Source organism: Chelon labrosus, assembly GCF_963514085.1.
Source record: "Chelon labrosus genome assembly, chromosome: 12".
Taxonomy (NCBI): domain Eukaryota; kingdom Metazoa; phylum Chordata; class Actinopteri; order Mugiliformes; family Mugilidae; genus Chelon; species Chelon labrosus.
In genome coordinates this window covers 11,914,940-12,134,821 of record NC_140345.1, presented here as the reverse complement: position 1 = coordinate 12,134,821, position 219,882 = coordinate 11,914,940, and the positions used below count along the sequence as shown (strand labels likewise).

The 219,882-nt window shown below is 42.9% G+C and overlaps 20 protein-coding genes across 29 annotated transcripts; 14 read left to right on the top strand and 6 right to left on the bottom strand.

The window, feature by feature from the left end:
- Positions 1–2,134: 2,134 nt before the first annotated feature.
- nkd2b (NKD inhibitor of WNT signaling pathway 2b) lies at positions 2,135–26,508 on the bottom strand. 2 transcript variants are annotated; one of them, XM_084556189.1, is made up of 10 exons: positions 26,237–26,508; positions 26,098–26,124; positions 25,912–26,003; positions 6,478–6,538; positions 5,980–6,107; positions 4,595–4,690; positions 4,314–4,455; positions 4,007–4,064; positions 3,675–3,802; positions 2,135–3,493 (listed from the first exon to the last, which is right to left on the bottom strand). In XM_084556189.1, the coding sequence occupies exons 1-10, from the start codon at positions 26,259–26,261 to the stop codon at positions 2,865–2,867; spliced, it is 1,386 nt and encodes a 461-aa protein (XP_084412315.1). In that variant the 5' UTR covers positions 26,262–26,508; the 3' UTR covers positions 2,135–2,864. The 2 variants fall into 2 exon arrangements, with proteins under 2 accessions (XP_084412315.1, XP_084412316.1); XM_084556190.1 differs by having other exon boundaries at positions 3,675–3,799.
- Positions 26,509–29,589: 3,081 nt separating this feature from the next.
- On the bottom strand, positions 29,590–35,113 carry trip13 (thyroid hormone receptor interactor 13). The gene is made up of 13 exons (XM_084557732.1): positions 34,919–35,113; positions 34,448–34,607; positions 34,199–34,325; positions 33,714–33,769; positions 33,513–33,603; positions 33,336–33,408; positions 33,188–33,251; positions 33,003–33,089; positions 32,748–32,854; positions 32,478–32,631; positions 31,244–31,356; positions 31,047–31,116; positions 29,590–30,974 (listed from the first exon to the last, which is right to left on the bottom strand). Exons 1-13 carry the CDS (start codon positions 34,975–34,977, stop codon positions 30,879–30,881), a joined length of 1,257 nt encoding a protein of 418 aa, XP_084413858.1. The 5' UTR covers positions 34,978–35,113; the 3' UTR covers positions 29,590–30,878.
- A 236-nt stretch (positions 35,114–35,349) lies between these two features.
- Positions 35,350–42,056, top strand: brd9 (bromodomain containing 9). Of its 3 annotated transcripts, none has more exons than XM_084557729.1 (17): positions 35,350–35,513; positions 36,192–36,412; positions 36,496–36,627; positions 36,716–36,845; positions 36,940–36,997; positions 37,793–37,937; positions 38,041–38,151; positions 38,846–39,033; positions 39,193–39,325; positions 39,800–39,875; positions 39,986–40,081; positions 40,218–40,350; positions 40,446–40,557; positions 40,643–40,699; positions 40,807–40,912; positions 41,294–41,464; positions 41,554–42,056. In XM_084557729.1, exons 1-17 carry the CDS (start codon positions 35,465–35,467, stop codon positions 41,649–41,651), a joined length of 2,016 nt encoding a protein of 671 aa, XP_084413855.1. In that variant the 5' UTR covers positions 35,350–35,464; the 3' UTR covers positions 41,652–42,056. The 3 variants fall into 3 exon arrangements, with proteins under 3 accessions (XP_084413855.1, XP_084413857.1, XP_084413856.1); XM_084557731.1 differs by having other exon boundaries at positions 38,909–39,033; positions 41,554–42,054; XM_084557730.1 differs by having other exon boundaries at positions 38,906–39,033; positions 41,554–42,054.
- Positions 42,057–42,584: 528 nt separating this feature from the next.
- Positions 42,585–50,378, top strand: zdhhc11 (zDHHC palmitoyltransferase 11). The gene is made up of 11 exons (XM_084556394.1): positions 42,585–42,776; positions 44,130–44,348; positions 44,803–44,981; positions 45,097–45,198; positions 45,666–45,790; positions 45,885–46,040; positions 46,131–46,249; positions 46,327–46,376; positions 46,459–46,522; positions 46,605–46,683; positions 49,067–50,378. The coding sequence occupies exons 2-11, from the start codon at positions 44,130–44,132 to the stop codon at positions 49,195–49,197; spliced, it is 1,224 nt and encodes a 407-aa protein (XP_084412520.1). The 5' UTR covers positions 42,585–42,776; the 3' UTR covers positions 49,198–50,378.
- Positions 50,379–53,206: 2,828 nt separating this feature from the next.
- Positions 53,207–66,548, top strand: tppp (tubulin polymerization promoting protein). Its single transcript, XM_084556589.1, has 5 exons — positions 53,207–53,337; positions 58,418–58,498; positions 59,047–59,376; positions 63,625–63,778; positions 63,862–66,548. Exons 2-5 carry the CDS (start codon positions 58,485–58,487, stop codon positions 64,069–64,071), a joined length of 708 nt encoding a protein of 235 aa, XP_084412715.1. The 5' UTR covers positions 53,207–53,337; positions 58,418–58,484; the 3' UTR covers positions 64,072–66,548.
- On the bottom strand, positions 66,493–70,462 carry cep72 (centrosomal protein 72). Its single transcript, XM_084556588.1, has 14 exons — positions 70,366–70,462; positions 70,011–70,138; positions 69,628–69,820; positions 69,435–69,543; positions 68,762–68,910; positions 68,614–68,672; positions 68,484–68,526; positions 67,895–68,095; positions 67,628–67,809; positions 67,423–67,516; positions 67,163–67,341; positions 66,942–67,068; positions 66,751–66,862; positions 66,493–66,626 (listed from the first exon to the last, which is right to left on the bottom strand). The coding sequence occupies exons 1-14, from the start codon at positions 70,439–70,441 to the stop codon at positions 66,566–66,568; spliced, it is 1,713 nt and encodes a 570-aa protein (XP_084412714.1). The 5' UTR covers positions 70,442–70,462; the 3' UTR covers positions 66,493–66,565.
- A 1,542-nt stretch (positions 70,463–72,004) lies between these two features.
- Positions 72,005–73,867, top strand: LOC311497558 (transmembrane protein 276-like; the record flags this gene model as incomplete). The annotated part of the gene is made up of 3 exons (XM_084557872.1): positions 72,005–72,082; positions 72,247–72,586; positions 73,860–73,867. 3 exons carry the CDS (start codon positions 72,005–72,007, stop codon positions 73,865–73,867), a joined length of 426 nt encoding a protein of 141 aa, XP_084413998.1.
- Positions 73,868–74,926: 1,059 nt separating this feature from the next.
- On the top strand, positions 74,927–83,353 carry LOC311496732 (kinesin-like protein KIFC3). Its single transcript, XM_084556692.1, has 19 exons — positions 74,927–75,094; positions 75,315–75,411; positions 75,496–75,647; positions 75,762–76,014; positions 78,060–78,232; positions 78,538–78,603; positions 78,819–78,956; positions 79,063–79,260; positions 79,345–79,518; positions 80,042–80,189; positions 80,294–80,424; positions 80,522–80,633; positions 80,720–80,901; positions 80,979–81,083; positions 81,193–81,323; positions 81,412–81,532; positions 81,623–81,752; positions 81,843–82,072; positions 82,162–83,353. The coding sequence occupies exons 1-19, from the start codon at positions 74,951–74,953 to the stop codon at positions 82,285–82,287; spliced, it is 2,811 nt and encodes a 936-aa protein (XP_084412818.1). The 5' UTR covers positions 74,927–74,950; the 3' UTR covers positions 82,288–83,353.
- A 194-nt stretch (positions 83,354–83,547) lies between these two features.
- On the bottom strand, positions 83,548–90,089 carry ccdc12 (coiled-coil domain containing 12). Its single transcript, XM_084557621.1, has 7 exons — positions 89,955–90,089; positions 87,721–87,794; positions 84,917–84,996; positions 84,697–84,758; positions 84,587–84,621; positions 84,413–84,489; positions 83,548–83,879 (listed from the first exon to the last, which is right to left on the bottom strand). The coding sequence occupies exons 1-7, from the start codon at positions 90,036–90,038 to the stop codon at positions 83,800–83,802; spliced, it is 492 nt and encodes a 163-aa protein (XP_084413747.1). The 5' UTR covers positions 90,039–90,089; the 3' UTR covers positions 83,548–83,799.
- Positions 90,090–90,469: 380 nt separating this feature from the next.
- nbeal2 (neurobeachin-like 2) lies at positions 90,470–123,159 on the top strand. Of its 3 annotated transcripts, none has more exons than XM_084557619.1 (55): positions 90,470–92,038; positions 98,254–98,342; positions 98,517–98,681; positions 99,142–99,223; positions 99,505–99,617; positions 99,855–99,937; positions 100,536–100,621; positions 100,744–101,047; positions 101,199–101,305; positions 101,718–101,804; positions 102,598–102,681; positions 102,911–103,009; positions 103,172–103,827; positions 103,926–104,058; positions 104,161–104,280; positions 104,390–104,720; positions 104,955–105,037; positions 105,165–105,257; positions 105,425–105,596; positions 106,662–106,795; positions 107,813–107,972; positions 108,309–108,411; positions 109,205–109,355; positions 109,615–109,770; positions 109,860–110,019; positions 110,917–111,005; positions 111,123–111,863; positions 111,945–112,129; positions 112,255–112,411; positions 113,590–113,733; positions 114,899–115,222; positions 116,163–116,312; positions 116,422–116,579; positions 116,686–116,810; positions 116,910–117,027; positions 117,191–117,348; positions 117,433–117,566; positions 117,678–117,785; positions 117,879–117,974; positions 118,094–118,218; positions 118,398–118,538; positions 118,626–118,756; positions 118,893–119,002; positions 119,104–119,221; positions 119,336–119,433; positions 119,542–119,655; positions 119,751–119,837; positions 119,934–120,043; positions 120,502–120,674; positions 120,764–120,858; positions 120,969–121,085; positions 121,467–121,628; positions 121,722–121,870; positions 121,962–122,097; positions 122,304–123,159. In XM_084557619.1, the coding sequence occupies exons 1-55, from the start codon at positions 91,964–91,966 to the stop codon at positions 122,409–122,411; spliced, it is 8,487 nt and encodes a 2,828-aa protein (XP_084413745.1). In that variant the 5' UTR covers positions 90,470–91,963; the 3' UTR covers positions 122,412–123,159. The 3 variants fall into 3 exon arrangements, with proteins under 3 accessions (XP_084413745.1, XP_084413744.1, XP_084413746.1); XM_084557618.1 differs by having other exon boundaries at positions 117,185–117,348; XM_084557620.1 differs by lacking the exon at positions 101,718–101,804.
- A 3,533-nt stretch (positions 123,160–126,692) lies between these two features.
- Positions 126,693–136,000, top strand: nradd (neurotrophin receptor associated death domain). Its single transcript, XM_084556303.1, has 6 exons — positions 126,693–127,170; positions 131,932–132,064; positions 132,210–132,563; positions 133,481–133,673; positions 133,782–133,924; positions 134,862–136,000. The coding sequence occupies exons 1-6, from the start codon at positions 127,132–127,134 to the stop codon at positions 135,173–135,175; spliced, it is 1,176 nt and encodes a 391-aa protein (XP_084412429.1). The 5' UTR covers positions 126,693–127,131; the 3' UTR covers positions 135,176–136,000.
- Positions 136,001–137,780: 1,780 nt separating this feature from the next.
- Positions 137,781–158,512, bottom strand: setd2 (SET domain containing 2, histone lysine methyltransferase). 3 transcript variants are annotated; one of them, XM_084556188.1, is made up of 22 exons: positions 157,884–158,512; positions 156,314–156,435; positions 153,683–153,704; positions 149,556–153,565; positions 149,331–149,462; positions 149,041–149,169; positions 148,094–148,217; positions 147,900–147,977; positions 147,716–147,813; positions 147,431–147,563; positions 146,697–146,831; positions 146,473–146,601; positions 145,071–146,360; positions 144,924–144,972; positions 144,546–144,831; positions 143,687–144,443; positions 143,358–143,483; positions 142,062–142,198; positions 141,763–141,874; positions 140,515–140,589; positions 140,213–140,314; positions 137,781–139,620 (listed from the first exon to the last, which is right to left on the bottom strand). In XM_084556188.1, the coding sequence occupies exons 2-22, from the start codon at positions 156,340–156,342 to the stop codon at positions 139,459–139,461; spliced, it is 8,115 nt and encodes a 2,704-aa protein (XP_084412314.1). In that variant the 5' UTR covers positions 156,343–156,435; positions 157,884–158,512; the 3' UTR covers positions 137,781–139,458. The 3 variants fall into 3 exon arrangements, with proteins under 3 accessions (XP_084412314.1, XP_084412313.1, XP_084412312.1); XM_084556187.1 differs by lacking the exon at positions 156,314–156,435; XM_084556186.1 differs by lacking the exons at positions 156,314–156,435; positions 157,884–158,512 and having other exon boundaries at positions 153,683–153,851.
- A 141-nt stretch (positions 158,513–158,653) lies between these two features.
- rbm12bb (RNA binding motif protein 12Bb) lies at positions 158,654–165,112 on the top strand. Its single transcript, XM_084556763.1, has 2 exons — positions 158,654–159,026; positions 162,308–165,112. Exon 2 carries the CDS (start codon positions 162,327–162,329, stop codon positions 164,217–164,219), a length of 1,893 nt encoding a protein of 630 aa, XP_084412889.1. The 5' UTR covers positions 158,654–159,026; positions 162,308–162,326; the 3' UTR covers positions 164,220–165,112.
- A 307-nt stretch (positions 165,113–165,419) lies between these two features.
- On the top strand, positions 165,420–169,398 carry gra (granulito). 3 transcript variants are annotated; one of them, XM_084556764.1, is made up of 8 exons: positions 165,420–165,477; positions 166,638–166,720; positions 166,814–166,857; positions 166,927–166,962; positions 168,057–168,114; positions 168,265–168,371; positions 168,479–168,537; positions 168,741–169,398. In XM_084556764.1, the coding sequence occupies exons 2-8, from the start codon at positions 166,639–166,641 to the stop codon at positions 168,766–168,768; spliced, it is 414 nt and encodes a 137-aa protein (XP_084412890.1). In that variant the 5' UTR covers positions 165,420–165,477; position 166,638; the 3' UTR covers positions 168,769–169,398. The 3 variants fall into 3 exon arrangements, with proteins under 3 accessions (XP_084412890.1, XP_084412892.1, XP_084412891.1); XM_084556766.1 differs by having other exon boundaries at positions 168,265–168,382; XM_084556765.1 differs by lacking the exon at positions 166,927–166,962.
- A 1,299-nt stretch (positions 169,399–170,697) lies between these two features.
- upp1 (uridine phosphorylase 1) lies at positions 170,698–175,146 on the top strand. Its single transcript, XM_084556529.1, has 8 exons — positions 170,698–170,815; positions 171,083–171,127; positions 171,673–171,784; positions 171,882–172,040; positions 172,176–172,290; positions 173,346–173,555; positions 173,641–173,787; positions 174,443–175,146. The coding sequence occupies exons 2-8, from the start codon at positions 171,087–171,089 to the stop codon at positions 174,592–174,594; spliced, it is 936 nt and encodes a 311-aa protein (XP_084412655.1). The 5' UTR covers positions 170,698–170,815; positions 171,083–171,086; the 3' UTR covers positions 174,595–175,146.
- A 710-nt stretch (positions 175,147–175,856) lies between these two features.
- Positions 175,857–178,539, top strand: stmn2a (stathmin 2a; the record flags this gene model as incomplete). Its single annotated transcript, XM_084556691.1, has 5 exons — positions 175,857–175,875; positions 177,682–177,777; positions 177,896–178,068; positions 178,180–178,371; positions 178,480–178,539. 5 exons carry the CDS (start codon positions 175,857–175,859, stop codon positions 178,537–178,539), a joined length of 540 nt encoding a protein of 179 aa, XP_084412817.1.
- Positions 178,540–180,967: 2,428 nt separating this feature from the next.
- LOC311496435 (hairy/enhancer-of-split related with YRPW motif protein 1-like) lies at positions 180,968–182,640 on the bottom strand. The gene is made up of 5 exons (XM_084556302.1): positions 182,460–182,640; positions 182,200–182,272; positions 182,022–182,105; positions 181,846–181,927; positions 180,968–181,733 (listed from the first exon to the last, which is right to left on the bottom strand). Exons 1-5 carry the CDS (start codon positions 182,543–182,545, stop codon positions 181,126–181,128), a joined length of 933 nt encoding a protein of 310 aa, XP_084412428.1. The 5' UTR covers positions 182,546–182,640; the 3' UTR covers positions 180,968–181,125.
- Positions 182,641–191,804: 9,164 nt separating this feature from the next.
- On the top strand, positions 191,805–192,748 carry fabp4b (fatty acid binding protein 4b). The gene is made up of 4 exons (XM_084556663.1): positions 191,805–191,952; positions 192,123–192,298; positions 192,383–192,484; positions 192,606–192,748. The coding sequence occupies exons 1-4, from the start codon at positions 191,880–191,882 to the stop codon at positions 192,657–192,659; spliced, it is 405 nt and encodes a 134-aa protein (XP_084412789.1). The 5' UTR covers positions 191,805–191,879; the 3' UTR covers positions 192,660–192,748.
- Positions 192,749–194,225: 1,477 nt separating this feature from the next.
- fam8a1b (family with sequence similarity 8 member A1b) lies at positions 194,226–198,252 on the top strand. Its single transcript, XM_084556392.1, has 5 exons — positions 194,226–194,705; positions 195,229–195,349; positions 195,467–195,590; positions 195,708–195,847; positions 195,943–198,252. The coding sequence occupies exons 1-5, from the start codon at positions 194,261–194,263 to the stop codon at positions 196,085–196,087; spliced, it is 975 nt and encodes a 324-aa protein (XP_084412518.1). The 5' UTR covers positions 194,226–194,260; the 3' UTR covers positions 196,088–198,252.
- A 9,025-nt stretch (positions 198,253–207,277) lies between these two features.
- On the top strand, positions 207,278–217,413 carry LOC311497141 (ataxin-1-like). Its single transcript, XM_084557304.1, has 3 exons — positions 207,278–207,505; positions 211,066–213,108; positions 214,989–217,413. The coding sequence occupies exons 2-3, from the start codon at positions 211,303–211,305 to the stop codon at positions 215,667–215,669; spliced, it is 2,487 nt and encodes an 828-aa protein (XP_084413430.1). The 5' UTR covers positions 207,278–207,505; positions 211,066–211,302; the 3' UTR covers positions 215,670–217,413.
- The last annotated feature ends 2,469 nt before the right edge of the window (positions 217,414–219,882 follow it).

Below are 219,882 nucleotides of genomic sequence, written 5' to 3'. Positions count from 1 at the left end.
ATGTGCAGTTTTCCCCAAAACGTTTCTCCAAAACCAAAAAAGCAAAACTTTTAATGTTAAACGACGGAATGACAAAGGTGGAAAGAGTTTAAGGAGTCATTTTTGATACGTGTTGCGCTTGTCGGTGGCTTCCCTACCTCCGTGTTCTGTCCTTCAGCAGGTGCACTTGGTACATTTCCCTGACGCGCTCTATCTCCAGAAACTGCCTCCTCTCCGCCGGGTGACACCAGCAAAGTTTCCCATTTGTTCTGAATCGTGTTAAATAATGATAATTAAAAAAAAAACTTCACCGAGTTTGCGCGTACAAAGCGTCAATACACTAAAATCTGGCCCCTTTTGCGGACTGCGTAAAAGTACGCATACTCGCTTTGAGTGGAAGTTGGTAATTGTCAGTGCAGGTTCTCCAAGGCGTACAAAGTGGATATTTGCATTAGGCCGACCCTCCCCTCGCCTTTCATAGCTGCCATTGTTTGTCTCAGTCGGGGCTCGGATTCAGTCCTTCTCTAAATCCCTGACGGACGGAGCAGGGAAGGCAGCTTTCTCTGAGCCGAGGCTGGCAATTAACAAGCGCCACAAAGAAACTATTATCCCGACAGTTTTTACTCTTGAAGCATTAAATAACTCGGTTAAAACAGTCGTGTAACGTGAGGACTTTCCTGCAGTAATGTACTCACTCTTAGTGAAATGACAGGTCCACATGTGTTGCAGCTACACGGTCACGTGAAAAAAAAAAAAAAACACATTCAGCAAGAGTGACACATTTTGGCCTCCTTTGGTCTGGCTGTTTTGGATATATGAAATAAATAATATGGAAAACATGAAGGTTTTTACTTCCCCACAATTTTTATGGTGTGTTTACAAGCCTTACTGCTATGAACATTTGTTTAAGTTCAAACTTATTTCTGACATTAGAAACTATCAAACCAATCTTAAGAGATTACCCTTTCACCTGATGCAAAAGATGCACTTGTTATGCTCCAAAGCTTAAGAATAGCTGCTAACTGAAGATTGTTTGTGGATTGATCTTGTGATTGCATCAAAAAGCCAGTCGGCCTTTCAGTTTGAAACGACAGCAGGTTCCTGTGTTTTTTCTGGAGGGGAAAAAAGTTTGTTTACTTGCAGCTCAGACACTGCATCTTTATTTATGTCTGGGTTCTTTTACACTGAAAGCTGTAACCACCCTGTTAGCTTTCAGAGGCAGAACACAGTCAGTGGCCTTAGTGAGTCTCACAACCAAGCTCAGCACATTGCACAGCTTTTTTTTTGCTTTTTTTTTTTTTTACAAAAAAGTAGTCCGGAAGCTGGAATGTGTTTGTGTGCTGTCCAACATAACAGTAAGAGTTACCTTCTTATTTAAAGGTCCAATAAATCAGCTGGTCCATGCCACTATTACATCTTTGACTAAACATTGCCACCTAGAGGCCGACTGAGATATATCAAAAACACAAAAACGCATTAGGGAGCAGCTTTAAGCGACCAGAATCATAGTAGAATAATTGCTTTGTTACAGTTTGTATAGAAGAAAATATGTGCCATTAAAGCACAATATCCACTGAAATGACAACCCACACGGGAGGCGCATTCGGGCCAAATCTTGCAGCACTGGCAAGTGCTGTGTGGGCTGGAAGTGTGCCAAATGTCATTGTCTGGTGCATGCTGGTTAGTACACCTCTGTTTAATTAAATTACTCTACAAACCAAGTTGCAGCGTTACTACAGCAGCTGCAGATGATCTAACACTTTATTTACTGTGTCACAGGTGATAATTTAGAGAATTTTGTGGGCTGACTCACACGTGTGGTGGTTATATAAAGAGTGATTTTGTAATGATTTACACAATACTATCACATAATACCAGGCTAATTACTATTGACTGCTTGATTAAATTACTTATCAGTCAGTGGTTTTGACTTTCCCTCATTCCCATTTAGTTAAACCCAAGCTGCACCATTAGCTTCTTAGAATCTGTAGTCTGTATCGCTGAATATACCAACAGAATAATTATCATTTAATGTTTAAGTCTGAACAAATGGTGTCATCGTTGTTTTCTTTCATTCCACGCAATAGTAACGGACACATGGTCATCATCAAGTTCGTCATGAGGAAAAAATAAACCATCCTTGCAATGATATAAATGAACTATATAACGTTTATTAAAATATATAAAAGACAAAATACATATATGCATAATTATATCCATGATGACATATGCATATAGAGTATAATAATTATACAATAAAATGTGTTAACATATATAGATTTGTTTTTTTTTTATACATATAGCAAGATATTTTTGCATTAAAACTGGCAGTGGTGATTTCATACTTTTTTCCCCCAAAATAGGAAACCCCTCACTTCACAGGAGGCCTCAAAGAGAAAGAAGCCTCCGTGAAAAGCTTGAGAGCAGCAGCACCTTTACACCTGAGATCCATGTTTTGGAAAGGTCTCGCACAGAACCACATTCTGACATATAGCTTCCAGGGACTTTAGTCAACAGCTTCAGAAGAGAAAGGGTGTTTCATCATCAAAAGTCATCTGATCTGATTCTCTCTTGTATGTGTACCCTCAGTGAAATGTGTGTAACGAGTGCAGCCATCCCTGCGGAAAATCTACAAACACACTGAACCTGTGCCACACAACTTTTGTTATTACACAAGAGCATCCTTCTGGTCCAATATCGTCTGGGATCACGTTTCCTCAGTACATCTAATCTCAGGATATGACAGTATAGCTTGCAGGAGGAAAGAGAAAAGATCCTGCACAGAGAGCGAGACACTCCTGTGGGATGACGTTAAGTCCTTCAGACTGGTGTGGTTGGTGGTTTTTTGGTCCTGTACAGTTTCAGTCACTGCACACTGAAGGTGGTCATGTCTGATGGTAATGATGGTAATGGTGGTGGTGGTGGTGTTCGTGGTGATGGTGGTGCTCGTGGCGCTGGACCATAGGAACCACAAACCCTGGGCTCCCGGGAGGTCCAGACGCTTGCTCTCTCTCCAGGCTTGGCAGTACAGAGGGCACCGGGGGTTGCTGCTGGGGGTGGGACTGGGGGTGGGACTGGGGGTGGGACTGGGGGTTTTTGGATGGGGACAGGGCCTCTCGGGTTTTGGCCCTCAGGCGTTTACTGTGACTGTACTGCAAAGGATGCTGGTGGTGGCTGGAAGATTGGGCTTGGTGTGGCAAGTGGTACACATCCTGGCCTCCATGGCCTGCAGCGCTGCCACTATGCAGCACTGTTTGAAGAGGAGGGTGGTAGCCGTGACATTTAGTGGATTTGCCACCTCCGCCGCCCCCGTTATTCCCTCCGCCCCCCCTGTAGGTTCCTTTAGGGGACTTGACAAAGTGTGTACCCTTGCTTCGAGACTCTGTGGGGTTGTAGCTGTCGCTGATGACCTGCGAGCGGCGCTGGTGAACAACTTGGGGTTCTGGTTCGTGGGAGCGTGAGCGGCTCTGGCTTTGTGAGCTCCGACCGTGAGCCTCCTGAGGGGGTGTGGTTCCTGAGGAGAAGGACAGACACAGTTTTTATGATTACAAATTAACATACATAAAATGGCTCCTGTTTGCATATCACAGTTTGCAGCTTGCTGTAATAATATAATAAAAAACTAGTTGGATCTAGTGGATATAGCAAGTTTGCAAATATAAGCAGTTTGTGAAAGAGAACACAAATACATTTACCTTCAAATCTGGAGGTGTAGTTCTCTATACCAGCCAGGTCCAGGTAGTGATTCCTCCTCTCTGTGTTCTCATCCACACAGTAATGTTGACCCTCAGTGGCTGGGGGCTCATTGCTGTGCCCTTTGCTGCTAGAAGTAGTAAAATGAGAATTGTGAGAAAAGTGTGCACATTTGCAATCAAGAGTACAGTCAGTAATTTAATTAAACACTCCTGCAACGCAGCATTTTGCATTTATTTATGACCAGACATTTGGTCTTAAATTCTAAATTCAATTGTTTCCTCAACTGCATAGAGGAAGGCTTTTAAGCGTAGAGTCCATGGCAGGTACTGACCTGATGTAGGAGGATAGCCGCTTGTCAGCCGAGCGACCTTCTTCCTGGTGACAGCGCTCTGAGGAGGCAAAGACTAAGAGTTCAGGCAAGGTAAAAGTGTTCAGCAACATTCCTAACTAGGCTCTGTAAGGATAGGAACAAATTTAAACACCTGAAAACATAAATATAAAAACACCACCGTACCGACGACACTTCTGTGTAAGCAAAACCGTCACAGAAACGACTGGTTGCTTAACACCAAAGATGCAGCTAAGAAACAGCATACTGTGATAATAAATAATGTCTCAGCCGTTTTTGTTTGATTTACCTGCTCCTGTTTCTCTTCTGTGGCACCGGGGCTCCGGCGTGACGGTCAGCTTGACACGCAGAGTCTTGCTTTTGTTGTGGCAGGAGTGATTCACAGAGGCGTCCACCACGTCGTAGATGGTGTGCATCAAACTCGACATGTCCTGCGGCGGCAAATAAAATACAGTTCATAGACCCACCTTTGACAAAATAACATAGACAAACTATGAATATTAAGAAGACATGTGACATCTATGGGTACAGACAGAGCACAATAAGGAAAGGAAAGGCTAACATGCATACCTCTTTAGTAACTTTCCCACTGTTGTCGAAGTCGTAAAGAGTGAAGATCCACTCCTGACGGTTGTCGTCCTCTACAGAAACGTCACACTCCAGGTCCTGAGGATACAAAATGTATATTTAGGCCTATTTAATACACATAAACAATTATTCTTTTTCCTTTCTATTTGCATGTTTTTGCTAATCATGAGCACAGTGATGGTATGATGATGAAATGAAATGCAGCAGAATTTATGACAGCAGGGGGCAGCAGAGTACAGCTGATCTATGTGATTCATTTATGATTTTCAAAAGACATCAGCAACAGAGGTCCACGTTCAAATTAATCGATATAATCTGAAAGTACATTCAAGAGTGCATTTAACCACACAAATGTAAAGGGAGTGTAGAAAATCTACAGAGAAAATCCAGTCTATTGTCTTTACGTCGTGTGTAAAGGGGGTCAGGTCGGTGAGTGCTTCCACTTTGACTTTCTTCCTTCTTCCATGAAAAATGACTGTAACCACCATTCTGAGTTACATTTTCTTTGGCAGTAACTTAAGATTCACATGTATCTAGTAACACGGCCATAATTGGAAGAATAAACATCTGGAATATATACAGCTGCTGCAGGCACGGTGGAGAGCTGACACTATACAAAAGCGAGAGTGGAGACCCCAGGGAGAAAGCGAGCCCTTTATGGCTCCATAACATGTCCTGAGCTCACATAACCAGCAGTGATCACCAAAGGGCACATCTAAGCAGCTCTTAAAAGCACGCTAAGTCTAAACATTACAATCTATTTATTCTGCTTATTGGTCCCTAAATTGAATCAGGACATGGTCTGGAGCGGTGTCAAGATACAGACAGATGTTTTGTGCACAGGGTGAAGGCATGCAGGGGCAGCTTGCATAGAGGTTACCCGCCACCATCCATTTACTTTCATACCCACTGCATGTTTAAATAAACCTTCACTCACTGAAACACAAAACAGTTTGTCTTGGCACGTGGCTTGGCAGCAACCTTTTCTCACCCAAAAAGAAGTCCTTTCACATGAAGCGGCACACGCCCTCTGACACTTTAAGGTGTTGTCTTCAGTTGCATTTGGTTAGTTTGAAAACACCATAACCAACTCTTCAAACAATCACAGAGCTAACTCAGACTCCTCATGCTCCCGTTAAAACTTATAGTCTTAAGCCAGGTATGCCAAAGTAAATTGTAGTACTGGATAAATATGTAAATTTCTCACAAAACAAGGTCTAAACTGAAATTTAAGCCTGCACCTTATTTCTATAAGCTGTGCCCCTCTGCTACTCCCCTGTTGCACGCGGCTCATATGACAAACCCCTGTCCTGCAGTGTACAGGAAGCACTCGCAACATAACTGAATCCGGTCATATTTCTACGTACATCCAGGCTGATGCGTTTCTTCCCTGAAGCTTTGTTGGCGTCTCTCTGCGCCTCCTTCTCTCCGTCCTCCGAGTGCATGTACTGCAGGTAGCTTTCACAGCCCTCGGCCTTCTCCGGAGGAAGAATCACTGTCAAAACAAGAGGACACATTTAAGCGAGACACAAAACGCTGATTTGTGAAACATGACAGCCCATTTAATGCAAAGAAGGCTGCACACAACACAAAACATGACTTTTAATTGTTCAAACTGTAATTGCTTAGCGTTTAAACGAGCGTGTGATCCACAAGCACTGTGGCTATTTTGTTTTGTCCCTCTTTGTCGTCCGTCTACAGCCTGACAACATTTCACTGCATTGCATTTTCTGCACAGGATTCACACTCTCGCCTCGCAGTATTTGTGAATCAGTCAGGACAAACCTTCATCTTGTTTTCATGATCGCCTGTTGCACTGTTTTTTGCACCGTAAAATACTGAACCAAAATTATATCTCCACCTACCCTCTAGGGGACAGTGTTGATCTGTGAATTGTCCTTCCTTGAGCTCACCATTTGGAAACTCCTGGGATGGGGAAAGAAAAGAGAGAGAGAGAGAGAGAGAGAGGCGGGTGGGAGTCAGAGATGTAAGTGAATCTACAGTTCAGACCACAGACACAGAGAAAACAAACAGTTCCAGCTAAAGCATTTCCTACTCCGATGAGCGGGAGAGGACTGGAGGCTCCGGCGTGGCCAAGCACTTTGAACATCTGCACGCTTATTGTGTTTCACTGTCTGGGACAGAGCAAGCGTGGCCACAGCCAAGCTTTTCAAGATTCCTCCAAGCCCTTCAAACGCATCCCTCACATCCATAAAAGAAAAAAAAAACACACACACACATACACACACACACACAAAAAAACAGTGATGCACTTCATCATCTCAGCTCTCTCTCTCAGCCAACCTGTTTATTCTCATCCTGCTGGACATGAGACCCCAGAAGAAGTGTTTGATGGAAGTTTAGGAAAAAGTTTTGTTGTATCGCTTACTTACAACTCTGACAGGTTTGGTTTATGTGAAACAAATCTTGCTATGGGACCTCGGCAACATTTATTTTGAATGGGGAATAATTGCCAGATGGAAATTTCCATGCAGATAGGATGGGACTGATTAAATACACAATTCCATGGCCATAAAACAAAACCGAGACAAAGGGGTAGAAAGGAAAAAGCTCCGCTGTCATGTGCGAATAATCTATACCCTTCATAAAACAGAACCACAATGTATTCATAACCATCCCACACATGTGCTAACGCAGAGGCACACAGAGGCGAAGGCAACAGGGCCTCCGTGTGCACACACACACGCGCACACACACACACACACACACAGCCTTTCTTTAATTACAACTGGATTGTGGAAACAATGAAAATTAAGTGCAGCACAGGCCCTAAACCGCAAGTATTTAAACAACAAATGATTCATCTTATTTACGTCATTCTCAGTCCTCTAAGCTGCTCAACACACACTTTGAAATAAAATCTCAACAGATTGATTCAAGGAGGCCCACTGAAACGAGGCAAATAAAAAACAGATAGATGCTAGAAAACAAAAGAACTCCATGTACCTTGAGCAGAGCTGGGGCTCAAGCGGGAGCCCGAACATCTGCATGCGTTTAGGTGAACGAGCCCCCCCCACCTTTTCCCCTTCCCCTGTTTCTCAGAGTAATCACAGCACCAGGGCCTGTGGTTCTATTTAACAATCTCAAAGCCAGTGATTATTCCTCACTTCAGAGGATGATACCTCCAGCCTGTAATCTGGTCCTGACCTTCACCGTTGAAGGGTGAGTGGGGGGGGGGGGGGGGCCCATTGAGTTTCAGGGTCAAGGCTTGGACAGCCCTTGCAAATTGGCCACCGGAGACATTGAGAGAAAACAGCTAAAGAATGGGAGTCGAGCCTAGGGGTGAGGAGGGGAGGCACAAAGGAGAGGGCCAGGAGGAAGAAAGAGGAGGAGGAAAGGGGGCGCAAAGGGGAAAAGGAGGGAAGGAAAGATAAGAGGAACAAAGTTGGGAGAAGAGAGAGGCAGATAAGAGTAGAGGCAGAGGAGGATGCGCTTTGTGAGATATGGCCTATCTGCTTCTAACTCCAGTCTCTGGAGCTCAGTGGGAGACACGGAGGTGGGTTTTTAGAGGCTCTGGAAGACTTCTGGGAGAGGTGGAGACAACTGGTACCGCTCCCAGGGCCCCAAACAAGCAGCAGTCTTTAATCATCAAATACACACGCTAGAAATGGAAAGAGCGCGTGTGCATCCAGACATACACACACAAAAAAAAACACACAGTTTCCATCTTTTGTGGTTTCTGTAGCCAAGTTGTTGTTTCCTTTCTGCACTGGATGCTTTTATCTCCCGTCTTTGTACTGCAGTCCCTTAATGAAGGGCAGTATGTAGGAAGAGGGAGTTCACACACAGACACTGTTCTGCAGCTTAGAGGAACATCAAAGACAACCATTGATTCTTCTCGTCCTCGCTCCCACGCGGGCGCAGCGCAAGGTGTGAACACCTCTAAATGAAAGACGCGATTCAGCATTAACTGTAATGAAACGAATCAATCAACCAACAGCCAAAAGTGAATCTTGAGTCTAATTAAAATTCAGATATCAGGAGACGTCTTGCTGGGCGCACAGTGAGGGGACCAACAGGGCTTGTGTTGAACACATGGCTCCCCCCCCTCCCCACCTCCGTGCTCATTACATCCATCGAGGAAGCTAATGAGAGAGCAGGCTGGGTCTGACCGCAGTCTGCAGTTTAGCGTCTAAACACATGGCATCTCCATCCATATCGCCCACGGTGTCGGGCTCAAATCTGCCCACCACATGTGTAATTAACTGCTTTCTGGCATCTAGCAGCTCTCATTCTTTCACTATCAGATCACACGTTGCTCTGTAGGCTGCGTAAATCTGTTAGCATTTTGGAGCAAAGTGTTCCTTCTTTTTCTTTTTTTTCAACAGTGGCGTACACCTGAAATCCCTCACATGCACGTCTTCTGCATTGTGTCATATTAGGTACGGGGAAAGATGTGTGAAGAACCGCATGTGTGCGGTAGACTCTTCCACAAAACTGACAGGAAAATGATAAGGTATTACATCTCCACTGTCCTAAAAAAATGCACTGGAAATATGCACTGACAGTGTTCCATGCAAACAGGTTCTGTCTCCCAGACGCCTTGACATAAGAGACAGAGAGTGTGTGATGTTTGTTCCTGTTTAATGCAGCAGTTCTGCCAAGCTTCCCTAAAGCCTCAGCCTACTGCCAGACTTTTATGTGGGATAGGGTAACCAGGGGAAGCTTTCATAGCTCCCTACCAGGTGACATCAGACATCCCCCAACAGTCTCTCTCTCTCTCTCTCTCTCTCTCTCTCTCTCTCTGCCTGCCTACCACCCATCCTCCCACTGGAAAACACTGCACATCTTTGTTCTCTCATCACTCCCTCTAGCACACCTCCTAAATACAAGAGCACACGCTTCTTTTAGTCCATTCTTCAAACCGTATGATGCACAACTGATTTGGGAAAGCGCATCTTCAAATACAGGGGGAGGCTTACGCAAAGATTGTTAACAGCTCCTTTGGCCTCGAGGTGTGAAAAATATGGCGACCTGTTCAGATCCCTAGATGCATGTCCAAGTGCAAACATATGCTGGAAAAATGCAAAAATTAGATCACGTCTGCTTCCTCGTGCAATTTTAGGAATTTTATGTTCTTATTAAGACGTGATTAGCATAAAAGTAATTTACAGTAAAGTGCAGTAGGTGTTGCTATTTGACCGCTTAAATGTTTGATGAGGTGCCTGCCTTTTGTTCCATGCAGTTCCTTATCCAAACCAGGCCAACAATCTCAGTCATTTCCTTAATTCGATGCAGAGAGCGCGGCGAACAGTGGGAGTTCTCCAGGACGTACACAGTTTCTAGAAACACAAAGTCACCTGGAACCGACACTTAAGAGGGCGCCACAGGAAAGCCTTGAAGACCACCAGCCAACCAGCATTCCTGCTCTCGCTGACCATTAATTGGAGATGATTGTGGGGTTCCCCAATAGCGAAAACGAGGACTCAGAAGTATCAATATAAGGAAAAGGAACACCGGTTCGTAAACAAACTGCATGCTCTTACGCATACCGGAGAATGAAACTGGAGAGGGAGAGGGGCCATTGAGAAATAAAAGCCCTCCATTCCAGAAGAAACCAACCTGGCCTTGACTCAAAACCAGATGTGAGCGGTTACACTGAGGGGAGGCAGAGCAAAAGAGAGGGAGATGAGGGGTGAAAGAGAGGGGGGGAAGGGGCTGTATCTAAAATATGGGGAGCTAAAGAGTGGAGGTCAGTTGCACAACTTCTGTCTCTTGTCTGGCAAGAGAGTAAAAGAACAATATGTTGCTCTCTTGATGGTTGAACAGAGAACCATTTCTCATTTTGGTTTATCAGACTAAGATTAGTGGAGGAGCAATATTAAAAGAAGCAGCACTGCGTATACTTTATTGCTCAATTCAAGTTAGTTAGTCTAATATTGTTCATGACGACAACAATATAAACACACGATTTAATGATTCAGTTTATAACCATGCACTTCATCATAAATAAGTCAAGAACAGCCATCTTCTTTACAGTATCAATTACAAAACAACTAAAACTTGCCTTTGTCTATCAATGTAAGTATTTGATCAACGTATCAAAGTGCCCTGGCATGTCTGTCTATGATTGGAAACGAGATCAGAGCAGAATGCCATCCTGTCATCTGGACTGGCCCCATGTGGCTGAGATGGCCCAGATATGGATGGCCTTTTCAGGGTAGCAGGACTCTCTCTGAGGTCAAACAGGAGGAAAAACCTCTCCCTTGGCAGGACATGAATCACTGGGGCGAAGCCTCTTCGGTCCTAGTATAACAACAGCTGTGGTGAGAGATGAGCATGCTTGCCTGTCTATGTAAGCGCAGCATGTAAACCTCTGAAAGTCACCCGCTCCCCTTCAATCAGGAGAGATCTCCTAAACTCTACAAGCCCCTCTTCTACCCTCCCCACCCTATTGCTGATCTTTCTCTCACTTTGATTATGACCTGCTGGCATAAACAAAGATTGGCATCACTGGCTGACCATCCTGCATCTGTCACCAGTGCTGTAATCACTGTGCCTTCATTAAAGCAGGCTTTGATGGGCGTCTGATGTAATGCAGTGCCCTCCTCTCAGCTGTCACATAGCAGCTACTGTAAGGACTTGGAGACCATGTGTTTCATACCAGTGACTGCATCAAACTAATCCACGATAGGCAAATGTATTAAATTATATACATCATAACACCGTGCATGAAATTACTTAAAGGAGAAAAAAACAAAGTGGAGGTCATGGTTCAACATTTCCAAAACACAAAAAGATTGAGTCATAAAATCTAGTGCCACACACATTATGACTGCACTAGAGAGACCATGTTGCTTTAATTCATTGGTAACAGAGCTTTGGTATTGCATTACACCACTACTGCATGGCGTTGTAACGCAATAGTCTCTGCATAGACTTTTATATGACCACTGCCATGTGTTATATGCACTGAAACATTTAATGATCCACTCGTACAAAAGTTTAGTAAAATGGGTTCTTTTAACGGTCGGAAGTAATGGCATCTTCTGGGATTTTAATGGGTGAAAGAGCTGAATGTTCTGCTTTAATTCAAGTCTTTAGAGGTTTAGGTTTCAAAGCGGTCAAGTCCATGCATCAAGTGTGGGCTGTTTACCAGCTCGAAGAAGCATTCCTCTAAACGCGAAGGAACGTGAGCCAGGTTGTGTTTCCAGACATTCGTGGTTAGAACAGTATATCGACTTGTGGAGTCATCTTAAAAACTAAAGAACAATTACGACAGTGTGATTTTATAAAGATTTTCTGTCAGCGCCTTGAATACAAACATCAAACCTCAGAGCAAGATGTATAATAATCTAAACGCCCTATTGCAAGGAACAGTAGATGGGTACAGCATAAAGAACTAAAACTACCTTCAACCACCTAGTAAACTCAAATACACCAGGGCGGTAGTTAACAAGACGGTTTATTACCCATTAATCGCTTAACTTTTTCTTGAACAGAATTTTTATGTTGATTTTTGCCCAACCAGCAGTCATTAACTCAGTAGTTCCAACAATAAAGATGACAGAATAGCACAGTTTGAGAAGCTGCTACCAGTAAGTTTAAAAATAACCTAATCAAACAATTGATTAATGTGCTCCAAAACGTACTACACTGCGGCACCAGACGTCAAGAAAACACAAAAACTAGACAGAAGACACACACCACCACATATTTCGGGCACGCACACACACCCTGACAAACAAGACAGACGCGAGAGCACAAGTCGACGGCATATCAAAGCCAGTGTGGGACTCAAACAGGATGTTCCTCTGTTTCTGGCCTCCATGTGAAATTCTGTAAGCTCCCGCGCAGGCCCCTGGCTCTTAAGCCTGGCCAATGGGGAGCGCGCCCAGGCCGATAAAGCTGAGGGGATTTGTTCCACATTCCACAGGCCCTTTAAACAACACAGAGGATCTCAGAATGCCAGGTTGTGGGTGAGGCGGCTGGGACGCCAATCCCCTTATGGTCCAAAGGTAAGTACTGAGCAGTATTTGAAACTGGCCAGCAGCGGTGATCTAACGTAACCAAGGGTTTGGCATAAATCAGCTCTTTGAATGGTCATCTCCTAGTTACAGTCAACAAGCCTTTGTAAGCGTCTCTCTGCCTTGTCTGCTTCTGCTGCTGGCAAAAATTATTTCAACACAATCACTCTCCCTTGTGAAGGTGCGTTTTGTGTACTGTAGTCAGTGTCAGGTTTCCAGCTGTCAGTCTAGCATTGAGATGTCAGTTGTAATTGCTCTCACCTGTGAGATAACCACCAACACCACTGTTTTCGCTGCTCATTTTGCTAAGCTGCGAGAGATTTGAGTCACAGCTTTGAAAGCCGGGCCTGGCAACTCATAGGGGCGAGGTGCTGCGGTCGGAGGCTGTTGGAGCTACAGGCGCACAGTGCTCCTGTGGGTGACTGAGAAATGTAAACAAACCATGTTGGGGAAGGACAGCTGCACACCAGTGTGCAGGAGCGGCGACACTGCCCGGACTTTACATGTAGCATGGCACATAACCTGTTTTGTCTGATGTGCTCCCTCAACCTTATCAGACGAGCTCAAGTACCTCTTCATCACCAACTGTCATGTCCCAAATACAGTATGTTCCCACAGGGAGATGGTGAACTATGATGAAAAAAGATAAACATTTTGTAATACAGTTTAGTTAACAATTTCAGTGTAATTAGATAACTGTTTTATCACAGTTTATATGTGTAGTTAGGTAGCTATTTAGACAGATTTAGTTGATTAATTAACATTTTAAAAAGTCAGTGTATTATTTCAAGCATTTCAGCAGTTTATCTATGTGTGTATTTGGCTAGCTGTTGCAACACTTAATTTTGTTTAAGCTAAACATTTTAACTGTTTAACTCCTTATAGTTAAACTATTTAAGATATTTTCCATTTCCTGTTTTTGCATATAGTTGTCCCAACGATTTTCTCCAGTATGTCAGTTTTACATCAATGGTTCATCCAACACCACTAGGACACTACTTTGACTACGTATTGCTCACTTTTGCTAGCTATTTAAATAGTGTCTCCACTTATTTATTTAACTCTTTCATCAGTTTACTCATTACTTAGGTCAAATATGTCAAGATAACGTATATTTTCATTCTGTTAGCTAAGCATTTCAACTGTTTACCATTGTAGTACAAATACTTTGATAGCTGTTGATCTTTACGATTAGCTAACTAGGCTTGTTTCAGCAGTTAACTGTAACTGTCAACTAATACCTTTAGCATTTTATCATAGCATTTAGCTAATCATTTCAACTATTTATCAATACAATTGGGGAACATAATTCAGTTCTCCTATTTGTTGTGTGTTAGCCTTCTTTGTACACTTGCTAAACATTTTAGCCTCAATTGCAACGATTGGTGAATACAGGCTGTCAGTGTGTGTTCTTGTCCAGCAATCTTTCTGAGGTCCAGATTTAGTTTTACACCATCGGAGTGAGGACATTTGTGCAAAGTGAAGACATTTTGGCAGGTCCTCACTCATTTACATAGTTGTTTGAGGGTTTTAGGGTGAAGGTTAAAATTAGGTTAGGATTAGGAGTAAGGTTAGGCACTAAGTTGAGAAGGTTAGGGTTAAGGTAATAGGCGGTTCTATGGCGACAGTGCAGAGCATACGCTGACCCTGTGCAGACAGAACTGTACTGTCTGAACTCCGTAACTGATGTGCACCTCTCCAGTACTCTAACTACGCGCCGCGGCGATGCAGACCACAAGAGTTGTAATTGGTCTTCTTGTTTGCAGCGTGTTTCTGTTTCCAGCTGCTTCTCCATTTCTGCAATTTTCGAATTGATTGTTTTGGATCAATACAGACGGAACACATCAAGGAAAGGTTAACACAGAAGGCTCAGAAATACAAACATATGTACAACTCATCTTCTGCAAAATTTCGGCGAAAGTGTCAGTCGCCATTGTTGGAAGTGAAGCAGGAAGTAGAAAGAAAAATTAACCCAACTGGCAAAAAAGACACAGCACAGACTAGCGTTTGGGTGGCGTTTTTACGGGCAAGCCCGACTAAGGAGCACACAGGTATTATAGAGCTCGCTCTGGCATAGGCTCTGTGCGTAAGTTACGGTGCCTATGTCCCGCACTACTCTAAGGGCCTAGGGAATGCATTGCGTCAATTAATGTCCTCACAAAGATAGCCCTACAAACATGTGTGTGCGTATGTATGTATTTTTTGGGCTGCTCACTTAAATTTGAGGCCCTCCTACTGTTAAAGGTTTGTGGGAAGGTGGATGAGCTGCCTGCTGGTTTCCTGAACATGTCTTCCAGCAGGATGAGAACAGGTTCAGGGTCAAAACCACTGCTCTACAGTCCACTAGTTACTGCTCCCTATGGCTGACTTACTCAGAGAAGTACAGATGCGTACGAGTAGCCACAAAAAAAGAGCTTATGCTGCCGTGACCAATCAGCCAGTAATGTAGCATGAACTCTGAACACATTCATCTGGCGAGCATATTGGGCAAACAGAGATCAGCGGCTGTTGTTACTGTACTATGGCTTCACAGAAACCTCAGGGGGGTTCAGGCTCGCCAGTCAGAGACAGATAAATACAGAGTTCAGCGTAGTAGGATGCAACCCATAAGGCAAGCAGGCAGTCAGAACCACTAATATATCATCTGCTGTAGCCTAACTATATTTTGTGACACTTGCCAAACCTCAGGTCCCAGGAGACGCCACTTGTTTGCATAATTGGTACTGTTCCTCCTTACTATGAAATATTTAAGGCTTGAGGCGATCCCGTCTTGGATAAAAATGCCTTAGCTTTGCGGACTATGGCACAGATTTTGACACTAAATATCTTAAATTTGACATATTGAGAAAAACAGCTGCTGTCTATTCAAAGTAGCTGCAGCCCTTTTATCTCTTAGCTGCTGTGTAACTCTCCCTGATTGTCCAGTACCGCTGTCTCCTCCAGCCAGCAGAGATTGCCAGTCTCAAAGACCACGAGAATTCTTGACACTGCAAGAACAGGCTTAATTCTAAGCTGTGAAGTTCCTCACAGGCCTGGAACTGGACAGGGGGTCAACCCAGGGTCAACACCGAGTGTTTTCCTGAGGATTCCTAAAAATACACTCCCGCTGGGCACAGGAAGCAGAGGCGACTCCACGATCTTCAGGCGATGTGAAGGAAGCTGGGATATGTAAAATGGACCATTGCCAGCAGGCCACTGGCTGTAGTTCTCTGGCATATGAGATGCAACTTCCCATGAAAAAAAAAAAAAGAGGCAAAGTTGCAAGCTAAGGAGGAACAGATGAAATGTGGAAGAAAGGAATAAGCACACGGGCCAATTACTGATGCACCAAAATCATGCAGCCCATTCAGATTTCTGTTGAATTATTCTCAAAGAAAATTATCAGTTAAAAGAAAAAGTAAAGAGGATATGTGGAATTACTTTTGAAATCACAGCAACAAGACAAGAATTTTAAATCCTCCTGCTACAGAAAAACATCAAGTAGAGGTTTTGAGGCCACAGTCAGTGAGAGTGTAACATCTGTACTTCTTCCTTTTGGACTGAGGCTGCCATGTGTGCACTTTAGTGACCTGACAGACCAGCTATGTATCTGAAACACTGTTCCCCAGTGTGAAATTCTGAAACGTAATTCATCCATGGCACAAGCAGAGATCAAAAGGCTATGGTGCAGAGGGCAGCTCAGCTCGGCTCCACCTCCATTTACAGCTCAGCGTTTGCAGCGGGGCGCACAGAGAGCTGCTGCTTTCACGGCCGTAATTATGGAAACCATGTCTATGGGGCTATGAAAGAGTCTGCATTTAAGCATGGGCAGCATTAGCTTAGTATTCGTTTCTGTGTACATTCTTATCTTATCGCGGCATAAAGCTACAAGCCTGATGGAGTCTCGCTCTCTATCACAGAGCAAGTCTACAGGCAGTCCACTTGAAGCACTAAGTGGGACACTCAATGTCTGATAAAAGTTCTTGAAAGAGGATTTATGCTTCAAAAGGCAGAAGGTGCCAAAGTGAAATAACACCTCGAAAAGCTACGAGATAATCAGGTGCTACCAGGATATAGCAGTTCTCAAAGACGGGCATGTGACAGTGGGGGTAAAAGTTCAGATATTCTGACACACTGGCATTTTTGAAGTGATAGGATCTGTCAGGCCCATATCAACACAAAGAAGTAGGCGCTGGTTATAAGGAAAGAGCAGGCTGAGGGACTACACATGGGAATTTTGCTGTATTCATTTATCTTCTAGAAAATATGTCTTGGTTTCCACGTACTATAGGTGTAATTTATTCAGCATTTTCTTCTTCTGTTAACACATTCTGGTATGCTGTAAGATTTTCTGTAAGACTACAAGTTCTAAAAGTCACTGAGCAGTAATATAATGAAATGAAATCAAAGATTCAGCTGAGTGAGTTTTCTTTGTGATGTACCTCCTATGAGCAGATGGTGTCTCTGAAGGGCTTTCAGTGAGGGGGGCAGGCATCTCAAGGAGAGCTGCTGTTTATTTGAAAGGAGCCTTTAGGTAAACATGTTACATGGCACACAGGGCCAGGTCAGCTTTTGAAGTGGACGGGCTCAGGAAAGAAATGGGTGGGGGAAGAAAAGTAGGCTGCCTTCAGAGGAAATGAGAACAGAGGCCTCTTTCAGCCGTGTTTCATCCTCTCCCTCCTTTTCTGTCACATAAAGCAAGAGCACAAAGGGTGTTTCGGTATTTAACCAAGGCAAATTGTGAGCTTCATCTGAACACATAAGTCGAATCATTTTGTAATCATCTCACGCAAATCAAATCCCCCTTTGAAAAAGTACCACCCGTGACAAAAATAACCACTTCCTTTTAATGGAGACCCATAGAGGGTTTTGATGACGGGAACAGGTTTGTGTAACAAAAGCAAGTTTTCAGCCATTCCCCACCGGAGAGGAATGTGCTGTGCAGAAGGAGGGCCAGGCCTGTGCTGTCTGCGGAGCCTCGATCCAAGCTTTGAAGCTGCTAGTGTGTTTCAACAGCTAACCATTTTCAGATGGGGCTGTGGCGTTTTATGAGCTGAGTAATAGCGATACCTACACATGTGCAGGCTTGGGGTCCCAAAGAGGGGAAGGCTCAGCTCCGAGTAGAGAGGAAGACTCCTCGGGGGTCTGGGTTAGGCTGTGTTTGATAAATCCCATGCTATGCTAGTCTGTATATGAAAATGGAAGACGGGAAAATGGATATTGTGGAAAATCTGTTCATGAGCGTACACGGGTTTTCTTTAATTCCATCTTGTTCAAGGTTACCTTGAATATCAAAACAAACATGAATACATAAACCCTCATGGCAATACTCACACTGTGAGTACAATGCTTGATCTACATGTACAAAAAATACTTTGAAAAGAAAGTGAGACTTTTCTTCAAACGACAAAGCATCACAACAATGTGTAACAATGCAAGCCTTCCGCCAGGCTTTTTCTTAGCATACAGGAAGCCAGGGTTTGTGGTTTGTGTGGTGTTCCACTTTCCAGCCTCCTAGCAGGGCGTCAGGTTCATGAATGTGGAGCAGGGATGAAGTTTTGAAGCATTCACGGGTGACCCTGAAGCCTTTTTTATACAGGAACAACAAAGACAGTGAAGGTGAAAAGGCCCAAAAGGAGGTGTACATTACGTCACAACATAAAAAGTACCAAAGGCACAAGTGAATCTACAATTTCTATGTTCTGCCCTTACATATTTCTTTTTTTTTTCTCTCATATGAACAAAAGCAGAGGTATTCCTAAGATTTATAGCTATCAGCGTATTGATCCTGTACACTGCTTCCCCTATGTTTGTGAAGTAGACTCCGTGTAGGTGTGCATCTGACCTATATGGAGATAATCTCAAGTTTCCACTGGCTGAATTCAGTGGATAACTTATATCCAAAAGAGGAATGTCCAAATACAGAAAACCTCAGACTCCCTTTTGGCCTAAGACAAAAAAATTATACATCGATTCGCGTGCTTCCTGAGCTTATCATGAGCACTACACTCACTGAATATGTAAATAAAACTATGTAATCGATTAACAATGGATATAATGACAGCATATAATAACACCACGAAAAACCATAACTGAAAAAATATAATATTCCCCTGGCTGCTCTAAGGCTTGCGAAATGAAGTCCACTTGGAAAAGAACAGGGGTTTATGTGGAAACATACCTTACACACTAAAATGTAATAACCTTTGAGTCTCCCGGTGTTTTACTTGGCTGGGAGAGCACTAGATCAAACACAGACTTGGATCCAGCAGCCTTTGCCAAAAATGTCAGCGCTAAGCACTGGACTCCAGCTTCAGGTATTTTCTTTCCCCTGGCAGTGAGCGAGAGTAAAGACACGGACCGGCGTTAACCCTCGAAGGGGCCGCCCCAAACAACCACCAGCACGCTGGCCGTGCAGAGGAAGTGAGGTCTCCCTGCTGTCATCGGTGACCACGCACGTCTAGGTCATGTAGTGTCATAAAAATCTGGGATGGGCTCTGGCCAGGAAGTTGAGATACTCACATATGATTGCACGCTTGATGACAAGCTGTTATCTGTTCCTGTAAAGCTCCACTAGTCTCTCTGAAGTACGCACACTGATATCTCATAAATATCATGAAAAGCAGTGACAAGAAGTAAGTGACTTCAAAGCGGTGACGATGGGGCTGAGATATCTCTAAAGGCAACAGAGCTTCATTCCATATGTCTGCAGACAAGCGCGGGCGATAATGAAGGAACTGGCTGTCATTTCCCTTGTCTAAATACATATTTTATTCCCCTTTGAGCTGCAAGAGAGATTTTAATTATCGTGTACGCCGTCAGATATAACCAAGGGTATCACTGTGTGTTGATGCTGTTGTGGCATGAGAGCAGTTTGCAGAATGTCATCAAACAATAAGAGCCTGTCAACAGGTAATTTATTTTCTACATGAAAGCTGATCTATTTTTATACTCAAGGCATTCAGTATGACACTTACATACTAATGTTAATGCTTCAGCGTACATACACGTAAATATTAAACTACTTCCAGGAGAAGGTTTGTTTAGCTTATTACCAAGACTGGAAACAGTAGGATGAACTGTAGCTGGCCTGGCTGATCAAATGTCATATGTCTTTATTATAACAATGCAGAGGGCTGCATTGGTGGATGTGCATTGCTTCAGATATTGGTGAGACATGAAATTCAATACAGGAACTCCAGTGTTATAGTAATTGATTCAAAGGCTCTGACATGAAATTTAACTACGTTGGCGATGACTATTTCATCTTTTGCAGACTGGTCAGATGCCGCTATTCAACCAGACCAAACCTGCATGTTTTGCCAGACAACTGGCTCCCCGGCTGTGCCACCAAATGGGATTAACTCAAATTACAATCTGCCTTTTTTTTTTTTTTTTAACTCAGGGCTACTGTCAGTCTAAACGTAGCCTAAGGGCTGTGTCTCACAAGCTGATGTTCGGCCATCAACCCATCTCACCGTTGCATCATTGAATCATTGAATCTGCAGAAGAGCCCTTCACTGAGAGGGATCACTGTGATTGGCTGTTCATCTTGGCGAACCGGTGCAAAGGCAGCGTCATTGAAGCAACAAGACCAAGCAAACGACATAATAAAGAAGGCTTACACAGAGGGCTGTTCTCTTTTTTCTTCTTTCAAATAAGAAACGTTCCAAAAAATAGTTATTTTCACAACAACACGATATTGTAGATCAGTCTGATTCAGCTATGTCTGACAATTCACATATACGCCAATCAGCCACAACATTAAAACCACTGACAGGAGAAATAAATAACATTGACCATCTTGTGACAAATGTACCACCCACCTAGACCAGACCAGGCACCCCCACCCCATAGCAATGACACGCCATGCTGGCAGCAGCCATCCCCAGCAGGATGCAGCCTGACACAGACACACACATAAAAATGGCATAGGAACAACTCAAAAAACATGAAAAACAGCACAAGGTGTTGACCTGGCCTCCAGATTCACTAGATCCCGAACTGATGGACCCAAAGGCCCCCGCTAACAGCATCCTGTTGCCAGACACCACAGGACACCCTCAGAAGACCCATGTCTATTCTCTGATGAGTCACTACTGTTTTGGAGGCACAAGGGAGACCTACACAATATTAGAAAGGTGATCATAATGTTATGGCAGACCGATGCATGCAGTCCTACCACTTCCCCTTTTTGAATCATGAATACTACTGCCACCTCCTGATAGGAATGAGTTATTTCTTCTCACGCAGGTGCAGAACATACGGAGCAGTTGGCTGTTGGCTATAGCCGGCTGCGTGTTCAGTTGCAAATTTTAACCCGGACACAGGTGACACGAGGCGACGCCACAGTCGGTCTTCATCCCCACATATTCGTTAACGTCAGTCTGGTGTGTCTTTGCCTTAGATGTGTGCCATTGAGTTGATTTTGTCAACGATGTACAGAATCAGGCTAGCTGTTCGCAGTCTTTATGCTATCTATGCTAAATAGGCTACTTACTGTGAAGACTCAAGAGTGCTACTGATCTTCTGAATTAACTCTTGGCAAGGATGTGATTAGCATATTTAGCATATTTGACAAGATCTCTAAGTCACAACTGCTTATCTGTGTAGTAAAATGCACTTCTAAAGAAACTAAAAATCAAAAGGCTTAGAGGGTCAGCAGGGACCCAGATTTGCCCTTACGTCCCCCAATGGGTAATATTTCCCTGGTTTGTGCTGGAGGCTTGTGAACCAATGTGTGGTGGTTCTTTGATTCCCTTCACTGGCTAAAGAGAGCTTTTTATGAGAACTGGCCACAAGGGACTTAGGGTGCAAGACAGCAAACTGCTTCAAAGTACTTCAGACAGTATAAATATCCTCAGGAAAATAAACATTTAATCTGCTAGCAGTGTTCTAATGTCTTTCTCCATTAGGCACAGGCCACACGAACCACTCTACGCCTCTCGCTTACTCATTCACTCACAAATATACAAACTGAGAGTGAGAGAGGGACTCGACTTCTGACTCAGATCTGAAGCCATGTGGTGGATACACACATTCGAATGTGTAAGCATGGTGAAAACAAGTATCTGTCACTCCTGACGGGTGTCAAAGCCCACCACGTGAAGACGTTTACGCTGACAGACCTGAATGTTTGTTCTAACCAAATGGCAACCAGCAAAAAAAAAAAAAAAAAAACAAGGACACAGCTTGATTTACACGTTTAAGAGTAGTTACAGGTTAATATAGAAGGTATGGTGACATGAGATCAATAGTCAGCTTCTGTCTCCCTAAACAAAGCAGTGGACACGGAGGATGAGGCTCCCCATTACTCCCCTTCCCCCACTACCTTTAAAACACTCAAATATCTCCCTTAAGAAAAAAAAAAACACCCTTAACCCCTATTCCTCCTCCTCTTTTCCTCTTCCCCGCCACAGCCCCTCTCCCTGCTCCAGGATTTTGCTGTACAAACCAGGAACAGATGTCTGCTGGGGCCGTGCTGAAAGACCCCGCTGTTCTGGATGCCAGCCACATGCTTTTCATTCAGAGATGAAGGCTCACAGCTCGCCTTCTTGTGAAGCCAATTTTTCTTTTTTTGAAAAGGGTGGAAAAAAACAAACTCTCCAAATGCCTTCAAGTCCCTTCAAATGCAGTACACACTGTATATGAGCCCACCTTTTTGTGTCCTCTCCACCCTGTATTGTTTCCCAGTAGTGCTTCGCCTAGGATGTTATTTTTGTTATTTACCGCCTTAGATGAGCAAAAGGTAAAACGTCACAAGATGTTGCTGACAGAAATATTTCCTGAAAGGCATCTTTAGGTACTTATGAGCTGCAGGACAGCGTTTAGTACACTCATACAACCCAAAACTTAAAATAAAACTAGCAGTTTTAAACTTGCAGAAGTTAAAAAGTAAAACGTCATTTAGGGCCATAGTCCTAAAATTACACAGATATCCCAGCCTCAGATCCAAATCAAATACTGCTAACTCAAAATTAGAGTGACGACTAGAAGATATACCCAAATGTCCAGTGGCAAAACTGTCCAAACAAAACATCCATTTAGAGCAGGATCACCAAATGGGGATTTTATATAAGAGGAAAATCTTATTCACAGATTCCAAATGAATGTTTTAAAAAAACATTAGCTTACAATTAGTTTAGTGAGCTGCTTGGGAACTATGCTCTTAAATCCAATTTATTATTGAGCGGCGAGTGCTATGTAACTTTCTGTAAGTCAAAATAAATTTGCGTCTTGGAGCTTTTGGCACATCATAACATCTGAGCTTCACGTGTGATATTATGTACCTTTCAGAGAGGAATAATAAAGTTCTTTGTTGTGGGTTTTAAAATGTTGACACGCTCCCTCTTCACAGGCCGAGTCTGTGAGGAAGTTGCGAGACAAAAGACGGTGCTGAAAGGCGGAATTAGCCTGTCAATATTTGGTCATTCAAGCGTGTGCGTTTGAAGCTTCAGACTAAAGCACAGCAGTTGGGTGTGTTAAGGGTCTCGACTGTTGACGTGTCCGTGTTTCCAGAGGTGAAACACAGTGAACCTTCACAGAGCTCTAATAAGTGCAGAGTTAGGAGTCATTTTATTCAATAACTACAGACTAGGGTATGTTTTTTTTGTGGTGGGGTGGAACTTTGATCTCACCTGTAATGTTTCAAAATTACACCAGGTGCATGAACAGGTAGAACTTGTCTAGAACACCTGCAGAAGAAGTGTCAAAATCTTGATGACTGTAGCCAGGATGAGCGAAGTCATCCTGCTGATTCACGCTCTCTTTGTCCTCTAATGCCAGACTTTAAGGAGACTTTAGAATTACAGAGTGGCAGAAACATTACAGCTGAATTCTTGGATCACGGTCTGCGGTAAAATCAATATTTAAACAGGACTTAAAACCCTTTCATCTTTTGTTACTTCTTGCTTAAGCACAGCAAAGCATTCGGCATTTCTTGGATCAAAATGACTGATGAGATTCAGGAGTTTACACAGGCTTATGTCGGGCACACGCATGTTTTTTTTTTTTTTCTGGAAGCACACTATCCTTTAGCCCATCCCCCAGGAGAAGGCTGGGGGATAGAGGAGTGAGGGTTGGGAGCCTCCACTGATATCAGAGCCCTTTTATAACTCCCAGTTCTGCGCTTTGAAGTCACAGCCAGACAACTCAGGAATCCTACTCCCCCATTTGACAATGAGGACAGGGGTGGGGGGTGGTCAGGGCTAAACCGTGTGTTTGGCCAATCTTCTCCAGTATGAAATCATATTAACTGTCCCTGCAGCTCATCAACCAAGACCAAGCGGTGAAGCTTCTGTCTGCAGAAGACCATATGCTAACACTCTGATAATGTGCCTGAAATTAATCTAAAAAGGTTCCTTTAAATCATTACTGCTATTTTCTGTTTGACTTGGACCTATTTAATCATGCAGGCATCCAGGAAGCCATAATCCAATAATTATATCTGGAAATGTGACAAGTTAATATGATCCAGGCGATGATTCAATTAATGTGAGATCAAACAGGGAAACTGCGTTACCGTCTCATATCAGCTACACTGTAAATGATACCTGTGTCTAAAGTCTATGTTATTTTTTTTTTTTTTTTGACGGGAAGCTATACGGCATAAAAAAAGATCCCCGGGGACATCATCTATCTTTACATTAAAGGAGGTATAGGCTCATTTCAAACGGCATGAACAGAGCTGTCACTGCATATCAGCAGGCAGTTGCACACAGCCCTGCAACACAATGGAGTACTCTTATGCAAGACATAATTGTGGTATCGATTTCATTCCTGACACTGGTTTATTTAGCCGTTGCAGCGAGCCAATATTTGCACTGTGAGTTATTGATTTGCCTATGCTGAACAGTTTTACAATTAATTGGTTTTTCTACGAAGTGCACGAAAATACTGAAAGACTTGAGTGAGCGCCTCAAATTTGTCAAAAACCACAAAAAATACTCTTAGGAACGGAAAGAAGACGACATCAAACCACCGTCATGTATATTATAAAGCCTGCATCATATTAGTGACAAAGAATATTCTCTGACACAGTAAAATATTATTTAGAAGACTTTACCACAAAGACAAACCAAGATCCATCCTGTATATGCAAGAACACATGTGACTGCACTTTGTTCAGTCCAGCTCTTCCCAATCACTTAAAAGAAGGCATGAGAAGCAAAGGCCTTGGTGAGTTAAATTCTGATAGTCAGCCAGTTTTGGTCCGCAGACGAGCCTCTAATGTAACCAACTAATGACACAAAATAAATCAAGGGCATGACTTTGATAGAAGCGAGGGCGGAACCCTGCGACTAATAAGCGCCAAGCTTGTGCCTTTGGTGGTTTTCCTTCAGGGGAGTGTGAACTCAGACTCCTCTGAAGCAGAGTAAAGTTCTCTTTTAATTTGCCATGAGTGGGCGGTTTATGGCCCTGATATAATCCATAACTCTTCGACTATTACAATCGCCTACCTCACAGATTGTCAGTACCTCTGTGTGAACTTCTTGCAGTGTCTGTCTGAGAGCTCAAGACTCCCGCACCCCTCAAAACGACATGCTAATTGAAGTGATGTAATGTTATGCCACAGCGGGCTGCCCACTGGGAGCCGCACTAGAATGGGAGGCATTCAGGAAAAAGACACAGCCCTGAGTCACGATGCCAGCAGCCACAAGAGCAAACTTTATATCCCTCAGTCTGAGAAACGGCTACCTTTCCATCCAGCTTGCGTCTTTATGTGTGTGCGTGAGCGGCTCTGCCAAGCCGCTTCACACACAAGGCTCATGGCTGTCATAACCCATCCAACGGTACTGGCAGGGGAATAACCACCGCAGTGTTGTGCCGGAGCCAGACACGACAGAAAGAACAACAAGCTACAACTCTGCAAAGACATCAGCGTGTCTTCACACATGCCCGCGAATACGGTTTGCTTCCACTTAAGAAGTTCTCAGATCATCTTTCAAGAAAGGGGGAATGTAACAACTTCATCCAGACAACTCTGAAGTGCTTGACAGACTCATCCCATCAGGAAACGCAAAAACAGACACCTGGCACACTTTTTTTTTTTCTTCCAGTAACGAATTTTGTTAATGCAAAACTGCCAGTCAAATATGCATGACATAATGTAGAATAATAGGAGTGATATGAGCAGAAGATAATGAAACAATCCTCTACAGCAACACAGATTAATTTGTCTCTTTTTTTAAAATGTTACTATTGGAAACATTTTGTAGTTTTGAGTTAAAACTTGTTTTCACATATCCCACTAGGTATAAAAGAAAATATTTAATTTTTCCATCTAACCAGTGTCAGAATGAGATAAGACTTCTGTTGCTTAGTATTTATTACCTGCATGCTCTTCAGCTTGTGATCCGTCGCGCTGTACCTCTCACATTCCTCCATCCCTCTCCTCAGGAAGGCGTTCACAACAAAACTGTCTCCTGGGACATGAAGAACATACAGGGATCATCTCGGGCCTATGGTTTATTATTAGACCATCACCATTCATGAACCTTCATAGTGATTTATCCTCACCTTCGGGGTTTTCTCTGCGCTTGCACGCTTTTAGATCATGAGCCACGGGGGTGTGAATGAAACAAACAGTCGTTAGTTTTATTATCATGATAATGATAAGAAGAAATTATTAATTGCATCCATCTGAGACATTTCTTACCATGTTTTGACTGAAGTTTGCCCATTCTTAAGTCCCTTCTTCCGTGGATCAGCAAAGGTAGACTCCGAAACCCGACAAGGATAAAACAGCCACTCGCTCTACATGGTCACATTGTGTTTGTTCAGCGAGAAGAAAAGTCCAACTTCATCCAAAGGCGGGTAATGGAATCGCGCGTTCATTGAAGCATCAGTTGTCGATGAGGTGATGCGAGAAAAATGAGTAAAATGATCTGTGAGGGAGACGGGGCGCAGCCGCTGTCCGCCTTTGGGCTTCACTTCTGTTCAACTGATGAGTAAACGCTTGAACACGGCAGAAGACCGAAGAGCGAGGGTCAAGGTAGAGGAAGACTGCGAGGCACTTCCGGTGAAACGTTTTAAAAGAATAAAAGCCGCATCTGCTGAGAGGTAAAATCAGCTCAGTATGTAGCAAACAATTAGGAGGCAGAGATGTATAATATTTATGGAGTAATAAACCACCTAGTGTTTTTGAATTAAATAGCTTATACAAGACACATTCATTAGCTTTATGGCTTTTTGCCCGCTCTTCCATATGGATTATCTTTCACTTTTACTTCAATCTGTTATTCACCATCATTAATTCACTTATCTTCCATAAAGCAGCAACAGCTTTAAGCAAATACTTACCTACGCCAAGTATTATCTTTAGTCTTTAGTCAATAGTCTTTAATTTCTAAAGAAATAACGGACATATGATTAATTTTAGTGAGATGACCCACTGTGTGCAAACATGTGATTGTGTGCACATCAAAAGTGCACAATTCACATTTCAACTTCTGGTTAGATTTACAACTTAAGTCTGTAACCAATGCAGTTTTGTATTGACAAAGTAATAGATGATAACATTTAGGCAATGTGTATTTTGTTTTGAACTAATGTAAAGGTCATATAAAGTACTTGTGCCTATGTTTGTGTTTGTTTTTCTTCAATTTTAAAACAAAAAAAAATCTACCAAATTAACAATTATTTTGAAAAACTCCCACCCATTTCTTCCGGTTGTAGGTTGTGTGTGGCTTGCCGCACTGAACAATGGTTTGGCAGCCCATGTGTATTTGAAATCAAAACCGCGGCCTCTGTTGGGGTAACATTCCGCACAGGTCCATTCATGGATTATAAAGTACATTTACGTGACGATTGTGTGGCTTATTTTATTATTTTGACTGTCACATTAGTCTGGAGGCCCATTTGAATCACTCTCAACCAAATAAGTTCAAACAACAAACAATGAATTTCAAAAGAATTAAATCCATCATCATCTATCATCATATCAAACCGAAATCCAGTGTGAAACCTGGACTGCTTCCAAGTTTTCACATTTCTGATGTGTTGAGATAAACTTAATGAAAGAATTATTATTATTATTAAATTAACGATGCTCTGTGTGTAGTGTGGGCACACAGATTCCACTTCTGATTTCCAGTATTTGTTTTTGGTGTACAGCGCAGATGCCAAAGATAAACCATTGTTTACTGAAGAGAACCAGGAAGAACACGTCGTACGTCAACCAACCAGAGATCAAAAGCTCTTCAGGCAGGTTTACAGCCTGTTTCCTTTGGCAGGGCGTTAAAATGGGACCCGGTTGCAGAGCACATGCCAGATGTCATGAATATATATTTACTATGGCTGGCTTCTGCTAACCATGAATGTGATGTTGGATTACCCTCCCGTGCAAATTACATTCAAACCAGGAGAGCTGTGATCTTTGCATGTTATCAGTACGTTCGGTTACTACACCATATGCTGCCGTCATATGAGAAATTAGTCTCTGCACTAAACCATGTTGCTGTGAAACAGAGGGAAATGTCTTCTCTGTGCTGCTGAAACATCTTAATTTTTGCGCGAGGGTGGTATGATTGTGTCCCAGTTTCACTACCATACCTTGATGAAGTGCGGCTATATACTTCTTCCTGTCAATTTGTGTGCCATATGACTCCTCACACACACAGGACCCTCAGATCATTGTCTATGGTTGACAGGATGAGCCGACATTTGCATAGCTCATTGATGGCAGCTCCCTTTGATCCCGCTAGCTGTGCCTAATTATCACCATTTCTTCATGCAGCCTGGCTCCCCGGATTCTGCTTCTTTACAAGGTGTCTTCACCTCATCATCTTTCTCCCTCTAACATCCTGTTTAAAACAGACGACAAACATTTTGGATCTCAACAGACTCGAGGAACAACAAGTTTTCTGACAGGACAGCTTTGACTGGGAACAGGCCGAGACTTCAGGTTGTCTTTTAGGAGCAGTGTTTGTTTGGATACAATGACTGGCTTATGATCAAAGGCCGTCGCAGAGATGAAGAAATGAAAAGCCCAGACAGTTTAAATTTTACGGGCTCTTGTTATGTGTTTGTGCAGAGGACTCGCATCACTGTACTGGCAAATGTTCACAGCATTTCTCAAGTTGTTCCAATCTCTGCAGCACTATCACACTTTATAAACCAATAATGTCAATAATAACCTCTTTAAAACTCTTAAATGAGTGATAGTTTCCATAGTTTTGTGTGCTGCTCTGCTCAGTGTCCGCTTAACATGTCCATAAGTATGTGTGTAAGTTAATCCCCCTCCCTATGTGAATCACCATTGGCACATACAGGGATATTCCATTGCTTTCAGCAATGTACCTGAACAACGGTTGAGAGGATAAACATCAGACCGTTTGTTTTGTTTGGAGTTTTCTGACATTTTAAAGCTGCTCGAAACAGTGATAAAATCCTGCAACAATAAGGCTTTTGACTTTTCTTCCTTCCCTGGCTTGATTGCCTTTTAACAGCTGCCTGGTTTTGGACAGACTACAGTCAAAAGAAAAAGGCCTCCAGACAGAGCAATTAAGGTTTTATTTACCTTGCCCGTTCTTACAGCCCTCCTTCTCTCTATTTGCTTTTTTTTTTCCCCTCTCCACTTTGAGATCATTGATTAGATTAAAGAAAAGCTTCCTCACTCATGTGATTCATCTCACATTGAAAAACTTGATTGACAAATGATAATAGTGGGTGCAAAACCATTAGGCGTAAAAGATTCACAAAACTCAAATAAGTCCATAATTAAACACGAGTGGGGAAATCCATTCTGGGTTGGTGCTAATTAGAGTATAAATCTTTTACTTCATCTTAATGATAGACTTTTGACAGAAATAGTGACAGTTTAAGATGACAGTGATATGAACGAGCAAGTTTGAAGCGTGTGAATGAAGATGAATACAATGTTTGCTTTCCTTTCACATTCAGGAACAGCCAACAGGATCCACCTTTGAAGTGGAATGAAAAAGCTGTTGCGAACAACAAACAAAGGGCACATTGTCTGAACCCGGCAGCTAACATGCAAAGCAGCAGAGCATTCACAGAATGCAAAACATGTCCATACGAACAATGAAGCCACTGATCTGCGCATGTAAACTGTCCATTGAACATTTCAAAACGGAATCATCTTTCAGCTGTATGTTCTCAGGTCAAGTTGCCAGCAGCTACACATAAACATAATAAATAACCTTATTTTGATTTAAATCTCCATGCAGGGACCTGTTGCTCAGACATAACACCTGGAACCTTTTTACTTTTACATTTGCAAAGTAAGATTTTGCATACGTGTGTTGGTCAAGCAATTTATTTGATGAATTGCATGAGACGGCCGTTTTGACTTATGGCTCTGACTGTGATTATCACGCAACTCATAAACTATAAGAAACAACAGTCTTTTTACCCGTTTAACAGCATCCATGCGCCACCAAGTGGTAGTTTGCAAACACAAATCTCTAAAACGCGTCTACCTCCAGCGCAACAACTGAACAACACGAACAAACATAAAGAATAATTATTTATTACAGTGTTATATAAAAAATAAAGGTGTAATGAATACAGAGAGGTTAAAGAGAATTGGCTGTTAACATAAATATAAAACTGACAATGAAACAAATGACATCCTGAAACAGAGGGATGCAGCCAGCTCAGTGAGCTAGCAGCCTGTTCAACGAGCCCAGTTAAGAGAACCGGGAAAAGAACGCTTAAAACCATAGCAATCAACGATAACAAACACCATGCATCATGTTTACTGTATTTCCGATGACGTATTTTCAGGCCTCTAAGTCATCACAAGACTGAAGTTTATGCTCAACAAGCCGTCATTTCAGCAGCTTGTTGAGCATATGGAGTGATATGCTGACTGAGCTTTGCACAATGCCACTTCAAGAAATTAACAAATGGCAATAATTTATGCAAAAAAACAAACAATCCCTTAACACGATAACAACAAAGTTGGCATTGCTAAAGTTAAAGCTGCATGTTATATAAAAAAAACAATGAACACTTTGAAAGTGAGAACAGAGTAAACACAGAAAATTCAAGCACTGTGAACTACATCTTAAACCAAAATCCGTCCACAGACACAGACGCGGTCTTTTAAGACAGCAGCACCAACAAAATTACCTGAATAAAGACGTATGTTATGGATACAGTAGAAGTGGTTAAAACAATGTTTTTGTCAATATATTTAATGTAGTGCTGCCAAAGCTTAAGAAAAAAAAAAAAAAAAGAAGACATAAGGGTTGCAGTTTTCCACACTACAAGCAAACATGGTGTTGACAGCTTACGAAACAATCAAGTGTCAGGCTTTGGACATGGTAATAAGTTCAGACACCGTTAATCAGGTTAGATTTCTCCTCCTTCTGTTTTTCCACCGCTTGGCTCAGAGCCTCCAGAAACCGCTCAAGAGTTACTGCCGGTGTCTGCGAGCGAGAAAACTACATTTAAAAACAGCAAGACTCTTTTTTTTAAGCCGAACAAGATAAAACACTTACCTTTACAAAGAGTGCATGGGCTAGAAATGGTAACTTCCTGAGTGCTCTTCCACTAAAACCCTTGCTTTTTCTAGAAATTAAAAGAAAAACAAAAACATTAGCCTCTGGCTGTTTCAGTAACCTGCACTCAGTGTTATGAATAGGGTGCCTGCTCAGTGTGACTGGGGTGCTATTGCATTAGTGGAGCGTGTACTCACATTGCAATGTTCCTTAGGTTGAGGCTGTGTTCGGACACCTCGCTCATTGCAAAGCCCATGGTCTCAAGCTCAAACATGGTGAAGAGTTGCTGCCGGGGGTAGATAATCTGGCACTGCAAAATGTCGGAAATTCGCATTTATAAACAAATTTTATTGGATTAAAACTTTGTAATCTTTACGATTGCTGCATATGATTATTTCTAAGGCATGATGATGGTGAACTTAAAGGTGGAATTTAACACTTAAATGATCGTTGAATTCAAATCTTTGCTAAACAAGCACAGAATTCCGCTCGGGTAAATCTCTTTGTATTTACAGAGTTTTAAATCTTATCACTGTGTATAAGTGAACCAATAACACCTTTACATCAAGCAGTAATGATTATTTGCCAAAGCTGAAGATTGAAGCAAAGGCATCAACTGAGATGTGGGAGTCTTCAGCAACTAGGCCAGACAAACAAGAGTGACAACTCTTCTATGAATTCACGGTCTCTGGCAGTGAGAAAAGGAACTTGGCATTCAGCACAAGAACTGCAGAGTGGGCAACTGACGGCAAGGACGAACACAAATCACTCATCAATGTTATTGCTCTTCCTTGTTGGACAGCACCAAAAAAAGAAAGGAGACTGAAGACTGTAGGCACACGTGCTGTACGCGTTGACACGTTTGCGTGATTACTCTCGCCACCAGAAGGGACAAAAGTTCTGCACTGTAGCTTTAAGATCTTCTCTTAGCATATCTATTTGTTTCAAGAAGGAATCTGTGCTGTTTATTTTGTTTAGGTACGGCACTTTCCCTTTCATGTCCTGTCTAGTCTGTGCGTTTCATTCATGTCAAAATGACTTCTATGCTGTATTGTTTTCCTTCATCTTTCCCTGACATTTGTGTCCTTAGGTTACTGAGTTCCCTGCCTGCGGATCTCAGACTGGCTTAGCCGATGTCTGTATATAAAACATAGCTGGTTTTTTATTTATCTATTCATAAGGAGCTTCCCTCATTATATTGTGTTAATTTTTATATATTTAATGTTTTTGTTATCTTGGATTTTAATGACAAAATCAAATCAAACCAGCAACTCTTTTAGCAGTTAAGGGACAGCCCACTCTACCTGTCCAGCGTTGCAGTTCATGGTCACCATACTCCTGTCTTGTTCCAAGATACTGACACACATTTCCCAGTGACTTCTGACTGAAAATTCTGATGTGGAAATAATTGTTGACACAGTGTTTGGTCACCTTCATCAACTCCTCGAGGCAGGAGAGGTAGATGTTGTAGATGCCTTTCTCAGATGGAGGTCCGATGTACTGCTTGATGTCAGCTCTGTCCACAAATGCCAAGTCAATCTTTTCCGTCACGTTGGAGGTCGTCAGGATCACTACATTGGAATGTCTGAAATACGAACGCAAAAGTCAACACAAAACAGCCATGTCTGGTAATTAAGACTGATTATAAGGATGCAAAATCATTTTATAGTTTCATGTACAACAAATGCTTTGCTTTCTGACCGTTTGATCTGGTCCAGCTGAGTGAGGACAGAGTTGACCACTCGAATAGCATCCGAAGGTTCTGTCCCTGCCTGGCAGGCATTTCTTGCTGCTGTCAGACTCTCCACCTATTCAACAAATAGAGAAGAATGAACCAAAGTCTAACGTGCAGGATAGAAATCTGTGTAATTCCAGTGAACATGAAAGCCACTTAAATTGCATTGACAAAATCTATTTATTCCAATTTAAAGTTATTTTCCATAAAACAGATTTTACCTCATCAATCAGAACAAACACAAGAGCATCTTTGTCATCAATCAGTTGTTGGATCTTTTGAAACATTTTCGTGACCAGCTTACCGCTCTGTAACAAAGAGGCATGTATTAGCAATAAAAATAACATCAGTTCCATCTAAAACATCCTCCAGTTAAATAATTAAACATAAAGGGACCAGGGTGTACCTCTGAGAACCACTTTGAGAACAAACTGTGACTGTTTATCTCGACAAACTGGCCATAGGAATACCTGCAGGGAGAAGAGAGGAATTTTGAAATGAAAAGAGGCGGTGTAGGTGCAGCTGAAGCAGTTTCACTAAGACAACTGACTTACCGACTTGAAAGTCTGATTGACAGTTTCTGGGCAAGAGCTTTGCACAGAGACGTTTTCCCTGTGCCCGGGGGTCCTGAATGTGAGCAAACAGAGAGAGATAAATGATTTAACACTCATCAAAATCTGACACAGTCTCAATTATTAAAAATAAATACAATTTCCCCATTTGTCATGTACCATGCAGCAGCACAACGCGGTTCCAGGAAATCAGGTTGCTGTCAACATCTTTATCTGAGAAGTAAATCGTTGTTGTGACGTAATCCAGAAGCTGAACAAAAAAAAAAAAAAAATATATATATATATATATATATATAAAGTCAAGCAGCAAAGTTACATAATAATTTTCTCACATTCCTCAGCTGCTGTCAGTTATTTTACCTGAGTTTTGACTCCAGTCTCATACACCAGACTCTCCCAAATCCCATGAAATTCAGCTGTTAAAAACAAAACACACCAACAAGCCATAAGATAAATTTTAAAGAATCAAAAGGGAAAACCAGGTATTTCCATACATCACATATAGTATGTTCACTATGCTAAAAGAGATACAATTTAAAATGATGAAACACAGACTAATTTCTAATGATTACTTAAATGTTACCTTCACATTACATCTTCACCACGAAGAACAACAAACTTCTTACATCCATTTCTCTTATAACAGGGAGAGACGGTCAGCCGTCCTTTGCTCCCTCTAAAACTAGCTGTGTCCCTTTCTGGATAATTAAGTGCGATCACTTCGTCTAATAAATCCTTCTCGGACGTCTAACTTCAAATGGAAGTGCAAATGGAACTAAAAAAACAAGACATTTGCAATATTTTGTTAAAGGGTGTCATCTTCTACATTATCCAGACAGTGTCACCTGCTGGCAGCAACCAGTGATTGGCAGCTGAAAGCTCCTCATCCTCCTCCAAACTGAGCATACTGGGTCCATCCTCATTCAGGGTGAAGATGTGAACAGACAGCGAGCAGCTCTTCAAGTCAAGAGGCTGAGTTGGGAAATGCATAAAAAAAAATATCTAATTTACTAAAACACATTACTACTTTTTAAAGTAAAAACAAAGTAAAGTTCCTGAAACACAATCACAGAAGCAAACCAAAAATAACAAACCTGTGTTACTGTTTCCTCAAGATCGACTATAGCCACAGATTCCACATGCATCCGCAGGAAATCTTCATCAAAATCCGTCCATCTGTAGTTTCCAAAGACCACGCTGTGCCGGTTCAGCAGAGTCTGAACGTGAATCCTCACATCAGACAGTTTAGCAGTGCTGAAATGTGAATAGGAAAAGAATTAGAAAATACCATAAAAACATGAATATATGCAATTTGTCAATCAAACTGGTATCAATAGTGATAGATATATATTCAAAAACAACATATTTAAGTGTTTGGGGAATATAGGCAGCTTTAATTCGATTAAAATTGCTGCAATGTTATAAACTGCATATACAGTATATTAGTTTATCTCATTGGACCTGACAGCCTCCATATTTTTAAATTAACATTTCATATTGGTTGTAGTCTCTGTGGTTTGATATGATCTCCATAAACAGGTTAGAGAGGATATGTTTAAACTTACCTGCTAGATTTAACGTGGACCTCCACATTGATGGTTTGTTTCTGGTCTCCTATCTCCATTCTGCCACCCTCTATTCCTGTGAAACTGTGGACACTGAAGCAACATACAGAGATTTAACAACAGCATTTTAAACAGAAACCTTGACAGGTTGTTCAGCCCTGTACGTGCATTGCGTTAGCTAACTAGCTAACCTAGATACACGGTTAAGGCTATTTCTAGGCAACACAGCTAGCTCGTATTAACAGTTTGTTATTTGGACAAAGTTGAAACCCCCACCTTACAACATTTACGCTGTCGAACGGATAAATTGCAGCAACCAAATGTCTGGTGCCTATTAAGTACCGACGGTCCGCTGTGTTGTCAAAAAGCCGACGGTCAAATTCAGCGCGCTGATTTGTTGCACCGGAAGTACAACAGTAGTTTGGGGGTATTACTTCCGCGTCACACCTTTTGTGTTGCTAAGATTGTTAACAACCAGGATAACGATATAGACAAGTGGATTAATAACTGGAATAAACATTAAAATACGAATATAAATACGGAGACATGGGGAAAAAACACAAGAGACCTAAAGCGGAGTGGAGAACAGTTGACGGTACCTTATTTTTACTATTAGCTTGTTGCCGCTTTTGTTTTAGCTAGCTTTAGGCTAGCCAGCTTAGCTTAGCTGGACAGCTCAGCTGGAGGCTGCAGCAGATTTGTGTTACTTTAATGTAGACATCTACCAACGCACTGCTCATCCCTCGGTAACCTATTAAACCCCTGTATTAATCCGTTTGTTACAGCACATTTTATTGGATGTTTTCGTAGCTGCTCTAGTACGTTACAGTAAAGGCATTAAGTTTTTTATATCATGTATTTATATATGAGTTTTATATCCTTTGAAAACATGGTTTGGTCTGTACCATAGCATTAGAACCCAATCACACAACAAAACATTTTCTATAGACAAATGATAAAGCTTATTATATCTGTCTTTGTTTATAATCCTATCCTATTTTGAGTTTGTCACTAGTCATGATATAAATGAATGTCATGTATAATCTGCCTCCACCACTTAAACCTTTTATTAACTCTGGTTGTTTTTTTTTTACAGCTTTAGTTATTAGTATTGGTTATTTAGATGATATTATTTTAAAAACACAACATGTCTATTGTCAGACAAAACCTTGTTCCCGACCATACTAATGATTACATCTTGCATCTGTCACCTTCTGCTACGTTTTACCTTACTGTGTGATCCTACATTACAATGTACACTTGTTACTTGTAGACTATGAGGACAAAGCTCTTGAGAAGCCCCTGAAGCTGGTGCTCAAAGTTGGAGGAAGTGAGGTGACCGAGCTCTCTGGCTCGGGCCACGACTCCAGCTACTATGATGACAGATCAGACCACGAGCGAGAACGCCACAAGGAGAAAAAGAAAAAGAAGAAGAAGAAGTCTGAAAAGGACAAAGACAAATATGTGGATGATGAGGAGAGAAGGCGGCGGAAGGTTAGTTCACAGTTGTTAAATGGTTCTGTCCAATTCATGGCTCATTCGGTGCATCAAGCTGACAATTGACTTTTCCGTCACAGGAAGAAAAAAGGAAGAAGAGAGAGCGAGAGCAGAATGAATCGGAGGCAGCAGCAGCGGCGGCGACTGCAGCCAGTAGTGGCGTACCTGTTGAACCTTTCACACTGTCGAAAAGTTTAAGTATTGGGTTGGAGGTGAGAAAACTTAATTGAAGCTTGGGAACATAACCAATACATTCTTCATTATATTGACTTGTCATTCACATTATGTATGAATTATCAGCCAGAAGAGAAGAAAAAGAAGAAAGAGAGGTTTGAGTTGGAGCCTGAAGTGGAGGAGTTTCACCCCAACGTGAAGGTGGAAGTGGAACAGCAAGGAGACAGGCCAGTCAGAGCTTGCAGGACACAGCAAGGCAAGACTGCACGCGGGCACAACATCAGATATTGATGCAGGCGAACATTTTATAGTAACAATTATTTACTTGTGGCTGTATTTATTTTTTGCAGAAAATGAGTGCACTCCTCGTCAACAACTGCTAGAACACTTTCTGAGGCAGTTGCAAAGGTGAGGAACACTGATTTGCTTCATGACTGTCTTCTGCTCTTTAAATGCCACGGTACTGCTCCAGAAAGGTTTGAACTGGTGTAAAGTCGACGCAAAGAAATAGTGCTCATCCCTTGCTAAACACAAGTTTAACCAACTTGGGAGATGCTGTAGATGATAGTCTGAGAGGATTATGGGCCCAAAACTGATATTTTTCACTACTGGTGAATCCTAAGATTAGTATGTATAGAGCCAGTCATACTCCAGAAAAAATTAATATTTTCCATTTTGAACAGCTTTATCATCTTTACATACAACATCCATGATTGGTAGATCAACATGAAATTAGATAAGCACATACGTTCTCCTAAGGGGAGAATTGATTTTTAGGATTTTCCCTACAACACTAGTAGGGCTCTAAAAATAGGAAAATTTGCATAGTTGTTTATGTCCTGAGTTGAGCATGAGTATGAGTTGTGCAATGTAATAAATGTTGACCTAGTATTTTTAATCATTTGCCTACTTGTGCATATATTACGCATATGACGCATGGGTGTGAGCAAGCAAGAGTGGAGTGGAAATTCTGTTGTTTCTAGAAACGTTTGGCCATTCGTGGCATATAAGAGCTGAAGTATTAGTCATAGCTTTAAACACTGAATGTTAAGTTACATTAAGACGTGGTCTGGTTTATCAAAACACAGCATGAGCAAGATCAATTCGCATTGATCATCCTGACCTGACAGATAATGTGTCCTGTCATGATAAGATGAGAAAACATCCACTCAAAATTTTAAACATCATCATTTGTCTTTCCAGAAAAGATCCCCATGGATTCTTCTCATTTCCAGTAACCGATTCAATTGCTCCTGGTTACTCAGTGATTATCAAACATCCCATGGACTTCAGCACCATGAAAGACAAGATTAGAAACAATGAATACAACACAGTAACAGAATTCAAGGTGAGGATACCTTTCATAACATCATCATATTCAAAACAAGAGCAGCAATGCGAGCTGTGTATGTAAACATTAGTACTCATAACTGATTTTTTTTTGCCTTTAGGCGGACTTTAAACTGATGTGCGACAATGCCATGGTGTACAACCGACCAGAGACAGTCTACTACAAGGCTGCCAAGAAACTGCTACATACAGGATTCAAGATGATGAGCAAGGTAAAGAGCTCCAAAAACAAAGCCACTGGCATTGTATTGTTACACTTGAAAAGTTACTGTTTTTAACAAATTAGTTTTATCTTTAAATAAGCTAAGATCTCACAGTCAAGATTGACTGGTCTATAAATAATACATTTATTTGCTTTGTTGTTATGTTGCCATGAACTGTACTTGAATTCTTGAATATGTGAATGTGAATAAGTTTGAGAAGAGCAGCAGACTTCAGAAAGGAAGTAACCCAACAGTCAAATCATGACACGGTTCCGTAAAGAATGAATATTTGGAATATATTCAAAGCACTCGGACACATTTAGCAACTGAGAGGTATGAACTTTACATAGAAATAAAATAACTTGGATGTTGTAACCCATCAATTTCCATAGGAAGTCGGTCATTAATGTCATCATAATTTGACCAAGACTGAGATTATCATTAGATATTTGACCAAAATCCAAAACTGCGTAACATATAATAATAATAATAATAATAATAATAATAATAAACATTTTATTTATAAGCGCCTTTCGAGACTCACAAGGCACTGTACAAAAACAAAAAATATCTTTAGTTTTAGAGTCCATTACGTGATCAAAATATTCCACTACCCTTTATAGTCCATATAGCTTTATTTATACATTGCCAGTTAAGGTGATGAAGTTAAGTGTTGCTCCTCTTGATTCTGCTCTATGCCCAGGAGCGGCTTTTGGCTCTCAAGCGCAGCATGTCATTCATGCAGGACATGGATTTTACCCAGCAGGCAGCCATTTTGGGAGATGAAGACCTGACGGCTGATTTACCTCCTCCAGAGACGATCCCCATCCCGGTGGAATCGGCAAAGAAGTCCAAGAAACAACCGGTCAAAGACATGAAGGAAGTCATCAGGTACTGCTTGTTTGTTTCCACATTAAATGGAACTTTTTTATTTTTTTTGCACTCGTTCAAGGAATTGCATGCAGCGAGAGAGGCAAGAAGGGAAGTACTTTGATGATACACAGCATGCTGTCAGTATACTGATACATTTGTCATTTTCTGTTATTTCAGTTACCTGTATGAACCAGAGGGAAACGCTTGCAGCTTGACTGACAGCACAGCAGAGGAGCATGTTCTGGCACTGGTTGAACATTCAGCAGATGAAGCTCGGGACCGCATCAACAGATATATGCCAAACTCCAAGGTTGTTTACGGCTTACACGTTCCCACAAATACATGATATTTATTTTTATTTTTTATAGTTCATGCGTAGCCATCGGGTCTACAAAGCGGATAGTGCTGATGGTCGCTAGGTGGTCCAAAAAGAAAAAACACTCTTGCTATGATAAGACCCCAAAAGTCATCTACTTCTCTGATAAAATACTGAATAAATAAATTTGTCATTGTGATGCCAGTAGCTAAATTCATTTCTTCTGATCAGTGTCCTAATGGTTCTTTTAATTTAATAATTAAGTAGATATTGGACTAGAAAGAGAGGTGTGTTTGGGGTCTGGTTTGATGGTTCTCAGTCGGCTCCCAAAAAAAAAAGGTGGCGACAACCAAATGAACTTGAGACTTGAAAACAGTCGCAGACAAATCAAAGGTTGACGTCCCCGTGGCTGCGTCCATTTTTGTTTTCTTGTACTGACTTAATGGTACCTCCGTTCTTTTCTTTCAGATGGGCTATTTGCGTAAAGATTCTGACAGTTCGCTAATATATACTGTTGTAAATCAACTTGATCCTGATGCAGAAGGTTTGCTACGATTGAACAAATATATCTCCTTAAACTCCCACGTGATCTACACCACAGTGGGATAACGTGCGGTGTGGATATAACAACCAAACTTTGTTCTGCTTTTGCAGAAGAGGAAACCCATAAAGTAGACCTGAGTTCTCTGTCAAATAAGCTTCTGCCTGGATTAACAACCTTGGGTTTCAAAGATGACAGGAGACACAAAGGTATGACACAATTTGCCCTTTTGTTAAATTACTAGTAATTTGTCATTTTGATTGTCCCATTTAATGAAAGACAATTACTAAAAAATGGCACAGTCTATGGCCTTTAACAGATTTTGCTTCTTCTTGCTCCGTGCAGTGACTTTTCTTAGCAGTGCCTACAACGTCCAGAGCCTTCAGAAGAACTCAGTCTTTCCAGACTTGCTATCTGATGAAATGGACACACTCTACTCAGCCTATGGAGATGACACAGGGGTGCAGTGCGCTCTGAGGTAGGGTGTAATAGTAGACATCTTCTAGTGATACAGTCTCCAGCTACAGATGGACTTTATGTTAATTTTCTGTTCACCTTTTCTCACCCCTTCAGCATACAGGAGTTTGTCAAAGGCTGCAGTAGTGTCACCAAGCATTGGGTCGATGGGCTCCTGGACAAGATGACTGCGGGCGATCACACTAAAGCCGTCAATCAGATTCGACAGGTACAAATTTTAGACTGTTTCGACAACCCCGAGAACAGTCTGGCTTTCATGTATTTTTATGTGTACTGTTTGTTAAACATTTCAGAAAAGAAACATAATGCTGAAACCGGATGAAAACAAGTCCAGCATCTGTGACATGCAGGTATGATTTAATCCATGAAGGGTTTTTATTTTAATAGCTGTCTCAAAGTAATTTTCTCGGTTCCCTTTGACTTGACCGTCTAATTGAAGCTGTGTACTTTTGTTCAGATGGGAGATGGTGGCAGTCTGGGAGAGAGCAGCTCCGTGCTGGACTTCATGTCAATGAAGAGCTACCCTGATATGTCTTTGGATATTTCCATGCTCAACTCATTAGGTGATTATCCTGTCTTAACAACCTGTATGGATGCACACACATATCGAGTATAACAGTAATCAAATCATAACCAAATTTAGGTAGTAAGATGAGCAAGTGAACCAGTCTATATATAGCAGTCAAACGCATTCATGGACATCTGACTCATGTCATACTATTCTAAATCTAGCGCAAGCTGATCGTAATAATATTTTACTATACTATGGGGTGGGATAACTCAACTGTGGTTCTCTGGAATGCCATCGTGGCTATCGTTGTGCAAGTTCTACTAGTTTCACGTCTTCCTTTGATTTGTGTCTTTTAGTTGGAACATAACTAGAAGTCAATTTTCCATCTTTTTATGTAATTGCCTAGCGTGAGCTCAACTTCCTTCTTTATCAGGTAAAACAGTGAAGAAGGAGCCGGGAAATGACGAGGGCCAGCAGCATTTTGACGATGCTGACAAACTCCTGCAGGAGTTCCAGGAGGCTCAGGTCGACAGAGTCGGCTCCAGACCTTCGTCCAACCTGTCTTCTCTGTCTAATGCTTCAGAGAGGGACCAGCACCATTTAGGTATCTGGGATGTTTTAATTGCTTTTCTTGGAACGTTAACACTGCTCTAGCAGCAGACAGTAAGAACCATATTTTCTTTTTATTCACAGGGAGCCCGTCACACCTGGGTGTTGGAGACCAGTCTGAAATGGTTCATGATCCCTACGAGTTCTTGCAGTCTCCGGAGCCAGAGACATCCAACAGCTGACCACACACACTGCTGTCTTGTCATCCCGGTGCTAACAGCCCTGTGTACTCACTGTCGGACTGTTTAAACAATGTGGGGGCAACAGGAAGCTCAGACCCGTTTTGAATACTGAACATAAATGTATAGACTGTTGTGTCATTGTACGATTTTGTATGAGTGCAACTGTTGCGTAAATAAATGCGTGCACCTATATTTATGAACGTGTGTTATTTCAGCTACCGAGCAAAACTTTTGAAACCATTCATCTGCATTATATTTGTCGTGGGAACACAAGTAAAAAAAAGTAGGAACCATCTAGCAGCAGCACTCATCCAAATATAGTGCATTTGCAGTTAAAGGATGTTGTAAGAGTGTCCGGCTGATGATGCACTGCTGAGTCTTCAGATTTCTGCAGGACGGCAATGTCCACACTTTTCAACCGAGCAATGTTAGCACACATTGCAAATGTCTCTGTATGTGAGGAAGTGAAAATAAAGCTGCATACATTTATTCTGCGTGCAATGTACCATAAGTTACTGGATATGAAAGCTTACAGTTAAAGACAGGCTTTATTTACAAAAGCAGAAGTATCCTATGTGCATCTGTGTCTGCGGTTCCTTTTTGCTCTCATGGGAACACAACATTGATTATTTTAGAGGTGCTTATATTACTCATGGGCTAAAAAGCCTGAAACATAAAGCAACAATTGTGCGTTTGATAAGAACAGATATGAAGGCTGGGCTCTTACTTATTCAGTCGGTGGAGGACAGCAATAAAAAAAAAAAAAAAAAGCTGGATATCTCGAGGATGTCAAACGTGCGCATGCGCAGTGGGGCAGTTTCCATAGTGCTGCTGCGACCTGCTGAGTGAGTTGATTCTTCAACTTCTGACTCTCGTCCTCCCTCCGGTGACACAAACCCAAGGACACTGGAGCATTTTATTCAGGACCACTGTCGCTTTTTAAACTCTTTCTCGTTGCTTTGCGTTTTCCCACAATGTGAACTTTACTTTTTTTTTTTCTGGAGCACTTGCCCGGTTGGCAAACTAATCATGGGATATTATTAAGCGGCGGCGATCTCCGTTTTATCGTTTTATGTTTCAACAGAAGCACATTGTTTTTAATTTTATGGTGTCTCAACGGAAAAAGTAAGTCATTTTTGTTTGATTAAACCTTTGTTCAAATGCTGTATTGGCTCTTGTTGCTTTTATCGTTTATTCTGAGCCGTAAAATAGCTGAATTGGGGGTTTGAGGATTAAAAGTGCGGAATCCTAACGCATACGTTTAACCTGGTGTGAGCTTGTGGCTTTAGTTGTTAGGCAAAACAGAGGCACAAGACTAGCTGCCAGGCAAACACGCAGCTTTATTACTGATTCACTTTACAGCAACCCAAAGTTGTAACCCATAGAGACACAAAAACATTAATTTTCCTGGTTTGTAGTGATACAATATGGAGAGCTGTTTGTTTTAAGTCAAGGGTAAGGCCAAAAGCAAAACATGTGATTACAGCATAAGGTCTTTATACAAGGAAAGGGATATAGCACTCTTTCACTCTGGATCAGCTGTTTCCTCTAGGCTTTTGTGACGGTGTCCCCCTTGTGAGTTCTTCGGTACAGTGCCTTTGTCATTGCTCGAAACGGAGAAGACATCTTCCTCTGTCTGTATTATAAAATACACACTTCTGTCATTGTATTAAGTAGATATCCACTGATCAGGCATAACATTATGACTGACCAGATTGACCATCTTGTGACTAAGCATTGTTCTGCTGGGAAACCTTTGGACCTGGCATTCATGTGGATGTTACTTAAACATGTAGCACCCACCTAGACCAGACCAGACACCCCCACCCCATAGCAATGACACTCCTTGATGGCAGCAGCCATCCCCAGCAGGATGCAGCCTGACACAGACACACACACACAAAAAAATGGTTTAGGAACAACTTAAAAAAACAAAACAAAACAAACAAACAGCACAAGCTGTTGACCAGGCCTCCAACTTCACTAGATCCTAAACTGATCAAGTATCTGTGGGATGATCCTCTGGGAGGCCCCTCCCCTCAACCCACAGGACCCAAAGGCCCCCACTAACGACATCCTGTTGCTCTCGTTCTCTGATGAGTTGCAACTGTTTTGGAGGCACAAGGAAGACCTATACAGTATTAGGGAGGTGGTCATAATGTTACGCCTGATCAGTGGTTGTTTTGCAGGCTGCAGGTTTGTTGTGCTGTTGTATTTTATTCCATTACACTGCAATGCATACGCGTGCCTCATATTTGTTTCATTGCAGATTTTCCAGTCAGATTAGACCAGAATGGCGAGGCTGTTTTAGTTTCTCTCATAGCTAAACCTTAATGCAGCCTAAGTCTACAACAGTCACCTTTGTTATGAGCAGCTCATTTTCCTAACTCATTTCCCCAACAAATGTGGCCACACTCTGCCCAGAGCCGCGCTTGTGCGTACTACATCCTGTGTTAATTCCCCTCTTTTGCTTCACAGATGAGCTGCTTCAGTCAGAGGTTTAGGCGCACAGCTCCCATGCGAGGTACCAGCAGAAACGAGCTGGTCCCCTCCAAGACTCCCAGGGTGAACGGATGGTCGTGGCCCCCTCAAGCTTTCCAAGTGGTCGGGTGGCTGGTGTACAGCTACCTCGCCGTAGTCAGCTTTGGGATCTATATCCCTCTTCTGCCTCTGCCGTGGAACCACGTGGCCTATACTGTATCCTTAACACACAGTTGAAACCTTGCTCTTATTGGAGCTGATTGTCAGTTGTGCAGCAGCAGTGGGTCTTTCAAATTTGAATATGGAGTAAAAATTAGTCTCTGCTGTGTCTTTGTTTGTGCTGCTGCTGGGCAGTACAAGGATTTAGTTGTATGGACTGTCTGTATGGGCTCCAGTCACACTGGACGTGACTCTTCTTCTGTGCTTTTTCTATTAAGCCCCAAAGACATAATCAGTGGTCTTTTTGTTGAACACTTGCACGGTGTCAACACCCTAGTTAATTTAACTGAAGCTCCACTCATCTATAAGAACAGCTGATGCTTTGAGGCGTTCGTACAAAAGATACTCTTGTGTCCGCCCGTTTCTTGTTCTCAGCTTTCTTTCTTTTTTATTTATCACATACTGCAGTATGTTTCTAACATCAGTGCCGTCTTCCTTGACTGTTGATCAGCTGACGGGCATCTCGTTTATTGTACACTTTCTCGCCCATATCGCCGCTGTGACTATAGACCCAGCAGATGCCAGCGTGAGGGCCAAACAGAGCTATTCCAGTCCGCTGCCTCTGTTTGACCGATCGAAGCAGCCTCATGTTATCCACGATCTACACTGTTATCTGTGTGACGTCAAAGTGTACGTATTGGAGCCTCTAATTCAAGTTAATCTAATCCAAGTGTACTTTTGCAACGATGAAAATGTGTTTATTGTAGTGTAACGATGTTAAAAAAAAAAAAAAATCTTCACTTAGTGGCCCCAAAGTAAAACACTGTGGTGTTTGCAACAAGTGCGTGGAAGACTTTGATCACCATTGCAAATGGCTGAACACCTGTGTGGGAGGGAGAAACTACAGGTAAGATACAGTTGTTAATGTTTTTTTTTTTAAACTTGCTTATCACTGCTCTGTAAACAAAATGTGACATGCTGCGTGAACTCACTCGCCACTTCATTTTGTGCTCTATGCATTCTAATATAACAGCCCCGCGCTAAACCTTAGCTTCATGAATTTTATGGTGTTCAGCATTTGTTTGAAGTAACCGAGAGAGCTATTGATTCAACTCTGTGTTCATTTTGGAGGCTGTGGTTTATAGCAGTATTAAATTGAGGGCTACAGCACCACAAACTACACCCTCCAAAATGATGCTACAGTTGAATCACCACCTTTCTGATGCTGCTTCAACATAAAACGAACATTGCAGCAGTCGTGAAGGGAGATTTAGTGCAGGACTGTAATGTCAGAATGCGTTAGTTTTCACTAGTGTACCATGTGTTTTCACAATCAAGTGTATATTAACATGAGGTTTTGTGTGTCACTCTCAGGTTCTTCTTTTTGGCACTGTGTTCGGCTACAATAGGCGTCTTCCTGCTCATTGTTGTCATCTTGTTCATATTCATTCAACATTACTTGGATCCGTTGAGCCTGCGGACTGCACCACAGTTTGACAGTGAGTTTTTCTGTCTGAATGCAAGGCAGTACTTTGATAATGTACGTTTGAATCCATTTGAAGACGTTTATACGCTTGTTCCTTCTTTTTCTAGGTATGCTGGGGAATACTACCTGGCTGGTGTTTTTGCCATTAGCTCCCATACAGACTAGCTCAGCTGGTCTCCTCATATTAGCCTTCATAACAGTCATGCTGAGCATCACGTGCCTGCTGCTGCTCTGTCATCTGCTGGGTTTTCACCTTTACCTCTGTGAGTGGCCACCGTCAACAAAGACATTTTGATTCTTTTCCCCTCTTTCAGCCATTGATCCTCACGTGATCCTTCTTGTTGACTTCCCAGTTTACAAAGGCATAAGCACGTACGATTATGTAAAGAAACAGCGCCAAAAAGAAGCTAGAAGTCGAGACATTGAAGCGGGAAGATCTCATGATTCGAAAAACCACAACAAGAGTCCGCAGGTAAGACTTGTCTCTTGTCGCTTACCGTCACTTTTCAGTTCATCGTGTGTGAAAGCAGCTTTATTTTTCCCTTACAGAACCAAGAGGGCACAATTGACTGTGAGCCGACATTATCGCAGAGCTCAAGGTAACAACATTTCCTCACGCTCCTTGTTAAACTACTGTTAGAGTAGAGAACAGTAATAAACGCAGCTCTGGCTTTGCTGCAGTTCCTGCCAATATGACGATAAAGGGCCGCTCGCCAGCCGACTTTCAGAGTCCATATGCACAGAGGTAAGCCACTCGTACCTTATTTAAAAGTTTTTACATGGATCAAGGTGATGATAATTGCATTAAAGATCTGTTTTTGATATAGCTGGAAAACTTTAAGAAATCAGCTGAAAAGGAGACGAGTTTCCGTTATGGTACAGACAATCCTCCAGAGGAAACAGCAAGTAAGGATTTGACATTCACTTATCACTGTTTAACCCGTTTCTATGCGTCAAACTCATTCACAAATTCAGGAAAGCAAAAATACACTGCCTGGCCAAAAACAAAAAGTCACCATGAAAAAAAAGGTCCCACGCTCTAATATTTCGTTGGACCGCCTTTAGCTTTGATTACAGCACGCATTCGCTGTGGCATTGTTTTGATAAGGTTCTGCAATGTCACCAGATTTATTTCCATCACGTGTTGTATTAATTTTTCACCAAGATCTTGTATTCATGATAATATTAATAATAATACATTTTATTTAGAAAAGCGCCTTTCAAGGTACCCAAGGACACTGTACAAATTAGGTGTATAGGCAAGGAAGGACATAACATAAGGTGGACATGGATACAAGGATACATGGTACATAGAATGGCAAGACGCAGAGGAACATAAAACATAAAACCCTCAGAGACACACAATAGTACATTGAGCACAAAGTGAAGACCAATTGTAGAGAAAAAAAGACAGATAAAAACAGGGAAAATAAAATAAAATAAAAGAGGCAGTGCAAGTAGAGATCAGGGGGCTGACAGGTAAGCTAAGCTAAAAAGATGTGTTTTTAATTGAGTTTTAAAAGTGGACATACATGTACTTTGGCGCATCACAAGCGGCAGGGCATTCCACAGTTTAGGACCTGCCACACTGAAGGCCCTGTCACCCATGAAGCAAAGTCGCGTTGTGGGGACTGCTAAAAGACATGTGTCTGTAGAGTGGAGGGTGCGGGATTGCAAGTATGGGGTAAGGAGATCTGATAGGTAGGATGGGGCCAGATTGTGTAGGGATTTATAGACTAAGAGAAGGATTTTGTATTGAATGCGGTAGTGGACAGTAAGCCAATGCAGGTGCTGGAGGATGGGAGTAATGTGATCCCAGGACCTGGTGCGGGTGAGTAGCCTTGCAGCAGAATTTTGGACATACTGCAGCCTGTTTAGGGTTTTAGCCGGGATGCCATACAGTAGAGCATTGCAGTAGTCAAGCCTAGATGTGATGAAGGCATGTATGAGAGTTTCTGCTGCAGATGCGTTGAGGGAGGGTCGGAGTTTGGAGATGCTTTTGAGGTGGAAGAAAGACACCCTGGTGATATTTTTGATATGTGACTCAAATGAGAGAGTAGGATCAAGGATTACGCCCATATTCCTAACTTCAGCAGAGGTTGTAGTGAAATAGCCGGGGATGGATAGCTGCAGATGTTCAAGTTTTTTTAGAGTGTTAGGGGTGGAAATGAGAATAGCTTCTGTCTTATCTTGATTGAGTTTGAGGAAATTTTAAGTCATCCAGTTGTTAATGGCATTTAGACAGCTGACCAGATTGGATAATGATAGTATGTGAGCGGGCTTGGTGTGAATGTAAATCTGGGAGAGTCTGACCACTGTGCAAAAACCTTCTCCAGCACATCCCAAAGATTCTCAATGGGGTTAAGGTCTGGACTCTGTGGTGGACAATGCATGTGTGAAAATGATGTCTCATGCTCCCTGAACCAGTCTTTCACAATCTGTGCCCCATGAATCCTGGCATTGTCATCTTGGAATATGCCCGTGCCATCAGGGAAGAAAAAAATCCAGATAGAATAACCTGGTCATTCAGTATATTCAGGTAGTCAGCTGACCTCAGTCTTTGGACACATAATGTTGCTGAACCTAGACCTGAGCAACTGCAGCAACCCCAGATCATAGCACTGCCCCCACAGGCTTGTACAGTAGGCACTAGGCATGATGGGTGCATCACTTCATCTGCCTCTCTTCTTACCCTGATGTAATGGTTCTCCACTATCCTTCCAGTTTTTAATAATGTGTTGGACAGTTCTTAACACAATTTTAGTAGTTTCTACAATCTCCTTAGATGTTTTCTCTGCTTGATGCGTGCCAATGATTTGAACCTTCTCAAACAGACAAACATCTTTTCCACGACCACAGGATGTGTCTTTCGACATAGTTGTTTAAGAAATGAGAAGCTACTCATTGCATCAGTTGGGGTTAAATAACTTGTTGTCAGCTGAAAGATAATCGCCCACGCAGTAATTATTCAATAGGAGGCTCGTACCTGTTTGCTTAGTGGAATCCAGGTGGCGAATTTTTTTTTGGCCAGGCAGTGTATTAGAAATGTCTTACAATATAATGCGAAGAAATACTGTTGCTCACTTTATGACAGTGTCAGTAACAATTAAAATATGTTTTCACATTATTTTAAAAGAATTGTTGGATTTTTTTGTTTTTGGTTTGTATGTGAAACTATAAAACACACAGATCGTGGGACATTTATCAGTGATCTTTATAAGCAGGAGTTACAAAGAAACAGTAGACCATGCGGTTTGTAAATAATACTCATACTTCCTCTGTCTGAAAGGGGAAATGTCTACGAGTGGCATGAAAAGCTGGACGCCAGACAATGATGAAGAGGTTCAGAAGACTGGTGACAGTGTTCCCGGGGTGCAGGACCCTCTGGGCAGCTCAGTTATGAATCCTGACGATAGTTAGCAGTAGCTGATGTCTACGTAGCGGTGTGGATCCGAATATGCTGCTCTCTGGAACAATTCATCATGAAAACTGATATACATATTAGAAGACTTGGACCAGACACACTCATCATTGAACAATTTTTTTTTTCTTTATCCAAGGACATTTTGAAATGTTACCTGAATGAATAACTGTGGACTTATCACTGGGTCCACTCCCCTTTTATTTGCACTATGTGTTTTTATGGTTGAATTATTTAAAGCATTGTTTTATCTCACTGTACGGGGAGCTAAAGTCCAGCCCCACACTCAGGTTAGTCTCTGTTCCACTAGCCTCAGTCAGATATGCACTGTTACACTGGAGTTTACTGTTCATTCTCGAAGTACTGTACTGACTCCAATATAGCATCATGTCATTGTATCTGAAGCACAAGAGAAAACCATGTATAGAAAAGTCAAATCATCCAACTGAAAGCAGTGGAGCAGATTCTGGCTACAACTCTTTTTCTTTATACTGTTTTTCTGAGATATACTGGTTGTACAGCAAATGTTTTAGCAACATTTTATAGTAAAGAATAAAAATACACCATCTCTGCTCTTTTATTAATATTTTTCTTCGTCATATTTGCTCACATAGCGACATTTAAGACAAGCCAAATAAAGGCCTCCGACTTCATGTTGAAGACATACAAAATGAAAACACCACTGGAGGATGCTAAGACAAAACAATACCTAAGACGTACGAACGGACCGGTTGTCTGCTAAAATATCTAGAGGCAAGTGTAATTAATTGGATATCTTTGCTCTTCGTCATGTGGCTGTGTCTAGAGGTGAATGGCAAAGGATTATTAGCTGCAAATACGTTCGGGGGCAAAAGGAAGTTGCAGCAAAGGAACAAGGAAACCGAGGGTTAATTCCAGACACTGAAAGTGGCTTCGGAGGAAGACCTGATGACACATGGATTTAACAGTTACACAGCAGAGAAATACATGAGCGTTCTGGAGATCAAGCGTTCAAGCAGGGAGGACTGGGATTTCAAGAACGCACAATGAGAGGACACTGCATGAGAATGGTTGCTGCAGGTGTTACTAGTACGGACTATACTAACACAATCAGGGCTACTAATGATGTATTTCTACCGCCTACGTGAGTCATCCTGCTTTTTAATGGAGCCTCACTGCAGAAAGCAGCACGGCACTTAAACTCAACAGCACCTGGAGGCTTTTGTGTTCATGATTGCTGAGCAAGTTGTTTTGGTGGCCCTGCATAACAACCTGGTTATTAGCGAGCTGAGTCACTGCTGAAGTTGCCAATTCAATGATGAGGCAGGTAACATGTTTACCCTGTCTGTTTATATCAATCGCCTATGTCTTCTCAAGTTATTAAATTACATTTTTAAATTTTAACATGTCTTTCCCTAAAGCCTCGGATTGTTGTCATGTGTGATGTCTGCCACAATTCAAGCCACAAGAGGAAATCCGAGCAGGTATCTCTTTGTGTTCCATCATTTCTATGAATATACTTACATATTTTATTTAAACCTTTGGAACAGGGATTGTTTGCAGCAAATTCATCATGTCCATTGGCAGAATGTCACATTATTTCACCACTAGAGGGCGGTAGGCATTTTACATTTCAACAACAAAATCTTCTGTGGAGTGCTAATCCAATAAATACACTATATTGCCAAAAGTATACGCTCATCCGCCTTTTCACTCATATGAACTTAAGTGACATCCCATTCTTAATCCACAGGGTTTAATATGACGTCGGCCCACCCTTTGCAGCTATAACAGCTTCAACTCTTCTGGGAAAGCTTTCCACAAACCTTGCTTTGTGCACTGGTGCGCAGTCATGTTGGAACAGGAAGGGGCCATCCCCATACTGTTCCCACAAAGTTTTGAACATGGAATTGTCCAGAATATCTTGGTATGCTGAAGCATTCAGAGTTCCTTTCACTGGAACTAAGGGGTCAAGCCCAGCTCCTGAAAAACAACCCCACACCACAATCCCCCCTCCACCAAACTTCACACTTGGCACAATGCAGTCAGACAAGTACCGTTCTCCTGGCAACCGCCAAACCCAGATTCATCCATCAGATTGCCAGATGGAGAAGCGTGATTCATCACTCCAGAGAACGTGTCTCCACTGCTCTAGAGTCCAGTGGCGGCGTGCTTTATACCACTGCATCTGACGTTTTGCATTGCACTTGGTGATGTATGGCTTGGATGCAGCTGCTCGGCCATTCCATGAAGGTCTCTACGCACTGTTCTTGAGCTAATCTAAAGGCCACATGAAGTTTGGAGGTCTGTAGCTATTGACTGCAGAAAATTGGGGGCCTCTGCGCACTATGCGCCTCAGCATCCGCTGACCCTGCTTTGTCATTTTACATGGCCTGCCACTTCGTGGCTGAGTTGCTGAAGTTCCCAATCGCTTCCATTTTGTTATAATACCACTGACTGTTGACTGTGGAATATTTAGTAGCAAGGAAATTTCATGACTGGACTTGTTGCACAGGTGGCATCCTATCACAGTATCATGCTGGAATTCACTGAGCTCCTGAGAGCGACCTATTCTTTCACAAATGTTTGTAGAAGCAGTCTGCATGCCTAGGTGCTTGATTTTATACACCTGTAGCCATGGAAGTGATTGGTACACCTGAATTCAATTATTTGGATGGGTAAGTGGATACTTTTGGCAATATAATGTAAGTACATTCCAAAAAATGTATTATTTCCTTGATTGAGGAAGTTTGAGATGTGGAACCATTTTACTTCTTTTTTTTTTTTTTGAATATTCAGTAGGCTATTACATGTTATGTGTTAGTTTAGTGTGGATCTTGGTCAGATGCCATTGATACATGCTGCAGTTGCACAGCTACTTGAGTTCTTACAATGCATTGCCAATGCCTTCCCATTTAGTTTATAATATAATTTTACAGGAAAGGGGACATATCAAAGAAACACAGTATGCTGCAACATGAGTCAGATGGAGAAGCAAAGGGAGCATTTACACATTTCTCCTGAGTTATGGATGAAACTGAGCCCCGTGACCTTAGACCTGCAGTGTATTACAGTTTGACAGAGATTCAGTTCAGAGATCATTTTCTCAGTTATTTTATTTTGTTAATTTTTGCAAAGGTTATTGTCTTATGGCAAATGTCGATCATGCCATTGTGGCAGAGCAACTCTTGCTACTCCAGCTCTGCTGGAACACAAAGAGATGAGATCTACAGTGCGTGTGTTTTCACTACAGCCTACTATTAACCACACGGTGGCGCCATTGAAGCAGAATTCAGCTAGATTGTTATGTCATCCAGTGATTACTCATGGGTGCAGGCTGCTTTCATCATGATCAGATTTATCACTTTTCCAAGTCCTTTCTTTAGCTCACGGGCATGCATGTTCTCACCAATCTGCCCTACCTTTGAGTGGCACATCTGAGAGCCTGGTGCAACAATATCAGCTGCACCATCAGCAAGACTAGACCTTATATAATGCCCCTCCATGTCCAGCCATTAGGGCTACTCCTGGTTGTGTAACACATTAGTGCAATGGGCATCAAAAGAGGCATGTTAAGATGGCAGGCTTGAGTAGATTTCATTGAAGTTTTATTTGTTTTCCGAGTAGAATTTTAGTTTTCATCACATTTTAACCAATTCCTTGTGGGCACGCACATTCTCACCCAACATCAGGACCGAAGCAGCCTGTGCTCTTTACACAAAGAGACAATTTCCATTTAAGCTTATTCCGTTTTTATTGCTGCTGCTTGTGATTGCGTGTGTGCATTTCCTGCCTACACGGGTCACGATCACTGATGAAGCTGTAAGGATCCTTCACACGACACCATCCCTTTGTTTTTTAATCTTCAGTCTTTCAAAGCACCAGAACATGCTCGGGTCTCCCGCTGCTTGTTTACCAGCGCTGCGCTGACCACCGTGGCACCATCTCAGCCTGCAACAACAATTCGAGAAGAAAACAGCCCGTCGCGCACGGCGGCAGCCAATCAGCGGCCTGGTTTCTCTTCAGCATCTCGGAGGGACTGAACCGTCGGGTAGACTTGAGCCCAGGCAGCGGGGAGGAGGAAAGAGACTTGAAGGCTCCTCGACGCGCAATCATGATTTTGTGAAATCGACGAGGGAGCTGGAGGATTGCGTCGCCAGGTGATTAAAGCACAATTTGCTGTCCTTCATTGCATTATTAGCGGCGATCGTTGCTTGTTGTCGTTTCACGGGAGACTCGCATGCTTTCGCACCAGCCTACACAAATTCATCTGACTCCTGCCGATCGAGGTGCTTTTCGTTTTGTTTTCATGTTTGTACATGCCTCCCTTTAACTCTGAATTTGCAGCGTATGCCGCCCATTAATAAAGGGCAGTAAGGACTCTCGACTGCACGATTCCCCCCCCCCCCCCCCCCCCATACCTGGCTGTTACTTCATATTCTGGCAGACTTGCATTGAGGCGCTGACAATAACAAACGGATCACGTGGACTCTGTGTGAATCTGGCATTTGCAAGTTTATGTAACGCGCTTCGTTAAAGAAAGGCGTCGAGACACTCCGGGTTAATAACCAGCAGCCGCAGCCATGTCCAGTAACATAAACATGAGCTTTTTCTCCCCTGTTTATCTTCTGAACGGGGGCTCAATGAGAGCCAGAGTGTAAGGTCCTCCTATAAGCACCATTAATGGTTAGAAAGAATGACTGACAACGCGTTTGGCCTGTGGCTGCAGCCTTTATGCAAAAGATGCTGGGCTATGTGTAGGTAGTTACATAATTATGCATGTAAAAAAAAAGAAAAAGAAAAAAAAGATTTGTGCCCTCATTTATTAGCCTTCTGATGCTTCATGCATGTAGCTCTAAGGGAGTGAGCGTGGAGTACACCATGTTCTGCAAATTAACAATGTACAGAGAGGTATTAAAGTTTTCTTGACATTACATATGAAAAAAAAAAATGTGCATTATTTTCTGAGCAGTATCATTTGGCGATTGAAGCGCATTTATGAGATAAGAGAGGTGTTTATTTTCCCCTCGCCGAATGGCTCTCCTCTGCTCCCCATAGGTTGAATTAGGTATGCCTGAGAAGAAGACACAGTCGCTGAGTCTGTCCCAGATTTCACTGTTCCAGGTTCCGTCGCACTGGTCCAAGAGCCTTTGGGTTCTGTCACAAATAATCAACCTCAGAGTGTAAAGTATCCGATTTTGTTTATGCTGACTCAGATTTAGGTCAGTTTTGCAAAATCAAGGGAACCCTTTGGGCCAAAATTGTGCGCTTGACTGCATTTCATTCAAGTGTCGTTTCCATGACATTGCAAACACTTTATTAAATAGGTAAGACATTATACAGCATAGTCTGTCTTTCAGAAATCCGCACTCAGAGTTCATTTGTTTTTGGCTCAACAGGCCTCTCTCCATCTGAACCACGTCAGGGACACTTCTGCTGTCTCTGGCATCATGTCTTCCTCTCAAATATGGGATTGCATAAGGATCCCCTGGCTCTCTTATACTTCTATTTGGCTTGCTACTGCTGCCAACAATAACCACTGTAGCTTGTTTAAAACATCTTATTTTTCTACACCGCGGCGCCTGCCAAGATCTCCTTTTGACTGACAGAGCTTTTAAAGTGTTTAGGGAGGTGAGGGCTGACAGAGACGGCGTGGTGGTGACCTCAGACTCGGACTGCAGCAACGCTGATGTCATGCCCTCTCTCTTTGTGTGGAGAAGTGAAGGCTGTGGCCAAACTGGGAAATGGTTAAGAGATTGTGTTTTGTGGGGAAGGGGTTGCATAGTCTGCAGACAGAATTGAGATTATTTTAAACAACTGAGCCGTTAACCACTGTAGTTTTTTTTTAGCAAACTTTAATTAGACATAAGTAAGTGCAGCATTTGTTGTGGGCTATTTTCAGCTACATAGTTCATCGCAGAGTATTTATTAGTCATATTACCTCTACTAGATAGTTTACAGTGGAGATGCAGACAAGACAAATAAGGCACATGTCTTATATCTCCATGAATCTTACAAGAAATTTGACCACAATTTTTGCATGTGTTGTTTTTGTTTTGGTTGATGCTGCTCTGCAGTACATGACTCATTCACTAGTAACCTATAGCTGGCAGACATCTTGTACTATATTAGCTAGACGTGACAAGCAGACTGGGGGGGGTTTAACTGTCGTGATGATGGTTTTACATTTATGACTGACGGACGCTTCCACATTCCAGAGCAGCTGCTTGGGAAGGACGCTGATCTGGACAGAAAGCAGATGGGATCCCTACATGCCCACTCACCATGATGGCATGATGGAGGAGTAGGCTTCAGCTTAACGCCCTGCTTTCTCTCTCTATCTCTCCGTTAGGCACATATCCCTCTGATAAGACTGTCATCATTTCGTGAGGGAAACACCATCGGCCACTCTCACAGCTAAACACCAAATTTAGTTTTTAGGGTATTTCGGCCTTCTTCTCGTCCACTGGCTGATCTCCTGCCATTGAGAATGAATAGCACGCTCCGGTGATGGCAGCGTATTGTTGCTATGAATAGATGCAGTTCAAAATGGGTCAATTTATGGTTAAAGCACTCATCTGTGCAGTGTGTTGCCAGAAGGCAAGTGTATGTAAGCATTCTGTCATCCAGTCACAGATTTGTCTCTGGAGATCTGCCCTTAACCAAATGGCTTCTCGTTTGTGTGTGGTAAAGTGGGGCAGGAAAAACAGACAGAGACAAAACGGTTCCACAGTGGTTGTGTTTGTCTATTTTTTCTTTTTTTTTTTTTGTATATCAAGACTAGATATCTGGTCAAGCGCGATACAGTACGAGCAGCACATTCTCTTTCATCTCAGTATGTGTTCTGCCACTGAACTCCGTGTTAATGACCTCTCTTTTATGGGTTGAACTGATGCTGTTTGAGGGGGCTTGTTGTACAGAGAGCTCAGGCACTTGAAACTACTGACAATAAATTGGAGGAGCAGGGTGAAAAGATCTCTTTGTTTCTCACAGATTTAGCCGCTGTCATTGAAGCACAAAGGAAAACACACAGCGAGTTGCAACTCTATTGAAAGGATGTGGATCCCCACAGAAAGTAAAGTCAGTGATTGTGGGCTTTACAGGAAGCAACTGTATTAAACTCAACTTAAAACCAATTAAAACCCATGCAGCACATGAAAATACAAATACCCTTGCTTAAGGTTCTCGTTATGTAAGTTATGAATTGTAAATTCCCCAAAAATGTCTAATTGATGTGGAAATAAAATGATGATTCAAAGAGAGTGTTAAGAGCTGTGATTAAACATTTAAGTGGAAGATATAAACCTCTGGCCCTGGGAAACCATGGTGGACTTTTTATACACTTAATCATCAAGATCATCAAAATAACAACATATTCATTTAAAAGATGTGTTCATATTAGTTGCTTTGCTTAAAGGGCAAATTAGAGTGCCCTGAAGTGTCGGCGAACACATACTCTGTTAGTAACGCCACCGATTCCCAGACAGATATCGGGATTTTAAGTGGGCTCAGGTGGCACAGCCTTGAGACGATGGTAAGACCATGTTAAATGATGAAATTGGCGTACTTTTGTATGTTGTTGTTGTGAAAAGACCAAAAACGTTTTTGGTCCTGAAGATGTACATTTTTCTAAGAGTAAATATACAGTTTCATTTGTGTTGGTACGGTTAGATATTGGGCTTATTTATTAGGTAGCTGAAATCAAAAGTGTGACCTGGATATTGATTTTGCCCTATTCCCTATTTCTGTCCTGCATACAAGCGAAGTATAGATATATATTTTTACTAAGATTTTAAACTACATAAAATATCTATTAGATAGTGAAAGTAGAGATACAGATACGACATGAGACAGGATTATGACGCTCAACATGGTTCCTGATGGCCAGGAGTCTAGACGTTACTAGGCTACTGAGCCTCCTTTTAAATGACTTGTATTGGTAAGTATACTTCATAGCCCTGAAGCTGCAAATGGATTCTTATTTTCTCTTCTCCCTCATGTAACTATAATTTGCACTGTACTTCATTGGTTATACATTGGGGCCTCAACCTCCATCTCAATTGTCTTGGCGCGAGTCCTCGATGACATATGACTACAGAACGCCTGCCATCAATAGTGGTACTCTGCGATGTCACCATGTGCGTATGTGTGAAGAAATGGGCACGGGTCAGACAGAGAAGCCACTTGCATTGGACAATGGGTTCCCAGTGTCCATAGCTCTGAATGCCATTATTCATACACATTAATAATCTCTTCTTTTTCTCCCCCTAAGAATTGACATCCCGATTATAATGGCTTTGTGTTGGGTTAATCTTTTGTGCTGTAAAACTTGAACTTTTGTACTTAGTGTATTTAAGTGTCGCCTGTACTTAGCGAGGTCACATTTGTGATTGTTGGCCACTGGGCTGTGGAAACAGAACCCTTTTGCTATTGCCACTGCCACTGGGGGTGAGTGAAAGCACTTTACTGGCGACTTGAGGGAGCTGCTATAACTTTGTAAGCAAGAGCAGGACACAGGACACAGCGTCTCTCTCTGGTCCATGTATCTGTAGTTAGTAGCAAGTTGTTTTAGAGACTCTGTTGGGATGTACCTTGCTTGCCATGGCAACACAGTTTCTTTAAGGATGCTGAGCTAAGTATGGGAACAGCTGAAAGGTGAGCGGAGACCCAGCACTGGCTACGAATATAGTGCAGGGTTACATTAGCTTTACTGAAACAGATGAATGACTGCTTTGCTTGATTATGTGACGCTGACTTGAGAAGGAGAAATGCTGCTAACTGATATATTTAGCTACGAATCAGGGTGATGTGTTAATAGAGAAATCCTTCAGCTCAGACTGAATGAAGCACAAGGAGCAGCCTGAGAGGAGGTGTCACAATAGTAGTATAGTCGCTATCTGAAAGTCACTTGGTGATAATGGTAATGAAGAGGATTTTGATGTTTTGAAGCTGTGAGTATTATTCAGTCCGCCTTGACAGTTTGATGTGAATACATCTCTGATTGTGTGTGTCAAACTGGATTAGTGGACTGGATTGTGTCATAAATAATTGTGTTTGTATTGGGGATACAACAGTGTGATTAGCCGGTGACAAGGACCAGTGGAATATTCTACTTTTGACCTGATGCTGTGTTAATTCCTTTAGATGTGATTCTTCTCTCTATCTTATTTACTTTGGCATGCACGTCTGCACAGACACATCCTCTCACTCTGTTCACCTCCATTCTCATCTTTTCCACAGCACAAAGAGAAAACAAAAGTCAGCTAATTCAAGCACTGTACAGAGGGAACCAAATTCCTGCACAAGCATGGCAGACCACAAGTAAGTTTTTAGCAGACGTCTACAGAACGTTTGAGTCTCCACTTCACATTTTGTGCAGATATCCATCTGCTCTCTTGTTTCTCGGTTTGTATTCAGCAGAGATCTATTTATAATTTTCACTCTCTGCAAGAAACACGTAAGACATCTGCCCATTCACAGGCGTCGGGAGCACACGTCTCACATCAGTGCCTGCGATGTAGAGGTTCCTTACGACCAAAAGTCTAATTAATAAGCATGAGTTTTTGAACTTATGCAGATTATGAATGGTTAGATGCTTTTTAGATGAAAATCACTCCTTTCTTCCTATCCAGATGTTGATTCTGATCAAATCTATAAAGTTTTCCTATAAAATTTAATTATTTAATGTTGTTATTTGAAGTAGAACCTATAACCTTATAGGCTACAGTGATTACTTTTTCTCAGATCTCTTAATACATATTAATTTACAGACCTCTTGAATTCTGAATATTCACTTATCTGCTTTGAAAGAAACAGATAAGTGTTACTATTCATTGAAAGACCAGATGATTGTATTTCTTCGCTTCCAGAGACAACATAGACGACTTTAAAGTCCAGACAGCCAAGCACCCTAATGTCGGCTCAGCCCCTTTACGGCCGCACAGTGAACACTCCAGAGACCGGACCTCCAAAAGGCTTTCGACTGAGTCTAATGGGACCAGCGAGGGAGGCTCGTCCACACCAGTGGAGGTGACCGCTTTGGAAGAGTCGTTTCGGCGCTTCGCCATCCACGGTGACACTCGCGCCACCGGCAAGGAGATGCACGGCAAGAACTGGTCCAAACTCTGCAAGGACTGTGGCGTGATTGACGGCAAGAACGTCACCCTCACCGACGTGGACATCGTCTTCAGCAAAGTCAAGTAAGAAATGCACCAACAACAAGCACAGAATATTAGATGGACCTATTAGATTGTTGGTCCTATTTCCACTCCAGTTAATGTAGTAGTCCTTAATTAATCTGCCAATATCTGGGTCAGCTAAGATCACATGACAGTTGTAACAGTGCAGAGTGCTGTTCTTTTACTGTAGTACATAGATCGGTTTGTTCAAAAGGCCACTACTCATATAAACACATTGGTTCAGTTGACTTCAGTCTTTTTCCACTGTTTTTCTATTGTGTTTTAGTGGATTAAGGATCATTTAAATAATGGAAGTGTTTCGAGGACACATTGAAATAAAAAGGTACTAACTTTATTGTAGGTTAACCTAAGTTCACGGAAGAGGCAATAAAACTATCTGAATGTCACATAGCGAGCTGATGTTATCTGTCTGTTAATGTTTCATGAGAGTTAGTAAAATTAAGTCAGTGACTTCATATTCAATCTCTGCAATTAAAAGGCACATATAAATGTGCAGCTGTCGTATCTCATGCTTTCATGTAGTGTCTGAAAACATGCAGTGATTTCTATTATTAAGTCGTTGGAGTGCTCTGTCAGGAGCAGCAGCCAGAGCAAAAGGCCAGGATGGCTCATCTTGTATTTCCTCAGGCTGGACTGATTCATCTTTCACTGCTCGATATGAATGAAGTAGAGTCCGATAACAAACTCTGACCTCAGTATTATTTGACCACTCGAGAATTTTTTTTTTTTCATCTGCACAGCTGGGCCTGTTTACCAAGGGCGTGTTAACACCTTGACTGATGAGTTTACTTATCATCTCAACCATATGAATTCTTTGTGTTTTGAACTGTGCATTGCTCACACACAGAATAAAGCTGTTGCGAGGTATAGACGGACAGGACTTTTACAATGTAGTTATTTTACATTCCCCTACAGTGGCTTTTTTTATTTATTTTTTTTAATTATTATTATTTCGTCCTGGTTGAGTGATATGAATAGGAATTATTCTTCTAAACAGCACCAGAACTGAGCCACTCATCATGTCCTGCTGTAGGAATGGATGGAAAAGATCTGCTTGGAAGTCTCACATTGATTTAGTGAATTTTCCATCTTCAGTTCACACATTCAGTCACAGCAGGGGACTGTGTTGCATTGCTACCATACCATTATATACCTTGCACGTGAAAGAAAACACAGTGAAAGCAAGTTGGTAATATACCTCATAGTTTTACAAATGAAAACTTACTAATACATAAAACTACACAGTATAGCACATTGTGAGCTTGTTAAAGCAGCTTGTTAAAGTTTATTGATATGGCTTTGATTGCCTACAAAAGTAAAGAACAAAAGGGGCTGCAGAGGTAGCAGGCAAAATCCAAAAAAGGTGAATTCCAATCAACAGAGAAAGCAAAAACCAAGATACACAGAACCAGGGAAAGCAGGCAGGAACAACCAAACAAGAAGCAGATTACTGGAAAGACAACGGCTGATGGGTTAACAAGACACAGGTGAAACTAAGGAGGCAGGGGCACACAAGGTGAAACCAACCATATAATCAGCGGAGGGAAAACACAGACAGGAAGTAAAGCGGGACACAAAACACTGTGGAATAAACCAGGACACGCAAGGAAAACCAAACAGGATTACAGAAAATGTTCTTAAGTCAATACCACGACAATTACCATGGCAATTTCTCTGTTTTTTAAAAAATAGCAAAAGCTCCAAAGCCTAATTAGTCTACTCCGACATTCATACACTTAGTCCGATGATCTTGGAGCATAAGAATCCCTCTTTTTGCAAAAGTTGGTGTCTTGGTTTTGCAGAAAATGTTCCACAGTGTCAATTAAATCATCATCACTGTGTAGATAGCAGTGATAGGTAGCCCAGTCCCCCATTGTTGCCACCACCTCCATGGGTTGCCATTGTCAATTTTCTCCTACAGTGCTGACTTTACCCAAATGACCCAAAACAGAAATACCACAAAAGTTATTTATTTCAAACATTTTGCGCAATCACTTCAAGAGTTGAACTAAGCATGCAGTGAGAAAGGAGGGAAAATGTTTCGTTCAAAACAGAATTTTCTTGACCATGAAAATTGTCAAAATACATCCAATCTGTGGTGCCAAGAGAAGTTTGGACTGAGTGACTGATAGCAACTCAGTGTATCTCACAGTGTTTTTTTCAACAGTGCATTTAAAGGGTTAAAGATGTGTAAACATCCAAGCATTCCTTTGGTGTTTTAGCTGTCAGCCCTTCCAGTGAACTTGATTCACGTCCTGACATTTGTTAAGCCAAAGAAGTGTACTTGTTTTTTGAGTCACCCACATCAACGCCTTCTCTGTTGCCGTTGGAGACAGAGCTGTTTACGAACATTTTTCTTGGCCAGAGTAGAGACAGAGAGAGTGAACTGTTTACATCCTTCCCCACTGGTGGGCAACATTTGAAAATGTGCGAGCAATATGGTTTAACCGCTATAGAGGTTCGAAGGAAAAAAAAACAAGTCTGTTCCCCGTCTTTTCACACATGCTTTTAGTGGCGGATCTGTGCAGTGTTGTATACATTACATCCTTGGATGTGAGCTTGGCGTGTGAATTTGCAGCCTCTGTCAGATGAGTCCTGCAGGGTATAATCGGGATCCCAGATAGTCAAGAATGCGTTTTGAACCAGACTCGGAGCTCTGCAGTGTGTTGAGGAGGACAGTAGAGTAAAATCTGAATGTAGCATGTGGAGTAAGTTCACTTCCACAGGATTAAAAGAGGTACAGAACTGGGGGAGGGGCTCAGCTTCATGTAGTTTCTGACTCCGGGCATGACCGAGCAGAGGGGGAGCTTGCACATGAAAAATTAAGCATGTTAATGAGCGCCGGTTAATGGCTGTATGGCTGACTGAATCATTGTTTATCTGGGTATGGAGGTCTCCTGCTCCACATTGGGTCTCTGCTTTAGCACGAGCTATAGATGAGGTAGAAATCTGCCATGGATTAATTAACTAGTTGTAACATCTCATGGTGGCTTTGGCTGTGTTTCCTCCTCAGTGAACGCGATAATAGGCTGTATAGGATCATTTTTCCATGAAACAGGCTCAGCCAGCTCCTGTATCATCCATATGGATCATATGCTGCAGATGGCTGAACTATGTAAACAGACAGCAGATCATCTACTGCAGTGTCTCAGACTAAAATAATTTCTTCTCGCCCTTTAACCTTTTTCCCTTTTGACCCCGTTGCAGCTTCCTTGGATTCAGATTTACTGTTTATTTACACAGCCCAACCGTTTGAATGCTTCGGGGAGCTGAATATGTCAGCATGGAAAGATCAGCTGAGGAGACACAGTTATCTTCCTCAGACAGAAGCAGCAGCAGCTGAAAGTCGAGTTTCCCCTCCGACAATAGACAGCACAGAGCAGACGCAGAGGAAGGGAGCCCTCAAATATTCAACACTGATGGATTGCCCAAACAGAGCTGAACGCTCAGTGAACGAGCAAAATTAATAATAAACCTCTCTGTTTACTGTAGCATGTTGCTATGGCAGCAGGTTGCCCGGGGAGATTGTAGGCTTTATAGGTGGTTGTTTAGGTGATTTGTCACCACAGCAATGGCTGTTTGTGTTTGTGTTACTATGCACTTTTAACATGGAAGTGAAACAGGCTCGTGGCCAGTTAAACAACTTGAGCACTCTCAGATGGAAAAAGATTGATGATGATGATGATGATGAGGGTGATGATGATCTATGCTCTGGTATTTTCTGTGCTTACAGCAGTCTGATCTGCAGTCATTCACCACGCCCTTCCAGGTGCTCAGTGGCATCCAGCAGGTCAAAATGTCCCCTTTAGACAGGGGAGACTCAAAAACACTGTCTATTCTCCTAGCCTCAGCTGAGCACAGCGTGATGGATGGGATGGAGAGACGGTCACAAATACAGCGCGCAGCTGCAAGTCTGCGGGGTTGCTCACACGACAGTTAAGCGCCGAAACGCACCGGGAGACGAGATCCAAACAGTGAAAGTTTTCTCATTGTTTATCTCTGAAGGATACCATCTCCATGCCGTGTAGAACATCTGCCACGCTCAAGTGGTCACACATGGCTTTGTGTACACTACTGTCTGCTCTCGTTTTAACCTTTCATACTGCACGGAGAGGCCGCAGAGCAGACCTGCTGATAAAGCAAACCTTAACACGACGTTTTCAGTTTTGAAGTCGCAGCTTCATCTGGTTGGGGTTTCAGGCTGCGCTCTGCGACAAGTGTTAAGCTCTCTTTCCTCCTACATTTTAGGAAGAAATCCTGTCGCACCATCACATTTGACGAGTTCAAGGTTGCACTTGCAGAGCTGGCCAGGAAGAAATACAAAGAAAAGACCGGGGAGGAGGCCGAGGCCGAGGTCTTCCAGCTGATCGAAGGGAAGTCGCCTGTCATCGCAGGAGTCACAGTAAGATTTCATTTGGAGGATTCACAGGATTCATGCGTTTGTTTCCCCAGCGATCACAGTTTAACCTGAACCTCTCTCAACAGAGAGCCGTGGCCTCCCCGACAGTGAGTCGCCTCACAGACACCACCAAGTTCACGGGGTCACACAAGGAGCGCTTCGACGGCACCGGGCGCGGGAAGGGTAAGGCAGGACGAGTAGACATAGTCGACACATCCGGATACGTCCCGGGATACAAACATCAAGGGTCATATGAAAAGAAAGTGAATAAACCCACCGCGGGCAGACCCATGTGAGGGCGGAGATGAGGAAACAAACATTTGATCATCTGCTAGGATGGTTTTCTATTAAAAGAGTACTCATAGAAAGCACAAAAGAATAGGATTTCATATATTTTTCCCACCCATCTATTTTGTGTGTGTGTGCGTGTGTGTGTGTGTGTATGTGAGAGAGATGTTTTTGAGTTCCTCTCTTTGTCAAGTGTGAGAACTGGAAAATTGTTTACATCTATTTTTACTAAGTCATCACCAGCTGGTACATTCCTGTCTGATTGCAAGTTACTGCCAAACACCGAAGAGAACAAAACAAAATGAATAAGGAAGCTTTGTTGTCGCGATAGGGCCTTATACGATATTTATTGAGCACAATGAGCAACGCACCAAGAAAAACAAAGACTTAGAGATAACAGCATTGCACTTTTTTTAATGCCTATTCCCAGGCTTAGCAGTAGAAAAGGCATTTTTAATTTGTTTTTGGAGAAACAGTGATTTCAAAGCTTAATTGGCACACATTCTTTGACACACCTTCATTTCCTCTGAAAATAGTTCATTCTAACTTCGGTGTTGTGTGTCTGTCATCTGCACTTGTCGACTGTCTTTTAATAATCTGCTGTTCATTTTTTTTTTATTATTATTGTTGTTTTTTAAGCTCACACTGTCATTTGAAGCAAGAAAATATTTTAAGGGTTTTCTGAAATAGTTTTAAAAATTCCGTCAGATGTCGAAACTGAACGTTCGTGACTTTTTTTCCCCTTCCTTTCGTGACTATGTGAGACAAAAATCAAATTTTAACGCATGTAGCTCTTAATCTGATTTCCTTGCCTTGTTTGATAATCCATCGTACACACACAAATCCCTTCGCTAACATGCATTTCGAGTAATAAGCCGGCGAATTCAGCTGAGAGAGGAAACTCTAGTCACAGCGGACGAGCTCAGTCGTACAAGATTGTATTTCTAACGTTTTACTTATACCGTTTCCTCGTCAGATTTATATACAGTAGTTCTAATATATTTGTGGTAAGGTTGTGTATATTCTAAAAGGTTTTAGCCACATGGCTTAATTTAAAACACTGGCTTCTTGTTTCGTTTTTTTATTCTTCCCTGTATTGCTGTACTTTGTGCATGTTCTGTATATTGCATTTGATTCAGAAGCATATAGATGACAGTAGGAGTCACGTCTTATGGAAACTACTGTGTGGACAGACTACTGGACAGACTTAAATATTTTCTTGCTAAAAATCTTAAGTAATGAAATTGTGGGTTCATGATTAAAAACTCGTGTTGCTTGAATTCAATGTGTATCAACTTGTACGTGTACAAAGTCAGCTATCCTCTAATAATGCTATTATAGTTCTCTGATTTAAAAAAAAAAAAAAAGAGATTTAAAAGTACCTGTCATGTGTGATACTGTCATCCAAAGCACAAATTTGAACTGTAAACAAGCAGGGCTTTAATGTTTCCTTACATACTGTATCAGATAAAGGGAAAACTGCAAGCAAGGGATAAACTTTTGTAGAGTATTTTTCCAACATAATTGTGTCATGTCACTACCTGTAGCCTCAGCTGATGAAGAATCATTGCATCGAGTGCAAAACTAGCAGCTATCGGCGTGTTTGTTGGTTTCCTTGTCTGCTGCAGTAGTGCAATGTCTTCTGTGCTTAATGCCAAATACTGTGCACCTTTAATGTGGAGGAACAAATTTGTCTTTTTTCAAATAACTTTTAATGTACTATTGTGCCCCCAGTGCATGCAGCGTGTTTTTTCTGTTCTTGTTTAGACTTCTTAAAGTGTGTTCATGATTTGTAGTGCATTATTGAAAATAAAAAAATAAAATAAATACAGTATTGCGTGTGCTATATTCTTATGGCTTTTCTGGGAACGCTGTGAAGATTGTCACCTTTAGCACCAGCCAGTGACCTATACTATTCAGATAAAAAGCAATATTCCCCCGTGTGTAGGCTCAAAATTGTATCCTGGTCTTGTATTAGCGTGAGGGAAATATGTGTGTGTGCAGCCCTCCAGCCCGAAGGCAAATGTATAAATAAAGTCACAGTGCAGCTGGAATCTAGATGCTTTCATTCCACTGCAGCGTACAAAGCAGACGGCGACGCAACTGACCTATAAAAAAAAAAAAAAACAGGCAAAGAGAGATTTTCCACAGATCCAGAAAATACATTATGACCTTCTCACTAACATTTTCCCCCTAAAATCATTTGTTAGCATAGCAGCCTTGTCACACACTTATATACAAAGTTTCCTGAATGAATTGCTTTCCCCTGTAACTGTTTACATCGAGCAAACAAAGCCTATACATATTTTCTGTGAAATAATAAACACTTAATTCATCAAAATGGGCAAAAATGCACACACACACACAAAAAAAAAAATGTACAATGCAATGATATAAATAAAGTAAAAACAAGTGCAGGAGGTCGCACTAATAAGAAGCCTGTCACAGTCCGGCGCTTTGATATTTTTATCCCGGTGTTCTTCTCTTCATTCAAACTCTGCTTTAATGTTCCCCGCTTCCCTTGAGCTCAGCCAGCAAACACTCGTTGGTGGCCACCAGAGACCTGCAGCGCACACAGAGACGCGTTCAAATCATAAACAACCGACACCAGGGCTGATTTCGGTGCAAGATAACGTCACTGCAGTCTCTGAGTGTTAGCAGTGTCTTTTTTTTCTTTTTTTTTTTACCTGTGGCTTTCTTGCAGCATATTTGACAGGTCCTTCACTTTCTCGGCCTCTTGCACTTTCTCCCTCAGCCCCTCGATTTCTTTCTTCAGCTCCTCCACTTCGGTCTGAGCCTCTGAGGATGAGTAAGCACAAAGTATGACACAGCACCAGCGCGACGCCCATGTGTGCCTGCTGCTGGCATTCACACCCACCTCTGATCTGAGTGATGGGGGAACTTTTCATCATGGATTTCAGATACTGACGTTCTAGCTTGATGAGCTGTTTCTGCAGAGCGACATTCTCCTCTAAGACGATCCTCAGCTGCTCGTTTAGTTTACCCTGTGCAAGAGTGAACACAAGAAACAAAGCTCATCAACGCTATCATGGTAACCCCAAAGCACTGTGTTGTTTTCTAGCACTTAAATCAACTCACGACTGCTCCGCGAGATTCCTCCAGCTGAGCATAAAGGTTACGAACTTCAGCTTGGTGCTCTTCCTCTCGTGCCGCAGCCTGAAAACCCAGAGCACCGACTTCCCGTCTTAAGGTCCTGACCTCAGCCTCCCGACTGGAAATATCGCTTTCCATCATAGAGAGAATCTGGACCGCTTGTGCTAGAGCCAAAAATAGATGGGAAGACATTCATTATCTCAGGCTCTTGTAATCGGATATCACATTCCCCAAACCCAACTCACACAGGAAGTTGTTGTTATGATGCAGAGATCTCTCTCCCGTCCAGTGTTTGTCCACAAGGTTGAGGAGCATCTCCAGGGGTTTCCTATAACTGCCCTGGGAAAGGAATTCAGAGAGACTGTAAGCTGATATGAGAACATAAACAGCCTCAAGTGAATGAGGAATTATTCCATGTGCAAATTATTAAGAGCTTTAATTAATGCAAACCCTTTTTTTCTTCTCGGCTTGCTGTGGTAGGCTAGAGCCCCCTGCTGTCTTGTTGAGGCTAGAGTATGTTAGCCTTGGAGGGTGTAAGATGGGGTTAGAAGGGTCTGAGAGATTCAGGCCGGGACGTCGTGGACTGGGAGGCCGGATATTAATGAATGAAGGACTATGACGGTGACTTTGGTCTGGAAAAATTTTCATAAATGCATTCGGTGAAGGTGAGAGCTACCATTTCTGGGTATGTATAATTTCTAAACACTTGATTCTTACCAGGATTTGGAGTAAAATGACCCTTGGCTGCGTGCCTGGTTTGTTTGGGGAAATCCTTTTGCTTTTGTTTTCCAGACACAGAGTTACGTTTCTCTATGTAGGGGCCAAAGGACACTTTGGGTCTTTCAGTCACTTTGAATGAGGTGGAGCTTTGTTTATGGCCTGGTTGTGTCATCTGCAACCCTTTGGACTCAGTGTTATCTGGAAAATTACAGAGAGCACCGATATTAATTCACTTCAATAGAGGCACAGGCTTAAAATAAAGTGGAATTGGCCTCTGTCTCCACCCAGTGGTGGCCTTGCACATTCTCAATAATTAAAAAAACTAGGCCAAAAAAACTGGTCGAACAACAACTGAGATCAACTACTTAAGGGTAAAAAAGTATTTCAAACTATTTAAAATAAGCCCTGGCTAACATTTGAAATCAAAATTATTACTTTCAATTAAATCCTGATTCTACCTTTAAACAAAGTCTTTTTCCTATGATATTAACTGCTACAATATCTGTTCTCCTAATAAATCACTGACACAGATATCTGTATACCTGTACTGGACAGAGAGCTATAAATAGACAGTCTGTAAACTCACCATGTTTGTTGGGGGGATATCTGAGGATGGATTTAGCAGTTTCCTATAAAATAAGAGGATAGGAATAATTACTTCTTAATGTCAATGTATTACCAGTGATATAATTAGACCTTGAGTGAAATAAAATCACCTGTTTTGGAGTTGAACACCTCTGTTCTCCAAAATCATGCGAGTCTTGTTCTTTGGGTCCTGAAACAGACGACGGTTTGACTCATGAATACAGGTGATTTACAGGGTTTTGATTTAAAAATTAACTTTAGGATTTTCGGACACCTCACCCTCTGTATCCTTGTGAACTGGATGCGAGCCAGTTTCACTTTGGCCTCTGTGATTTGTCGCAAAGTTCAAGACAATATCATGACTCTCAGTCAGGACAGAAAGCTTCTTGGTTACACGGTTGACTAGAGCCAGCCTTTGATCACTGCTTCTGGAAACCACAAACACAACGGCAAAGATGCAACACATTTAAATTTCTATGTTGCTTTCTATGTTGTGGCTGCTGTTGTTCCTGTTCTAGACACTGGAGAACAAAACATTAGTTTCACTGCATTTTCCATGAACTGCTGCATAAGACTCAGTGTGAATTCAGAAGTAAATCTCTGTGCAAGCACAAAGACGGACTTATAAAACCACATTCACACAAGGTTATAATTTATAAATGTCCATCATTGTGGACAATTAATTTTCCCAGGTCAAAACACCCCCAATCATTTCTTTATAATCAGTACTCATCAGTGACAGAGCAGCTATCACTTCAAACAACATTTACACGCAATCATGACTATTTATAGCACCCTCATAACTACTTGATCACATGTACCTGCGAACCTTCATTAATGAAACATCAGAAGGATGATTCATGTGGTTAGTGTGCAAAACAGCATAGTGTTTTAGTACATATGCATCTGTCTCCAGATGTTTACACCAAAGATAATGAGCTGTTCAGCGTACCTTTGATCTTCAGTCCCATCCAGAGAGGAGCTCTTCTGCTGAGGAAGAAGATCGGAGGAGAACTGCAATATGGCAGCCTTGCGCTCTGTGTCTCTGACCGGACAGCTGTCTGGAAAGCAATGGAGAGCTCACGTTCAGACTGAAAGCCCCGCGTGAGATTGTGCACACTCTGGACGCCGTGGCCACATCCTACCTAGCTTGCGCAGGTTGGGCATGGCATGCACCAGGTAGGGGCGGTAGTGGGGATAACTTTTGGTCAGAGGGTTGAGCCTGAGGTCCAGCTCCTTCAGAGACGGCAGCTCGAACAGCACTTTTAGCTCATCAAGGGAAGGTATGCAGTTATAGTAGAGGATCAGCCTCTCCAGCATTTTTAGGTGTTGCACCCCCTGGAGACAAACCAGTGAAGTTTAAGCTGTGATTACAGCAATATCAACTTACTTAAGAGGAAATATTGTGTAAGGAGAAAACTTGATCTTAAGAGGATCATCTTTTTTTTTTTTTGCTCTTGCATGTGTTCATAAATACTACATTATATATACAACCACATTTACACCTGATAGATGATCTGGAACAAACCTCAACAGAGACGAGTGCATTGCAGGAGAGATCCAGAGATTTCAAACGGACAAAATTATTCAGAGCATGTCCCAGGTGTCCAATCTTCTCCTCATATGTCCCCGGGAGGCTCAATGTCCGGACATCGCCTGTTTAAGAAGCAGAACAATAACATTTAAGCTCGTACTGAATGAGTTGTTTCTGGTGCTGCAGTTGTTTGGAGCAGCTGGCGGTTAGGTTAGTGCTAGGTTAGCTCTTGTTAGCTTGTCCAACGAAGCTGCACTCATTTTCAATAATTGCAAATTTAATGTTTGACCCTTAAGGTCTACTGGCAGGAGTCCTACACGATGTGAGTATTAACGTGAGATAACGTTACCGAGACACGGATGTTTTAACTGCAATCTGTCTCGTATCCATTGCTCTGTTAGTGTTGTCAAACACTCCGCCGCCATACTTTTCGAACTTCTGCTGCCTTCAGGTTCTGCCGAAAAACAGGGTTTTCTCTCAAAAAAAAAAAGAGTTGCGACCGGTTGCGACACTGCAGTGACGCGCTATTTTTAATTTTTATTTTTTCACAAGTTGTATTTTACTACTCTGGTTAACAGTGCTACAATAATGATAAAGAGCTCCAGAATCATTCCCCACCCCTGCAACCCCCGAAAGCACCACGGCGGATGAGCACGGTGCCGGTAAATGAAATAATCGCTAGTAACCATAGACAACGCTTTAGGTTGTAAGGAGAGCCACGAAGCCCAAAATTGTGATTTTTGCTTGTGCAGTATCAATCCGCAGAGGAGAAATACGATTCAGTTGTTTTGCATCATTAAAGTACATTGAATTAACTGAGATGGTTGTGAACGTCTCTTTTTGATATTTTTATAATATAGTATCATACAGATAGTGTGAATGGTTGTCTGTCTCTCTGTGTTGGCCCTGCGATAGACTGGCGACCTGTCCAGGGTGTACCCCACCTCTCGCCCGATGACAGCTGGGATAGGCTCCAGCAGACCCCCGCGACCCTTAACAGGAATAAGCCGGTACAGAAGATGAGATGAATGAATGAGTGAATGAATGAGTATTGTTTCACTTTGCCTTATTACTGACAGTATTCATTACAACACTGTTGTAATAGCTATGAGACTGATCTATCCCATATGCAGGACCGAGTAATGGTCCAGAATCTGTTGCTCATTAAAATCAGAATAAAATCGCAGCACGTCATTGTGTATAATTCTTGTACATATTGTGCAACAATAAGACATCCTACTACAAAAGACAGACCACATACTATTGAAACTGGTGATTGGGAAGAAGTTACATGAAAGCATTGTTATTTCAAAATTGGACAGCCATACCTTGAGTTGCTAACTTGAGCAATGCTTGATGCCTTTAATTGCTTGTTGTTGTCGTCTTCTTCTCTTCTTTTTGATACGAAGAAGACATATATTTCGAAACCCTCTGTAATATTCACATAGAATATCTGTCTGAAATTAGTTTACACACGTTTGATAGCATCTATTCTATACCAGTAATTAAAAACAATCTTCAAAAGGCTGGCTACATTTTTATTTTTTTTTTCACATTTGTTTTCACTTCTTCGTGAGTTCTAAGAATAATCTGTGATAACTGACAATGGCAGTTAAGTAGATTAAATATCACTCTTCAGTATATCGCGTCTTAAACGTGGATATTTTAAAACTGTCTAAACCCCTTGCTTGATTGTTTCAAATGTGGCGATTATTTTGCTGGGATGTTTGTAGTTTACGGGTAACAGTGAACGCATCATTTGGAGCCTGCGCACTGTCAAAGTCCGGACTTGTCACGTGTCACAACAAACGCCATACTGTTTCTGTCTGAAGTTTAGTCTTGTTTTTCTGTGTGCTTAAATATAAATAAATCTTCCGGACAGTCAGAAACATTGTGCAGTTTTATTAGTTAACAGTAGACAAGTTTATTAGACGCCTATTAAGTCACTGTGCGGATGTTTTCAGGCCTGTCACTCGTCCTCAGGATCAATGGCGTCCTGTGTCACATCATGCTCCAACATGATCTTGTCTGCCATAGCACTCTACTCTTCTTATAAACTATTTAAGGTGGGTATTGATTTAAAACGATAAATTAGAATTTATAACTTTGGCTCGTGGAGTTGTGTTATAGGCATTTTTGACAGTTTAAGACCGAATGATCTCAGGTTAATTGAGAAATAATCTTCGTTTTGTAATGTTGCTGCTGCCTCTCCATTCACATCTCTCTGCAGAACCACAGAGGTCCTTCTGTTGGCTTCTTCCTGCTCGGGCTCTCTGCAGCCCTCTGCATCGTGCATCCCTCTAGCTCGACCCTCACCTCTATCCAGAGAGATGCAGAGTGGGCCGGCGAGGTTCTGGCTCCGGTGCTGGTCTCCTTCGACTTCCTGTGGCTCAGTCAGGACCACAACACGGCACACATTCTGCTGTGTGGCTCCTGTCTGCTGCTCGGACTCTCGGACTGGCTTTCTACAGACGCTCTCATGGTCATGAATCGCTGCCTGGGCCTGTCATCTTTGTCCTGCTGCCTGACCGTGTGTCTGTTTGCCGGGAACGCTCTAGGGGCCCTGGGCGGTGTGGCCCTCAGCCTCCCGTTACTTGTGCTTCAGAGGGCGGCAACAAACACTTGTTCTTCGCTCATTTCTCCAGCGGCTACAGAAGGACTGATGGAGTGGCTTTTAAAAGGGTCGCTGTCGATAGGCTGTTGGGCGTCAACACGGGCTCTCAACGCATTTCTGTTAGACGTGACTGACCGAAGTAACATAAGCTTTTAAATCTGAGATCTGTATGGGCAGACAGATTTTCTACTAATGTGTCAGGGACCACTAGGTGACGAACTGAACAAAAGTTAATGTGCCTGAGTTAGTTAGTAGATAAAATAACTGGTTCTGTCTTACCAGATGCAACGGGATTCTACTTATCCCTTTGCTATAATGTGTCACTAAAATTGAAATATGTGTTATGAACCGATTTCGATGTCTCATTAGATGGTGACGCATTAATAGATGAAACGATTAATAACAAAGTACTTGACAATGTAATAATAAAAATACAGTAACTTCTAACTAGGAGATCTGGCAAAGTAAAAGCATAACATACATGAATGCTTTCTAAAACAACGTTAATGAACAAAACTGTTAATTAGTGATGGAAAATACTGAGAAAATCACAGAAAATTGCTGGGATTTGAATTTACAGCATCCCAGAAATAATGAAGACAGCCTATGAAATTACAAAGTTCCATATTATGATAACTAGTGTTTTTTTTTTTGTCCTCTCTGTTTTGGGGATTTGTGTCATTAGCTGCTTAACCGAGGCTTTGCCTGATCTCCAGCTGACCTTGACATCAATACAAGCACGGGGTCACACAAAACACAGATACTTGAATTTATACAAGAGGCCGTGGTAGCGTTCAGCATCAACTGTGGTGTAACAATAGCCCTTGTCAGCGTACACCAAGCGCCCGGGTTGACTCCATGATGTCATGCAATTTGTTGAAGCTCCCATGCGTGTGGTCATTCCACTGAATGTTAAGCAGGCCGTACTCATTGATCACTGAGACTCTGCACACACACACATCTTTTCTGTCAGTTTTAGTGTTATGGATTCTAAAAACATCCAGCTGCCTCAGAGTCTTGGTGATATTTGTTCTGCAGGCTCAGCAGCATCACTGTAAAATATCTGCAGTGGTCAAAGCGTGTTGGCCGAGCTCTTACCTCATCCTCGCCGTTTGATATGTATCGCTGCACTGTTTTTTATTACTTCGTTGGTTTGTAGCAGGTGTAATTGTTACCTAAATGATCCTCACTTAAATGAGGTCTGTATGTCCACGGTGTTGTCCTTGCAGGATATTGATGTTCCTAACGGAGATCTGTTGTGGACACTGCAGATTCTCTCTCAGGATTTTAGGGATGTGAGCTGCTGCCTCAGCAGCTTTACTGCAGTATAAGTGTCTATGGCTCTGTGCCTGTCTCTGGTAAATTACATTGCCTTGTCCAACTTTGTGATACTTTTGAACATGTTTAACAAATAATTTTGGGGGCATTTGTGAGTTAGCAGAGCACAGAATGATCATCATAATTTTGCTGCATTTGATTATATATGATTTTGACATTGAATATGACATTTTGTACTTTTATTTATCAAGTTATTTAATAGTTTTTGTTAAAATGAATGTGAATATTCACTAAGAGGGAGTTCTATTAACATAATCCGTTACATAAATAAACTATGTTTATCAATAATTGTCCTGGTCATGTGACTTTACAGCTGTCTAACTATTGCACTACTTAACCGCTGTTACAACATGAACACATCTCAATATGTCTAGTTTGGATTTTTCTGACCGCCTGGCATCTGGAACACCTCATCCAACCTTTGACTCCGGGGGCCCGCTTGTATTGGCATCAAGCCCTCCAGCTCAGTCAGTCTTCATGACTGTCCGTATTTCTCCCCTCACCACTGCAGCGGATCAGGAAACTGCACTGAGCATGCTCGCTGCAGATGCAGCCTGTAGATGGAGCAAAGTGGAGAGAAGGAGGAGAGAGAGAGAGAGAGCGGCTGTAAGAGCCACACAGGAGCTGCACACAGCCCTGAGATGCTGTTGCAGCTCTGAGGACGAGGGCTGCATGGGAAGAGTTGCCACTGACAGCACAGATGGAGCATGAAAGCAGAACACAAATGACTGGAACGTCAGCTTGTCGTCACCAAAGAGGACAAAGGATCTGATAAGGTAGAGAAGACGAATCATTTCAGCATGGAATGGCGTTACTGTGAAACAGAAAAAATGTTTAACCTCTGGAGAAGTGTGATGTGTCTAGTCTTGCCATCATGCATCCATTTTTAATCATTGGGTATTATAATTGTATTTGATTAACATGAAATGTTCTTTTCTTTTACCCACCGTGTTGCTGTCATTTTTGAAGGTGGACGTAATCAATGAGCTCACCTTCCATTTACAGGGACCCCTGGACAGCGTCGGAGATGTACGCTTTCTACTCCCTTTTAGTCTACATCTTCTACACTGTCTTTAAGAAGGAAGAGGATGAAGCCTTGGAGGGGGCATGTGGAGCGTCCTCAAGCGTACGTCCAGCCGCATCATATCCAGCCAAGGGGGGGTCTTCTGTTAGAAAAAGAATTAATGTGGGGGGACATGCATGCGTCAGGCTATAGGCTCCCATTAAAAGGATGTTCAGATTCATCTTTAAATTGCATGTTTTTGTGCGCATGTCTGGATGCAGTGTGTAAATATTTTTGCCTGTGCGTGTTACTGTCTGACCCTCATATATGATGCTGTGCTCAGGAGCCAAGGCCTGTTTCCATGGAAACAGGGAGAATGAAGAGAGATGGCCACACCCCCAAAATGGGGAGAAAAGCTTGTGCTGGCCTTAGTGAATCAAGTAAGTGTTCAAAAATTCCACCGTTTGATTGATCACTGTGCACGTTCATTTCTGCTAATATATTGATTATGTGACGTCATCCAGGCAGCAGCAGTGGCAGTGATGAAATGAGCGACGAAGATGAAGAAGATGGCCCTGACATCCCAGCGTGCACTCCCCTGGCTGCCTTTTTGTCTTTCAAGCAGGAGACTGAGAAGAGGAGAGCCTCCCAAGTTCAGCTGGAGACGACAGGAAAGGTAGCAAAAAGTGTGTTGTCACCTGATGCGGGACGGCAACAGAGACGTCAGTGTCCCAGATACGCATCCTGTGCTGTTTCTAAACTTGTATGTATGTGCTTCTTGGCTGCACAGCTGGCAGACTCTCCCCTGGTGGCAGTGATGTCCCACTTGCTGAGTTTTCTGGAGCAGTACTCTCACTTCCAGCAGCTGCAGCAGCAGGCCGACCAGTACCGGGTCCAGCTAAAGAGGCACCGCGTCCAGCACCGGCGTCAGATGAAGGCCCTCCGTGCCTCCTACCGCCAGCGCCTCCGGGACAAGAACAGCATCATCAGCAGCCTGGAGGACGCTGTCAGCCAGACGCAGACCCCCAGCCCGCTGAGCGAGGGTGAGAGAGATGGGGTCGGAGAGGAGGAGGAGGAGGAGGAGGAGGTGTAATTTGTGAGGAGGAGACAGTGGAGAAGGGGGAAGGGAAAAGAAGGTGCACATTTCAATGCAGTGTGCATGAGGATCATGGAGAACAGAGAGAGGTAGAGGTCATGGTGCTGTTTTGATAAATGTAGATTGCCTGGTGTTAAAAGAAGAACAGGAATTTGATTTATGATATAAGACTCCAGGTTAGATGAGATTAGCTGGTGGATAAAAAATATTCATTCATTCATTCATCTTCTATAACTGCTTGTCCTGTGACGGGTCATGGGGGGGCTGGAGCCTATCCCAGCTGTCTGGATAAAAAATATGAATTAGGATTACCATGAAAAAAGAAATACACGCAAGATATTGCATGTTATAATAAGGTGTATACCGTGGGGCTATGCAATATATGTAAGAAAGGTTTGTGCTCCACCATTACTCTTTAAATATGAAGAGGATTGAGAAGGAGAGACTATTTAAAGCAGGGGGAGAAAGACATTTCTTTAAATATCACAGACATTATGTGGTTCATGATGTGGCTTTTAACCAGGGAACATCTTTTTGTAGAAGAATACAAAGATCAGCGGAAGAACAGGCTGATTAGATTCATAAGGGTATATGTTGTGTGGCATTACTGGCGTCACAGAAGCCAGACAAACACTACACAGCTGCCCTCTGAGCTTTACATGTTGGTGTCTGCTGTGTTTCAGATATGACCAGATGGTCCTTTGACCTCAAAGCAACTCTACTACATTAACTCTCTTTGCTGTGCATATGTTCAGCTTGTTAAGAACCGCGTACCTCTTGAAACTAGGCAGATGCCTGACCTTAAGATGACTCATACAGCCTCAATGGAAGATGTCAATATGTATAATAGAATGTATGATAAGTCAAAGCAGGTTATATGCACCTCTGTATGTAGGCAGGTTTAAACAGATGACTTCAAGGGTGCTGGATTTCATTAGACAAAGATACACGCGTATGTGGCGAGAGTACTTGTATCGTGACTCTTGGACTCTCTGTTGTGAATAAAACATGGCTGTTAGTGATGTTTTATTCTCTGCGAATGCACTTACAAGGACTGGCACATGCTGGGCAGCACGTGTAAACGTGTAGGGCTTAAAATAGCCCGAGGTCCATGTCCCCCTGTAACAAGGCTGTTCGGTTTGTTTGTTTGGGGTAATGCAACGTGCGTCTTGAATGCGCCGTATGTCGACCACTTTTTGCATTTTGGCTGTGGTGTGATCTTTTATTCAGGATGAATGGTTTGTAGTTCCATTAAGTGAATATGTTTTTTTATCTTTGTCATCATGTATTTCAGGTTGGAGGAAATATGTTTTCTTTTAAGGCCATTTCAAATAGATCAGATCACATTTCTAGGATATATATTCATACTTGTTTGTCTTCCATGTTTTTTGTTTCTGGATCCACCATCTCTCTCCCTGCCCATTGTGACACAGGAAACCTGACATGGCGCGTTGATAAAATTAGCCTAAAGCCCTGCAATGAAAATCAGAGTTGACGGAGCCTGATGAATCATTGAGGGGGAGGAAAGTGATTAAAATACTGACGGGCATGCCGCTCAGGTTCTTGTTCGGGCATGGAGGAGTTTTAGGAGGTTGCTGCGTCGTAGAAACGTGAATCTTTGTTCTGCACGTGAGCCAGGCCGCAAATAATAAATTGCAGAAATCCTATTGAAGGTCTCTTAAGTCACTCGTGGGAATATAGAGTAGAGACACGATAATAACTTTACAGCAGCGCAGGGTGAATACTGCGCTACTGTATAGAAAGAGCTTTAAGTGCATATTTAATGTTCATTAATTCAGAAGCGAGCTTTCAGATGTACAGCAAAGTGATCTTAAGTGAAAAGATTATATGTGGAAAACAGATCAAAAAGAGTTCAAAGGGCATTAACTTGAGCTATTTCATCTGAATAATATGAATACGGTTAAATTGAAGTCTTTGTTGCTGTTTGATTTCTGGCCAGTGATAATAATAGCTCTTACTTATGTCCCCCAGGTGAGTCTAGCAGTGATGCGGGGACACAAGCGGGGGTCCACAGACTGGTGGAGTCTCTGTATGGCCTTCAGGGTGAAAGGAGCAAGCTGAGAGGAGAACTCCGTCTGCTGCACTCACAGCTGGAGCAGAAGGAAAGAGACAGACACTCTCGTATACAAGCCTTTCAACAGCAGGTGACAAGTTAGCTTAATCCCAAACTATAAAGACAAAATACTGATTAATCATTTATTTATAACTGATATTTAAATGTATGTCTTGTTTCCCTTTATGTCCATAAACATAATTTCAGACCCATGTCATAGAGTATAAGCAGATGGCTCTCAGGTTGTGTGTTATTTTGTGTAATCCCACACAGTCTCTTGTTAAATAAATGCTATATGAACAAATGGCAGGAGTCCTTAACTCCACATCGTGCTACAACTAATGAAATGTGATAATGCATGCCTTCATTTTCAAAAGCTGTTCCAATTTTGCACAGATTGATGAGCTCAAGAGCTGCATTGAAGAGCGTGAGGAGGAGCTGTCGAGACTGAAAACGGCCACTGTAAGTGCTGTAAACTGTTGATTTAATCATTCATCAGGTCTCTATCGCAGTGTAAATGCCTAGCACGGCACCTAAACACCTTAATTATGAATTGATAAAGAATCACTTAACTACACAATGAATATATATGAGGAAATCAAATGGAAAAGTACTTTGGTTTTGATTTGTCTCTTGTTGCTGTGCTAGAACTCTAGTCTAATGTTTCATTTCCTCAGGGGGCCACGGACTCAGAGAAGCGGGTGCTGTGTCTGTCAGCGGAGAACGAGAGTCTGAAACAGAACCTGAGCGTCACCCAAGGGCTCCTGCAGCAGCTGTCAGCCATCCCCTCCCAGTCGAGCTCCATGCTCATCAAAGTGAGAGGCACCGGCGTGGCCGAGAGAGCTCCAAGACAAACGTTACTGCTCGCTTACTCGTACTTGAAATATTTATAGTTTTAATCTGCTTTGTTTCACGTGTTAGGAGAATGAGAACCTCCGCAGCAGAGTGCAGCAGCTGGAGATCTCTCTGCAGCAACGTGTCGAGCAGCTGTCACATCTGGAGCGACAGAGCGAACAAAGCGAGTGGAGAAGAGGAGAGGAGCTGAGGAAACGAGAAGATAGAGTAAGAGAGCTGCAGCTGGAGTTGGACAGGGAACGAGGCAAGGAGCCAGTTGTTAAGGTAATCCTAATTGAGGGTCTTTTGAAATGAATTCGAACACCGGCGTATGGCTTTTGTACTGATGTACTGGATCTTCTCTGCCAGTATGTCACACAGACCGTGGAGGTGGAATCACCGGCCACATTAAAGCAGCTGACTAAAGCCAGGCAGCGGAACGAGCTGCTGTCCCAAAGGCTGTCCAGTCAGAACGAGCGGTGCAAACAGTTGGAGGAACAGATCAGGAAGTCAGATGAATACAGCTGTAATCTGCAGCACAAGGTAACAAACAGAGGCAATGCAATTCACACTGATCCTTTCCAATATGCATCTCACCAACATGCAAAGTGGTTATTCCTTGCATGACTTGTTCCTTTTTTAAAAATGTAAATGCTTATGTCAAACCAGTTTTTGTGCAACAGAGAAAGCTGGATATACATTTTAAGATGACAATAATGTTTAATAGTAATACTAAATATCCATCAGTAGACAGATTATTACTCTTGGCTGGTGGTGGTATGAGTCAAAAACAAATTCCAGATGCCATCAACCCTAATTAAAAACTAAAAAGAGACTGAACTGACAAAGTCCAGAGGGGCAAATAAAGCATGCACTGTTTAGAGAAGAGACGATCAAAGGAGAGGGAATGAAAGGCAGAGGGAGGACTTTTCCAATTTGCTGCTGGAAATTCACAACCTGGATCAATTTCATTGACAGTCCAACTAATTACACAGCTAAAACTGTGCAGTTTGGAACAGCCGAGCTGACAGACTGACAAACTGCTGAACTGCTGAACCTTTTACAGATAGCTGCGTACGAGCGAGAAATCAGCAAACTGAGAGAGGAACTGTTGAAAGAGATTGGACACTTGGAGGAGAGGAAGGAGGAGGCTGTAAAGGCCGCTGCCAGCTGCTCAGCAGAACACTTTCAGGACCTGCAGGACCAATTCTTCGGTGAGTTTCTGAACCTCAAAAGGAAACGGTGTTGGTATCTGCTCGCCAGAAGGTTAAAGTAAAATGTCAGTCAGTCTGAATCTACGTGTTTTTCTTTTTGCCAGGTCTGCAGAAGCGTCTTACATCACTTCCTCCTACTTTACGCTCCATGAAGACAGACTACGCCAGTCTGAGGAGCCAGGTTCGGAACTTCTCAGACTTTTATGGATCTGCTATCAATGAAGCAAAAAAACAGGTACTGTCACATCACATCACCCATTTAAACTTGTATTTAGAGGAAATAAACATCTGATCCTGGTAAAACTATCAAAGCGTTTGTTTGTGTTTGGCAGATTTCGGCAGCTATTCATGAAATGTCCGAAGCCAACAAAGATCTTCTGGAGAAATACAGGAAAGAGGTCGCACTGCGCAGGAAGTACCATGAGCAGCTGGTGGAGCTTAAAGGTATGACGATAAAAGGGTTAAAATCACCGCAGAAAATAAAGGCTGTGTCTGACTGCCCTATTTTTCTTTTTTCTTTTTCCTTTTAGGCAACATTCGTGTGCTGTGTCGCGTGAAGCCTGTGCTGAAGGAGGACCAGCACGAGGAGGGCCAGTCTGTGGTTGTGACCACAGACCCCCACAACGAGTCCTCCCTCAATGTGCTGAGCAAAGGAAAGGGTCGCATCTTTGAACTGGACAAGGTCTTCCATCCACAGGCTGCACAGGAAGAGGTAGTGAAAAAAGACAAATGTGAGAAGGAGGTATGATCGTGACAAGAATTCTAAAAAACCACATCTGGTTTCATCAGGTCTTTCAGGAAATCGAACCTCTTGTGACGTCCTGCATCGACGGTTACCAAGTCTGCATATTTGCGTATGGACAGACAGGCTCTGGAAAAACCTACACTATGGAGGTATCCTCTTTTGCTACATCATGACTGGAACCAAAGAGTCATTTAATAAACTGATTGTTGCTGCCATTGTTCCTATCTTTGTAATGTCTGAGTCTCCTTTGACTTCCAGGGCAGTGTAGAAAACCCAGGCATCAACCAGCGAGCCCTGAAACATCTCTTCAGTGAAATCGAGGAGAGGAAGGACATGTGGTCGTACACCGTCACAGTCAGCTCTGTGGAGATCTACAACGAGGTGCTAAGGTACCGCATTCTGCTTTTTTTTTTCTCTAACAGGCCTTTTGCCTAAGCAGCTACTAGATGTCAGACACCAGTATTTCGCTTTTTTCAGAGACCTCCTGAGTAAGGACGGAGAGAAGCTGGACATAAAGATCAACCCGGACGGAACAGGACAGCTGCATGTACCGGGCCTCAGGGTCATCGAGGTTAAGAGCTTTCAGCACATCAAGAAGGTAACAGATGCTAGCCCACTGGAGGTATTTTAATAAAACACCATTAGAAAAATAATTACACTGATGCTGACTGATGTCGCGTTCATGAAGATTTTAGCCACGGCCAGAAGGAACAGGATCACCTTTGGCACTCAGATGAACCAGCACAGCTCCCGCTCCCATGCTCTGCTTTGCATCACGGTTCAGGGCACTGACCTCGCCACAGGATCCAAAACCACAGGTCAGTCAAGCATACGAGAAAGTGTCTGGGGGCCTCCTTAGAAAGACCAAATGTGTAAGTATCATTACACCATTACTCTCCATTTCCCAGGCAAGCTGAATTTGGTGGACCTGGCTGGATCAGAGAGGGTTTGGAAGTCTGGTGCAGAGGGAGAGAGGCTGAAAGAGGCCCAGAATATCAACCGCTCCTTGCTGGCACTGGGTGACGTAATCCAGGCCCTTAGGGCTCGGCAGACTCACATCCCCTTCAGGAACTCCCGCCTTACCTATCTATTACAAGACTCCCTGGGCAAAGGCAGCAAGACCGTCATGGTGGTGCAAGTGAGTATTCCTTTCAGTCACATCAGCATTTACCATAAATGTCAACCTCTTACAGTGAGCCTCATTCTGTTTAAATTGTTCTACTAAAGGTGTCTGCTCTGGAGAGTAATGTGGGAGAGACACTGTGCTCTCTGAAGTTTGCTCAGAGGGTGTGCAAGGTGGAACTGGGCCCTGCAGCCAGGAAGATTGAATCTGGTGGAGGACAGTGCGACTGAAAGCTTTCGGTCATCACTGAGTGAATCAGATTATTTCCCATCATAATGCTACGGTGTCAACAAGATCAGCAGCAATCCTGCTCAAGGGCTAACTCTGTGGAGGTCTTTATTGAGGATATCAGCCTCCTCTTTGCCATTTTCTGCTTCTATTAAGTGATAAGCCTTTATCATCGGATAATCTGCATGCAGGAGTATTTATTCTTCCACTCTGAGTGCCAAAACAACCTCTCGACTCCCACACAGTCTACGATTTGACGCTTCCTTGAACCTCTGTATCTCAGTTTAATTTTATTAAGTGCTAATTTTGTCTCCAGAATAGATCCCATCCTCAGTGATCATCACAGTATTAAGAGCTGCGTCAAACAGGTTCAACAAGCTTCCAGTGCCACAAAAGCGACACTTCAGGTTTTGCAGTATTAATCATTCGGCTTTAAATGTCTGTAGTTTGTGAGCTTCATTGCCCATGTGGTATATTTTTGAAGGTTGTAGTGCGTAGGAGAACATGTTTTGTAGCAGAAGTGCAGGCTATCGACATGTCAATGACACTTGAGTCACATGTTTGTGTAGTTTTTGTGAATTTCAGAAGAGCAACGACTGAATGCTCCGCCTTAGAGCCTTGATAATTTGCCTTGTGAGAACAGAGGAAGGGAGCAGGCGGCCTGTATATAAAGAACTGTGCAATATCCTCTCACTCTTTCGAGGAGGGACAGTTTGGGCCTACGTGGACAGAAGACGCACTTTATTGTGAAAGAAGTGGAGCATTTCAGTTCAGGTGCTTGCAATAGATATCACTAGTGAATGTCATACCAAATACAGCTTAGTGTTCGTATTTGTTCCTCTATTTATCACCCACACCAGATCAAAACTTAACCTTTGATTCAAATGTAGCAAGACATTGATGTTGCAGTTGCATAGGGGTCACGTCATCATAAGTAGAGAGTGAGTTTTCAGATAATTTTCTGAATAAATATTATGTATTTAAAAAAATAAAATGTGTTTTTTCCTCTTATTGGATGCTCGGTGGCAAAATAAGTAGAAAGCAACTAGTCATGCTCCATAACCACTTCCATTATTTCCTGTCTTCATTTCCTGTCTTCATCACTGTTGTCCTTGTCTTCTCATTTTTGTATTAGTTTATAATGATTATACATTTTTAACATTTATCTTAGTAATTGGACTTTGAATTATATTTATCAAGATAAACAACCCAAGTTAAAAAGAAAAAGGGGAAATGATCACAAAAATAATCACCAGGCCTCATAAATTCACATTATTTTACTTGATAATATAAAAAAATACAACAACATATCTGGTTCCATTAACAATGCACCTCAATAAACCACATATACAGACTGTACCAGTAGTACAAGTTATGTCTCCTGTGAGGAAGACCTGACAGGAAACATTACTCCCTGTATGATGAAACCGGCCGCCTCTGTGTGCACAGCACAGACTTTACAGAACAGTCCAGTAAACTGACGTCAATTCCTTTTTGTCCGTCACCTCTTGGATTCAGTCCGAGTCTCCCTCGTCTGCTCCCGCCGCTCCCACCGCACCGGCCAGCTCCTCCTCACTGCCGCGCAGACGATCCCCTGGAAGGAGACGCACAAACACTCACAGTCAATCTCATTCAGTCACTCTTCTGCATCCTTTCAGTCAGCTTCTTTTATGTGTGGAACATTTCACCACGCTACGGCTGGGATCTTGTTTGGGGACCATTAATCACAGTGTCGATGCAAGTATCCCCTAAAGCCAAAAATGAAAGACAGCTATTTAAATATTTAATGTGATTAAACAGCTCAAGCTAGGCTTCCTGTACTCTTAAGTGCCTTTAAAAGAAGGCGATGAGTAATCAGTATCACGCACTAATAATAAGGGAAAACTCCTTCTACAGTTAAACCTGTTTGGCGTCCTCCTGAAAACTCAGACCTATATTTAGAACGTGGATCACACATCAGTGAAGGAATCGCACCACAGATGTTATCAAACCTCTTTGAGCCTCCATAGCGTCTGGAAAAGCCACAAAGCAATTAGCCTCATATAATTCACGCTCAGCTCAAACATCTCTCGAGGTGTGGTGAAAATTCTGATTAACGTCAAAAACTTGAAATGGGGAAATACTAACGGATGAGCTCGGCGATGGCTCTCTGTGTTCTCCTCTCCAGCTTCTCCAGCTTCTTTGCCACGTCGCGCTTTAGATCCCTAAATGGAAAATTGCAACGAAGATAAAGTCAGTGAAATGTGGAATATAGAGATTGAAAAATCTTTTCTTTTTATTTAAAAAAAAAAAAGGTCTTACCAGTCTGGTTTTCTTGGGGCGAGGTTCGCCAAATCCTGAGGAACGACAACGGATGAATATTGGCAACTACAGATGCTTCGAAGAAGGAAATAGCAGAAGAGCGTACTCACCACTTCCTCAATGATGGGCTCTGGATTAGCTGCCTCTAACTGATCTTTCACTTTATCTTCCACTGCAAACAAATTAATGAATGGTATGTGAGGATAGCAGGAGCAACAGTTAAAGAGGGCTGTCCAGTGCTATAACCTTCTTGAAGGCAACTACAGTGTGATTGACAGCACTCAAACTAGTTCATGTTTCTTCAAAGCTCGTTCAGAATTGCGTTCTCACCTGATGCAGGTTTGGCTTTGGGCACCTGCCTCTCCTTCAGCTCTTCATCCTCTGGTGTGTAATTTCTCAGTTTCAGCTCTCTGGGGACAGATGTATTGAACAAAGTGAGTCTACATTACAATTACTGCTCAGCAGTGCTCTTTTATTCTGTTCCCCACGCTCTTCGCAGCCCAGGAGGTGGCAGTGCAGGCAAATACATCTCGTCAGACATTAAGACCATCTGCAGTCCCTACACAGCTGCACGGCTAATGTCTAAAGGAGGCATAATGTCCCCCTTTATTCCTGTGAACACGTCTGATTAACATGTTCCACCTGCTCCGCGGCACAGACCAGTGGAGAGCAAGCAAACAGCTGAGGAATGCTTCCCCTTGATGTTGAATTACAGCATCTTTCACCACATCTCCACACAGAGGAATTCTTGGCAAGATTATCTGACATCTCCGCAGATTATACCGGGGGTCCAGAGGCCGAGGTAAACTATTGTCTGGCCGTGCACGGGCCCGGAGAGTTATCAGCTGCTCTGAGCTTAACAAGGATTTGTGATGAAGCCCGAGAGGGCAAACTCTTCATGTGTTCATCCCACCGCTGCTGCAAACAGACAGACCACTGCCTTGTATGGGTATGGGCAGGAATGCTGGTCATGTTCTGCAGTTGGCCGATTGGGGTCCACTCTTATTTCACACATCTCTCTTTCTCTGCCTTCCACAAATAAGATGCTAAAGTTGTTGCCACAGATAAACAGGGAACGTACTAAACACAACTAGAGACTATAAAGAAGTAGAGTAGGAAAAAGACAGGAACAGTGATGTGTCTCAAGTCTCAAGTTGTCAGAAGGCATTGAGGTTTTATTGACTGATCACTGTGTCACATCACCAATTCATGTTCAGTCAAGGAGCTTTTGCTGTATGTCCTATAATAACTCTGTATTAAAAGGCGTTTAAAATATCAAAATCTGAGACAGACTCCCTCCTCTGGACACCGGAAATATCCAGGACAAATCTGATCACAATCTCTGGTCTAAAGGTGGCGCTAGAGGAGAGTGCAAATAAGAAAAATTACAAAAGTTTCTCTGGAGAGAGAGATGAAGTGTCAGTTTTGTGCATATATTCCTTTTCTAGAAATGCTACAAAAGGAAAAGGCAACAGGTAACACCAAGAAATGTCAAATCAGGTCGATGATTATCAAATTGTTTCATGTCATTGTTTTTAAAATCAGCTGTCCTGGACAAGCAGCACTAGCGCATAGAAATGTGAACCTGTTGGTGTGAGACAGGAGGTCATTAATGTCATTAAGAATCATCCTCTGAAGGACTTCTAAACTGACTGAGATATAAAATACAGATGGGCACAGGCATATTTATAAACACTGCCATCTTAAGTGCCACCATTAGCGGAACAAAAGACAGGACAAACAGACTGCGCGAGTAAATCTTCCGCCTCCAGAAGTTTTTTTTATTTTTTGTTCTCGACTGTCTCTTAGTTTTGTGCTTCTCAACCTCTGAAGCGTGTTTGCACATTTCCACTCAAAGCAAAGCACGCCGTGGCATCAAAGAGAGTCTGTGATAAATTCAGAGCACTGACCCTTGCGTGGCCCTCACATAATGTTTAGAGTGAACTGTGGTGAAGGACGGGCTGCAGCGGAGTGTCTAAATGTTTACACTGATATCAAGCTACCTGCCCCATTCACCACAGTATAAAAAAACCCAATCTTTTTATTTTTTCAAACCTCTTCTAATTTTATTTGCTATTTCAGAGAACTTGGAATCCTCCTGCTTATCGGTCCATCTTAAATTAAGACACAGCAGCCCTAACAACACCTAACAGGATGAAACATGCCACGCAGCAACGTGTGGGAGGTGCCTTTTCGTGGAATGGGTTGGAAATGATTTCTGAACATGATCATTTTATTTACCTTTTTCTACCTATTGGTACTCAAAGCGCTTTACAGTCTCAGACGCATCTACCCATTCGCTCACACAAGCACACACCAGTGCCACGCACTGGGAGCAGCTGGGGGTTCAGTGTCTTGCTCAAGGACACTTCGGCATGTGGCGCATTCCAGGAATCGAACCGCTACCGCTCTGGTTCGTGGACAACCCGCTCTACCTACTGAGCCACAGCCGCCAAATGAGAATAACCTCGGGACAAACATTTAGACTGGTTTGTTCTTTCCTGCCCTGGTTTGGTAATTTGAGCTCCCATGAAATTTTAATACCAATCACAAGATACGTTACACTCACACGCTGCTACAGATGAGGGTCCTGACTCTGTAGAACTACAGACCACATTCAACAGTGATTCTTTCTCTTTCCAGACCAATGTCTAAATTAGGCTCCCAGCCTCGCAGCTATTTTCATTCTCATGAGAGAGATCTGTCCTGTTGGACTGGAGGAAATACAGCGGCACTCCCTCAGTGCCGTCAGTGCAGTCATTAAATATAAACAATGGAAAAAAGGTCCTGTATGACAGGAAAGATGGCTGCTCCTTCCTACCAGCTAACGCACATAAAGTGGAGTAAGCTGCAGGATATTTGAGCAGCTAATAGCACGAGGCTGTGATCCAGCCCACTGTAAACATTGCATCTCACAACCTGTACTGAGACGTGTACGGGTGCGTAGGTAAGGGGCAGATAAACGCTCTGATGATGTGCTTCCATATCAGTTTCAGTTCTGTTGGTGCGCCTCAGCTAAAGGGCAGCACAACAGTCAGAGACAATTGAGCAAATTATGACAAGAACTTATTAAAAAAAATAAAAATGAGGACAAACAAATAGCAGCCATTTTTGTGGACGGCGTATAAACCTACCTGTGTTTCCCTTCAGTGGTGTCCTCTAGTGTTGCTTTTTTGGTCTCTGGTTCACCATCTTCCTGCTCTCGTCCCTGCGAGATTATCAACATTTAGTATATGTTATTCTCACAGTAAAAAACAAAACACACCGATATGAAGTGGCTGCAAAAGTCACAATGAATCACTCAAATGGAATAATAAGAAACCCTTCAAATGTAAGAAGGATAAGATGTTGTGTATTGGCTAATTGTTTTCATCAAATAGTTTACATAAAGTGTGACATAAATGATGTTATTCAGGCCTGTTTGGATCCGACCCAGTATGGACATATACGCTGGGCTAACATTTGCATAGAAAAACAACATAATATCTGCTGGTTGTGTGGACCCATCATTTGGGAGTCAAATAACAGATTTACATTCTCAGCTTCATTACTTCTGAGTAGGTCCTATTTAGGAGCTGTAGAAATTTCCAAACAGTGACTAATAAATGACTATTATATAAGGAAGATAAGTAGTTCCTAGCTGTGGATGTAATGACTCAAAAGCTAACACGTTAGCTCTGCAAGAGAGCATTTCAGACAGTGGCCTACACTAGACTTGCAGAAATGAAACACTGTAACAGAGGATACTGAACCACTCCCAGCTTGCACTTTCCAGAAATGGCTTCCTGTCCACATGCTAGAACAATTCAGGGTACCGACTCCCTCTTGAAGAGCGGTACAAAAGGACAACAACTACATATTCAAGGAATGTCAACAATTGTTTATCAGACATTGAAGCAAAGCTAGCTTGCCCGTGCTCAACACTTGCCTAGCAAAATCCTAATCTGACTGCCAAAACAGTAGCCTGCACACTGAATGAGGTTTCCTGTGGCAAGAAGAATTCACCTCCAGAAGTGAAAGACTGTCAGAACGGAGCAGAACAATTGTGTAAGGTTGAAAACACAGACAGCCGCCCTGCTGAGGAACAACTGAAAAACTGGTGCAACATCCTGCTCTCAGTCCTGTACTTCAAGAGCTAAACGTGTGTTTATATGAATATGTATAATTGTATGGGCAAAATTAGCTCTGAAAACAGCAGCATTTGTGGGAAGATATGTTGTAATTAATATGTTGCATCATTTAGTCTTCCATCTATAATTTTGTGATTTGATAAAACTAAATAAATGTATGAATGATGACCACAGCGATGATAATCACTCTCTTTTGGGGCGCTGAACACACATAAATAAACGTCTTTCACTAAGCAGTACTGCTGTTTTTCACAGGGACATGTCTTTTTTTTTAACATTTTTTTTGGGGTTGTTTTCAGGTTGAGGATCCTGCTGCAGGTAGTCGTGCAGACAACAAATAGAAATCCCAGTTTAAGACACAGAAAGTTTCAAAGAAACTGAAACACAGCTGAAGCGTTCCCATGACAACATGAAATCCTCCCAGTCCTAATACTCTAATCCTGACAACATCCAAGACCTTTACCACTAATTGAGGCCCTGTCCTTTAGCTGTTTCATAATAGACAATGTGTGCTTCTATCACTAAAAAGTCAACATGAGACACAAAGGTCCAATGTTTCTTAGCAATGTGATGCATTCAGGGCGTTTAAAATATAAATGTGGATCGCTGCCATCTGTGCTCTACCCTTTTTGTCAACATGATAGGGTTAGGGTTATAGGTCCCATCTTGTCTAAGGTCTAAATGTCTTAGCCCAGGTCTTATCAGCCTATAAAGAAGTAGAATAAAGATAATGTGAATATAATATATTTTATAGCACCATATAAGTTAAGACTCGTTTGATTAGACTATAGAGCTGTATGTCACATTGATCTTGAAGTCAGTTAATCGTGGTGAAGTACAGCAACAAGTAGCTGAAACTGACCGGATTCAACCAGAACTGTGCTTTTATTAACAATGCAGATAAAAACAACATGTCTTAACTGAAATTATTAATGACTTAGCTACATTACATTAGCTTCGTAAATTAGCACGGACATAACAATGTGCGGTGTGCTATAAACTACAAAAGTTTAGTAACTAATAAATATTGACCACACCGAGATTACAATTAAAAAGCGAAATAAGTATCCTCTAGCAGTAAATTAGCGAACTAATGTCAGGATTGATTGGCTACATGAATATGCTAATGCTAGCTACAAGCTAAGTCTGCTCCCGTTGCCTCACAGTGAAAACTACGTGTACTCTACGGGCGACGTCACATTTATCAGAAACTCCACAACACCAGACACGAAACTTACATGGATTTGTTTGTCTCTTAGCGCTTTTAGCCTCTCTTTTCTTTTCAGAGCCTGCTCCTGAAGTGACCCAACATTTCGCTCCATCTCTGCACGCCGCTCGACTCTCTCAGAAATCCATTAACTGTCCTGACTGAGGATGCGAAAACGATCGTCGAGCAGATCGATCCCAGTGGCCTGTTGCCTGTTGCCTGTTGCCTGATCATGTGATTTAGTTGTTTTGTTGACAAATTTCTTCATATTCAGAGTTAGATTCATTTATTTTTTAAACATTATTATTTAAAAATCAAGCTCCTGTCTATATAATGAGATTTTTTTCATAAGAATGGCAACACATAAAGCATATTTATTGGCCTATATAGGTTATGGTGCATGCAACAGGCTACTCCTTAAAATGATTTAACTTTAAGTGGCTTGTTGGGTACTTTGTAAAGAAAGCCTAGTTGTGTGTTGTGTTATGTTAGTCTATACATTAAAGTAAACCTGAATCACACATAGCACAGACTTGTGTTCTGTCCCGCCTGTTGATGGTCACAGAGTCCGGTCCTTGTTAGGAATGTAGGCCATTGCCATGGTAATACAGCTGCCTCGAGCTTCGCTGTGTCCATCCTCCAAATGATCGACACTGCTGTGTGACAACTCAAACCTGGGTGTGTTAAAGATGCAACCGAGGCGAAGATCAAAAATCTAGAGGGACAACGCCAATAAATCAGTGGATTAGTCCTGAGTAATATATGTGTCAGTGTCATAAAGCAGCATAAAGCCTTTACTGTGAGCAATGCACTCGATCAGTGTAAGTCCAGAGGGCACTTTCTCAGTCTCATCTAAACCTGAACAAGGAAAACGTTGCTAATACTTTACAATGGAAAATGTATGTTTGCAGTTTTGAATTAAATAGGTTAGTTGCTTCCCTACATTATACGTATACTCGCTCAGATACTTTATTCATGTCAGTATGGGAGGATTGTTCATGATACATACCTTTGCCATGTACTGCTGAGGAATCTTATGAATACAAGATTTTTAGTTATTTGGTTATTTGTATGTATTTTGTTACAAATATCCTTCTGAGAAAAGGCTTTATCAACAGTGCAGAACACTCTGTTCACTTACAATGTTTTGCCAATCTTGATTAAGATGTGCAATACTTTTTTATTACAGACGTCTAATTAAGGTATGAGGAACCATTATAAGTCTAAAGTTCACTTTATGTTATCAACATTAAATTCTACTCGCTGGGCAAAATGACAGCTCAGTCTCCTTACAATGCACAACACACGCTTTGATTCAAATAAAATGTCAGAATTTGCACTTCTTTGTCTCATGACGCACCATTTTTGAACGATTCTGTTTATTTCATTTTCATCTTTGACAATGCATGCATTCATTAAATCCATTCATTCCCGGAGCTGGTCGGCGGAGTCATGGAAGGTTGTGTTTGTGTGTGTGTGTGTGTCTTTAAGAATATCAGCCTACCTGTGAGCATGATCTACAGTCAACTCTTCCCTGCATTTCTTGTTAATAGACTCAGACAGTAGTTGATGATCATTTGCTCCGGCTCATCCCACATCGTGCAAGACTGTGCACATCTAAATAGTGAACCCATATTGAGCAGCGCAGTATTTTCTTGGTCTTGAGCGGATGGCATCTGTCGCTTCCGTGGGAACTCTCTCCAATAGGAATCATTCAGCGACAAGCTCGCTCTAAATGCGGACATGGGTGTTTCTCCAGACGTGCATTTCCACGCATTTTTGTTCCTGGTTGCACAGTTTCGGCAGTGATCGCAGCGTGGCCGCATCCACACCTTCGTGTTTGGCTTTTTCGTGTCACTCTGACAACTTTGCGCGTCGAGGCGGCCACCACTTTTATTTGGAATATCGCGCTTGAATTTGCAGGAATGGTTCACAGGAGCGCGCCGCGTCCTCCTGTCCTTAGGAAACAACTTCAGACGGGATCTGATCATGCTTAGCAGTTTTATTGTTTTTTAAAAGACTGAAGAAAAAAATGAGATTATGAGCAACCACAAGGGCGGCGGAATGGCATCGAAAGAAAGGCTGTATGAGCTGTGGATGTTGTACTACACAAAGGTAAGCGCAAGTGCGGAAGAGCCGAGCGTGACACCTGTTGTTGCCACGGGTCCTCTGCCTGAACTTTATAACGAGACCTCATAAAAACATGATCATACTCTGCGTTAGTGGTGTGCGTGTCCTACAAACGTTTGGTTTAAAATCGTGGTTAAACGAGGAAGTCGCTTATACCTGCGTTTGCAGGAGCTGTTTATTTACCTAGTGGTCGAGGCTACCCTGTGTTGACTATAAAAATGTACCTCGTGATATCCTTTGACCCGTTTTACTTTTAGAAAGCATTAAGTGACATGGTATTTGAAGCAGACATACCCGCTTATTCAGGTGACCTGTACCTGTGATGCAGGTGTCACCAGGGCTACTTCCTGTTCCTGCCTGCCACTTAAAGCCTGACACATTCAAACCATATTGCCGTACAGACTCAGTTTTATAGTTCAGTAGAAGATAATGTCCCTCAGAACATATGCTTCCTTGCCACCAGCACAGACCTATTACCCTACAGTTTAATTATTAGATAGGAACCAGTATCTATAATTTAGCTTTGCCCTCAAATGAGAGTTGTTTTTGTGTTCTAGTTTTGACCTCTGTGGTTTTGACTGCACCTGAATGTTCATTAAGGTGTAGTATACAGATTCTACAAATTAACGATGATGAAAAAAAAAAAAAAAAAAAAAAAAGAATATTCCTTTAATATGTCTTCTGGAAAGGAAAAAAGGCAGCTTGGCTGTGAATAAATTATTATTATTATTTAATGTGTTTTCAATCTGCCTCCGCGCCCGAGGATGAAGAAAACAAGTGGAGACTTCTTTCCAAGTTTGCATGGATGATCACTGCATGAAAAATATCCCCTCCTATCATCATAAAATTTACTTATAGACTTTATTTTTCCAGTACGTGTCCCACTGTTGAGCACACAGAAGTCAAAGATGGACTTCCTGCAAGATAGCCCTAAACGCACCATCAACAGTAGTCAAATATCTAAGGCCTCCTGCAACATTTACTATCAAATTAGTCATTGTGGTCACTTGTGGTGCAGATTCCTGAGGAAGTTTCTCTCTAATACACCCTGTCACTTCTCCTCTGGGCTGGGTGTTCAACTGTAGACTGACATTATTGGTTATGCAGCAAACAAAGTTGTAGTAGATGCTGTAACAATCCATGGCTGGGAGGAATCATGGTATGCGTGGGTGTGGTACTGAGGGGTTACCCTGAATCTGTCTGTGACAGCTGTCTAGCATCTCTATGTGCGAGACCACTTCCTTATTAAGATGCCGCTTGGCTCTGTGTTACTTCTCTTCAGTTGCCCTTAAGGCTAAGAGAAGTTATATTAGCCTCTCTTTGACTTAGAGAATGACACATAGGTTTCACAGCTTTCTTAGAAGCAGATTTGGCATGTGCACAAATGATATTCCGTACTGCCAATCTGCTAAAGAAATAATTTACTTTAGCCCAAATGTCATCACCTTGTATGACTCAGAAGAACACAACAGGCTGTAGAAAAGCAGCAGAACCACTTTAGGGAACAATCACCTGCCTCTCCTTTAGACACCACCGTGCTATTGTGCTTGATGTTTTTGTTATCTGCCTGTTAGTCAAGTTGGCACAGACAATATAATGTTTTACTGGACACATCCCTTCTCTGAGTCATACATCTTGTTTTCTAATGCCTGTTTTTAGGTTTACACCTCGCAACAGGTCTTAAGTCTGAAGCTTTTTTGGCCTGCTTGATGAAACCGGCAACGTTGCAGCGTGTAAGAAAGCTTTGGCGAATCCTAGGAATTGATTCCTTAAAAGTATCTCAACCATCATTCTGAGTTTGCAATAAGAAAGCACAACTTGCTCAGGCTTGTCATTGATAAAGGAGGTCTGCTTCCTTCGATTGTGCAAGAAGTCGCACACCCATCGCAGGACTTTTTAGATCAGGGGCTTATGTGAAAGGCTTTAAAGACAATGAGAAATAGACGTGTCTCGTACTAGAGTCGGCGCAGATTGAGACATTTTCTGTGCAGGCAAACAGACAGGCGATGATATGCAGACTGATTAGACAGCTTTCTATAACACAGAGAGAGATATATGTGGGTACATTCATATCATCATAGACATGCACGGTTCCATCACATACTTCAAATCAATAAACATCTGTATGGCAATGTGAGTAAAAAAAGCATGCTCGCTAAATGCGTCTTGGTTTTCAGGATTTTGCATTTATGAATGTGTCAGAGGAGTGTGTCAAGCCAACCCTTTCTCAGTGTATATCCTCATGCAATGGACAGGCTCTATTTAAAGACTTCATATCTCATATCTAGAATGTTTCTCAGGCCATCATAAAATCCTCATACCTGACAGGTATGGACGTACACAGACGCGTCTGATCTAATCATGAGTAACATAACTTGTTAAATCGTGTCTAAAGAAACACTGAAACCTGTTTATTATTTTGCCCTGGTTATAATAATACACGGTATTAGTTTTGTTGGTTTGAGATTTGTTCCGTCACAAAGGCAAGTGATTCCAATTTATTTTTAACAGTCCATGTAATTAATAGTCATCTTTGTTCAGAATATTAATTTCAATAATGAGTTACCAGAAACCACACTCTCTACCTTTGTATTGTTGAGTGATACAAAACGAAATGCCTCATACAAGAAGCAGGAAACAGCAACTCTTCGGTTTTTTGTTGTTGTTTTTCTGGATGCAATAATTGATTTTATGCAACTATTAACGGATGTTATTGATTCAGATTTTCATCACTGCACACCTTCACTACAGGTCAGTGAAGGCGATTTTTTTTTTTGGGAGAAGTTTGGGAGAAGTTGTGTTTTGCAAAAGCATCACTCAACAAAATGCAACATTTAGGTTGAGCTACAGCAATCAATTCAACCGATTAGTTGTTAACAGAAAATCAACAAGCAGCTGCTAGGCCAATAGTTCAAGTCATTTATTTTTTTTAATTTTTTTTAACAAAAATGTCAAATAATCACCTCTTCTTGGTTTTCAGCAGTGTGAGAATTTTTTTTAAATAAATTAATAATTTGATGATATGGACTGTTCATCTGTCAACACGAGGACAGAAGCTTGTGCTGTTGGGATTATTTTTGTTAATATATTTGAATTAATTTGAGCCTCCTTAGGCCAAACAATGAATCAACTATTTAAAAAAAAATAACTGACCAATCAACTAACGGTGAATATGTTTAGCTGCAGCCCCTTTTTCAGGCATCTATTTGACAGAAGTAAGCACAAAACCAAGCAAGGCAAGCCGTTATTTACACTGGGGTCATGTGGTCATCACAGCCTTGAGACAACTGACCCAAGGAGAAGTCAAACGGCATCAGTTTGCATTGCACTGAAGTATAGAGAAGCATCTGATTCTAGCCGCCGGAGATCCATGTGGATGCAGTAAGATATTAGGCTGTCAGAGAAACAGTGTGTGATTATGCTGTGATTACTTTGACGGACTAATTAAACCCTTTAGAGGTGGAGCTGCACCACAGCGATAACCCAAATGCCGCCCATGGACACAGCTGTGAAACCAACTCGTCAGTTTGCTATGAAGCAGTAACAAGTCACGTATCCTCGCTTCAGTCGCCTCAAAGTCAGTCGCCCTAATATTATTAATGTGTGTCACGATTACCGTGATGCATGTCGGTGTGCTGCGCTGGAGCCATCCCCGCAGCCCACTTTAACAGTTCCACGAGCCCCGTGATTGAACCCCCCTTGTGTCTCCCCTGTTTACCAACAGAACCGGCAAGCAGGAAAATCAAATGGCTCTTTGCTTTCACTTGCGCAGGAAGCTGGAGCGATGCAGAATGCCAAGCAGCACAGAGCGGCACAGCTGCTCGGCCATGTGCAGAGAAAACAGAGATAAATGACACGGTTTGTAGGGGCTGGTCCTCACGGTTAGTTTGTGACATCAGGCCTAACAGTGAAGGAAGGAAATACGCTGAAATATAGTTAATAGGATTCTTCAGAGGGGTTGTGCAGTTGTAAATTTGCAAAAAGCAGAGTTCTACCGTGTGACCGAACCAATTTTGCTTAAAATAAATTGTAATGCATTTCCCCCTGGTGTACTTCTCATTAACAAAATAATTTCACTTCTCTTTTTTTTTTTCTATCATACACCTGTTGAACTTTCAACTAGCTTCAAACACAAAATTCCAAAATCTGCTTTCCACAGATAAAACTTCCTTTTCAAGAAAAATAGAAAGCTAGCCTTACGTCATTAAGGCTGCAGAACAAGAGTCACTTAATTAACCGTACTACTGTGCACCCTTGGACATTGTGAATTCCAGTAGGGCATCAATAACACCAGCTCATTAAGTGAAACTGTTATTATACTGACTGTAATGCTAGGTGGGGAAGTCAGTTGTTCTGCTGCTGTATATTTTCTGAGACAGTAAAACAAAGCTGAACGCAGTGTGGCAAATATTTCTCTGTGTCCTCGCCTCTCCTCCTCAAATCTAAAACACCAAATTGTCCAGATGTTGGAGACACAAAACAATAGGTTGTTCGCAGCTTCCTGTTTTCACAGGGTGCATGCCGAGATTTTTATATTCAGTGCAGTCTGTGGCTGATGTCAGTTTACAGTGACAGCTCCAAGTTTACACTGACAGCTCGAAGGCGTTTGAATTGTTCTTTGTTTGATTAGAAATGTAGTTTTTGTTCTCTCATAGTGTCCACTGCTGCAGCATTGTGCACTCAGCATAGTCGGTCAGGTGCACTTTACAAAAGTTAAAAGCCGAATTCCAGAGTTTCTCCTGCATCACCTTTTCGCTATGTTAATTTTAGAAAGCTTAAACGTGGCCCGGCTCCTTTATTGTTGATGTGGGAAGTTTTTATAGAGGCCTCCCTCATATCTGCTCACAACTTGCAGCGCAACCAAAAGAGGAAGGGGTTTGACGCGGAGGCAGTGTATGAAGGAAATAAGCTTCAGTTAAAGTGACATGTAATTTCCTGGTTCCTCACTTGACGTTGAGAGACAAGAAACGAGTGATTGAGGCGCTGGTGCTGGTCAGGAGTGATGTGCGGCTGCTGAGCTGCTGAGTTGCGGGCGTACACTGAAGGCTCATCCGAGACTGGGTTCGCAAGAACCTGGCACCCTGCTCAGCCGCATACAATGAGAGATGGACTGGCACATGAGTCAATGCCAGATGGTAACGTACATTTAACATTGATGCAGCATTAGAAGAGACAATGCTACGCAAAGAGTTTAAGCTTTTACGTCGTTTGGAAGTGCTGAGACTGTGTAGTATGTAGCATGTGTGTCCCACATCAGCTGCAGTAAACATTTTTCCTTTAGTTGCGCATTGGTTTAGGGGAAGTACCTGATGAGTTTTTATATCATGTGTTATTTTCTGCATGTTATTTGTGTACAGTGAGTCAGTCCGATTTTCTGTCTTCCTCCTCATGACCTCCTTCTGTGGAAGAGCTTCTCAAAAATCTGCAGCAGCAGTTACAATGTGTGCATCTAATCAAAAATGTTCAGGCTGTTCTGCTACCCGGTGCATCAGGGAACGTTTCTGCAGGTTCTGCATTTTGTAATTTACTTTTCGAAACACTGGGTTGTCATGAATAAAGGGACCTATTAATGATCAATCTGAAATGCAGATGTTTTTAGAGAAAAAGAATTCAGCTTAATCTGACCTGTTTCACTCGTGACCCGTGTGACATTTGTGTTATTTAGTCTGATGAGCGATCATGAGACTGATGCATGGAGGGAAGAGTGGCAGGATATGTTGCACTGCAGAGACTGATTGAATCTGCGATAGCAACGGTTGTATGTAAACATCCTCGTACAAATGAAGCCGTCTAGCATGGCTTTATGAAGGCGCTGTGTGGAGCAGAGATGACTCGTTCAAGACGGGGACATGTGATGTGACATTTGGCTATGTATGAGCGAACAAAGCAGTGCGCTGTTTTTTGTTTCCTAAAACCTCCCCGTTTTGAAAAAGGAAAGAATTGGCTCATGCGTTCCTCTCTGAGTCGCATCTCTTCGCAACATCCTGTTACAAAAACAGGTCATAAGGTTTTGTCAGTGCCTTGTTCTCAGCCGTGGTGTGTCACTGTTTCATGCCCCGCCTTCTCCTAAAGTAGTCAAAACTGAACGCAAGCAGAGAGCTACTTTTTATTCATACACTCATCGCCTGCTGTATTGTTTACCAACACTGCGGATGTGCCTGAAGGCTGCCTCACTGCCTCGTCTTTCCTCCCTTGTGCAGAAAGATGTGGGCTATCTGCAGCAGTGGCTTGAGGCGTTCGTGGCGTCCTTTGAGAGGCTCATCGATGTGCAGTCGCTGGAGCCTCGGAGGTGAGTAGCAACACAAACTGCGCGGACACCAACTCCCACCGGTTTGTGCTCCTCGAGGCAGATAAACTCTGACCCTCTGCAGAATGTTTATGTTACACAGACTCCTTCACAATGCCTTGTTGCTGCCTCCCTTATCCTCTCTTCGCACATGTCCTCCTTTTCCCCGTCTTCCAGGCTGGAGGAGTGCAGCTCGGAGGTGCCCTTGCTCCCAAGGGAGGTCTTGGTGTTCCTCAGCACCCAGCTGGGGGACAGCGTGCTCCACCTCTCCGGCGCCGCCGAGCACAACAGCAGCACTCCACACCCACTCCTCCTTATTAAGTTCTTCATCATCGTCTGCAGGTTAGGGGGCAGCCACGCTATGTATGATGCACTTCACCATCATAATGTTATCCTGATGAAAGTAATCAGCTGTAGATGTTGCCATTGTGATAAAAAGCAGCAGATAATTGTTCTAAGCTGGAACACGTCATTTGATGGACTGGCTATTCAGCTGCTGTACACATTTACATTTTTTGGGATAAAACTATATTCAGGCAGTTACAGGAGACTAAACAATGCCTTAGCCGAGATTAGCAGAGATGACGTAATGCAACTCAATTTCTTTTATTAAACATTCAGTCTGTGGTGATTAAGGGATTAATGATTAGTTTTCCAGGATTTGTAAAGCATATTGTTCAAAGTGGCTGCAACTCAGTGTCAGGAAGTTCCAGGCTATTTGTCCATTTCATACCCAAAATAGCCATATTGGGTAAGCGTTGGTTAACATTTCATAATTGCATTTATTTCTCTGTACTTCTAGGAATATGGAGAACATCGACACTGAGAAGACCCCTAGTTTTGTTTGCGAAATGATCAACCTTTTGAAGCTGTGTTTGGAACAGGTAAGGCGCAGGTCTCAGTAATTTATGACGGGGCTTAGCTCATCAGCCTGCTCAATAGATCACGCATGCAGAGATTTTTTTTTTTACCAAATGCTGTATACAAGTAGAAAGACGGTAAACCTGCACAGAGTTGATCTTGTTTATAGTACGTGACATCCTCCCCTTGGAGTAACAGAACTAGTTTACATTGGAAAGAGATGCGGGTGTGTAAAGTAAAGGTGTATTTGTGCTGAGGATGAGTTAGCAATGAATTTTTATCTAAACTTATCGTATCTGTGCAGTTAAAGAATGGACAAGGGGAGGCGTCATCTCTGCAGCTGGTTGTGCAGTATGGACTGGTGCTGTGCGAGAGTCTCTTTGATCCGTATCAGACATGGAGGAGACGCCTGGCAGGGTGAGTGTTTCGCTGCTTCGCCCTGGACATCGTCCGTGTGAACGTGTGGGAGGGAGAATCCAGCCACTAGAAGTCTGTTATATGCATTTAACGTCTTGCCTAACCTTTTGCAATGTGCAACGCCCCATCCTGCTGCCTCCAATACTTGAAGTGAAACCTCATTAGTACTAGCGGTGCACTGACTAGGCGTGATGCGAGTAGTGGGCATGTGGTGACTCATGTCCTTGTGTCTTACAGGGAGGAGGTGAGCTTGCTGGAGAGGAACAAATACAAGTTCTCCCCGCTGGACTTGCCTGAGGAGCTGCCCGCTCTCTTCCATGGTGAGATGCTCCCTCTCGGCTACCGCTCCGGTCTCCGTCGGGCCTCACATACCACAAGAATCAAACTGTTCATGTCTCTGCCCAAAGACTTGATTTAAATAAAAATAAATCCCAGGATTTGTAATTACAGAATGCCATTTGATTAGCGAGCTCTAATCTATAAGCTATGTGGGAAATCTCCGCCTGGGCAAGTTACAGTATGTCCAAATTTGAGGAGGATTACAGCCAGCTTTAATTGGAGGGGCTAATTGTGTAATATGTAGCCCGTTATTGGGGCTTAGGCTTTTCTTTCTGACGTAACTGAATGAGAGAAAGGGCATTGCAAGGGGATTCTGCTGAGGCATTGATGCATGCATTTTATCTATTGGGTATTTTTATGGTAATTTACTGTAACCTCTCACATAATTCAGCTATGATTTGAAACGGGAACCTGCAACCAGCGTGCACTACCAGAAGGGAAGGAAGCAAGCAATATAGAAAGGCCACAAGCAAAAATGTTATTCCTTGTTTGAATTACACTATGACTGCCCTGTGTTCGATTAATGTGATAGCCAGTCTGAAATAGCACTTAAGTAACACTGTACGTTCACTTTTACAGAAAGTCTAAAGGACAGCGAGAAGATCCCAGAGCTCCTCACACTCAGACTGGTTCATCTCCAGGGTGCTGTCATCAGTGGAGGAAAGGTCTGCTGCTCTTTCTGTCCTGTCTATTTGTGTCTATGTCGCACACTGAGTAAACACTAAAGCACCAAGATTAAAACTGATTGCGGGGGAGTTGGAGTCACTGTACGCCTATTTTCTTTCAGAAAAACGGTCTTCGCTCCATCAGCCCTGAATCTGTCGAGGATTTGTTCTCTGTCCTGCGAGTGTGGTGTTGCAGAACCTGCTCCGAGCCCAAGGCCACCAGACTCCCGCGGCTGACCTTGCAGTGCCTGACGGCGATGATCCATCTCCTGCACTCCAGCAGCCCTGTGGAGCGCCAGGTGGAGATCAGGACGATACTGGACAGCTACTTCCAGCTCCTCAACTGGAACCGTCCGCTAAGCAGCGACCAGGAAGACAGGCAGAGCTGGGAAGACAGCCTGATCTCCCTCCAGAGCCAAATGCTAAGTAAGAATATGTCCACCAGGTCTCAGGTCTAGCCGAGTATAGCCACCCTCATTTCTTTTATTTTTATCTCCCTCAATTAGTCTGGAGGCCAAAAAAAAATCAATGTCTGATAAATAGGATGAGTCAACATCTCACTTGTTGTCATTTTTAGCTGCTGTTCCAGAGGTCCTGCAGTGCTCTGACAGACCAGTCCTGCAGGCTGTCTTCCTCAACAACAACTGCTTTGAACACATCCTCAGACTCATTCAAAACAGCAAGGTCAGAATTTCCTCTCAGTTAGTTCTGTCTGTCTATCCGTCCATCCATCCGTCCCATCCATCTGTCTGTCTGTCCTCATTTATTTGCTTGAATGTCCCATCTATTGTCTAATCTCATCTTGTTTGCTTAGTGTGAAATATTACAAAAATGAATGTTATATGCACCTAAATCAAAACAAATTCCATGTATGTCTGAGTATATGTCTGGCATTAAATGCAGTTATGATTCTGATGCTTCCAGCTTATGTCCGCCCCCCCCCCCACCTAGCTTTAATAAATGTCTGCCCCTGCAGCTGTAGATCAGAAGATCAGAATCAAACCTGTCTCTGCTCCCTGATGACTTTTTTTGTTCTAATTGTCTGTCTTTTTGTGCTGTGTCTGTTTGTTGTTTGCCTGCGTGTGTTCGCCCATAGCTCTTTCAGAGCAACAGGCGTAGGCCGGAGCGTGAGGTTGTGTGTGACCTCACCACGCATTTACTCACTGAGGTCGAAGTGGACCAGGTACTTTCCCCCCACTCTGTGTTGCTATTGGTCTGTCAGCAGGAAACTCAGCCCTCTCTCCACTTGTTAACTGCACTGAGTATTTAAACAGGAAGCCTTAGGCAGGAAGTCTGGCTTGCACCCATTTGTAAATAAAGCAGGTAGCATGGTTAAATGTGATGTATTTGCCGTCTGAAGTTCTCTTTTCATCTGTCACATGTTTATCTCAAATATCCACTTGCGGCCAGTGTTACTGTTGTTTTGGACCAGTGTCCGTTCCTCCTAAATGTGGTGCATCAGATTTATTGGCTGAATTCTCTGTTGACAACACTGGGCAAGCGGAGCATGCTGTGAATTTCATAGTGCATGGAGTGGTTCTTTTTCAGTGCATGTCTTTTCTCCTTTTCCTTGTATTCTGGCTGCTCTGTCGTGTGACTGGTGGCGCTCGTATAAAAGACCTGGCTCGTGTCCTGGAGTTGGATGTTGCCTAATTTCCAGCAGCAGTTTGGGATTGCCTCATTTCTTTTTTTGATGGTTGGCTTTGGCTTTGGTTTTTGCATGCAGGGACGTATCGGTAATTAACAAAGAAGCGATTGTTGGGTGGCTGGTGCAGTGGATAATAGTGGTGTGAAAAGAAAACAATGTGCTATACTTCCTCTTGCACTTGACAGATAGTCAGGGCAAACTTTTTTTTTATTGGTCACGTGCTTTTGAAATGTACGTATTTTGTGGGATTTTGGTGTCAGCTCATCATGATGTCCAGTTTTATGTTGTGCAATGCCCAAATGAACTGTACCTGCCTATTTGGATGTAGGTTTTGGAGAAAGGACCAGACAGTATTACAGTTCATGCCTTGGGAGTCCTCACAGCTATAATGAGTAACTCACCATCTGCTAAGGTAAGGCCCCTGTTGAACTCAAAACATATATTCTTCATTCTTCTGCACCTGTTTTCCTCTTCATCTGACATTACAATATCATGAAAAAAGTAGTCACTGATGAAGGAAGTTGGTTTCCGTTAGTGTAGGAAAGCTCATTGTATTTCCTTCCATTGCATGGAAGTGTGCCAGCTAGTTATTCCCTGCAGAGTAGCTTACTCCAGTTTATTTCTGTCTCCCTCCTCCTCAGGAGGTTTTCAAGGAAAGGATTGGCTACTCCCAGCTGTTTGATGTGCTGAAGAGTCAAGGTCAACCCACCAAAAGGCTGCTGCAGGAGCTGATGAACATGGTGAAACTTCCTCATTAACCCGACTGAGTACAGAGACAGTAGACGTCAAATTACTTTTATCGATGGCCTTGTTTCAAGTTAAACTGTGTTAGTGCTAATTAACCTGAAAAAAAAAAAGAATCCTTGCCTATATCGTTTCTTCATTCTCTGTCTTCTCTCCAGGCGGTGGAGGGTGAGCACGCCCACGCTCATCACCTTGGCATTAGTAACGACCAGCCTTTGTTGCTGCTTCTTCAGTGGCTGCCTGACCTGTCAGGTCAGAGAGACCTCCAGCTGCTGGTGGCCCAGTGGCTGGCTACTGTATGTGGCGGCTCCTTGTCCTGCCGTACGGTAGCTGTGGAAGCAGGCATGGTGGGTGCCTTGCTGCAGGTGCTTTCCCAACCTCAGAATCTAGACAGGCAGTGTGCAGATGCCCTTCTGGGCCTCCTGCAGAACCTGGGTTCCCTGTGTTTGAGGCCAGAGGAGCTGAAGAGTCTCCTGAGACTCCTCAGGGTGGATCAGGACAATGGTGCAGTGGTAGGGAAGGTGCACCCCTACTGCACTCGCATCATACGAGTGCTCTCTGCCATGGCAGCCAGAGAAGGTCAGGACAATGCCTTGCAATATTTTGATCTCACGCCCCCAATGGCAGGTATCATGGTGCCCCCAGTGCAACGCTGGCCAGGCAGTGGCTTTGCTTTTCACGCTTGGCTCTGCCTCAACATGGAGTTCCTCCCCTCAAACTCCGATTTCTCCAAAAACCGTAAACCTTCTGTCAGCTCTGGCATGGGAGCTCCGCATGACATGGGGAAAGGACCACGTAGGAAGCAGCTCTATAGGTAAAAAGGCACTTTTAAGTTGTTGAGTTGATCACAAACTTTCAGTTTTATGGCTGTACAGTTCATTCGTTGACAGAGACGTATGTTCTTCTGTAAAGTTTCTTCACAGCAAGTGGAACTGGAATGGAAGCCTTCTTCACCCTGGAGGGTGTGCTGGTGGTGGCCGTTTGCACTAAGAAAGACTACATGGCTGTCGCTCTGCCAGAGCACCCACTGTCTGACTCATGTTGGGTGAGTGTGACACATACAATACTGACAGGAGAAGAAGCTACAGAGTTTAAACAATTGCTGCGTGGAAAATGTGTGTCCTCTTAAATGTCGTCTTGTTCTCAGCATTCAGTGGCAATAGTCCACATCCCAGGCCGTCGTCCTTTTGGTCAGAACGTGGTCACCATTTACATCGATGGAGAGCAGCGTAAAACTGCTCAGCTTCGCTTTCCATCTTTAGGCGAGGTAAAAGAATCTAGCTTCTAATATATCTGGACTATGTTCGTATTTCATTATTACTGAAGTATCAGGCTAACTTCCTCTGTTTCTCTGTCACCTAAATCTGATCCTGCAGCCTTTTACCTCCTGCTGCATCGGCTCTGCAGGCCACCGGACCACTACCACCACCACCTCCCCAAACCTGACCACGTCCTTTTCCTCCAGTCCATCACCCGAGTTTGCTTTCCCCACCCATACCCCCTCACTCTTCCGGTCACAGTCGTTCCCAGCCTCCTTCGCGGGAGGCCGCTGGGGGGCTGCGGGAGACTCCCCGGTGCACACCATTCCTGCAGGACTACAGGACACAGAGTGGGGGACACCGACATCTCTGGATGGGCTCCTGGCCACGGCCTTCATCTGCCACGAAGCTCTGCAGCACACCCAGATAAAAACCCTACACGCTGCTGGTTGGTCACACTCTGCTACAGTTCAAATTTTGTTATCCACCTTAAGCACTGCAGGATATCCCTTTTCCAGAATTCAACTATATAATGTGTAAGAAACCAGCAGTAAAGATAAGCACCTTGTAAACGGCTAACAGATTAGTCCTGAGTGGACTGAAAACGTTTTTTTTTTTCATGTACAACCAAGCATTGTTTGCATCTTTTATGACCTACATTGCTTTCTGCCCTCCATCACAGGCCCTAATCACGTGTCCTTATTCAAAGCGGATGGAGAGTTATCTGATTTCAACGGCAAGCTTCTCTTCTACTACACTCCACAGGTGAGCTACTGAATCTCAGGCACACCTACGGATTGAATAACACTGCTTTAAATAGGTAAATTATAAACAACGCTAGTACAAACTGCTCTTGTTTATGTGTGTGTCTCTGTGTGTGTGTTTTCTCCAGGCGTTTAAGAGTCAGATATGTCTGGACCTGGCTCCCAATCACCAGTATGATGGCAGGCTTACAGGACATAGAGTAGTGAACTGGGACATCAAGGTTAGATATGATTTTAGCTTCATACTGAATTAACTGTACTTCTGTAATACTGATAATTCCCGTTTTCCTTTAGGCCATTCTTCTTTTGTTAATTCAATTCCTGATTCAAATGAAACTGTAGAATAATAGTTCGTGTGAATGATTTATTTTTTCCCCCCATTCTGCAGGATGTTGTTAATGTGGTCGGAGGCATAGGAGTTTCGCTGCCCCTGCTCGAGCAGGTGTGCGAGGCAGAGCATGTTTACAACGGCGGTCAGGAGAGCTCAGACTTGCTGGGACCAGAGCTCACCTCCTCCAGAGGCCCCGCCGCCATGCTGCTGCCTTTGAACAAATCTGCAGGTCAGTTCAGTTCATTACTTTAATTATTTCACTGCACAGTAGGTCAGATGCATTGATGGTGTCTTGATGGCCAGATAGCTTGGGGTTAATTTGCAGGTTTGAGATAACTGCATATGAGATTTTGGTTTTTCTTCAAATTATAATAAGTATGCATTCATTCATTCATTCATTCATTCATTCATTCATCTTCCGTAACCGCTTGTCCTGTGAAGGCGCTAGAGCCTATCCCAGCGGTCATCGGGCGAGAGGCGGGGTACACCCTGGACAGGTTGCCAGTCTATCACAGGACTATAATAAGCATGCATTCAATTTAATTATTCATTGTCCACATTATTGAAAAGAATAAACCTCATATTTGTTTTTTTCTGAAACTCCTTTTTAGAAAATAGTCTCCAAAGAAAATTGTGCAATCTGTGCATTATTCAGAGTAGCACGGCCGTGATTATAGAAACATTTGATTCACCTGAAAACCATTCTTTAGCTTCATGGTACTGAGGTGGAGCAGTAATCTCAGAATTGGATATCTTACATACTGAGCAAGTCAAACATGACTATCTGAATGTCTACATACTCTGGATGTATGTCGGTCGGAACAGGCCGCATATCTGTTTGAGTATCATTAATACAGTTTCTTTCTCCTTTGTGTGAAACGTGTGAAACGCAAAGTGTGACTTTCAGGGCCGTTTTGACGTTGCGATTAGTGGTAACATAGTGCATGATGCAAGGACAAAGTGCTCGGCAATAAGACAAGAGGCACATGATGTACAACAAACAAACGTAGTAAAGATTGTGAAATCATCGCTAATAGTTCAAATGTCAGAGACACCGTGGGCTTACGAGGAGTTTCTGAATGACTTGGTCCGTGTGTCTGAGTCTGCATACATTTTTGCATTTACAAAATGAGACAATGGGAACAAACAGCGAGAATCACCATCTGGCATATGACTTCTGACTCATCCTGAGATATGATAATGTCAATAAAGTGCTTTGTAGTGCGTAAATAAGCCTGTGGGTAACACAGGAAATCTTAAAAATTGTTTTGCCCTATTTTCTTCTCTTCCTCAGAGGGCAGGCTAGAGAGAAACAGCATTGCTGCCTTCCTGCTTATGGTAAAAAACCTGATTCGTCATCACCCTGTCAATCAGGAGAGTCTGCTGCACTGCCACGGGCCGAGCATCATAGGAGCCATGCTCAGCAAAGTAAGTGCCCCCCGCACATCAGTCAGCCCCAGTAAGTGGGAAGAAAGTCACAATGAGAGGAGCTGATTGAATCTGAGAGTGAATATCTGACCTTTTCCATTGTGTTGCTGCTGTATAATCGCTGTGTAATGAATGGGTCTGGAGCAGCTGAAACAGCAGTGGCTCTTTCAAAATGACGGTATCGAATGCTTCTGTGTGGGAATTTAAGCAGTTTGTCCTCACTCTGAATGAGAACAAAGGATGCTAGCTAGAAAACCTGTTGTTTGAAAATGTGTCGAAATGTAGAAATATTACACGCAGATTGAAACTGAACGATGGAAAATTACAAATTATGTAAAAGAGTTACGGTTACGTTAAGTTATGTTATGTTAGGTTACGTTAGGTTACGTTAGGTTAGGTTAGGTGCGATGTGGTGTGGTGTAGTGTGGTGTGTTGTGCTGCATCACTGTCATTCCTGTTCTAGGCTGTGGTTGTAAATTTGTTCTTCAAACATTTTTGGTTCCCTTGGTGATAAACTTCAGTTTCTAAAGTGCGCCTAATGTTTATGTTACCTGTAATAGTAATGTGTTCTTCAGACTTGTGCTAACATGTTTCAGTTCTGAGCTTTACATCCAGTATTCATCGATATATATATATATATATTTAAGTGGTTGCAGCCACTTGCTGTAGTGGTTGTACTGGAGCAGCTCAGACATGCATGCTGGCTGGCAGGATATGTTGAAATACATTAAGGTGGAGTACTCTGTAAGGACACTATGTGCTAATGAGCACATGTGGTTGTCAGGTCTGGCAGTGGTAAAGACAGAAACACACACACGCTGTATATAAAGTACACAAACACGTGTACTGTATACAGTGTGCACTCTGCTGAGTGCAGCACTCCATCAGGCTTTAAGTGTTATAAAAACAGACTCTACACTAACCCTTATACGCAGATAAAGCCAAATAAATGGAAACCTGTGGTAATTTAACACAAACACATTCTAACACGCCTCTATCTGCTTGTTTCTGCTGCAGGTTCCAGGCAGTGTGATGGACATGAACGTTTTAATGGCATGCAAGCTGCTGCTGGAGCAGGTTTTCGACGAAGGCAACAGCTCACTCCTACAGCAGCTCTACCAGCACCTGCTCTTTAATTTCCGCATCTGGACTAAAAGCCATTTTGCCGTTTGTCTGGGTAAGGCACCGGCAGCCCATGTGTTGCTGAGTAATGCACCTGTGGACCTTTTCATGTCCGCCGGATCTGTTTGTGTTCCTTTTATATGTATATACACGCCAAGACTGAAAGGAGCATGAGGAGGAGGCCCGAGGCACCAAAGAGCAGAGCTAGAATACATTAATGTTTCAAGTTCAGTCTGTGGCAAGGATTAAAAGTGAATCTGTGCCTGAAGCATCACTTCAGTACCCTATTTGTAAATTACTGCACTTCTTTGCCACAAGCATCCATACCGTCTTGGCATTTGTAAATGTCAGCCTGAAGGGAAATGACAAAGGTATTCTTTCTCTTTCAAAGCACACGTGCAGTACCTCTCGTCTGTGATAAACAAAAGCAAGCAGCGCATGAGGAGGAAGTATGGGGTCCAATACATTCTGGATACCATTCGGACGTACTACAGGTAAACGTCCACCTCAGCGTCATGTTGTCAGATTAAGGGGAGACACTGCATGTGAAGAGGGTAACGTTGTTAACTGAAAGATCACCCTTTGAAAGCCCCCCCCCCCCCCCCCCCAGCCTATGACTTACATTAAGACAATTATCTTTTGTGTTACAAGTTGTGCACAGAACAGCTGAGGTTTTTACAGAGAGAATATTGAATATCTCTTTTCATCACTGCAACAGCTTCAATGTTTTCAGGAATACAATAAATCAGGCTATGAATAATTCAAAGCCCTTTGCAAAAACATTCTGTCTATAGATAGGAGTGAAACCTATCAACTCATTTTGGAAAAAATGGCCTTTTAAGATAAGCTTTGCCAGATTTTTAATGATGCCGCTATTTATGGATAACAATTAGATTCCACAGTTGATTAATTATATTACTACAATGGACACGATTTTCTGAAAAGGTCCTTTTTTTGAATATGCCAATGAGTCATTATCTAATAAAATAACTGCTGCATAGATATTCAATCAAAGGTGTAGTCGAATAAACTACACTGTGCATTTTGGACATTTTCTTTCCGCTAGTCTGACAGAAGACATGCTATGGATGCAAAATAGCCCAAAATCTCTACTTGAGCCATTCGTGAAGAGTTTTTGCCTGTAGTGTCTCCCCTTAAGGCTCAAAATGATGAGTGCATTCAGAACTGACTGAGACCAGATTACATTATTTTAACTCGCATATGATTTTTATTCTAGTGTCTGTAAAAGGATTAAATTAAATTTTGTGTTAATATGTTGGGTCACAGTGTGGAGAAAGACGGGACCTCTCTGTCTGATGAGAAGCAGACCATTCAGAACGCTCTGTTTGCACTGCTGAAAGATTTCCTCAAGTCTCCGACTCAAGAGGAGCTTCACAGCGTCCTCTCCTACATTGTGACTGTAGGAGAGGAGCAGCAGGTAATATTCGCTTGTTTTATAGCCATGTGTATTCAAGGAATGTAATATTGCTATCTTTTGCACTTTTCATCGTGATATTTTACTCCTAATCTCTGAATGACACTCTTAGTTTTATTTATTTAAGCATGTGTTTTGGTAAGTCTGTGCTTTCAAACCTCCTCTTAATGCAACTTTATCCTCCCTAGTCCATATTTCTTGGTACTTTATCAATTTCCTCCTCCTTTCTCTGCTCCACATAATTCTCCCCTCTCTCGACCAGGTGGTGAAAGCCTTGGATGTGCTGTATGAGCTGCTGAGGAGCAGCCCTCCTCGCGAGCAGGTGCAGACCGTGCTGCTGGAGTGGGGCGTGGAGCAGCTCTACAGCTTGCTGCTCACGCCAAGCTTTGGAGATGAGGCCAGGGAGAGGGTCTTCAGGGTGAGAATGAATGACTTGACACATGCTTCGCCTTTTTACTCGCAGCTCCCTCGTGACATATTGTTTTACACAATTTCGCGGTGTTGCAGATCTTGTACAAAATCCTCAAGAGCGAGCGAGTGTCCGAGCGCAACAAGCAGCGCATCAAGCTGAAGGACTTCGGCTATCTTGGCCTAGTGTGTTGTCTTGACGACATTCCCGTAACCATGACCACTGTGCGCTGTCTGTACGAGCAGGTCCTTGCTACAGGTAATGGCTTGAAACCTTTACAAATATTACAACATTTGAGGTTGTTAATGTTGATGAACAACGATCAGGAAGGCACGAGTTGCAAAATATCCTTAGTTATAAATAAATGAGCTACAAATGTATCTAGGTCAAGAGATTCCCTGCATATTTGTTGATGCTTCTTGGAAAGGACTATGAAATAAAGATAAAAGAATCCGCAAATGTTACATTTTCACATTATCATCTCCTTATAAATGCTGAACTTGCGTAACAGTCTTTTCCATGAACGTCAAGTGAGCATAACATGATGTAAAGTATGTTGAAGAACTCAACATACGTCAAGAATCATTAGAATTCGTTAGATCCCAAACTGATTAAGTATCTGTGGATACACTGGAACAAGCCTGATCCACAGAGACCCCTCCCCTCAACCCATAGCACCCAAAGGCCTATGGGTTGAGGCCCAGACACCACATGACACCCTCAGAAGACCCATGTCCATTCTCTGATGGGTCACAACTGTTTTGGAGGCACAAGGGAGACCTACACAATATTAGGAAGGTGGTCATAATGTTGTGCCTGATCGGTGTATGTCATTATTCACTAGTAGAGTATTTCTGTCAGTCTAAATTGTCTCTATTTCCCCTAATGATTAGCACCAAAGTACAGCGTTCTTCACATTCCTACCTGTAAAATAAACTTTTATCCACATTCGCTCAAAAGGATTTTGAATATGACTGATATCACCTTTCAAACCAGTGAGCGCAGACAAATCTGAATTAAACTGTATTGCTCTAATTCTTGAAGATAATAGGTTAATAGGTTAATGCATGATTGCATTTCTCATTCAAAAAGGACGGTTTGAAAGTAGGTTTTCAAGGCCCTTAAAATGAAATGAAATTTGCTGCTTCCCCACAGATGCCACTCCTAATTTCAGAGACCTCCTGGCTGTGGTCTGCCTGTCCCATCGAGCTGAACTCACTGTCCGACTGGACGTCTGTCGCAAGGTCTGTCCGCTTTCATAATTCATACAGCGCTGAATCTACCAACTTTTGACTGCAATTAAAAGCAGAATGATCATCTCAGTAACAAAAAACTCTGTGTTCCCTGTGATATTACCACAGCTCTTTCATCTGATCTACTCTAACGAGGATTATGTGAAGCAGCTCGCTAAGCAGCCGGGTTGGCAGGATGTTCTCACCAAGCTCTATGTGAAAGAGTCCTATGAGTCCCACGCTGCCAGCATCGCAGGCTCCAGCAACCACAGCTCCTTTGAGCCAAGCTGCCGGCCACCGCTGCGCAGAGATCAGGCTATGGTCATAGAGGACACGCGCACGGACGTATTCATGAGCTACCGCACCTCGCAGGACATCGAGGACGAGGAGGAGGAGGAGGAAGAAGAGGAGGAGGAGGAGGAGGAGGAGGAAGGTGGTCAGCGGGACATATCTGAGGGATTCTCCGAATTTTCCCAGTCACCTCTCAGTGGAGGTGGAGGCCCTCTGAAAAACTTCTCAAGCTCCCCCGCTTTTAAGCCGTTTGATTCAGTGGATCAGGGGAGCCACTCGTCTTCTATCTCCAACGCGATTGATATCGCCTCGCCTCGCCCCGAAGAAGAGGGAAGAGACTACCAGCCGCTCTCCCCCTTTGGTACGCCCTTTGATTTGGAGTTAGGGGGATTGGGAGAGACCGGCGCACACACACCTGCAGGTAGTCTGACCAACACACCATCTCCTCTGGAGCAATGCAAAGTATTTCCACCACTCAGACCCAGGAAGAGCTCCAGTTTGTCCAACGTGCTGGATGACACCAGCTACGGGACGGACCCTCCCACTGGAGACACAATCTCCAATACGTCTAACCCGCAGGTACGGATGCTCCATTAACTCCCGTACGCGTGGTGAGATTTTTTTTTAGTTCTTTTTTACCAGGTGTTGTTTGCATTGCAGCAGACCCCTGAGGAGGAGCTATGCAACCTCCTAACCAACATCGTGTTCTCCGTGTTGTGGAGCGGCAGCGGGGCGGAGGGGGCAGAAGATGTGGTGTGGAGAGAGAGAGGACAGGTGTTTTCTGTTCTCACCAAACTGGGCTCCTCCTGCCAGCTCGTCCGCCCTCCTGACGATATCAAACGCAGGTCAGTAAACACTGATTTGAAAATGTTCTTATCTCACGGTGGGGAAAAGAAAAAATGAATGTTAAGGAATATTATTGTGCAATGTGGTGATTCATTCGAAGTCCGTTTCCCACTCTGTGTGCCAGTCTGTTGGAGATGATGCTGGAGTCGTCTCTATCAGATCTGAGGGACGCCCAGGGAGTGTCCCTGCCTTTCTGTCCCAGTCTGGTCCGACTCCTGAGGCTGCTGCAGGACTTCCTGTTTGCTGAGGGCACAGACAACTATGCACTGTGGAGTGAAAAGGTATTTCACTGGCAATGTCTCCGCCCTGATAAATGGTTGACTGTGAAACACAAGGGATAGCAAGAGAAAGTCCTCGGGGTCAGTGTTACATCCTGGATAAAGTCTGATGTTATATTTTATAGACATATAAAAATATAATCAGTAACCAACACCAAACAACTGATGATATTAAGCTGTATGATTTTAAAACCTCCCAGTTTTACTTCCTCTTTCTCTAAATACTTTCATTTTAAGTTTGATCTTGTCCGTGTATGTGCAACAACTGTCTGGTCATAATATGATGCAACGCCTGCAATACCTAAAGACATGGAGTAATTTCTCCACACTTTGTACCCTGTGGAAAATGTCATTTAAAAATAAAAGGGGTATTAAGATTAGGCATGTGTTAGTAATTTAACTTTATAATGTTGTACGGTTGTCTTTTGTGGTTGTAGCATTTTGAAAAATACGTTTATTTCCTTTTAAGATGAATAACCAGTTAGCTTAGCACTGTCATGGGGGAAACAGCTTAGCCTGGCTTTACTGGTTTTGTGGCAGCCTCCCAACAAGAAGCGGTAAAACTGCAACTAGCCTGTTGTATGGATTTAACAAAAGATGACAATTAGTGCGCTTTGGAGGTTCCTTTAAGTGGATTTGGTTTCCAGGCTCACTGTTTCCAGTGTCACCCTTAAACTGCCTCCCATAGCCTTTTATCTAGCTCACAGATAGACATTGGTCTTCTTGTCTAGCTTACTTTAAACAAGAGAGCAAAAGTAAAATGTCTTGGGTTTGCCAAAAAAGCTTTGCAGCAGAGTCGTGCTGTGACTGAGCTGGTCTATTTCAAGAAATTGTTTGATTTGACTATATCAATATTGATGTCAAACACTCATTTATGTTGGGCGTATGAATTAAAATGACTACAGAGTATTGTCCAAAAGTTGCCTTGCTTTTAACGTGAACCACAATACACAGGCAGCTGGGTGTGGACATGGGCGTTGTCAGTTACTATGTTTAAAATCAAGTCAAATTTCCCACGTGTTATTGAAAGGTCTCGGTGTAGGTAGCCTCAGAAACACCTTCAAGATGCGGGCTGTGTTTGTGGTACTGAATGGCTTCAGGAATTGTATATGCTGCAAGGTGTGGAAACAGGTCTAGCCCTGTTGTTGAGTCCCTTGTTGACAGCTGCTGTTGTATTGCAGATCTTTGAGGGGGTGGTGAACCTGCTGGACAGGTTAAAAGCCTGGCATAGCACCCCTGGCAGCCCTGGAAACACCGAGCTGAAAGAAATGGCCCAGATCGGCCTGCGTATCATCACGGGATACATCCAGAAGAAGCACCCACAGGTCAGCTGCTGCCACGGCTACATCTGTCAAGTACACCAAGCATAGGTTTCACATGTTTCTCACCGCACATGTCTTTCACAACCCAAACAGCTGCAACATTGAATCATAATTTTAAAGGGCACTTATTTAGCTTGATAAGTGCACTCAGATAGCACCCAGTTTTGAAATACCAGGCCTTCTATGGCTTTCTTTTCAAAGACATTGCAGTCATTCCTCTTAGGGAGTGTTCTGTATGAAAGGGCAGCTCCTATCTGAGTTATGACTGCGGCTGCTGCTGGTGTTCTTACTGTAGGATTATGGGATTGAGAGAGCGGTCATAAATGATCTGAACATAAGATCCTATATTCCATACTGCTGCTTTTGTTCATCTCCAAAGGAGTGCAGCTCCCCTCTTGTTTTTCAAAATGTCACTTTAGAGATAAGGGAACTTAACTTAATTGCACCCCTGGAAATACAAGCCCAGGGCTACTTTAGATGAGTGTATATAAAATTTAATCTTCATCTTCTGTAAGCGCCTGTCCTGTGAAGGGTCGCGAGGGGCGGGGGGAGCCTATCCCAGCTGTCTTCGGGGCGAGAGGAGGGGTACACCCTGGACATGTCGCCAGTCTATCGCAGGGCTAACATAGAGAGACAGACAACCATTCACACTCACATTCACACCTACGGCCAATTTAGGTGGCACCCATTGGCATCGGTGCTAACCACCACGCCTCTGTGCTGCCCTGTATATAAAACTATAAAAGAACATAAAAGAACACTAACACGGCTAAGTGGACGAAGGCAACGTCTAAAAAGTAGAGCTCACATTATGTACTTGCTGAAGAGTGATTTTGAGGGACTTTTACACCATTCACTTCGACTTTTAGCGGAAATGCTTTTTAGCCCAAGACAAATAAAACATTTTATCTGAGTCTTATTGACTAAATTAGCCAAGAAAAGTTCAAATTAGTAATCCAGCAATGTTACAAGGGCCATTTCCTGCAAGTAATTTTAGCACTAATAGTTTCTGCAGATAAAAAGTCCTCCTTTACACTATTTTCTAAATGTCAGATGCACTGTGCATCCTAATAAGGACTGGAAAAAGTAAAAGACAATTGGACACACATTTGTTTATCACATGTTTCTATGAATTGCACAATATTATTTGCTTCTTGCCCCTCCTCAGGTGAGTGTGATGGCCTACGTGAAGCTCCACAGCCTCCTCCAGACTGTGCTCTGTCTCAGCTGGGAGGAGGTGTGCTTCCTGCTGGGGCAGATTGGCGCCCCCTTGTGGCCAGAAGGTGTTGTGGACAGCACCCACTGTGAACAACCGGAGACCTTTTCCCAGCTGGTGCCCATCGTGCGCACCCTGCTCGACCAGCACGCCGACCCCGTCACCCTCCAGAGGCTCCTGCCAAACCTGCCCATCACCAACGGCAGCACCACCTTCGCCCAGGACCTGAAGGCTTATTGTCACACCCTGGAGTGGCAGGGTTTTTACCAGCAGCAGGTCAGTGTCTTGGCTGAAACTGTGCACTTAAAAATAGATGTTTTTTTTATTATTATCTTTTGTTGTTTTCGGGAGTCTACAGAGGCTTCTGTTTTGTCTTTGGTATGACTAGGCAGGTACAAACAAGCGCCCCCATCTCAGATAGTGCCGGCTCTGTTCTTTGTCAAAATTTGTGTACACTCAGGACTTTTGCCTTTTTTTTTTGCATGGCTTGACCCGTCACCTCCCAGTGGGTGACTGAGAAATCGCATCCTAAGTTTAAAAAAAAAAAAAAAAAAACGCCATCTCAACCCTAAACTCCCAAGTGTTTGCTCGCTGACCTTCACTCTATCTTACACAGCGATCAGTTTATGCTCGAACTTGAAACTGAGATATTTTATGAACTGATGCCAAACAGACACACTCTGCACTGGCCCGAGCGCAGATTTATCACTGCTCTTGTGTGACAGTGCATGGTCATAAATCTGTTTTGTTTAGATTACTTTTGTATACGGATCCCACAATACATTAACCAGTATGGCATAACTTTGGCTGCCGTGGCAGTTTTTGAAACTTGGCCAAGGCAGTTTTCTCAGACACTGAGCGAACACATACAGTCAGCGCGAGTGTGTATGTGTTTGCAGTTTATTTATGGAAACTGGATGTATATATGCGAGTCTGCATGTTTTTATTCAACTTTTCAACCATTTGAGCCTGAAGTGGTGAGACCGTAGGAGAAAAGGGAAACATAGTAGGTGCATCAGCTGTTTAAATATCTCTTTAAATCCAATAAATAAAGGAAAATTGTTGATGAAATGTGGACGTGTGGTGACATTCCTGCCTCTTAAGGTTTTCTGTTGCCTTTACACATGCGACCACAGCTTTTAAAAGGCCAGTGAATTTCTTATAATGTCAAACCGGCTACTTATTTGTTTGGCTTATGGATGTTTGTAACCTCTAGGTCCGACCCACAATGGAGCAGTATGAGCTGGACACCTTCGGGAGAAGCCACGACATCATGTCCAATTTCTGGAACTCTTGCTTCGATGATCTGATGAGCACAGCCTTCAGACGGGACAAAGACAGATCCGACAGCAAATCTAAGTTTCAGGTTAGGACGCAGGCTTTTTTCGGGCGTCAGACTACAAACTGTCTTGTATCAGACCTCGCTAAATGCATTTTTCAGTCTGCTGACGTGATATTTCCTACTGTGAAAACAGGAGGTGATAGTTGACCCCTACTCGAAGAGAGTTAGGAGCGAGAACACCAGATATCAAGCGTGCCAGAAGCAGAACTTCAGCCAGCAGGGGGTGGTGTGGCAGCACTGGAAAGCTCTCCGCAGGCTCTTAACCAGCGAGAGGGGAGCGTGGGCCAACAGGTATAAACTTCTGCACTGTTGAGGCTACTCTGTCGTTTTGCTGTGCCCTCATAACCAGAATGCACTGAATTGTCGTTCGTTTTTTTCCCTTTGTTTGTGATATCAGAATTCAGCCGGAGGTGAAATGGAAACTGTCCAGCGCAGAGACCTATTCAAAGATGCGTCTGAAACTTATGCCCAACTATAACGATGATCCCCACAGTGAAGCCAGCGCTTTGAGGGACAACATGGGTATGTGACACGGCACAAACTCGTCGCTTTTTTTTGGCCTCACGGCTAAAATGAGTGCACTGAAGGTCATTGTTCATCAGGATCATCTGTGTTCATTAGGAGCTGAAAGCCCCCGTAGCGCCGAGCCCATTCCGCTGGCTGTGGCTAAGGAAGCAAAAGTAAGCGACATGGAGGACGATCAGTTAGGAGAAGAGGATTTGGTCTTTTTGGATAACAAGTGAGTCTAAAATTTCCCTTGTGCCAGCACGTCTTTTCCACTGGTCATGAACTGGTCTCACCCCTTTTTTATCAGACAGGCTTCTAAAGTGTTTAAAAAGTCTTTGAATGCTGTGAATCCATGTATCTAGAAATATACCAAAATGACTTTTTGAAAGCTTCAGGGTGGAGGGGGAAGATGAGAACCAGAAAGAAAAACTGGTCCTGTCCGAAGACTGCGAGCTCATCACCATCGTGGCGGTCGTTCCGGGTCGTCTGGAAGTCACCACGCATCACCTCTACTTCTACGACGGCAGCAGTGAGAAAGAGGAGACCGAGGAGGGTGAGAAATACGCGTGACTGTCAGAATAAGACCGCACTGTGATTTCTGCGGAGGTTTCTGTCTGAGCTGAAAATGTGCCTCCAGGTATCGGGTTTGATTTCAAGAGGCCTCTGTCTCAGCTCAGAGAAGTGCATCTGAGGCGCTACAACCTGCGACGGTCTGCACTGGAGCTTTTCTTCATCGACCAGGCTCACTACTTCATCAACTTCAAGAAGAAGGTGACGTCATATTTAACTCCTTCTGTCCATTAATTAAAATAATGCTCCCTGAAATGCTGCGGCGGTATGAAACAAAGTCTTCTAACAGCTTCTTCATCTCTCACCTTTCAGGTACGAAACAAAGTGTACTCTAGGATTCTGGGCCTGCGGCCTCCAAACCTGTTCTACTTCGGCTCCCGCTCTCCCCAAGAGCTACTGAAGGCATCCGGGCTCACGCAGGTTTTTATTCACATCAGTCCTCCATATGAAGCCGAGTTATTCCGATCTGAGTGATGTTCACGTTTGTGATCGATCTAATTTTGATGTTAACAGAAATGGGTGTACAGAGAAATCTCCAATTTTGAATATCTGATGCAACTGAACACCATAGCCGGACGCACTTACAACGACCTCTCCCAGTATCCTGTGGTAAGTAAGCGCTGTCTGCCCCGCCCATGCTGACGCTACATGTGTATGTGGTTGCTTTATTACCAAAGATGGTGCTCTTACGGTTTGAGGAAGCATCATTTTATCGTGTGTTTCCTCAGTTCCCCTGGATCTTGTGTGACTACACCTCTCCTGTTCTTGACCTGGAGGACCCCGCAGTTTTCAGAGACCTGTCCAAACCCATAGGAGTGGTTAACCCGCGTCATGCACAGAACGTCAGAGAAAAGTAAGTGGTTGCCAAAGGGTTGAAGTTCAGCAGTTAATTCTCCGATGTCTCATACATGCACTTGAATGAACCAGTCAGGTTGAGGTTTTTAAAGCAGTTGCTTCAAACTTCTGCTTTTCATGATAATGATGAGCAATTATTTCAAGAATATTTTCCTCTTTTTTTCCGTCTATCACTAGGTATGAGAGCTTTGAGGACCCGACGGGAACCATTGACAAATTCCACTATGGCACACACTACTCTAATGCAGCAGGAGTCATGCACTACATGATCCGCATGGAGCCATTCACCACCCTGCATATCCAGCTGCAGAGTGGCAGGTGTGAATGCCTACCACCTCCTGATACTTTGCTTATTTTCCTGAATATTCTCTGGTCTTTTATTCACCGTATGGCCTTTATTTTTAGGTTTGACTGCGCAGACAGACAGTTCCACTCAGTGGCGGCAGCCTGGCAGGCTCGCATGGAGAGTCCGGCTGACGTCAAAGAGCTCATACCAGAGTTTTTCTACTTCCCAGAGTTCCTGCAGAACATGAACGGTACTTCTGCTTTATAACTGACTGTCGCAAAACAAATTCATCTCGTTTGTCGTGTGTGTTGTGAGGTATTAAGGTGCAAATATTGGTTTAATAGTGGTTTAACCTCCTAACGCATCACTTCTGCGTGATTTTGCAGGCTTCGACCTGGGACATTTACAGATATCTCAGGAGCCAGTGACGGATGTTGAGCTGCCTCGCTGGGCTACATCAAGGGAGGACTTCATCAGAAAACACAAGAAAGCCCTGGTGAGTCTACACAAACATCCAGAGTCTTAAAACCTGAATGCGTTTGTTTTCTCATTAGAACAGCTTTTCAAGATGGAAACAACTTGCTTCTTTAACTCTAGGAATGTGACCATGTGTCCAATCACCTCCATGAGTGGATTGACCTGATCTTTGGATACAAGCAGAGAGGCGAAGACGCCGTGGATGCTCTCAATGTCTTCTACTATTGCACTTATGAGGGTACGACTGCACAAAAAACCCTGCAAGGTTTTCTCAATAGATTTGTTTTAGCTGAGTGAAATCTATGTCTCTCTTGTATGAGACTCACTCCTTGTTTTTTGCCCCTCTTTGCAGGCGCAGTAGATCTTGACGCAATTGCCAATGAGAATGAGCGCAAAGCCCTGGAAGGCATCATCGGCAACTTTGGGCAGACACCCTGTCAGCTCCTTAAGGTACGCTATCAGACTAATTTGTGGATATTTAAAAAAAAAATTTATTTGCCCATGATTTCCTGTTTAAAATGCAGCCATCTCACTCTCTCTCACTCTCTCTCCAATCAGGAACCTCATCCACCTCGCATGTCAGCTGAGAACGCATCTAGGCGGCAGGCCCGCCTGGACACTCTGCCCCCGAACATCTTTGAGCATCTCAATAAGCTTCGCCCATTTGTGGAGGTGGGGCCTAAAGTGTCACGATCTCATTCCTCTACGTCAATAAATCACATTGTGTGCTGTGCATTTATGTATTTACACGTTTGCGTTCATCGCAGGTGGTAAGCGACGGCCTTTCTCTGGTCCAGGCTGTGGTACCGAAAAACCAGAATCACTCCTTCATCATCCACGGCTCCGATACACTGGTACGGGCTAAATATAAGAGTAAACACAGACCTGACTGCTATAAGAGATTCATGTTGAACATCTGAGGTTCATTATTTTTATGTTATACTCTACAGGTGACTGTGAGTTCCAACGGTTTGATCGGGACACACAACTGGCTGCCGTACGACAAAAACATTGCCAACTACTTCACCTTCACTAAAGACCAAACAATGACTAATCCCAAGTAAGTGGATTTTGCAAATAATAACAAACACAAATCCCATATTCAAGGGAGAAAAGTCGTGAATGTTATTTTTTTTTATCCAGAAAGCTCAATAAATACAAAACCACTTACTGCCATCATATTTTCCAACATTATTAAAGATGCTTATATTTCACCTGACAGATGAAAGCAGAACATCTGTCCAGTCATCCCTGTCTGCAGAGCTTCAAAGCCTGTTGTAATTAAGTGAAATTTGGTTTAATGGATGCTATTTGTAACTGATCTTGAGCGTGGATCACATTAACCGAGAATAAATCAGGATGAGAACCGTTTGAACGTTGTGCAGGTTGTACTGTGCAGATGTCACTGCAGTTTAAGCGCTGATTATGAATCTCCTCCGCTTTCAGGTCACAGCTCTCTTTCGCTACTTGTTTTAAACTTGCTTTGATCTTCTTTTAAAATCCTGCTCTGTGCTGCAGGACTCAGCGCTTCTTGAGCGGACCTTTCTCTCCTGGAGTGGACCTCAGCGCTCAGGTGCTAGTGGTGTCCAACGACGGTCGCCTGCTGTTCAGCGGAGGACACTGGGACTGCAGTCTCCGTGTCACCCAGCTGGGGAAGGGCAAGCTGGTGGGCAGGATCTGCCGGCACATTGGTGAGCTCTTAGTGTCACGTGTCAAAGGAATGTTTCCGCTTCTGTTCGTACTACGTATTTATTTGCATTTTCTTGTTTGTCACACAAAGACGTTGTTACTTGCCTGGCTCTGGATCTCTGTGGCATCTACCTCATCTCTGGCTCGAGGGACACGTCCTGCATAGTGTGGCAGGTTTTACAGCAGGTGAAGCTCTCATTTATCCCCACTCGAGTAGTTGCACACATCCCGTAATAAGCCGCCGCCGTGCTCAGAACTATGCCTCCGCGTGCTGATTTTCCTTCTTTGTCTTTCAGGGCGGCTTCTCCAGCGGTCTCTCCCCTCGACCAGTGCAGGTTCTCTGTGGACACGATCAGGAGGTCACCTGTGTGGCCATCAGCACTGAACTGGACATGGCTGTCTCAGGGTCGAAGGTCAGACACTTACAAACACCAAGCAAAACACAAAACTCTTGCAGAATTTGATAGCTTGTGTATCAAACCTACCTAGACCTAGGATCAAACTAATAAAAGTTTTATGTGGGTTTGTGCAAGTGTTCTTCGCCTTAAATATCCACAAAATGCAGGAAAATACTTTGAAACTGTGATGTTATATGAGTGAGAATGTAATCTGTACCAGCTGCATGAAACACAGACTAGATCTCATATTAAACAAATAAAACTAGCATATAATTTAGCTACGTATGTGTTTGTCCATGCAGCTTTGGTTTAAGAACCTTGGTTTAGAATTATAAAACATACACAGTCAATGAAGTATCAGTGCGCCTGCCTCACTTTCTGCTCACTGCGTGTCAGGATGGGACTGTGATTGTGCACACGGTCCGCCTAGGCCAGTTCCTGCGGACGCTGCGGCCTCCCAGTGATAGCTTCATACCCGCACAGATCTCTGAGCTCCAGGTGGGCATGGAGGGCCACATTGTTGTACAGACGTCTCTGGAGGAACGCTCCAACAGGAAGGTACATGAAAGACGTACGCCGCAAAGCCCATGCAAGTACAGACAGTTTCTCAGCCTGTTGATGCCAATAGTCAAATTCTTCTTCTTCCTACAGGGGAAGTACTCCATTTATGCTTACTCCGTAAACGGCTGCCTGCTGTCCTCTTTCAACATGGAGGAGCAGGTGACTGCGCTCCACCTGGTGTCTGAATATGTCATCCTGGGGACCATGCAGGGCAGCCTCCACATACGAGATTTGTGCAGGTAAATAAAATCAGAACATGGTTTAATGTTAATTTTAATGCTGTTAATTTGCAGCATTTATGTTCAATTAAAACTCCCCTCTGCTCTGCAGCCTGGATGCTTTGGTGACGCCCCTGGCCTTGAGGGTTCCTGTGAGGAGTGTGTCTGTCACCAAAGAGCACAGCCACATCCTGGCGGGACTAGAGAACGGGAAGTTAATTGTGGTGGGGGCAGGGAAGCCAGAGGAGGTGAGAAGCCGCACTTTAAGAGGCTGTGAGATGCGGGAGTGGGGGGTGGAGCATGTTTGTACGTGTGAGTGTGAGAAGGGAGGCTTATCATATGCTAAGTATTTGTTGCAAACCAGGTTTTTCAAATGATAATCGGCCGTCTTTGGTCTGACATCTCAGTTTCAGCCCTCAAGTGAAGATTACCATGTGTGCCCTCCTCTTCTCAGGTTCGCTCAGGACAATTCTCCCGTCGCCTGTGGGGCTCCACGCGCCGTATCTCTCAGGTGTCATCAGGCGAAACTGAATACAATCCCACCGAGAATGCCGGCAAATGAGATGACTCCGAGGACTGTGTAGGTTGCAGATAGGTGCACAGCCAAAATGCTCACCAGACTCAACAAGGCCTCCAAGCTGGGAAACTCTACTCCTCAGCCCCTGATCTCTCCGAGAGAGCAACTATACACTGAGCACTTTTTTTTAAAAATCTTAAATGATGATATATATTTTTGCGTGTTTCATTTACAGTTGTACTGTTTTTAATCAGCTTCATTCCAAAGAGTGCCCTTGTTTTGTATATGGAGAAGAGCTCTGTGTTTGCGGCTGTGAACTGCTGTTGGACTCTGTGTACTCATGTTTCAGGGGAATGACTCACTCTGATGCACACTCAGCCTCAGACACAGAGAAAAGTAATGCTGTGAACTCCCCGAGGTCCATATTTTTGGCTCCTTTATTGTCAGAGGCACAGCTTCCTTCCCTGAACTGTTGAATGTCCCAAAGCCATTCGTGTTTTTTGATAATGGCATCTCCTTAAAACTCCTTGAAACTTGAAAAGCTACAGTTCACGTTGCTCGAGATTTCCATATTGCAATACTGGCGAATACCACAAGAGGGTTGACTTTGTAAAGAAAAAAAAAAAAAAAAAAAAGAGGGTAATAGTGAACCTATGCTGTGTTATGATTTGTAGTGGTCGACAGATTCTTATCCTAACGCGCCACAGTACCGCCGTTTGTAATTCTGCATTCCTTTAGGCTCCAAGCGATGTAAAACTGTTACAATTAAAGCATCCGCTGCTTTAATGGTTAAGTATGTGAAATATATTCACTCTTTTAATCATGATTGTGGAGCTTTGATGCAATGATACTCAAAAGTAGAGCCCTCTGTTGCCTTACACACACACACACACACACACACGAGAGGAAAGGCCTTTCTGAACGCCGCTGTAATAGTTTTATTATTGTTCTGCTCACCACATGTCTGCGTACCATTTAATTTGATCTGAAAAGTGCCTTTTTATGTCCTGTGTCTCGTATAAACACTGAATTCCAATCATTAATTTTACATGTAGGATAGCTGTGCGTTAGATTTTCATCCGTGCAGACCTGATTTGAACGCACCTTTCTTCTCCACTCTGACTCAGACGTGGATAAGCAGTTGTTAATGAACTCTGTAAACTGTTGGCTGGCTGAACGTACTTGCCTGTACTGGTATTGTAGAGAACATCTGAAGACATGATGACTCTGAACACGTGAGTAAAAAGTCTGTGAGTGAGCTTTGGAGGAATTTACTTCCTGCCCTTTTCTTCTTCTTTTTTTTTTTTTTTTTTTTTTTTTTACTGTGGTTGGAACAAAGTGGTTGTTATACAGTCTCACGATGGGAGAGACAAAGGGAACTATTTGGGGGAATGCAATACCCGTAACACATTGCACACATACAAATGACCTAGTCTTTGTCAGTGACGCTCTGAATAAATGTAAGCAGATGGAAAGGAAACTATTTTTGAAATGTTCACTTATCGTTTTGCCTTCTTTCCACACTGGAAATACACAAATAAAAGGCTGTCGGGCTGCCTAAAGTCACATTTTATACAAATGTATGGTGAGAATGAAATTCTTAATTGCCTGCGACTCAGACAGTCTGTGAATATAAAGGGTTGTCCGCTTGCGTTTATGTTCCACTTTGATTTTGTGCATCGGTTTCTGTAACACTGTTCTGGTTTACTCAAGAACTCTGTGAATGTAATATTTCACTTTACTATGCAGTGACGCATAGAATCTATGGTTATCTTTATGCTCCTCAGTCAAAAACTGTGTTTAACTCTTGTTGTATGTGATGAGTAGATTGTTTTAAAATGTCCTGATTTAGATTTAAATTGATTCTACAGAAGGCCTCATGTGAAGGCCAGCACTGCCTTGAATTTGGACTTGGATCCGTTTCCACTATTATTTCGCATTCTTAAAAATGTTAAAAACTGTAAAGGATCAGGCTGTCTTTCTTGTAACTTAAAAAAGTAAATGGGAAGTACAACGTCCTGCGTCTTTTTTCTCTCTTCACTCCATCTGTTTGCATCTGAAGCTGCATTTCTCTTTCTCCGATAATTGAGGGTGTCCGCTCTCGTATTCAGGAATCCACAGCCCATCTTCCAGAGGATAATCGCCCGTCGCGGAAAAACGAGCTCTGATTTTTGTGTGTGAACCACAGCAGGAAGGAAACTGATCTCCTGCCACAACATAGATCATCCAGCTACTCTACTGTAATCCAAGCCTTGCATGCGTCTGTCATGTTAACCCGGCTCGAGTTGAAAAGGTCACGGTGAGCAATAGCACATTTACTTGAAGAGGAGACTTTGATCTCCTGGTGGGCCGAACATCCTGTCAGCCTCCCCATAAACACCTCTATGGGGTACAATTCAGTCGGGGGAGGAGGGTGGTAAAACCGACCTGCAGACCTCCAGTCAAATACAAACTACATAATGGAGAAAAAGGGAAGTGGAGTAGGAGGGTGAAGAGGGATGCAGTCACTCTGATGTGGTTCCACGTACAATGGAGGGAGGGGTTGACACCTCGCTCACGGTTATTGGCAGTCGCTCTCTGACCTCTCCAGACCCGAGGGCAGGCCGATGGGATTGGGGTCGTGAAATGCTGCAATTTCAGTGTTGTTCAAGTTGTTCCTGCCAAGAGCCGCAACAACACTCAAACACTCAAACAGGCCTCTGTTGACCCCCCTCCCCTCGTCTCCCCTCCCGTTCCGTTTCTCTTTGGCCCGTGGAAGACAAGATCGTGTGTTTTTTGTTATTTTTTTTTACAGTTGCCTTATCGTTCCCACCCATGTATGACCACAGAGGAACTCGGCCCACTGATAAAAAGTCTGGGATCCTGCAGCAGGATGATGTAGACAAGTAAAGAATAAAGAAGTAATGGGAACTGTTTGTTTGCCTGATTTCAGATTATCTTGTGTTTATTTGGCCGTTTGTTTGATGTTTGCTCCACTGCACCGGAAAAAAAAAATCTTCATCTCATCAATCAGTTTAGAACATTATTTTATCCTAAAATATATTTCCTTATAAAAATAGTTCATTATAACTTGTTGTAGGCTTGTCTAGACGACTATGTTCAGTAAAGCCGATTTCTCGCCTACGTTAACAAGCATACTTCTGTCATAAACAAGTGTTTTGAAATTGTTTTCAAATGTTTCAAATTGGAAACTTGAAAATAATACAATTTAAGATCTAGTTATAGATTAAAAACTATTTCATCAGATGAAGATTTTGCAATGAAACGGACAAAACATTAAATAAGCATTTAAATAAACACTTCAGAAATCAAAAATGTACAAACATCCCAACGTGAACAGTTCATGGATGCTCATTTTAAGGCTTCATAAACTCGGCCTATCACGATTAAGAAGACTTCTTGTCTTCTTTTTGAGTTAATGAGAGAAAAGCAGGGCTCAGCGTGTATGGCTCGACGTTTTATCAGAGGAGGAACATCCTCTCTGTCTCCTCTTATCCCTCGGCAGGCTTTGAAGTGCAAGTAGTATTGAGTCTGAGGGAGCTCTCCATTTGTTTTCCTGTGAAGTCTCCAGGCCCCCCTGCGATGCGCTCACTAGAATTTACAAGGTGTGTAATTTACCCTGCGTTGGTTTTCTAATCTTTTGAATTGCTGAGATCAAACATGTACTTCTTCTTTAGAGCGTCTTGTTTGATTCACATGCTCCCCTTTGTTTCTGATAACAAGGGATCACAGCCCCGTGGAAGTGGTGGGGCTGTAAAGTAATGTCATGTGTCAAAAACCTGCATTTCATGAAGATTCTCCCCAGGACACATGACACAGAGTCATATGTCTGATGAGACAATGTACGCTAGCACAGAGGGAAAGTTACACATTTTGTTAGTAGTAGCTGGGATCATTTCTGGTGAATTAGAAATACAATAAAGGAATTATTCCAGTTTCTTGTTATGCATGTGAACGTCAGGACACATGCAACACTGAAGTTAAAGATTTATTTTGTTGAGTAACTTTAAACTTGTGCTAACAAATAAGTTAAACGAGAAAAGAAAAATGCATTTAGAAAAAGCAACTTCTTGTAAAATACAAGCACCTATAACAGAACAGTTCTTACCATAGCCTATTTCCAAACTTCAGTTTTTTTATGCCCTCTTTATTTATTCAAGTCTCCGTATATGACAACTTCACATATACAATGAATGTTTAAAACATAAATAACATGAACTTACATCAGTTTTTTTTTTTATTTTACCCCAGGAGGTAGACGAGGGCACATCAACCATTGTTGCTCCTCGTCTCAGGGATGCAGCCAATCACGGCGCCGCACTGAAAGCTGAGTAGATGGGAGGAGAAAAGGCCGAGGAGGTGCTTGCAGGAGCAGCTTTTCCTGACGCATCTGTTCCAAAGCTGCGGAGAAGAGGAAGCCGCACGCATCTTGTGAGCTGAAACAGATGAAACTTTGTTTTAACTTTAACACTATCAAGGAATGCATTGAACATAGGAATTTTCGGACTGAAAGAATTTTAAAGCCTCTTGCAGAAGAAAAAAAAAAAAGAAAAGCCCCACATCTGATTACTGGACTATATGACCGACCTCCGCTGTTTGCGTTTTATGAGAAGTGGGTTGTTTTTGATTAGATTCAAAGAACTGGAGGGGTTGGCACTTTTTGTGCCATTGTTGAAGGCTGCAGACCGACAGAAGTCCTGCCGGAGATTTTGGGACGCACCAGTGTGTCTGCGCTAAGCAAAGGAGGATCCTGGAGGCTGAAGCCATGAGACCGTTTGTCATATGCGCGCTGCTGCTGTTTAAAGTAAGCAAAAGATAATTACTGCTTTACTAAATCATGATTCATACTTTGTTTTCATACCTCAAAAGTATTTATGCTTTCTCAATTGCTCCGCACACACTGCACATTAGTATTTGCCAACTTCAGGCACCCGGTTTAGTTTTGCACCATTGTTCCCAAAGGAAATCTGTTTTCCACCACAGAGCCATACTTCACTGAGGCTGTGTCACACGGGCCCTGTTAGTGAATATATGTGTTGTCATTCTGTAGTTTCTAAATAACAATGGGAAAAGGAATAGGAGACCTCTGATTAAATGTCTTCTCTTTAAGTCTCCCAGGACTAAACTAAAGTGAAATCCAGCCACTGGTGCCAGTTCTAGTTTACAGGCCGCCGAGGAGTCTCCACACGTAAAAGATGACCACAGAGGTCAGCATCAATTATGTGTGGAGAGTCTTTGTTTCATGTAAAGCCAAAGCGGGAAGTCTCATCCGTCCACTCACATGACACATTTTCAGGCCCATGTCCATGTGCAGCGGCCAGAATGTACAACTTCAGACAAGAACAAAACATAGGATCACACAGTTGACCGAGATTATGGGCCCACGGAGTAATGAATGGTGTATTTTAGAGCGGAATTAAAGTTTCCGCCGGGTTTGATAGTGTATGATTAAGCCGGGATCTGGGTAAAAACAAAGGCCCTTCCTCCACAGTTGCAGATAATAATTTGACACTCATCTACCTCTTAAAGCCCGTGGGGCTCGTAGTCCTGTCTAGACATGCTCCTCAGAGTCAAAGCACTTTTGTTAGATCAAAGTGTTTAGATAGCACTTTAGCCCTTTTAAAAAAAAAGATTCATATCTCATTTAGATTATAGGGGTATAACATCAACAGAATATCTTTCTGGAAAGCCAAGAAGATGTTTTTCTCAAATGAAAAAAATGCATACGAGCACTCTTCTCGATTTTTGACTCTGTTTCTCAGGCTCACATTGCTCGTAGTTTACTGTACATGTTGCCACAATTGTTGCCTACGGCGATTCCTGGTGAAAATGTGGCCTGGCGGTACAGCTGGGGTCTGGATATCCGGAGCTGAGCAATTATCATCATTTTCTCCCAGTTTGTGGTGTTTATGTGTGTACGTGGGGGGTGAGTAGCTCAGTTTATTGCCATAGTCATCTGAATTTCCAGACTTACGGATCATTGTGTCTCTGTGTGTTATCTTGTTTGGTTTATGATCACAGTTATAGGAGGCATTTTTGCTGGTTAAGAAAAAAAAAAAAAGAAGAAGAAGAGAGAAACCCGTGTCCTTTAATTTGTCCCTGATGTTGCCTGTATACCAGTGACAGTAATCATTTCTGATGGGATGTGCAGCTTAGTTTCCCTCGGCTAAGGCTGTCTCTGCTGAAAGACCTCTGCCGGTTGCCTTCACAGCCCAATTGTGAAAGCTCATGGGTCAGCGTCTTCACAGTGGGAGAGCATCCTTTTGTGTGTTTATTTTTTACGCAGATTAGATTAACTGTGGAAATTCGAGCCCGGACGCTTCAAAAGTGGTCCCACTTCAGAAGGACAGAGAAAATGTTCCAGCAACAGAGATGGCTGACATGAAGTGTGAGTGTGTGTGTGTGCATGCACGCGCGTGCGTGTGTGTCTGATCCGCGATGACTGAGTGACTCCGGCAGCCGTGGAGTTGAGAGCCCCATTGAAAGCGCTGCTCCTCGGTGGTCCGTCTGTTCTCACTGGGGAATCCCTTCAGATTGCAGCTTCTTACCTTAATGGAAAAAGCAACTGCAGCTTGCTTCCCTTCAGACTTTATGCCCCAAATACGACAGATAAGACGCACCGCTCTGTGGGTCATGGCCAGCAAATTAAACTTTGCTGGAAAATTGAACATAATGACACTGCATGCTACTGTAGCAAGACAAGTAAATACAGCAAAAAGATAAAGTCGATAACAAATAAATCAAGTTACTTAAATGCTGAAATGGTAAATCCCATTGTGCATTGCATGCCACTTAAGTAAAAATAACAGTTGTTTAAATCCTTTAATTTTGTTCCCTGACAAAATTTATGAGAGGCAGCTGTGCCTCCTCTTTCTTCTGTTAATTCATACCAATCAGGCATAACATTATGACCACTTTTCTACTATTGTGTAGGTCTCCCTTGTGCCTCCAAAACAGCTGTGACTCATCAGAGAATGGACATGGTCCTTCTGAGGGTGTCCTGTGGTGTCTGGCAACAGAATGTTGTTAGTGGGGGCCTTTGGGTCCTATGGGTTGAGGGGAGGGGTCTCTGTGGGTCATCTCTCAGATACTTGATCAGTTTCTAGTGAATCTGGAGGCCAGGTCAACACCTTGTGCTGTTTTTCATGTTTTTTTGAGTTGTTCTTAAAACGTTATTTTTTTGTATGTGCCTGTGTCAGGCTGTATCCTGCTGGGGATGTTATCAGGAAGAGTCATTGCTATGGGGTGGGGGTGCCTGGTCTGGTCTGGTCTGGTCTAGGTGGGTGGTACATGTCTAAGTAACATCCACACGGAAAAGTTTCCCAGCGGAGCATTGCATTATCACAAGATGGTCAATGTTATTTACTTCTCCTGTGAGTGGTTTTAATGTTGTGGCTGGTCGACCTATGCTACACATTTTACAACATTTTAGCACAATAAGGTAATGAAGCGTAGATGCATGTCTTTATCATGTCTTTTCTTCTTTTTTAGATGAGTTAAATTGATGCAGTGTAGAGGTTTTGTATTCATTACTGCTGTAATACTACGTAATTACGTCTTAAGGCATCAATACCGGTTAATGCTGAACGTCAAAACGTGTTCACTATGCTTTAAGGCATTGTTTGTGTGTCAACAGGTTCTAGATGCTTCACATAAACAGTTTCTGGGCAAGTCCTTCAGTAAAACCAGTGTTATGGAAACTCTTGAGAAACTGTATATTTATTTTTTTTCAGTCATCAGCACTTTTCTCAGACATGTTGTTTCATTCATAAAGTAGTGGTGCTTCCACTGCAGGGAATACGAGGATGAGATTGGCTGAGTTTGTCAGCTAGATGCTGCCTGACCTCATGAAACTGAGGGAGGTTTGGTCCCTCAGGTTGGTAACAAAGGAATTTCAGTATCAAGTAATATTTTCTCATGCCAGTGAAAATCAGATCCTTATATAGTACTATGCCATGCTGAATATATAAAGTAGATCATAACTTAGCTATTGCTCCACTGAGTAGGTTATTATTCCTGCTTGCCTTCTGTGGGGCATGGTCTAAATCTTTCGTTGTACACTGTGTTGAGGTTTTAGCGGTTCTTGCTTGCTCTCAACCCTTCAGTCAAACTTTCAGAGCTGCAGCAGCCCAGACTCTCACCAGGCACAGCAAAATGACAGAAATCTAAGCTGGGGGTTCAAATAAAACAGAGCCACTGTCGGCAAATGTTTATCGAAGTATAGATTAAGGTTGCCAAGTGCTAGGAGAAGAGCTTCATCTGGAGAGGACCAGCACAAGTTACCATGATGCCTTTGTGCTACGTATTATTACAGTCCGGTCCAGACATGGTCACAGTCTGCCAGCTTCAGATGTCCTGCTGATTCCTACCTGCTGGATACCACCACCCCAGTCTCCTAATACCTCTGATCTGGGCTCTGTGGCTGGCCTCCCGATATCATCAGGCTCCAATGAAAGCGCTGCAGTGAAACTGGCCGTTGTTGTTTTTGGAACTTGGCTAGCCCCCCTTTTCAAAGCTGCTTCAGCATGGAGCATTTTAGTGTTTTGCGACTCGGGGGCATGGCACAATGTGTGTCTGTGCGGTGTGTGCTTCTGGTGGGCTTTTGTCTGGGGCTCTGCAGGTTCACACACGTCCGATGTGTCTTGGCAGACTTCAGAGACAAAGAGAGACATCATCGAGCTGTTTAGCTGTTACTTTTCCTCTTTGCAGGAGGTTAGTTGTTAGACATCTGTTTGCTCTCGTCAGCCCCCGGGCTGAGTAGGCCAATCTCCCTTAAATGTGTGCATGTTTAAGATGCCTGGAGAAGGGGTGTTAGCGAAATACTGACCTTCATAGACACGCCTGCAGGGCTTGGGGACTTCAAAGACCCCCTCTCACCCAAACGGACACCCTCATGCTGGGCAGCCTTGGTTAACTGACACCCTCGCCTGGGGCCGGAACCGTCTCCTTTATACCCCCCACCCCCACGCCTCCCCACACCACCACACACACACACACACCACACACTGTATTCTCAGAGACAGTTACACATTGTCATTCACACTGATTTTGAAACGAGTGGAAAAGCGGACGGTCTTTTTGACTCCTTCCTCCATCCCTTCCTGATTGTTTTCCGTCGCCCCCCTTATGTTTTATTCCTTCCACTGATCTAAAGCCAACTGATTAAAGCCAGCCACTCCTGTCAGGCACCAACCCCGCTGCACTGCACAAGCTGTGAGGAATGTCTGATCTGTTCCTCATGTCATAACTCAAGCTGGGCTCTCCATTACCCACTTGCAGATAAGGAGCACTTAGAGAGTGAAAACCGAGGCAGATAGAAAGATAAAGAAAGGCCATTTTCAGTTCACCCACTTCCCCGTGTCTTCCTAAAAGAGTTGTGAGGCAAAAATCCCTGGAGAGAGAAAAAACATCCTCTCATGTTGTATTTTTTTCTTTTTCTGGCAACTGCTCTGTTACAAGTTAAACACTGTAACTGTAGTGTCAAAAGGTCCAGCACGTAAGATGGTGTGTGTTTTAAAATCACAGTGGTGGTATTTTGTCTGAGCGTGTCATGTGTTTACTGTAGATTACTCTTGGGAATGCCTGTGCCAGTGGTAAGCTCACTGAATCAGGGCAGTGTTGCAGTCTGTGTCCTGCCGGCTCCGGAGCGGAGGTGGAGTGTGGGAAAGAAGATACCAAATGCACGCCATGCCCACAGGGTAAGCACCCATAATCTCACTGCTTCGTGTTTTTCCCGTCTTATCCTTGCCTTTGCCCATCTGTTTTAGGATCTCACGTTTTACAGTGCACCTCGCTTCACTCAGTCTGACTCTGATTCCTGTTGTTGTTGTTTTTGTTTCCCAGGAACGTTTTCATCATCCGATGGCCTCGGCCCTTGCCTTCCGTGTGCCAAGTGCCCGTATGGCGTCCCCACGCTGGCTTCTTGCTCTGCCACTCAAAACACACAGTGTGAGTGCGACAGCGGCTATTTCTTTTGGGACACCCACTCCGTGTGCTCGCCTTGCTCCAAATGCAATCTTGGCGAGGGAGTTGTGCGGGAGTGCGGCCTTCAGGGAAATACGGTGTGCCAGGTCTGTGGCCCGGGAACCTTCTCAGAGTCTCATTATGACACCAAGCCGTGCCACACCTGCACTCAGTGCTCTGACAGCGAGGTGGAGATCCGGCCCTGTATGCCCAACTCGGACACACTCTGCATGGGTGAGTAGGAGCGTCTGGCGTGAGTTTGGTAAAGTTTTATGTCTTATAATGATTATTATGATTCTAATTGATCTATAAACCCACAAAACACAATAAATTGATAGACTGATAGTTTCTTTATCTGCTGTATATACAAATATACTTTTTACGTTTACTCCAGTTTCAGTAACGTAATACGCTAAAAAGTATGGTGCCCATCTGTTTTAGGATCTCACGTTTTCAAAATGAAACTGTATTTTTGGAAAGCTCTGAAGGGCAGGCTGAGAACAATACAGACTAGTGCCAGCTTTACTCTTTAAAGATCTGATGCAGGGTCAGGCAGCAACAGTAGATAAAAAGATAAAAGAGTGAACTAACAGGACAGAGGGGGGAGCAAGGAGTGGGGGCGTGTGTGAGACTCTAAAGGACATGTGGTCAACACCTGCATCCACACCTCACCTCTGAACGCTCCGAGCAGGGAAACATGAGCAGCAGTGAAAAAGAAAAACCCACTTAAGTGCTGTAGTTCAATTGATATGTGCTTGGCAGGTCTTTAGGTCAACTGCCCCCGACAACCTGAAGGCCAAGGGAGGCTGCTGACCCTTACAACTAGTCTGCGCGCTCCCAAATGGCTACACTCGCTCTCCAGGAGTGAGGTCATCTGTACACACTGTCGGCCCATATGTCACGACCCTTTGACCCCGCACAGGTCAGCACAGTAACTGGTAGCGTTTGATCCTGAAATAGTCAGACCACAGGAGGGAGAACGAGGCTAGAAACAGGGGCAATGAAAGGTTTGAAAACCCCAGGAGACCGGGATGACTGAGGCTGTCATTACATCTGGCCCTAATTTATGGCGTCCAAATGTGTTCTGATGTACATATGTGGAGATGCAACGATACTCTCCCTGACATGTCTCCTTTTCTGCGTCTCAACAGATAGGAAGCTGCACATTCTTTCCCGCCCCGCTGCGACCGACGTGTCCCAAGACGAGGAAGCGGAGACCAGTTCCGTCCCCGGCACCCCCAAGTTTACGCCGCAGGACGAGGGGAGCAGCAACAACATTCTTGCTTACGTGTCCGTTTTGGCGGCCGTAGTGCTGGGCCTGCTTGTTTACGTGGCTTATAAATGGTGCGTTCTCACACGGGATGGGTTCTAGCGCGCAAAAATGTGTGTATTATCAAAATCAGGTCACCGTGGTTCGTTTAACTTACATTGTTTTTTCTCTGCCCTTCTCAGCTGGAGATCATGTAAACAGAAGAAGGCCCTCTCGAAGGCCCGTGCGGCCGAGTTGGGAACATCTCCAGAAGGAGAAAAGCTCCAAAGTGACAGCGGCGTTTTTCTGGACACATACAGCCTGCAAGACAACCAGCCCAGCAAAGGTGTGGTAAACGTGGCGTCTTTGAACATAAGCTGATCAAAGTTTCCCGAGGCTTCCAGAGACGTTTTAATAAGGTTTCTGAAAAAACTTGCACTTTAACTCAATGTGCTGTTGAGAAATGCATGGTATAGTCGAGCAATTTTGTAGATCGCTTCTCCAAAAACGGCCATAAACATAATTAAACTGTCACCGTTTATTATTTTATCAAGTTTCTCCCAGGATTCTGATGCTTCTCTTTCATAAATTCAGTCAAAGCCTCATGTGCAAAACAGCCCAGCTCACTGCTCGCACAGCTTCCTTTAATTCCCATCAGTGGGACTGACTGAGGTGGACTGTTGAGGGACACTTTAGGCATATGCATGGTGTCATTTTTAGTGGCTGAAAACAATAACGATCACCGAGCTTCAGTTTGCTCAGCGAGAGCGTCACGTTGCTCTCCAGAATGGCCTGTTGTGTGAAAGAATGTCAGATGCCAAATCACGCGTCGTTTTCTCAGCTGTTTTTCCGATTACCCTCTGTTTAAAAGTTCAATCTTTCTCCCACACCCAAACATGTTTGATGGTTTACCAGGACTTTTCAAATTATACACGTCATTTTTGTGCTTTTGTGGGTTTTCAAAATCAGAATTGCATTTTTTTTTTTTTTTGTTAATTTGGTGGGCTTGCATTTTAGTAGATGATTGGAAACAGCTTTATTAGATAGGGTTTGAGTAATATGATGTGACAGTGTTAGAAAAATATCCTGCAAATTTTTTTTTTTTATAAAAATGCACACTTCTTTGTTTACAAGAAGATTCCACAACTTAAAGTGGAAGAATAATGATGAGACAATTTGCCTCCATAGTAAATTCTGTTATCATTAATAAAAAATATTGTATTGGTTAGCTTCTGGATAGATACAGCCAATCAGTAAGCCTTTTTTATTTTTATTTTTTACAGGCACCAAGAGAGACAGCAAGCAGGACAATCGCCTGTATATCAACCTTCCCCCACACAGACAGGAAGAGGTCGAGCGCCTCCTGCAGGACGGAAGCGGCCGGGGGTGGAGGCACCTGGGCGCAGCTCTGGGCTATGAGTCCGAACAGCTGGACCTGTTTGGGCACGGGGAGGCCCCCGCTCACACTCTCCTCTCTAACTGGGCCCAGAAAGAAGGCTCCACTCTGGGACTGCTGTGCTCTGCGCTGGCCCGCATTGAGAGGCCCGACGTGGAAACAGCTCTTAACTCCCCCGCGCAGGGTGTTTCTGTGGTGTGACAACTTCTTAGCCCCACGTATGACACTCAGAGACTCAAGTGAAGGACTTTCATTGACATGACAGGAGAGGCACTCTGATATCAACATCTCTGTCAATGCTGGAAGCTGTCACGGACATTTTTCTTGTTGTTGTTGTTGTTGTTGTTGTTGTTGCGTTAACACGTACTTACGTTTTTTTACTTTAAACTTTACACCAGTTTATGTTTCCATTTGATTTTACGTGGATTTCAGTGCATGACAGAATCTCCTCCCAACAGATCAAATCACCAGAGGAAATTAAAAGACTGCATGAAAGTGTGTTGCAAATAACTTGAGAGAACAACCCAGTCATCCAGATGACATGGGAAGACCTCCGCATAACCTGGCAAGAAGCAAAATATTGTTTACATGTGTTGCATGAATGTTATTCAGAAAGTCAGTATCTATTCCGAACCCCATCAAAAAAGAAAAATCCCTCCACTCGCTCTTGTAAACAAAGATGGGTGGGTTCGATCATCCTCTATCCACCCTGGCTAGCCTTTTTTTTTTTTTTCTGAATCACTACTTGAGCAGCCACTTCGGTTGTGCAGCTGATGTTTGTCAAAAGAGCGCAGTTTCTTCCAGCGAAACTGCTGTCCGATATGATGTGACCGTCCCTGTTTGGGATCTGTGTGCGTAGAAGAAAGGGTTTACATGATCAGATTTCTACAGTAGAAATCAAGGGTTAAAGCTACTTAACGTCCCAGTCAGGCTTGCAGTTGCAATTTTATATACAGACATTTTATCTTACTGTGTAGATAGCTACTGCTCATGAGATTGTTTTATAAAAAAAAATATTTCCTTGTACTGTTGTTTTTTTTCTTCTTTTTTTTCTGCAGCAGCCACGAAGTAGCTGTGGAATTGATTTTCACTGAGAATATATGTGTCACATTTTGTTAGAAAACACGGAAAAGGAGGCATTTCTTCAAACACCTTTTATTTTTTTTAGCTCTTCCTACAGTAATCACGTGATTGTAAATATCTTAGATGTTGATGTGTCTTGATAAGTCATTGCTTTAAGTGAGAGTTAATCAACTCTGAAGACCGAGAAGCACAGCGCCGTTTATGCCATCGTCCTGTATTTTCTCTCGTTTGAAGAAACATCCAAAGACGCCGTTAACGTCGGCGCTCGCGTCCAAATCTCCACGTTGCTTTTGTATTTATTCCATCACCATTTCAAGTTTAAAAGTAAATAAAATGAATGAGAATCATGGACATCTGTGGTGTGCTAGCTGTGGCGGAGATGGTTTTATTTATTTGATAAATAACTTTGACAGTCAGTTATTTTTTCTTTTACTATAACTGCAGGATTGCACAGCATGCATTATACAGCAAATGACAAATAGAGGAATATAACTAATAGATAAATGCTGAACAGCAAAAATAAAAAGTAATGAATAGTTTAAATATTATGAAAAAGTGTTAAAAATGAATAGGTAAAACCAAAAGAGGGCTTAATTGTTTCAATAGTATATTTTTATAGCTTTCATACAATTAATATATAAACTATTAGGTTAATGTTAAGAGAGAACAGCTGACAAGAAGGCTGGACACGCCTTAATAGTTTACTGCATATGCGGTAGTTTATTTTTAGCTATCATTGTGCCATTCTTACTGTTAGCCCAAACAGTGTTGCAGGCTTGCAAAAAAATGTGGCACTCCTTATGTAATCTGGATACAGTTTTATTTACCCGCGTAGTCACAGCAACTCCAAACAGCTGTTTTTGCACCGAATGTAATGTTTTTAATGTTCATGGAAATATGTCATTTATTGCCCAAGAACCGCAATCCCATAGACCTGTGTCTGTTACCTTTAGTGTACTATAAAACCCACTGGGTGGATTAGAACAAAGAGGTTTGGACACACTTGGAAAATACCATCTCTTATCAAGGGATTTAGTGTATAAGAACATTTCCTTCCAAAGCCCTGAGGGAAATCATTTAAGAGGTATTTAATAATTTGAGGGTGAAATGAAAATAATAGCTTAAACAAAGAAAGAGAAAAAATCTGGAGGAAAGTTTCCTGTTTCTCACTGAGGCACTATCTGATTCCCGCTTCTCTTTTTTTTTTTTTCCAGCGGTCAGATCTGTTAATGATCTCTCTGCCTTCAGTTCTAAGTGGGAGCAGGCATCTCACATGGCCTAGGGCAAGAGTTACATGCCGTCGCACACTCCAGAAGGGACTGCTTAACTGCGGTCTGGAGCGCACAGGCATGGGGCTGCGGAATGTGCATACACTGGGAAGGGGGGGTTGGGAAGGAGGAGAGAGGGGAAGAGCAGCCTGCGCCTCTCTCTTCTCGTCACAGCTCTCCATATTTAGAGCCCTAACCCCGAACGTCTCTAATGAAGGCAGTCGATCACTTTGCTTCCCTTTACTGGGGCCGAACATCTGGCCCAGCACTGTGCGAACGTGCCGTAGTGGCATTCATGCCATGTGCACCCCTCATTAGAGGCAGGAGGCAATCTAAAACGGGACTGGGCGTGCTCCGAGTTGTTAATCATGTAGCACATTTGCTCAGATACGTTCTAATCTTTTTAATTGGCGCTCAAGCGAACCAAATTCAGTGGAGGAAAACGGGTGTAATTTTACAAAAAAGTTTATTATCTCTTAAAATGTTTGTACACTCGGTATGACAATGTGCTTACACAATAGTTACAGTAGAGTGGGGTGAAACTTACTTTGTACATAGAAAAATAATAATAAAAAAAACACCACCAACAGTAACAACAAAATAAACACGAGTATCTGCCCCGCCAGTTGAAATAAAATAAGAGAGTCCGCGGGGGTCCTACGTCTGAGAGGCTGATGTGGGAACTGCATCAGGAGGACTGAGCTCGTGAGGGTGGGTGGGCTCACTGCGCTCCATGATCCAACGCTCCTGCATACAGCTTTGGTAATTTTAAACATTATTTACATGTTCGACCATGACATGACAGTTCTTTTACAAAGTGTCTGCTTATTTAAACAATCCCAAAAAGTATTATTCAATATATTCACATATAAAGCAATGTACATACGTTGGAACTTTAATGCAATTCAATGGGCTGTAAGAAACCGATGACCTAATGCTTAAAAAAAAAAAACAACAACAACAAAAAAAAAAACTGTTACAGTCAACCGGAGGCAAAAACATAATAAAAATCTCAGAAATGAATGAGACGGTAGGTGACTGTATGTGGAGCGAGGTCAGTTTAAGTTTCCCTAACGTCTAACTCAGTGTGGTAAAAAGATGCAGAACACGCAAAATGTTTAGAAACGGTTAAAACTGCAATGCTACAACCTTCATTATCAGCGTCATCCCTGTAAGAAGAGGAAAAACAAGCTGGGAAGAGGGGGATGGATGAGAAGTTAGAGGGGGGGGAAAAGAATGGAAACACAGCTAAACAGCACGTCATACACAGCATTCAAACCCTGCTCCCGTTATTACACACAAATTGATAAAAGACAAAATATTCACTAACACACTTTGCCAACCCGCTTTTCATCAGCTGATCCCTCAACGTGTTCGGTAGATAAAAAGCTCATCCCAATGAGGGCGTATCACTTCAAGCGGGAGACATGGAAAATGTAGGAATTTCCATAAGGATACCACTCTGACCTCATCTTACATCGTGCATTCATAAAACAACAGAGGCTCCCAAGTCTTGTGGTTAAGAAGGCAGGGTCTGAGGAGTGGAAGCTTTGACCTCCACAGCCCAGATAAAAGCAGCACCAGATACAGTCAGTGGCGTGGGGGGGGTGGTTGAAGCGTGCACAAGAAAGAAAAAAAAGAGAGAGAGGGACTGACTGGACTGTTCTGTCATTGATCCATATTTAAACAGTGGAAAGAAAGAAACTTTGATGAATTTGTCAATTCCTTTGAACAATCCTCATTCGGGGCAATAACAGTTTTAAAAAGAGGAATTGAGGTGGTTTTCTCAGGAACATTTAAGAGCCACAAATGCGGAGGGAGAGAACTGCCAACAGAAATAAAACAGTCAGTGAAAACGTTAGTCTCTTTAGCACCCCTCGGCGTCGTCTTCCGAAAACACTGCACCTGGAGTCTTCGACTCTCCGACAAGTCTCTAGAGCGGGGCTCCTGTGCGATCCACGGGGCCCGGAGAGCTTCTTGGGCAGCAGTGCAATTCTTTGACATAAATACAGATAAGAAACTACTTCACTGTTCAGGCCGACCAGTTCATACACAGAGGAGTGAGTCGGAAGGCAAATCTGTGCTTCTCCTGTGCTGGCGCAGAGAAAATACATCATCTGTAGCCGCTACAGGTCAGTACACCTCTGTGTCCTCCTTGGGTCTGTACACGGAGCCGAATCTCTGCATGTACTTTTTGATGTATTCCTTGGTCTTGTGCTTCACATTCTCGTTGCACTCAAGGTCTTCAGGATTTTTGCAAGCTTTCAGCTCCTTATTCATTACTCCATGAGTTAGCTAGAAGGTAGAGCAGAGACGAGGAGAGAGTTAGATTGGTTTCTTGTCACCAGACTACAGTAAATGATATAATTACAATGCGTATCTAAGTTGTGGTAGAATGGTTGGATGGTTAATCTGTTTTAGTGACTGTGCCCTTTATAATTTGACAGTGAAACGCAATCTTTGAATGAGCAGAGGCCAGCTCGTCTTTCTGTTTATTGGGCTCATGTCCTCAGAGTCCTGGTATGTCCGAGTGGCACTCAGCAGAAACCACTCGGCGGCACGTACTAAATCCAAGGGAACTGGGAACTATGGAGGAAAGATTGCTGTGCTTTGAAGAAATGAGTAAAACAAAAGAGTGGGAGACAGTATTTTTCATGTACAATGTGTTCTATGTCTCTTGCAGAGGCAGAATACAAAAGCATCTGTCTGGAGACAAAAACAAATCGTGGGAGCTCAGCTATTTAGTTCTGGTTTGAGGGAAACTTTGAAAACCTTCCTTTCAAGTTAAACGCTGACCGTCACTTTTATTGAGCTGGGATCACACAGGAGTCAAGGACAAGTTAAGAAACTTCACAACTGCAAGTATGATCATGGTACTGCATCTTACCTTTCTTGCTAGGTGTTTGAAATCTTCTGTGTTGCTTATGCGTCCAGATTTGCAGTCTGGTTTCCGATAGGGATTGAGGCATTGCACTATGAACTGGGACATCTGGTTAACACATACACACAAACAAACAAAAGAAGGTCATGTTAAAAACAAGAAGAATATGTGAAAGCAAATTAAAACTTTCAGTGACGGCACAGAAAACATTAATTTCCATGCAGGTAAAGTTGCAGATGTTGAAAAATCTTAAACACCTGGAGTTAAAAATTATGTTGTGAAGATTGTTTAAAGAGAGTCCAGCTCACCTCTTTACGAAACGTCTCTTTACTTTTTTTCGCCAGCTCACTTGAAGTGTCTGCTTCAGCGGTCTTTGTGGAGAACTGTGTCGACAGAATTGAAGAGCGATTATTATTTGCTACACATTAAAGCCACTGACATCCAGTGTGACACATCGCACATCCACTTACTACTTAAATCGCACATTCCTAGCTCATCATAGAGGACAGCGTTGTCAGGTCACGCTGCAGAGTGATTTTCTACAGTTTCGAAACCTTGAGCTCAGTCAGCTCAATCTACAGAACAGCATCTGCTCACCAGCGACTTGACACAAAGCAGGGGTGTACTACCAGGATGCTGCCTCTCTGGCTCCAGCCTTCAACAACAAAGGCTCATAAAAAGTGGTGCTGAGACCAAGCACACGGGATTCTTTATGTGTGCAGGGCAATGGCCATGAATCCAGTGAAAGTTAATGCAAGAACAGAGCATGTGTCGTGTGCCAGATGTGTACACCACCACGGCTGGGAAATGGTCTGTCACCTTGTAGCTGTTCTCCATGGGGAACACATCATGAAAAACATCTTGCGTCTGAGTTTTAATGCTGTTTTTGTCCAACTCTGTTGCATCTTCTTAAAAGAGACAAAGGGACACATGCGTAGTCAAGCTATAAAACAAAGAACCGCAAACAAATGAATGCTAGGTCGCCCAGATGGTTCCCATTATCCTCAAAGTCCGGATAAAAATGAAGGAGGAAAACAAACGAGGCAGAGGAAGAGGAGATGAGCTTAGCTGTCCCCTCCTCTCTCCATAGAGCCTTGAGGCTAAAGGGACAGACAGCTGAGCAGGGGGTGGGGTGAGTGGACAATCTCCTCAAGTATCTGTCTCCATAAAGCGTCCGATGAAACAATTTTGTAAGAAGCGGCCATCGACAAGTCTATAACACTCCACAGAACATGGTGTCGTGCTGGGAGCTTTTCTTTTTTCTCTCTGAGAAACAGCTGAAAGTAATCACCAGTGCAGCATCTTCAATTACCTCGAGGAACAAACACTATAATCATGTTTTGCATCCAAGCGCAAACCTTCAGGGAGCGAGACAAAAAATAAAAGTGTAGAGGACTCTTCCTCGCTGTCAAATGAAAGAATGCAAATTTTCATTTTCACTATGCTGCAAATTTACACCACAATTTCGGTTTCCGACCGCACGAGTCTAGTGTACAACAGTTACACATGTTTATGTCACGTCAGACAGTGTACAACAACCGATGCCACAAGTTCACCTTGGAAGGATTCTCGTCATAGGTGGGCGTCCCCAGGTCCATCTCAGATTCATGGTCCACACTAGTGTTGTCACTACTTCCATCCCAGGTTGGTGGGTCCCATTGTGTTTGCCTTAAGGGAAATCATTTCAAGATTTTAATACATGAAAGGACTTTTTTTTTTAAGAAGAAAAGAAACACTTTCTGTCTTTATGTTTTATGCAGTGTTTTTGAAAAAATAAAATACAAATAAAGGGCTTGCAGTTTATGAGTTGTCCTGAAAGTACTTCAGCTTTAATTGGTCACACTGTTATACCAACCTTGTGACAATATGGTAGTAGTAGATCTTTCCTTCAGGGTCGCGAGCCACTTTCCAGTTAGGAGGTAGGACAATGGTTTTGGGTTTAGGGGGAGAGGGAGGAGGAAGGTCTATCACATTGTTGGGTACAATCATTTCCTGGAGAGGAAAACATATAAAATAACTATCGACAGAAAATATATGTAACTTCACTATGAATTAGAAACAGATGCGGCCAAAATAAGAAGAAGAGACATGAAACAAGCTTTAACTGGCATCCATTATTCTCCATAAAATATTAAATAGAAGTGACATGTTGCTTTGGATTTCTGATTCGACATATCCTTTTAAAATGATACACCAATGGCTGTCACAATGGATAAAGGCCAATTAGCTCTTTTGATGTGTGTCTCTTGATGAAGCCCATTGGCATTCAGAAGGTGATGGAGGTGTGAACATACACATTTCGACCCTTGATCTTGGAGGTCTGTTTGTAAATGAGCTTTTTCATTTCCCACCATTCAGAATATCCTCGTTTATATTTATAGGGTCAGTCTAGAGTGAGGTTGTCCACAGGCCCATGGATCTTAAACTTCCCAATATTAGAAGGGACACCAGGCTGCCTGAGACGGTCTTTTTTAGTCTTTTCACTTTCACCAATCAATGTTCAGTGTGGTACACACAATGAAAGCAAAAACACAATGAGAGTTGATGGACAAGCATGAAGAAACATGTGCAAGAAATCAAGAAAATAGTCTTTGTAACAGCTTGTGAGGATTGAGAATAATTTTGTCATGGCAATTTTAGAAGATCTTTGGTGAATAAGCAACAATTTTTCTCTTTAACAGCTTTCTATGGTCAACCAAAGACAACCAAGTACATATCTCACAAACATACTTTTCAGGAAGAACTGAGAATGTAAAGTTTTTTTGGGGGGGTTCTCTCAATTACTTTAAGCTACAGTTCAAAAATGTAGTTTAAGTCGTAAATTATTGCTGTCTTATTTACAAATGTAAGGCATTCAGGTCATTGTCATTTGTTTTGTTGTCCAAAGTTGCGTAATTCAGATGTATAGTACCCCCTTGTGGTCACATTGAGACATTGCCCCTCAAAAGCAGAGATTCAATCTGCTTAATAAACACTTTAAAAAAACAGTGTATGGTTCATGTGAGTCCTGCTGCATAAATGCAAGTCAATAAAACACTCACATTCTGCCCTTCCTTTCAATCTCACTTACCTTTCTTTCCTAATATTAATTTTGTTTATCATCTTTCTTTACTCCACACACTTTAGAAACTGGACAAAGTGTGTTTGTTACCTGCTGGACAGTTTGGGAGGTGACAATGGTGGTGACCGTGCCTCCCTGCTGTACCACCACTCCCTGCTGATGACCAGGATACACCGGCTGACCATGCAGGTAGCTAGCTGTGGGCTCAGTGTACGCCTTCAAAAACAACAACAACAACAAAAAAACACAACATCAGTACAATCAGTTCAGACAAGTTCTGTAGACCTTACATGCATTATTAAGTAGCTTAGTGTGTGGTGCGCTGGGTTTTAGCATTCAACAAAATATTTTAAATTGTTCGGAGATCTAGGTATAGTAAAATCCCCAGGTCATGTTGAAATAGAGAAAGAAAACTCTACCTGTATGACGGGAGTGTTGGCCTGAGGGTAGGCGGTGGGGATGCTGTAGATGGTTGGCTGGCCCGGGTAATAGATGGCCGTCTGTGTCTGAGCCTGTCCCGGGGCTGTGGCATACTGCTGTGCAGGCTGGGTCTGCACAGTCACTGCCTGCTGAGTGGTGGGGTCCCAGAGGGTGGCGTAGCTCTGCTGGCCCTGTACCTGAGGAGGTGCCTGCGGTACAGAGAGGACAGCTACTCCTGCGTCCTGGGTTGCTACAGTTGGCTGGGCATACTGCTGGGGGTCGCCAGTGGTGAGGTTGGTGGCGGTGATGTGCTGAGAGAGACTGGAGACGGGAGTGGCCTGCGACGTGGAGGAAGGAGAGGGCAGCCCCATGTCTGAGATGAGACGCTGAGGAGGAGTCTGTTCATAGTTGATGGTGGGCTCAACCGGTGGAGTAGGGAGAAGTACTTTGCCTGCATTGGGGTTGGATGGATCTACAAATGTCTGGATGGGATATCCAGGAGGGTAGGTGATGAAGCCAGGGCTGGAGGCATAGGCCAAAGCAGGGTCATAAGCCATAGTTTGGAGTTGTTGTTGTTGTTGTTGTTGCTGCTGCTGCTGCTGCTGCTGCTGCTGCTGTTGAAGCTGTTGTTGTTTCTGGGCTTCCCGCTGAGCCACCTCCTGTTCGAATAGTTTTCTGCGCTCCTCCGTGGACAGCTTGTTGCGCTCCTTGCCACCGACTCCTCTTGGTGTCTTGTTGTTGTTCGACGAGTCAAACCTTAAAAATACAAATACAACGCAACTTTAGTGTGATACAGAGCTTTGCAAAATGGTAAACTAAACTTAGAAAGCACTCTCCACATTTGACAACAATCCCTACCGTTCTTCAGTTCGTCTGCTCCTCTCGTAGGAAGAGGGTGGTGGAGAAGGGGAGCGTCTCCTCCGTCGCTCTGAGCTGCGTGGTGTTTTGTCAGAGACTCGATCTCTGTCTCGGTCTCGGTCTCTGTCTCTGTCCCTCTCCCTCTCCCAGTCCCGATCCCTGTCTCTGTCTCTGTCTCTGTCATAATCTCTGTCACGTTCCCTCTCCTTCTCTCGCTCCCTTTCACGTTCTCGGCTGCCAGAAGTGGTCCGTGGAGTCAAAGCTGTGTCTCGATCTCGGCTGCGATCTACCAGAAAACCCAATTTAGTCAAAATCACATAAAAAAAATAAATAAATAAATAAAATCTGATTTAAAGCTTGCTTTGGAATACATCTTACCACTTGCTTCCTTTTCCACCTGACTCTTCTTTGGTATCCTGTAGACCTCCTGAAAGGACAACCGCAAGTTTGACTTCAGAATGCAGATGGTTTAAATTTTGCTGAATATTCGACAATGCCTTTAAAGATGATGATATTTAAACACACCTTCAGATCTTTCCAGCTTTCAAGAAGCCTGGCAGCCATGCCACTAATGTCCAAAACACTGAGTTGGGGCTCCTGACTCCTCTCACTCTCCACATCTGAGACACATTCCTCTTCATCCTGAGAAGGAGTTCCTATCACTGATGGATCCACGAGTGTTGCTGTGACCTCAGAGGGCATAGTAGCCTCTACGGTCTCAGAGACTTGGGGAGCATCAGTGGTGGATTCAGTAGAAGGTGGCTCGCTGCTAGACAGAGTTTTTTCAACCTCTTGTGCCTCTTGTGTTTGGACTTCCATATTCTCTGACGGCTGCTCAGGTGGACGATCAGCAGTGCTTGTTTGGTTGGACTGACTCTCTGGCTCAGGCTCATGGACATCAACAGTGGGATGGTCTCCTTCCAGTTCAGGCTTTTCTGTCACTGCCTGGCTGTTCTGCTCCTCGACACCCTCCTGTTCTTGACTGGTCTCTTTTGGCTCCTCAAGTTCATCTGCCTGATCCTCACTATTGACCTCTTTCATCTCCGTGACCTTTTCAACATCAAACACCATTTTGTCTTGCTCATCCTCAGCTTGAGGTTGTTCTTGACTGATTGAACTCATCCCTGCCTCATCCTGTTTCTCTCCTATGATGTCCTTCTCCGACTCCTCCACTGATTCTTTCACTGGTTCTGCAGTTTCACCCAGTGGTTCTGCAGTTTCAGCCAATGGTTCTGCAGTTTCAGCCAATGGTTCTGCAGTTTCAGCCAATGGTTCTGCAGTTTCAACCAGTGGTTCTGCAGTTTCAACCAGTGGTTCTGCAGTTTCAACCAGTGGTTCTGCAGCTTCACCAAGTGGTTCTGCAGCTTCACCCAGTGGTTCTGCAGCTTCACCCAGTGGTTCTGCAGCTTCACTCAGTGGTTCTGCCTTTAACTGTTTCCCATCAGAAAGTCCTGCACGTGAGTTTTCATCTTCTTCCTCTTCATCGTCATCCTCCTCTTCCTCTTTCAGATCAGACGCTTTGCTAGCATCAGAGATAGCGCTGTCCAAACTGTTTTCACTGATGATCTTAAGGCGGCGGTAGACAGCAGGTTTGGAGGAGTCAGCATCCAGCTCTGGTCCTAGTTTGGTGGAGGAGCCGTCGGGAGTGTTGAGGGGGGTTTGGGCACGGGAGGTGTTCTCACTGGAGTAGCCATCCATCTCAGGCTGCTGTGGGAGAATTTTTGTCTGGGCCCAACGTTGAATGAATGTCAGGACTCTGCTCTCCTCCAACATGTTCTTAGTTGAGATAGGCAGCACAGCCAGGGTCTTCATAATCTGCTCAGAATATATATATGTATATATAATCAGTCAGTAATCGAACAATAGGTTTTATATTACCCATTACTTCAGTGGATTATAACAACATCACAAAAATCTGAAATCTCACCTCCAACTGCAGTTTGACATTATTTGCACAGTTGCCTTTAGCTTCAGAAAGCTCCACCATGAAGATCCACAGCAAAGACAATCCATGATGGTCTAAAAACTGCTTCAGGCATGATGGATTCTGAGTATCCTGTCCAGCACAAACATATATTACAAAATGGAAATCATTACAACGAATACCAAAAATATATACAAGGCCTCTGCCATATGGCACGTGGGTCCTACTTGTATGAGCTTTAGGCAGATGAGTTTCTGTTCCATGGTTTCCACTCGGACCATTAGTCTGCAGAGAGACACCACCTGTTTCTCATCATACAGGCCTTCTCCATTCTCCAGCAATGCCTCTAGCTCCTCATCAACCTGCGGAAAGGATAACGTGGGGTTCTAATGATAATATACACTTAAATTGGGAAGATGAATTTTGGCATGTATTCATAAAACACAGTTTATGCCTAGCGTCATTATGGAACACGCATGGCTGATTCATAAAATTACTGTTGTGATTAGCCAAATGTAACTTCAATACCATCACTCGAAAGGCAATTACTATTACCCTGATGATGACATATTATATACCAAAGAGTAAGCCATTTTGGTTCTTGGTATTGTCAGAGGAATTTAATTTAAAAGTCTGGTTTGAATTTCTGATATTCTGTCTGATGCCACTGCTAATTAATTGATTACTTATTGGAAAAGGTAACTATTATCCATTGTGAAATTTTACATACATGAGTATTACATGAAAATTAGGAATTATGATAAACATAAAGTGGAGTTTGAAAAAATTGTAGGGTCCTCAAATGTCCCTTCTTGTATTATAGCTGCATAATGTAGAGGACAAGATCTCTCACTAAAGCTCTACAACAGAACTTTAAGCTGGACTCATTTTAAAAATGAAAAAGGTCTTTTTGCTCAAAAGGATGCCAGAAAGACCTACAAATGTGACCGAAAGCACTGACCGTGGTAAGAGCACTCTTTCGACTGCGGTCTTTCTTCATCTTCCCTCCAGCTGCTCGAACACTAACTCTGTTCTCTCCACCCAGGAAGCCCCTGCAGCTGGGTGCGCCACAGAAGCATTTCTGAGCTTCTTTCCTGGAAAGTTAAATAAAACATAAAAGATGAAATTACCAAAATTAAACCATTCATTTAAAAGTTCCACAAACCACTCTTTGTAAACATATGGCTATGCAAATAAAATGCATACACAAAAAAAAAAATCATACAACACTGCAGAGAAACCGTACCCATATCTCTGAAACTGGTAGTCAAATGTCAGTTCAGTTCCTACAGCGACAGCCTTGGTAGTGAAGAACCCAACTCGAAGTTGCCCGTTGACAGTCCACTAAAATGGAATACAAAAATAAATCCTCATCAGGTAAGTCATCTTCCAGAAAGGTTTTCCTCAAGTGCTTTCTTTTACCACTGTACCTTTTGGGTCTCACAGTTGGGCTCGCAGCTGTGGTTCATGAACCGGGAGCAGTTACCCTTCAATGTAGCGTCAATGATCTGAATAGATATGTAACAATGTCAGGTATTTCTGCCAGCCACTTCAGCTGAATCATTAAATCAGAATGTGCTGGAAATATAACACATGACACTGAATGTGTTAAATCATGACCTACCTCATTATTTTTCAGAGACATAAAATAGTAATGGATGTTCTTATTGCGAGCATATTCTTTGACCCTTGTTTTGAACTCCTTGTGGTCCAGCACCTCACCGCAGTACTCCAGTACAAATGTGTTTCTAAGATAGCAATAAAAAACAAGATTGACAAGTATCCTTCCAGTTCAACCACTACATGAACTACATTTACACAGACAACGGTATTCAACAAATAATTGGACTAATAGCCTAATCAGAACAAACATCCTTCATGTGAACACCTCAATCAGAACAAACTGGTTTGAAGGAATTTTCAGGATGAGATTTGGGAAAAATACTAGCACTTAATAATCATGTACAGATCTGATCCAATTATATCTCTCTGGTTGGAATGAATATATTTGTCTGAACATGTTTGCCCCAAGTAACATAAACATGGGTTGATTATGCGAGTTCCCGCAGGGACAGAATCACGGTGATAGCATCACAAGAAGTTGATTAGATGAATAAAGTTAAAATCAATGTTGACGGCGCCATTGGAAATGTGGGGCCGTCTCTGTTATGCTCTTCTCTCTATTTAATTCACTGTTGTCAATTCCAGCAGGTTTGATGCTTCACTGCGTCACTGAAGTAAAAATAGGTTTTGGAGCATGTAAACACATGTATCCCACTGAATCATTCTATTTATATGAAAAGTTCATTTGGATCAGAATTAACAAAACATCGTGCATGTAAATGTAGCCACTGGTGACCAATAAGTAACAACACAAAACGTTCAGGTAAAATATTAGCTTTTACAAATATTCCCACGATGTAAATGATTCCATCCTATAATGTCTGATAAAGCTTCTTCTATACCTTAAATGGAGTACTTTTATAAAGTTGCGTAGCTTCCAAATAACAACTACTTTTGTTAACCTTTGAAAGTTATGTTAGAAAAACAGAGAATATTTAACATCCTTACGGAGTCAAGTCTTTAGCTGCCCGTAGTCCCCAGCCCTTGTCTTCAGTGAGGATAACCTCAAAGTCTGCATGTTGTTTCATTTGAAAGCGGCGATTAGAGCAGTAAACTCCATTCAGGCACCGTGATGAGCTATGAAGAAAAATGAAACAAAGCACATGACCCATGCTTGTTTAAAACTTTCAAAAATACTAAAGATTTCTGTGTTTTCTTTATATAGGAACCCTGCAAAATTATTAATTGAAAAAAACCTGAGTGTTGTGCCACAGTTTCATAAACAGTAATCAACTTACCACTCAATCATCAGCAGTCGATTTAAGCAGTCCTCCCCGCATGCTAATACTCCTCTTGAGCGGTCCTCTCTGGGCAGCACTGGGCACTCACATTGCATCCTCTTGATATCTCGATGAGATTTGCTTTTCTTTCTGCAAATAGCATTTAAAAGCTTTCAAAACTCAAGACCAGGAGAATATCAATTTATTATTCTTTGCATCAACTAAGGCTGGACAACACCTTACCTCTCTGTCAGGTACATGTTCTCCTCAATCAAGTCAAAGTAAGGGGGCATCTTTTTAGACTTGGCGAAGTCTTTCCATTTATTAGAATCTTGAAAGTCCCGTAGAGTGAGTGATGGACGTTGTGGCTCAGCTTTCATAACGGTTTCCTTAGAGACATCAGTATCTCCTTGACGTTCCCTTTTGCCAGCAGGCCCCGGCTCTGCCTCATTGTCTGAATCTGACTCAAAATTCTGCCGCCTTTTCTTGGGAGGGCCCCTGCCTCTGTGGGGTCTAAAATAGTCTTCTCTACGGGGATCAGGTACAGCAGAACCTCTGCTGTTGCTGCTTATTTCATGACCTTGCACAAAGCTCGATGATCCTAAAGTGTTGGGTCGGCTGCATTCAACAGCTGTTTTACTAAGACTTGATGATTTATCCCCACTGTCCTCGTCATGGTCATTAGTTAGAGAGTCGGGATGGATTTCGCTTGAGGGATCCTGATGATGCTCATGTGCTTGAGGGTAGGGCTGTCTGCTTGTCTGCATGTGAGGAGACTGGTTAGTGCAGAAGGCGATATTTTGTATGAGGTCTTGACCATCAGAAAAGGTTCCTGGCGGTTTAGTGTTTAACTGTGGCTCATGGCTGCTATCAGGCTGCTGGTATGTACTACTAGGCTGTTCTGGTTGTGAAAAATCCCAACCCAGGTTGAATCCACTGTTGTCATTGACATTGTCAGCACCGGAGAAATCACCTTGTTGGTAATCTGAGAACCGATTTCCTCTGCTACTTCTATCATGTTGTTTATGCCCTTCCTCATACTGTCTGGAATTGTCAAGTGTGTGGGTAGAATCGGTGGCACTTCCAAGGCCACTGATATGACTAGCAATGTAAGGCTGGGCACTGGTGGAGCTGGAACCCTCTGAGTGACTGGTGCTATCAATCATATTGCTCTGGGATTGACACAATACACTTCTATTGAATAAATCACCTGAGCCAGTCTTTACTGTGTGGTGTCTTTGCTGTGGGCTGACTTGATTTTGGACTTCAGTGATATTCACTACAGCTGGTATATGGGCATTGCACAGTTCAGAAATATTTGCAGGACTGCGTGAAGCCCCGCTGTCATCTGTATCCATTTTTAGGGAAGAATTCTTTGGCACCACTACTACAGAGTGCAACTGTTTTATAGCCTCGCCACAATCAGAGTCATACTCTGAGTTGTCACTATCGCTGGGCTCACTCTGTCCCCCGAATGCATCCTGATAAAGTGATGTTCTCTTACTGAATTTGCTCTTGTGAGTGCTCTCCTTGGAACGGTGTTCATAATTATCACCATTCCAGCTCTGTGTCGTTGCAGCTGAGTTGACATGGGGTGCATCATTTAAGTGCAGAGGTTCATCTGGGTTTGTTTTTTGAGAAGCAGTGAGTTTTAAGTCACAGTGGTCAATGCTGGTGCTTGCTTGTGAAGGTTCACTTTGGTCTTTGTATGTATAGGTCATGGATACGCTGTCTGAGCTGACATCCTGTGTGGAGATTTCAGTCTGCTTTACCAGTCTGGAATGTATTACAGCTTCTTGCTGAATAACATCTTTAATGTCCGAGTCTTGCTGGCTACTGTCCTTAGAAAATTCAATTTTCTTGACAGAGATCACTTTTTTGACAGCAGGTTTGCTCTCTGTACAAGCCATCTTCTGTGAATTGTCACACTCCGAGGTATCCTGTCCAACAATGTCCCATCTGGACTTTCTGGTAGTGCAGCCACTCTTTTTAACAGTTTCCATATTTTGCTGTCCTTCCACTGGCGGATTCTCAGGTTCGAGACACAATGAATCAGATTTGAGTGGCAAATTAGGGTCACACTGCTGGTCATCAGTGAAAACGTTATTCAGCTCAACAGTCTCTGGCTTAGTGTTTTGCTGGGCATCATATGTTACAGGCATATCCACCGTTTCAAGTAAGGATTTTGGCCCAGGTATACAGTCAGAAACTTTCTCATCTTGGTTGGACATCATACTATCATTACTATTGCATGAATTCATGAGAGCTGCATCAGAGTTCGCATGTGGTTGATTAATAGAGTAAAGGCTATCCTTTAAATTGGTCAAGTCTTCTGAAGTGACTTTTACATGCGTTAGGCTTTCACTTGAGGTTGTTGTTGAAAAATCTGTAACTTCAATTTCAAGACCCGATTTTGTTTCTTTCTCTGTCATGAATGACGAGTCCTGGTAACTCTTATCAATGCATGAGGCCATCTCCTTAATGTCCTGAATACCATGTCCATTTTCATCGAGTTGTGAATCATATTTTTCTTTTTCCCTCTGAGAATATTCTGTGGGAGTTGCACATGCTGGCGCTTTGCCAGGGCTCTGAAATATGTCGTCTGATTGTCTATCATGTCCAGGCGATTTTACAGAAGATCTCGAAGGGGTCATCTGTTTTGATTCTGGCCTACTGGTTTTCTTTTGGGAGTTTTTACAGTTCTCCAAGGAGCCAGAGCTTTTGTCAGAGGGCTGCGATTTCCCCTTATGATCTGCCTCAGAGTCACTGGAGCTGCTTTTTTGACGTTTTTCGTGCGTTTGAGAGTGGGTATGAATACTGGAAGAAGAGGATCTGTTGCTTGTTTCCGACTTGTGATGGTTGCTAGATTTACGGTAACTAGGGTCCGAATCAGGAGAGCACCTGCGCTGTGAATCAGAGTCTGATAAACGCTTTGAAGTCCTTTCAGACTTTGACAGTTGTGATCTTTTATCCAATTCTGAAGAGTGAGGAGAATCTATTGATCTAGAAGTTTTCTCAGATTTTAAGTAGGAAGATGATTTTGAGTCTCTATGTGAGCTTGAGCGGTTGGACGACCTTGTTCTTGTTTTCCTATGGTCATCTTCAGAGTCAGAACTGTCCCGAGTTCTGTCAGTCCGAGAGCGAGAACGTCTTCTCTCTCTGCGTGGAGAACTTCTGTGTGATCTTCGATCAGAATCATGATAGTACGACCGTTCAGAACGCGATCCTCTGTCACCTCTGGATCTCTCTGATCTTGAGTGAGACGAACTTGTTCGAGACCCTCTTGATCTAGACCGTGATCTAGACCTGGACCTTCTGCGATCCTTGTCTGATCGAGATGAACGTGAAGATGTGTGTCTAGGCTCGCGGTCTGATTTGGAGTAACTAGAAGACCTTTCATGATTCTCAGACCGCTTAGAGGAACTTTTTTCCCTTTCTTCCACATGTGAACCAGAGCAAGACTTTTTTGCATCTTTGCTTCTGCTGTCAGAGTTTGTTTTACTTTTGGAATCAACTGATTTGTGGCTGGAAGTCATTTGAGTTGAATCTCCATCAGATTCTGAGCCAGGGGGTACACTATCCGACTGTGACCTGGTTTTCCTTCTGTATACCTTGTTGTCCTGCTCAGTACTGCTCGAACTCTCTCCATCTTTTCCTGAGGAAGCAGCTGGCTTCATGGGACTAGGGGCTATCTTTGTGTCAGATGGTTCAATGTGAGCATTTTCAGAGGGGCAGACGCTGATGACATTTTGAGGTTGGGGTGTTGGGAATTCAACTTCACCCTTGCTTGGTGACTTCTGCAAAACCTGCAGTTCAGATGTGTGTGGTTCTTCTGGCACGACAGATGTTGGTTTATCTTCAGTGACAGAAACACTAAGAATTTGCTTCTTAAAATGCATCTTTCCCAAGTCCGTTTTCAGTTTTGTAGCTGGGGAGACTGGTGTTTGAGAAGGTACCACAGGCACCAAGGGTTTCTCAGGTTTGCTATCTGTGGCCTTCCCTGCTTTGTCCGCAGTTGACTGTGACAAGGCAGAGTGAGTTTCAGCAACAGTCTTTTCAGGACTGGCAGGGATGAAGAACGGGCTTTGCAGCGGCTTCTTTGTATGTGCAAAGCTGAAGGACACTTTCTGACGACCCTGATCCTCTAGATTGACCTTCATCTTGGTCCCTTTAGACAAAAGATGGTTGGATAGGATGACCCTGGGAGACAGACTTTTGATTAGAGCTGCCTTGGAAAGGCCCTCCACCTTTACCTAAAAAAGGAGCAATCACAAATAAACATTTTTACCACAGTTATTCAAAGAAAGTCTGCTAAAATGCAAAAATGAGAGCAGACATTTACAGTCATTTGCTTTATTTAGTTAACTTACCGATGCGCCACTCCCTTCCTCTCTGTGGTTACATAAGGGTGCCAGAGGAACATAAAAGAGAAGGAAGGCAGAAATCAATTTACATAGTCCCACAGTACAAAACATATGAAATCTTTAAGATGGTCAGAAGAGATAAAAGTCAGGAGAAGAAAAAAACACTTTCAAGGTATACTTGGAGGACGTGAACATGTACCTGATCATGTTTTCTGTGCTACATACAGTGGACTTCAAAGCACAACATCTGCTGACCAAGCAAGTGTATACTTTTAACAGTCTCTTTTAATTTTGTTTTCCTAAATCTTGGAGTGAAAGGTGAGTGTTATACTAAAAATAAGCATTATCTGACATAAAAATGCAGATAAACAGAATACATTTTCTAACTGCAAAATAATTCCAAGGAAAGAGCCCAACTCAGCGGGGGCACACAATGGTACAGGTTTAAATTACATGCTTAGCTGGGTGTGCTGACATGTAGTAATGGATTTGGGCAGCAGGTAAATTATTACTGAAACTTTAACACTGAGAATGTGCCACGGGTCTTCAATATTTCATCTGTCAAACAATATTTTCTCTTTTGAAATTGCCCCACTCTAAACATTTTGTTAGTGTAACACCTGGAGGATACCTGTGTAAACAAGGGAAGGGCATGCAAACTACAAATAGGACAGAATGGATATTCAACACAAGGCCCCATTACTCTGAGGTCAAACAATGAGCCATCATTCAGAGAAAGTCAACTATAGGTATTTTGTGAACAATTAAGCGTGGGTTCAATGAGATTACACTCACAATAAACTAGTCTAGCTGTCTAAGAAAATAATTGACAGACAAATAATTTTAAGAATAAAACTACATTTCCATAAATGATGCAGAAGAGTAACATAGACTGTGTGCTTCACTTTTTACTTGAGACACAATGGTCACACTGCTAAAAAAAAAAAATAATAAATCACACTGTGTTGACACTTTCAGAGGGCTGAAATTTTGTAAAGTACATTTTGTAAAGCCACATCAGATAGAAATTATCTGTGGTCCAGGCAGACTGGTTTCCATGTTATAATAGACTGTATACAGAGTACAGCCCAGGCCATGTCCAGTGTATGGACGGGTTTCGGCTTAAAATTTAGATCTGAAATATAGAACCTAAAGAAAGATGATAAAGTATTGTGCTTGCTTTCATCTTCAGCAGTTGGAAGCTTCGATTCAGCTTCAATTCTGAATGTTATATTTACCATTTGTGAGTAAGTTTGTGATGACACTGAAAAGGACGGTAAAAAGTTAGAGTACACGCTTTCATGATTTTACTTTTGTTGGGTCCCTGCAACTAGGGTTGGGCAACGGGTCCGAAATAAGGCTGTGCTCACATGAGGCAACACGTACTGCACTCAAGCACGTCTGACAAGTGTGATTGCTCCGTTACAGTTGTTGGTTACGTTGGACAAGGGCATGGTATGCCTGTGTTTTGATCACTAACAGAAGTCGGGAGTTAAAAAGACACAAGGTAAATAGAATGAACATTATGCAACGCAATAGTGTGTATCTTCAAGAGTTGGGTTTGACCCCTCACTTGCAAGATTTCCTGACAGAAATGTGTTTCATCGCTCTTTAAAGACGACACTAGAAAAAATATCTCTTGGTACAATCAAAATGGAATGATCATAATCCTAATACAAATAAACAGGCCCCTTACTCAAATGATACAGCTTGATATTGCTGCACTGGTGTTTCAAAAACACAAAGGCAACAAATCAGAATGAAGAAGCATAAAACTGGAAGTGTTCAAATGTTAAAAAGAAAGAGAATAAGTGGCTTTTAGTCCCCCTTTTTGTTCTATTAAAGTGCGTGCGTTTTCCTTAGGGTAGGCTGGATATGGGTGCTGGGCAACAACTGGGTCATTTATTCCTTCATGATTTCATTTGTCCCTTTTCTCTGTGACCTTCAAAATGAGACACTTCTGCAGGGGACATTCAACTTTATCAAAAGAACTAAGACAAGCAGCTCTCAATCAAATTATTACTCGATAATCAACTAGACCAAAAACCACAACATCTCAGATTGGGATCCCATTTTTTCCCCCACTAAATATATTTAAAAAAAATAAATACCTAAAAACACTCCATCTGTAATACACAGCTATTCTGGGTTTCAAGTTGATAAACATAAACTGTACAAATTACATAATATGCAAGGCAATGCTGTGTATTCATCCATTATTTCTTTAACGTAACTTTTAAAACTGTTACACTAAAAAGTTGCTTCCCTATATCGTGATTATGTAGCCATTATGTTAATACAAAGAAATGTACTTCCATCTGTTTGTTTGGCGTTTCTACCTTTGTTATCTTATACTATTGTTACGAGCGCTAAAGAAATGTATGCTGACCGCACTATATACACCGAACACACCATATAGACATGGCTGTCAAAAATAAATAAATAAACTGATGATAGCTTTTGCCCAGAGGACAGTCTACTCAGTTTAACTGTTGGTATATAAATAATGACAGAGGCCTTGGGCTTAGGATGACCTTGAAGTTATTAACAGTAACAAGTGCGACAAAGATCTGCACAGTCTATATCAAAGGCATAACAGAACTTGGTGATCGTACTATAATTTGTGCTGTCTAATACCTGATTTCTGACTTGAGCAGAGTGTCCATTGAGAAACTCTTCTAGGATTAGTAGGCCTGAAGAGGCTGCTGGCCAAGAATAATCCAAATCAGAGAAATGAGCCCTCCAATGTGACGCCACACCTGGCAAAAAGAAAGATAGGGTTGCAATGAACTGAGTCTCCATAATAACTCAGAGCTACTCTGACAGGAGCTCTTATACTTTAGACATCATTAACATCTGAGGGAAGGTCCTACAAGTGCAGAAATTGTGTAACACAATATACTACAGTGCTTAGATGGGTTTGTGCAGAACACACCATGTCAAACAGTTCATGATGTCACATGCGTTCAACCGTTGAATAGTAACGACTTCTGCAAGCTCTTCCTGGGTTTTCTGTTATCTATCTTTGCAGTGTGACAGTATATGTTAATATGTTTATCTCCTATTAGACAATAACACCCCCCCCCCCCGCCCCCCCCTTCAACTCAGTGAGCTGTTAGCTTAACTGCTGTTGTTTTAGTTGACAATGAACAGATAGAGAGTTAAATACGCCTGCCATTTATAAATAGTACCATGGTCGAATATAGACGAAAAACATGAATGGATGCAGGGAGAGCAGAGAACATGCAGCTCATTATGAGACACACCAGAGGCAAGCAAACGGCAAGCAGAAAACAAACCCACTTGTATAATGACTGTTTATATGAATGTTCGCATAGACACTGTAATGAACAAATACAGAGGATATTGTTAATAAGTTACACAGGTCACTAACGCGTGGCCTGTGTGGATTCACCCAAAACATGGCCTTTAAAAGGATGCATTTTCCCACTACAAAGCGAGCAGAGGGTGTGTTGGTAACCCATTAGTTAAGTGGAATATTTTGTCGCGAGTTTGTAACAATACATATCACAACGGTAGCATAAGCAACGAGCAGGCAAATAACACGACATTAACTAAGCTATTTAACTGTAACCCCGGTTTATTAAAAATAACATAACCAGCTAAGCTAACTTGGGTAAGCTAGCAAATGTAGCTTCCGTGGGCCATTTTTAAAGATAACGTTAGCTCGTGCAGTGGTATGTGTAATCCTGTGTTAATATTTATTAGTCAACAATTCTACATTTGTGAGTGTTGCAAGAATTGCGTTTACTGTGTCTTTTCGTTAACATGACAAAGGTAAACAAATACATTTGCTTCTGTAAAAGAGGAGGGTTAGCAGTGGAACTCTGCTAGCATTAGCAGCTAACGCTAGCTACGTTAGCTAAGTATGCTGTAACTAGCAGCCAGTAGGCTAGCGCGACTGTTGTAAACTTATTGTAGTTTACGATCTTTGGGTTGTTCCAAGTGCCCCAAGTCGTTGTAATCGAGGGTTTCTCCGCGGTGGGATCTTTTTACTTGCCCAATTTTACAAAAATACGGGAAGGGTTTGACATACATTTCCATTTTAGGATACAATGGACCTGTATACTGGGGTCTCTGTACCCGGCTTTACTAGCATGCTAGCAAATGATGTTTTGTTTTGTAGTAAGATGGTTTCACCAGCTTTAACGTAACCATAATTAAAACATCATCAGAAGATACTCACTTTACGAAGTGTTTAAGGTCACAAGAATCCCCCATCCTCGAAATCACCGGCAACCGGCCCTTTGTAAAACATCAAGCAGCAGTGTGTGCCGACGTCAAATCCATACGGAGCTGTCGGAAATGGTCGTAGGCTCAGTGGCTCCGCTACTGCTGCGCCCCAGCTTCAGCATGGGTGAATGCTGGTGCGATATATCGAGCTACCATGCGCTCACATAGTTAGCCAAGAGTTGGACGGCTGTTTGAAGACACAGGAAGACAAAAACCGAGCCTTGGACAGTGTCTTAGTTTGACCAACCTATAAATTACAAGACGGACAGCCTGATTATCTTGAAGGAGTTTGAACATGTCTTTAAATTTGTGTTCCACACACTGATCCTCACAGGGTCTCTCTCTGTGTGGCTGCTGTGCTCAACATCACATGATGTGGAAACACAGCTGGCGCGAACACTGGAGCGCACTGCGGCTCTGACATATCTAGCAAACTGCAACTTACTAAAAAAGTAAAAAAAATAAAATTAAAAGCATCGACATTGACAGGTGTTTATTTTTAGGGAGATAGGATGAGCACAACAATACGGGGTCACGTGAGAACAAAAGGTAAACAAGATAACTTGAAAGTGTGTCCACTGAAAAAAATGTGTATTCATATTTAAATAACAAGAGCACTTTTCCGATGTGAAAAATGCACCTGCCTCACAACATGCTATTAGAAAAAAATAGAAATTAAATTTTTAATTTGTTAACAGGTAGAAACGTCGGAGGTCCCACACATCCTATGTGCTAAACATAATCCTCTCTTGATTAACACAATAAGTACCGAGGGCTTGTTGGGACTAGAGGCTAAACAACTGCTTGTATTGACGGACTTTTGAGAACTATTTACAGGAATTAGCTATGCTATCCGGATTAGCTTCTTTATGAGACCACGATGTTACATGTATCGGGCAGTAGATGGCAGCATGCGCTTTTTACATCGGTTTTCATCCCACGGTACGAAGACGAGGAAGAAAGGGACACGGGAGAAGAACATCCTTCATGAGATCCGAGCATGGTTCCGAGCCGAGAGAGACACACGAATCCGAATTGATCTAAACATATAGCAGCTAGTCTTGATTTTTCTCACGGTTCTGGGATTGTCCTTTGTGTAAGTTTTGTCGTTGGTCAGGCAGCTATATTGTTGCGTTATTTGTACGGAGTACGCCGTCAACGCCGCTGGCCAGTGTTAGCCGCCATATTAGCTTTGGCTAATAAGCTACAGGCCTCAAAGCTAATGTTAGCGAAGATCGATATATTTTTTATGCGCTTGTTTATTATGTTTTCTGCTTTAGCCACGCAGGCTAAGCACACATATTTAAGACTATGCTACTCACGTTAAAGTTTACACCACGTTCAGGTCAATACAGTTTGGATACGTGCACAATGCTAACGTTGGGGTTGGCATTGGAATCAGTATGTTGTTAATAACGTGACGTGACTGTTTTGTGCTTTCGGTTTGCTACTCCTCGGCCTCGCAGCGGTGGTGAATGCGTAATGTGCTTGTGCTGGCCTTAACTACACGGACAGCCCACCTGGGGACGATGCGTCAGCGTGGGCCGGATAACCTAACCGGCTGTCCGTTTTGCAAAGGGATTACTCACCTGGATTAAACGTGGAAGCATCGATGCGAGCTTGATAAAGGCAAAACCTGAAGTTCATATCACGTTTAGCCTACAACAAAGGTGGAGACGCTGGGTTTCATTTCGTGTGGGGATTTGCCATGGACGTTCTCCAGCCATCTGGTGCAATATAAGGTGTTATCTAATGGTCATGTGGCTCGATAATCAAGTTGAACTGCTTCTGAAATTTACTTTGTCCTTTATGGGCGTTGGTTCAGTGCCAAGTTATAAATGTGTGTTTCTGAGGGATCATACCAGTGGTTTTGCGCAATCAGCTCAGTAAATGACAATAAAGGTCACTCCACAGAGAGAAGAATGGACAACAGTGTGCAATATCTCCTGTATTGCATCAAGAGAGACAGTACGAGCAGTCTCTCAAATACTCAGTGGACCAACCTAACAGAGAATATAAATAATTATAAATCATTAATCTCAGTTTGACAGCCGTATTGAGCGATCAATGACTTTGGAAAAGGAGATTGTTCTTGACAATTTTATATTGTGGCACATAAATGCACCATTCACATGGGTGCTATGCTTGGATAGTCAACATCAATTGTAAGGTGTTTGCAAAGAAGTAACTGTCAAAAGATGAAGAGGCGAAAAAAAATAGAAAATTACTCCTGCTAACGGATGAGTACACAACTAAACAAGGATTATGAAATAGACTTTGTCCTAGCTTCAAAGGCCATTGGTTATGAATGCATTGTGCTGGCTGTAATTTTAGATAAACTAAAAGATTAGATTAGATTCAACGTGTACATGTACAGAGCAATAAAATGCAGTTGGATTGCTGCATGCCTTAGGATGTAACTGACAGTAATAGAGTACCTGTTACTAGCCTGATCACGCAAAACCACTGGTAGCCACGCTGCGATAAAGGAGGGTTGCACGATATAACAGTTTTGTATAGCTTGTTGCTTTTAAGCTTGGGAATTGTATGTGGATGTGGAGCTGTTTGGGTTGAATCATAGCAGATGCTATGTTTGCATCTAAAGCAAACATAAACAATGGCATAACTGTACACCAAAGGAAATGCCTTTCCCAAAGTCTGTACCTCAGGACTGGATTTACGATGGAGGAGGGTTGCTTTCTGAATGTTCCTCATATTGCTTGCTTTGAGTGGAAAGTGATGGCTTTCAAGTTGAATACAGAATCTGTCATTGTGACGCACAACATGGAACTCTCTGGACTGCCATAATCTGGGAGGCGGCACATGTACTTGAATTTGGTGTGGTAGTTTTTCTCCAAACTATCTGAGAAATGATGACCTCATGTGGTGACGTGATGTCACTTGGCTGGACCTTGTTGTTTGGAAAGTGGTCATTATTTACACATGTAATTCATTTTCTTTGGTTTGAATTAGTTGTTGAGTTTGTAAACGTGGAGCATTTTCCCCTGGGCACTGTTTTATATATTTATTTTACGTTTAAGAAAACCAAGTGAACTAAAATGCATCACTACAATTTCTTGGTTGGATGTGTGTGGTGCAAGAGGAAGAAAGTAAATACAGGAAGCAGGTCCTGTGTTCTGCATCAACGGCAGAGTTGGCATTTGCTTGTTACTGTGGTCATTGTCTGTGGCCAGAATGCTGAATGCACTTTTAGGGAAACATATTGAAAGTACTACACTGCTTTACACTTTGCAAAGAAGACATGCTGCCTTGAGATGACTGGGTTAAACAACAGATGAATGGCTACTGGAAATTTTGGCTCAAACCTTTATTGTACGTCTGGCATTTGGGTCTGATTGAGGTCAAAACACATTCCCACCACAAATGAACCCCTCCTGATTTGTCTGGCACCAAAACAGGATTGTTGTGATACAGAAGCATGTATGAGTGTTGTCCCCAAACAGGTGAAATTCTGCACACCAAGGTGGTGGTGTAGGACCATCGATGAGCACCTGTAACTCTCTTTTGGTGTTGTGTCCAGTGCTGGAGTTATTTCCTGTTATGCAGATGCAGAACATATGTGCAAGTTGGTCTTAGGCTATAGTCTAAAGGTGTGTTCAAGTGCAGTTTACCAACACAGAGACCTGTGACATAAGGTGATGCCAACCTTTGTTGCTGATTGTCCTTTTATGCCAGTTTAGTGTGTCTGGACTTTTAAAGTAATGCTCTGTTTGAGATTTTCCACTTTAATATGTGAGCACTGGTTTAAGATGAATTTTATTGTTTGACGTCCCCATGAAATCAAATTTGATCAAGTGTTTTTATGACACTGCATTTGCCGCTCATCTGATACAGCACTGTCTCCTTTGGCTCTTGGCTGTTGGACGTCATTTCTGTAATGATGTAATTGTGGCCATTTTCTTCCTCAGTTTGATCCCTGTCTTAATTGTTGGTTGAAATCCCCAGGTTAAGGTGATGACTTTCCTCAACCTGTCTTGCTTTTCTCCTTACAAAAGCACTTGAAGAGTGGAGGGTGTGTGTTACTGGTGTTAATGCTTATGGAGCTGACCAATCCGGGGACAAGGCTTTTCACAAGGGCGTAGCCTCCTTTTTTTTTTTATTTTCTTTATAGGATTCATGTAAACACGTTACAACAAATGGCACTCCTGTAGCCTTTTCGTGTGGACTTAATCCTACCAATTTTTAATTTTGCAGTTGTGTTTTTAAACATGGCAGCTGTGAGCATTCATTGGAATGGTGTTCCTGGTGTCTGTCCTTTTTCTTTGGACTGCTATTTTATTGGACTGCCGGGAGACGGACGCAAAGCTAGAGACGCCTGGTTGTCAGTAATGTTATTTTATACCCTTCTGTCTACAGGTGCTGTTTGTGCATCAGCATGGCGGTCGTCATCCGTTTACAGGGACTGAGCGTCGCAGCAGGTTCTGAGGATATTCGCAGGTTCTTCGCTGGCCTCAAAATTCCAGATGGAGGGGTGCATATAATTGGTGGGGAGCGAGAAGAAGCTTTCATTATCTTTGCTTCAGATGAGGATGCAAGAAGAGCCATGACACGATCAGGGGGGTTCATTTGCGATTCATCGGTTACTTTGCTACTAAGTAGTAAGGCAGAGATGCAGAACATGCTTGAAAGTAGTACAAAAACAGAGATGGATCAAAAGAAGGGACTTGAGGACAGCGGAAGACGACCTCAAAGATCTGTGGACCCTCATTTCAGCAGGAGATCAGGTAGCAGATTAGGCTATACCCCTCCCCCACAGCAACAGAGGGCTACAAGCAATGACGACTTCTTGTGTTTGTTTCTAAAAGGACTGCCTTTCTCTGTGACTGAAAAGGAAGTGTTTGACTTCTTTGGTGGTTTACGTGTTGATGAAATTGTGTTATTGAAAAATCCAAATGGATCAAACAAAGGGACTGGTCTTGTTAAATTTGCAACAAGAGAGGATGCAGCAGAAGGTTTGAAGAGGGACAAGCAGTATATTGGATCGAGGTATGTTGACATTTTACCAACAACAGTTGCAGATTGGCGTCGGGCTACTGGTAGAGCACCAACTGTTGGCACCAAGGAGGACAACTTTGAAAGGAGGAGGTCGCCTGTTCGCACTCAGAGGAGTCAACAACATCGTATGCGGTCTCGATCACCTTTGACCCAGAGGCATAGTGCTCCTGAGGAGTATTGTGTTTTGTTGGACAATCTGTCATTTGCAGTGGGAAAAGAAGATATAAAACAGCTTTATCGTAATGCAAAGCTTGAGGATGATCAGATCTTACACTTACGTGACAGTGATGGGCAAAGAACGAGGTCTGCATTTGTGTTGTTCAAGAGTCTGCATGACTACTGTGATGCATTGTCTCATGAAACAAGGGAGTTTTTCAATCGGGTGGTGTACACCCGGCCAATCTCAAAGGAGAACATGATCACCCTTTTGGAATCTCAGAGTATGGCTGTCCAACCTACTGGAACCCCTGAAAGGTTTCCAGAGAGGTCTCCATCTTACTCCAGTGATCTTTACAACAGTGAGAAAATCTGTGTGTATGTGCAGAACCTACCATTTGATGTAAGAAAAGTTGAGATTATGGACTTCTTCCATGGGTTTAATGTCACAGAGGACAAGGTGTATGTGCTACGTGACCATGAAGGTGCTGGGGTTGGAAAGGCTTTGGTTCTATTTCGGTCTGAGACGGAGGTTATGAAGGCACTCTCTCTCAGTGGACGACGGTTTCTGGGGTCAGAAGTTATTCTCAAGGGCATTTCACGTTCTCAGATGCAGCAATTGGGTGTCGATCCACCAGTGGTGCAGGAGCCACTGTCAAGAGAGGTGGAGTATTCGGGCAGGAGAAGCGAGGCATCCTACTCTGGTGACAATTTGCACTCAGAGTTAAGCATTCCACCTGATGATAGTATGCCAGTGACATATGCAGAAGGCCGTGGAGGCTGGGATTATGAATCTCATTCAGTGGACCTGGGTTCTCCACGAGACAGGGGTAATGGGATTCGTGACAGCCTTGGCTCCTCTGTGAAGCCTTTTGATGATCCCACCTGTGTTAAGTTACTCAACTTACCATTCCAAATCCGAAGCGAAGAAATCTATGACTTTTGTTACGGATATCGCATTATACCTGGATCTGTCTCACTGCAGTATGATGAGCGTGGAAAACCTAGGGGCTCTGCCACTCTGGTATTTGAGTCCCGTCGGGAGGCCTTAACGGCAATTGAGGAACTAAGTGGAAGACCAATAGGTCCAAGAAAAATAAAGCTCATACTGGTGTGAAAGTGACTTTTTCCTCCAATTTTTTTTTTATTTTTTATTATTATTATGTTTTTTGGACATGTACACAATGTTGATTGAAACTAAGAAGTTTTATGAGAAGCAGCTGCCTTTGCTTTCTTTTCTAGCATGGCTTTAGGATTTTGTGTACAGAAATCAGTTTTTTTGATTCAATAGTTGAGATTATTGTTTTGCACTGAAATGTCTGTTTGATTTAGCTAGAAACTGGAAAATGTACTTTAAGTTTGTTATATATTGTCATTGAACAATACATTGTCCCTTTTGAATTAAAATTATTTTCTGTACATGAAATTGTTTGTCTGCTGACGTAAAGCCTTCTTATAGGATGCATGTTAATTACCAAATAAAAGATAAGTTACTGAAAACTTTGATGATTAAGTTTAGCATGCCAGTTTGTCTGGCAGAATATTGTGTTCACAAATGTATTACTTAACACATTTACCTTTCATGAAAATCCATCAAAGGGCAAGACTTAAAATGAGACAATGATTATACATTTGTGTGCACCAGTTACTGAACTCTGACCTTTCTTATATAAAAATGGTGCAGTTCAAGCTGCAGGTGTAGCATAATGTTGGTACCACTGGTGGGTTATGGTAGTAAAAGTAGTCAGCAAAGTTAATGCACAATAAATTTAGGTTTGTGAGTCTCCTGGGCTCTGAATGATGATCTTGGTTATTGAAGTTTGAATATTACTCTAAGTTAGAGATCCCTAATTCACTGCGGTATAACCACAAACTGCATCTTCCAAAATGATCCTACAGTTGAATTGCCACCTTACTTGCATTGTTACATTGCTCAAACATTTTAACAGTCATGAAGGAGAATGTAGTGTGGGGCTGTTTTATTAAAATGCATTTGCTGTACTCTAAATTATACATTGCAACCCTGCCATGAGAAGGGTTTAGATGTTTCAAGTAAATCATAAATAAAAAAAGGTGGCAGGCCATGCATTTAAAGGAAATTAGAAACGTTTTCTGCCTTGAAAAAGAAAAAGGTTGTTATATACGCTAATATAAGACCCAGTTATAGAACATCATTTAAAATGCTAAATTGGCAAAATCAGCAACAATAGACTGCGATGTCACAACAATCATGTCACATGTCACACGCTCACCTTTTATTTTGAAAGTCCGCTACCGGAAGTTATGGTTTTGCTTGTGACTAGCATGACACCGGTGAGGTGAGGTGAGGGTGAGCAGGCAAACTACCACGCCAGCGGATTTTTGTAGAACTAGAGGTAAATAATTAAACACAATACGTCTTCTTTATGATAGCGCATTACTACGTTTAGAGCAGTTCACTTTACCGTATGAGTTATCAGGCCAGCTTTGCTAGCTTGAACGTTAGTTTCACAGATTTCAAACTTTTATCACTCTAAAAAAAAAAAAAAAAAAATGCTGTCACATTTTGCTGTACAAATGTTATGAAGCGAGACTTGATATTTATAGATATACTCCCGAGCACTGTATGAGAATTCATTGGTAAACGTTAAACTCAACGGCCTATGGCAACGTTAGCCGCCTGCCGTTATTTTTCAGTCCACGGTGTGTGCACAGATTCCTGCCATGAAACTCGTTATAACGGTCAGCAAAAATGTTAAACCTGTTTTCCAAGCTTGCTTCTTTGGTGCAAAATTAAACCAGGTAAAGTTTTAGGAAAAAAAATAAAATAAATCTGTAACAATTTGTGTGAAGTTAGTTAATTAGCGTTAGGCTAAATGAACTCCCTGTAACCTACAAACTCAACAATTAGCTGCTGTGCTGCTACATCCAACGTGACATTGCAGTCATCTCTACACCTTTTATAGTTAATATTTTAATTACTTGTTGTTTTATGTGAGATGGGTTTTATCTGGCAAGTTTATACGTTTTTTTTTCTATTGAACACCTGTCTTCTTAGGATTCAAATACACCAGCTGATGCTTGATGATGCACTTACCTGCCAGTTCATTAGGTACACTCGTGAAAACCGATGTATTCTAATATAAAATAATCTTAGCTTCAGGCAGTTTAACTGTATGATCATTTTGGAAGATGTAGTTTGTGGTTCTGTTAAACTTTATTGAGTTAAATACAAGTGTTTCTGTTATTTAGCCTAGCCCACTGACGAAAACGAGGTTGTGAAAATGGAAACACGTCAGTGCACAGTTACATCAACAGCCCTCTAGGTTATTTTAAACAAATGCTGGATGCTGTTATGAAGCTAAGATTTATTACAAGACTCTTGTAGTACCGTGCATTCATTTTCAGACTGTAGTGAAGATCCCTAATAATCTGCAATTTCACTGAATAATAATATCCTGAAAAATTAGTACTTAATATTTGCTTGTATTCTGTGACGAGCAAGCTTTGTAAAATAAGATAGCTTTAAAATGTGTTTGAACCTCACTGACGCCAGAATGGAGGTATCAAGGAGAAGAATCCTCCAAAAACACCTGGAGCCAGCGAGACCCCTGCGCCGCTGCATCCACGTTGACATTGGTGAGTGCTCAAGATTATCTCACAGGGTCAAAGGTGAATGTTTAACGTGGATCGTGGTCACATTTGATGTTCATACAACAATTCTTCATCTAGACCCCCAAATAAATGCTGCTGCACGTGCACAGACGCTGCAAGAGGTAAGAAATCCCATAAAGACAATCATTTTTATAGTGGACCCTAACTAACTTTTTTTTAATATATTCTAGCCACAAAGGTGCTGCAATCATTTCCCGGACTCTAAGGTGAAGTTGTTTCTTTTCTCTTAACAACGGTGTTATCTTTTGAACACCTAATCTATATCACCTAAGCTTTTCTTCATTAAAATGACTTTAAGGAAAGTATTTGCAGTTGAAGTCCCCATGAAACGGCTTGCAGAATGCTACATGTTTCTGCGTTTGTGCAAAAATATGGAGATGTGGAGGCAGTCTTGCTCCCAAAAGCCCAGTCTGCACTGCTGCATCTGCTCCAATGTCCTGAGGCGGTCCCCCTCACTATTTTGCGTCAGCTCTGTTTGCGTGGTACTACCGGTGAAGGAGAGAGGACATTATCCTCCTTAGTGCAGCATATGTCGTCAAAAATGTACCTTTTTCATCTTTCGCTTGGTCTGCGACAATCTTTAAGTGGGTGATAAATGTCGAGGCAACATCCACATGAACGCCAAGTCCCAAAATTTCGCAGCAGAACAAAGCACTGCAACAATATGGTTAATGCTGTAGCTGATGTGAAGACATACAGCTCTGGGAAAAAATTAAGAGACCACTCCCACAAATGTTTCTTAAATCAGCATCTCTACATCTATGGCAGCCAGTCCATTCCAGTGTTTGTTCGATTCCAACACAAGCCTCCTCATTCTGCTTACTGAGACACTGATCAGGTGATCACCTGAACCAAATCTTATTTTATGAGGAAGATTATAAAAAACCACTGCTGTGATTAAAGATTGAGATTATCCCACCAATAATGATTTCTAAACTCTTCCTAAGTTAAAATATTAGTGTTGTGTTGTTCAAGAAATGTTTCCTTTGCATTATTCGAGGTTTGAAAACATCTTTTTTGTTATTTTGACCAGTTGTCATTTTCTGCCAATAAATGCTCTAAATGGCAATATTTTAATTTCAAATTTGAGAGAAATGTTGTCAGCACTTTATAGAATGAAACAAAAATGTTCATTTTAATAAATACATAGCAAAACCAGCAAAACTGATCATTTTGCAGTGGTCTTTTATTTTTTTCCAGAGCTGTATATAAAAACATTCAGCTTGATTTCTTGGGGACTTTAATTGGTTGAGTTGTAGACCGACAAATTTCTAAAACTTTTTAACTTTGCACTTTATAGACAAATATTGACATAGAGCAGTTCTACAAGATTGTCAACCTCCACAAACAGAAAAAAGGTAAAGACACAAAAACTTTTTTAATGACATCACAGCTATTTAAATGTATGCATACAGGTCACCCAGAAGCCGATCACAATTACTATGCTATTGTGTTATTTTGAGCAGGTAAAGTCTATTAAAGTCTTTAATAACGCATTTCATTTGTAGGCAGAATAACTTACACAAGGGAATTCTTGATTGGTCTGGCCGATTGTCCCGAGGCCAAGAAGAAGCCAGAATTCTTCTCAGATTACCCGATAATCTTAACCAAAGCGGTAAACTGTGTGTTCGTATTCAGTTTTACTGTGACATGTTCACTAAATGGAATAATATTTGTGCTGTTTAGATTTTTATTATGCCTTTATGCTGACTATCTTAACAGAGAGATCCTCGGCACCTATGGCTTCACGAAATGAAGTGGAATGGGGGAAATGAAGACATGTGAGCTTAATATTATATCGTTAAATGCAGCATACTTTGTGAAGGCTAAACAGTTTTTGACTTGAACACACGATTATTTACTTACAAAAGTTTTAGGCACTAAAGCACACTGAAGACACTTTCAATCTAATAGCATGCCTAGTTTATATTGATACATGTGCAGCAATTTTGATAAAATTAACTTATTTCTTTTCTGTTTTCAGGGAGGCCGAAAAGTTCTACTCACCGTGAGAAATATCCACAGGTCTCACTGTTTACCACAAGGAGTGTTTTTGTTGTTTGCTTTATCCTCAGACTTGTGACTTTCTAATTTGCATGTTTATTTTTCTGAGTGAGCCTGATGACCATTTTACTTTCTGAGTTTCTATTTGCTCATGTATGGGCATGACTTCTTTTGCTGTGTAAGAATTTTCCGAAAGTATTTATGTAGTGTAAAAAAAAAAATAATATGTTCCAAACATAAATATTAATGGATACTTTTCAATTGTGGTACCAGTTTTTCATTTCACTAAAGTGACAGCGGAAACGATGCTTGTCATTAGCTGTATTCGGTGGAGTTACGTTAGGACTGGTGATTGACATTTTCTGCAGTAGTGTAACATTTTTACATTAACTATAGTTTCAGTATTTGTAGACCCAAACAAACTTACAGTCGTCATTCAGCTATTAGTTCTATGGAGTATTTTAGCATCTTCATACAGCTTCCTTTAGCTGCGTCTTGCCCACAACTTTGTTCTCATCACCTAATGCAGCCTCAGCTGGCAGCTACTGTATGTGTTGGGAAAAGAATCTAATTACCCCAATGTACACTCCCAGCAGTATTTAAGGGACAACAACAAAGTATGCGAATGGCAGGTGAATATAATAATAATATTAAAGCATTTACCAGCAGATTTTGGCAGAGAATACAACTTAGATAAACATGAATGTTTGACAGCAGGAATATAAATGGATGCTGCATACATAAAACAGTTGTTTGCCAACACGTTAACTATAAAAAAAAAAATATATGCATGCATTCTGAAGGTATGCTCATTCATTCATTCATCTTCTGTAACCGCTTGTCCTGTTAAGGGTCGTGGGGTCTGCTGGAGCCTGTCCCAGCTGTCATCGGTCGAGAGACGGGGTACACCCTGGACACTTCTCCAGTTTATCACAGGGCTACCACAGAGAGACAGACAACCATTCACGCTCACATGCACACCTACGTCCAATTTAGAATCACAAGTGACCCGAACGGGCATGTCTTTGGACGGTGGGAGGAAGCTGGAGTACCCGGAGAGAACCCACTCAGACACAGGGAGAACATGAAAACTCCACACAGAAAGGCCTGGAACCTTCTTGCTGTGAGGCATCAGTGCTAACCACCATGTCTGCACCAATCAGGCATAACATTATGACCACCGGCCTAATATTGCGTAGGTCTCCCTTGTGCCTCTGAACCAGTTGTGACTCCTCAGAGAATGGACATGGGGCCTCTGAGGGTGTCCTGTGGTGTCTGGCAACAGAATGTTGTTAGTGGGGGGGCTTTGGGTCCTATGGGTTGAGGGGAGGGGCTTGTTCCAGTGCATCCCACAGATACTAGATCAGTTTTGGATCTAGTGAATTTAGAGGCCAGGTCAACAACTTGTGCTGTTTTTCATGTGTTTTTTTTTTTTTTAGTTGTTCCTAAACCGTTTTTGTGTGTGTCCCTGTGTCAGGCTGCATCCTGCTGGGGATGGCTGCTGCCATCAAGGAGTGTCATTGCTATGGGGTGGGGGGTACCTGGTCTGGTCTAGGTGGGTTGTACATGTCTAAGTAACATCCACGTGAATGCCAGGTCCAAAAGTTTCCCATCACAACATTGTATTGTCACAAAATGTTCAATGTTATTCACTTCACCCGTTGGTGGTCATAATGTTATGCCTGATCGGTGTATAACTCAGCTTGAGTGGCTGGTGCATATATTAATGGACATGACTATTATGTTGTGCTGAAAGTTTTTTAAGAAGCTGCCATGAAATCGTTTAGTAATATGGGAGTTTTCATCACTAAGGAAATTACTGCACATCTGCCGTCTAGTCACCTCTGTACGTGACCGAAGCCCAGTAGGACGTGTGTGACGAGGCCGACGTCACGTCATTGTGGGCGGGATCTTTTACGTTACGGCGTCAACGTCAGATATCAAAAGTGAAATCGTAGTGTGGGAAAACAGGAGAGACCGCTGTCGAAGAGGAACATCCCGAGACAACTGTCCGTCTGCAGTTTGCTCTGACTACACCGTTGGATTATCTTGCAGGTGAAGATGGAGTTTTATTCCCCCCCTTATGAGTGATCGATAAATTGCTGTATCTGTCTGATTAATGCGAGGTGAATTCGTTATTTGTTTTTTTGTTTTTTAAATGTCTTAATTGTACGGCTTTAGTAGTTGAGTTTTATAGTCAGATAATTCCTGGTCACTTATAATGTTAAGATGAAAGTTAGCGACTGTTGCGTTCAGGTGTCACAGGTTATCGATGTATGCTCTGGTCACTGCATAATTTTGTTCGGTCACTGCTGTTTTCAGGAAAATGGATCCAGGGGACGACAAGGGAAATACACCGTGCCGCAGGTGAGAAGATCAACGCGAGATGTGGCAACATCCGCTTAAAACGAACCTACTATTGGCATTTCCGCGTTTGAAACCGCCCATTTAAAAAGAAAAAAAAAAAAAAAAAAAAATGCAGTTTATGTTGAAAAGACCGTGTGAATTAAGGAAACTACTGGGTGTGACAGGATACAAGACATTGACCTTTTTCCTGAAAGTACCTACTGTAGAATTTAATTTTTTTCCAACACCAACTATTTTTTACCAGTGTGATTACAGCCACTAAACAAACAAATCTATTCCTGGTTTGTTAATGTGAAAAACAGCAACATACATAGAGGACAGGATTTATTGATTGACACGGATGCAAATGCAAAGGACTGCTGTGGACGGGAACAGCACCAAGATATATTTTATCGGCCTTAAATTAGGGCTTAAACAAGCCCGCCCCACCACCCTAAAAAAAAAAGTAGAATATAGCATATAAATATAAGCTCGATCTAGCAATGTGGCTGTTTAGTCTGATTATCAAGATAAATCTGACTCTTAAATATCTGTCCCTTTTCCAGCCCTGTTTATGTGCACAACCCACACCTGGATTCACTGAAAGATGACATCCTTTACCACTTCAGTCTAGGAACTGAAACTCATGACCTACCAGCTATGTTCGGTGATGTCAAAGTAAGAGATTATATTAGATTTGTTTGTGGGGAAAAAATGAACAACTCAATCCTCTTTATTCAGAAAAACAAATATGTGCTTTTTGTGTCATTTGTAGTTTGTGTGTGTCGGCGGGAGCCCCTGGAGAATGAAGTCATTCATTGAGTTCATTGCTTCTGAACTCGGTTTGGAAGACCCCAAATCAGAGTACCCAAACATCTGTGCTGGAACAGACCGTTACGCCATGTACAAAGTTGGCCCTGTACTCTCTGTCAGTGTAAGTAAGAACAAAATTTGCAGGGTGATTTTCTTCCGTCAAGGGATCTTTTTATTTTACAAATTTATTTAATTTCTGTGGACTTGAAGATCTTTTATTATTTTAAGTGTGACATGTATATGCTTAATTTTGCAGCACGGTATGGGTATCCCGTCTATTGCCATCATGTTGCATGAGCTAATAAAGCTCCTCCATCACGCACATTGCAAAGATGTTACAATTATACGTATCGGGACATCAGGTGGAATAGGTGAGATTTTTTTTTTAAAAGCCTACAAACCTTTTGAAAATACCCGGTTTTGAGTATTAATTGGTAAATTAGTACAGTGCGATAGCGGGATATCTAAAACAAAGGTAACTGGACTTGTTGTTTTCTGTCTTCAAGAAAACTGAAACAAGTCTATCTGCATTAGTTTTAGCATTATTTTTTTAGATGTCACATGACATCCATGAACAAAAATCTTGACCAGCTCCAAACATTTTAGCTGTTGCTCCTGGGTTCTGTTTTTGGAGTTGTCATGGCTGGACTCCCACTTCTTGCTAGTTAGATAGTCAACACTGACTCATCTCTGTTCATTGAAAATGTGTCTCTGTTGACTGATTAATATATGGCTAAATGACTGTCACTATTTACGGCTTTGTGCAAGCCAGCAGCTGTTGATCTTCATCTGTCATTTAGAAGAAGGTCTGTTCTGATGGTAGCTAAAGACAAGAGATGAAACACAAAACAAGTTCCAGATTGTGGTTTTAAAAAAAAAAAAAAAAAAAAAAAGCAAGAACAAACAGGATCACAAATGGCTGGAAAGCAACAAGCAATAGTGCAAAGACAGGAAGTGGAGGCAGATGAGCAGCAGAACTGGAGCAGGGAAAATCAGAGGATGTGAAGTGACTTGAGAGTTAGTGACAGGGAAAACAAGCAAACAACACAGTGAATAGTAAACTGCAAAACATGTATACTGCTAACATAAAAAATACTACTAAAACATTAACAATGCTGTTTTCCTGTTACTTTGTTACTGCACTTATGTAATAGGAAATGACTGGGCTTGACTTTCCTTTGTACTTGCCAGTAAATAGGTAAATGTGGTTACACAATAGTTGACTCCAAAATAATTCCTATTTGACTGCACTTTTTGGTTTAAATTGTAGTGCAGCATCCTCTACCAGTTTTCAGCATGAGAGAGAACCTATATTTCAGATGTTTCCCTTTTGATAGAGTATGATGTTCCAGCATTCCTTAAAAATAAAGCACTAGCTTTACTGTATAAAATGGTTCACCTCTCTCTTGCCATGTTTGGTTTTCAGGACTTGAGCCCGGCACTGTTGTCATTACCAAGCAGTCTGTGGACGCCACCTTTCTGCCCAAGTTTGAGCAGGTGATCCTGGGGAAAACTGTTGTGCGCAATACCGATCTGGACCAAAGCCTGGCTCAGGAGCTGTTGCAGTGCAGCAAGGAGCTGAACCAGTTTGAGACAGTGATAGGCAACACCATGTGTACAATGGACTTCTACGAAGGTATGAGTTCTGATGCTTCAGTCAGCGTATTCTTTGTCGACTTGTACAGCCTTTTACTTAAATCCTATCATCTCTGTCTGATCAGGGCAAGCCCGTTTGGATGGTGCTTTCTGCTCCTACACTGAGAAGGACAAACAGGACTACCTCAATAAAGCCAATGAAGCAGGAGTCTGCAACATTGAAATGGAGTCCTCAGTTTTTGCTGCCATGTGCAAACTGAGTGGTCTGCGAGGTAAGAAAATACAATGTCAGTATCCCCAAGTAACTGAAACAAGGGCAACTGGACTTAAAGAGGTTTTTGAAGACGTTTTACCACTCCTCCAAGTAGCATCTTTAGTTCAGAATGACTGATGGGGAGTTGGTGTTTGAATAGGAACATCTGTGGGTAATGTCTACCTGAAACTCACGTGACTAGGGTTTGTTAATGACCAGACACTTACCTGTAAATGAAGGACAGTGTTGTGATCATGTTTTCTTTCTCCAATGAATCGTACTCTGAACAGGGGAGGTGGACATATTTATAATCTGCCGTCAATTTACAACACCATCTTAAAAGGAAGGAAAACGGGACCAACACTGTGTCCTCCAATTAAAAGTAAATATTTGAATGTTGACGGTCCTGAGTCATTTGCGTTTCTGGTGGGGCAACACCCACAGATGTCCCTATTTGAACCCCAGCTCCCCCCAAGTGGAGAATTGAAGAAGCTACCTGGATGAGTGGTGAAATGTCTTTAAGTAACCCGACGTGCCCTTGTTTCAGCTTGTTTTTTGCATGTACCATAAACTGGATGACTGAGAACCTTCACAGACGATATCAGTATCATATTTCCAGTATCTCAGACTGTTCTCTTTACATTGAATCTCTACTTTTCATTCCTTGTGTAAAGCGGCCGTGGTTTGCGTGACATTACTGGATCGGCTGAAGGGGGATCAGCTGAGCAGCTCCCATGAAGTCCTTCACGGTTACCAGCAACGTCCTCAGGTACTGGTTGGCTACTACATCAAGAAGCAGCTGAACTCCAAAGCGGAACGTCACTGAATTCAGCAGTTACACTGGCATGCCGAGTATGCATCAAATTCTGAATATCTTAAAGATAATTTCTTCAGCGCTGGCAACATGGTGGACTATATATAGCTTTAAATTATTTTTGTATACACTACTTCCTGCTCACCAGTACTGTTTTAATATTTGCCTTCTAGTTATGCTTTGACACCTTTTTTCCACTGACTGATTTTCAAATGTGTCTCCGTGTTTTGACATGCAAAGTGTCTGATCCACAACACTTGAACTAGCCTGAGCTTCCAACGGTGCCAAACAGAACCACGTTGACTGTCACTGAAATACACCACGCTTCATTCATGGTATATTTGTCCCGTTAATGCTGTTGATTGTTGTATACCTTAACACTCCAGATCATACATGTTTGTATGTTATTTTCTTCTGAATGTACATTGTGGTGCTTTTTTTTATGATTATGCCTTTGTATCCCATCTTTTCTCATCAGAACCTAAAAACTGTAACAGAATGACACATTTTAAGAAGAAATGGCACTTAATGTATAATAAACAATATGACTAAATAAAGTCTTATACAGTCTGAAGCTGTTTGTGTGTTCTGCCTCAATAACATCTTTCATATATGTTTCTATGTGATGAAGCTACTGGACCCCGAATTTCCCTTGGGATAAATAAAGTTAAAGGTCCAATAGTAACATTAGGTGACGCATCCAAATGTTTATATTAATAAACAGAACAGTTTGACTAAAATCAAATATAATCTAATGTTTTTTGACCTGAGGGCGTAGCCGGTTCACGTCATATGCACATCTCTTAAAGTCTGTAATCTATTAGCTTTATATTCCTAAAATTATCTTTTTTTTTTCCTGTATAGGCCTACTGTTTATAACTGGCAGTCGGGATACAGATTTTGTTATGTTATGAGCAGTGTTTCTGGTTTAAATCAGGCCTACTGGTTTCAGGGGGTTGATAGCCCTATTGGCCTGTTTTTCACCTGGATCCGGATCAAGTTAAACCTCAAGTGTTGAGTCCGTTTTATCAGCTTTCCGTGTCTATGTCTGTGCCTGAAGCTTTAGGCTTTAACCTCACAGTGCGTGTCGACTGCTGAAAAGAGCTCTGCGCGTCACAGGACAGAGGAGGGTCTGGCTGCGCGCTCCCGTACGTGCCCACCTCTTGTCTGCTCTCCGATCCTACACCGGTCTATTCGCTGACTCAGTGCCTTAAGCAGCATCACCGATCACCGAAACAGGACTACAGCATCTCCTGCAGAGAAATACATCAGCCATGGCTAAAACAGCAACCGGTAAGCTAAGGATGTAACTGGTCGTGTTAAAATGGATGGATGGATGGATGGATGGATGGATTGACTTGTGACAGGTGCATCCTTTTGGTGTGGAGTCGGCCCGGTTTAGCCTACCGGCTGGTGTCCGTGCGTCTGTAATAGCTCCACCGGGAAATGAGCTCATTTTAAAGATTCCAATTAAAAATATTTAAATCTTCTGACATTTTGCGACGATTCTGGGCCGATTGTCTTTTACGACTCAGTAAATGATAACAGGAATGTAGGCTCACAAGCCCAGCATCCTCTTACTGATGTCTCCTTTATTATCCTCATTTATATTAACGTCTTAATCACACCATGTTTTCGTATTGTCTTGTGTAGTGGTGGATTAAATAGAAATTGAGGATTGGCTTTATTTACAACACCGCACCTGCTGTTCATGCCACAGCGGCCCCAACATGCAGCATAATGCAGACGGACCCCACCCAAGATGCTGGGCTGCCGACCATTTAGCCGACTGCAAAGCTGAGAGCTTTTCATCTGTTTTACTTCTTTATCACTCTCTACCATTTAAACCTGAGCGGTTGTAACTGCTTTATTTAAAAAAAAAAAATAACGTTTTTTGTTTTTTTGTTTTTTTTGGCCTGATTGTTTCATTTGTTTAGTCAGGATCTTATCTTTAGCTTTCCTTAGCCTATTTCTTCCAAGGTTGCATCCCCAGCTGTGGCAGATGTACTGCCATTTATTTGGCAAAATCTGGCATATGCACAAATCAAGATTCCTGATATTTAGGCGTTGTCACGAGATCACATATAGTAAGATTCCTTATTAGTTAGCACCCCTATCATTTAAGAAAGATTGCATCCTCATCCCTTTCATGGACAGTTGGTGTAGGCCTGACATTTAGCACATCTATTTTCACTGATTTGCTTTTGTGTACCTTCCTATCTAAAAGCACAATCCTTAATATGAGCATCCCATTCGGTCATTTTTGAATGCAGTTTGGTGGCTTCGTTATATTGTGTGCTGTCAGAGACGTATTGGAGAAGACAGGTGTATGGCAATGTGGGAGGCAGGCCAGCCCTGCAGCAAGGGGCCGCTTCACACACTGGCCTTTGCAGCAGAAGGCTCAGCAGCACTGACAATCTGTAGCCCTCTCTGAGGAGCCAGGTGGGCGCTTTGACAAATAAAGAAAGAGCACAGGAAAAGTGGCCGGATGTGTAGACTTCAATGAAAAAAATAAATAGGTGGAAAAAACCAACAGGCCATTATTCGGCCCAGAGCATTATTCAGCTGTAACTTGCCAGCATTGGCACCACAATAAGCTAGAGATGGATAAATAAAAGGCGCTTCGTATTCTTGTGACCACGCAGACAAAAGGAATTCAACAGGAAATTGAAAGATCTGACACGCAGGCCGATCAGTCATCTGATGCAGATTGCAAGGGGATATTGGACAAAGCTGTCTTGTTTCTTGATTACAATGTGTTCATTTAATGCTTGTTTTGTCCCACTTGCAAAAAAAAAAAATCTGGTTTTGATCACCACCACATGCAGAATACATTTATCCAATGAATTATTAAGCAGCACGGCACTTACAGTACATACATTTCAGACTTAATGCAGTGGTCATCTGATCCATCTGGTTTATTGAGCAATTCCCTTCGTGCAATACCTCAGCAATGTGTGACAATGTTTGTGTTGTGCTATTTGGTAGTTACTTTATCTTAGTTGGGTCTAATTTTGCCTGTTTTGGGGGGTTTTTGTTTTTGTTTTTTTCATTAGTAAGACAGAAAGACTCACCTGTTTTATGTTTATGTTCCCACAGCATACAAAGAGAAGATGAAGGAGCTGTCTGTCCTCTCCCTCATCTGCTCCTGCTTCTACCCAGAGACACGCAACAAGCTTGCGTGCGAGTTCGAAGGTATGGATCAGCTCAAACATTGATTTTCTTCTGGACCAAAGAAAATGTCCCCCACAGTCATTAGTAATCATGACATATTATTGGACACTGATTTTTTTTGCAATTGTCTGATTTACAGATATGGAGGTCAAACCTATAAACAAGCGGGCCTCGGGACAGGCCTTTGAGGTGATTCTCAAGCCTCAGTCTCCGGTGTCAGACGTAGCCCACAACCTCCCCTCGCCTCCAAAGAGGGATCTCTCCTTGGAGGACATTGAGAAGAAACTGGAGGCTGCGGAAGAACGGAGGAAGGTGAGTGTTTCCGTCCGTGTCAAATGGCTTTTGGATTTAGAAACCGAACCAAAATAAAACATCAACAACAAAATGAATGCTTGAATGTGATCCTTTTCGCTTCCTGTTTAGTACCAAGAGGCCCAGGTGCTGAGGGCTTTGGCAGAAAAGCGGGAGCATGAGAGGGACGTGTTGCTAAAGGCCATGGAGGAGAACAACAACTTCAGCAAGATGGCTGAGGAGAAGCTCCAGATGAAGATGGAGCAGATCAAGGAGAACCGTGAAGCCTATCTGGCAGCCATGATGGAGCGTCTACAGGAGAAGGTGAGTACGGAACGAATCTCAGTCTTCATCAGTAGAAATAAAGGCATAGAGGTGTTGCGTGTCAGTCAGGGTTTGTTCTCATGACTAACACTGTTGTGTTGTATTCAGGAGAGACACGCAGCTTTGGTGCGCAAGAACAAAGAGCTGAGGGAAGAGCTGACAGCATGAGCCTCACAACAAGCCCTGACTTCCATGGTCCATCTATGTCCCTCCATCCACACCTGCCCCACCCTCTCCGTAACAGACACTCAACCCTGGAGGCCGAGAGGTCCGAAGACCTCACCACCACTTCACAACACACCATGCCACCAATACTCACTACTATCAGTATTATCAATGGATACAAACGTCAATAACACTTGTCTTAAGAATTAAGAATGGATATGTTGAAGAGAAAATGGGAGAATGTCTTTTATTTTGTAAATACTTTTTTTTCTGTCTCTTTATCTATCTATCTATCTATCTATCTATCTATCTATCTATCTATCTATCTACGATTTCAAACATTTTGTTTGTCATTGATTAATGTTTCAGTTCTTGAAATTTAACTCTACAACCATTTTCTTGTGAAAGCCCCCCGGTGTTGTGAGTTGGCTGTAGACAGACATTTTGCAGTGTTCCCTGATATGATGTCATGAAAACGATGTTTCCGTGTCTTTTGTGATGGATGACGGTCGGTGTACGTAGACTGCAGACGCCTCAAGATATTATGCGTATCTCATCTGTATCTCCTTCAAGCACACCTGCTCATTCTCAACGCGCACGCTCCAAAACGTAACAATAGGCCAAACCCCACAGGTCCCTGAAGTGTCCACTCTCTCTGAACCGAGCTTGATAACGAACTTGATAGGTGCTTTATTGTTATTAAGAATGTCTTTGCCCAGTGGGAGCAACCATTTGTACACCTGCAGATTCCCGCATACCCAGACAAAGCTGTTTTTCAATCCGTTCTTAGTCAATTTGGGAATAAAATCTTATAAATGTATGAATGTTATGACACCTTAGCGGTATCATGCATATCGTCTTGCACAGTGGAATGTGCCGTTGCTCCCATCTTGATATTGATAGTGTGACGACAAAAACGTGTGTCTGTGTGGGTGTGTGTGAATGCAGATTTACCTTGAGGCATCGTTAGCGTCTGCTCTCCTTGGGGGATAAGATGGAGAATGGATGTGGGACGCTTTACATTCAGCACACTGAACTAGTCTCTTTTTAATATACAATACCACTGATATCTGCCTGCATCCTCCGCTGCTTGTGTTTCTCCCTTCATATATTTCTCTGTGAAAGCTTTGCTGAATAAAGGTTTGGGGTTCTGTGAACATGGCATGCACCATCTATACTTTTCTGTGCTAAAAGACAAGGGGAATTGTAAACTGCCAAATAAAAGAACCAGTTATCTACACATCCTGAGAATCACAGTCTGCCCCAGCTCGTTTTTCATTGATGATGATATCCTGTGCAGAGGCTCTCTCTTTGAGGGTTAGAAGGTGGGATATATATGACCAGCAGGTGGCAGTGTCGGACTTATTTCTGATGTAGAAACCCAGCTGAAGCTCATGACTCTCCAAATGTAGGGCAAATTTTCACGAATACCCAAGAAGTATGATGGCAAAGACACTAGTTGATCTGAATCTGACCTGCTTTTAACTGACTGACATTTTGACTCTCAAAGAAAGACAATAAACCTAATCTAGTATTAATATTTTGTGGCTCGAGCCCTCGGGCACCAGATAACAGACAGCAGCAGCCCCAGCTGGAAGCATGAGGAGCTGCATGGATGCATAAAAGTGAGCAAATGAAAACAATGGACCCCCTAGAAACCCATCTCTCTCTAAGACTGGACCAGAAACAGCACCTCAGAGTTGATTTACGGGTCCAGCTGTCTGTGTGTTGATGTTACTTTTTAACCCCTTTCCTCCAATGTCTCCATCCTGTTCACACGATTGTCTCCGTTTCAGACCAACCCAAGCTGGTGAGGTCAGGGCAACATTGTAAAGGATTTCCTCTGGCTCTTAATGATTTCCTGGGTATTCATAGGGGCAACAATGCTTTCAGATTTGGTTACTTACCTGGCACACAGTGAAGGAATTGACTTTCAGTCAATAAGCAGAACCTTATTAGCTCATGATTAACTTCAGCACCAGTTAGTCTGCTCATATTTAGGATTTTGTTTCATAGCTACATATAATACAATATGAAATACAAATGAATTAAAGGAGAAAATGCAACAGAAAAGAAAACATGTTTTATACCTCTAGACTCAATTTATTTGTACAAAAATATTACAAATACATAGAAGAATGCAAGTTTCCAATTCTCCAGTAGTTAGATTTCCAACAGAGGGACACATAATATGTATAATCATTTCCACATAGTTTTGATATCACTAACAAACCATACCCAATTAGGTAACTCTACAATACGTTTAAGGCACCCGTATGTGCTTGACAGTCTTTGAATTTGTGCTTGCAGTAAATTTATTCATGGCTCATTCATCATATCATTGTATCAGTCCTCAACCTGGAGGCAGTGCATGCTAGCTAAATTAGTTTCAATGAGTAACATAAAATCATTTAGAATTCATTACCTCTCACTTATTCATTTTGCTTGATAAAATAAAATCAGTTCCCCTTGTTTTCTTGTGTTTTATTGCTTAAAAAAAGAAAATTGAAACAGGGTGTCCTTCCTAGTTTTTCTGTGGTGGCGGTGGTGGGCACAGCTCAGCTGTTGCCTTCAGTCCAGTGGTTAGCTTCAGAAGGCCCCAATCTCCAAGCCCCAAGGCCTGTAAGGCTTTGACAGGGTGGAGGAGGGACCCACTGTGCTGATGGCCGTTGGGGAGACAAGAGGGAAAGCACCGAATGAGAGGGGGAAGGCCGTGAGCGAAGACAGGGATGAGACGAGCGGTGGTGAAAGCTTGGAAGTTGGCACGGGCAGACTGAGGGGCAGAGAGCCATTGGGTGGAACCCTAAGGGACTCTGTGGGGGGCATCATGCCGAGTCTGGATGTCCCGGACGTCTCAGTGGAGGAGGAGGAGGAGGATGAAGAGGAGGAAGAGGAGGAGGGTGGGCTGCTGTTGCTTCTGGATGCAGGTGTCCTGCCCTGGGGGTGCTGGAGAAGGAGTGGGTGGGGGAGATGGGCCGGGGCAGTCCCATAGGCAGAGCCCCAGGCTAAGTGTTCCAGTCCAGTGTGCGCTTCCCTCTGAGAGGCGTAGTTGCTGAGGTGGGACACCAAGCGAACACGGAGGGAGTCCGTACTGTCCCGACCCTCTATGATGCTCAGGTAGCGAGCTGTCTCTGCCAGGCACTCCCTGAAACCCAGGCTGCGGTAATCCTTAGCAAGAGCGTGAGCCTCAAAGAAACCTGACAGGAAAAAGACAATTAAATAAGCTCCTTATTTAAAGCACAACATGTAAATATTCAAGTTAAAATATTTATTTATCCTCCAAAGCAAAACAAAAAAAGTCTCAGTTACCTTTGCCACCAGAGGCATGAAGCATCTTTAGATGGTCCACTGTCATTTGCAGTATTTCTGCTTTTTCCAGTTTAGCTGATCCCTGTAAATATGTAGTGGGAAGGTGTCACCTCTTATAATTCAACCAAGACAAAACACAGAGCATACCCAGAGAGCAAGAATAAGACAAAAATCACCTGTTTCTCAAACGCACTTGGCACCAATCTCCTCAGCTCTGACAGGCTGTTATTGATCCGATCACGTCTCCTTTTCTCAATAATCTGTTAAAAACACACGTTATATATTAGAAAAAATAATAATAATAATCAAACAGCATGTGTGCAGCTTAGTTGCAGACATAATAACTTCACGCACCCCTCTGCGCCTCTTCCTGGCTTGAACTTGTGTGGTCGTGGAAGGTGACATCGATCCGTGAGAGTCAAGCTGACTGAAAGGTAAAACAGCCACACACATTTTTATTAAAAATAGAAACGAACGTATTGGATCATCAACAAAAGCAAGATCATTGAAACAACATGAAATAAATAAGAATTAAGTATATAAAATAAAACAAACCATTATGCCTACAATAAAAAAAATTAAAATAAAAACATGTAGTTGTGAAGTTAACGTACCCATTTTCGTCTCCACTGTCCTTTTCCACTTCGACGTTGTCGTCCAGGTCGCTGTCCGATGAGCTGTAATTGTGGCTTCGCTTCATTTTTGCTATTTTTTATTTTTTTTCTTGCTTGCTTGCAGCTGCCTCTAAAGAAAGCTCCGGTGGCGCACTGACAGCACAAGGTCTGAGCAACAGTTTTAAAACGTCAGGTCTGCTGTGACTATCTCCGCACCGTGGAGAGAGGGGGGCGGGGAGTCCGGGAGGAAAATGGGCCGTGCTTGGAAAAGACCTGAGCCAGTTAAAATGGAGCTGATATTTGAGTGACATTTAAAAAATATATATATATATATCAATGAGGCGTCAAAGAAGGAAGCTAAGTTAAAACTCCTATCAGGGTGTTGATTTTATGTGTTAAATCTTTAGTACAATTCTCTGTGACTGACCACTTGTCCTCACTTTCCCTGCCGAGACTCCAGTTCATGAGCAACAGGCTGCTTTATTGCAGGAGCCCTCTCTGGTTCTGTGGAGGATGCACAGTCTATTTCCAAGGTATGTTCTGCTGTTTTGCTTCCACATCAGCACTGATCAACCAGGAGGCTCCGTATAAATGAATCAGCACCTCTTAGGAAACTTCCTCCCCTCCACCTCCTAACCCAGTCTCTGCTGACAGCCTCTCTCTCTCTGCTGTACAACAAGGAGCTGACATGTTTTTACAAGCTACATTAATCTTCATGAACTATAAAAACATACAAAGAGACTTCAGGCATGAGACGCAAAATGTGGTGATAATGATATGTGGGATAATTGTGGATCGGAGAGCGAATTATGTAACTGGTTCATTCTGGCTTCAAGTTTCAAGTGCAGCCCACGTTAAGGCTTGTACACCGATCAGCCACAGCATTAAAACCACTGACAGGAGAAGTAAATAACACTGACCATCTTTTGAAATTCAATAGGCATGTAGCACCCACCTAGACCAGACCAGGCACCCCCACCCCATAGCAATGACACTCCTTTTTGGCAGCAGCCATCTCTAGCAGGATGCAGCCTGGCACAGACACACACACAAAAACGCTTTAGGAACAACTAAAAAAAAAACACATGAAAAACAGCACAAGTTGTTGACCTGGCCTCCAAATTTTACAGATCCCAAACTGATCACGTATCTGTGGGATGATCTACAGAGGCCCCTCTCCTCAACCCATAGGCCCCCATTAACAACATTCTGTTGCCAGACACCACAGGACACCCTCAGAAGACCCATGTCCATTCTCTCATGATTCACAACTGTTTTGGAGGCACAAGGGAGACCTACACAATATTAGGGAGGTGGTCATAATGTTATGCCTGATTGGTGTATGTTGGCTGTTATATACCATATGTACAAATCAGAATTGGGATCGAACACAACAACTGATAAAGCCGCGAATATAAAACACATTTTTATTGTTTGCTAAAGCCTGTCTTTGATAGGTTACATTAGGAGATTTAAGTTATTGACATTTCATTTAGGTTTTACTAATAAAATGCAAAATTACTACATTTACTCAAGTTCTACCATGCAGTGCCTTTTCCGGGTAATCATACTTGAGTATTTCTATTTTATACCAATCTATACTCCAATCCAAGGCAGATAAAGTAGTGTATGTATCTACACTGATGTAGTAAAGTCACTAGTGTACTGCTATATATATAAACTACTCAGCAATATAGTTGGTCCACTTTAACCAACTACAACAGTATGATCCAATAAGATAAATATATACCTCATAAAGGCTTCTTTCAATGTTATCATATTTACATTTGATCACTTTTTAGTTTTTGGACTGCTAGTCTTTGCTGATAATACATAAATAAACTGTTCTCTGGCATCATATTGCCAGACATATTAAACAAACTCTAACCATCACAGATGCAGAAAGAGAGGAACCTATTGCTATAAAAAGAACAGGCCAGTGCAACAGTTTCTGATGAAAGGTCTGGAAAACGACTTAAGTTTGGGATGTAGTTCCTGCACTCAGCCTGACATGTCTGTTAAGGCCATCAGTGGAGATGCGACCCCCCCTCCTCTGCCGTCTTCCACTTCAGTACCTCGTAGAGGAGCAGCTGTTCCTCTTCTCCGTCCATCAGGTCAGTTGTTAACTTGGTGCGCTGGGAGCTGGACAAGTGTGGATGAGCGCATGATTCGAGGGAGCAACTGCGGGGGCCAGCACGCTGTTCCCAGAATGTGAGAAGGGTTTCGGCGGTGACAGATACAATGTGCGCGCTTCAGTCATTCTCTTGATGCAGCGAGTGTGAATGACGCTTCGCGCTATCCCTGACACACAGATACACACAAATATACAACCCCTCCTCCTCCCCCCTCCTTGTCAGCGCACACTTTCGCTAAAAACCCCGCCGACCTTCGCCCATTTCATACATTTCCACATTCCCATACATTTATAGCTCTTAGCGTGTGTGTAATCGTGTGCTGAAAAAAAAACAAAACAAGGCCTGCACGCTCCCTTTTTGGATCTACGGTGCTCCTCCCGCCAGAGAGCCAGACGCAGATCTCAACTATGAACCCTCTTGCTTGACTGACCTTTCCATGACTCTGCTGAATGACAGCTCGAATATATTTGGGATCGCTTAAGTACTGTTTATGATGCTATTATGGTAATAGGGCTCTGCATTATTGCCACTAGCTCCACAGAGCAGTCAGGTAGCTTCATATGGTCCCCATTACGCAGACACAAACCACTCTTCTCACACCTGACTCTCAAGGTCCTCCACATTAGTGCTCACATTCCTCTATGCCATTACACATAATTATGATTTGTCTTCTAAAAACCTTGACTTTTCACCTGTGACTTCACAACATTTCCCTCACTTCTCTTTTTGGTGATGTGAATGCCGTAAAAGGTCCTACCGAGTACGTTTAGTTTCCTCTCATTTGTGTGTCTCTAGGTATATTATCTTTACATTTAAAAACCCGAACAGCATGCCAGACTGCCGGCTGACCGTGGGTGTTACTCGGCACTAATTTCAAGAGACTACCCTCAAACCACTGCCAGGAAGCTAAAAGGTATAAGCAAGCATTTGTTTGAAACTGGCGTGTGCCCAGCTGCCTTCCTCAATCTCCCCTCAGGTTTCCCTTGGTGACTCTTTGTGTGCGAGAGTGTGGAGTGAGTGTGCGCTGGTATGTTTGCATGTGTTTATGTGTGCGCGACTGAGAGTGTGCTGGTGTGTTTAGGAGGTGCCGTTTCCCACAACCCTGATCTAATTCCGTGGTAACTCAATCTCCGTGTGAGCGCTTCCCGGCGAGTGTTCTCCCACCCGTCGACAGTCTCACTCTGGCCGGCTGAGTGGCTGAGTGTGTCTGACGGAGGCCGGCTCAGTCCCATTGGACCCCCTCCCTCCCTCCCTTGCCCCTCCTGCCTCCGTCCTACCCACCCTCCCATCAGGATTGATTTACTATGTCAACCGTTGGGGCTGTCGGCAGCAGCGACGCTCACAGCCGCGCCTGCATCCTGTGTGCACACCATCCTGACATCTTATACCTGTCATTCAACAACTGCTGCAGTGAAGTTTGGAGGGGGTTCAGCGTGGAGACAAGTGTGAAGTCTCCTTGCCTGTGTTCAAATAGGAGGAGGCTTGTAGAAAAGTATGAACCTTGCTACATATATACTTGAGATTTGACACATTATATAAGTCAGAGAAAATGCCACCCATGCTGGTCCTAAATAGGTTGTCCAACTGAGGGAAATGTCTCCCAGACGGCTTCCATGCAACAATGTTATCCTATGGGCCACAGCTTCCTGTCTGTCCCCTCTCATTCCAGCCAGCACCCAGGCGCTATATTGGGCAGGGACCAGACCAGGCCTGAGACCCATTCCCACTGTTTGACCGTAATACACCCGCCTTCTCATTCTTTACTTTCCTGCCTTTGTTGGCATCCATTCTCCTTGTGCTCTTTAGATAGGTAAAGCCAGGGAGGATGTGTTGACTTCCTTGTTTCTTTGTTTAGCAGAAGTTTTTTTTTCTGAAGACAGCTCCTCAGGTTATAATACTGACACCAGGTTCTCACCACTAGCTGCCAATTACAGGACATGGAGTCAATTACAGGGCATGGACAGCAGATACTTTGAACTCAATATGGACAACCTTATGTGCCGGCTTGTAAAAACCTGTGAATGATTAAAATCTATTTCACCCTTTTTCCCCACAGTGGCACACACACTCCTGTACAAAGCCACATCACAGTTATATTGTTCACAAGGTTTACCAGTATGCTGCCCATTACCAGTTAACTTATGCAGGTTCACAATAGAGGGAAGGCAGATCACAAGACTGGTTCCCAAATAAGCGCAACAGGAGACAGCACGTGATGTCCTCACAGAGAAAGGAGGGCCACGCAGCGGGCTACTTTTAAGGCCACACATTGTGTTGCCACAGGAAAAACATTGTTTGCATATCAATGGAGTTTGTGTGTGTCCGTGTGTGCTAAGGTGGGGGCGGATTCGGGGCTCTAATTGGAGTGTATCTCCAGGTTTACATCACACGGCTGCACGGACACAGGGCGCATGAATTATTTGTCAAGTTCTGCTGTAGGAAATTATGACTTCTTTGTTTGTGTGCGGGTGCGTGTGTGTGTGAGATAGACATGGCACACCGCTACCATTGGTCTGTCTCTGAAGGTCATCCTCCAACAACAACACCAACGTTTTTTTTTTGTTTTTTTTGCATGCAAGTTTTCATTGCCCTAACGCATTTGAAATAAAATCCAGTTATCAGTGACTAATATTTTTAGACAGAACTGACAAAGAGAAAAGAGACAATTTAATATGTGTCACAAGTTTATCAAAAAAAAAAGAAAAAAGAAAAAAAAAGAGGCAGTCTTTTTCTGAGAGCCGGCTTCTTTCCCAGTGGATGCTCTGTGCCAGCTGTCTGCTCTGCAGTAAAGTACTGCTTTCCCAAGCTCTGACCTGTGGGAAAATCTGTTGTGGCCAGTAATTGATTCCGCCCTGCCAGCCCCATTACTCTCCACTGCAGTCAAACTGCCAGTGATCTGCAGAAAGCCTGTTAGCACAGCCCCTCTACTCTTTCTCTTTCTCCCCCCACTCACACACAAGCATGCATCAGAATCCCAGCGAGTTTTACTGTTAGTTCCCTCAATATTTCTATTATTGACTTTTTCTATCTCCCACTGTATGTATTTCTTGTTTCTTTCCATATCATGACATTTGAAAATGGCATTTTACACTTGCTACATGCATCTTGTGTAATCCAGCCCATGTTCCCCATGTTTGTATATTTTTTTTTTTTTTGGCCGTATAGTGGTGAATGGTAGAGCTCCCCGAACACGGCCCCCTCCTTCAAAGTTTGTCATGAAATATTAAGTGCAGTCATCTGCTGAGATGGTTGAGTTGCTTGTCACAACCTAACACTTCCCACATGTCTAAACAAAGGTAAGTGCCCCCCCTCCCAATTAATCTTCAATTAGGGGTTCTGCCCTGTGCCTTCACATCTGCGTTTCCCGGTCTCACACCAGCAGGTGTGGTGTGGTGGGACGGCTCGTGTGCGCGTGTGTGTGTGCAGGGTCATATGTGGATTATCGAGCTCTGGGGTGGGGGCACAGGAGAGGAGACAAAAGCATGTTTTTTGACTCGCATGTCGAGTGCCTTGCTGTTCAAACGGTCGTATCTTCAAACGCAGACGAAAAGGACACGCTATATTTACCCATAGATCAAAATCTATGTGAGATGCAAAAAGACACGAGTGGCCTCAAGTCGAGTGATTTATCAGGGATTCTCATGACTCTGGCAGGCTTTATATAACTACCAGCTGAGGGGTGCACTTTCCCATGTTGTAAGGGGTCAGGAGGCCACCGTCTAAGCACTGTGGCAGTTGTTTTTCATGCAAGAATTCCATCCCACTTTTGCGTGATCTAAGAGAGCATGAAAAGAGGAGCAGAGAGCTGTACAGTGTGCATCACTTTAGCTCCTGGTGAACCCTCCACCCACTGCACCCACTGGCTGTGCCCCATGGTCAACTCTCCCTGTATTGGCAGAACAAGCAGCGTCTCTGTGAGAGGCAGCACCCCCCCCCACACCCCCCCCACCCTAAATCCCTCTCCAGCCTCTCTGTCGGTGTGCTGCAAACCAGGAGCCCCAGGCGCAGGGAGCGTGTGGGATGAAGGGATGAGAGAGAAGATCAAAGCAGGAAGCATGAAAAAGCTCAAAGCACACAAGCAAGAGGCACCTCCCTGACCTCTGCCACACACACACGCACACACACACACACACACACAGACAGCGACTCTTTCTGGCTGTGCAGAACGGTCGGCGCCCACCCTCCGGTTCCCCAAGCAGCCGTGTAAAAAGGCAAAGAGGAGAGGGCACATCGCTCAGGTCGTGTGAGCCTTTGAGCAGATGGTTTGGACCTACTGGGAACTTGACCTGAAGTAATGCCCCCTGTTGGTGCCAAAGGTGCGGCGCACACCCTTCTCTGGCAAAACCTCTCATTCTCATTTTACATTTTCAGCTTTTTGCTTTTCACAAACTGCAACAAACATTTAACATCTTACTTTAGTATGCTTCTGCATTTGCATTAGTAAGGAACATTTTTGTTTTACTCCGGAAAGGTTTTAGGTTGGAGAAAAATGTTACTTTAACTAAATTTTGGATTCCTGGACAACCCAGCTGGAGTTTTCATAAAAATGCTGAAGTGTTTTCTGTGGGTTTTGATTCAAAGAGTAAACTGATTATGGACATGTCTCAACCACAATGGATGAAAGAGACTGCTTAAAGGCTTTCATAGATTTCCACATGAAGGAAATTTATCCCGTACCTCGGGCAAAGGTTTACCCAGAATAAAAAAGACAGTTCAGGCTTAGAGGGAGGGAGTACAATGAAATCAAAGAAGATGTGGAAGTGGAAGAGACTTCCATGATCTGGAAATGGATGTGATTTAAATATTTTGGGGTTTTTTTTCTTCTTAAGAAGTGACGCTTTTCTGCCAGATTCCCACAGTGTCAGATCAAGTTCAACCTCAGCGTGATCGGCTGCGACCCCGGTTTTACCTGCTGGCTTATAAAGTTGTAGTTTGGGTTTATAAAGAGCTCAGTCAGACTGGCAAACTCCTCCTTGGCCCTGAGGATCCTCTCTCCATTATTCATGAATCCTCAGGTTGGACCCTGGGAACAAGCTGAACGAGGCCCTGTGTCAATACGAAACACTGGCCGCCACAATGGTCTCTGCCTCCAACTACACTGTTGACAGACACCAGCACAAAGGAGCTGAAAGGGGTCCCCCTCCGTTCTCACACACACTGAAGAATGAGTCAGTGTGCTGCCGCTCAGAGCTGTGTTTGTACAGTATATACAGCTTTTGTTCGCGGCCACTGTTCTCCCATCAATGGGGGCTGAAGTGTTGATGAAAACCAGAAGGAAAGGACTTCTCTGCGGATGCCAGCGAGAGTTCATGTTCATTAGATGGGCTCCACGCCTGCTGGATGGCACCTGTACGCAGAGAAACCGCGGCTGACAGAACAACAAGTAATCGGCTTATTGGATTGGTAAACAACATTCCATGATATAGCCAGGCCTCTTTGACTATCACATCATCATTCCTGGCTGTCAATGAATAATGAATGCGCTCGGGCCATGAAATCAAATATTGCTGCCCTGTGAGAGGCTCATTAAGGTCTTTCTATTTGGCATACATTGATTCCAGCATCTCTGGTTTCATATTGATGGCAACTTTTCCATAATACATCAACCGCAGCTCTGCCCTGATAACAGCGTGAACCCACAGGGAGAAAGAGGTGTCATAGAGAGTGTGATTAATATTAATATAAATGAGCCTCTCCTCAAAGGCTGGAAACACTAGGACTAAATGATCAGACATCCAGAACCTGGTGCCCCACTCCAAAAACAAACTGCTTTGGAGGAGCTTCTAGAAGCATCATTGGCTTGTTTTCTTGTTGCAGATATTTAGATATTTCATCAACAACATCTTTCTTCTGTCAAACTTGTATGTGGAACTTATGAATCCACCAAAGAGACAACTCCAACTCATCTGATCTGAATCTGATTTGTTCTCACCGTCTCCGATTATTTCTGTCCTTCACTTTTAAACTTTGAGCCGCTTTAGAAGTTCCTCGACAGAACTCATGGTGAAAATAAACATTACTTGCACCTGACTTGCACGACACTGGCGTCCACAGAGGGACATTAAAATTGAACTGAATAAATTGCCACCTTTAAAGAACCTCTAAATCAATGTGCTGGATTCAGTTCTCATATTTTAGTTTTTTTTTTTAAATGCGAGTTGTATAAAATGCAACATGAACACACATGTCTCTGGGCATGTTTTGTAGTTTGGATTGTTTTTGAATATCTTTAAACCCCCCGAACAGAAGGGCCGATGTAGTGTATTTCTGAACCCATTGGGGGGCAGCACATGCTTGTCAACCATAGACTGTATCGTCAACCATTTCTTTTTAACCTTGTAGGCACTTTCCAAATGTATCGTAAATAAATGTATGGTATACGTTATAGCCTAAATCGTATTAATAGCATGCACTAGGAAACAGAAATTGTAAATGTGCAATCAGTATCAACATGTTCTTTGTTTAGTAAAGAAAAAAAAATGTATTTGAACTGCTTTTCACGTGGCGCCATCTACTGGTTGAAATCAATATCACAATAAAGGGAGATGCACAAGAATCTTATTCAGATAAACTGGACATTGTGTTGCAGTTTGAGGGAAGAGACACAAAAACATAACTACCATTTTTATATGTCATTAACTGTTTTATTTCAGTATCTTTGTGGGTAAACATCAAATATAATAATGTAAAAATTATATCTTAATATAAATTGATTTAGATTACATAAATATCAATTTAAATTTCTTAAAGGACAAACAAAACATGTAGGCTGAGTGCATTTAGTGTAACCGACAGTCGAGTTAGCTGTTAAATGTGATGTTTTTGCAGTGGCCTACTCATTTTAAGCTATTTGTTTGGTTTGTTTGCACATTTATGACCTGAAGAAGTTAAGGGCTGTTAATAGTGTTCAGTAAAGGTAAAATAAATAAATAAAGATTAAAATTGCCAGCATCTTTCTTTCTACATGCGGCCAGTGTCAAATTAGTGCAACATTTTTCGCCAAGTCCCTAAACCCGAGCCAAGCACACACAACATGTCACCGCTGTCAAACACACGGCTGCGATCTGATTTTCACTGGACACGCCCCTCTAATCCGCTCATCGCCATGGCAACTGCGTCACCCCGCCGTTTGATTGGTGGCCTCGGATCACGCGCGTGGTCAACCGGCCTTCAAATAGGTGATTTGTGCATCGTGTCGGTCTCCCTGCGCTTCACTACTGATCGACAGGAGAACCTGAAACGTCTTTTGTTTTTGTGCAGCAGACTGAGCTTCATCTTCTCCATCATGGTTGAGCAGTTTGTCGGGACCTGGACCCTGGCTGCCAGCGAGAACTTCGATGACTACATGAAGGCAGTCGGTAAGCTCGTTTTATTTGAATTCCCCGTTGAACTGAGCAAAATCTTGTGTCAAAAGCTGCTGTAGCCTACTTCTGGAGAATCTGGGCCATGGTAAATTATTAATTTCGAGCCAAGAGGATTCAATGTCAATTCCAACATGTGGATTTATCCTGCGTTCCTTGCGTTGAAGGTGTGAGTTTTGCCACTCGGCAAATGGGCAACATGGTGAAGCCTAACCTAGTGATCAGCGTGGGTGATGGTGGTGTCATTTCACTGAAGTCTGAGAGTACTTTCAAGACCACAGAGATCAAGTTTAAGCTGGACGAGGAGTTTGACGAGACGACTGCAGACGGCCGCAGCACCAAGGTGGGTCCACTTATCATGAGGCCTCGTTTTCTGATGTGCTGATGCTCGGATTTTCTGACTACTCGCGATTTTCCTCTTTTTCAGACCACCATCACGTTTGAGAACGGTAAACTTGTGCAGAAACAGGCATGGGATGGAAAGGTGACTAGTCTGGAACGAGAGATCCAAGATGGCAAACTAACAGCTGTGAGTGTTAACTGAGTAACTGCATTATCTTAATTGCACTTTAAGAGGCTATACATGTATACACATAAAAGCTTGACTGTAATAATGAAAGATGTGTAACACATGAACTCTGTCTCAACAGAAATGCTACATGGATGATGTTGTTGCAGTGAGGACCTATGAGAAGATGGCATAACATTAAGCTGGGCCTTTATTTCCATCACCAACACACACCCTGAATGCACTGACTGATTGCAAACATGCCAATAAAAGTCTGAACTGTGATGCAGTCTGTGTAATTTGTGATTATTGCAAATATACTGCCATGTGCACAGATGTGGATTCAAACATAATCTTGGAACACATAAATGCTAACCTGCCTGCTTTGTCCTTCAGTGGACTATTTAGTCTGGAATTGCTCTTTAAAGGATATTGCACTTGTTGCAACTGCTGACCTTCAGACAAAGCTGTCAAAAGTGGTATTTGTCTCTTTTTAAATGCTATAAAGTCAAACTACACTGACCCTGTTTTGGTACCATGCCGTATTGGGCTCTCACAGATCTAACATGGCTTTAAAAGCACATGGCCAGTTGCCAGTTTTAAAACTTTTGAAGCAAATGGTTTTCTAATCTTGAGGCAAGACACTGACTCAGGGTGAACAAAGGCTGTTTTGTTGAAACGAATCATGTCAATATGATCAGCCCTCATGTGAAACAGGAGGTAGTAAGGCTAAATCCCTGCTTGGGGTTAAAGTGGTGACCTCCGATTGTGCCAGACCTCTTGTCTTGGATGCACAGATGTGGCGTTAGAGTAAGCGTACATAATGAGTTTTAATTGGGAATTGGTTTGAGCCTCAAATCCTAAGGATTTGCAGGCTGTAGTGAATGATTGTGGCCCCGGGTGGTGGTCAAGCAACAATGAGATCTAACCAGTGACAAGCTGATTTGTTGTCTAGAGTGCCACATTAGATAAACCCACGCCATGTGCACACAATCTAGATACCTAACATATAGATATATGCATTTACTTGAATATTTAGAGTTTTCTAAAAGTGCAGACATTTCAAATACACACTGGAAAACCTTTCCAACTAATTTAACATATTTTTTTTGAATACCCCATTGTTGGGGATTAAGCTTAATTAGGAAGCTGGGGGTGGGGATTTAAGAAGCAGACCTCTTTTGGAGCGGTTTTACCCCTTTAAACGGTCACACCATCAGCTGGTAAATTCAAGCATTGTTCTAAAACCTGGCTGAACAGCTCCTTAATCTTGACAGAATCCAGTGGCACTGCAAATATTGTCACAATTATTTTTTGTCATAGTAAATAAATTAATCGTTTAATCTGTATTACATTTAAAGCTCCTTCAAATGTTGGAAGGACCTAAAAGAGGTGCTTTCAGTAAAATGTAACAGATTTGTATTCAAACTAGGCTCTAAAAGTCAACTAATCATATAGAGTAGGGATCATCCACATCACTGCAGCTTCTATGTCGCAGAAATGCTGCCCCCTTGTGGCCAGTTGTTGTAATAGAAGGCAATGGTTGGACTGTACCAGTGTATCCGGATAAGAGGGGGAGTCACATTTTTATCATGAAATGGTTAAGGCAATGAAGTGTTTTATTCGGGTGTGTCTGTCAAAATAACAACTTAATGAAAAATTCAAAGTCAAAATAATCATGTATAGTAGTTGTTTGGGGGGTCACAATCTTTAATTCACACTTTCGTTGTCTTCGTGAAGATGAATTATCCCCGACATTACGCTCTACGTGACGCAACCGACGCGACGCCAACAAACATGGCTGACAAAGAAAACACAAATATGGAAGTCGATAAAGGAAAGAACACACCTTTTGCCAACCAAGCTAAGCCACTCGCTGACGAGGCTACCCAAAGAGCAGGCAACCAGAACCGCGCCGACGGCAAGAAAGACGTCGCTGAAAGTCGCGCCACGACGGAATACTGCGAGAAGCTGCAGGCATGGATGTGGCAGTACTACAGCGGATATGTCAACTGGCAAAGCTGGCTGACAGCGTCACCGATGTCTTGCCCTTATTATTTACAACCGTCAGCTGCTCTTGAATTTAACTCGCAGAACTGGTTTAGCGGTACATTTGGTCTTCCGCTGTCGCCTTACCCACCCGCCGCCGTCACCTCCCCGAGCAGCCGGGTGGGTGATAGCATCGGCGGGGCTGGTGTGGCCCCTCAGCCGCCGCAGGAGAACGGAAATGCCCAGAGGCCAGGTAACAGCTGCTGGTTCGTCTTGATTATTAATTTAATCGTCTTCAGCTGGACAAACTGTCCGTTTAGAGGCGACCACTAGCACAGCTACACAGTCCATATACCTTTTTTTTTTTTTTAAACTTTGGCCTGGTTCTGTTTTAAGGCCACTAGCTTGAAAGGATATCACAAAGTAACGCTTTAGAAAACTCTGGGATGCTTCATGTTTGTGGCATAACATAAAGTGCAAAATGACACTACATCATTCACTAAGCACATTCTTTAAATAAATGGATTTCCCTCCTTTGGTTTGTGGAGAACTTGAACGCATCACGTGCCCTTTGACATTAGATGTGCTACTGCAAACAGCCAACATATCATCGTTTGTCATGATAACTGTGACCCATGAGCACATTTGGGATAATTCTGGGTCCTTTTACACAACGTCAACAAATGCTCTTGCTGCTGATTGAATTGCTTTGGCCCTTTAATTCAACACTAATCTATATAAATGTGCTTTTTTTGTTTTTAATTTGCTTTCACCAGGTCGAGAGTATAGTATTCCTTCGCCACTCCAAAGACTAATGGCAGAGATGGTGGATTTCTTCATATTGTTTTTCATCAAAGCAACAATAATCATCAGTATTATGCACCTCAGTGGAATCAAGTGAGTTTGTTTAGTTTGTGTAAGTAGTGATGTTTAGTAAAACAAAACTACTGTATAATCAGATGAGGCCATGCTTTGGATTCATATCTTTTCCTTTGTGTTTTTGTTTTTTTCCAGAGATGTTTCCAAGTTCGCCATGCATTTCATAGTGGAGGAAATAGATGAAGACACATCCATGGAGGAGCTGCAGAAAATGATGCTTGTTGCCCTTGTGTACCGGATATTAGTGTGTTTTTATGAGGTGATTGCTCGTGTAGAAGTTGTCCTAATACTCTGTTCTTATGTGTGAAATGTGAGACCGTTTATCTCTGAAAGGAGACGCCACACAGTGACGGTTCCTACGCCTTTCTCCATTTAGATCGTATGTATTTGGGGAGCAGGAGGTGCCACTCCAGGGAAGTTTCTCATCGGACTCAGAGTTGTTACATGTGACTCATCTGTTCTGGTTCAGCCTAACAGGGTTCTCGTAGTGCCGGCCACTAACGTGTCTCTGTCTGCGTGAGTAGTTTATTATATATCAGAAGATTTGTAGCAGATGTAGCCGCAGCCTTCACACCGTGTCCTTAAACTCATGTCCCTGTTTCCTTTTACAGATCAACTGTCCGAGCCTTGAACAAGAACTTCTCAATTGCCTTCTTTTTCCCAGCCTTCATCACGCTTCTGTTCTTTCAGCATAACAGGACTGTGTATGATATGGTAGCTGGCACGATCGTTGTCAAGCGGTCGAGGCTCAGATGACGCTGATGTGAACTCACCATAGTCTTACAAAAACTTTGAGCAGGCACTGAATCATCTTTTTGTGAATACCCTTGAAGAACGCCAACGCAGTTCTTTCTAAGTATTATCAGAACACAGGAGAATATATATTAAAAAGAAAAGGTTTGAGAGAGTTTGATACCCCTTTTCCACAGGGCAGTTGACTGTTGTAAGTCGGTGCCTGACCTTGAACCAGTTCTTTGTGTTTCAACAGCCAAAAACTGGACTCTTGGCAAACTAAACCGGTTTGAATGCAGCACCAACTCTTTGCTAGCGTAGAATTAAGACCCACTTGTGTCAGGTTCAGGGTGGGGTTTTTGTGATCAGCAAGACCAACAAAAACTTTTCACCGTCGCGGTCCTCACGATCCGAACAAACTTGAGGGAACTTAAAGAATGAAACCAGTGTAGTGCAGGCATATACAGTGATATAATTTGTGTTTCTGTAGCCTGTGGGGGAAGAATGTTTCTTAGATGGTTAGTAGATTGCATCAACTCTGAACTGGCACTGAGAAATTAGTTGGTGGAAAGTGAGTATGAAATGCAATCACCACAACTAACACTGCATTTCTGCATGTATGTATGTCTACATGCAGAATTTGTTCTGTTGTGAACATGTTGTGAAAATGAGGGCGTATACTACATGTTTATTAACACGAGATTTGCCTCTTTTTCAGTTCTCTTCCAGATTAAGGGTGAATGTCTGATCTCACTCAGTATTTAAGTTGCTAATCATGCATTTATGAGATTATACCTTCAGTATCTCTTTGTATTAAATATTTGTTGTGAAAGTTCTATGCTAAGATTATTTTTGTGGGAGTGATATCAGTTTATTCTTATGCTGAAATAGTTTAAAGCACATTAAAACTGAAACTGAATGGAAAAGAAGAACTTATCACAACTGCACCTCCTTTACTCTGATAGCAAAAAGTGTGTGACTGAAAAGGATTATACAATTTATGTTTTTTTTTTATTATTTTGGAAGATTTAAAATCATCACTAATTCCCTGCATGTCTGAAATATATCTTTGGGCTGTTTCTCTGCTATTTAATAATTCTTACAATATTTTGATACTAATTAAATGGTGTCATTGTGTTTTGTTATCCGAACTGCTTTAGACCGTTATGTAATATCACTTTTGCATCGAGTGATAGCTGAATATTGCACATATCCTTAAAAGTATGAGTCAAAGGAGAGGAATATGCTGAATATAGAAGTAGAGAAATGGTCAGTTCTGAAGCTTCCTCACATGTCACGAGTGCTCACTGAAGAGTAGATATAGTACGTGACTCATAACTTGAAGCTTTTGCCAAATCTTAACCAAAGGACTCGATTGTGCTCTGCACTGCAATGGTCAAAACACTAAATATGCAGATATGTATATATATTTTGGAAAGGTTTGCTACAGTTCTAATTGAATCCATGCAAAGATGTCCTAGAAGTGTGCTCTGTCCAAATTATTTTCCCCTCCAAATTCTTCAAGGAAGGAAACATGACAGCCTTTTCCCCAATAAAATAATAATGCAGCATAACATATTAACACTGTAACACTACTATAGAATCCATAAATACATTTTTTCTGCATTTCTTTTTCAATAGTACGAGGGTGACTTTGGAGGTGGTGGTATTTTTTTAGTTACAGGAATTTGGAATTTGGCGCCACCTAGTGTCTCGTCATTGGTCATGCAGACATCACTTCTGCCTGACTTGATGCATCACGTAGACTGCACAGTAATGGGCATGTAATACCTTAAACTAAATTGTATTTGTGTGTGATGCTCATTCATCATTACAAACGTCCAATCACTCATTCTGCTCGTGAGTCAGTCTGCATCCAAAAACAGCTCAAATCAACTTGCTTTTCAGACAATTCTCCCAGAGTTTTCTGGCATGTCACATACACTCAGAGGCGACTGTGGAAGCGCCAATTATTGGCAAGTGTTGACATGGTGATTGTGTTAGGCCCACTAAGTGGCAACTTCAGCTGACAGCCACAGATGGTACTCCCAGATCACAGAATAACCCCTCCCTCGTGTGGCTGCCATGCATCATGCCATAGGCAATGGAATAATATACTCTAGCTCAGTCATGGAGGGCTCAGCTGAGGACCAGAAAGTGTGGGCAGACACTACACGCTGCTCTCTCTGCAGTGTATGCTGATGAGTGAATGCAGCTCGATTTGGAGTTGAGGCATGTTTATAATCTATTTTTGTATCAACATGGTTTGGCTCAAATCCAGAAGTGAGTCTGCAGGATGAATCTTTTAGAAAAGCTCGAGGGGAGATTTATTTTCTATTATTCATGATAAACTTTTGCATGAAACTACTTAAGCCTCTCAGCAGTTGCAGCGAATGAACAACAAAGTCAGCTATTGTTTAAAAACCTAGTGACATTCATGTATAAACCACACTGAGAATCACTGTTTCTAAAAATGTGAAATTGGCACGAACGGTAGAAGGGATTCCTGCTGTAACTGAGTGTAAAAATAAATGAAAATGTCATGTTTTTAGGAGCTATCCATCAAATTAAACAGCTATGTTCTCAACTACATATAACCATACGTTTGCAGAATGTGATCGGACATAATGGAGAGTAGATGCATGCAACAATGTTGTATAAATCGCATAACACTGTTTTCTGTTGCTTGATGCCACGCTTGAAAAATCTACTTCCTTGCTGCCACATGGCATGCCATACGGTATCGGGTTGATGTCCAGCCTGAGTTCCTGCCACCCTCTCTGGCTCCTTTAACAAGGGAGTCATCCACAGGCAGAATGGAGGGCTCACAGCTTCCTCTGACAGCCATGTGTTAGTGTCTGAACAGAGCCATGCGCAGGCCAGAGGGATAAGGTAAACAGTCTGTCCTCAACTGGACGAAAATATTACATCCGATGTAACGTTTGTGTCTTTAAAGCCATTATTTGCTCATTAGATTTTCCAGAAAGGCAGGTGGCTGGTGGCCTTCACACAAACACCAGCGGCAGCACCGGGCTCCAGGTGTTTTTTGAAGTCGCGGAAAGGTGCTGTGGGCTGAAACGCTGCTCGCTATTGCTGTTGTTGTTGTTCCTCCCCATGTGTCTGTGCCTGCTGGTATTCCTCTCAAGTGGAGTCAGTAATTACAGGCTGGCTGGGTCCTGGCTGAGTGGAAAGGGCTGATGAAGAGGAGACCTGTTGACTGGGGACAGAGATGAACGGCAGCTTTAGCAGCAGAGATGTCACGAGGCAGCATTCATATAAATACCATAAATATGCACGTACATTTTTTTTGCTATTCGAGGGCCCATGGTGCTCGTAATGTCACTACACACACAAATTAATCCAGACATAGTGTTGGCATGTGGCTGCTCTTCACACACGCGGCAATGGATCGTGTTTGACTTATCATTCCCTGTTTTATCATGTCATTGTTTGGCATGAACTGCATTACTGTATGTATGTGTATGTCTGCATGCTGCTTTCAGTATCTGAACAGGAAAGATTAGGGCATATTTAATACAAGATATGTCTTATTTTCAGTTATCATTTAGATTAAGGGCAAATGTCTCACTAAGTATTTAAATTGCTCAATGTTTTTTCTATTAGGTGCAAATACATAATTTAAATTTACAGATAGGAAACAAAAACCTCATCACAACTGAGCGTCCTTTGCTCTGACAGCATGTGTGTGACTGAAAATTATTACACATTTCATGTGAATAACAGTTATTTTTGAAAGATTTTATAAAGCAGCATACATACACAGTACGAACCATTGACATGCACACATACAGACACATTTATGTTACTCTTTCGAAAGCCTTTGGAGCTCGCAGTGTCACTGCACACACAAATTAGTTCACACATAGTGAACTCATGCATTTTATCTTATGTTATTTAAAAAAGAAAAAATTGAATTATGATATTGAGGGGGGGATGGGAGTATTAGATTAAATAAAGTTTCAACAAAAAAATGCAATCTTTATATTTTTTCTTTTTCAGCAAATTGATCATAGATATCTGAGTACATTTTTTATTTTTTTTAATCTTTATAAACCTAGATTTATATTTTATATAAGCCTGCACACAAGCGCCACCTGCATCTGCTTTATGAGTCACTTTAAACATCAGGAATAATTGCTCAGTTAGCAGCGCTCATGTCAAAAATTGAGCGGCAGAAATGTTTGGGATGCACAATTCTATGTATGCTTTTATGAAATTTGTCAGATTTTGTAAAAATGACTTCTCCAGAGTACAAATCTTTACACTGCTTTTTTTTTTTTTTGATCATCAATTCAGCCCTGATGCATTGTTTTAATATCCAAGTCAAGAGGGGGGTCTATTCCCAAGCCTCATAATTTTCATACTAATTCCAATTAGTGCCATTTGGATTTACAACCTTTTTCCAACAGCAGTAAATTATGAATGCATTAGTTTTCCCTTCCATAGTGTATAAATAAGAATGAGTATGATATGAATAAACTCATTTTCCAGAATAGTGCATCACCAGTGCAGGAGTTCATTCTGCTGCTATAAAAATAGATGCGACTATGAGGTGAGTACAAGCTCAGGATGAGTGGTGTAAAAGCACAAAGAGAGAAAATGTGATTGTGTGTGTGTTTAAGTGGAGCCAGTACAACGTTTATACTATTTTCTATGACATAACAGCGGGTTTCTGGGTATATTTCACCGTCTACAGTAGATTTCTCCTCAAGGCAGCGAGTAGCTTGGGTTGTCAGGACAACCAGGGATGCTGCGTGAGCTGCTGCGGAGAATTTCAGCCTGTTCCGTCCTTCGTTCAATTTGTTGGTTTAGGAAAGAACAGGAGCAGATGAACACTTGATGCATGTTTAATGAGAAACTAAAAGGTAGAAAATAGTTCTGCCTCCAGGTGTCATTTGGAAAGCCTCCCGTCTGCATATAACTGATTTGTTCACTGCAGTCTCTGTCATGTCAAGTGAGAAAGTGCCTCTGTTCCCCTTCAGCACTTCTCTGGACCTCTGACAACAGGTGCATTATCCACAGCAATTTAGAAATTAGAGATGAAAAAAACTACAAAAAATGATGCACTAACATCGAGTAATTTAATTTGTTATATCACATAAATAAACCGGTAGCTAAATATAGCCTTATTCGAGACAAACAGCAGCAAGTTCTGGTCAAGGTTAATTAGACTAGCATCGCAGCAGAGACTCTCCCACATTCAAACATGTTTTGTTCACATTTTAGCCCATTCATTCAAATGTGCATAAAAGCAACGTTTCCAGTTTCAGAAATCCTTTTAAAAACATAGTTTGTAACAGGTTTTACATAGAAACTGAACCTTTTCCTCAACAAGATTAGATTGTCTGTCAGTGCCAGCTTTTACACACACAGTATATACAGTAAATGTGCGTGAAATACAATTTTAAATGTGATATATCATGATTTATTGCAAATGTTTGTATGAAAGTCACATTGGGAGTGGTTGGAAGGAGTAAGCAATGGTGTTATTTGTGAAGGAGGTGTTATTTTTAACACAGAATCCAAGCTGGGTGCACCTCTGTATACATGTCTGTTTATTGTTGGAAGTATGTCTTGTGAATAAAGCATAGAATTGGGGGGGGGAGATTGGAGATTAGTAGCGACTCTGAACTGCAGAAGGCAGTCAACAGCCCTCTGTTGTACACGTGTTGTATTGAAGCTACACCACAGTGGGTGAGAGGAGTGGGCCGGCTGTCACTGAGGTCACTGGGGTCATTTCAGTAATGGTACAGTTCCTCTCTTTAATATCCAAATGTGTCACTTTTAGTTGAGAAAAATGCATCCGTGTCGTAACCTGGCCCCTGTTATGACTTTTCAGCGTCGACAGATAATATCATCAAGGAAGTTTTGCTCATTTGTCTTTCCTGTCTTGCCAAATAAACCGCCCTCCGAATCTCCAATGAGCATCCTTTGGAAACTATGATTAAAAGCCAACCGTAACTTTGTTTCCTGGCTCCAGACTGCGCTCCTCTTTCTTACACTATTTGGTGTCTTTCTTTCTGATTCATTTGGTTCATGTGCTTGAACGAGCCCTACCGAGTTCCTTCAGTGGCTGTATTCCTCCTCCACAAATCACTCCCACCCAATCCTTTAGTTGCCTAAACTATGTTCTGGAAATGTGCGTAAGCAGTGGCTTGCTATTTTCGGCTGAATGAAAAGAGTCTTGGCACTTGGACTCAGGATGAAATCTGTTTTGTTCTGCTGATTTTGGCTTTCAGCACATGCACAGTATCTACATGAAACACAGTTAAAGAATTCAGTTTAATGGTGTCCTGCAGTAAAACCACAACCATGCGACTGTGAATATGTTGTCTATCCATCGTGCCAGAGGAATCTGTTATCCTTAGCAACACGGATACAGCGTGCACCATTCAAAACAGGGAGGGATCTTATTTTTCTGTCCGACGCCTGTAGAAACTAAAAATATTAATTGTAATCGTTCTGATGTAACAGGTTGATTGAATGGTTGTTGATCTACTCCTCCACACAAAGTGTCCACCGCCACAACTATGAATCATATTGCACTCTTAAATGTTTTGTAGGGGAATGTAACAAATCATTTCCTTACTTGGCCTTTTTGATGTAAAGTAGCACAGTCATCGTGGTGCTGAAAGAAACGGTTACATCATTTTATGTGGGCATGTAGTGCATTGATAACTTTAAAATAAGCTGCACGGTGTTTTCTTGAGCCGATTTTATTTTTCAAAAAGAACATTTGCCTCTTCCTTCCGTGTCGTTCGTTTCATCTGTGGACTGTCAAGGACTCTGCTCAAGGTCACTCTAAGACTCCCGTCAGCACTCAACGACTGCTCGATTGTAATTAGACCTGGAATTACGTGATAATCTCTCACAGTGGCCCAAAGCGTTCAATATCTGCTGATCAAAGCAGTGAAAACTGAGGAGATTTAATGTTCGCACTCCTCTCACGAGAGTGCGTACCCAAAAGGAGAGGTGAGGTCAGTATCACCTGCCCAGTGGATTTGCCGTCCCTTTGCTCTTTTCATTAACTGCCGAATTCAGCGGCTCTCAATAGGCTCTTTCAGCGTGTCATGCTACACCGCCATTGAGCTACAGCCACGTTGCCACCCATCTTTCTTAATGGGGACTGGAGACCATGGAGCTGCCTTGTTGCCATGGCAGCAAGCGCTTTCACATTCTCCCCACATAGCGTGGAGTATGCATGTTGTTCCTTCCAAACTGGAGCACGCCACAGCAGAGACAGGTCTGCTCTCACCAGGCCAGGGTTATTTACCTCCCGCTCTGGTACCAAATGCCCTCCTAATCCCACCACCCACACTGCGCTTTCCATTCTCTTGATGCATAGCCTGCCAACTTTGATCCGAGACATACTTTTGTACACTTCTTACATCCTCATTGCTATTGTTCACTTGGGCGTAGCAGTGAGGGGACTAGTGGAACTCTTTGGGGTTCCCACGTGGAGAGGCAAGCTGGTTTCATCTGCAACTTCAGTATTTTCCCCCTCTACAAGAGGAACATGGTTTATTCCAAACCAGACTCATTGATTGACACCACAATGTTTCTCTTTTTATGCTTTAAATTTAAATAATTTTCAAATCAATAAACAATTAATTGTTTCAGGTCAATAAGACAGTTGTCCTTTCACAGTGTAGGGGGACAGCTTTTTTTCTGGTAATGATAACCTACAGAGCTTCACACATTCATTCATTCATTTTCTATACCCGGTTATTCCTGTTGAGGGTCGCGGGGGTCTGCTGGAGCCTATCCCAGCTGTCGAGCTTCACACAATCAGAATTAAAAAAGGATTGCTGAAAAACGCTGAGATTTCAGTTTGTGCAGACCTCCTTAAATATGCTGGTAATGCTCCATTACTAACCACTTCAGATGCATGTCTTCACTTGTTGATTTGCCTGTTTGAACAGGCGTGACTGTGGGATGCACATACACCGATCAGCCACAACATTAGAACCACTGACATGAAAAGTGAATAACATTGATCATTTGGTGACAATGCAAAGTTCTGCTGGGAAACTTTTGGACATGGCATTCATGTGGATGTTACTTAGACATGTACCACCCACCTAGAGCCCTCAACCTATAGGACCCTAAGGCCCCCACTAATAACATTCTGTTGCCAGACACCACAGGACACCCTCAGAAGGCCCATGTCCATTCCCCGATGAGTCAGAACTGTTTTGGAGGCACAAGGGAGACCTACACAATATTAGGAAGGTGGTCATAATGTTATGCCTGATCGGTGTATAAAGGTACCAGCTTTTGGAACTACGTCACATATTTTTTATAAAGCCAAGCTTTAGATATATTATGATGATTCTGGTTTTGTACTTTTATGGAAGCTGAAGTTTGAATGTTCAACTATTTTTAGGCATCTTAATGACCTTCTTACAACACACTCAGACGTTAATGACGTGTTTTTTTTTTCAAAGGTGGTAATCAAATGTTCTAGGAAATGTTTTGAAAAATAATGAATGAGTTGATTATTGCAAAAGATCACACGGCATGGGAAGCAATCTTCTATTTCCCATGTGTGCCCATTTGCATCACACAGGCTTCCTTGTCCTTTGTGTGTGTGTCTGTGTTACATGTCTGGACATGTCTCCGACATTAGAGGACTCACTTGGCCCCAGTAAGTGCACGGTGAGGATGTGGTGCAGCATGCGGGTAATGATGCTTGGATAATCATTTGCTTGACACCCACCGGCTTTCAAGGTAATATGATTCATCTCTTCAGATTTGTGTGAGGCCGTGGAGGAAGACAGGCAGAGTTCCCCTCAAACTTAAAGTGCGACTTGTGTTTAGCTTTGCAGCGAAGGTCACGCAATGTTATTACCTGCAGCAGCTGGAGCCCACTTCAGTTTTCATGGTGATCTTTATTCTGTTTCTTTTGCTGAAAGCTACTGTGCGTGAGTCAGTCAGAACACTGAGAGGAAGTGTGTTGCAACATCTGTTTGTTTAAAAATGGAGGAATGTAAGCATGATGGAAATGTTTATTTGCTAAGTGCTGCACCCGTATTACTCTTATAGCTTTCTTACTCATACTTCTACAAGTACTACGACTGCACTAGTGTTACTCGGACGATAGGCAGTTTTCAGCAGCTGCATGACAAAGATCTCGTTATGGTTTAGAGCACTCCCTCTCATTTAGTATGCACCATGCTGAGGAATGTGACACAGTCTATAGCTGTGTGTGTGAGAGCTCAAAATAATAGAATACATGCAACTAGGCCAGCAAAACCCCACTGTCAGGTTGGACCACAATAGACAGCACCCACTAGTATTCAAAAGTATCTGTAAAGCTGTCAACAAAGACTCAATAGTCCTGATCTGAGCTGAAGACTTTCCCCACACACAAATGCAGAGGGAGGTCTTTGATCGCGCTACCAACACCAGCACATATTTGACAGTTGTGTGTCTGCGCAGTCTTGATCTGCTCCGAGCTGCGAACATTTTGCAACTCAAACTGAGATTTGTGAATTCTCAGAGGAAAGCTATGTCAGCTCACTTGTCCAACATTAATCCCGACCATCAATTGACGGTGAGCAATTTTTACGGGCGAGAAAAACGCAATCTCTTGTAGATGCCCCTATGCTTCACAGTAGGGTTCTGTCTTTGCTTTCCATCCCGTCTCTGTGGGCTTAGGGTTGTTACTCTGGTTTACGTTGGCTTGGCAACTTCCTTGCGGAAATCAGAGTCATAGAAGGAAGATGAGGCAGCAGCTCCTTGGCGAGGCAGGGCACATGTTTTTTTTTTTCTTTTTTTTCTTCCTCAGATTCAACAGCTGTGAAAACTCAAATTCAACATGTGAGTCTGAATGTGTGGGCTTGATGCTACGGTCATTTGTGTCTTTGTTTTCCAGCTTCCTACAGCTTACAGCACAGTGCGTGCAACAGATGACAAATATTCCTTGCATTTGTTTTAGTAGTCTGTGCAAAACATTATGTGATTTTCACACGTTCACAGATTACTTTGGGTACTATAGAGAGCCAGGAGGGTGGGACAATGAAGAAAACATTCTCTATATGTCTTTTTTTTTGTTTATAGTTACTTATAACTTATCTATATGCAGTTATCTGTGTATAAAATTGCATCTGGCTGTTTTCATTACACCTCTCCTTGACACATACGTAAAAAAGTTAAGCTCCTTTGTGAATGTAATGCTATTCACCGGGCCTTCTGTAGCATTAAGTGACTTGTTGTATTCTACGTGTTTACCCCAGGCTGCGGTCTAAAAAAAGGGGGACGTCCTGCTTGTCTCACCTGCGGAGGAGAAGATAGTCGGCCGGGCCTGCTGCTGAGGTGCCCATCTGTGGCCTGGCTCAGTTCTCTCTGCTGTGAGCTGCACGGGATATAAGGAGGAGGAGGCCTCTGGGTGAGGAGGGCCCCAGTGCCAAGTGGCAGGGTGGTGTGTGTGTGTGTGTGTGTGTGTGTAGGGGGTGTTTATCAGCGCTGCCCGCCTGCACTGAGGGAAATATCTCTGGGGAGACCTATGCCGGGTTACTTCGAGTCATTTTGCAGCTGAACAGAGGCTGAGAATGTAATTGTAGGGCAGCTCACAGGGCAGATTAGGAGGAGATTTGTCTCTGCGGAGAAAATGCATATGAAAAAGAACAAGCATTAACACGGCGAACGCACTGTGCAGTTTAATCCCTCGCTTGTGTGCGCGCATATGTGCCAGTGCATGTATGTGCCAGTGTCAATGTAACACGGCTGTTCACATTCATGTAGTATGTGTTTCTGAGCAAACCCTCTCTGAATCTCTCTCTCTCTCTCTCTACTCTCTCACTCTTTCCCTCCCTCCCTCCCTCCCTCACCCTCTGTCTGCTGCTCCATCCCCCTCCTTCTCTCTCTGTGTGAGCGTAGTCTGGGCGCTGAGCCAAGTAGAGTGTGTTTTTTTGAATGAATACCTGATGCGGCTGATGAGGCTGGCTGGGGGAGGAGCTGTGTCAGTGGAGTACTGAGAGAGAGAAAGAAAGAGGAGGGAGGGAGGGAGGGAGGGAGGTAGAGAGGAAAAGGGAGAGAGGCAGAAACACACACTGAGCAAGAGAGGGGGAGAGAGAGAAGCAACCAGGCAGAGAGGGAGCTGGCGGTCTGGTGGCCTTGCATAACACACGTTGGAGCAGCCTTGCACGCAGGTCCTGGTGCGAGCTCCAGCAGTGGGGGACTTCCTTTACCGTCAGCCCATTGCAGGAGCGGCAGTGCCTCCGAACCGGGATCCACGGCGAGGAGGGCAGAGCTGGAGCAGCCACAGCAGAGGCTCCAGGAGAGGAGAGCGGCACAAAGGGAGAGAGTCAGGAAGAGGAGTCCTAGGATACACGTCTCCAACACACAGACACACACTCAAACTGACAGGCAGGAAGAATCCTTGGACATGTTCTGCAAGCAGTGGCTGTGGAGAGACTGGTGAGCTATTCTTAGTACTTTAACCAGAGGAGGGGGTGGGAAGGAGGGGAGGAGGGGGGGCTCTTTTCTTCTTGATTTGTGGCATAGTAGTATTTTCTGCCCTGCTACTACACTCATGCGCTCTCACTGTCATCCTAAAGCCCCCAGAGGCTACAGTCACAGCATCTGTCCCCTGATCTGTCCTGAGTCACAGTTGTGGGACCGAGCAGCGTTGACCCTGTTTGGGTGCAGTGGCGGTGGCTGGGGGGGGGGGGGGGGGGGGGGGGGACGGCGAGCATACAGGGGTCTGCTTGTATACGATCAGCGTGTGTCGAGCAGTGATGCAGAACTCTGGAGTCATTGTGAAGACAAACAGCCTGAACCCCACTGCCTGTTCTTACTGTCTGCTTTAGTCTGCCACACGGTCGGTCCGCCTCTTAAAGGCACAGGCGCTGGCACCGCTCGTTCCACAGACAGTAAAATGGCTCTTTTGGATGTAAGGAGGTGCAGGGCACTGTATTGATCTGCCCCGTGGTTAAGGCAGCTATGCTTGTAATGTCGTTTGAGGTGAAGTGCCATCTGTGTGCAGAGAATCACACAAGAAACGTACGTACATACTGCCTTCCACGATACCTCCCCCTCTGTTTCATGCCAGAGCTCAGATTGATAATGATGTTTTTGTTTGCTATATATAGCCATTTGCTGTACATGGTATTCACTGAGTATCTATGACTGGTCTAGCGGGACGTATAGCAGCCATGACAACAGGTTTACAACCCAGAGGTCATTGCATTGGCTTTTTAAATAAACACTTTGCATAGAAGCTCCACCTGAGGTCTCTAAATAATTTGGTTGTCCCTCCGTTGCTCCTCTGCATAATCCTGCTGCAGAGAAATGTTATTGCTATGATGCCATGGATCAATGCAAGGAGTAAATAGAGGGTCTGGGAGTATGAGAGAGGGCTCAGGCGGAGGAACTAGAGGAGGGGGACCGGAGGATGTGTCAACTGCTGCATAAAAAAAACTGTGCTGGGGGGCATTTCACCTGGAGCTAGCAGAGAGAGGGCTGAATGAAATCACCTCATCTACACCAACCTATTTCTGTTTGTGTAGCTTTTTTTTGTGTGGGAGTATGAGAGAGGATCTCATATAAGGCTGGCTGCATCACTCTGTCTGAGCTGAAAAGCATCAGTGTGATGAGCCAAACAGAGAGCCACCCCCCCACCTCCCCTTCCTCTCTCCCTCCCTCCCTCCCTCCCTCCCCGTACATGTTTTGGAGAGGTGTCAATCCTGGGCCAGGGGGACTGACTCAGGTCTCCCATGCTGTGTGACTCGGTGTGACAGTCAGTCTTGAAAGCTCGCCTTTGTTCTCCATAGTATCACACAGACCTTATGTTTGTTGGTGTCAGGGTTCTAATAATAGGCTGACGCTGGAAAATCGAGAGAGGCTTTTGGCTGCTGAGCCGCGTGTGTGACTGTGAGCAGAGAGCGCCCGGAGAGGAGAGACACCTTCCTGTTTCGTGTGTAGCCTGCGGAAACTAATGGTGGCATTCGAATATCGAAGCATGCTGGCTTTGTCTTCCAGTGCTGCTATACTGATAGGAGGTCCTTGCGCTTCAGATGTGATGTCATTACAGTGTTGACACGGTGTTGCTGAGGTGGGGTTGTTGCCACTGAGCGATGCTGCACAGCGTAGTTCAGACTGTAGCGGCGGCTGTGTTGCTGATTGGGGATCTCTCAGCGAGGTGGGGGTAATGGCGCTCTGATGCTGCAGGCGCTGCTCAATGTGGGTCAGGAGAAGCAGCACTCCGTCTTCTCCCCTTTCCCCGTTCTCTCTCCTTCTTCACCCACTCCTAATCTTCTTTCTTCTCCCGCTGTCCCCTTTGCTCCCTTTCCTCCTTCTGCATAGTTCTGTCATCTTACATTGCTTGTCTCCCTCTCCTCCCCCTCACTTTCCTGTTTCTGTTCCAGCATCTCTGCCGCTCTCCTCCTTTGTTGAATCCGCTGGATCCACCAGGCTATATGCACGAAAGATTGCACGGAGGCTTTCGCTGCTTTTGAATGCAGTGACCTTGTCAAAGCTATTATTAGAGGTAGATGTGTCTAAATAGAAAATAACCAAGGTCGCCTTCCGTGTTATTTTTTTCCCCCCCTTGCCTTCTCTCTTTATGTAACACGTCTGTAGTTGCTTGCTGTGGTGAACCTCTGGTGCGATATGAAAGTACACTTCAGCATTGTCAAACATCGCGGCTCCCCTGAATGGAATGTAGGGGGGCATCATATAGTCCTTTTCAGTTATGCCTCTGGCTAATGAACAACTCAGAGTACTGAGCATTGACCCACAGATAAGCCTTCAGGAGTCATTCCGAAAAGGAAACAGTGAAAAAAATGAGCTCATGTGAAGCGAAAGGCTGCACGCTTATGTTGTTTGAATGCACGGATACAGTGAACAGCGTTTGTGCTTCCTCGTGAGTGTAGAGAATCTACAATATGTGAATATTTACACCCTGTTTTCTAACGTAGCTGCAAATAGTAAGCTTCCCTGACCGAGCTTCGACACATCCATCATACCATCGTTTCCAGTAACCTCTCCATTTCTGGCTGGGAATATAGAACCTGTTTCACTTCTCATTTCGCGCAGCCTTCATTCTTCCTTTCGCTAAACGAAACTCTTGAGAGGGCCTACTCATTCATTGTTTGTTATGCATCCTGTACTCCCTTGAACTTTGAAATGCTATTCAAACAGGGTATAGCAGAAAGCCTTTGTTAAAACGGTTGGTGAAAAAAAAAAAAAAAAGACCCTCTTATGGTTCTTCATGGTTCATTCAAGCCTTATTGTTCTCACTTTAAGTGCCCACTGACTCAGAGTTCCTTTCTGGAGGTGGATGTTACATTTACAGTAGCCCCACTGACTCAGTACCCTCTGCTACATTAGACCGTGGAGTGGGATAAGAGCCAAACACAACGCACAAATGTTTTAGCATGTACGCACAAACACTACAGTTCAGGAAACTCCTGTCTGGTGTCAGAAAAACACGAAATAAGCTTTTGCCACATTATGCAAACATTGCACTTTCCTGTGTGTCATACACCATTACTCATGGAAAGGCAGATTGTGTTATGACAGATTAGTCATGTAGATCACTGAGGGGAATCTTTGGAGTTTATTCTTCGAGGAAAACAGAAGGGACTACATGTTGCATTCAAGAGCATTAGACAAACGTGCATCCGACGCAGTGTGCTTACACCAGGTACCACCTAGTGGCAAAACAAAAAAACAGCACCTTCCCAACACAAGATAGCAGAGACATTTTACTAAGAGCGAAGTGTTTTGGTGTTTGCTGTTTTGCATTTGCGGCCCTGCAGGAACATTTTGAGAATGTGGTTAATAAACAGAGGCTGTGCTTACTGAGCGGGCTCTGCAGTGCAATTAGACTAATGAGACTGAGTTGAATTCTAAAACAAGTCGAGCAAAGTAAAGTTTATTTGTATAGCTCAAATGTTGAAGAGGGCATTAAAATCTTTACAACACATGACTGGAAGTTCAAATTACCTGAGTTTCTGACTTTTCTCTGCCTTCAGATTCCTGTCACCATCGTAGAAGAGGTGGATTGGTCAGAAATGATTCCTCATGAAGTCTTTGGAGTTCATTATGTGGGGTGGAGTGACTCAGTCAGCTCTGGAGCTAGCCACCAGTGAACACAAAGAGAGCCACAAAGAGAGGCTGGGCGCTGCACATAACGACCGACTGGAGGTGAGAAAGTAGCCTCAGAGGATCTTAGAAGAAGTACAAGGGAATATTATTACCACAGTGGCACAATGAAATCCAACCAAGAGCGGAGTAATGGATGCCTGCCACCTAAGAAGCGTGAGATCCTGGCTCTGGAGCAGAGGACGGTGGTAGTAGCCACTGCAACGCCTCCCGCTGCAGTGGCTGCTGATAGTCCCCACACAGAAAACCTAGCGTGGCTGGCCAGTGTAGCCAGTGAACGCTGCAAGTCCAGGGACGCTGAGAGTCCGAGATGTCCTCCCTCCTCCACGTCCTCCGCCTCTCCTTCCACTTCTGTCCCTTCCTCAGCCACTCCTATATCTGCAGTTCCCTTGGCCTCTCTTCCTACTGTTTACCCTACAGCCCTTCCCCAACAAGCCGGTACTATCCAGTTTGCTCAGCTGGGGCCCAACGTTCAGTTCATCAGCTCTGGGCCCTATGCTGGGTACATCTCCTCTCACATCCTCTCAACAAATACCAGTCCTGCACCAAACAGCCCTGCCATAGTAGGACAGCGTCCCCACCTGGATGGTTATACCACTGCCCTTATATCTCCTAACACTAAAGGGGAGCAGCAGTTTCACATAGGCCTCCCCCCGACAGAACTGACCCCTGTGTCTCTGCCGAGCTCTCCCCAACTCACCAGTCAGTACATCCATCTGGACAGCAGAACACCTCTGACTGTCAGCGGAAATGCTGTCACCTCACCCACCGCCCACCTCCAGCTCCATCCCCACACAGCCGTCCTCCCCCAGACGCTCACCCTTGCTCCTTCACAGCTTGTGGTTCAGTATGCAGATGGTTCAGCTGGAAAGAAACCAGAGGGGCATGCTAAGGGTGTGCAGAATGGAGATTTGGAGGTGGTCAAACAGGCAAGAGCCTGCGGCCAGCCTGCAAACCATCAGCATGTCCAGAGCTATGAGGCCAGACATATCCTCCTACCTGCAGATTATGCCCAAAACCCTGCAGGACTCCAGACATCTTTGGTGCTTGTGGCCCAGCACAACCATGGAACTGAACACGAACATGGCTCAAATAAGATCTCCTTTCTCCAGACCGAGAAAGGAGGCATTTGTTTGGGGAAACCAGTGTCTAGATCTTCTTCTTTCTCCTCCCTTTCCTCCTCAGACGTGGTGAAGTCTGTTGCTCCTCACACTGTCATCCAGACCACTTTACCACAAGAGGAGCTGCCAGCCAGTCTCTACTCCTCTACTCAGCCACCCATCATTGGCTATATCACCAGTGCAAACCAACATGCTGTCAGCTACCATGCCGCACTGCCCCAGCACTTGGTAATCCCGAGCGGCCAGTCCCTCCTCATCCCAGTCAGTGGTGCCAACAACTGCACAGAAATGGAAGCCACTCGCACTGTCACTGCCCTGACAGCCACCACTGCACCGCAAATATCCACAGCCATGCCTCATGCCTATCTGGCCACGGCCCTGTCTAAGTGTGAAGCGCTTGGGCCAGACGGAAGTCAACAGCCCCCTGCCATTGCACAGGCTCCGGCGTTGCCAGTGCTGCCCTCAAACCCAGTTCCAGCAGTGGTGGCAGCTCCCTCTCCGACTCCCGCGGCAGTTCCCGCTCCTGCCACTCCCTCCATCCAAGCCTCCCCCTCCATTTCCTCTTCCTCTTCTCCTGTGGCACTTCCTCCATTCTTCATGCGAGGCTCCATTATTCAGCTGGCCGATGGGGAGTTGAAGCGAGTGGAGGACCTGAAGACAGAGGATTTCATCCAGAGTGCTGAGATCAGTAGTGAGCTGAAGATCGACTCCAGCACCGTGGAGCGTATTGATAGTGGACAAAGTCCGAACGCTGTGGTCATACAGTTTTCTGTGGGAGAGCTCAAAGCCCAGGTAAGTCACTGCTGATTCATTTTTCTTGTGTGATTAATTTGTTTTGAATTTGAAAACTCATCAAGTCCTTTTCTCTCCTAGTGTTAATATAAAAATCTCCACCGTTGCCAAATACAAATGTGCACATAAAATAAACATATACAAAGCCACTTAAAAGAATTTGCAGCCAACATTTCTGTATGAAAATGACTCAAAACATCATCTGATTTTCACACAAGTCCTGGAAGTAGACAAAGAGAATTCAATCAAACAAATGAAACAGACATGTTATACTTTTGCATTTATTAATTCAATAAATTTGTCATTTCTACATACCTGTGAGTTGCAAATGTATAATTGTGAACCCTTGTTTTCAGTATCTGGTGTGACCCTCTTGTGCAGCAAAGACAGCAGCTAAACTTTTCCGGTAACTGCTGATCTGTCGCCTATAGCGGCTCCCTCAGTTCCTCAGTACAGAACCGCTTCATTTCTGAGATGTTGGTGGGTTTTATGACATGAACTGCCTGCTTCAGGTCCTTCCACAATGTTTCCGTTGGATTAAGGTCAGGACTTTGACTTGGCCAAAACATTCATTTTGTTCTTCTTTAATCATTCTTTTGCACAACGACTTGTCTGCTTGGCGTCGTTGTCTTGCTGCATGACCCAATTTCTCTTAAGATTCAGCTTACAGACAGATGTCCTGACGTTTCCTTTTAGAATTTGCTGGTAAAATTCAGAATTCGTTGGTCCATCAATGATGACAAGGCCCTGGCCCAGATGCAGCAAAGCAGGTCCAAACAAGGACATTAGCACCTATGTGATTCACTGACGGGATACGGTTCTGGTGCTGGAATGGAGTGTTGTTTCATCGCCAAACTTGACACCTCATTTAAACAAAACAATTCCACTTTGGTCTCATCTGTCCACAAAATATTTTTCCAGCAGTCTTCTGGCTTGTGACATGATGTTTAGTAAACTGCAGACAGACAGAAATGTTCTCTTTGGAGAGCAGTGGCTTTTTTTTTGCCACTTTGCCGTCCACACCTTGGTTGTTCAGTGTTCCCCTGACGCTGGATTTGTGAACATGAACATTAGCCAACGTGAGAGAGGCCTTCAGCTGCTTAGAAGTTAGCCTGGGTTCCTTTGAGACATCTTGGACTGTTATCTGTCTCGCTTTTCGAGTGAACTTTGTTGGTCGTCTTAAATCTCCTACATTTGTTCACAGTCCGACTGTGGATCTGTGGATTCAAAACGCTTCACAGATGGTTTTACAACCTTTTCCAGCCTGATGAGCAACAACAACTGTTTTTCTGAGGTGTTCAGAAAGCTCCTTTGTCTGTGCCCTCATACACTTCCACAAACATGTGTTGTAAAAATCGGACTGTGACAAATCCCTGATTTGTTTAAACAAAATGGGGCGCTGAACGACACCTGAGTCTCATTACACTGATTGGAAACACTTCTGAACGGTTGGACTTTAATTTGGCTTTGAAATGAACCTGTAACCCTAGAGGTGCACTTACCTTTGCGCCTCACAGACATGTAATATTGGCTCGTTTTCCTGAATAATTAGATACACAAGTATTAGATACACCTTTTGATTTGTTTGATTGGGTGCTCTTTGTCTACTGTCAGAATTTGTGTGAAAATCTGCTCATGTTTTGCAGAAATGTGCATACTTTTAAGCAGCACTGTGTACACATAACGTGGTATCCCTACTCTGACATGTCCAGATGTCTTCATTTTGTCTTCTTTTTGTTCCACACACAAATAAATCGATTTTATAATCTTTTAATCTCATACAATACATTTGTGGCTTGTTGAAGGATTGTGTGTCTTTCATATATTGTCAGTTTGTGTTAAGCTAACTGTGTCACTGTTGTGCATGTGCTCCCATTCAGGTGTGCGTTGAAGTGCTGGTGGAGTACCCTTTCTTCGTGTTTGGCCAGGGCTGGTCGTCGTGTTGCCCGGACCGGACCACGCAGCTGTTTGAGCTGTCCTGCGCTAAGCTGTGCGTGGGCGACGTGTGTGTGTCGCTGACACTCCGCAGCTTGAGGAACGGTTCACTAACAGACAGCCACGCTTTGGGGAGCAAACTGAAAAGTGGTCACCTCTCTGACTCCTGTCACAATGTTGACGCCAACATAAGGAACAGTCTGAGTCCCAACTCTGCAGGAAGTAACGGTGGTCTCCTCATGAAGGCTTCTAATTTAGACAGGCTGGATAGGCATCAGCTCTCTGGACCAGGACAAGGCGTAGAGCTACCTGTAGGTTTGGGACTAGTTCCAGGACAGGCAGATGGGATCTACAGAGCCGGACCAATGCTGGCGGACACGAGGCAGGAATCAGTGAAAACGGACATGTCTGCCCCCTCTAAACTTCAATGTGGTGATCCCGAGAGACCCGCAGCCCGTAAGAGACGCTGGTCAGCTCCTGAGCGTGACCAGACTGAGAGAGCTGAGGAGGAACCTCCAGTGACTCTGCCCAAACCCTCCTTCATTTCTCAGGAGGTCAAAATCAGCATAGAGGGCCATTCCAGCGCTGGCAGCGAAAGATGCTTGAACAAAAGAGTAGACTGTTGAGAGAACTTAAAGGAATTTTAAATATCTGTGGTTTGCTTTGTGTTTACCCGCTTCTTTTATCTCTCTTCAGACTTCTGTAATATAGACGGAGTTTACACAGTATTTACACGTCTTGTTTTCTTTCACACGAGTCTGATATCTATGAAGTACAGCAGAGCACCTTCATAAGTGGTATCACACACAAGATCAGTGCAATCAATGCTGAAAGCAAAAATGAATGCATCGTGAATGTTGAGTATGAATGGCGGTCAGACACCCGAGAGAGAGAGACGTTGCGTGTTACATATCGTGAGCTGGTTCTCCTTCGTCGTGGGCCTTACCACTGTTGGATGCAGACAAGAAGTCAACCGTTTCTTTTACTCCGCGAGCAAGCACAGACCCCTGATGTCAGTGTGCAGAAAGTGGGCAACTATGTTTTCGGACTCTCCCTCACTCATCGTTCGTTTGGTTTGTCGTGGCGCGAGCGGGAGCAGGAAGTCGGTGTTGCTCGATCATCATGGCTGTGTTTTCTGCTTTCTTGTGCATCTGATGAGGTTTTTTATCTTTTATATTGTTTTTCACTTTCATTGTAAATCTGTGTGTGCGCTACTTTTGGTGGCCTTGTCTTTCTGTGTCACTGTGTGATTGTGTTTTTTTTGTGTGTGTAGCTGTCAAACGGAGCACATGATGAACGTGTGTGTGTGTGTGTGTGACGCTGGTAGCTGTGAACTCAGCTCCAAATCAAGACTGAAAAGGCCTGAATGTAACCCACTTCATTTGTCCTCAGTACTGACTCATGAAGTCATGCATGTTCTGCTCGCTACACCACTAATGAGTATAGTGAGAATTTATACCTGTGCTTTTGCAATATATGGGTGACTCCTCTGGTGAAGTTCCTCACATGGTCTTCACCTTGATACCTTGAGCTTTAGTCTCATACCTCCCTCTGATCTCCATCTGCATGTTTCACAAATTTTTACGATTTGTTTTCAATCTATGGCTGCTGTGTTAAACATTTCAGATTCGTACGAAAAGAGAAAAACCTACATGTTTCTATTAAAAACCACTCAATGAGATTTTAGCCGACGTTAGCGTGGATTCTGCCCTTTATACTGCAATACAAAATATATCCGGCAAACTTGGCCAACTGCTTTAATTAGTGTTTTTGTCAGACATTAGCGTTATTTCAGGCAGCCCCTTAAATGCAGGTCCAGTTTATTATCCTCATAGCAGCTCATGATGGGATTAATATCTGGCTCTTTCTAAATTCTGCATCGTCTTCACCAGCTAGTTGCTAACCTGCTTGTGTGCCGCTTGGTGCTGGCCACGTGTAGTCCATTTAACTTTTTTTTTTTTTTTTTTCCGGCTGCCTGCTGGAATTGAAATTAACCCAGATAAGAGCAGCAACAGCACGTTGCCGGGCCATAAAACCACAATATTAAGCTGAAGGATGCTAAAGAGCTCCGTAGAGCCCAGAGGAGCTGCTGTCAGGTAGTAATTCTCAGTGGGTTTGGCACAAAAAGCGGCCCCTCTCATTGCAGTGACCTTGCTTTTCTTTGCAGAAACTATGGCCTTAGATATACAGTATGTACCAAGTTCACAGCAGCACATGGTTTTTAGGGTTTTGCCATGAAAACCTCAATGACGGTATGCCTTTCTCAAGTCCATACCTGTTATATCAGAGTACCGCTGTTTGGGGTAGAACAGCAAACTCTTTCTTTCTGATAGATCAGTGTACATGTCATTTCTTTCTTAGAGTAAAGAAATATCCTATAGTTCATACTCAGGAACAGTGTGTATCTCACAGTGTATGCAGTGTGTGTGTGTGTGTGTGTGTGTGTGTGTGTAGGCCTGAGACTGTACGTGCATGTCCACAGTCACGTGTACGTGTGCGTCCTGAACAGCAGCACTTTGATGAAGCGTCCAACTGGAGTGTGGTGGCGGCGGCGGTGGCGGTGTCCCTCTTCCTCTAGATACTATGAGAATAAATGACTGTTTCTCATCTCTTGTCCTACAGGTTTATCACTGACAGAAAAAAAAAAAAAACGTTATATACTACCGGGGCAGGGAATGTAAACACACATTGGGCAAACTTTATTTTTGATGATTTATAGAGCTACTATTCAGAGAATGAAAGCGAGTGTTGCAGAGTTAACTAGCCAGCCAGTGTCGATCATGTACAGCAAAGTATATCCTAGAAAGTGTACAGTGTGTATTCTAACCCTCATGTAGCCTATGTACTGTACTGTATGTGCCACAGCGCCTCCTTCTTCTTCAATCATTCCATTAATGCACCAATATCAAGTGGTCCCGCTGTTGTTTTTGTCCATGAATGTGCTTCAGCTCTTTGGGAACATCCCCATAATTTGGCCTCTTCAGTAATAATTTGACATGCACGCTGTTCTGTTACAGCACGTGTGAATATGGACTGCAGTTTCTCACAATAGCCATCAAACTCCCGAAAGGTGTTTATTGTAAACCCAGCGACCAGACTGTTCTGTTTGTGTTTGACTGCTCAGGCTAAAAAGAAAAAAAAAAACAAAAAAAACAAAAAAAACACTGCCCAGTGACTGTTCTCCTCTGAAACTACGTGGTCTTATATCCTTCACCGTTGCAAACGTACAGCTACTGTTTTTGTCTTTGGAGCCGGCCTATCTCTCTTGCTTTCCTAGCCCGGCCGACGTTTGTACTTTCCTAAAATGAATTATTTTATAAATACAGACCCGGAATCGCATTATTCATGACTCAGACAGATCCATGAAACGGCTGGTGTTACTCTTTTATTCTTTTATTGTCAGCAAATCCCATGAACAGAGCAAAACAAAAATTATTACCTGACCTCCTCAGATTTATTTATTCTTACTGTTTTCAAGAATGTAGGCTCAAAAATGTAGTTTTATTTTTTTTAAAAGGCAAAATAATGTTCTTATATAGCCAGGAATTCAATATATTTTTACAAAATGCTGCTCGGCGGGGACTATTTTCAGCTGTGGACTGATACAATTGGTGTTCTAGTGAGTTTCTATAGGAAACAAGTAAAATGTGGTACATTTATATATTGTTTAATCAGTCAATTTGCACAATAAGACAGCTCATACATACGGCTTTGACTACACAGACTGTTTGTCTGTTTTGGTCTTTTCATGGCGTTTGCTGACAATGACAAAAACATATATATATTGTCGTTCCTATTCCGCAGACCCACAGAGTTATCCCTCCAGTTAGTTCTCTGCTCAGCTGTGCATGCAGCGCATTCACTGTCTCTAAATAAAAATAATAAAAGTGGCCATTATCCCACCCAGTGTGCCCTCACAGTCTTGAGAAGAGGTCTAATGAGGGGAAAACTGCGTGGAAACACCTGTAAGAGTGGAGCACGGGTATCACAGGTGTGTAAGGGCTTTAAGTCAGACAACAATACAACACTGTCAGAAATGCTTTGTGTTAATAATATGCCCCCCCCCCCCCCCCCCCCCCTTTTTCTCACATGTATGCTTAAGCTGGGCCTAAAATATGTAAGTTTCACAGCCTTTCTGTACGATGTTGAATATGGCATATAAGTGCCGCGTTGTGGTGATCCATGGAATTGCACTTTGATATGTGGGTGTGTGTTTCGGGGGGTTGTTAGTGTAACTAATACACAGAAGTAATGTACAGCATGTCTGAGAGAAATTGTACACAGCCTGTGCAACGTCTCAGCGATTTGTAAATAGCCAAAGTCTTCCATTATAATGTTGGTATGACCTTGTTGCCGGTGGAGAGGATAAACACTGATCCCCATGTACAGACCTTGGAAGTGATGTTTAATTTCAAAAGTACCTACATCATTTATTTGACCGAAATACAAGATGTTGCTTCACCTAAGATATTTTCTTTTGCACCAGCTCAAAAAAAATTAAATAAAAAACTAAAAAAAATATCCAGGAATCTATGGAAGTCAAAGACTTTAAAAAAAAACTATTTTGTAATTTGGGTCAGTTTGGTTAAATCTCAGCTAAGATACAGTATGTCCTATGCGTACAGTATGTAGTAAGTATCAATAATGTTCCTTTATTTTGATGGTGTGGAGATTTGCTAGTCAGAAACTGTTAAATCTTTACTCCAAATGTTCAATTTTACATTTGATCAAATATATTCAAAGAAATAAAGAGTCTAAAGAAAAAAAACGCAGTGGTGTCTCCTTTGATGTAACTTTCTGTAACTCCTGATTTACTTTTGTCAGTGTTTCATATTTGTC

Excerpts from the sequence above, each read along its gene's own strand:
- LOC311497141 (XM_084557304.1), top strand. The coding sequence starts at position 211,303 with ATGAAATCCAACCAAGAGCGGAGTAATGGATGCCTGCCACCTAAGAAG. Across the intron at positions 213,109-214,988 it reads TGGGAGAGCTCAAAGCCCAG|GTGTGCGTTGAAGTGCTGGT; the intron begins GTAAGTCACTGC and ends GCTCCCATTCAG.
- trip13 (XM_084557732.1), bottom strand. The coding sequence starts at position 34,977 with ATGGAGATAGGAGACCAGAAACAAACCATCAATGTGGAGGTCCACGTT. Across the intron at positions 34,326-34,447 it reads TTGAGGAAACAGTAACACAG|CCTCTTGACTTGAAGAGCTG; the intron begins GTTTGTTATTTT and ends TTCCCAACTCAG. Across the intron at positions 31,357-32,477 it reads GCCTCGAGGAGTTGATGAAG|TGCCAGATTATCTACCCCCG; the intron begins GTGACCAAACAC and ends GACATTTTGCAG.
- nkd2b (XM_084556189.1), bottom strand. The coding sequence starts at position 26,261 with ATGGGCAAACTTCAGTCAAAACATG. Across the intron at positions 6,108-6,477 it reads TCAACACTGTCCCCTAGAGG|TGATTCTTCCTCCGGAGAAG; the intron begins GTAGGTGGAGAT and ends TTGTTTTGACAG. Across the intron at positions 4,691-5,979 it reads AGAAACGCATCAGCCTGGAT|GACCTGGAGTGTGACGTTTC; the intron begins GTACGTAGAAAT and ends TTGTATCCTCAG.
- tppp (XM_084556589.1), top strand. Across the intron at positions 59,377-63,624 it reads ATCGTCTTCAGCAAAGTCAA|GAAGAAATCCTGTCGCACCA; the intron begins GTAAGAAATGCA and ends CCTACATTTTAG. Across the intron at positions 63,779-63,861 it reads CTGTCATCGCAGGAGTCACA|AGAGCCGTGGCCTCCCCGAC; the intron begins GTAAGATTTCAT and ends CTCTCTCAACAG.
- cep72 (XM_084556588.1), bottom strand. The coding sequence starts at position 70,441 with ATGGCGGCGGAGTGTTTGACAACACTAACAGAGCAATGGATACGAGAC. Across the intron at positions 67,069-67,162 it reads AGGAATCTCGCGGAGCAGTC|GGTAAACTAAACGAGCAGCT; the intron begins GTGAGTTGATTT and ends ACTCTTGCACAG. Across the intron at positions 66,627-66,750 it reads ATGCTGCAAGAAAGCCACAG|GTCTCTGGTGGCCACCAACG; the intron begins GTAAAAAAAAAA and ends TGTGCGCTGCAG.
- rbm12bb (XM_084556763.1), top strand. The coding sequence starts at position 162,327 with ATGGCGGTCGTCATCCGTTTACAGGGACTGAGCGTCGCAGCAGGTTCT.
- LOC311496732 (XM_084556692.1), top strand. The coding sequence starts at position 74,951 with ATGAGCTCACCTTCCATTTACAGGGACCCCTGGACAGCGTCGGAGATG. Across the intron at positions 79,519-80,041 it reads GCTGTAATCTGCAGCACAAG|ATAGCTGCGTACGAGCGAGA; the intron begins GTAACAAACAGA and ends AACCTTTTACAG. Across the intron at positions 82,073-82,161 it reads AGACCGTCATGGTGGTGCAA|GTGTCTGCTCTGGAGAGTAA; the intron begins GTGAGTATTCCT and ends GTTCTACTAAAG.
- gra (XM_084556764.1), top strand. The coding sequence starts at position 166,639 with ATGGAGGTATCAAGGAGAAGAATCCTCCAAAAACACCTGGAGCCAGCG. Across the intron at positions 166,858-166,926 it reads GTGCACAGACGCTGCAAGAG|CCACAAAGGTGCTGCAATCA; the intron begins GTAAGAAATCCC and ends AATATATTCTAG. Across the intron at positions 166,963-168,056 it reads ATCATTTCCCGGACTCTAAG|ACAAATATTGACATAGAGCA; the intron begins GTGAAGTTGTTT and ends TGCACTTTATAG.
- setd2 (XM_084556186.1), bottom strand. The coding sequence starts at position 153,787 with ATGTTTTGTACTGTGGGACTATGTAAATTGATTTCTGCCTTCCTTCTC. Across the intron at positions 146,602-146,696 it reads TCTGCCTAAAGCTCATACAA|GATACTCAGAATCCATCATG; the intron begins GTAGGACCCACG and ends TGTGCTGGACAG. Across the intron at positions 146,361-146,472 it reads ATGTCAAACTGCAGTTGGAG|ATTATGAAGACCCTGGCTGT; the intron begins GTGAGATTTCAG and ends TATTCTGAGCAG.
- nradd (XM_084556303.1), top strand. The coding sequence starts at position 127,132 with ATGAGACCGTTTGTCATATGCGCGCTGCTGCTGTTTAAA. Across the intron at positions 132,065-132,209 it reads ATGCACGCCATGCCCACAGG|GAACGTTTTCATCATCCGAT; the intron begins GTAAGCACCCAT and ends TTTGTTTCCCAG. Across the intron at positions 133,925-134,861 it reads AGACAACCAGCCCAGCAAAG|GCACCAAGAGAGACAGCAAG; the intron begins GTGTGGTAAACG and ends TATTTTTTACAG.
- brd9 (XM_084557729.1), top strand. The coding sequence starts at position 35,465 with ATGGGGAAAAAACACAAGAGACCTAAAGCGGAGTGGAGAACAGTTGAC. Across the intron at positions 35,514-36,191 it reads GGAGTGGAGAACAGTTGACG|ACTATGAGGACAAAGCTCTT; the intron begins GTACCTTATTTT and ends TGTTACTTGTAG. Across the intron at positions 40,558-40,642 it reads CCGTCAATCAGATTCGACAG|AAAAGAAACATAATGCTGAA; the intron begins GTACAAATTTTA and ends TAAACATTTCAG.
- fam8a1b (XM_084556392.1), top strand. The coding sequence starts at position 194,261 with ATGGCTGACAAAGAAAACACAAATATGGAAGTCGATAAAGGAAAGAAC. Across the intron at positions 194,706-195,228 it reads CGGAAATGCCCAGAGGCCAG|GTCGAGAGTATAGTATTCCT; the intron begins GTAACAGCTGCT and ends TGCTTTCACCAG. Across the intron at positions 195,350-195,466 it reads ATGCACCTCAGTGGAATCAA|AGATGTTTCCAAGTTCGCCA; the intron begins GTGAGTTTGTTT and ends GTTTTTTTCCAG.
- zdhhc11 (XM_084556394.1), top strand. The coding sequence starts at position 44,130 with ATGAGCTGCTTCAGTCAGAGGTTTAGGCGCACAGCTCCCATGCGAGGT. Across the intron at positions 44,349-44,802 it reads GGAACCACGTGGCCTATACT|CTGACGGGCATCTCGTTTAT; the intron begins GTATCCTTAACA and ends ACTGTTGATCAG. Across the intron at positions 45,199-45,665 it reads GTGGGAGGGAGAAACTACAG|GTTCTTCTTTTTGGCACTGT; the intron begins GTAAGATACAGT and ends TGTCACTCTCAG.
- ccdc12 (XM_084557621.1), bottom strand. The coding sequence starts at position 90,038 with ATGGAGCGAAATGTTGGGTCACTTCAGGAGCAGGCTCTGAAAAGAAAA. Across the intron at positions 84,759-84,916 it reads CAAAGCCAAACCTGCATCAG|TGGAAGATAAAGTGAAAGAT; the intron begins GTGAGAACGCAA and ends ATTTGTTTGCAG. Across the intron at positions 84,622-84,696 it reads AGCCCATCATTGAGGAAGTG|GATTTGGCGAACCTCGCCCC; the intron begins GTGAGTACGCTC and ends GTCGTTCCTCAG.
- nbeal2 (XM_084557618.1), top strand. The coding sequence starts at position 91,964 with ATGAGCAACCACAAGGGCGGCGGAATGGCATCGAAAGAAAGGCTGTAT. Across the intron at positions 115,223-116,162 it reads AGGGTTTTTACCAGCAGCAG|GTCCGACCCACAATGGAGCA; the intron begins GTCAGTGTCTTG and ends TGTAACCTCTAG. Across the intron at positions 117,975-118,093 it reads ACCTCTCCCAGTATCCTGTG|TTCCCCTGGATCTTGTGTGA; the intron begins GTAAGTAAGCGC and ends GTGTTTCCTCAG.
- upp1 (XM_084556529.1), top strand. The coding sequence starts at position 171,087 with ATGGATCCAGGGGACGACAAGGGAAATACACCGTGCCGCAG. Across the intron at positions 172,291-173,345 it reads CGGGACATCAGGTGGAATAG|GACTTGAGCCCGGCACTGTT; the intron begins GTGAGATTTTTT and ends TTTGGTTTTCAG. Across the intron at positions 173,556-173,640 it reads TACAATGGACTTCTACGAAG|GGCAAGCCCGTTTGGATGGT; the intron begins GTATGAGTTCTG and ends CTGTCTGATCAG.
- LOC311496435 (XM_084556302.1), bottom strand. The coding sequence starts at position 182,545 with ATGAAGCGAAGCCACAATTACAGCTCATCGGACAGCGACCTGGACGAC. Across the intron at positions 182,273-182,459 it reads GACAGTGGAGACGAAAATGG|TCAGCTTGACTCTCACGGAT; the intron begins GTACGTTAACTT and ends TTTACCTTTCAG. Across the intron at positions 181,734-181,845 it reads TCATGCCTCTGGTGGCAAAG|GTTTCTTTGAGGCTCACGCT; the intron begins GTAACTGAGACT and ends TTTTCCTGTCAG.
- fabp4b (XM_084556663.1), top strand. The coding sequence starts at position 191,880 with ATGGTTGAGCAGTTTGTCGGGACCTGGACCCTGGCTGCCAGCGAGAAC. Across the intron at positions 192,299-192,382 it reads CAGACGGCCGCAGCACCAAG|ACCACCATCACGTTTGAGAA; the intron begins GTGGGTCCACTT and ends CCTCTTTTTCAG. Across the intron at positions 192,485-192,605 it reads AAGATGGCAAACTAACAGCT|AAATGCTACATGGATGATGT; the intron begins GTGAGTGTTAAC and ends CTGTCTCAACAG.